The sequence below is a fragment of the Eublepharis macularius genome, chromosome 5, assembly GCF_028583425.1.
Source record: "Eublepharis macularius isolate TG4126 chromosome 5, MPM_Emac_v1.0, whole genome shotgun sequence".
Classification (NCBI taxonomy): domain Eukaryota; kingdom Metazoa; phylum Chordata; class Lepidosauria; order Squamata; family Eublepharidae; genus Eublepharis; species Eublepharis macularius.
The window spans coordinates 8,054,748-8,335,774 of record NC_072794.1 but is presented as its reverse complement, the minus strand read 5'-3'; the positions used below and the strand labels follow the sequence as shown (position 1 = coordinate 8,335,774).

The 281,027-nt window shown below is 45.6% G+C and overlaps 8 protein-coding genes and 2 non-coding genes across 16 annotated transcripts; 6 read left to right on the top strand and 4 right to left on the bottom strand.

The window, feature by feature from the left end:
• Nucleotides 1-10,299: 10,299 nt before the first annotated feature.
• ODF3L2 (outer dense fiber of sperm tails 3 like 2) lies at nucleotides 10,300-16,543 on the bottom strand. The gene is made up of 4 exons (XM_054979335.1): nucleotides 16,492-16,543; nucleotides 14,572-14,682; nucleotides 14,153-14,266; nucleotides 10,300-10,784 (listed from the first exon to the last, which is right to left on the bottom strand). The coding sequence occupies exons 1-4, from the start codon at nucleotides 16,541-16,543 to the stop codon at nucleotides 10,300-10,302; spliced, it is 762 nt and encodes a 253-aa protein (XP_054835310.1).
• Nucleotides 16,544-20,005: 3,462 nt separating this feature from the next.
• LOC129330012 (hippocampus abundant transcript 1 protein-like) lies at nucleotides 20,006-51,801 on the top strand. 3 transcript variants are annotated; one of them, XM_054979833.1, is made up of 13 exons: nucleotides 20,006-20,284; nucleotides 26,667-26,762; nucleotides 31,324-31,386; nucleotides 32,204-32,331; nucleotides 33,917-34,031; nucleotides 36,428-36,646; nucleotides 37,850-37,963; nucleotides 41,918-41,989; nucleotides 42,588-42,700; nucleotides 45,070-45,167; nucleotides 46,147-46,313; nucleotides 46,607-46,850; nucleotides 51,119-51,801. In XM_054979833.1, exons 1-12 carry the CDS (start codon nucleotides 20,198-20,200, stop codon nucleotides 46,814-46,816), a joined length of 1,482 nt encoding a protein of 493 aa, XP_054835808.1. In that variant the 5' UTR covers nucleotides 20,006-20,197; the 3' UTR covers nucleotides 46,817-46,850; nucleotides 51,119-51,801. The 3 variants fall into 3 exon arrangements, with proteins under 3 accessions (XP_054835808.1, XP_054835807.1, XP_054835809.1); XM_054979832.1 differs by having other exon boundaries at nucleotides 46,607-51,801; XM_054979834.1 differs by lacking the exons at nucleotides 20,006-20,284; nucleotides 26,667-26,762; nucleotides 31,324-31,386 and adding an exon at nucleotides 33,175-33,272 and having other exon boundaries at nucleotides 32,227-32,331; nucleotides 46,607-51,801.
• On the top strand, nucleotides 28,895-29,000 carry LOC129331534 (U6 spliceosomal RNA). The gene has a single exon (XR_008597187.1). It is a non-coding gene; the product is annotated as a U6 spliceosomal RNA (small nuclear RNA).
• Nucleotides 29,924-30,028, bottom strand: LOC129331537 (U6 spliceosomal RNA). The gene has a single exon (XR_008597190.1). It is a non-coding gene; the product is annotated as a U6 spliceosomal RNA (small nuclear RNA).
• Nucleotides 51,802-78,041: 26,240 nt separating the features above from the next.
• On the top strand, nucleotides 78,042-86,697 carry MADCAM1 (mucosal vascular addressin cell adhesion molecule 1). 2 transcript variants are annotated; one of them, XM_054981590.1, is made up of 5 exons: nucleotides 78,042-78,198; nucleotides 80,216-80,491; nucleotides 81,112-81,417; nucleotides 84,190-84,957; nucleotides 86,489-86,697. In XM_054981590.1, the coding sequence occupies exons 1-5, from the start codon at nucleotides 78,087-78,089 to the stop codon at nucleotides 86,596-86,598; spliced, it is 1,572 nt and encodes a 523-aa protein (XP_054837565.1). In that variant the 5' UTR covers nucleotides 78,042-78,086; the 3' UTR covers nucleotides 86,599-86,697. The 2 variants fall into 2 exon arrangements, with proteins under 2 accessions (XP_054837565.1, XP_054837563.1); XM_054981588.1 differs by having other exon boundaries at nucleotides 80,213-80,491.
• A 1,467-nt stretch (nucleotides 86,698-88,164) lies between these two features.
• On the bottom strand, nucleotides 88,165-92,796 carry LOC129330960 (zinc finger protein 154-like). 3 transcript variants are annotated; one of them, XM_054981248.1, is made up of 2 exons: nucleotides 91,640-92,796; nucleotides 88,165-89,875 (listed from the first exon to the last, which is right to left on the bottom strand). In XM_054981248.1, the coding sequence occupies exon 2, from the start codon at nucleotides 89,866-89,868 to the stop codon at nucleotides 89,191-89,193; it is 678 nt and encodes a 225-aa protein (XP_054837223.1). In that variant the 5' UTR covers nucleotides 89,869-89,875; nucleotides 91,640-92,796; the 3' UTR covers nucleotides 88,165-89,190. The 3 variants fall into 3 exon arrangements, with proteins under 3 accessions (XP_054837223.1, XP_054837225.1, XP_054837224.1); XM_054981250.1 differs by having other exon boundaries at nucleotides 91,645-92,796; XM_054981249.1 differs by having other exon boundaries at nucleotides 91,657-92,796.
• Nucleotides 92,797-92,805: 9 nt separating this feature from the next.
• TPGS1 (tubulin polyglutamylase complex subunit 1) lies at nucleotides 92,806-95,245 on the top strand. 2 transcript variants are annotated; one of them, XM_054981246.1, is made up of 2 exons: nucleotides 92,806-93,195; nucleotides 94,360-95,245. In XM_054981246.1, exons 1-2 carry the CDS (start codon nucleotides 92,831-92,833, stop codon nucleotides 94,892-94,894), a joined length of 900 nt encoding a protein of 299 aa, XP_054837221.1. In that variant the 5' UTR covers nucleotides 92,806-92,830; the 3' UTR covers nucleotides 94,895-95,245. The 2 variants fall into 2 exon arrangements, with proteins under 2 accessions (XP_054837221.1, XP_054837222.1); XM_054981247.1 differs by having other exon boundaries at nucleotides 92,808-93,195; nucleotides 94,363-95,245.
• A 9,460-nt stretch (nucleotides 95,246-104,705) lies between these two features.
• On the top strand, nucleotides 104,706-134,843 carry CDC34 (cell division cycle 34, ubiqiutin conjugating enzyme). Its single transcript, XM_054979110.1, has 5 exons — nucleotides 104,706-105,022; nucleotides 122,863-122,949; nucleotides 129,841-129,938; nucleotides 131,293-131,427; nucleotides 133,726-134,843. Exons 1-5 carry the CDS (start codon nucleotides 104,846-104,848, stop codon nucleotides 133,934-133,936), a joined length of 708 nt encoding a protein of 235 aa, XP_054835085.1. The 5' UTR covers nucleotides 104,706-104,845; the 3' UTR covers nucleotides 133,937-134,843.
• A 3,543-nt stretch (nucleotides 134,844-138,386) lies between these two features.
• Nucleotides 138,387-198,546, top strand: BSG (basigin (Ok blood group)). Its single transcript, XM_054981594.1, has 8 exons — nucleotides 138,387-138,540; nucleotides 177,088-177,247; nucleotides 183,890-183,978; nucleotides 186,098-186,231; nucleotides 187,844-188,120; nucleotides 195,560-195,584; nucleotides 196,141-196,207; nucleotides 197,490-198,546. The coding sequence occupies exons 1-7, from the start codon at nucleotides 138,471-138,473 to the stop codon at nucleotides 196,193-196,195; spliced, it is 810 nt and encodes a 269-aa protein (XP_054837569.1). The 5' UTR covers nucleotides 138,387-138,470; the 3' UTR covers nucleotides 196,196-196,207; nucleotides 197,490-198,546.
• Nucleotides 198,547-211,225: 12,679 nt separating this feature from the next.
• HCN2 (hyperpolarization activated cyclic nucleotide gated potassium and sodium channel 2) lies at nucleotides 211,226-275,905 on the bottom strand. The gene is made up of 9 exons (XM_054979637.1): nucleotides 275,739-275,905; nucleotides 251,910-252,333; nucleotides 243,039-243,200; nucleotides 230,387-230,605; nucleotides 223,951-224,097; nucleotides 222,356-222,596; nucleotides 213,820-213,984; nucleotides 211,920-212,283; nucleotides 211,226-211,799 (listed from the first exon to the last, which is right to left on the bottom strand). Exons 1-9 carry the CDS (start codon nucleotides 275,882-275,884, stop codon nucleotides 211,226-211,228), a joined length of 2,442 nt encoding a protein of 813 aa, XP_054835612.1. The 5' UTR covers nucleotides 275,885-275,905.
• Between the last annotated feature and the right edge of the window lie 5,122 nt (nucleotides 275,906-281,027).

Genomic DNA, 281,027 nt, shown 5'->3' with positions numbered 1-281,027 from the left:
GCAATCATTCTCCCTGCCAATGAGATGCATCTGTATCTCACTGCAAAAGAGACGAGCCAGGCCGTTCCATCTCAGCAGCCTCCTCTAAAAGATTCAGGATTGGGGACATGGGTGGGAAAGAGGCTGAAATCTGCCACTTCCAAAGAAATGGGGATTTTATGAGCAGCAAAAGATCACATGCGGAAAAAAATCATCCCAGACGTTGTGTTGGAGTTCAGCTGATTGAATTTCTTGTGTTATTATATTGCTTTTAAGCAAAATAGACCTCCAAGGAAGCTTATCTTATTATCCATTCAGATTATTTCTTCAAAGTGTCCCTAGAAAATGGCTTCAGGTGGCTTACAACAAATTTAAAACAATAAAAAAAACCCAACCAACCTTTTAAAATAACCAGACAGCTGCATTAAACAATAGAATCAGCCCCAATCCAGCATTTAAAAAAAAACAACACAGCAGAAGAAAAAGCAAACAGTAACTATAAAGTAACAAAAAAATTAGCATCAAATCCAGGGGCCAGCCAAATAAAAACTCAGGTAAAATACATGGTCACAAAATGGCCAGCGTAAAAAATATGTGACATGGAACATTCCAGAGAGCATTTCATAGGGTTACCAAGTCTCACTTGAGAAATCCCTGGGGATTTGGGGGTGGAGCCTGGGAAAGGTGGAGTTTGGAGAGGGGGGGGGGACTGAGCAGGGCTGTAATGCCGCCACAGGGTCCGCCCTCTGAAGCTGCCATTTCCTCCTGGGAAACTGATCTCCGCTCTAATGGAGATCAGCTGTGATTCTGTGAGAACTCCAGGCCCTGCCAGCTTCCCCAGGCTCTGTTCAGAATGAGCTTGCCGTAAGTGACTCAGTTCAGCTCAGCTCCGAATGAGCTCATCTTAAACTCAAGCCCATTTCATTGTACTGATGACAGCATCAGGGACATACCAAGACCCAGAGGCTTCCTCTTCCCGACTTTCTTGCAAGGCCTCCATTGACAAACGCAGTGAGCCCGGAAGGCTTCCCTTGTTCTGCCAGGAGATCCATGGCCAACTCCTCCCCACCCCCAATGAGAAAGGTGCGGCCAAAGCCCTCCTTAAGTAGAAGTGGTATCGGGGGCACCAAAAACCCTGGGAAATGTCGTTTCCTAGGACTTTCAATCTTTACCGAGCTTCAGGAATCACAGGAAACTACAATTCCCTGGGAGCCTGACATGCACAAACTTGCTCGCTGATACATGCTGAGGACCAGGATTCTTGGGAATTGTAGTTTCCTAGCCGCCACCACTGCTCAAAAGCGCTCGGAAACAGGAAAGCCACAGCAGCAGCCTTTCCTATCATAACGAGATAAGACCAGTGAGAAAGAGGAGGGAGCAGCTGCGTGGGGTGGGGGGAGATCACCTTGGGAGAGGTTTGAGCTCTGATCTCAATTAGCCTGCAAGATCCAACCTGAACAAATGTTGGCTGTATCACTGCTGGCAACACGTAGAAGTCAGGTCTGTGTCCCAGCTTCAGGTGTCAGACCTGTGGCTAAATAATAACTGTAATCCAGACTACCTTCTGCAATCAGACAAGAGTCCGTTGTTTTCAAAAGATTTACTGAAAAAAGCAATCATTATAGTCCACTGGCCCAGATGCAATATCTGGGCTGGTACACGTGTATTGTTACGAATGATAGGCAAAGAACAAGGTACAGAGTATCAAACCCCAGCAGGCCCAGCCTCCCCCCATAGTTCTCAAAACAAGCCGCTTGAAGCTGAGAAAGTGAAAGTTTCCCAAGGGTGGAAAAGCTGTAGTCAAAACATTCCTCTTCTGTGAGATAGCTGCTAGGGAACGTCTTGGCACCTGTGAATAAAGCACTCAGAATACTAAAAGAATTAAAATGGAGTCTCTTTGGTTATAACATGAAGGAAAGCGTTCTGAACCTGACAGTAGCACCCTTGAGAACACGAGGCAATGCTCCCTGAGCCTTATGAAAGCTTCCAAGTCAGGTTGGGCTCACTGATCTCCACTCCTGGAAGACCTGCTCTCACCACCTAGAAAGTGGTCCCTAAGAATGGGCCTTTGCATCTGTTCTCCAAGCTGCTGCAAGGGCCAGCAGTGTGCCACCTTGTCTCCAGTTAACAGGGCAATGGAGAAGTGATTCAAAGCCCCTGGCTTTAAGAGTCAGGTGTAATTTCTGCTTGGGCCAGTACTGGGTAGGGAAATTCCTGGAGGTGGAACCTGGGGAGAGACCTCAGCTGGGTCCATAGAGTCCACCTACCAAGGCGGTCATTATGTCCAGAGGAACTGATCTCTCTCACCTGGAGATCAGTTGTAATTCCAGGAGATCTCCAGGCACCACCTGGAGTTTGGCAACCCTATGCCAGCATAATTGTCTCAGGCCAACTTAAAGCTGCCTGCTGTCTTCTGTGTGATTTTGAAAGCAAAGTTTGTTAAAGAGGATCTGTGGAAGAGCTTGGAAACCCTTCAGCTCTGCTTGACAGTCACACTTTATCCTTCTCGTCTGGTTGAAACGTCTTTTGAGATGACAGAAATGTCTTTTGAGCCAGACAGACCACAGTCCCAGATGAACGGAGAGGTGCTCTCCATCTGGGCCTTGGCAGGGCCGGTTTCTGGTAACAGTACTGGACTCTATTGAGGTACCGGAAATGGGTGGGGGAAACTGGCTGCCCTCATCCACTTAGGACGGCAGGATCAGAGAGCTTCCCCAGGACACCTTTGAAGGTGTGCCAGAGATGTAAAATGGGGGAGGAATCTGCTGACGTCTGCAAAGATCTCACCTGCACAGCCTAACAGTTTCTCATCCGTCTTTGCCTTCTAAGGTCCTAGAGGGTCCCAGCAGAAGACTGCAGAGGCAGGAAAGGACCAAGGAATTTTAGTCTATGTTCCATTATGCCCGTTTGCTAGAAGAGGGAGATGCTTGGCTCGCTCTCCGCACTGCTCCAGCGCCACCATCAGAGGACACCAAAAGGCAGCGCCGCAGCTCCCAACTCAAGCAAAGGTCATATGACACAAGAGAGCCAGTCAGGCTGCTCGATCGCAAGCTGGCCCTAAGATTGCAGAAACCAGGGGGAGGTCTTGGTTGGTGTCTCTCGCCCTCCAGAGGACTATTGGTCAATCCCTCCCAGGAAGAACACTGTGGCAAAGGAAAGAACAGCCTCATCCTAACCACCTGCTCAAGAACAGGCAACACATCAAGCCTAGAGGCGGATGGCAGGTCACACTGGAGGGAAGTATCTGAAGTTGTTATAGTTATTATCCAAAGTCAAGCCCATGATTAGTTTGCCAGAAGGACAAGGAGCCTGTAGGACACAGCAGAAAGAGGTCAGGTTTGGGGACTGCCAAGGCAGTCAAGAGAACAAGCACAGCCTGCATATGACCAGCAAGCAACTCAGACCGCCTGGAGGCAGCAGTTTTATACCTCCTGGCTAGATCTTATTCCATCGGCTGATTCCCTCATCGGGTCTCTCTAGGCAAGCAATGCCTCCTCTGGTGACTGTCTTCTGGTGGCAGGCCAGCTTAGATGGCACACATGGTGAAGGCCGATTCACACCGTGCCTCGTCTGCGTGACCCTCTGGTGTGTTTGGCAGGTGTGTTCTGGGAGGTTCCAGATAGGAACTTAATTTCTAGGCAAGTCTGGGCCCACTTAGGACTGGGACTGCAGTGCACAACAGGATTCAGCCTTCTCCCCCTACCAGTTTTCCCAGCATTAAATGTTTCCAATTCCATTTGCTTGTTGAAGAAACTTACATGTACTGATCGCTGCACATGCGTTTCCCCAACAGGGTAAGCAGCCACTTCACTGGGCCTTCTCAGGTTGAGGAAATAGTGCAGAGGAAAGGACTGAACCCCTTCTTGCCCAAGGCAGGCTTGATTCGAACAGGACCCATGCACACCTGGAACTGAGTTCCCAGCATGGAACTCCAGGTGCACATCTAGCCCCAAGTCCCACTATTGGCCATGTGAAACTTGGCCTTGTGTCATAGATCCAGAGTTAGCCGTGTTAGTCTGTATTTGCAAAATAGTAAAGAGTCCAGTAGCACCTTTGAGACTAACCAACTTTATTGTAGCATAAGCTTTCGAGAACCACAGCTCTCTTCGTCAGAGAGCTGTGGTTCTCAAATGCTTATGCTACAATAAAGTTGGATAGTCTTAAAGGTGCTCCTGGACTCTTTACCATTTGGACTTGTGTGAATCAGCTGCGAGGTCTGGAGCTACTGGCTGGCCCCAGGGTCTGGAGTCCAGACCTCGTAGAATCTGGCATGGCTGCAGCAAATTTGCTTCCTCCATGTCAGAAAGAACTCTGCCCTGGCTGCCTGAAAAAGCCCACAGGAAAAGAAGGACACCATTCAAGAGGCATTTGAAAACATTCGATCACCAAGGCAGGGGAGCCATCTTAGAAACAAGTTCAAAAATTAAACTGCTGGGCTGCTGAATTTCTCTCCCTCTCCAGGTGAGGAAATCATCAAACTGTTCAAGACTTCAAATCACCAGTCCTGAATGAGATTTCTTCTCCATCCTTTTCCCACCCACCTCAAATATTTTTTCCCAATTATCTTTCCAGCTGACACCACTAGGAGGAGCTAAAAAGAAGCTGGAAGGTTTCTTGCTTCCGGTATCCAAACTAAAAGAGAATCTTAAAGGTCTTGAAGGTTTTTTGTTTTTGTTTTTAATTCTGGCATAGGATGACATTATGATGCAAAATTCAAAAGTAATCAAGGGTTTTAACTTTACATTGTTGCATCACACTATCTATTTCCTGCATTTCTAGCCTTTTGACCCTGCTGCCAGAAACTGTTTTTACCATTTTGTATGTGTATTTCATCAGAAGAGCCCGGCAGGATCATACGATCTAGCCTAGCATCCTGTTTCCCATGGTGACTGAACAACTAATCCTGGAAAGCCCTCTTAGCGGGAAATACTCCAGTTGATCATGCCCTGCATGAAGAACATCTTTCTTTCTTCCGCTTCTGGTGAAGTGGGAAGCTTCTGCCAGACTAGCCAAAAAGAAGGCCCCGTACCTTAACAAAGCACATCTGCCTCCCTGGATCCACACCATGGTAACACTGAGACTAGACTATTGTGATGCACTCTGCATTGGTCTCCCCTCAAAGTCAACTCAGAGACTGCAGCTGGTATGGAATACCACTACTTGATTATTATCAGGAGCTAGGCAGAGCGTGCATATTACTCTCATTCTGCAGTCACTCCCTTGGCTACCCATCAGTTGCCAGGCTCAATGCAAGGTTTTGGCTATCACATATCAAGCCCCTCATGGACTTGGTCCCTTATATCTGCAGGGCCACCTTTTCCCCATGCTCTACCATGGCAGCTTCTCTCATCTGCACAAGGCCTTCCACAGATATCACCCTACAAATGGGCAAAATGAACAGCCGCCCACACACACACATTCTCTGCCTGAATATGTCAGGAGAGCTCCCACTCTCCCAGCTTTCCACAAACTATGCAAAACTGAATTATTCAGGAGGGCATTTTCACTCAGGCAATAGGGAAAGAAATGGGGCCATAAGGAAATGGTTCAGACAGATGCTTTGATAAAGGACAGGGACTGTAGACTATACTACTGAGTACTTCCTGTGGGTGTAGATATGATCTTACTGGGTAGTTTCCATGTTATTTAATAGGTCACATCAAGTTCTTATGTTTTGGTCAAACAATGTTTTGTTGCTGTATTCCTGTATTTGAATTGTATGCTCCTTTTCAAATTTCTGCCATGAATACCTTATTATATTGTTTATTGATTGTCCCAGCTGTTGATTGCACACTGTGTAATCCACCTGGAGTGTCAGTGAGAAACCCAGACTATAAATATAATTAATTAATTAATTAATCAATCAATCAATCAATCAATTAATTAATTAATTAAAGACAAAATACCCTGCAAGTCCTCTTTTTCCATGTTTCTTGCAACAGACTAACATGGCAACTCCCCTGGAATCATAGATACAGAGGAGTTAGCCGTGTAAGCCGCATAAGCTTTCAAGAATCACAGTTCTCTTCATCAGATGCATCTCATCTGACGAAGAGAGCTGCGTTCTCAAAATCTTATGCTACAATAAAGTTGGTTCGTCTTTAAGGTGCTACTGGACTCTTTACTATTTTCCTCTAGAATCAGTAAGCAAACTTTCCATTTTGTGGTTACTCAGCAATGAAGGGAAATCTACATATTTGTTGTACTATATTTTCATATAGCCACCTTGAAGATTTTATACAGAGTGAGATAAACATACGTTAAATTAATTGCAATGTTTTTTTTTAAATGTGAAAACCTCAAATACCTAAGGACGCTTGCAGGAAATATGATCAATTGCAGGAAACATGATCTTCTTAGCCTTCTTGTTTTGCCCCCCCCCACTTCATCCTTTATTCCTGTAGCAGGTGATAGGATGGGAGCCAGCAACTGCCTTGTGTATGGATCAATAAATCAAGGTGGTAGAAGAATCACATCTGCTGCTGCCACATTAAGATCTGGGCTGCTCTCTCCGTTTCAGTCTCTGCTTGAAGGGGAGGGTGGGAGAGCTCGGAACTTCAAGGAAGACTGGCTTGTGGTCTCCTCTCTTCTGCCTGTTTGAAGCACACTGGTTATCCAGTGATATCAGGATCAGACTGAAACCTTCTAGCTCAGCTGCAAGTGTACTCCCTGCTTGGTAGCTGGTGGGCGAGAAAAAACCCTCAAAATCTGGGTTTATCTTGATTAGGCAAATTAAGCAAGGGAGCATATGTTTGCTTTGCCAAATGTAACTCATTCAGTTTATGAAGCAGACAGGCTAAAGGTGCTTCTGAAATTACCCAAATTTCTGTTTGCATTTTGGAACTGTATATCAAAACTTGTACGTTAGTAATTCTCCAATGTGGGGGGAGGGGTTGTAATTTTTAAATATTGCAGAGTACTCATACAAAGCTAGCTATGGTTCACACACATCTCTCCCCCCCCCCCACCAACCCCACATAGAACCAACATCTACATGTGCATTCAGAAATACCAGCAAAAAAAGGTGCAGGCTGGGTGTCACTGTCCATCATGATACATGAAGATTATTTTGGTGTCTCTCTCTTTTTGGATGTATTACCAGCCTGCAGGAGTACATATGCGCCCCTGGGAAATATTGTGCAAAACAGAATTTGGATGCAATAGTCCTTTACATCCCCATCAAGCATGGGCACAGGGTGACTGCTTGGTGAGGCACCAGAATATGTTTTCCATGTCACACTGAATCCTTCACATCACACGACTTCTTAACGCAAAACTCCAGACAAGTGCTGTTTGCTGCCTTTGATCCTGCAGAAACATTTTAAGAGGGTTTTTCTCTTTGATATGCTGATGCCAGGAGGCCACCTGGAATTCCCTTCTCAACAATTTAAGACGTGGTCCACCATTTGGCCTCCACAGCTGTGTGCGCCGGAATCCCTTCTCCTGCCTGCAGGGTAAAGTCTCTGCTGGGTATGGCCTAATTCAGCAGGCAGTTCCTTTCATGTCTTCCTCCTTAAAAACGCCTAGTCCTTCCAGCTTCCCTTGGTATTTTTATTGTAGGGATAACAAATATGAGATCAGCTTTGTGCTGATGAGGTGCTTAGAGTGTTGGACTACATCAGGAATCCCCAACAACAGGGTGCCTACAGGTGCCATCGCGCCCACCCACCCTGGAGACCACCGAGTGTTTTTAGGAAGTGGACAGGGCCGAGGGATCTCACTCCCCTGGTGATGGCAGGGGATCTCCCACTTTCACCTTCCACCCCACCCCCTCCACTTACCTGGCCAGCAGGGTGAAAGACGTGGGAACAGGACTTCTAGGCATGCTTCCAGGGCAACACAACAACATCACTCCTGGGAGTGATGTAATTGCACTGCCCCAAGAGTGCTCCCGCGATTTGCAGCAGACCAAATGGGCCTTTTTTGGCCCATTTGAGGCCAAAATTGGCCTGCTGCAAAGCGCACGTGCACCCCCACACCTGTGCAATGATGTCACTTCCCAGAAGTGATGTTATCATGGTGTCGGGGGGCACACTGCAAGGAGCATCATGGGTTTGGTGAGGAGGTAAGAGCCAAGGGGACCTAGTTAACCTAGAAGGGCTAGGTGGGGCTTTTGCCCAGGAGAGCTTCTAATTGGCTAAGCAGTTTTTTCAAAATGTAGCCTTGGGAGCAGCATGAGGAACCTTCACTGAGTGACTGAAGATATGCTTTGTGTATATGCAAGAAAATATTTTAAAACAGTATGTTCCTTTAAAAAGACATCCTGTTAAGTATAGCTTCTGCCTGAAATGTTGAAGAGTTACTGTTAGAGTTACGCATTGCCCTACTCCTTGACATTTTGCACTTGGCGCCACCTTCTGCAGCAGCCATTTTGTGTTTGTGCCCACCACGTTGTGTCTGAATTATTCCAAAGGGGTCAAAAAGCGTGGGGACCCCTGGACTAGGCTTTGCCGGGGTGTGACCCAGATTCAATCCTTCTTCAACAACAAAAAAATTACCAGGTGACCTTGGACTAATGGTTCTCTCTCAGCCTACCCTACTTCACAGGGTTGCAGTCAGGATAAAGTGGGGAACCACTTGGAGGAAGGGCACGATTAAAGTGTACCAAACAGGGCTTTTTTTCAGGGGGAACGCGGGGGAACGGAGTTCCGGAACCTCTTGAAAATGGTCACATGGCTGGTGGCCCCGCCCCCTCATCTCCAGGCAGAGGGGAGTTGAGATTGCCCTCCGCACCACTTGGCGGCGTGGAGGGCAATCTAAACTCCCCTCTGTCTGGAGATCAGGGGGCGGGGCCACTGGTCATGTGACCATTTTCTCTGAGGGCAACCCACTCAGTTCCACCACCTCTTTCCCCAGGAAAAAAGCCCTAGTACCAAATAAAATAAATAATTGACATCTTGATTTAAAAGTAAATGATTAGAAGAGGTCAAGAAATACCTCTTGCATTCATGTCCTGGCCCTCCTCGGATAAGGTCCTTCTCGACCCAGCAGTGGATGGCGCTGTTCCCCCTGGATGACTCTGGAGGTCCCACGGCACCCCAAACCATCTTAGATGGCCTCAGAGGAGGTGCCCATTGTTTAGGAGGAGGAAAGGCTGCCCAATGGTTAGCTCTGGTGAAGTAAGGTCTGGATGAACAGCCTTTACACTTTGTCGACAGAGGTGGCTCATAGAATCGAGGGCGTCCACAGCATCAGACAATAGAATCATAGAATCATAGAGTTGGAAGGGGCCATAAAGACCATCTAGTCCAACCCCCTGCCCAGTGCAGGAAGGGCATGCTGCAGCAAGAGACAGCCAGAGGGCACAGCCTAAAGAAGCTGGGCCCCACAAGCAGTCACATGGGGGGAACAGTTTGTAAATCCCACCCCTAAATCTCCGTATTTCAAGATTCTGTAAGCTTCCTTTCTCCTCTTTCCCTGTTAACTGATGCTTGACACTTCCAGCTTCCTGGAGCATATTCAGTCCTCATCTGGCTGTCAGTTTTTCTTCAGATCAATTTACAAAGTCATAATTTCCTGCCTGCTTGGGGAGTCTCCCCAAATATATGAGAAACCTCTCCCTCATCTGGAGGTGTCCTGCTTTCATGATTGGCGCAGGGGACAACCACGTAGCCACGGTATCCTATCAATGATACACTCAAGCGGGTTATGGTCTTTCAGGCCGTAAGTAGCAGTCAGCCAAGCCTGGAGTTCAGATATCACCACAGTTCAAGCCTTGAGATCCATTAAGGGGGAACTGGAAGCTCAGAGATGCAGCTGGGAATCTTCCCTGAGCCCAGGATCCTGGTTTCCAGGCTAGCTCATACCAACAGGCTGAAGGATATTCATGGTTGAGAAATTCTGTGTGGTGCTAGGAAAATGCATGGATGATAAAAAGGAAACAATCCAGGGGTCCTGGAAATGTTTGCAAGGGGCAAGAGGAACAGACTCTCTTTCATTCCTCAGGAGTGCCCCAGGCTTGGTCAGGAACTATTTCAACAAGTTCAGGATCAGCAAGAACCAATCTCAACCCTTCGGGACGAGATTAGCCAGAAAGATTCTCTGGTAGCTCTGCTGCTAAACAACAACTGGCAACAACAACTTCCGGTGGCAGCTTCAGGTCTAGAAGGACGCTGGAAGTTTGTGCTGGACGTGGGTATCTTGTGCTTCCAGCGCTTAACAACACTGCCCTGCCCATTTTTTATGTTTTTACGCAGTCCGAGCAAGGAGAAACTCATAGCCACTGAGTCCCAGGTGGGCTGCTGAGCCCAAGCTGTGCTGCGTAGTTGTTTGCAAGTTGTGGCCGGAGGTTTGGGTCCAGACTCCAGACTGTCCTTTCCACTACCATTCTGGAGGATCTACAACGAGTGGCATGAGGTATTCTGAGTGGCGAACTCCGAGGGAATAAGAAGGGGCTCTTGCCCAGTGAGCTGTTACCTTTTCTGGGCTGTGCGTCCCAGGACCCGGTGTGGGGAAGGCACTGCTGGGCTTCTGGAGCCTCCCCAGCATGGAGAACATGGGCCGCCGGCACAAGTAAACGTTGGGGTTGGTGATGCTGTAGCGTCCTGGGCCCGGCGTTTGAGACAGGTCTTCTGCGTAGCTGCCTTTGTTTCTCCGTCCAGACATCGTGAAACTGGGGCTAGAGGGTTTGCTGGGGACTCGTGGGCCCAGTAGTGTGGGAAGGGCATAGCTGTTGGGGGCAGGGACATGATCTGCCAGGCGGTGCTTAGTGCGGGAACCTATGGAGAAAGATGGTGGTCTCTGTTGGGACGGAGGTGGGACTCTTTCGGGGCTGTACGTGCCTGGTCCAGGGGTCTGTGGCAGACCTAAGGAGGAATGCACAAACACACACACACACTTGAATGTAGATTCTTCAAAGCCATCGCGTGGTGGATAGTATTGGACTGAGTTTGTGAGGTGTAGTGGTTAAAATGACAGACTAGGACCAAAGAGACCTGTGTTCAAATCTGCACTCTACCATGAAGCTCACTGGGTGATGGGGTAATTGATGAGGGCCAGTGTGGTGCAGTGGTTAGGATGTTGGATTAGGACCTGAGGATCCTAGGTTCAAATCCCCACTTCTACCATGGAAGCTTGCGGGGTGACCTTGGGCCACTCACATACTCTCAGCCTAACCTACCTCACAGGGTTGTTGTGAGGATAAAACAGAGGAGAAGAGAACAATGTAAGCAGCTTTGGGTCCCCACTTGGGGGAAAAGGTGGGGTATAAATGAAGTGAAATAAATAAAAATCTTAGGAATCTCTCTCGGCCTAAGCTACCTTACAGGATTGTTGTAAGATAAAGCAGAGGAAGGGCAAATCATGTAACCTACCCAGAGCTCCTTGGAGAAGGGTGGCATTAAATGTGCTTCTTAGAACATGGACCCCCACATTCAGGTTAAGGCTCTGCCATGAAGTTTTTAGGATCACTCTCTCTTTTAGTTTACTATACTGATGTGATTCGTGTTAGCCGTGTTAATCTATAGTCGCAAAATAGTAAAGAGTTCAGTAGCACCTTTAAGACTAACCAAGCTTTCGAGAACTACAGCTCTCTTCATCTGATGAAGAAAGCTGCATCTGACGAAGAGAGCTGTGATTCTCAAAAGCTTATGCTACAATAAAGTTGGTTAGTCTTAAAGGTGCTACTGGACTCTTTACTATTTAGCTTCAGAAGGTAGTCACAGAGGAACTTAGTATAGACTTAGAAAGCAGAGAGAATTAATCCTTTTGCCCCCATGCCATTACAACAACAACAACAACAGTGGAGTCATCAGAGGAGATCTCGCAGCAACTGTTGGGATCTTCCCAGTTCCCCTTCCCTCTTTCGACCTCTCCCTCTCTGGAACACTCCGACCCCTCCAAACGACATCTCCTCTCCCTCCCGTCCTTTCCACGAAAGCAGGAAGGTGGGTGATGTTAGCCAGACCACCCCGCCCCCTAGAGGGGAGGCAGCCTGCCAACACCTCCCCCAGCCTGCCAGGCCCAGCCGCCAACATCACCCACCATCATACCTTGGCAGAAAGTAGCTTCAGGGAGGCCTGGTGGGTAGGCACATGGGGGGTGCTGCCGGTGAGTGGCCAGACTCCCTGCCCCCTAGAGGGGAAGTGGCCCACCAATACCTCCTCCAGCCCAGCAGGCCTGGCAGCCGGCAACCTGACACACCAACTTCCAGCCGTTGTAGCCTCAGGGAGGCCTGGTGTGCGGGCACATAGGGGGTGCTGCCGGCAAGTGGCCAGACCCCCCGCCCCCTAGAGGGGAGGCGGCCCACCAACACCTCCCCCAGCCCACCAGGCCCGGCGGCCGCCAACATCACCCACCATCATACCTTGGCAGAAAGTAGCCTCAGGGAGGCCTGGTGGGCAGGCACATGGGGGGTGCCGCTGGCGAGTGGCCAGACCCCCCTACCCCCTAGAGGGGAGGCAGCCCGCCATCACCTCCCCCAGCCCGCCAGGCCCGGCGGCCGCCAACATCACCCACCTTACTTACTTCCATCCGCAAAGTAGCCTCTGGGAGGCCTGGCAGGCGGGCACATGGGTGGCACCACCGGAAAGTGGCCAAAGCCCCCGCCCCCTAGAGTCCACTGCTTATACACAGGGCAAAAGTCAATTGGTGGCTCCCATTGTGTCGAATGGGAGTTTCCTGGAGGCGTCGGATTTGGGAATGTATAACTCCAAGATCCATATTGCAATCTTGACCAAACTTGGGCGATAGCTGGAGGGGAGCCTGCTGAACACTCCCTGTGAATATGGGCTCTCTAAGTCATTTTGGCCCCCACGAACAACAAACAAGTTCATTTACGGGACATGTTCATCACTGTTCGTCTGTTCGTGTTCGGCGGCAGCAACGAACAACAAACAGTGTGTTCGGGTCCCCCCCCCCCCTGCATTTACTCCCATATCTAGTTACGAGCCCCTTTCTTTCTCTCTAACTAGATTTTACCTTTAAGCCTTTTCTTCTTGCCCCCTCTAGGTAGATTGCTAACACCAGGAATTATATTACAAAACAATTTAAATTTCCCCTTCAGTAACGTGCCCAAGCATCAGGCTTTTTCATGGTACTATGTGGCCCTGAGGATAGGAATGGAATATGGGAATAACAGATACTCTGGAATAAACAAAAAAAGCCTTTTATTTTTACAAGAAGCATATCAGTTTCATATTATTTCTTAAGCTTGATGGTTTCAAAGACTGTTATCTGTTCTTAAAGTTGCTTTACTTAGGCACAGTCACTCAGATCTTCATAAACTTTCTCTCTCAGGCTGCACACACAGTTCGCCTGCTTCGGATCTCAATTTCTCACTCAAAAACACGTCTTTCTCTCAGGGGTACACACAGTCTGCCTGCTTTAGATAGAATGATTGGTGCCTCTCGGACACACAGAGTTCAGATTTCCACACAGGTTATATTTCTCTCAGAAATGCTTAAACACACTCAGGCTGCACACAGCTTGCCTGCTTTGCCCAGACTGAATTTTTTCTCTCCACTCAGTAACATTTACTCTGCCCACACTCTCAGGTATCAACCAATCATCTCACTCACTCATCCCTCTCTTTCACTCCCACTCTTCATCTGTACCACATTAAGCATTTAAGACACACACACATTCAAAATCATTATAGTGCCTATCTCCATTCGGCTATTGTGGCTAATGGCCACTTGTAGAACTCGCCTCCCATAGATTTGTCCATCCCTCTTTGGAATCCATCTAATCCAGTGGTCTTCACTTCGCTACACTTCACGGAAGTGTAGTTGTGTAAAATAGTGCTTCCCTTTTGTGTCTTGAATCTATTGACAATCAGTTTTATAGGGTGAACCTGAGGGCTAGTATTATGGGACAGGGAGAAAAGTTTCTATCCACTTTCTTTAAAGTGCACATAATTTTAGAGACCTTGATCATATTCCTCTTAGACTTTATTTTTCTTAAAAAAAAAAAACTTGGATGCTTTAGTCTTGCTTTTGGTTGCAGCAATTGCTCTTTGCTGCCTTTTTCCAGCTCTTCGATATTCTTTGTGAGATGCGGCAAGCAGAATATTGCAAATGTGGCAGCCTCAGGGACTTGACAGATTTATTCTCAGTCCCTTTCCTGACAACCCCTAGTGTGAGATTTGCCTTTTTATTTATAATCATTTCCTTTCTGATGTTTTCCAACTCTCGTTTCCCAGCCACTTTATGCCCCAACTCTGCCTTGTGCTTACCTGGAGGTTTTGGTCGAGCCAGCATCGAATACGAGGGGCCCCTGACTCTGCCAAAGCGGGTGGTCTCTGGTTCTATATAGTAACAGGGTCCAGGGCTTGTATCTTTCAAATGTACTGGAAACAAGCATAGCCATCAGATAGTAAGCCACAGGTATTGGAAGCAGAGTGTAGCTCACATCCTGCAACAGACACACATGCTAAGACACAATGCACTTCAGTGCAGCGTTGTGCTAACCAACTAAATTATTGCACTTTGGGTAGAAACATGCACTCTTTAAGGTGCTACATTCATGAGGGATCAGAAAATTTGAAGGTGACTGAAGCAAAACACATACACCCTCCCCCTGAAAAAGGTTTGGCTAGGCAATTTCCAGTTCTGATAGAAAGTTGATCAGAATAGGGTTACTTCAAAAACTTACTGCTATTGTTAAGTCTCTGGTGGAAAGAATATGCTGGACTGGTAAAGCGGGTGTAGTCGTGGTTGACAAATCCGACTGTTGGAGGTAAGCTGTAGCATCCAGGGCCAGGGCCTGGCGAGATGCGAGAACAAAACAGCATTTGAGAACAGTATTCTGTGACAAGTGTCATATCCTTGGTGCTGCTCTCCTGAGATCAACTGGGAGGCTGATCTAGGGAAGACTGTGTTCTGAAGGCATTACTTCCAAAGGAAACAGACTCCCTTTGAAAGTCACCCAGAAGGAAGACCATTGCCTGCTGTGGGACTCAGTAATGCAGAGGACCTCTAGAAGGAGATCATGCCCTGGTTGGGAATCTGCTCCACAGCTCCTCAGGGCTCTGTGATCCCTGTTGAATCCTTGTTCAATGTGTCAATAGTCCCATTCCTGTCATGTATGCAAGCATCCATGCCATTGTTATGTTCTGCATCTCATACTGAGAGTGATATAAGCATCTATGCCATTATTGTGTTCTGTATCTTACACTGCATCTTAAACTCATACTGATATAATGCCAAAGTTAAATACTGTATCTTATGCATTTTATATAAGTCACCTGAGGGTGTCTAGACTGCTAATACTAATTTCCAGAGGAGCCAGTGGCCTCTTTGTTATCTCTAAGAAATATGCGCTTTCACTTCTGAGTGTCCTTGGACTGAAGCTGCAGCTGTGTACTGAAATGTATCTTTTTCACAGGAGGGAATGATTCCACTCTGTACTTTGTCTAGACTAAACTACTCTGTTCCCATGTAACTTTTTGGAGGTTTGCGCCTGAATGCAAACGGGCCAGAGGGCGGGAGAACATTACCTATAATCAGTAGTCCTATTGTTTGAATAATCACTTCTGCCAGCTTCTACCTACGAGTGCACACCAGAACTGAATAGATCTCTGAATAAAATTTCTTCAACCAATGCACCTGCATGCTTGCTGTGAGGGGCTTGAGGATCTAACTGCCAGGGACTGCCACCCTAGGACTGACAAGTCCCATCTAGAAACTAGCTAGGCTCCAGGGCAGGCCTCTTTAAGCCTGGCACTTTAAGCCTCGCACTGGCACTAGTCACTAAGGCCCGCACCCTGGAGTACCGTCCTTTGCTCCTTTGGAGCAACTCTTCTGCTGCACTCAGAACTGTCTATGGTGCTGACTTGTTTTGTGTGCCGTTTGAGGCTCTGTCACCATTACCACCTTCCTTTGTGCCAACTATGCAGTTACTACCATCTGCTGCCATTTGCCACCCATCCATATGTGCCCAGCCAAGCCTCAGAGGGCCCCTTAGTTCCTCTGAGGACCAACCAATCAAATCAGGGCACAAGATTGCCTATATATTTCAAGCCAGTCTGATGGCCTGCCTTGGCACTTCAGTCCCTGCCCCAGTGCCAAATCCCAAGCAATTCCATGCAGGATGAGGCTCCCTGATGGATGTGTTTGCCTCCACAGTGAGTGTGGAAAGCCTCCAATCTAAGTGAGCCTTTGTTTGCCAGGAGCTTCATCTCTGCAAGACGCAAACACTGTAAAGGGCCACAAGCTACAATGGGTAGGTGAATCAGTTAAAGAAATAATTGACTAATTGATGAGGGCAAATTCTTACCATCAGGGCTGCAAATTCAAAGCAAGCTTCTTAATTTGTTTCAGTCTGTCTGTGCTCTGGTACACCCTTAGCTGCCTCTCTGAACACTGGACCTGACGTCCTATTTCAGACCTACCTGTTGGCCAGGGACGATCAATAGCAGATATTCAAGCAGTCTTTCCCAGAGGCTTGTCTGCCACTAATAAGGAATCCTTGACAGCTCAGACCCCGCTCCCCACAGTGAGAACAAGCAGAAAAAAGGCCACATTACTTCCTAACTATCCCATGTCAACAAAGGGAACTTGGAGGTTTCCATACCAGTCTCTTGAGCAGCAATCCCAGGTCTTTTTTTCGGTTTTGAGTCTTCCATCTTGAACTGCATCAACTCTGATATTTTGACCTTACAAAGTATAGCTTTTGCCAAAAGTCATCCGTTTTCCTTGCTCCTGTCCTGTGACACCGACCCCCTCCCCACAGGTTACCCTGCTGGTCAGAAGCGAACAATTTTGCAATAAGAAATGCTCTGAATGGAAGTCTACAGCAAGGGAGAAGAGTTCTCTCCTTCTGAAGCAGAAGACACACGAAAAGTGAAATGCTCGGGACTCCCCTCCCCAGCGCTGAACGATTTCTTGATACCTCAGTGTGAGTGATCCTGGAGAAACAAAGGAGGTGTTGAAAGCAGATGCACAGCAGGGGGCCAGGGACGCTTCCTCACTGTAAATGTATCTTCCCCCTCCTCCCCTCTCCCAAGGGTGGTCTGCACAGAGGCCCACTGGCCGACAGCAAAAGACAGCCCGCTCTGCTGAAGTGTGACGGTGTCAAGGGCAGAGTTGCAAGCTTACACAGTTACACATTTCCCAGTGGATGGCAGCCGTGCATGACACACACCGGGGCATCATGTTACATCCAGGCCAGACCTGTGCTGTCTGTGGCTCACCAAAAATAATGCAAGGCACTCTTTTTTCTAATGTCCAAAGAGTGCCATACATTACTTTAACATAAAAAAGGAGAGAGAAAAGAGAAAATTTGAAAATGATACTTATATTTGTCACTGAGAAAATTGGAAGCCGTTAGTTTATATAGTTTTTTTTCAGGTTTGTCTATATGTTGTAATTTTTGTTTGTTTGTCTGTTTGTTAGCTGATTTTTTGTTTGGTTAGTTTTTGTGTTACTGCCTTTTTATGCTTTTTTATTATACAAAATACATGGGACTTGGCTATCTATTGTGGTGCACCACTATGCCTGGCTCCCTGTTTTTACTGCGTGCTAGAAACTCCATTAATGGGGAAGGGGCTGTTTGCTAGACCGGAAGACAGGGCTAATGGCCTCCATTCAGCTTGATGAGTCCCTGGGAAATTCCCCCCAAACATTTAGATTCTCTAGTATTATAAATCCATCAGAATGGGAAAGTGAAATGGAGTTTTTCACAGGTATGAAGTGGGGGCAACACTTGCAACACTCACATATCATCAGGGTCCACAGGGCAGGGTGGCCAAGATTTGATAAGCACAGGGTCCAGGGCACATACCCCCCCCCCTCACTGGGAGGGACTGGCTTGGGTGATCCGCCTGCCTCAACCACCATAAGCCTGGTGGAACATCTCCATCCTACAGGCCTGGTGAAATGAGAACAAGTGCTGCTGAGACCGGGCCTCCACAGACAGAGTTCCACCAGGTAGGCGCCAGGGCCGAAAAAGCCCTAGCCCGGGTTGAGGCAAGGCGAACCTCCCTGGGGCCGGGGACCACCATCTGCTGTATTCATGTACTCCGCAACAGCCAACCCCAGCACCGATTTAGAAGCCAAGATCACTTGTGGGTTCAAGAATCACTTCAAAAATATGCCTGTCATTTAATTCCTGCCATACCAAATAATAAAAAGGCCAGTCCACACAGGAGTCACAAAAACAGCCAAACTAGACCAACCACAGATAAACTTGGGGCTTCTATATACTTGAGCCACTCCCTAGAAATGCAGAAAATTACAGTTTTGCAGATGAAGCTAAAACAGAAGCACCCCTTATGTAGGATTGCCAACTGGACGTTTGGCAAATCCTGGAGATTTCGGGGTGGAGCCTGCGGAGGGGATGAACCTTAGCAGGGTATAATACCCCCCCCCCAGAAGTCTTGTTCTCCAGGGGAACTTGTCTCTGTGGACTGGATATCAGCTGTAATTCTGGGAGATTTTTAGGCCCCACCTGGAGGATGGCAACCCTGTAAATTTGCCTGATAAGGGCTATGCTCTGGGAGGCATGGAATGTTGAAAGCAGCGGGGAGTCAGTTAAAAGGGAAGATGAAATGAGCCTGCTCAAGCCCCTGAGGGTTTATAGAGTTGATCTTCCCATGCATGGATTCCCAGATCGTATATGACAATATTATTATTACAGCAGAAGCGAAGCTGAACATGGTTGACAAAGGCTGGTTGGGGAGTCTGTGGCTGAGCTTCCAAATCTTTAACTGCTTGGTATGCCTGCCAGTGCCCACCCCCCTGTGCCAGTTCTATCAGCTGTTCAAAGCATACCTGCAGCTGCTGCTGTGTGCATGACAGGGCTGGAGCATCCAACATGATGCCTTTGGATCCATGAATAAGCATGGATCATGCTTGGGAAAGAAAGAGAAGATGCTTCTTCGATTTCCCCTTCTGTCAGCAATCAATGAACTAATGGAATCTGTATTCAACCTTGTTTAGTGTTCAGGACATTTAATGGGTTGCCAGACAAAAGAATCTTTAGATGCCTGCGAATCAGGGCCTGGTTTGCATTGCCAGTTGCAAACAGCACCAGGCAACAGCTTCAAGGAGGAAAGCCTGCTTGAAAAAGAGGAGTCCAGAGGCAGCTTAAAGATTTAACAAAACGTGTTTCAGCCCAAGCTTTTGAGAGTCAGCAGAATTCATTAAATGAGATGCATGATGGATACATTCATGCGGCAGGATATTGAGAAGGAGAAGCCTTCTGGCTCTGTCATAGTAAAATAAAAGTCCAATGGCACCTCAAAGACTACCAATATTTCTACCCAGACACGAGAGAGACTTGCTAGGAAATGCAGCTAGAAGATTCCACTTCTCAGGGCACAGGGTGCTGCATACCACCAAAACCAAGATTCTATCGCAAGAAAAAGAGACCTAAATTCATTCTGAGTGCATATTGGGAGAGGGCAGGGCTTTAAGTGTGGTTGCCAACTCTCGGCTGGGAAATTCCTGGAGATGGTGGAACCTGAAGAACACAGGGTTTGGAAGGGGTAGGGTTGCCAACCTTCCGGTGGTGGCTGGAGGTCTCCCGGAATTACAACTGATCTCCAGACCACATAAATCAATTCCCCTGGAGACAATAGCTACTTTGGAGGGTGGACTCTATGGCTTTATACCCTACTGATGTCCCTCCCCTCCCCAAACCCCGCCCTCTCCAGGCACCACCAACCCAAATATCTAGGAATTTCCCATTCTGGAGCAGGGAGAGACCTCAACAAAGGTGTGATGCCATACAGCCCACCTTCCAAATCAGCCTTTTCCCCCATGGGAAGTGACCCCTGTGGCCTGGGGAGCCATTATAATTCCAGGGAGCTCCAGCCACCACCGGGAGTTTGGGAACCCTAAGAGTGGGTCATTTAGTCCGATTGCGCGCGCACCTGCTCGAAGGGCGTGGCGAGGCTGGCCACTCTTAGCCAGCCAGGTAGGCTGAGCTGAGTTCAGTCGCGCGCGCAAGGAACGAGGCAGGAGGAGCAGGAGGAGCAGGAGGGCAGGGCTTGGATGGGTTGGGCGGGGCTTAGGGCAGACGAGCGAGGGCGGAGGCTTAGTCTGGCTGCGTGTGCAGCCGCTGCCGGCAGAAGTGGGCTCGTTGGTGGAATGTGCGCGTGCGCGTGCGCTGTCTCCTGAGATGTTGGCGGGCGGCGGCAAGCGAGGGATGATGGCGGCGGCGGCGGTTTTGAGAGTGCCTCGGTGAGGACGAGGAGGAAGATGGGGGAGTCCGGGCGGGGGCCGCCGCGAACCAGGGACCGCGTCTGGGTCGGCGGCCGGGCCTGGACGGCCGCGCCATGACCGGCGAGAAGAAGAAGAAGAAGCAGCGGCTCAACCGCAGCGTCCTCCTGGCCAAGAAGACCGTCAGCCGCGACGGCGCTGGCGTGAGTGACCACCGGGCGGGGGGAGCTCCGGCCTCCTGTCCTGTCACGCCGGCCCCGCAAGGTCGGCCGGTCGCGTGTGGCTGGAGCGGAGGCCGCGCTTGATCTCCTTAGGAAAGAGTTGCCAGTCTCCAGGCGGGGGCTAGAAATCTCCCAGGATTACAACTGATCTCGGGAAAATGGGTGCCTTGGAGGGTGGACTCTGTGGCATTATACCCCACTGGAGTCCCTCTCCTCGCTAAAGCCCGTCCTGCCCAGGCTGTACCCTCGAATCTCCAGGAATTTCCCATCCTGGAGCTGGCAACCCTTCTTTAGGGTGGCCCAAATGTTTGCAGCAATGTTTTTCCTGTTCTTTCACAAGGAGTTTATTTATCTATTTGTGCTGTTTATAGTCTGCCTTTCTCACTAAGACTCAAGGCAGATGACACTGTGGGTCAATACAATCCATTTCAAAGTCATTTCAATACACATGTAAATTACACGTAAATTTGCTGAGATGTAAAACCAGCAGAAATCCAGTACAGAGTTGAAGAAATGCTGGAACAGAGTATAAGCAATTCTAAGGCTGACATATTAAACAACATAGGAGCTACCCAGTAGGGTCATACTTACAGCAATACATTTTATGTTCTATTTTATCTATTCCTATGCCAATAAAGCACTAACTGAACTGAACTTACAGCAGTAATAGTGAGGTTAAAGTCTGTCATACTTACAGCAGCAGTAGTCCCTCCCTATTACTTTACTGATGCATCTCTGAGAGCAGGCGGGAGTGCACAGTTTTCTCTCTTCCTCAATTTGATCCTCACAGCATCAACAGGACAGGAAAGGATTAGAGTCCAGGGGCACCTTAGAGACCAATCACATTTTCAAGATATAAGCATTCAAGAATCAAAGGTCTCAAAAGCCGCACTTCTTCTAAAGCTCCACAAGTGGAGCTTTGACTCTTGAAAATGTGGGAAATCTTGGTCTCTAAAGAGTCACTGGACTCAAATCCTGCTGTCCTACTGCAGACCAGCATGGCTACCCACCTAAAACTGTGGTGCATGGAAGGTTAGACTGAGAGCATGTGAGTGGCTTGTGGTTGCGTGGGGATTTGAACCCACGTTTTGAAAGGCCGAGTTTGAATTGTAGGCCTCTGCGCCTCGTTGCTTGTTGCTTCACCTGTATTGCTTTGTTTATGGCTGTGAGGTAGCCAGGCTGGTGCTGTTCTTATCCTTGTATTGCAAGTTTGGAGGAGGGCTGATACCTTCCTGCCCCTTGAGAGCTTGGGTTTGCAGCCTGAAAAGAAGGGTGCTGTTGTGTCTTGCCTAGCTTATGGCAGCCCCAGAGAGTGCCTTTTCCCCACAGTTGCAACATCCCCCCAGAAAGGGGAGGGTCATGCCGTGGTTACCCTGGTTAATGTTTAATTTCTCCTATATCTGGCTTTTCAGGCACTGTCTGTGGCTTGGGCCTCTCTGCCTTCAGGTTTGTCAGATGAGGGGATCAGGTGAGGTGTAGAAGGGGAGATCAGTTTGATGGTACCCAGATTCCTGCTGCAGTTGCCCTTGAAGAGCATTTGGGAACTTCGGTGGGTTTGGAATGTGGTACCCAGTTTGGATTTCCTTGCCAGGAGCTGCTGCTGAACCCATTTCTTCAATACTATGAAATCTATGTGAATGTCCAGTCTTGAAACAAATTCTGTGTTGCCTATTTTCTGTCACAACTTCAAAGTTCCAAGCTTGAGGCCACGGCCTTTGGAGGACTGCTTTGCTCAGTCTCGACCTTCCAAGCAACAGAACTTGGCTTTAGAGTGACTTCTTCAGTTGTTATCCACCACCACTTTAGAGAGTTAAGCAGGTGTCAACTGGAGATGAGTTCCCCATTGCCCCGTGTGCGGATCCCCTTCAAGAGAGGCTGTTCACCTGGCAATGCATATTGCAGGAGTTTGGAAGGGATTTTGTGAATCAGGGCTCAACAAATCTCAGGCATTGTAGTGTCTTGAAATTTCATTGTGACATCTTGCAGTTTTCATCAGCCATTTACAGTACAATCCTATGAACAGTTACTCCATTCTAAGTACATTTGCTTCAGTGGGCTTAAACTGGAGTAACTCCCCATAGGATTGCCTCTTGGTGCCTCTTGTGTCTCTTGGTGATTCTTATAAGTACAAAGTTTATTTAGGCAAGGGATAGAGGTTAGCTTTCTGGTGTGATGACAGCTAGGGTTAATGGAGTTTATTTACTACAATGCTTTTGTTATTGCTTTAAAAAAGAGTAGCTGTGAAAAGTTTAGGTTTTGTGACAGCAATAATGTGGTCATTGATATATATAAGTCTGATGGATGAAAAATACATTTGGTTCCTTAGTTTTTGGGGTGGCTTCTAAAGCCGAAGAAAATTTGTGAATGGCCAGCTTAAGTTATCTAAAGTTGTCTCTGGTATATGCAAGGAGAGATTTGAGCTGCTGGTTTACAATCTGAGCCACTGAGGGAGGATCAAACACAGACGGGAGTGGGGCAGGCAGTGAGTGAATGGGGAGGAAGGTATGGAATTGCACAACACATCATTTGCTTTAGAACAATGGTGTGTGTGTGGACTGAGGCAGTGGTTTGGAGAGGTTTTTTTAATGCTTTAATCCCCCTCCCCCAATTTCCCTGGTTGAAATTGCTTACCCAGTAGGAAAAAAGACAAGCAAGGAGAAGGCTAGTTGGGAGAACAGCGTATGAGTAGGAAGGCATTACCCTCCATCAGTTCAGAATCATGGTTGTGTAGTAACTTCCTCTGATCTTTTTTGCTACCCTCTCTGCTATCCGAAGTAAACTGTACTTCGTAGGAACCAGTCTCAGATCTCCATCAAAAGGCACACCTTGTCTTTAGAAGGAGGCTAACGGGAGTGTGGGAAATTGTCTACAGGTTACAGTTTCTTCCTGCTCTCAGGGCAGCGATCTTCTCTTCCATTTTAGTTTAACAACAACCCTGAGAGGTAGACTAGGCTGACAGAGTTCAGCTAGCCCACTGTCACCTTGTGAACTCTTTGGCTGAGCTGGAGGGTTTCAGTACCGATGGTCCAAGTCCAGCACTTTGACCCCTACTGGCTGCCCTTGTCACAAGTCCTCCAGGAGCAAAGACTGGCTTGAAGGCAGCAGCCGTGAGGTGCCATTAGGCCTTCAGATTCTTTCCTACAATCGCAGCTTCCTTCCAGTCTCTGCTGAGCAAGGGCCTTATTTGGTTCAGTCAGTATCTAAGATTCCTGTATAAATACATTCTGTTCAAAGCAGATAGTAGGTGGGTAGTGGACTACGTATCTTCCTTCTGGTCAATGTTCTACTGCTACAGTTGTGAGTGTGCCTGTGTGGCACACAATAGTAATGTTGACTTCAGAGCTGATCTGTTAATTTCGCGCTATGTTCCCATGGGGAAAAAAAGGCAAACAATGTTGGGTACTTCTGAATGGCTTCTATTGAGCGGTGTTTTCTATGAAAACAAATCCCAGTGAGAATGGAGTACATTATCTTGTTTGGAATGAAGTTTCTCGGCAGGTATATGCAGGTATATGCCTTTGGGGATTAACCCAAACCCATATAATATTAATGTTAAAATCCTAAATATTTACCATATTTGGATGTTACCAAATCAGTGGCACCAGGACTTTGAAATATTCAAATTTTCTAGACTCTGTTTTCTGGTTGTTTCTGGGGGGAACAAAATTTTAAAAAAAACATGACTCCTGCCCCATTTGTGGCTTCCGGCTCTTTTTGCAGCACTGACATTCTTAAACCTTAGAAATGGATCTGTGGAACAGACAGAAGCCCCATTGTTTGGCTTTATTTTGTTTGTTCTGATAACACTTTGTTATTTTCCCAGTTGTCAGTCACTTCCTTGAACCAGAAACCTTAATGGTATTTTGGAGGCTTGCAGTTTCCCTCACCTGATCTTTATCTGATTTGTGAGGGAGGAGGAGTTTGCAGTTACTAGTTTACTGATGTCACTGTTCCCCCTCCCCCATAAAGTAATTTGTTTTTTAGCTCTTCCAAGGAATTCAGGTGGGGCCCAGCATCTCCTTCCTCCTCCTATTTTATCCTCACAGTAACCCTGTGAAGTAGAATAGACTAAGAAAGGAACAAGCCCAAAGGCATCCGGTGCTCTTCATGGCAGGGACAGGATTCCAGCCTGACGACATCACTTCTTAATTCTGTCGTTCTTGGTGTGGCTGCTACCTGCTAGCCATTCCCTTTGTCTCTGAATACGTCTCATCATCAGTGTAAACATAGTTTAGTGCATCTAAGAGGGGGTTGAAAACGCCATGGTTCAACTCTCACCGCACACCCTCTCAGTGTCTTTAGGCAATCTGTATTCTCTTTATCCCCAGCCCCGCACATTCCTTTGTAATATTAGTTTGCCTTATGAGGCTTTTTAAAGGATTCTTGAAATGTTTTCTATAAATGCAATCATATTACTCTTATATCCTACTCTTTAGAGAACTCGCAGAGGTTTCTATCTGGCTCCTATCCAGACAGCTTAGTACTGCTGTCATCTTGCAGTGATGTAGTGGCAAGGATCTGGGAGATCCCAGTTCGAATCTCCACTCTTGGTGGGTGACCTTGGGCCACTCTAAACCTAACTTACCCTCACAGAATAGTGTGGATAAAATGGAGGAGAGAATTATGTAAGACACTTCAGTTCCCCATTGGGGAAAAGGTGGAGTAAAAATAAAGTAAAATAAATAAACGTTTATCCCATCCTTCTTCCAGGGAGATCAGAGTGACATACATGCTTCTTCATTCTTCTGTTTTATGCCTAAAATACCCCTGAGAAATAAGATAAGCAGAGAGGGGGGGGAGTGTATGACTGGCCAAACTAGGGACTTGAACCTTGGTCTCCTAGATCCTAGTTTAACACTATGAGTGTGATACCACACTGCCTTCTAGACCATACTTCTTCGTGTGTTCTCTGGGGAAGACGGTAAACTAGTAATCAGCAACCATTAAGTATGAATAGAGATTTAGCATTTCTAGAAACATTGAACTGGTGGGAGAATTTTTTTCTGTGTTTTTGTGGGGAGGGCAGAATGGACATTTTGTGGGGAAATTGAAATATATGCAGTACTTTCTTATCAAGTCTAAACTTATTTTGCTGATTTAATATATAACATACATCATTTGTAACTTAGCACATAAGAAGTATAAAAAGTATAACAATCGTACAAGTAAAAAGGCCTTAGTATTCTGTAAGCAAAATTGCAAATACACCTCCTATTGAAGGAGGTGTACTGAAGAGAGAGCTGCAAAGTACTGCACCCTATAAGACCTTAGCACACGTATCTAAGTTTTTGCCTTCTGATTGTGCGGTGTAGAGGGGAATTGGAAATGAGAAGCTACATTTTGAAGTAAAGTAAAGGGTGTGCTTTTAGAAAGAAACAACCTCATGTAATAGGATTAGCAGCATGTTGAGATATCAAATAAAACTTTATCACACTGAAAACAAAGTACTGAATATTCTGTCAAAATTAGTCCCCTTTTAAACAATAAATATATACTTAAAATGTTGTCTACAGAGTATACTAGTATTACCATTTTTAATGCTGTAGATGTATGTAAATATTTTCATACTATAGATGTTCAGAGAGTAAAATCTTCAGTGATTCCCAAGATCTCCAGTATTTCGCTCTGGGAAAAAGCCCTGGAGTGGTGGAGGCCCTTTTTCCTATGGCCTTTGTATGTTTGAGTATCAGAAACAACATCTGTGAAGGGCTGGGTGACTTGGTGAAAGCTTCGTTGTGGTATAACATGGCCACAATTTCATCTGGTTCACCAAGAGCTTCTGTGCAGGAGATAGGAAATTAATAATTTTTACAAACTGACTGCTGGTCAGTGGTTTTCCTTGCAGGTTCTGTATGAGCCTAGGGAATGGCTTAAAGAGAGGCTTTGTAATCATGGACAAGTGCTGCTGAAATCTGTGAATTCCAACTCTGGAATGGCCTCCTGGCCACCCTGATGTAATTTGGGGGCAGAGAGCCAGGCAAGAAAGTAGGCTGTGTTAATAACATCTGAAATAGCATCATATGCTCACTATCAACTTCATGGTGCTCAGAAACCAGTTGGGTGGCTCTGGTGAGGACAGAGAATAGTGGAACTGTTGGGAACTGTGTCCCTAGCTACTGGCTTCACATTTAGGCCACAGCTGAAATACTTTTTCTGAAGGAGAGATTTTTTTCTTGCTTTTCAGTATTGCTTTGGATAGTTACAACAATAAAATCCTGCAAAGCAGTATTCTTTTTTCCCCCCATTTTTTTGCAAAGCAGTGTTCTTGAAATAGTACCAGCTGTTGTGGTTTATAATATATGGGGCTGATGCAGAGTGAAGACGTTCCCTGATGAGGATGCTGACCTGTTTTTCCCTTTTCTAGCGCCAAGGTTTTGGGGAGCCCAGTGTGTACCATGCTGTGGTGGTGATTTTCCTGGAGTTCTTTGCCTGGGGGCTGCTCACCACCCCAATGTTAACGGTGAGTACTTTTTGTTTGGTCACTAAAGGTACACAGCAATTGGATGGCCAAAATGGTGTGGACATCGTAGGGTTGAAGGGGACCTAAAGGGTCATCTAGTCCAACCTCCTGCACAATGCAGGAAATTCACAACTACCTTTCCCCCCACCCACACACCCAGTGACCCCTGCTCTGTGTGCAGAAGATGCAAAAACAACATCAGGATCCCTAGCCAAACTGGCGTGGAAGAAATTGCTTCCTGACCTCAAAGTGGCGGTTGGCATTACCCTGGGCATGGGGAAAGGTGGGTTGCCGCATGTACCGCCTGCTCTTGTGCCTGGGGGACATCAAGTGCCACCTCAGATGATTACAGAGAGAGATTGCTGATGCTGAGTTCATTCACAAATTCAGAACGGTGGACTCCCTAGGGCTGAAGTGGGACACAGGATCCTTCTCTCACTGCAGATGCTTATTTTCTGCATTCCCTCCCCTGCTCTAATCAAACTAATTGCATTTCACATCGTACCTCCACATCCTATCTTACTTCTCTGCAACACTTCTCCTACCTTCTTACTAAGATAAAGAGATTTCCATTTCTAGTTGTATTTGATGAAGGGACCTTGACTCTCGAAAGCGCATCCCCTGAAAATCTTGTTGGTCTTTAAGGTGCTACGGGACTCAAATCTTGCTCACCTCAGATGAGGCATCATCCTTCTCAAGGCACTCTTGGATAATCATCCAAGGTGGCAGCACCTTAGGGTTACCAATCTCCAGGTGGGGTCTGGAGCTCTCCCAGAATTACAGCTGATCTTCAGATTTATTTACATCATTTATTTATCACTACCCCTGAAGGAAACAACAGCTTCTGAGGACAAACTCTATGGTATACCATAGATTCTTAATGATATCCCTTCCTAAATTCCCCCTATAGGATTGCTAACTCCTGGTTGGGAAATTCCTGGAGATTTTGGTGTGGAGCCTGGAGAGGGAGGGGTTTGGGGAGGAGAGAGACCTCAGTAGAGTATGATGCCTTAGAGTACCCCTCCATAGCAGGCATTTTTCTGGAGGTCAGATATAATACCAGAAGATCTCTAGGTACCACCTGGAGATTGGCAACACAACCCTCCACAGGCACCGCCCCAAATCTCCAGGAATTTCCCAGGCAGGAGCTGGAAAGCCCTATCACACCTGCAGCAACCCAAGAAACAAAGACTGCTTTCTCATCTTCCATTTTAAAATGATGGGCATGTAGAGAACAAATTGAAACGTGCAGAGAACTAATTGCAAACACATGCAGCTAACCAGATTGTAGGCTTCCTCAGTATGGTTTCCAGGCCACAAACATTTTATTTTTTTTAAGAAAAAAATTACGTTTACAAGGTGTAATAAAAAATGCATTTATGTTCACTCAGGTTCTCTCCTGCCATATTTGCACCAAGAATTGAAATGTAATCGTTTTGCAAATATAATCCCTCCTCCTGAGCTCCTGGAAGTGACTGCTGCTTAGCAGAATGCCCGTCGAGAACAATTCTCTCCCTCCCTATTCATAAAATCACACCCTTGCTTTTTTGCACCCTTCCCCGTATCAAGCGGACTCTTCCATTCCTCCCCCTACTTACGCAGTGCCCATACAAACTACCCTGTTGCTCTGCGCCTGTGCTAATTCTTGCCTGCCTGATAAGAGCCCTTTGTGTGTGTGTTGTCTAGTTGAGCACCCAATTCACCTTCACCGTATTTTAAAAAATGTCCCTGCAGCCTGCAGCCCTTTGCATCTTTGACAAATTATCCCTTTCGTTGTGAGAGTCTTAAGTGCTATTTCCAGAAAATTTTTATTCAGGCAGCTGAAAAGCCTGACCTCATTGGACTAGAGGGCTCACAGACCCATTTATCAGAGAGAGATTGCTTCCTTGGGGAGGCCTTGGGAGCGGCTAATTTGCATACGTCGCCTCCCATCATGCATCAGAACACACAAGAGGGGAAAATCCATATTAACATAAAGTTTGAAAGTTTCAATTAAAATTAAAGAGGAGTTTTAATAAAGGCAGAATAATTTGAAGAGCAAGAGATTAATCCAAGATTTTTTAAAAATCATCATGATATGAAAATATTTAGTAAAGAGGTCTTTAAATACCAATGCGGTGGCAACAACATTCATGCTCACTTTGGCGCACATACACTAAAATTGGAACAATACAGAGAAGATTAGCGTGGCTCCTGCACAAGGATGACACACAAATTCGTGAAGTGTTCCATATTTTGCCTCATAGATCGGCAGATGTTTTCCAGTGTTCTCTGTATGCCATTCTGTTTTGCAAATTCGAGGGGCATACCGTATTTTCCAATCCCGCAAGGATCAAAAGTAGATGGACGACACCCCACACCATCATTTTGCAGATTGCAGCCTGCTGCATTCTGTATTAAGCTCCACCCATACCAACTACTCATGCAATCAGCGTTTCTATTTCCACCCATATTCACAACTTACACTGTTTTACAAACAAGGTATCTTCATTGACTCTTTAACTCTAACCACATAAGAACAGTCATTCTTACTTGGTACTGTTGCCTCTGTCAAAGTACTGTCTGCTCACTTTCGTATTAAGAAGGAATTTAGAAAGCAGGGACAGAAGGAGAGGCCTCAACATCTTCGTAAAAGCTTCTTGCCGAAGCAAAATGTGCTTGGTTTCATTATACGTGCCTATATTTTGCATAAACATATATAATAAAAATAACAACATTAGCTTTATATACTGCCCTTCAGGACAACTTAATGCCCACTCAGAGTGGTTTACAAAGTATGTCATTATTATCCCCACAACAATAATCACCCTGTGAGGTGGGTGGAGCTAAGAGAGCTCTGAGACCGCTGTGATTCAAACCCGGTTGTCCAGGTTAGTGTCCCGGACTCTTAACCACAACACCAAACTGGCTACACCAAATACACAGAAGTTATGGTTTAGAACGTGAGGAATATTTTTTGTGCTTTTATCTTCTCATTTTACTGTGGATTATAAAAACTATATTTTGAGCATGTAAAATAATATAACGGCAATAATGGTGGTATGGGGTGTCCATCTACTTTTTTTGTTCTTTGCCATATTGCAAAATGTGGAACGCCTCTCAAGTTCGCAAATCAGAGCAGCATACGGAGAACACTGGAAAACATGTGGTTGGCCGGGAGGCAAAATATGGAACGCTTCACGAATTTGCGTGTCATCCTTGTGCAGGGGAGCATAGCTAGTCTTCTCAGTACCATTCCAGTTTTAGTATATGCTGCCAAAGCAAGCGCAAACTGAAGCCTCAATCCAAATATATTTAAAGGCCTCATCTAACAATATTTGCAAGTTATGATGAGTAGTGTAATGTATCTGCATTTCTTGTTTTTTACCAACTTAATATTTAAATGCTCACATTTGTCAATTGTCATTCTTTTTAAGCTTCTCACATTTCAAAAGTTTTCATTAGTAAACAATACACTGTGAAAATAACTGGTGGATATTCGCCACATTGTATTCTGGGAGTTTTTTATGCAAATGAGCTGCTCTGGACGGGAGGAAAATCCCTTTGTCAGCTGCCCACAGGTCAATAGGTGACTCGCTGCAATGGAACCCTGTTAACACCAAGACAGCCGCATGGCTACAGAGACACATCCCAGTGAGGCTTTGCATTGCTCTGCCCCCCCCCCCCGAGCATCACCCCATGCTTGGGTCGCCAACTTCCAGATGGTGTCTGGAGATTTCCTGGAATTCCGGGTGGTGGAGGTTAGTTCCCCTGAAGAGAATGGCTTCTTCGGATGGTGGGCTCTAGGTAGGGTTGGCAGCCTCCGGGTGGTGGCTGGAGATCTCCTGGAATTACAACTGATCTCCAGGTGACAGGAATCAGTTGCTCTGGAGAAAGCAATAGCTTTGAAAGGTGGACTCTGTGGCATTGTATCCCACTGAGGTTTCTTGCTTCTCCAAACTCCACCTACCCCGGGCTCCACCCCGGGCAGCCTGCTATTCACAGACATTTCTCTCCACTTCCATTCAAAGCCTCCAGCCACAAACAGCACAATCTCATTTTTGCAGTGGCTGCTGTGACCCAGACAGCAAGCAGGCAAGGCTGAGACCATCCAAAGGAAGGTGCTTGTGATTGGGCCAGGCATTTTAATCTCTAGTGAAACTTAAATACCAGGAAACTGCTGGCCTTGGAAAGCTTCAAAGAATATTCTTGGCTTTGTTTTCTGGGGGCAGCCCTTGGAATACAATTCACCTTTAATTTTGTTGAGGTTGATCTAACCGTCTGGGAAATTAGCCTTGCACAACTAGCTTCTTGTTGCAGGCTTTGACAATAGCATTGGGGAAGGGGCAGCAATGGATAGATACTATACAGAAGGGAGGAGAGAGACTGCAGGTATGGGGCTCGCTGGAGTTCAAGATCGAGACAGGTGTGTGCCCTGTGTAGTTTTTCGGAGGAATATTTTCTTCTTCCTTCCTCCTCCACTCACTCCCTGCCAGATTTCCAGGCATCACGTTAAACTCAAAATTTAGAGAGCGGTTTGTGGATCGGTGGCATTGATCTGCCTGGTTGGTTGTCCTTGCAGGTCTTACACCAGACTTTTCCTCAGCACACCTTCTTAATGAATGGGCTGATCCACGGCGTCAAGGTAAGGCCATCTTCCTGAAGCAATTTCTGGGCCCAGTGGCCACTGCTGGAGTACAGTGGTTGTGGGAGGGAACTACATTTTCTGGGTATGTAGAAACTGGGGCAACTTACTTCCTTAGGTTGCTGCTCATGTTCATTCAGTTCAGATCAATATGTATCTCCGAAGCTTGTTCATCCCTCGAATCAGTAAACATCTTACTAGGTGTTTTGCGCTTGACGCGTGGCATAATCTACTTGGCAGGATGGAAACAGAGGGCCTAGAGGAAGGAACTTGCCCCGGGGCAGGTTGGTTCTGAGTTCAGTGTAACAGTACCAGCAAGAAGTGTATTCCGGAATAATATTTGAGGAGAAGGTTCTCCCCCTCCCCCAGACAACAGGCAAATTGAATGGCTAAGAAAGCCCCCTCCCCCTCCATTTATTTTCCATAGTAATTGTTGTTAAAGGACCTTTAACTGATTAGTTAAGGAGTGGAGGGGAATCTAGTCTCCAAGTTTGTATCATGTATCTTTCATATGATTTTTACACTACTATAATTTTTTAAAAATCAATATTTTACATTTCTTGGTTTTATTGTTCTACCTCTGTGTTTTTATGGTCTGTACATTTCTTCAAACAGAACTTTTTTATCTGAAGAAGTAGTATAGAAATGCTTCAAATACACACTGAGCATTTATTAAGCTGCCCCCTCTTATCCCAGGATCTTGACATCTTCATCTTGCAAAAGAGACTTAAATAGATCTTATGGCCCGCTTTAAGGCATCGTTGCAAAAGTGGCGATGGGCTGTATGCCTGAGGTACACCCCCTTTTCTCTTTGTAGGGTCTGCTCTCATTCCTAAGTGCCCCATTAATTGGAGCACTGTCTGATGTCTGGGGTAGAAAATCGTTCCTGCTCCTCACGGTGTTCTTCACCTGTGCACCAATCCCTCTCATGAAGATCAGCCCATGGTAAGTTCCAGGCTGAATATACCAAAGCCTGTGTGTAGCCCTGGTACACAGCCTAATGCTGGGCTTGCCTTTGCCTCCAGATCCAGCCTGTTTTTTGGGTGCCCGGTTCCAGTTACTCTGAGTTCGAGCTGGTCTGTCAATGTGGAAGTCACAGATCTGTGTTTGCGTTTGCTCATTCAGGTTTCCTTGGCTTCTTACAAAGCCCGCTGCTAAATGTAAGAGAAGGAGAAGCTGGGCATGGAACTGGAAATGCAGCACAGAGGGATTCCAGGCCAGCTTTACTTCCTCACAGGGGGCAGCGATACCTCTCTCAGATACCATTTTCAAGGCTCACTGGGGGTTAAATAAAAGAATGCTGCAAACGAATGTCGTTCTTTTTCTGAACTTCGTCCCATATGTTCTTTATTGGAGTTCAAGTGAATGAAATCAATATGACTACTCCTTGTTTCTCATTGTTAGGTACCCTTTTAATTTTAAAGAGGTCTTGGGTCCTTTTACTTATTTATTTGTATCCCTCCTTTCTATCCAGTGAGGATCAAAAAAAGGCTTGTGTTGTTCTCACCTCTATTTTATTCTTACACCAACACTGTGAGGTAGAATAGTATTTGAGCATGTGACTGGCCAAAGGTCACCTGGTAAGCTTCCATGGTAGAAGCGGGGATTTGAATCTGGGTCTCCCAGTCCTGACACTCCAACCACTACACCACACTGGCTCTATAACTTGCTATCAGGGCACCTCGCTGGGGGGGGGGGGTACTGCTGCTGCTGCTTGACAGCAAAAGCACCTCTCTTGTTGTTTTCTGAGTTTTGACACTCATTTTTTGGCCTGAACATGCCCTTCAGGATGTCTTCAGTTTTCCTGGCAACATCTGCCCTTCCTCCAAGGAGTTCAGGACAGTCTACAAGAGTGTTTCCACTGCTAATTGTGTGTCTGGGCAAAGGTCAGTCAGTCACCTTCGTATCTTGAATGGGGACTTGAATTAAAGTCTCCCCTATTTGGTCTAATTCCTACGTGCGCTGACTCTTAATGTGGCTCGGTGTGGAAGCACAAGGAAATTCAGCCCCCTTCCTCTCCCTTAGTCAGCTGCCCATTGAAAGTGGCTTGTCTACAGATGTGAGCGAGCGCATGTTGATTCTTTCTGATTACGACATGCACATCTTACCCTTCAAAACTGAGAGACCTTCTGATAGCCGCTTAATGTGCAGATTATAAAATCTGGTAAGCATGTTTGCTAGATTTTCAGCTATTAGCAGGGAAGTTTCTTCATTTGTTTTTAACTGTGCAGTGCCTCATGCAAAATTTGAATCATCCAGTACCCGTCACAACATTCAGGACTTTGGGTTTTGAAGCAGCCCATCCTTGGCAGTGCCAGTACGTTCCGAAAAGAGGGTTCCCATAAACACCTGCATAGGAATTAGAAAAGTCGGTGACTTGGATGTGTCGTGGCAGGTCTCACCAGAGAGGGGGCCCATCAGTGCTTCAGGCTTTGATTCAAGGCAAGGAGCAGGTTCTCCGTTTGTTTCTGTGAGCTCTCCTTTGGATTTGTGCAGCATTTCTTAAATCCCCTCCCTTTCTCTTTTCCAGGTGGTATTTTGCTGTTATCTCCATGTCTGGAGTGTTTGCTGTTACCTTCTCTGTGATTTTTGCCTACGTTGCTGACATTACACAAGAACATGAGCGCAGTACTGCTTATGGCTTGGTAAGTTCTCTTGTGTTGCTGACCACCTGTCTGTTGCTAGCACCCCTTGCTTTGCTTCTAGGAGAAGATGTTGGTGTAGTGGTTAAGAGCGCGGGACTCTAATCTGGAGAGCCGGGTTTGATTCCCCACTCCTCCACTTGAAGCCATCTGGGTGACCTTGGGCTAGTCACAGCTCTCTGGAGCTCTCTCAGCCCCACCCACCTCACAGGGTGTTTTGTTGTGGGGATAATAATAACACTTTGTAAACCGCTCTGAGTGGGCATTAAGTTGTCCTGAAGGGCGGTATATAAATTGAATGTTGTTGTTGTTGTTGTTGTTGCTTTCTTTGTCTATTTTAAAAAAAGCAGACAGGCTTTCCCTACAGACAGGAATAAGACTTGGGTATTGGTAAGAGAAAAGGGTTATGAACTGAATGGAAACTTAGGTTAAACAGCCTCTGTGCCAGAAAACCCATAATTTGCCTTACCCCCCACCCCCACTCCAAGAGTTCTGTACAGTTACTCTGAGAGGCAGAGTTCCTTCTGTTTCAGATGAGGTCTGTGCCAACAATTGCACAGTTCTTGTGGCATGTTTCACATTCCACTGAAGCGTGGGCCCTCTCCGTTAAGATAAGATATGCTAATCCATCTTAATTTGGTTAAAACAGATTGCATGGCTGAACCCAGGATCGGGTCTAGGCACCCAGACTCTCTGGGCTGGATTATCTGCTTGTAGGCAGCTGCCATAGGCAACCACGGCAGTGGCGAGAAGGTAGTGGTATGAATGGAGCCAAGCTCTGCAGTGCTGAAGGACAGCGATGCGAAGCTGGCAGAGTGGAGGAGGAGGCAACCGGTAGAGTGGGTTTCCATCCCATTCTGCCCGTCCCTACAGCTGAGCTCCAAAAGAGCTGCTTCAAGCTGCTGCCACTGCCAGCTACCTTTGCAGCTCAGCAAGCCTCACACACCCTTACTTCAGTTTGGTGTAGTGGTTAAGAGCAGCAGGACTCTAATCTGGAGAACCAAGTTTGAGTCCCCACTCCTCCGCTTGAAGCCATCTGAATGACCTTGGGTCACTCACAGCTTCTTGGAGCTCTCTCAGCCCCACCCACCTCACAGGGTGATGGTTGTGGGGATAATAGCATGCTCTGAGTGGGCGTTAAGTTGTCCTGAAGGGTGGTATATAAATTTGAACGTTGTTGTTATTAAAACGATTCTCTGGTTTGACAGTAAGCTTGCAAGGGAGTAACGTTGAACCAGAGAGTCCCAAGCAAAGAGGGGGGCAGAGTTTTTAAAAACCTTGGAAATGTTTCTTCCATAGGAAACAATGAAGAGTCGCTGCGGGCAGCTTGTTTAGGGGCCCACAGAAATTTGGGGGTCTGTAGTGGACAGTTAGGAGTAGGTTCCCTGCACATTTGGTGGGCATTGCTTAGAAAATGCCCTCCGGAAATTTTCCTGAGAGGGAATAGTGGCCAGTTAAATCCAGGATTCTCTAACCTGGATCAGAGAATCTGACCCAGCTTTCAGGGATCCCAGAGTTCAAGCTGGCCTGTCAATGAGGAAGTCACAGTTTTATCTGTATAAAAGTCATAGTCACAGCCTTGATACACAGGCAGAGTCCTAACTGTGGTTAAGGAAAGTCCACTGCTTAGTGAGTCCCAGTTCTAGAAATGCTGAAGGCTGGTGAGCCATGCCTGTAGCAGCATTTAACTGTATTGTGGCAGGCACAGGGAATAGTCAGACAGACAGGGGCAGCCAAGCCCCTTGGAATTATCTACATCCAGATCAATCATCCTGGTCGTGATCAGCCGAAATCTGGCAGATGCTTGTTCCTGCTTGCTGTTGGCTGGGAAGGCAAAGTTTTAGTTGCTTGAGGTGAATATGTTGGCAACAGAATGCTACAGTAGAAGAGTACAGTTTGGGGAGAGGGTGGAGTGAAAAGTTAATTCTTGAAATTTCGCACTAGGGTTAGAGGGGCTGGAAGTCGGAGGCCAGAAGTGACGGGAAAGGCCTGCGTGCAGGGCCAGCAAGGAAGACTGGAGGGGGGGATGCGGGCTGAAAATGCCCAGGAGGTTTAGGGGAAGCAGAAGGGAGGGACTGATCTGAGCAGCAGTCTGAGAAGCAGAGACAGGGGCAGGAGGTGGTGACTTGAAGGATAGTGTGAGAGGCTCGCATGTGGTTGAGGAAGAAGAAGCAAAAGAAAATACTCAGCCAAGACCTTAAGAAGGACTATGTGCTCTCCACAGGCTGGAGAGCTTGAGCTGAGGTAGACTACAAAAAGTCTTAATTGGATGTTGATATAGGCCACAGGGGTGGATAGTAAACTCCGCAGCCCTCTGGCCCTTGGTTGTGTGTTCTCTTTGGGTGGAGTTGGGGGCATACTGTTCCTACCCACAACCATTTTGAATGTATGTGTTGCAGGTGTCGGCCACATTTGCTGCCAGCTTGGTGACGAGTCCAGCCATCGGTGCCTACCTGTCCCGTGATTACAGCGACACCCTAGTCGTGGCACTGGCTTCAGGGGTTGCTCTGCTGGACATTGGCTTCATCCTGCTGGCGGTGCCAGAATCCCTGCCGGAGGAGATGCGCCCTGTATCCTGGGGAGCACCCATCTCTTGGGAACAAGCAGACCCCTTTGCTGTAAGTTGGGAGGCAGTTGTGAATCTGCTTCCAGCGGCTTCGGTTTCAGGCAGAGGGTGGGGAGAAAGAAGCCATGTTGGACTGAAGGGTCGCCTGTGACAGAGAGTTGGTGGCTGAGACAGTGAGCCAGGATGGCCCTGAGTTCAAGTCTGTCCTGATCATGAGGCAAGCCTCTGTGGTTTAATCCTTGTCAGCTTCATCAGTGATGTGCAGAATAAGATTGACAATACTGCTGTTTCACTTACATTATCAGTAATCATGATGACAACCCTGGAAGGTAGGCCTTCTTTCTCAAGACGGGACGCTGAGGCTGAGCTGCTTGCTTAGTTGAGGTGAGACTTGATACCGGGATTTTCTGGCTTTCTCACTCTCATATCTGTTGTAAAATAGTAGAGTCCAGTAGCGCCTTTAAGACTAACCAACTTTATTGTAGCATAAGCTTTCAAAACCCACAGTTCTCTTTGTCAGATGCATGGAGGCTATGAAGAAACTGGCCAGAATGGAAAGGCATTCTGTTCAGATTCTGCTTTGGAGGGGCGGGGTCACACCCAACCTGTATTGTGCACTCCATCTCTTTCATGACTTTTGCAACTAATTTGCATCTACTCCCCCCTCCCCTCACCACCTATATATCTCTGGCCAGTTTCTTCATACCTCCATGCATCTGACAAAGAGAGCGGTGGTTCTCGAAAGCTTATGCTACCATAAAGTTGGTTAGTCTTAAAGGTGCTACTGGACTCTTTACTATTTTGCAACTACAGACTAACACAGGTAGCTCCTCTGTATCATATCTGTTGTGCTACTGCTGCTCTCAGCTTGAATGGTAGAGCTGGTCATTTGGCGGCTCGTCTTGCACCTTCCTTAATCTCAAAACTTGCTGACTACAGAGGAAGCACCTTTTTAAAAAAAATCCCTTCTTCCAAGGAACTTAGAGCTGTTTGCATGGTTCTCTCTTCCCCATTTTATCCTCATAACAGTCCTGCGAGGCAGGTTAGAGAGAGTGACTGGCTTACAACGGGGTGGGCTAAACGTCCAGTAAATGAAAATGAAATGAAGGTAACCCAGTGAGCTTCTTGGCTGTATGGGGATTTGAACTCTTGTCTCACAGAACTCAGCCTTTCACAGTCAGTGCTACACCAGACAGGCTGACATTTTGCATGATAACTGAAGGGGGCTGAACTGTGGCACTCTCTCCTTTTGCAGTCTCTCCGCAAAGTAGGCCAAGACTCCACCATACTCTTGATCTGCATCACAGTCTTTCTCTCCTACCTTCCTGAAGCTGGCCAGTATTCTAGCTTTTTCCTCTACCTACGCCAGGTAAGCCTCTCTGATTGTGGAGCATGGACGTTTTGGTCAGTTGACCTCCCCGATACCCCTCCCTGTGAGCAGAGGTTTGAGAGCTGGGTATGATTGCACTTTATCACGTGACAGGTGACTGCCATTAAAAATGGCAGCCACTTAAAGGGAAATATTATTCAGCCCATGTTGTGATGTAATTGCCCTGCCTAGTTCCCCACCTGCAGCAGTTGGGGATTGGGGGAGATACCCATGTGGGTTAAGTAGGATCCTGTTTATCATAGGGAAGACGGGGGAGATGCACCCAAGGAGTGCAACCCTATTTATTCAGAGAATTTTATGCTCTCTCTCCAAGAACCTGCCTGAGGCAGCTTTCAGAATACAAAATTACGCAGGAGCGCTTTGGGTTCTGGGACCATGGGATAGGTTTCCTTAGAGAAGGCCTTCTAGCGCATGATGGGCTTCACCTCTCAAGGGCAGGGAAGAAAACGTTTGGAACGAACCTGGAGAACTTCATCAGGAGAGCTTTAAACTGATGCCGCAAGGGGAAAGGGACGATCGACATGGGGATTTCAGTGAAGAAATGAAAACAGTGGGGACCCACCTGGGTAGGACGGGTCAAACAAAGGTACAAGGCTACAAGTGTCTATATACCAATGCCCAAAGTATGGGTAATAAGAAAGAAGAGCTTGAGCTTCTCTTGCAAACAGAGGGCTACGATATAGTAGGAATTACTGAGACTTGGTGGGATGATTCCCATGACTTGGAATGTGCTAGTGGATGGGTATGAGTTGTTCAAGAAAAACCGGAAGCATAGAAGAGGAGGTGGAGTGGCGTTGTATGTGAGGAGAGGGCTTGATTGTCAAGAAGTTATGGAGAATAGGGCGGACAGCCCAGTGGAAAGTATATGGGTAGAGATAAGGGGAGGAAGGACAAAGGGTATTATTGTTGGAGTCTGCTACAGACCACCCGACCAGCGAGAAGAAATGGATGCTGCCCTCTTTGAACAGATTGGCAGAGTATCCAGACATCAGAACCTTGTAATTATGGGTGACTTCAACTTCCCCGATGTGTGCTGGGAGACAGGCTTAGCAAAGCATCATGAATCACGCAATTTCCTGACCTGCCTGGCCGATAATTTTCTTTTTCAAATGGTGGAGGAAGCTACAAGGGGTTCGGCCATACTAGACTTGATATTAACTAACAGGAAAGAATTGGTAGATGAGGAGAAGGTGATGGGGGACTTAGGGGGAAGTGACCATGTCCTCCTTGAATTCCAGTTGCTGTGGGGAGCCAAGGAAGTTCATAGCCAGACTCGTAGGTTAGATTTCCGTAGGGCCAACTTCGATGAACTCAGAGGCTTGATGAGAGTCATTCCGTGGGGGAGTGTGCTGGAAGGGAAAAGAGCGAGTGAAGGGTGGGCCATTCTCAAACGCTAGCTTTTGCAAGCTCAGGCCCTCACTATCCCAGCAAGACGGAAACATGGTAAGGGCTCCAAGAAACCGATGTGGATGCACAGAGAGCTCCAGAATAAGCTAAGGGAGAAAAAGGAAATATTCAGGAAATGGAGAGAAGGACAGACCTCTAAAGAGGAGTATATGAGGGTTACTAGGTACTGCAGATCAGCCATCAGAGAGGCCAAAGCTCAGTACGAGCTGGGTCTGGCCAGGAGGGCTCGCTACAACAAGAAAAACTTCTACAGATATGTGAGAAGCAAACGCAAGGTAAAAGAGGCAATTGGACCGCTGTTGGGAGTAGATGGAGAAACTCTGATGCAGGACAGAGGAAAAGCAGACATGCTTAATGACTTTTTTGCCTCTGTTTTCTCCCTGAAGAACTCAGGCACATCTAGAGATAGTAGAAAATGTGGCAGGACACCTGAGTGGCTAATTGACATTGACAGAGAGGTTGTGGAGAGGCATCTGGCTGCACTGGAAGAATAAAAATCCCCTGGGCCAGATGGGGTGCACCCAAGAGTGCTGAAAGAACTTTAAAGAGAACTTGCAGAACCCCTGTCCATAATCTTCAAGGCCTCCTGGAGGACTGGGGATGTGCCAAAAGATTGGAGAAGAGCGAATGTTATCCCAATCTTTAAGAAAGGGAGGAAGGATGACCCGGGAAACTACAGGCCGGTCAGTCTGACTTCTGTTGCTGGGAAGATATTAGAACAGATTTTAAAGGGATCAATCTGTAAGCATCTGAAAGACCGCTCAGTGATCCGGGGAAGTCAGCATGGTTTTGTTCCTAACAGATCCTGCCAGACCAACCTGGTTTCCTTCTTTGATCGAGTGACCAGCTTACTGGATCGGGGGAACTCTGTTGACGTGATTTATCTGGATTTCAGTAAAGCTTTTGATAAGGTCCCCCATGACATTCTGATGGGCAAACTGGGAGACTGTGGAGTAGACTATAGGACAGTTTGGTGGATAGGGAACTGGTTGGAGGACCGCACTCAAAGAGTGGTGGTCAACGGCATTTCATCAGATTGGAGGGAGGTGTCCAGTGGGGTGCCGCAGGGCTCGGTTTTGGGCCCGGTACTTTTCAATATTTTTATCAATGATCTGGATGAAGGAGTGGAAGGGCTGCTCATTAAATTTGCTGATGATACCAAATTGGGAGGGGTAGCAAACACCCAAGAAGATAGAATTAAAATTCAACAAGACCTGAATACTCTGGAGAAGTGGGCAGCTGTGAATAGGATGCAATTCAACAAAGACAAGTGCACAGTATTACATCTGGGCAACAAAAATGAGAAGCACAAATACTGCATGGGCGATACACTTCTGGGCAGTAGTATATGGGAAAGGGATCTTGGGGTAAGAGTGGACTGTAAACTGAATATGAGCAGTCAGTGTGATGCGGTGGCAAAAAAGGCTAATTCAATCCTGGGTTGTATCAAAGGGGCCATAGCATCGAAATCGCAGGAGGTCATAGCCCCTCTCTATACTGCCTTGGTCAGGCCACACCTGGAGTATTGTGTGCAGTTCTGGAGGCCTCACTTCAAAAAGGATGTGGACAAAATCGAGAGGGTGCAGAGGAGAGCGACGAGGATGATCAGGGGTCTGGAGACTGAGCCCTACAAGGAAAGGCTGAGGGCCTTGGGAATGTTTAGTTTGGAGAAGAGGAGGTTGAGGGGGGACATGATTGCTCTCTTTAAATATTTGAAAGGCTGTCATTTGGAGGAGGGCAAAGAGCTGTTCCAGTTGGCAGCAGAGGGTAGGACGCGAAGCAATGGGCTAAAACTACATGCACAAAGGTACCGACTGGATAGTAGGAAAAACTTTTTCACCGTCAGAGTAGTTCAAAGGTGGAATCAGCTGCCTAGGGAGGTGGTGAGCTCCCCTTCACTGGCAGTTTTCAAGATGAGACTGGATGAATATTTGTCAGAGATGCTTTAGGCTGATCCTGCACTGGGCAGGGGGTTGGACTAGATGGTCTGTATGGCCCCTTCCAACTCTATGATTCTATGAAAATCAAAATATTAAAAGATATTAATTGAAATCCAACATTTAAAAACCAGCCCAGCAGAAAAAAAATTAAACCCTATAATACGTGGGGCAGTCGTATGTCTTTGGCCACTGGGTCGTGTGTGTGAGTGAGACCGAGATCTGATTCAGTGCATTGCTGTTCAGTAGCAGGCTTCTGTCTGCCCCCCCCCCCCCACAGTCTCCTGGGAATAAGAGAGGAGTGCAGAGAAATGAAGGCCGATTAAGGTTCAGCAACTGGTGCCCTGGGAGTTCTCCCAAATTAAACCAGCCTCAAGGGAGTGGCAGCTGCTGCAATAGCACTTCCCCACCACTCTGGGGGAAATACGTGTGGACCAGGGCTCCAGTCGCCGTTATCCCAAAGGGCAGCCCTTGGGGGAAATCGGTTGCTTACTGCCGCTTTCAGTAGCATCAGACATCGTTCCTGACTATCCCGCATGCCAAGTGTATTTGCTTCTAGGTCCACTGGCTTGTGCTGTTGCCTTTGCAGGTCATCAGCTTTTCCTCTGAAACGGTGGCAGCCTTCATTGGGGTGGTTGGAATCCTTTCCATACTGGCTCAGGTGAGTACTTGATTCCTTCTCTCTGGACCAGGGTTAAGAGAGCATTTTCACTGGAGCGCTCATTCCTGAGCCATGCGCCAGGTCATTCTGACTTACTGTGCAAAATGAAGATTCCTGGGCGTTCAAAAGAACCCTTCCACGGATGACACTGCTTGGACTGGCCTTCTGCACGAGTCTGTGCCTTGGCCTTCCTCCTTCCAGCCAGCCTTTCCGGGGGGTGGGATTAACTTGGTCATGAATCCATAAAGTGAGTCATCCACTTACTCTCCATGCAGAGGTGTGACAGAACAGCCCACTCACAGGAGGCTGCACATTGTGTCTCTGCACCTAACCTGGAACAGTGCGTCATTCAGATGCACAGAAGAGCTCCCTCCTACATTCTGTTTCCTTTCAGAGTCTGTTAGAGGGAAGGATGCCGCCAAATGTGAGTCGGGCAAAACCATGTGTGTCCACTGTCAGGTGTTTGGGCAACATTGGACTGAAGCTTCATGAGCTGGAGGGGTTTGCCCTCATCCTTCACTTCCAGCTCCTCTCCTCTGAGAGCTCCTTGTCTAAAAGCGAAGTCCAGAAAAACTACTTTTTTCCCCTTCTCTTCCAGACTGTTGTCCTTGGGATTCTCATGAGGTCCATAGGGAACAAAAACACCATCCTCCTGGGCTTAGGCTTTCAAATCCTGCAGCTTGCTTGGTATGGCTTTGGATCACAGCCTTGGTAAGTGCTGGTTGCTGGATGGTAGCACTCTTAATCTAACTGCAGGGCAAGCCTTCCAAATGGAAACATGGGCAGTTTTCAGAGGAGGAGCCAGCCGCAGCCAGTTCTCTTCCTTTCCGTCATCATATGCCCTGATTTAGCCCCTTATCAAAAGCCCATCATAGGTCATGAGGCATTTGTCCCATTCGCTGGATGCACAAGTGAGATCTCCATTTTTCACAGGGATACTGTCAGACTTCCATTTTAAATACTCTCTACTTGTCATTTCTCTGATGCCTTTTAGTATGGAAAGGCTTGCGTATCCCACCGAGCTGCCCACCAAATGCATTTATTTGCATTTGTTTGTTTATATCCTACTTTTCTCCCCGGTTGGGACTCAGAGTGGCTTTAGAACATTGTTCTCCCCTCTTCTATCCTCTCGCAACAACAGCCCTGTGAGGTTAGCCAGGCTGAGAACTTGTGATGGGCCCGAGGTCACCCAGCAAGCTTCCATGATGGGTGTGGGTTTGAACCCTGGTCGACCGGGGTGCTAGTCTGACGCTGTATCCATTATACCACACTGGCAGTGTGCTGTGGCCAGCCACGTCCTTGACAGATGTCTCCCCACCACCCCCACCACCACCCTGTTCTTTTCTATTCTTTTCTCTTTTTTTGGCAGTCGCAGGCAGTGAGGTGATTGGTTTTTAAAGCAAGGCAATTTAAATCATCATATGAATAGCCGAGACAAAAGGACCAATTTAAATCACTGACTTAAATTTTTTCTCTTCTTGAACTTCATATCTCTCCTGGACAAGGATGCTTACTAAGTGGGTTGCTATGACAATGGAAACAGATTGGTTCGCCAAAAAATCCTTTATTGGGAGCATAATTCAAAATCGTTGACTTGTTCAGTATACCTTTTTAAATCCTGGCCTCCTCCAAAGGAGTTCAGGGCAGCCAATGTGGTTCTCTCCTCTATTTCATCCTCGCAGCAACACTTTGAGGTGGGTGAGGCTGAGTGTCTGTGACTGGTCCAGAGGCACCCAGTGACTCCTGCGGCTTGTGGGGGCGTTCGAGCCTCTGCCTTCAGCAGCCACTCAGCCACCACTCGGTCAGGTCATGCCATCCAGACACTTCGTTACAACCAGATTTCCGTTTAATATCCTCTATGCATAACTGAGGTGTCTTGCTTGAAGGCTTGAAGGATGCAGGCCTGTGAATATGAATTTGGGAGCGAGTCCCATCGAACAAAAGCTTACTCCTGAGCAGGTACAGAGTCACAGTAACAAGGGTCCAAAACTTTCTGTAAGCAAGGGCTGGAAGCCAAAAGGCAAAACCATGTTTCTCCAGGACATGAAAAGTAAACGCCCATGGTATTTTCTGGGCTCAGATGCTCATAATTTTGATTTTGAAAAATTAACAAGTACTTCAGATATGTGGAAGGCATAAAATGTCCCTCTGGGGTTAATGATTGATACACAGTGATGCCTTTTGAATTCCACTGTGCATATGATTTAGTTAGTCCCTGGTGCCAGTAAGAGGGAAGTATAATAAATGAATTATTGTTTCATTTTATCTTTCTCAGCATCCCAGATCAGACACTTTCCTCCATAGGATTTTTCTTTCACATAGAAAAGGATGATTTAACTTAATGAGTATGTTAGATTGTCCTGGTTCTGTGTTCAGATGTTAAGTGCAGCCTCTAGCACATGTATTTCTACGGCATTTGGATTTCCTTTTAAAAAACACTTTAAGAAGACACTTCCAAGTATTTTTTTTAAATGCAGTATTTTTTTTTAAATCCACCCTTCGAGGCAGCCAGAACACAAGAGAGCAGGGAGAAGGGATAATTATTCCCCTGGTAGATTCCAGTGGGGAAGATGCACGAGGCCTGCTTTCTTACCTCCACATATCTACCAAGATTTGACACAATCAGGTGGCAGTGCCATAAAACCTAGTTGTGTTGGTTCCTGGAGTTGTGCATCTGTTAATCGTGTGGAGGCCAACTTTGATCAGCTTACATGGGAAACGGGTGTCCTCTCACTTGCTCGTGCCCATGTTTGGTGCGCTCCTTTAACCGAGATGTGTTCTGCCTGTGTAGTCTAGTGGTTAAGAGTGCACGACTCGGATTTATGATACCCAGGTTCAGATCTGTACACTGCTGTGAACCTCAGTGGGTGAGCTTGGGTCAGTTACATATCTTGGCCTCACCCTCCTCAAAGAGTAGTTGTGAGAATGGAACTAACTGGACAGAAGGAACTAACTGTCTATGCTGCTTTGAGCTATTTAGAGCTCATAGAAATGTCCCGGATAGATTTGCGCGTGCACACATGCACACACCCATCTAGCTGATTTTCTTGGTTTTACTCCTGTTTGCTCTTCCCTGGCAGGATGATGTGGGCGGCTGGGGCTGTGGCTGCCATGTCGAGCATCACTTTTCCTGCCATTAGTGCCTTGGTGTCCAGGAATGCAGACCCCGACCAGCAAGGTAGCACTCATTTTTCATATTTATGCCGTGATCCAAGTCCAGATTCTGTGTCTAGAGCAAGCGTTTTGGACAGTTTTGCTTGAGTCAGATCTGCAGAAATACTGTTGTAATTACTGCCCTCTGTTCTGGGCTGCTCCATATGGGAGAAGCTAGAGGACATGCATATTTTAATGTCTCTCTGTGTTTAAAACAAACAAACAAACAAAAATCCCAACCCACTTCCAATACATTGATTTGAGGAGAGCTGGACCTTTCTGTCTAACATACTAATTTCCCATGCCTGTTTCTGCAGAGATGTGCTACAAGCAGTATTCTGGTTAATGCAAGCTGGGGGCCCCATAAGGAGTCATAGGGGGTGAGGTGGGAGAACTTTGAAATCCTACTCTGAAACATCTCCCTGCTCCAAGGAGTTGAGAAGGCTGATTCCGCGCCCCCCCCCCCCCAACACACACACACACAGTTTTTTGTTGTTGCTATTCTTAGCTTAGCGTCACACATTCCTATGTAATTAGGGAATCTTCTGAGTTGGAAGAGATCCCTACCATGTCTGTGGGTGTCACTATCGCAACTGGCCACTTGACAATTCAAAAGAGTGGTTGGGTTGTACATGTTATGCCATGAGCCAGGGCACTCCATCCGCTTCAGAGGTGTACTAGGACAGGAGCAGCAGAAGATGTCTTTTGGGCAAAGAAACACTGGACTGGGTGGGCATTAACTATCCAGCAAAGCTGCTCTTAAGCTAAAACAGCTAATCACTAAACATATTAGTTATACCTGCGGCTGTGTTCTTGCTTTGTAAATTTGAAGCGCTGTTGTCCAAGAATGGGTACGTGGGTGAGAGAGACCTGCACGCAGCTGGGGTCTGCCACTCCTGCCTTTGTGTGTGCTCCTGCAGTGCCCTGCATGCACCCCTGCGCTGTGTCTAGACCGGAGGGGCATTTGTTCTTGCTTCCCTGCAAACCTTGCGTCCTCTTTCTAGGTGTGGTTCAAGGGATGATCACAGGAATCCGCGGCTTGTGTAATGGGCTGGGTCCGGCCCTCTACGGCTTCGTTTTCTACCTTTTCCATGTGGAGCTGAATGAAATGGCTGGGGTGGAGTCCCTGGACAAAGCCTCAAAGGTCAACATGGCCAACCCAACCGATGAGGTAGGTTTTTGGGATGTTGGTGCACATGTCCCTTGTGGCAGAGATCGCTTATAAGTTCTCTGGGCAAGCAAGGTTTGCACATAGGGCAACAACACCTGCTCATCCCCACACCAGCCAGCACAATGTTCTTCCTCCCCCTGGTGGGGGAAAAACTGTGGAGCGTGTCAGCTCAGTAGGGGGCTGGGGGTGGGTGGAAGGAAGCACTGCAGTGGGACAAGGAAGGGGCCAGCTGGGAGCTCCCACCTCCTTGCTTGGCTTGACCTTTCCTACTGGGGTATGTTTTTGTCTTCCAGAGGGGCATCATCCCTGGGCCCCCTTTCCTCTTCGGAGCATGCTCAGTCCTGCTCTCCCTCCTAGTGGCCTTGTTCATTCCCGAACACAGCCTTGCCCTGAGGTCGGGCAGCCACAAGAAACACAGCATCGGGGCCCAGGCCCACATTCACGGCCCCCAGGGGGCGGGCTCGGACAGCAAAGAGCCTCTGCTGGAGGATAGCAGCATATGAAGGAAGCAGAGGCTGCCTCGAGCATCAACTCTCGGTGAGGACAGACCGTGAGGCACGGATCTGTGACGGAGGAAGGAGGTGGTGGTGTAGCAATGCCAGGATCACAGCTTAGAAGAATGGTGGCGTCCTTCCTGGAGCCGAATATACTAATTGCTGTGGAAGGGGAGGAAGCCTGCACCGTTAGGTGCTGCAAGAAGAAAAGGAGTCTTTTGGTTTGCCACATGAAAGCTTGAAAGACATTGAAATGCACTTAAACATTGACATCATTGGGGAGGAGGATCAGCCCGCCAAAGAACCTCTCCTTCCCAGTTGGGAGGAAGAAGGAGGAGAGGTGCTTACTCCTACTCTCTGTAATAGACCAGTCTGAGGTGGGGATTGCCTACCCCTTCCCATGGTTCAGGGCATTAAAAAAAAAAGCATGTTGCTAATAGCAGCCCTCTTGTACTTGTCAGTCTGTAACTAGGCAATGGACAGGCTTGTGCTGTTGGAGGTTGCAGCGGGATAGTTCTTTTAGTCTGTTGCAGTGAAGAAAACCAGCCCAGTGGCACCTTAAAAACCAATGTTTGTTTCTGTATGAACTTGTATGAGTCACGCTGCTGAGACTCACAAAAGCTCATACAGAAATAAATGTTGGTCTTTAAGGTGCTACTGAGCTTTCTTTTGTTGTACTATTGATACTTCCCGTTAGCAGGAACGGAGGCCATGCAACGCTCCCATAAACTAAAATTGTGCAAGGCTGGTTTGGAAAGTGGTGGGCCTGCAGCTTGCCTCTGGAAAAAAGTTTCAGTCTCTTTACCCCGCTGATTATAACCGTGTGTCTGCAAGGTGCATGTCCATTCTCCATTTTTCCAGTTCAGAGGTCCATCTGCTGAGTTTCATCTGGTCCAGCCTGTGTGAGCACTTCAGAACCCAAAAAGAAAAATATCTCAAAAATCTCTAATTTTGGGCAGTTCCACACGCTTGTGGCTATACTGTGGAGTGGGCTGCCTGATCCCCCCTTTTGGGGGGGGGGGTTTCCTCCTTCAAGATGTGAAGAGGCTATGGATGAGGGGAGATCCAGAACTCTTCCCCTGAGCCAGAGAAATAGTTTGTGAGCATGAAGCACCTCCTCACCCCAGTATCTCTTAATGTATATTCCAACCTGTACATGAGAATTGACACTCCTACAGATCTTGGGCGTGTGGAGTGCTGGGGTTCTAGGGAAGGCTTTGGGGCGCTTCTTAATGAAAGATGAGCAGACTGCCTTCAGAGCTGACCGTGATGGCTCTTCCCCCTAGGACTGCTTGGTGCAGAGGCACATTCCAGAGCATGAACTGCTCGGCTGGGGCAGTGGGGAGGCTTAGTGCCCCTCGCCCCTCCGCATGCCTGACCCAGGTACCATAGCTGAGGCACAGAGATCCTGCAGTAGGCAAGCTGATTTGAAAAGGTCTCTGAAGGGAGCAAAGCAAGGCTGAGAGATGCTACGCTACTTAAAAGGGGATCACTTAATTGCTTGTTTCTTAGATAGAGATGGGAAATTTCAGGAAATGTTGAAGACATGAACTGTTTTCCAACTATATGCTTTCTTATCACAAATAAGCTTACTTCACTGTTTTTAACAACAAAATGCATCATGTATAACATACAAGTGCCCTACTTGGCATACTAAAGAGATAAATACCTTAGTTTTCTGTTAGCAAAACTTGTGTGTCGTATTAGAAACAGTGAGCTGTGCCCTGTGTGCCACCTAAACAGGCACTCACTTCCCTTCTAGTTTTAAATATCACTAGAGGAAGGCAAGCCGCAATCCCCAAGCAAAGAGAGCCTCGTCTGCCCCTCCCATGAGGATGGCAGCATCCTCTGGGGCAGAAGTGCATCTTGGCTTTGTTTTCAGTCTGTACACAAATTGCCATTCTGTAATGCTCTAGGCTGAATGAGTAAAACCTTATTTTAAAAGCCATTTTGCTAATTCCCAAAGAATATTTCACAGCAGTCATTTCATTGTTCCCCCACATTGAAAGTTTTCTGTTGGAAAAACTGAAAGTCCTTGGGGGTCAGGATAGGGGACAGGAAAAGTGTTTTTTTCCTGTGAAATTTCTGGGGGGTTTTCCAGGCCTTCACATCTTTAGTTTTTTGGCAGCTTTGGATGTTCTAAGCCTGCAATTTTCTACCTGTGTTCTAGTGACCCAGAAAATGAATTCGAATAACGGTTCCCATTTGTGTAGAATTTGTACCCACAGAGTCTGCCTGCTGCATCGCAGCACAAGTCTTTGCTCTGGCTTTGCCTCTTTCCAGTCAGTCTCAGTCAGGGACAGCTCATTCTGCCGAGTCTCTGGATTCCACTGCAGAGATGCTTTAAAATTCTTCTCCTTGCGGGGAGATTGCCTGCTGCATTTCTGTATCAGTTACTGCTCCAGGTGTGCCTCCTAATCAGGTGTCAAAGCAGGACAATGACTTGCTCAGAAATGGTCTTGACTGAGAAGGAATGATGCTTACGCTTGCAAATTCTACATACTGACTGGGTGCAAGGGGGAAAGATGTCTCTAGTTTTAATGGGAGGGCATGCTTTTGGGCTTTAGAGGCTTGGGCAACACTATTCTGAATGGAGAGGGCACAAAGTGGAGTTACTGAATGAGTTATTGAAAACTTTCCGGAGTCAAGTTCCTCCCCCTTGCTTGGGATATTTGGAAGCCTCTTTGCTAAGAAATCCATTGGCTGTAGGTGTGAGGTGTTTGAGTAGTGGGGAGGGGGGAGTGAGGACACTACACTTCTTGTGAATTTAGGTAGTATTTAATCTCTTCACAGCTGATCTGTCGAGGGATTTCTGTATTGAATTCAGAACAGGGGAAGATCAAACTTTAGAATTAATACAGTTTGGCCTATTAAAGGCGGGAGGAATCTTGAGTCAAGGTTGCAAGTGTAAGGGGAGGGGATGGAATTTGCACCCAGAAACCCAAAGTTGTAGATGAAGTTTAGCTGGGCAAGCTTTAGTTTGTGTAGATGTTTTTTCATGTCTTGTGGCTGCACATTTTGGGTCTCTTGCAAAAGCTAAGGACTCAAAAGTCAGGAGGAAAGCAGGCTTGTGTGTACATGATTTGCTGGCAGGTAAGGGGGTGGAGTCCAGGACTGTGAGAAGTAAACCTGGTCAGGGTCTGGAGATCTGTATCTCTTGCCAGTATGACTCCATTGTGACCCCAGATAGCCCTCCTGATCAGGAGCTTGCACCAACCATGAGAGAGAGTTTTAGGAATCTGCACAAGATGAAGTTAATGGTGTTGTAAGCAAAGCAGTCTCAAGGGTTTCTTAAGCCCTGGGGGGCTAGAAGGATATCAACTTCTCAGTCTGGGGGAAACTCAGAAGCCCCCCCCCCCCAACTTCTCGCCATGCACTTGGTTGTAGCTAACCCCTGTTAACTATAGGTTTTGGCTGACAGATATTCTACTAGAAAATGCAGCCAGAGGCAAAACTTGTTGGTTCAGATTGGTGAGAAATTACCCCAATAGCCCCTCTTTATTGAAGGGGAGCAGGGCTCCTCATACCCTGTTGGTTCCTGGTCATAACGTTTCCCGGATCTTTTCTTGTCCACTCCCTGCCCAAAAGGAACTGTGGCTCTGGAGCATAAAACATATTTTGCATGCAGAAGGTTACAGAGTTAAGCCCCCACATCTCCAGTTCACAAAGATCTTGGAAAGCACATGTTGGTAAAGACTATTCTTTGCCCAAGATCCCAGAAAGTTGCTGCCAGTCCGAGTAGATCTCCTGTTCCTCAGTCTTTGCCAGGTTATCCCAGCCAAACTGATCTTTAACTTCACTGGCGGAAGAGTGAGCAGTTCTCTACATTCCGTTGCTTGCACCTGAGCAATTAGATAGGGGGAGGGAAACAGAATAGAATGAATGTTGGGGTGCTGTAGAAGAAGACTGCAAGTTTTGGGGGTGAGGAGAGGAGCAAGGCATTGTTCATGGTGCTCAGACCTAGTGTGGATAAACTCTGAAAGTGCAGCTTATTGCCAAGTTCTCTTCTGAGGGCTTTTTCCATGTCTTCTTCCATGATTCAGGGTGGGGCTCACTGTTACATTGCATTCTTCCCCCATCCCCCCCCCCCCAATATTTAAAGAACTTGTGCAAGGCTAATAGGAGCCAAAGCTACCAGAGACCAATGAAGAAATGCTGCCTTCCTGAAGGGGCTAGAGCCTGCACATTGAAATAGCTGTCAATTTAATCAGCAGGTTTGGAGGGGGTGGTATATGTGTAGATTCTGCTCTTTGAAAAACTTAAAAAGCAAGTTCTCAGCTGGCATTGAAAAAGCTGGTTACTCACCTACAGGGCTCGATGCCTGTGTGCATCTACAACCTTTTGTATCACACGTCTGGCCGCCTTCCTGCATTTCCCCCGATGCATCTCCTGGAAGTATCATGGTGGAGGACTGCCTTGTTCCTGGGGTGCAGAGAGTCAGCCAGCAAGTGGTTGCCCAAGTACCTTCCTAGTACTTCCCGTCTAGCATTCAGCCGGTGGACTGGGGCCTGCCCATTTGCGGGGAGAACGTAGAGTTAAGACACGAAGAGACGCCCTCCTCAGTACAGTGACTGACTGGCCTACTGTTCTGTCTGCACTCTGACAAAGTGGGCACCGATTTCTCCAGACTTCCGCCTTGAACAAACACTTTCTGGCTTGCTAAGTGAGTACAGCCATACTGCAGTGGGGGTAGCTGCTCCAAATCACCTGCCAGCCAAGCACACCCACTGTCCTTACACCCCTAACATCTAATTGTTTGTAATAAGATTTTCCAAGCCAAAAACCTCTCTTCTTTTGCCTTTTTATTTTCCCTTTAACTTTTTAGAGTACTACTTTTGCACCTGGGATGAAGGCTTCAAAAACACCCAGCCCCTTTCAGACAAATCCATACTTTTAAAAGGAGGTTCTGTCAGTGACTTCTCCACTTGATTGTTATGTGTACCTTTAGTTTCTGATGAAATGTGATTTTAAAAATAAACTTATTTGAATTTCAAGTTGGCTAATATTTTGTGGGCTATTTATTAAACGCCAGTTATGGTAAAAACTCTTTTGTCTTTTTAAAAAAAGTGTTACAGAAAGGGTCTCTCCAGCATCTGTGCTAAAGCTCCTTTGCTGTAGCTTCCTTTCCTTTTGATTCTTTTTCTTGTGTGGATGACTCTACATGTTCTGAAAAATCTGGTTGTGATTTTACCATTTCAGAAGGCAGCTGCTGGTGATGGGGGTTGGGGGGGGGGCCTGTCTGGAACAGTAGTGTGCCAAGGAAAAGGATTCTTGCCAGGCTTGTGTGCAGTTTTCTCATAAGCAGGGTTGCTTGTAGCAATTCAAGTGCCCCCCTTAGGATCTGGAAGACCCTGGTGTAAATCCCCATTTTGTCATGGAAGCTCACCAAGTTAACTTCGGCTAGTCACACACAGCCTGACCTACCTCATAGGGTTGTGAAGAGGGGAGTAGAATAGCAGGGAAGGGGCTGCAGCTCATTGGTACGTCTGTCTGCTTGGTATGCAGACAGAAAGAACCAGGTTCAACCCCTAACAATGGCAATGAAAAGCAGATAGTAGGTGACAAGGTATACCTTGACCTGAGACCTAAGCATGGTCTACATTTGCAAGTAGTGTACATAAGGCCTGTTGAAAGCTCAGAGGCATGGCTAGATTGTATTTTGTGTGTGCACGCATAAGGATGTGTGTCCATCTAACCTCTCCTGACTAGGAGAGGCCAAACGAGCTGTGCAAAGTGGCTTCCACAATCCATTATGCAATTGCATGATTTTTTTTGCCATTTGAATAATGGTGTAGAATTCCTAATTGTTTCAGCATAGAATAAACATGCTCCTAATCCAGAACTTTGCATTTGCATTTCTTTCCAAACTCAGAAGGTCCTGTTGACTATGTTCAGTAACAAAAATGAGTGGGAATGTTCATGAATGGATTCATGTCATTATTTTCAGAGGGAAGGGGTGAGAGCTGGAGTTAGGAAACTCGTGCTGGTGCTTTCCAATCCTCAACCTCAAACATTTGGCAACAGAAGAGAGTTGTGCAGTTGCCATCTGTCTTTCCATAGCGAAATCTTTGCAGTCTTACCAGTTAGTTACTGTTGATTTTATGTACAAATAATCTGAATGCCTCTGTTACTAATACAGACTACAGTGTGCTTGCCCTCAGACTCTCTGGGGCTGCTATCAAAATGTCGCCCTCTGTCTCAGGCTACCCTATGGAAGCCACCGTCCCTGGTATAATGACGGCAGCCCAGTGGTGCTTCCTCCACAAAATGATTCACCAACATATTTTAATTACCTATAACTCCCAAGTCTGAAATTTGGCAATGAGGATCCCACTGGTTTGAGGGGCACAATCCCTAATAATGTCATCTACATGCAATGGGAAACAAGCTCGAGCCAGAAATGTGTTTACATTGAATCTGGACAAGAGAAGATCTGATGAAACTCAGCAAAGCTCTGGGGGAAAAAAGATCATACCAGCTGCTTCCCACATGAGAGGAAAACTTTGTATCAGTTGAGGTTGTTGGTCACCTTTGAGAGAGTGCATGCTTTCCTGACATGCTCTTCCCTACCAATGGTTTCTAAGGGGGGGGGGGGGACACAGTGCATTCATGCTCAGTGGGCAGAAATTCAACAAATGTGCTCCATGCTCGGAGGCACAGGCACCCTCCCAGAAGCAAATGTGGCATTCAACAAACCTGCTGCCAAAAATATTTCCCAATTAGTCTGTGTTGTCAGTGTTCATGCAAATCCCATACTGGAAGAAATATCACATGGAGGCCTCATCAATTTCTTTTTTCTTGAGTCATTCATTAAAAGTTTTAAAATGTCTCGCTAAAGCAACATTTTCTCCCTGACTCTCCCCACCCCCTTCCCTTGACTGCGGCTTCAGTCTTAGCTGATGCTGCTGCCACTGCCAATTTAGCTAATTGGGAGTCTCAAGGCGGACAGGCGTGATGTTCCCCTTGGCAGTCTGCATAGGCGGGTGGTGTTTGTGTGCATGCGTGCGTGCGTGCGCGCACACATTCAGCTTTGTTTGACTGCTGCCCCACGGAACTTAATTCTCTTTAAGACCCAAGCGGTATTTTTTTCTCCCTTTAAGTGCCAGAGATATTGGGAGTGGGGAGTAACTAGTTTCCCTTTGGTGTTAATCCAGATTACATAGACAATGGAAGCATTTATTTCTAGTGTTAACAAATACCTGTGATTGCTCATGAAACAGTGTGGTGTACCAGTTAGAATTTTAGACTAGGTTATGGGAGATCTGAGTTCAGACTTTTTGCACTCGCTGTTGCTTCATATACAGTGCTTTCCTTTGCCATGAAAAAGTGTGGCAAGTGTATGCTGTTTCTTTTCTCCTTTTTTTTTAAAAAAAAAAACTTCTTTGGAGCCATAACTTTTCATGGCGGCTGAATGAAAAGTTAAAGAGTGAAGTGAGAGTTAAAGCTGCTGTCGGAGTTCTGTTTCTTGTGCACTCCAGAACAGAGTTTTCCCAAGCTTTTGGCATTTTGATAGCACTTAGAGTGTTCAAAGCATGTTGCACACTGGTTGTAATCTTTTACAACAGCCCTGTTAGGTAGATTAATATTCTCATAAGTAGACTGAGTGGGTAGCGAGTTTATAGCTGGGAGATCTGAACTGGGGACTTTCTAGGATCACAAATAATTTTCTTAACCATTGCACAGTTCCTGCTCTGTAAGAGGCGAGGTATGCCACCTACTAGACCTGTGTGGTTCTTTTGTTATTACAGTAATAATGAAAATAGGGTTGTGATTGTATTTAATCTGAACACAAAACAAATTCCCCATCTAAACAGCCTATAACAAAACAAACCCCTGATTTTATTTAGCTTTGTTCTGCTTTCTTTTGTTGTTGCAGCCCCTGGCTGTATTGGTTCCACTTTAACAAGGCAGGTGCCAGGTACTACCCCAAACACTTCACTGCATCACTCCAATGTATGAGTTAAAGATGTTTTATTAAGGTAAATACAGTATCAAGATGCTGTAACAAGGGATTGACTGGAATGCCTAGAGGTGGGAAAGTCAGAACAGTTATAGATCAATGTCTCCTCCGTCTCCCAGTAGGAAGAAGAGGCAGTTAGGAGTTTTGGTGCGCATCGCCCAGGAAGAAGGGAGGGGGGAGAGGATGAGCTCAGTTCAGTCTCTGTAGTAACTTCAAGGTTACATTCTCAAGCTCCTACTGGAACTCATAGCCAAAACACCTTGCCTGGAAGATAAGCAATTAGCAACAAGTCTATACAACTTTGGTTCTACTCTGCACACACGCAGAGGTACTGAAATAATAAAATCTAAAATATGTATGATGTATGAAGCATGGCAAATATGCTGAAAGCCTATCTGCCCCCCCCCCAAAGAACTACCCATCACTTGGTTTCTCCGGGTACTTTCTGTGGAAAAGACGTACTAGCCTAGGAGCATTTGCAACAAAAGATTTAACCCACTCTACATTACTCTTTGTCAAAGTGAATATTATCAGATAATACAGTTCACTGTCCGTCTTCTGTGCAGCCCCACATGGACTGCGCCTGCGCAGGCCTGCCGACCAGATTTTTCTTTACTAGCAAACGTCCACTAGGGGGCGCACGTCCGATCCAATGCGCATGCGTGGCCGTTTCCCGCCCGAGCGACATTGGGCGACGTCGCCCCCTTTCCCCTCAGTTTCTTCTTTGCCACCGACCGGTGAAGATCTAGCTGTCCGCTTTGTGAGGAAACTTTTCCTGTGAGGATCCTGTGAAGATCGAGGATGTCTGAGAAGTCGCTGTTCAAGCGCTGCTCCAACTGCTCCACTAAGATGACAAGGACGGACGGTCACTCTGTTTGCCTCGAGTGTCTGGGCGAGGGACACATCGTCGGGAAGTGTGAGCACTGCCAACGGTTCACCCCGAAGGCCAGGGCTGAGAGGGCGAATAGGCTGAACGCCTTGCTGTGGAGACGGGCTATGCGGGTTTCGGGGGCTCCCGGTACCCCGGAGGGGCCACCACCGGCTGGTGGGACGGGTGACACCCCCTCTGAGATGGGATCTCAAAAGGCCACGTCCGCTTCGCGTTCCCGCTCCCCGGATCTCCACAAAGCCCGGCAGTTAACCCCGGATCCGAAGGGGGCTGCGAGTTCCGCGTCGGGTCGCAAGCCCTTGGCGCCAACGTCGGATCCGACTCGGAAACGTCACCATTCCAGATCCCCATCGCGGTCGGAACCGACCTTCACACCGGCTCCGAAGGTGCCGAGAGCGTCATCGGAACCGAACATCCCGGCTGGGTCGGTTCCCAAGCCGTCGGATCCGCCATCGGCTTCGACTCCATCGGTTCCGAAGCCTGCTGAGTCGGCGCGCACCGGCCTCGCTCTGAAGACGGGCGCTCAGTCGGATCCGAAGACATCGGATCCGATTGGCAGGGACCGAAGCTCGGATCCGGTCTCGGCCGACAAGGGCGGAAAAAAGTCCAAGAAGAAGTCGAAGCACAGTCAATCGGCTTCGGTCCAAACAGATGAGGTCCTCTGGGAGAGGCCTTTGACTCCGTCGCCGCACCTGTCGCCTCCACTGCACCACTCATCAGATGATGACGGTGACCTGCCCGACGCGCCACCTCCTGCCCAGCAGTGGCATGCGGGTGATTATGCGGAACGTGAGGACCGGCGTTACCACCTCCCGCGAGCTGCATTTGAAAGAGAAGGTTCCCTGTATGCCAGCTCTCCATCATTTGGCAGGGAGTATTGGGGTGACACTCGAAGTGAGTTCTCCCACTATGGTTCTCCCAGGCACGTTCCACCTTACTATCCTGCTGAACCCTACCAGGGCCCGAGTCCCAGTCCTCCATCTGATCCGTCTCCGGATGATATCATCATTGGGACCGGTCGTGTGTCACCTTCTGAGGACTACCGACTCTACTCTGAACAGATGGTCAGGATGGCTCGTTCTCTCGACATCGAGATATCGGCCGTAGATCCTAAGCCAAAGGATAAAATTCTTCAATATGTCCAGTCCGGGAACCCCCCAACTATTGCCTTCCCATTCACTGAGGGCTTGGTGGAGATCATCCACGACATCTGTGAAAAGCCGGCCTCTGTGTACCCGACGTCCCGCAAGCTGGAGGCCCTGTACAAGACATGGGATGATGTTTGTGCATACCTCTTTGCACATCCGCCTCCCTCTTCCCTCATTACGGAGGAAATGCAGACCCGCCAACGCCAGGGATCCTATGCGGTGCCCATTGACAAGGAGAGCAGGAAGTTGGATTCTTTGGGCAAGAAGCTATACTCTTCGGCTGCCCTGACGCTGAAAATCTCCAACTATTCAGCCATCATGGGGGCGTATCAGATATTTCTTTGGAACCGCATGGCGGCCTTCCTGGAAAAACTCCCAGCAGACCAGAGAGTGTTGGCGAAGGTGATCCTCGATGAGGCCCTGAGGCTGTCTCGGCAACAAATAAATGCGGGCCGTGACACGGTTGACACCTCTGCGAGGGCATTGGCATCTTCCGTCGTCCTCCGCCGACATTCGTGGCTCCGCACAACTGCGTTGCCGGTGGAGACACGCAATAAGGTGGAGAACCTGCCGGTTGAGGGGCAATCCCTGTTTTCTACCAAAACAGATGACTACCTGTCGCAAAAGCGCAAAGATCGTATTACAGCCCGTTCCTACGGCATTCTCCCGACCAGGCCATCCACCGAAAATCGTGGCCAGTATCGCCCTTCCCAGGGTTATCGTGGACGACAGCACCGGTACCAGCCGTATCCACGCTATGGTTCCTACCGGCCATTCCAGCAGCCTGCAAGTTCCTTTCAGCGCCGGAGGCCTAGCTACCGCCCTCGTCGCGGTCCCCAAGCCCACGATGCCAAAGAGTCAGCAACGCAGCCAAAGCAGTTCTGACTAGAGCTCGAACAGTCTGTCGTGTTTGGGAACAGATTGGTTCAGTTTGCCTCTGCATGGGCGGAAATTACGTCCGATAGTTGGGTTCTTAAAATCGTTACAGTTGGATATAAAATTCAGTTTGATGTTTACCCAGTGTTGTCTCTTCCTGACCACTCAATACAATCCTCTTCTCATAACTTACAGGCTGAGGTTGTAGCACTGCTAGAGAAAGGGGCTGTGCGGGAGGTGCTCCCTCAGGACCCCCCCTTAGGCTTTTACTCCAGGATGTTCTTGGTAGACAAGAAAGATGGAGGGGTACGACCCATCTTAGACCTACGGGAACTGAATAAATTCGTTCTCGTCAAGAGGTTCAGGATGCTTACCTTGAACACGGTCCTCCAGTTAATGCCCGAGGACATGTGGTTCGCTGTCCTGGACCTCAAGGATGCATATTTTCATATTGCCATCCATCCTGATCATTGGAAGTACCTTAGGTTTCTATGTAACAATAAGGCCTACCATTACCAAGTGCTTCCCTTTGGTCTCTCAACAGCCCCACGAGTTTTTTCTAAGTGTATGGCTGTGGTAGTGGCTTATTTGAGGGAACGGGGTTGTACCATCTATCCCTACCTTGACGATTGGCTTCTAGCAGCTCCCTCTGCTGATGCGCTCCTGGCCCAGATTCATACAGTGATGCTCACCTGCTCCCGGTTAGGGCTTTTGGTTAATTTGCAAAAGTCTAACCTTACCCCGTCCAAGAGAATACTATTTATCGGTATGGAATTGGATGGTGACGTAAATAGAGGTTTTCTCCCCAGGGAGCGTGCATTAAGAATTGGCAGGATGATGAAGCTTTTTTCCAAGTGCAATCCATCCAATCCGTGACAGCGATCCAGAGGCTACTGGGCCTCATGGCCTCTTCTACAGCTGTCACCCCTATGGCCCGGTTGCACATGCGACCTCTCCAGCTGTGGTTCCTGTCGGTTCATGATTTTGAACACGAGTCCCAGAATAAACGATATTCCATCCCCAGAGGGATTATCCGTGCCTTACGATGGTGGCTTGATGAGACTAACCTCCTTGGGGGTATTGCATTTGGGTCCATCCAAACCGAGATCACAATCTCGACTGATGCCTCCACGATAGGATGGGGAGCCCAGTGTGGAGCCCTTAGGGCACATGGGGTTTGGTCAGAGCAGGAACGGGAAGATCACATTAACCTGCTAGAATTGAGAGCGGTCCGTTATGCCCTTATCGCTTTCGCAGACATGCTGCAGCAGAAAGCAGTTCAGGTGCTCACAGACAATTGTACCACGATGTTCTACCTGAACAAGCAAGGGGGCACTACATCCAAGGCCCTCTGCAATGAGGCCGTTCGGATCTGGAACTGGGCCGTGGACAGAGGCGTGTTCATTCAGGCGGTCCATATTCCTGGCACCACCAATGTCATCGCAGACACTCTGAGTCGGATGCGATTCGACAGCTACGAATGGACCGTAGCAGACAGTTACCTGAACGCCATCTTTTTGGACTGGGGGTTCCCAGATGTCGACCTCTTTGCGGTAGAGGCCAACAGGAAGGCCCCGCAATTCTGCTCCAGGGGAGGGCTGGGTCACCGCTCCCTAGGGGACGCGTTCCAGATACGCTGGACAGGGCACCTGTTTTATGCCTTCCCTCCGTTCCCACTGCTGTCTCGGGTCGTCAGCAAAATCCAGAGGGATGGGCCGCACTTAATTTTGGTGGCCCCCTTCTGGCCCAGACAAGCATGGTTCCAACATGTCATGCAGCTTTCGCAGGGGTCATATTATCGGTTCTCACTGAACCCGGACCTTCTGTCCGACAACGGGGTTTGGTATCACGACCTACCCAAACTCAACCTCACTGCTTGGCACATTCGGGGACGGAGGGGATGTCTGACAGGGTAGCTGAAATTTTGCTGAATGCCCGTAGGGACACCACTCGCAGGTCATACGCAGCTAAATGGAAACGTTTTGAGGCCTGGGCTGCTGACAACGAAGTTAATGTTTGGGATTGCCAGTTGTCTTCTGTGTTTGAGTTCCTCCTGTCCCTAAAGGATGGGGGACTCTCTAATTCCTCTATTAAAGTTTATTTGGCTGCCATTTCAGCCTTCCACCCTAAAATAGATGGGAAGACGGTGTTCTCCCACAGTTTGTCAAAGTCTTTTTTGAAAGGGTTGTACAATATGTATCCACAGGTCAAAGAAATTGTTCCCCAATGGTCGCTACAAGTAGTATTGGCGGGGCTTATGACCTCACCCTTCGAACCGCTGGCCACCTGTGATTTAAAATGGTTATCCTGTAAAGTAGCCTTCCTAATTGCCATTACATCTGCCCGCAGGGTTAGCGAGCTTGCTGCCCTTAGGTGGGATCCTCCCTTTTTGAAGGTCCATCAGAATAAGGTGGTGCTGAGACCTGACCTTCGTTTTAGACCCAAGGTGTCCACTCAATTTCACACCTCGCAGGACATTGTCTTGCCTGTCTTTTTTCCTGACCCTTCCAGTAGCTCAGAAAGGGCCTTACATTCCTTGGATGTGAGAAGGGCTATTTTATTTTACCTACATCGTACGTCACAGTTTAGGAGTGCCAAACAGCTGTTTGTGTGCTATTATGGGCCCAGAAAAGGAAAGGCTGCTACAGCCCAGTCGATTTCTCGCTGGGTTACTCAGACTGTTAGGGCCTGTTATTCGCATGCTCAGTTACCTTGCCCCTTGGAACTAAAAGCTCATTCCACCAGAGCACAGGCTGCTTCGGCGGCCTTCCTTAGGGGCGTGCCCTTGCAAGACATCTGCAGGGCTGCAACGTGGTCGTCTTCTGACACGTTCGCTAAACATTACGCACTAGATGTGTGGGAAAGGAAAGAGGCTGCTGTTGGTAATGCAGTGCTTCAGTCTCTTTTTCGGTGAGAACACATGCCCGCCTCCTGGGTAAGTGGCTTGTGAGTCTCCCATGTGGGGCTGCACAGAAGACGGACAGTGAAAACAGAGTTGCGCTTACCGTAACTACTGTTCATTGACGTCTTCTGTGCAGACACACAACCCTCCCTCCTACCCCGCTGTGTTCTTCCAGATAATGTGAAGGCATTCGGCGGCAAAAGGAGAAACTGAGGGGAAAGGGGGCGACGTCGCCCAATGTCGCTCGGGCGGGAAACGGCCGCGCATGCGCATTGGATCGGACGTGCGCCCCCTAGTGGACGTTTGCTAGTAAAGAAAAATCCGGTCGGCAGGCCTGCGCAGGCGCAGTCCATGTGTGTCTGCACAGAAGACGTCAATGAACAGTAGTTACGGTAAGCGCAACTCTGTTTTCTCCACGTTTCTTTTTAGAATCCAAAATAGCCTCCACTTCGTAGTGAGGTTGGCCATCCACAATGGGGGGGGGAATTCCAGGTTCCGGGTGCCACACATCGGGTAGCGGTGCTTTCTTCAGGAGGCTGAAGTGGAATACGGGGTGGACATGTTTTAGATTCTTTGGTAATTTAAGTTCCACAGCCACTTCATTGATCACTCTGAGGACCTCAAAAGGCCCCAAATATTTCCACCTGAGTTTTTTACTCCGCTGCTCTCCCTGCTGATTCTTTGTGTAAACGTAGACCTTGTCCCCCACTTTCAGTTGCCAGAGGGAGGAACGCTTTCAAATCAGCTTGTTTTTTGTAATCCTCTTTGGTTTGTCCAGCATTTGCTTAATCACCTCCCACTGGCTGGTTAGCTTAGTTCACCATTCAATGAAGTCTCCCCCTTTGGTTGGGGATGGGTTGCTTATAAAGGGCATTGCTTTGCCTTCAACCCCTGGGCGATTTTAAAGGGGGATGCTCCTGTGAAGCTATGGACACTGTTATTGTAACAATATTCTGTGAAAACAAAAAATCGGTCCAATCACTCAGCTGACAATGTAAACATCTCAAAAATTGTTTCAATACCTGATTAACACTTTCGGTTTGTCCATCGGTCTCGGGATGATAGGCCAAACTTAATCCCTGTTCTGTCTCCACTACTTGCATCAGCTCCTTCCAGAACTTGGCCACGAACTGTGACCCTCGGTCGGATATTACCTTATCAGGGAAAGAATGTAAATGCACCACATGCTGCATAAACAAACCCCCAGAGCCTCTTGTAATCCAAAAGGCATCACTAAGCACTCGTACTGTCCCAAAGGGGTGTTGAACACTGGAACCACTTGCAAATCCCCCCAAAAACCCTTCTCAGGTCTTGGAGTGGAAGTCCAAGGTTCATCTTCACGCATAGATGTTCAAGTTTTACTTTGGTGAGTGGCTTCGTCAGTATGTCATCAGAGGGACAGTATTTAATGTCTATTAGTCCTTGCTGTTGCAGCTGTCTCACTTTGAGATGTTTCACTACTATGTGTTTTAACATCAAGGTGTTCAATATGTAATCCTCTGGAAGCTGCTATGCTCAGTAGAATTCTTATTGTTGAATGCTTTGTAACTGGAGCAAAAGTTTTAGAAAAGTCGATTCCAGGCTTCTGGGTATATCCTTTAGCAACGAGGTGGGCTTGGTACTTGTCAATGCTCCCACCTGCATTGCGCTTCACTTTGAATACCCATTTACACCCAATGGGTTTCCTTCCAGCTGGCAGTTTTGTAAGAGCCCAGGTTTGGTTCCTGTGAAGTGAGTTGGACTCTTCCTTTGCAGCATTAATCCATTTGCCCTTTTCATGTTCAGGTAGATCAAGCATCTCAGTCCAGTCTGCTGATTCATCAGCAGCTTGCACTTTAGCTCAGGATTCATATCTCAGTGGTGGCACATCTTTGTTTTCCCTTGAACTCACCTTGACCTCTGCCTCTGTTGTCTGGCCAGGCTTCACCTGTGTCCCCTTCTTGTGGCAGGATCCCTGCTTCTGCCCCTTCTGAAGGCGAAGCCTCTTTGGATTCCTCCTGGAGATTGGCATCAGCATCAAGCAGCCTTGAAACCAGATCACATAAGTATGTATCCCTTTCGCGGTTAGGTGGCACTGCTAAGTCAGGTTCTTTGTTCCCTGTGAACAGACACCTCATCAAAAGAGACAGAGTTAGAAACTTTCACTTCAAAGGTGCAAGGTGACTCCTCTTGGTGCATATCCCACAAAAATGCCCAGTTCTACCCTGGGTTCAAGCTTGCCCCTCATCTCTTTTGGAATATGAGCGTAAGCTTTGGCACCAAATGATTTGATATGCTTTAATCCTGGGTTTCTCCCATAACAGCGGTAAAAGGGTGTTTCCTCAATGGCTCTGTGTAGCATTCTGTTATAGATTAGGTTGCTGTCAGCAGCTATCAGAAAGTCCGCTTTGATATAAGCGACATCTGCCCGTTTCTTGTAAAGATCGATTAAATCTTTCTATTGCCCCATTCTGTTTAGGATTAAATGCCACACTTCTTTCATGAATTATTCCTTCCTGCTCAAGATATTTTTGGAATTCATTGTTACAGTATTCACCTCCATTATCGGTGAACAGTACTTCAGGGGCTTTCCCAAGTTGATTTCTCATTGCAGCCACAAAGTTCTTAAATTTGTCTATTGTCTGATCCTTGGTTTTTAGTAAATATATGAATGCAAAATGGCTGAAGTTGTCTAGGATCGTCAAAATATATTTATGCCCATTCACTGAAGCAGATAATGGCCCAATCAGATCGGAATAAACCTTTTGCAGAGGCTTACAAGTTCCAATCCTTTCAAGGGGCTTGCACTTTGGAGCAGTTGCCTTTCCCTTTAAGCAAGTTTCGCAGATGCTTTCGCTAGTATCACAAATATCAAAAGGAATTCCATTGTTCTCTAATGGCCTCTGAATAGCTTTAATGCTTTGGTGTGCAAGTTTTAAATGCCAATTAAAAAGGCAGTTTTCATGAGTACAATCTTTTTCCTTTAGGCTGGCAACTACATCAATCTCTGTTCTCAAGTACAAACAATTTTTCATTTTCACAATTGGGACCTCAGCCTTGCCCCTCTTAAAAATAATTTTTGAGGTTTCATTGTGGCTAATATGAACATTAATTTCTGCCTTAATCATCTTGCCCAGTGATATAATATTTTCTGTAGCGTTTGGCACATAAAGACAGGGTTAAGAAGTTAATGTCCCTATTGAAATCAATTAGCCTTAAATGGACTGTTCCCATGACAACCTCTTCAATAGCAGTCCCATCAACTTGAAAAAGTTTAATCTCTGGTTTGTCATAAAGTTCAGCAAAGTATTCTCTGGAGTTAGATGATAACCTACCCCACTGTCCAACATCCATAGAGCCCTTATATCTCCATCATAGCCATGATTAATCATGCAAACACAGTGTCTAAAATTCCATTTATCATCATTTTTAGCAAAGTTCTCCCTGCTCGACCCCCTGGCTGCATTGCAACTCCATGATCTCATTGAGCCTTGACCACGTGGCTCTCTGTAGTGATATTGGCTCCTTCTTTGTTCTCTGGGCAGATCGTGCCTTCTGGGCAAACTCTCTCTCCAACATTGTCTTGCAAAATGGCCCTTCTTCCTACAGAGGTTGCAAATTACATTCATTCTGCTCAGTCTCTCTGACAATTTAAAAGCCTGGAAGTTATCACTTAAATTGTAAGCCTCTTTCTTTATGGCAGCGTCCATTAAGCTCTTGGTAAAAGCGGTTACAGACAGATCTGGCACATTTTTTCAGGACTGTGACAATTTTTTCATATGATGCTGGCAAACTCCCCATCATGGCTGCAATTACTTCATTGTACTTTCTGCTGATTCCAGCTGAGAGACTACATGTAACATTTTATTTAAATGATTCTCCATGTCTGAATCAGATTTTAATCTAAGCATGTAAAGGCAAAATCTGAGGTCACAGATTTGATCATTCATTTTCCTAAGGTTCTTTTCTTGGATTGCCTTACATAACTTCTTTGCTGTCTTGCACAGCACAATTATTGGACTATAAGTCTCATTCAAAGATGTCACTATCATGAACCGGACTCTAGCATCCTCTTCCTTAAAGTTTTCATAGTCTGGGTCATCACTAGGAGGCTCATCTTTTGTTAGTAAGTCTGATATTCTGTTGGCCTTGAGGGCAAGCGGTAAGCTGTTATCCCATATTGTAAAGTTTTTCTGATTCAATTCAGGAATTTTAAAGGAGTTAAGCTCATTCATTTGTTTCTGGGTGTTAGCTGCGGACTCTGTTTCTCAGCTCATTTTCTTTCTTTTATGTGGAGATCCTTTCCTTTTAAATGCGGCTTTCTTTCCTCAGGGTGATTCTTCTGGCTGGCTCAGTACTCCACAGTGGAAGTGAGCACAAAAGACAAGAGGAGACTTTCCAACTCACAAAGGCAAAAGAAGTAGAATTTTTCTTCTTTTAGCTAACACATGGAGTTTTTTCTCATTATCATATCTGAGCCACCATAACCTTTTGTAAGAAATTAGCAGAGATTATGCAGAATTTGCGCATTGGAAGCAATGAGAATTGACACAAACTCGAAGCCCTAATGGTTACATGTAAAGTAAGTTTACTAAATAAGTAAGTTACAGAAATAGTTTAACTCTTTCGTGACTGAAATGGAAACACTTGCAAATCTGCAACACTTTGCCCCGGGCAGTCAGCAGCAAAATTACCTGCTCCCCCACAATGCAGACAGAGGCCCTGGTTAATCCGGTGGGCCCTCTCCGCGGCCGGCAGGGGACTTCAGGAGCGTCTTCTCTCTCGTGCTCCAGTGTCAGAGGGGGGTTTGCGTTGACTAGCTTGATGTTGCATCCATAGCAGCTTGACCACTTGCTCTCAGTTCTTGATTTCACAAGCGAGTTGGATGCACCATAGCTTTTGTGACCAAATCTAGGTTCAGCCCCGCACAGAAGAATTTGATCTTCATTCCCTCCATCCAGTCTCAAACCTTGGCCGCATACTCACTGAATTCTCTGGCGAATTCTCACACTGAACAGTTTTCCTGACGTAGACTTCTTAACTTGAACCTCACCCTCTCCTCCTCGAGGGGGTCCTCAAATTGTTCCTTCAAAGCTCAGACAAAAGCCTCCACGCTTCTCAGCTCCGGAGCTCGAGTGACATACTGGGTTTCATACCACTTCACTGCGGGGCCCTCCACCCGGGATCCTAAATAGCTTACTCAGCTGGCTTCATCCAGGAAGGTGTGGTCCCACTCCCTGTGAAAATCCGCCGCTTGCACCAGGAAATATCCTAGCTCCTCAGGATCGCCATCAAACTGAGCCTCCAGGTTGCGCCACCTGAGTGGCGGCAGGGCCGGGAACTCTCCTCCCTCTCTTGGTTCCCCCTCCAGCTCTGCAGCCCACACACCCCTACTTGTTTGCTGCTTGTTAGGCAGGCAAGCCAGCCTGCCTGCCATAACTGTGAATGTATATCTACTGGAGGGGGATGGGCTTTCTTCCTGTACGGTAGCTTTCTTCCTTCACTGTATCTTGGCTATGCTTGGCTGAGAGGTGTTATCAGTACAACTGGGAACGTCTGGGAACTGACCTTGGGAAATTCAGCTTTGCATCTTTTTCAGGACTTTCACTGACTTCAACTGTCTTGTTTGGACTGGGGGGAGGGGACTGGAGGTATAACCTCTTGGGAGAAGACTTTGCTTCAGCATTCCAGGCAATTACTATGTATCAGTGCACTTATAGGGAGTTTTATCTAAATAAAGACCTTTAACTCATACAACCGTGTTTGATGAAGTGGAGAGTCTGAGAGAATCCTCTAGCCCAGCCTGAAACTGCTCTTCAAACCTTATCTACCTCAAAGTCCTCCTCTTGCCTGCCTGCCCAAAACCTTACCCTCTTTTTGTCACCAAATGCCCTTGCCTTGTCAGTCGACCTCTTCCTCATGCTACTTTTCTTCAAGCTTGGTGGCTGCAATGTTGTCTTTGTTACTGTTTGGAATCTTTCCTATCAATTCTCCTTTAATGTCGTTAATGTTAAACTTGGGTCCCATTTATTGCCCCCAAAGGCAATAAACGGGACCCTATCTGTCTGAAATTTGGTAATGTGGGTGTCCTTGAATTTGACTACATTTGGATGGAAAACCATGAACCTGCGAAATCGAGAGGGGGGGTGTCTTCTATTGAAACCAATGGAAAATATTTACCCTGGCAGTGTTTACTACTTGAATGAGAATTCCCTACCCTCTGGCATTCTTTACCACCTTTATTTCTGCAGAAATTCCTGTGCTGGGCATTCAGTGTAAGAGCAGTTGATTTGAAGCCATGATTTGAGTCATGCAGAAACTCTAGTGCTGATACATCCAATCATACCAAAAGCAGAGACAAATCCCTGGCAGAATCTGATTGGAAGGGAGCCAACTTAGAGTAATTAATGGTGCAGAAAAGCCACAGACAGCCTTTGTGGCTGCTTGCTGTGGACCTCACGAGAGTGTCAGGAAGACAAGCCAGCCTTCCTGCCATAATAACTGCCATAATAACTGATGGAAGTAACAGGCATGACTCAAGGATTGAGTTCAGCATATCATCCCAAGACCGACGGGCAATCCGAAAGTTAATCAAGTCCTGGAGCAATTTTTAAGGTGTTACATTAATTATCAGCAAGATAATTGGACTGATTTCCTAGCGTTCATAGAATATTGTTACAACAATAGCATTCATAGCTGTACGGGAGCATCCCCATTCAAGATCACACAGGCCTTTGAAGGCAAACTCTTACCATTTGTGAAAGACCCCCGGCCCTGGAGTGGGGAGGGGATCTCAGTACTTGGTGGAACTCTATCGTAAAATAGTGGGATCTAATAACGAAAACCCTGGAAAGAGCCAAACAGGATTACAAAAAGCATGCAGATCGTAAACACTCCCCCCTCTGGGATCTGAAACCTAGAGATGAGGTTTATGTGTCCACAAAAAAACTCAAGGGTGAACAACTGAGCAAAAAGTTAGGATGGAAGTACATCGGACCTTATAAAATCCTCATCATAAATGGGGTAGCTGTGAAACTAGACCTGCCAAAGAATTTAAGACACATCCATCCAGTATTCCACTGCAGCTTGTTGAAGAAAGCCCCGGAGGCAAACACCTGGCACCCGAAATCTGGAGTTCCTCCCCCCCTCATGGTGAATGGACAACCTCACAATGAGTGGAAGAGGTGTTGGACTCAAAACGGAGAAGAGGAAAATTATTTTACTTGATTAAGTGGAAATACTTTGACCAGGGTCAAAATGAGTGGGTTCAAGCTAAAGATTTTGCTAAAAGACTCATCAAAGCTTTTCACAAATGTTATCCGAAGAAACCGAGGGAGGGGTGATCCTGTTATAGATGTAGGTTGGGGATGGGGGATAATGTCAGGCAGGCAAGCCTGCCTGCCTGCCTGCCTGCCATAATAACTGCCATAGTAACTGTGAATGTATGTCTACTGGTGGGGGGGGGAGCTTTAACTTATGCAACCGTGTTGGATGAAGCGGAGAGTCTGAGAGAATCCCCTAGGCAGGCCTGACAGAGAGTCCTAAATTGCCTGATAATTGATGCTGGCACTCTAAAAAGTAGAGGTTATCCTTTAAAAGACTGATTTTCACCATTCCTGAGTTAGAATGACCTTCTTACAGAGGAGCCACCCCTCTTCTGCTTCTGCATGAGTACCTGGTCTGGGTGCAACTGAAAGGAGGCCAAAGCAGTGATTCTTACCACCTCCGAAGGCAGCTTTTTCTGCTGCGTGTCTATGTGCATGTCTATGAACCCACTTTCAGGGAATGGTGTTTGGAAGGAGGGAATGCCAAGCAGAGAAGCATGCCAGTACTCTGGGTTCATAGGAGGCTTCTGTGAATTTACCATGGCATGCTCACTGTTTGGGAATTGCTACTTTTGAGCAGTACAATGTCGGCACTTCCTTTTTTTTACTGAGCTATAAAGGACAGAGGAAAGGCACCTGTCCCACCCAGTGTTGCTAGATTCCATCCCAGGTCATTGTACAACAAATTCTGGCAGATAGTATTGCACACTTCAGGGAAGGAAATCCTGTTGCTTACATGATTACATATCTTAAGATAGGAGAGAGGGGAGTTTTTGCCTGTTTGAGAGCTCTCCATCATCTGTATTAACTTCTTGAACGTTGAAAGAAATCAGAGCTTGGCCTGAATTTAGGACTTTTTCTCTCAGAGCAGCTAACTGCATAAAGTGGGATTTTATTTTGGGCTTACTGTGCACGCATTAAGTGTGACAGTTTTTGCTCTTTTGGGAAATTGTAACTGCGTTGGTTGCTAGGTGTTCAAGTAAGTGTGAGGAGGATTAATGTAATTCATTGTGGTGTCACAAAGGCACTAACTGTTGCCTGTACCTGGTATACATTCTCTTGTGCATTTCCTACAAGGAAAGGGTGCTTTGAGGGCTGTTACCCAAGACGAAGTTTGTAGGATCCCTTCAAACACATCCATTTACTCTCCCTCTGATAGGACTTTGGCCATGCCAGGAAAATGATTCAGGAGGGGGGGGGACAGATCGGCTTACAGAAGTGTGGGCCATACTTTATTATTTTCTGCCAGAACTGGCAGCCTTCTTGTGTGTGTTTTTGAGAACAGCCTTATGTGTGGCTGGGAGGAGGTGCTCAGGATTTTGGGGAAGGGGGAATAAATGCTGGTAAGGATCTCATTTCCCAGGAAAATCATTTGATTATAAAAAGGAATTCTTTGTGTAAGCCAAAGCTGACCCCTGTAATGGCAAAGATGGGAAAGCTGCTGATTGGCCACAAAGCCAGAGAAAAGAATTTATTTACACAGGAGGATGAGGGCCAAAACTCCACCCCCTCATCTTCGGCCAGTCTAATTTCTTGGCCCATTCACAACAGGCATTGTGCACAGCCTGACCCTCTGTTTACATAAGGCTTCCTTTCTCATTAACAAGGAATGCCAGTGCTGAATGATCCATTAATCATCTTTCCATCCGAAGGAAGGAAAACCGGACCTCTTCCTACCATTTCCTGCTTTGCTGAAATTTTGTAATTTTTCTTGGGGAAGGGGGTGTCAGAGAATTCCCTCTCTTTCTTCCTCTCCCCTTCTGGTAATCTCTTGGAAACATCTTTCCCAGCACAAGAACACTGCAAAGATAACAGGGGCTTTTAATGAATCATTTTGGATTGCTTGAGTCAACTTCCTTGTGTAGTTATTAAAGGGTCAAACTAGGGTCCAGAAGGCCTGGGTTTGAATCTCCACTGAAACTCACTGGGTGGCAGTGGGCCAGTCAAACTCAGCCTAGCCCATCTCATAGGGTTGTTGTGAGGATAAAAGCAAAGAGAGGGTAATGGTGTTGTAAGCGGCATTGGTTCCCGTTGGGAAGAAAAGGGGAGTATGAGTATATTCATAAACTGAGCGAGTCCCTGAGATTTCTGGCAGCTTTTCCGATGCCTGTTTTCTAGGTTTTATCATGTCTTTCTTCCAAAGATTTCAGGGTGGCTTTTTGTCCTCCTCATAACCCTGTGAGGTAGGCGAGGCTATTGGGTCACACAATGAATGTTGAGACTGGGTACGAATTTGAATCTATCTAGTAATTTTTTAAAATCTTGTTCTGTCTTTTAACAGCTGTTCTCCCAAAAGAAACCTGCATTTAGGCGGTGGGGGGAAGGGGGGGCCCTGGGGACAAAGACTGGTTCATGCCAGCCAGCTGTGAACTCCAGACTTCCGTCTTTTTTGCTGGCAGCTTTGGAATTGCCAAACTCTTCCCCACTAGAGCCTTGTCATGAAAGCTCTGACACCTAGAGGCCGCCAGCCAGCAACTTGCTTCTAAGTGGGCCTCCTTCTAGCCCTCAATACTCCCCCCCCACACACACACACACCTTTAAAGTGGCATCTTTAGCTATTCAGTAGAGCAGACAACTGGAATAAGGTCATTTTGTTTCGTGCCACAGGAACAGCAGCACACAGTGTTCAAAGTGTTGCAAGAGAGCCCTGGAGCTTCACCAGAACAGGCTTTCTGCTGTTCAAATTAAAACCCAAAAGAGGAGGGGAGGGCAGAAATGTTTTATCTCTTGATTTGATCCCTTGGGCTTAGAGCTGCTTACAGCTGTTTTTTTTTTTTTTTCAGAGGCTCTAAATAACATTAATAGTTCTTTGGATCTTTTGGATATGGAGGGACTGTTCAAAAGTATCACACACACCCTCTGCTATTGCATTATTATCCTGCCGTTCCTCCAAGGAGTTCAGGGCGGCATTCATATGTGGTTCATTCCTTCTCCTTTTTATCCTCCCAACAACACTGTCAGGTAGGTTAGGTGAACAGAGATTGCCAGGCCCAAGGTCACCCAGCAAGCTTCCAGGGCAGAGTGGAGATTCGAACCTGGGTCTTCCATGTCGTAGTCCAACACCACACCACACTGAAGACAGTTTCAGGTGGGTAGGCATGTTGGACTGCACTACAACAGCAGGATTTGAGTCCAGTGGCACCTTAGCGACCAACAAGAGTTTCAGGGGATGAGCTTTCGAGAGTGAGATATCTGAAATGGGCCCACTTGTGCCCCAAGCGAGCCCAATCGGGCCCATTTGGAGTCCAAATTGGCCTGCTTCAGATCTCAAAAGTTTACACGCTGAAAATCTGCTTGGACTCAAAGGTGCCACTGGACTCGGATCCTGCTGTCCTACACAGCACTCCACCAGTAGTCAGGAGGAGGGGGTTGACTATCATTCGACACAATGACTCAGCAAATGAAATGTGAAAGTCTTTAGGCTTCTGCAGAGATGAAACAAGCATGACCGGATCTTGAAATCAAAATGCATGCTGATGTGCAACCGTTTTGGGGTGGCCTTTTGCCATGCTTCAGCACCCAAAAGTTTTTTCAAGGTGGTACAGCTGCCAGCAGAAGAGTTGCGGTTTTCCAGAGCTGGGGACTGAAAGTCCTGGCGCGAGTGCTCAGAAAGGCTTGGCGTGTTGTTGTTTGTTGTTCTCATCCTTTTCCAAGCTGGCCTTGAGGCCTCTGCCCTTCACCCAAGCCAGGCCTGTGCAAAGCCCATTGTTCCCACAGGTGGGACGGGGCTCCTCTCCTTGGGGCCAGGGACGCCTTCCCTTCCTGCCTTCGGTCCATCTTTGCCACCTCAGCAGTTCCTTAGAAAAGCGCTTAGTTCTCAGTTGTGGGGGTCGGTTGACCTGCAGCATCTCTTACCCCTTTCCCCCCATTTTCACTGCCGCTTCCTCCTGGGGTTTTCAACAGGTTAAGGGGAGGCTGCACACCGGGCCGCTTACGCCTCTGACAGGAGCTACAGAACTACAGTAGCCATTTCCAGAGAAGCCGGAGCGCTGATTGATTTGGCTCCTGCTGGGTCTGCAAACTGCGTTTGGTGCCAAAAAAAAAGGGAACAAACTTCTGGCCTGATTCAGTTTGCATGTATTGATTGTGCAAAGAACAGCAACGCCTTCTGACACTCCTTTTTGACATCCCCACACTCTCCCCCCCCCGCCCCTGCATCTGCCACATTTTTGTGTAGGCAAAACATTACTTTTTCACTTGTTCACTGTTACAGGTTCTTCCCTTTGCCCCTTATGGCTGCCTGGCTTGATATTTGTTAAAGGCTTGATATTTGTTAAAGGAGGTGAACTGTCTGGAAATGGAATAGTTTGCACAAGCATGTTCTTGTGCTGCCTCATGGCTTCTTCACACACTCATCCCGTCTGTCACATCCATATTGTTAAAACTCATTCAGCTAACAGGGTGTGCCTGGGCTGTGTGGCATGTGCTGTCTCTGTATTCTGGGCTTCTTGTGCATGTGTAATACTTGGAACATCCCAAAAGTGCAGGCACAGAGGGACAAACTGGGAGCAATTCTGTGCTTGAAAAGTCCATTGCTTTAGTGACCCACAAGGATGCCAGTCCAACTCCTCACCCACAACATGCAAGGTTCTGCCTGCTGACTGTGCAGATGAAAAAACTACCACAAGTCTCTCCATGCACATTACAGGTGTAGCTTGTAGGCCAAGGCATAGCCTGCCTGTGATCTTATAGCAGTATGAAGCAACTTGTGCATGTAGAAGAGGCTGCTGCATAGGCGCAAAGCTGCACAACACAACGTCTGATTAAAACTTGGAGCAAAAATGTTAAGGGAATCCCCTAAAGGGATAATAAATGTAAGGTGATGCCTATTGGAACAAAGCTCCTCATTTAAAATGGGATGTCTGATCTGACTGAGACTGAAAGAGATCTTGGGAGCTGTAGTGGAAAGCTCACTGAAAATGTCAACCTAGCATGTGGCAGCCGTGAAAAAGGCAAAGGCAAAGGCAAAGTCTATGCTAGGAAGTAATGAAGTTGGAATGTCAATTGCATCAGTGCCAAGCATTGTTGGACCCCCACCTATTTGCCCACTGCATTTTACGCCCTGCTCTACACTGAGATCAAGTTTCTAGTCCCAGTTTAAAGCCTTGTTCACAGGACTTACTATGGCCATAGTCCAAAGAGAAAATGAATATTTGGGCAGCTGTTTCTCACACTATAGTTTGCCCACCTACCCGTTTCCCCCCAGTACCTGATAGCAGCTTTAAAAGAGTGTTTTTTGTAACAGAGGGAAGTGAGCGGTGGGATCCTGCAAGGAGTGTTACTGGGACCAGTGTTGTTTCATTTGTTTGTGAATGATAAGGAACTGAGCGTAAGCACTGGAGGAGCCAAGTTTGCAGATGTATGCAGGATAGTGAGAACCAAGGCAGACGGAACAGCTCCAGGAGTCCTCTGAATTGGGTGAGCAAACATCAATATGACAAATGGAGTTCAAGGTGGATAAGTGTAAGGCGATGCCTATTGGAACAAAGCTCCTACTTTTAAATGGGATGGCTGAACTGGCTGAGACTGAAAGAGATCTTGGGAGCTATAGTGGAAAACCCACTGAAAATGTCAACCAAGCATATGTGGCAGCCGTGAAAAAGGCAAAGTCGATGCTAGGAACTACTAAGAAAGGGGTTCAGAATAAACTGGCCAACATTTTAATGTCCTTGTACAGAGCTGTGGTGCGGACTCATTTGGAATATTGTGTGCAGCTCTTCTTGCCATATCAACACAAAGGACATGGCAGAGCTGGGAAAAGCACCAAGGAGGGCAGCCAAGATGATTAGGGGGTTGGAGAAGCTTTCCTGTGAGGAAGGCTGGAGAGTCGGGGACTTTTCAGGCTGGGGGGGGGGGGAAGATGGCTAAGGGGATACATGGTAGAAGTTGATAAAATCAGTCATGCACGGGGTGGAGAAAGTGGGCAGAGGGAGCTTTCGTTGGGAAGTAGACTCAGGACAGACAAAAGGAAATACTTCTTTACTCAACAAGTAATTAAACTGTAGAATTCACTGCCAGCATGGTTAGAGGGGTTGATGAAGAATAGGTCCCTCAATGGCTACTAGCCATGGCAGCTGAAGAGAGTTTCCATCTACACAGGCAGCAAATTTCTTAATACCAGAAGAGGCAGAATAAATCTCTACGTACAACCTTATTGCTTGCTGCGAAAGTTTATCGCATAAACACAAAACTTGGCTATAGTTTGCCAGTTTGGTGTCGTAGTTAAGAGTGGCGGGACTCTAATCTGGAGAACCAAGTTTGATTCCCTACTCCTCCACTTGAAGAAAGCTGGGTGACCTTGAGTCAGTCACAGGATGATTGTTGTGGGGATAATAATAACATACTTTGTAAACCATTCTGAGTGGGCGTTGTCTTGAAGGGCAGTATATAAATCGAATGTTGTTGTTGTTGTTGTTGTTATAAGCCTAGTAATAGTTGAGTTTTCAGCTATCAAAAGTTCTCCAAGTAGGCCTTATCTGCAAGAAATGTTGGTCTGTCAAGAAGGGGAGAAATAATTTTATCTCGTATTTCCTTGTAAAAGGGGCAGTGAAAGAAGACATGTTCCAATGATTCCACTTCACTCAAATGCAAGGGCAAACATCTCTCTGCATACGGGATCTGTTTATATCTCCCTTCTAGTACCATTGACGGTTTAGCTGCACATCTAGCCAGGCTAAACACCCTCCCGTGGGAAACTCTGGTTTCTCTTCAGATTGCATAAATTTTTCACCTTTTACTGAGGACAACCCTAGGAGGAAGGCTAGGATGGGAAAGAATGAGACACGTCCACAGCCACCACTGAGCTTCATGGCCAAGTGAGTCTCTCCAGTCTTGCTATTAGCACGCTTCTGATGATGTTCCTCAAGTACTTTGAATATTGAGGGGAAAGGTAACATACAATTACCTCCTCTAGTTCCTCTCCTTTCTGGGATGAGTCCAGCCCCCCCAGTTCTTTAGCTCTGCGCTGACTTCTCCATCCTCAAGAACCACCTTGTCATCAAATCCTTTTCCAAACCACCTGGGCATCCTCTTTTCTGGTCCATCACCACCACTGGCCCATCCCTGCCCTTCCCCTATTCACAAGATCCCGGTAAGGTTGGTCAGTATTATTGTCCCCATATTCAAAAGCCTTACAGGAGCATTGTGAACATAGGAACTTGCCAGCTGGTGCTCTTCGTGTAGCCACACCGTACAGTGGGAGCCAAACCCCTTTAATATCTGCTCTTCTTTACTATCACACCAGACAGAAAGAAGGGCAATGCTAACTTGCCATCCAGTTGATTAAAATTACCCCTTGCCATCTAATAGTCTCAAGCGAAACCCATTAAAAGGTACAGTCCTCAGCGGGATGCTCACCCCACTTTCTGGGATCAGCTGTTTTTCACTTCCAGCACTGTTCAGCAAAGCAAGGGCAAAGGTTTGGGTGGGATTCTCCAGCCGGCAGCCTCCAATTTGGTGAGAAGGTCACTTCTCAAGTAGGGGATTTTCAGTCGAAAAATGTGCCTGATAGAAGCTTAGACAATGGCGGGATTTTTTTTCTGTTTGCTAAAGCATTTCCCAATGTTCTAGGGTCTCTCTTCACTATGTTCCTTAGAAAAACTGTTTTGCTGGAAACAGAGCTGATTTCCCCTAGGAGTTTGGGATGAACGAAAAGTGTGCCAGAGGCAGGGGTCAGGAACAAGCCTTACGAAAAGGCTTACAAAGGAGGGGATTCCCTGTGCCTTGCCTGAAAGCCGTTCTGAATTCTTTGACGCTGGAGTTGGAGATCGGTGCGCCGCCAAGTGGCCACTGTGCTCAAGCTTCCTAAGGCAGGCAGCAGGGGTTCAGAACGCTGAAGAGGGTATGTATGTTGGTTGTGGTCGGTCTGTGTAGCAAAAATATGTGTCTGGTCCCTAAGGGTCTCTCTAGACATGCAGGTTTTTAAAGAGTTGAGTCTGGGAACTCAGATCACTTTTAAAACGAGCAAGGAGAGCCAGGTTAGTGAACGATGCACACATTTGCTTCCTAGCATATTGAAGCAAATTGTGTAGCTTTGCAACCAAAAGCCCCACAATTGCACTCCAGTTAAAACTGGTTTATAGGTAGTGGGTATTAGAAAAGATCCTCCTCCACACTGGAGAGCTGCTGTCAGCCAGAACAGTTGTCTGACATGGAATAAGGCAGCTTTCTGCATACGAGGATGGTGAGGTGTATTGCTCCCCACAGAGCTGTAGTAGGCTAATGGAGACGGTCTGCAGTTGGGTGGTAGAGCACATATATTGCACACCGAAGTTCTCAGTTCAATCCCTGGCATTTCCCGTTAGGCCAAGGTTGACACCCCCTCCCCCAATATACAAGCAGCCTTATGCCAGGCTATGCCTGTGGACCCACCAGAAACGGCCAGTCATTGCATTTTGCACCATTTCAGGGACTGCAAGCTATTTCACAAGTTCCAGTTAAATAGTCTGCCTCCTGCTTCTCTTGCACAGAACAACAAAAAGAGGTACCTTCACAAGGGAATACTGCTGTTGTAAACAGAGTAGACTGTACGTGAAAGAACAAATACATTAATACATTATTTAATTACACTTTGATATTAATTAGATATAATAGCAGAGTAAAGATATATAGTAAATCAATTCCAAAGTAATACTCAAGCAAATTTCAAAGTAGTAATCAAGCAAACAATTCCAGGCACTGAACTTAACAGATCAGTATCAATCTTAATGGTCATATAGTCCAACAGGTAAAGTCCAATACTTTCAGGTAAGTGTAAGTCCATACAGTAAGTAATTATTATTATGTAGAACACCTTACAAAATGCTGAGCGATAAAAAAAATTCTTTCCTCTTTGCATTGCAGGTGCAGATGGTGCCAAAACACGGGACGCCCAAACAGACTAACCCGGCCGCCCAACAATCAGGGCCAGGGAGAAAATAGTACAGACTAAGTTTGGCACAAGTCAAGGAAAATGGCCTGCACCCAAATCTCTCCCTTCTTTTAACCCTTGCTGTTTGTGGCTGTGCAAGATTGTTCTTGTGTCAGGATGGTAAAAATATAGGATCGCCATCAATGGAGAAGCAAAGAAGACAAGGCCTGCTCCCAAGGAGCTTACAATCTAAAATTCATCAGGGAGGAGATGAGAGAGCCCAAGAGGAACAGGGAGTTGCCTCTCTGTGGGCAAATGCCAGCCATTGCAGCAGACTAGATGGGGCCTTGCCCAACCAGTGCATGAACCAGTGCATTATTCAGGGAGTGCTTCTTGTCCAGAAAGCCAGTGAGAGCCAGTGTAGTGTAGTGTAGTGTAGTGGGCTAGACTAGGATCTAGGAGCCCCAGGTTCAAATCCCCGCTTTGCCATGGAAGCTTGCTGGGTGACCTTGGGCTAGTCACACACACTCAGCCTAACCTACCTCACAGGGTATGTTGTGAGGGGGAAATGGAGGGTAGGAGACCATTGGAGAGAAAGGCAGGATATAAATGAAGTAAAATAAATAAGAAAGAGGAAAGCCTCTAGCCCCTAGGATACAAGAGAATTTCCCCTCCCCAACCACCACTAGCAGTAGCTTCTGGGATAGAGGTTTTGTGGAATTAATTAGTTAAGCAAAAATAAAAAGACATTTATCTTGGTGCACCTTTTAGAAATTATTGTTTTTAGAATTCCTGAGGTAATGAGCATGTAGAGCGTTTAAAAAAACAGCTTGATTTAAATTCCTTGGCGGACTACAGAAAAGGCACGTTATTTCAGACTAACCTACATTAAAGGGCTGTTGTGAGGACAATGGGAATAGGAGAAACGGGGATGCTACGCTGACCTCCTTGGAAGAAAAGGGGGATAAAAATGTGATCAGTTATTACTTTTCTTATTTATGAAAACAGGAACCCAGAGTTCTAATATAAAAATCATGTAATATATCTTTGGAAGTGGGACTCTGGTGAGGCCATTCAAGTGTTAATTGCTCTGTCTAATTTTTGCCAATTAAAAAAAAAAATCTCTTCTGGGAAAAAAAAAGTGCCAAGTCCAGAATCCAAGCATGGGCGTGGGCTACAGAGGGGGCCGGGCGGTTTTTTTTCAGTCAGCTGGGTGTGGGCGGAGGCTCCTAGTTCAGATTTAAGAGGTTTGGCGTGTGTGATTTTGGGCTAGAAAGAGAATCGACATCAGTTTGGCCTCTCGAAGTCCTTGTATCGAAGGAAGGAAGGAAGAGAGCAAATTAAAAGTTGTTATGCCTTCCTCAAGAAAACAGTTCTGTGCAAGTGAAGATATATATCCAGGAGGAAAAGAAATGGAGACTCTCCTTCTCGGGCTTCTGCTCAGCCTGCTCTGGAATTGTGATGGTAAGTTGGACTGTCCGCTTTTTAAAAAGTCAGCCCATTCCACAAGTAAACTGCATTAGTTCGCTGCCTGTTTCTTTTCCTAGGTCTCCTCCTGTGCCTTTAAAAGCTTGTAGAGTCACCTAATGGCAGTAGGGGGGATGATATAAAAAGCATCACTATGGAACTCACTGCCACAAGCTATGGCCCTGACCCCTTAGGTAGCTTTCCACAAGCAAAGCAGAATCTCCATGCTCAGAGGCATATCATATGCTGGGCAGGCTATTGTCTATTGGAAACAGCATACTGGGCTAGATGGACTACTTTTAGCAGCAATACAGGCAGAATTTCAACAGTTTAAGCTGCTCACCCCACTCGTTTTTTAATATTTGGGGAATTGTTCCACTAGTTGAATTTCTGACTGCTGCTTAAATAATAACAACCAATTTATATACAGCCCTTCAGGACAACACTCATTCAGAGCAGTTTACAAAGTGTGTTATTATTATCCTCACAAGAATCACCCTGTGAGGTGAGTGGGGCTGAGAGAGTTCTAAGAGAGCTGTGATTGACCTAAGGTCACCCTGCTGGCTTCAAGTGGAGGAGTGGGGAATCAAACCCAGTTCTCCAGATTAGAGTCCTGCTGCTCTTAACCATTACACCAAAGAGGCTACATCAAAAGGAATAGAGTAAATAAAAATTAGAGCAGGAGTCCAAACAGCCCCTTTTGTATGTGTGTGTGTGTGATAAAGGTATTCTGTTACATTCTTGTCATTTAGCATGTTCGGGTACAACACAGTGGATAAAGCCCACAGCATCCTGTATGCTACTAGACTGAAGTTCTGCAGTCAGGGCTACTTTATTTTTTAAGTTCTGTCTGGTGCCAAAGAGGTTTATAAATAACTTTTAACTTTTTTGTCCAGGCCCAAACTTCAAACCTGCTCATACCTCTACTTGCTTTCACTTTTACTGACTGCATTTTCACCTTGACCTTTCTTCAAGTAGCATGGGCTTTCTATCTTTATCTTCAAAACAAGATTGAGGTAGAAAAGGTTGCAAACGCCGCTTATTTTGCACAGTGACTTAACTATGAATTAAACCCAGGTCTCAGAGGTCCTCAGACCCTGGAAACTCTCCCCTTTACTTTGGAGATTTTGTTTTACCGTGCATTGTCCTGAGACATTCATATCTGCCTCTGAAGTCTCAAGAACTGGAAATGTGCTTTAAAAATATGGAACCTGACTTTGGCACAGTATGCTAATTTCTATGTTTGGTGGAAGGGTGCACATAGTTCAGTGTGATGCAGACGTAATCTGCGTTAGCGATTGTGCCTACATGATGACAGATCCAAAATCAGGGTGGTTGTTTTTTTTTTTGTTGGGATGAGGTTACTTTTTCCAGATCAGTTCAACACAACATGATCTTGTTTATGGGCTGAGCACCAAATGGCAAAGAAGTTGCAAACGAAGCACCCAGGCTCCTATTCTCCACTCCAATATTTGCAGATTTTTGCCACTTTAGAAAGACCAAGGGGATGAATGTCTCCCCTCCTTGCAGTTATTTGCACAGCCCACAACCTTTGATATGACAGCCAATGTCGTGTAGTAGTTAGAGCACTAGGTGGGATCCAGGAGATCTGCAGTCCAAATCCCCCCCTTCTGCCATGGAAGCTCACTGGATGGTTTTGATCCAGTCATTCTCTTTCAGCTGAAACTACCTCACAGGATTGTTGTGAGGCTACAGTGAGGAAGAGAGAATCATGGAGCTCCTTGGAGGAAAGGTAGGGGGACGGATCAGGTGGTGTGAAACACCAGCTCCACTATTCACGCTAATTCCTTGGCTTTTAAAGGTGACATTGTAAAGAATTTTCAGTATTGGTGATTGTTACAACCTGAGAGGTGTTGCTATCATATTAGTATTGCAGATAAGGTGGGGGAGGCAGAGAGCTGAGGGCTCGCCTTCGGCCACCCCCTGAAATGAGCTTTGAGGCAGAGGGGGTCTCTTGTCGTAACGTGGGTCTCCCTTCCTTCTGCTCCAGTAGCTCTGCCGCTGCATGCCAGGACTCGCTTGACCATTCATCCCAAGGAGCCGGTGGTGGAAGTTGGGGGCTCTGTTCGACTGCATTGTTCCATGGATTGCCCAGGAGGCAAAGTGCAGTGGGAAGGGCTGGATACCGACCTGGGGGACGTCATTTCCAACGGCACGTCCAGCATCCTGACTGTCACCAACGCAGCAGTGAGGATGGAAGGCATGAAGATATGCATGGGCCAATGTGAAGGAAAGTCCTTCCAAAAGACGGTGGAATTACAGGTGTATTGTAAGTTGACTGAATTAATGTGTGTATTGCGGGTGGGGGGCGGGGGGCAGATTGGCTTGTAGAAGCAGCTTGCCCCACATTCTGTTGCGAAAAGTAAGAATGTCTGTGAACATTCTATTGCTGATAGTTAGATTGTCTGAGGACACTGTAGCATCACAACAGCTCAGACAACTTGAGGCACAAGTTTCATCAAAAGTTAGCTTGGGAGGAACAGATATATTTTAAAGTTTTTCCAATCATTGTTTCAGGTGGGTAGCCATGTTAATCTGCAGTAGAAGAGCAAGATTTGGATCCAGAAGAGTCTTAAAGACCAACTGATTTGGTTTTTAAGGTGCTGGTCTTTAAGGCGCTACTGGACCTGAATCTTGCTTTTCCAGTCATCCATATTGATACTCAGCAGGTCAAATAAATGGTCAAGTCAAATAATAAAAGAATAATTCTTTTGCCTGGTGCATCATGGCCCAGCAGTAGGCCAGCCTACAGCTCCGAAGCTCTGCAGCATTGCCTGACAATAGGCCCTACAGGTTAAGGGGTTAACCCCCAAAGTTGATGACTGCCCAGTGAAGGATGCCTTGGGATTCTGTCCTGACCACACACATACACTGTGTCTCCTTTCTTAGCTCTTCCAGACACCTTGCAATTGGACTCCCAGCCTGAGGTGCCAAGGGCTGGGCAGACAGCCCGTCTCTTCTGTTCGGTGAGCCACGTCTACCCCGCCGAAGCCTTTACGCTGAGCTGGTTCCAGGGAGACCACAGGGTGCAGTGTCCCGTGGAAGAGGATATGGAGGATTCTGAGCTGTTTACTTTTCATTCCAAATTGGAGATCCCGGTTGTTGCAGAACATACAACCTACCGGTGTGAGGCAAAACTGCAGATTGGTGAACATCTGTTCCTCCAAAGCAGGATGGTAACAATTCATGCCCAAGGTAAGAGCTGTACACAAATGGCTTACGTTGACCAATTCCCACAAGCAAGGTGGTAGGGGGACTAAGAATGTGGAGAGGGCCATTGGCTCCACTCCTCGTCCTGTAGAAGCTCCACCACTGTAGCAGAAGGGCAGCATCCCCTGGAGAAAAAGCTCCACCCCTGAACAGGAAATGGACTTTATCCACAGATACGACCAGACTGGAGAGGCAAAATAGACAAGAGAAAAGATGTTGGGTGTTCTATACTCTGTGTGATTGTTGCTATAGTTTAAGACTGGGAGTCAGACAGTCAGATGAACTGAGCTCAACTTTGCTAAACCTGTGCTGCTATGATCTTGCAGGCTGCTTGTTCCAAATTACCGCTCCCTTAGTTAACCAATAGATGCCACAATTTGATGTTTATAATCAGGGTGCCATGTTAACTACTAGACTTGAAAATAGTTTCGGGTGGGTCTGTAGTAGTAGTCTGTAGGGCTGCCAGCTCCAGGTTGGGGAATTCCTGGAGAATTTAGGGGTGGAGTTTGGAGAGGGTAGGGCTTGCAGGGGAAGGACCTCAACTGGGTATAATGCCATACAGTCCCCCCCTCCAGAGCAGCCATTTTCTCCACGGGAACTGATATCTGTTGTCTAGAGATCGGTTGTAATTCTGGGAGATCTCCAGCCCCTACCTGAAGGTTGACAACCCTAGTCTGTAGTCATGCTAATCTGTAGTAGTAGAAAGAAATTCAAGTCCATTAGCACTTTAAAAACCAACAAGTATACCCTGAAAATTTTTGTTGGTTATTAAGGTTGAATTTTGTTCAGCTTGAAAGTGTAACAGTAGAAAGTATCTCCAAGTTCTTGATCCTTGGGACACACAATATGAATCAATGCAATTATGGCCTGACATGCTCAGAACATCGTGTTTCCAGGCTGCTGCATCCCATCCAGGCAGCTTGCAGGGCCAGAATATAGTCATTGCAGAGCATCTGTGCCTTCTATCCATTTCTTAGCCATGTGTCTGCCTTGGGCTTAATTTTAACCTGAGTCAAAGCGGATGCAGCAAAAATCAATCCTTTACCAGAGTTACTTCATTCTAACCCATTGATTCCAACACGTAGACTGGTATAAACGTGGCATATGATTGCTCTGTAAATCTCCTATATCTGTAGAAGTTGGCAGGTCAGAAACTATAGTGCTGTCCTCTTTTAGTCTTCTGCTGCAGAGTGGTACATTTACAGTGCTATCCTAAGCAGAGTCACACCAGTTTAAGCCTGCTGAAATCAATGGATTTAGACTGGAGTAACTCTGTTTAGGAGTGCACTGTTACATTCCTGACCTTGCTCCCCAATGGACATGCAAATGGGTTTACATTGTCCTCCTCCATTTTATCTTCACAACAACCCTTTAAGATAAGTCAGGTTGAGAGTTTGTGATTGGCGCAAGGTTACCTAGCAATCTTCCATGGCAGAGCAGGGATTCTAACCTGGGTCTCCCAGATCCTAGTCCACCGATCTACTACTTCATACTGGCTTTCAACTCTGATTAATCCAGCCTCTGATGAAAATCCAGCAGGGTTGTAAACCAGTTCCAGTTTTTATAGCTGATTAATCATCAGTCTTTTTCACAGATTACATTTGAAGATCATTAGTTAGGAAAAAGCACATATTGTAAGGTCTGATTCCCTTTCTGTTTAAGAGGACCAGAGCTGTACGAATCCCAGCTGTTTAAAAAAAGGCATAATATTCTGTGCTGAGCAATCGAAATCCAGAGTACAAATTTACAGTTCTCTAGTTTGCAAAATTCTTCAATTGCTTTGCTAATTTGACTTTTGCTGGCCCTGTGAAGCTCAGCACCCCAGCCCCTGGCATCAGATTCAGCCACCCTGTCGGCTTCCGAGACTCAGCCCACTTTTCCAAGCATTCATTCACAGGCTCCTTCAGATCATGAGGGCCATAAACTTTGTTTTTAAAAAATGAAAGTTGAGATAGTCAGGAAGCCTATTAACCCATTTGTACTTGGTGGCGTGGAAAGTGCCGTCAAATCGTAGCCAACTTATAATAACAACATTCAGTGTATATACTGCCCTTCAGGACAACTTAATGCCCACTCAGAGCGGTTTACAAAGTATGCTATTATTATCCCCACAACAAAACACCCTGTGAGGTGGGTGGGGCTGAGAGAGCTCTAGAGAGCTGTGACTAGCCCAGGGTCACCCAGCTGGCTTCAAATGGAGGAGTGGGGAATCAAACCCGGCTCTCCAGATTAGAGTCCCGTGCTCTTAACCACTGCACCAAACTGGCTCTCATGGCAATCCCAAGGCAAAAGATGAACTGTGGTGATTTGCCACTGCCTGCCTTTGTATAGCGACCCTGGTCTTCCTTGGAGGTCTCCCATCCAATTACCAACCAAGGCCAACCCTGCTTCGTTTCCAAGCTCTGGCTTGCCTGGGCTATCCAGGCCAGGGCCATTTGTAATTACTTATTTTCCTCAAAAATATTTAACCTGCTTTTGTCCTCCCCCCACCAAAAGTCCCATTCTGCCTTTTCTGCCTCACACTCACAGAATCCTGACCTACGTACAGGACAAAACACAACATATATTTTAATAAGCAAAAGCTGCCATTCAGGAACAGTCATTTTTTCAGATTGTCACACTCTATTACTGTAGCCCGAACCAAAATAGCCTCCAAAAATGGGTTGCCATCTTGGTGATATATCTGTTAATTATCCTGTCAGTAAAACCTAAAGCCTCCTAACAAAATATTTAAAGATGCCTTATGTTTGGTTGCAGCTCCACAGGAGATACGCACCACTACAAAAACAACAACAAGCCATTCGGGGAGACCTGTCACTGCCACTGATGGGAGTTCTTCACTTGAGGCGCTCACCAGAAGCCTTCCAACCCTCCATTCCACAGAGCATTCCACCATTTTGATGCCTGTTGCTATCACCACGGTAGCCCCCATCTTGGAATCTACGACAAGCCCTGCCATCATGATAAATCCTTCCACTGGATCCCTTTCTCCAGCAGCTAACTCCTTTGGAAAAGTGTTGACAGTCTCTTCTGAGCCCCTGGATGGGGCTCTCCGCACCTCTGCAAAGCTCTCCATGTTCACTTTGACACCTGTTACAGAGACCTTAGCTAAGTTGGGGGTTGTTTCACAAGCCCTTCCCACAACAGACCAACAACCTGCTGCAAAGCTTGTTTCTACCACGAACGACCCTCCTGCGAAGAGCAGCGTTGCTACAAGAAGGCCTCCCAACCACACAGTGGAACAGGCCACAGGCCTCTGTAGGCCTGTGATCACACCTTTCCCTCCCCAAGGGACCATGGGGGGAACACTTCACATCACATGCCACGCAGTAGAGTGTCATGAAGATGTCCAAGTCCGGTGGGAGGAAACTCCTGTGGCTCAGTCCCAGTACCACCAGGAGAAGGCTGAGGGCCAGTCCACCTTGACTGTTGATAGTGTCAGCTTGGAGCACCAGGGGGTCTACCGATGTATTGTGATGACCAGCCAGCCCCGGATGGCAAGTTTACGTGTTATTGTGACTGCTGGTGAGTGACTCCTTCAACTCACAAGATGACTCATTTCTGACAAGAGCTACCGCGGTTTCAGCAATCCTTGCTCCTTAGGTGGGACAGGGGACAAAGACAGAGTCTGCATAGAACATGGGGGGTCAGAGATGGAGCCTGGGGGAATATGGCAAGCAGGATTGGAACAACGATGAGATCTGGTGGGTTTGGGGTAGATTCTGGCAGAACCTCCAGTCAAATGTATTGGCCTTTCGTGATATACACGTTCCAGGTGTTCAGCCTGACTCCGATTTAGCCCTCTCCACCAGTTCCTCATCTTCATGAGCAGGAAGATAGTTATTTTGGTTTCTCGTGTAAGCTAGACAGTGTGGAATTCTCAAAGGATTATACAGCTTGGAGGACCTTTTGTGTTTCTAGAGGTCTGGGGGAAAAGACTAAAAGGTGAATGTATAGTATTGCAAAACCTAAAATACAGGCAGCTTGATGAGAATCCTCAAGCAATGTTTGTTTCCAAACATAATTTGGCATTGAATAGTTGAATACTTTGGCTGTTCTTTTTTAGAACAAAAAGCCACCTGTAACATCTTCTCACCAAATTTGGGTATCTGCAGATAAATGGTTATAATTGACATGTAAGAGCAAAAACAGTTTAGAAATTTAAGGAGTTCAAGACCTAGCCAGGTTTTCAAAGGAACGTGCAAACTTGGGGGGGGGGGGAGGGTATGTCTCTCTCTCTCTGTGTATATATATATGGCAGAGAATTAGTTCCTGTCCACCTAAAAGAGCAGTTCTCTAGCGGGGAATTCTCAAGCTCAATTCCCACCCCCTGGCTAGGATCTCTTGGAATCTGTGGGGGAAGCAATGGAGAGTCAAAGAGGTCTGAAATAAAGTTGTCCATTTGGGGTCCTGGCTCGTGGATGAAAAGACCAATTTGTGATGCATTCTTGCTTGCTAATCAGCCCAAGAAAGTGTGTGTGTGTGGGGGGGGGGGTGTTACCAAATTCTGAGGCCTGCAACTCTGGGGCTTCTCCATGTTAAAACTGGAACCATCTTTTGACACTGAAGTGTGCTTCGTAGTTTAACCAAGGGAGGAAAAACCTTCCTGTAGTGTGTGTGTTCTCCATCAACTCAGAATAATGGGCAGGTCTTGAGCCATCCTTCTTGCAGCTGTACACCCTAGTAACAATATTCCCTCTGCCCAGTTGATGTAGGGTCACAGATGGGACCTTGCTCTCTGGGCAACAGAGAAGCTTTGGGGGTTCCTGTTGTCCACTGAAGGGATGTCTTGTGTCACAGAATCCTGGTGCATCCTTATTTCATCATGCGCGATATTTCTATCCATCACATTTAAAAGAGGATGTATGTATGTAGCCCCCCACCACCACACACACACACACACTGCCTTTGCATAATTTAATTTTGTGAGGCATGATTTGCTCTCTCTCATGTCACACTCAAGCAAAGAATTCAGGACTGCAATATTTGTGCAAGCCATAGCCATCGTGGCCTTCAAGCCCAGAGGTCCATTTTGTTTCTTTTTTTCTCTATCCAGGTATGTTCAACACTAACACTATCATTGCCATCGGAGCTGCTGGCTCTCTCTTGGGGCTGATCGTCACCAGCTATGTGTTCCGTCGTGTGTGGCAACAGCGTGGCAGCTAGTGTGGTACGATTCCTTGGCCGCTACTACTCTCCCTGCTCCAGTGACTTTGCCAGGGAAAAAGAGCTGGTTCTCGCTGGCCTCGGGGGGGCCTTGCAAGGAAGGATGCAACTGTTCCCTGAGCTATGCTACATGGGAAGGTTTGAATCAGGCCCTTCTAGACTTCACTGGACCATGCTGGTGGCACAGAGACCTCCAGTTGGGGGGGGGGGAGGCACTATTCACCCATGTTCAACCTCTGCAGTGGTGTGGTGCAGAAATTTTAGACTCTGGATAAAGGTCTTAGGCGGGTAAAGTATACTTCAAATGTGAAGCTACTGCCTGATTTGGGGGCGTCCCAAAATTTCTGCCCCGAAGTCCAATCCTGATGACACTGAGACCAAACTTGAACTCCGAGCTGGTTCTCCGCCCTCTCCAATGCTTTACATGAAAAAGATGAGAAAGGGGCAGAACAAACTATGAACTCTGAAGAACCAAGAAACAGAAACTATTCTATCTCTGTGTGTGTATACTACAGACTTAAACAGAGAGCTGCATTTCACTATGGATCCCCAGCAGAGATTTTTCCCTCCCCAAAACACAATCCATAGTATTCTTTAGGAAAAGCCATGGCTGACAGAAAACTAAATCAAAGTTTGTAGTCTGAAAAGGCTCTGTAAAAAGAAAAAAAAGGGACATGGGCTCATAAATGAAATGGATTACTAGCCTAAATACAAGCAGAGAGGAGCATGTAGTGCAGAATTAATGCATAGGTTCTAAGAACACATGGCTTTTGTAAAAGGCTCTCAGACACATGCATGGAAGACAGGCTGTCACTCGGTGTGAGCTGCAACAGCCAAGGATAGAACCTCTGTTTAGTGGCACTCTTTCTGCAGCTGCCAGACGCTAGGAGTGAAGTGAGGAGCTAGCTGAGCCGGCAAGCCAATTATAGGTGACCTTCCATCTGCAGTGACAACTTTGATTTGACTGCTTGTGTAGGATCTTTTTAAAAAATGCTTCCCAAGTTAGATCTGTTACATGTATGGTTTTGCTATGAAGATACTATTTCCATGGAAATAAACTGTCCTTTTCCATACTATATTAACACAGTTCTATTTAACTGGAGCCTAGCAGGCAAAGGCTACTTTAAACTAAACTTGAATTTCTGTCTGTATATTTTTGTCCTGCCTTCTATCTAATGAGCTCAGTGTCACAGCTGAGTGGGGATTTGAACTCAGGTTTCCCCAATCCTTGTCCAGGACTCTAAACACTACACCATGCTGGAGTCTAATTCCCAGGACTTTATTAATTGATTTAGATATTTATATCTCGCTCTTCTCCCAAACGGGGACCTAAAACAGCTTACATTGTTCCTTTCTCCTCCAGTTTTTCCCTCACAAAAACAACTCTGTGAGGTAGCTTAGGCTGAGAGATTGTGAGACTGATCCAAGAGTATTGTCACCTTAAATGTATTGCGGCATCAGCTTTTAATGAGCCAGAACCCATTACTCTGAGCAGTCAGAATATTTGTGAACATTTCATGTCATCTCTACAGTTTAACCAAAAGCTAGGAGGTCTCAGCAGCCAAGTTATCTCCAACAAATTTTATTGTGAATGATTTGCATATGGTCGTTTCTTGTCCAGGTCTCCTTTTCTGTACTAAAGTAGCTCTTTTACAGTTTTTTTCATTTCATCAGGAAAAAATTCATATACAGACATGCAGAGTCTGATCACACTGCAGAACCGCCTCTCACTCCTGCTGTCTCCCCCTCCCCCTGCAAAAAGGTGAATTCCACCAACTCTCACTAAGCCAAATGTAACAGGTTGCCATCTACCACTACTCAGCTAGAGCTGAAACCTTCCTCCAATGCCTGGGAAAAGATGCTGCTGTTAGCTAAATGGAGTGATAAGAAACAGCCCCGAATGCTCATTCCACTACTGTAGTGAGTTCCCTAAGCTTTAACAAGCCAAGGATGGACAACGGGAGACTGAGGGCCAATAGGCCGCCTCCCCCGCTTCACATTTGGCCTTTCCTCCTGCACGCACACACTTTCTTTAAAGCAAAATCACAGGCTTCTTTTAAGTCCCTTCCTGCCAGCATGAGCAGCAAGGGAAACTTTGGCAGGGACCTCCCTAAAGCTCTTAAACTCCCGCAAGCCACCAAATCCAGGAACACACAGAAGCCAGCGGCTGAGGTGCCTTAAAGGAGTTGCTGGGAGACCGGAGGTTACAAGAACCCGTTCTTCTTTAACATTTCAAGTGCTGGGCACTAAGCTCAAAGGAGCTTTTCTTAAATCAACAACGTTTAAGATCTGCTTTCTGGTACTCTTTTTCCAGACCAATCTTCAGTCTGCTCATAGCTACCAGCTAATAGCAACAAATAGCAACAAATACCTTCCATTCTACACTGGCCTGTTCTTCCTGTATTGCATACATAATTCGAAGCTGCTATTTTCCCACCGTTCTTGCCTCAGTCATATAACAGAGAGTGAGACACCAGACCTGATACGTTTTATCCTGAAATAAATATTTCTCCATGGTTCCCCTGTCTCAACTGGCTATTCCTACTGTGATTCGGTCTCTTCTGGGAGCCAAGCAGCTTTGACTCCCCTGCCCTAGCTGTGCAGCGCCCGCACGTGCTTCAGGAGGTTAGACTTGTGGTTGAAGGCCTTGGAGCAGAGCTTGCAGCTGAAGGCCGGGTACTTCTGATGGGTACGCTGGTGCTGCAGAAAGGTGGAACGATGGGTGAATGTCTTGGGGCACTGGCTGCACTGGTGTGGCCGCTCCCCTGTGTGGACTCGCTCATGCTCCTTGACCGAGGCCTCCCATTTGAAGCGCCTGTCACAGTGTGTGCAAGCAAAGGGTTTCTCCTGTGTGTGGATGCGCAAGTGCTTCACAAGGCAAGAGCTTCGTTTGAAGCGCTTAGGGCACAGGTGGCAGGGGAAAGGCGCATCATCTGAATGTACCTTGCCATGCTTGTCCAGGTCGGACTGCAGCTTGAAGCGCTTTCCACAGACCTTGCAGCGATGAGGCCTTCTCACCGAGTGGACCAGGCGGTGCTTGATGAGATCAGCACATCGGGTGAACGTCTTGCAACACTGCTTGCATTGGTAGGGCCGCTCCCCCGTATGGATGCGCTGGTGCTCCCGGAAACTCGATTGGTACTTGATGTCCTTCCCGCATACATCACAGTGGTAAAGATCTGGGTCACTGGATGAAACCTCCGGCTGCTTCTGTTTTGGTGGCCAAGAAATCATCTCCTGGGCCTTGGTAGGGGTGTGTCCAGCATCCATGATACACCTGGAAAATGAGATTTCTGGCTTTACCTATAGTCCATTCTAGCAGCCGCCCATGAGGAGAGAGCAGGCATGGTCATTTCTGAAAGTGCTACCACCCCCCAACAGAATGGCTTCCACATTGACCCTGCAACACAATACTGCACATTGAGTGCTAGAAAACTGAGATTTGCCTTCTGACTGTTGTGCACCAACAAACAATGCCAGGAGGCATTGTGGGCTAAGTATTTCTAACTACATGCAATGTGAAGGAGCTGCTTCACCCTCTATTCAGGTGGTAGTGTGGAATCTGTAGAGTCCTGTGCCTCAACCTACAGGTGTTGGTCTCTCTTGAGGGAAATGATAGGTGGAAACACCACAGGAATGCTCAGGACAGCTTATGTGGCACTCCCCTCCTCTGGTTATTCTCTTAGTCTGTGATTTTTTTCTCATATGACTACAGACCTGTAAGATTTTGGGCTGTTGTTGCAATTTTAATCTTGCTTTAAATGTTCATTTCAGCCCAAGGGTTATTTGAGGCTGGTGCATACAGTGATGTGAACTGTCTCCTGAAGATGATCAAGGCTAGCCTGATCATGGTGGCTCTCAGAAGCTAAGTACTAACCTAAGTACTTGGCTGGGAGACCAACAAGGCAGGGTTGCTACACAAAGGCAGGCCATGGAAAAAACCCTCTGTTTGTTTCTTGCCTTGAAAACTCCTTAAAAGGGGGGCGGGTGCTGTAAGTTGGCTGTAGGGTTGCCAGGTCCAGGTAGAAAAATTCCTGGAGATTTGGGGGGGTGGAGCTTGGGAGAGGGTGGGGTTGGGGAGGGGCCTCTGCAGGGTATAATGCCATAGAGTCCACCCTTAAAAGTTGCCATTTTCTCCAGGGGATCTCCAGCTACCACCTGGAGGCTGGCAACCCTAGTTAGCTGTGACTTGACAGCACTTTGCTCAACCCCCCCCCCCTTATTAAGGAGCAAAGTTCCATATGATGGGAAGGTGCTTCATATTCTCAACATAAAGCCTTCACAGCCCTCTTTTCAGACACACTACCCTGTGGTGGTGGAGAGTGCCGTCAAATCATAGCTGACTTATGGCGACCACTGGTGCAGTTTTCACGGCAAGAGACTAATGGAAGTGGTTTGCCATGGCCTGCTTTGCAACGCTTGTCTTCGTTGCAGGTCTCCCATCCAATTACTAACCAAGGCCGATCCCGCTTGGCTTCTGAGATCTAATGAGATCAGGCTCACCTGGGCTATCCAGGTCAGGGCACCTTGTGGTTAAAGGGCAGCTTTTCCTTTTCCAGAGTTCTTGGTCTGCGGTAGAACAACAGGACTGAAGTCCAGCGGCACTTTAGAGACCAACAAGATCTCCAGGGGATGAGCTTTCGAGAGTTAGAAGTTCCCTTCTTCAGATCCCTGGAAGTATCTGAATACACTACTGTAAGTCTGAATCGGAATCCCCAGTTATCTGAAGAAGGGAGCTTTGCCTCTCGAAAGCTTGCACCCTGTAAATCTTGTGGGTCTCTAAAGTGCCGCTGGACTCCAGTCCTGCTGCTCATTAGAGGGGCTTTGGGGGGAACAGCCAAAAAAAAGAGTGAATTCACTACAAGTGACACTACAGCCCCACCGCCTTAGAGCAAGGCCAGGCCTCTCCCCTGCATCCCCATCTCCCATTTCCAGCAACTGGCTAAAGGGATTCCGTCCTGGCGGAGAGGGGAGCAACCCCAACGGGGTTCTCCTCCGCAGCCCTGGCCCACCACCCTGCCTCAAATTTCCTTTACTTAACTGTACCAAGGAGGCTACCTCAGAAGGTACCGGAAGCAGAAGTCAAAAGAGAACCAATGCGACGAGCGACTTGGGGGCAGGAGAGCCCTTACAAGGAACCCCTGGCCATAGAAAGAGGCTCCAGAACGGCACTTCCGGTCCCAAAGAGTTACGTTTCCCACACTTCCCCCGCCAAGCCAGACGGCGGACACTTCCGGTAGAGGAGCGCGGCGAGTGGTCCTGATACCGGAAGCTCCCACGAGTCATCTCCGGTTCTTCCAAAGCAGCTTAGAGAAAATGCGCCACCGCGGAGGTGGAAGCGACTAGAACTTGCCGGAATAAAAACAACCAGGAGTCTTGGAGCCGCTTGAAAAGAGCGGCCCGCATTTTGTTCCGGAAGTTTGGGTGCGTCCTTCCCGCCTTGCGTCCTCTATGGTTACACACCGACTCCCTGGTCTTCTCCGCACTTCTGACGCGTTTCAGCGGCGGGAGAGCCGCTTTCTCGGGGACTTCACCACAGAGAGGCAAGATCCGGATCCAGGGGCACCTTCAAGGCCAACTGAGGAAGGGAGCTCCGACTCTTGAAAGCTCCGGCCCGGGGAGCCTAGTTGGTCTTGAAGGGACGGCTGGACCGGGGCTTGCTCTTCTGCTGCTGACCGACGCGACCCACCTAAAACTATGACCATAGAGATGGCAAGGTCTAGAGAGGCGTCGCTCGGCGGCCATAGGCGGTCAAGGACGACGCTACTTATTAAATGTAACTGTCAATCGAAGCCACCTCTGAGGGCATTTCCTGAATCATGCACGTGAGGCGTGCCTTCAGAGGCCCAGCTCGATCCGCGAGGTCGCTGGAGTAGGGAATGCACACACTTCCGGTTAAACAGTTTCTATGGCATCCACGGCAACCCCCGTTCGCGCTTTGCGTGAAGGTTAGGAGTGGAGATCCACTTCAGTTTGAGGCCAGGAGTGCCCCAACTGGGAGCCACTGCCGGCCATTTGTCTTCATCCCACCACAAGCCTCCTCGAGCATCTCTAGGCGAGCGGGAAATTACTTCCTGCTTGGACCGGAAGCGCTCCTTCTTTGAACCTTGCCTATTTCCGCCTCCTGCTTCTGTACTGCGTGGGACCATCAAACAAAAGCGACGACGAGAAGATGGTCGCCGTAACAATGCCTCTGATTGGCTGTTAATAAGCAAGATGGCGACGCGAAGAAATGGGAGGGCCCTCAACCAAGATGGCGGCTTCGCCTTCCCCTTCAGCCAAGATGGCAGATAGCGAGAAGCGACGCCCGTCACCGGCAATTGAGCCCACCCGCCCGGCCGTGTTGATCAACTGTGCCTCGGAGGCTGAGGACGCCTTCCTGTTGCAGGCCGGCGTGAGCGACATGGTCCGCGGCGCCCTCCTGAAAGTGCTGGAAGCGCGGCCGGAGGAGCCCGTCGATTTCTTGGCCGGCTACTTCAACAGGCTGATGCAGAGCAGCGCTGAAGCGACGGTGGACGGCGGAGACCCGCAGCGGCAGCTCCACTGGCGCCTAGACCGGGCTCTCTGGTACTTGCGCCTGGCACACCATTCCCACAGGTAGCGTTTGTGGAAAGAAACGGAGGAATCGCTTCTGATGAACTACAACTCCCAGAAAGCCCGGCGGCAGCCGTGCAGACGTCTGAGGCGCAAGGCTCTCTGGGAAATGTAGTCCTTCCGGCCATAGGAGGCGAGGAGCGGAAAGAATTGGTAGATAATTGCCCGTGGGGCCTGGAAAACTGTTACCTTTCGCACAGGTGTCTTCTGCACGCACCTCTTTACTCCTAAGTAAGGCAGGCCCTGTGGGTGGGCGTGTATGCAGAGGGGTCATTTCCTAGAAAAAGAGCTGGAGGACCTCATTAGTATAACTTATTAGCATATGCCATGCCCCTTGACATCACTGGAAGTGTGTCATTAGCATAACTGATTTGCATATGCCACACCCCCTGATATCACCTATCCTGGCTTTTTTGGGCCCAATCCTAGCTCTTCAGGGCCGAAATTGGGCCCAAAATGGCAAAAAGGGTCCAAAAATGGTCAGGATCGGGCTGTTGCTGAGTGGGAGAGTGAACCACCACCCATCAGAGGCCCGATCCAGGCCATTTCGGCCCCAATCCAAAATGGCTTGGAGTCAGGTGGGTGGGGCCACCTGTCATGTGACCTCTTTGGGGAACTGTGTTCCTGTGTGTTCCCCCTTGAAATGAGCCCTGGGCATGATCCTCTGCATATTTGCTCTGAAACGAGAACCACAAAGTTCAGTTACGTCTACTGCATCTGCTATCATCATATTTACATTGTTCTCTTCCTCTGAGGAGTTCAGAGTGGCTTCAATGGTTCCTCTCTCTCTCTATAACAACCCTGTTACTTTGGCTAGGTTGAAAGAGAATGACTTCCTCAGGAAGCATTGCACGTAAGTGTGGGTTATCGTCTAATGCTTTAACTCCACAACATTCCTTTGGTTCTCAGTACTGCTGCTTCTTCAGTGATACTATGATCTTATGCACACTTACTCTGTATTAAGACACTGGGTTTGCTGTCCAATAGGTGAGCATAGGCTTGCAGCGTGATTTGCTATGTGTTGTTGCAGGGGGCTACTGACTCCAATGCCACTACATGAAAGTGGATGTAGTATTGTAGTGTTTGGTGGTGACCATCCCGTGCTGGAAACTAGACTGCTTCCCTTCTTTGCTTCTAATCTGTAATTCTTTCTCCTTCATGTTCCAGTAGAATAGCTTTCAACAACAACGTCAGCATGGCGTACGATTCCTTGAGCACTGGTGGGAGACGGAAGAGGCTCGGAGTCAATGGAAAACTGTACAGTGAGTTGCTGAAGATGACACTGCAAGGCAGGGGAGCCACTGAGGAGATGGTTGCACCATTACTGCACAAGATTACGTGTCAAGACCATGAGGCAGTGCCATGCGATGTCTTCCGCTACGGGGTACTCACTTGTCTAGTCCTCCTTGAGTTTTTGGCCAAGGCAAGCACTCTGTACGATGCACTGGATGGTGGATCTGGCACGGCTGATGAACGGGTATGTTTGGCTGTCCTCAGCACTCTGGAGGAAGCTCTTCATGCCAGTGATGCCTCCAGTCCCATCCGTTACTTGGAGGCTGGGTCCAAGCTTGGGCCAGACTGTTTAGCTTTGGCTATGGATAAGGCACTGGCTGAGAGGAAGGCCACTGTGGCCATGAAGAAAGAGGAGTTCCTCAAGAAAGCATCAGCCATTTTTGTTGCCAAAGTGAAACCTGTTGGCTGAATTCCAAACAGGAACAAATGGCAGCTTGGCCAGGAACTGCTTTTATCTGGGAGGGGGAGGCGGGGGCTCCTTTCTGTTTTCTGCGATGGGACAGGCAGGATGGAAATGAGAAAGAGATGTACGTGGCCTGTGGACTTGAACAGCTTGTAAACAATATCAAACTGCTAAAGCTCTCCAGACTGTGTCTTATTCAGTAGATTTTATACTGAAATGTTGAGCTTGCTGAAGGATATTGAGTTAAATTTGGTTGCTTCTATTGGGAACTCTTATCACTGACTTTCAACACACATGTACTCGTGTGATGTTTTTTGCCTTTCACTGGAGAAATAAACTCATTAGGGTTAAAAGTCATTCATCTGTGGCTGACCATTTTCAGATGCATGTTCTTATCGTAGGGTTGCCAGCACTGCCTTGGCAAATGCTGAGAAATTTTGGTGGCAGTGCTCGGGAAGGGTAGAAGTTGGAGAGGATGTGACATCACTTCTGCTTGGGCTAGATAGGAATTACCATAGAGACATGGAAAAATTCCTAGAACATCACTATGGAGGCCATTTTCTGGCCATATTTTCTCCTTCTTCTCGGTTTCTCAAGGGTGAGAGATGGAGGCTGAAAACAGAGGTTTACCCACCACAAGCAGGCACACGAGAAGCCTATCCTGGCTGGCTTGCAACTCCCAACTTCTCTTGCAATCTGAGAAGGAATTTTGAAACTCCACCCAACAGCATGTGCTTCAGTCCATGTCTTCCTTTCAGATTTCCCAGGAGTCATGAGGACTCTTGAAATAGATCTGTATTTAATTTCTCTGTGGCGTTCAAGTATCTTCACCATTTCAGGGCATGTGTTGGCCCTCATGTTTACAGAGTTGAGAGCCTTATCTCTGGGGGTTTTTAGCATTCAGGGTATCAGGTACTCTCTTTTTGGCTGTTTAGAAAATTATTAATAATAATACTCTTAATGATGTTAATTATTAATTATTAGTTTTAATTTTAATACTCCAATGAATGTCAGATTTATGTGCATGTGTACTTAAGGAGGCAGAGGCAGCAGCTTGACTATGAAACAGAAGGACAGTAGATTGCCCCGTGCAGGATATGGGAGAGGGAAACTGCTGGACTTGTAATTGGCTGGGAGTGGCAGAGAGCCAGCTGCTATCAGGAACACCAGAGGAAACTGAGACATGCCAAATATAAGAGCCGACTGTCCAGAATGCAAGAGTACTTCTGGATTAGAGCAGGGGTCTTGCCACATGCCAATGAGGAAGCCCACAAAGAGTGCCTGCTGGCAATAGCCCTCACCCACTGACCACTCCGCGGCTCTCTGCCTCTAACCCCAGGTACATCCCAAGGAATTTGTGCCAATATGGGGGTGCTTCTCTTGCCTAGTGCATGGCTTCATGTACCCTGCACTGCCTCCAACCAGACCATGTCCCATGTCAAAGGAGAACCTTGACTGACAACTCCATGTCTCCAGCCTGGCACTGGTTGTGAAAAGTTCAACAAAGGTGAAGGCATTAAGAGGGCAATCAAGGGACGAATGGGGTAAAGGGAGTTGTGGTGAAAGGGAACAGAAATGAAGGGGTTCTGCAATAAATGCAAAGAAAACAAAGTGGGCTATGATAATCCTGAAAAGAAGCAACAAGATTTCGCACATGCTTGTAAGAAGGAAGTGGAGACACCACAGTTATCTAAAACAGGAAGCTCTGAGTACCTGGATGGCTTAACGGGGGTTCCTAAAGGAAAAGATTTATGAGGACAACCACACCTGTCTGAAATTCTGCTTGCCAGATGCTTTTCTCCTGTGAAGCAAAGCAGTGAAAGTGTGTTGGGTTCCTTACAGTGAAAACTCTGCTCAGTGGTAAGAAGGTAACTGTGGGATACTATTTAATAGGACTGCATGATGGATATATGCCTGAGACAGGCATCCGTTGCAAAAGAGTCAGGGCATTATAGCAGTGTCAGACTAAGGACTTGGAAGGCCTTGGGTTCAAGTCCCCATGCAACCATGGAGCTTGCTGGAGTGACCTTTAGCGAGACACTGCCAGCCTCTAACATGCTTTACAGCATTGCAGGGAGAAAAAACTGGACGAGAAGAGAGCTGTTCAAGCTGCCCTGAGCTCGTTGGAGGAAAGACAGGATGTGATCCATCCTCAGTAGATGGATTCTTTGGCAGCTGATGTGGGATGGTTTGACTGAAGGCGAGGAGGAAAACAGGAATGTATCTACCTTTTTTTTTTCCTTGCAGTGTCCTTTTTCATTGAACTCATTGCAGTTAAAAATTTGAAATGATGGGGTGGTGCAAAATTACAGGCATGTTTGCAGAGCGGTAGGCTCTCCGCATTGCCTTCCTCTTTGCAGGATAATTTCCTACACTTGATGTGTCATCCACAGAGGCACGATGCACCCAGTTAAAGGTAAATTGCTTTAACATGCTTTGAGCAGCCACAATTGCAGGAAAGGACTCCACTTAACTGGCAGGTATGTAACAGAGCTAAAAGGGGAACCTCGAGCAGCTCATTTAGACTGACTGTGTTAGATAAGTGGAAAACAGCAGGAGCCTCAGTGGACTCCATCATTACCCATGATCAATGACTCCTTTTGTGCTTCTGTTCTTTCTCTTCTAGGGAAAAGGCTGTGCAATACAGGTGTCCAATAAGCTCCACAGCACGTGTGTTTTTTCTGAGTTAAAATTGGAAACGTGCTCAGAAACTGAAAAGGCTTACATTTAGGGGATGACAGTGTAACTGCTTCCTAAGAGGAGTCAACTTCCTGCATATCTTCAGGAATCCTTATACTGGGCAAGCCGAGTGATTTGAACAGAATCATGTTGGAGCACTAGTTGAATTGTGTTGCATGTGTACATTGGGATTCTGTTTGAATCTTCGGATCACACCCAGTGGTGAGGTGTGGCAGAAGCACCAGTGGAAGCTGAAGGAGGCATAGCCAGAGCAGCTGCTTACACAGAGACACAACGGGCCACCTCCACAACCAAAAAGGACTTTTAAAATAACATTCCACCTTGTAGTTTTATTCATTACCATTCCATCCCTTTGACTGAAAAAAAGGAAACGTTAGAAGAAAAAAACGGTAATTATTCTGCCCAATGTTGCTAAGTAAGGGGTCAACTTCTTCCCACTTTTTAGCATGAAGTCAGAGTGCTAAGCTTTGGAATGGCTGACAGGGACTTGATACTTTTTTTTAGAAAGTAATTAACATCCCATTTAATTGTATTCAAATTTACATTAAACAGGATTAAGCATGGTTGATTACTTGCACTTTAAGGGTTTATTGTACTAGCCTGGGGGTGACAGCGCCCTGTGCAGCCTTTTTGCCTACTAATAGAGGAGCATGATTTGTGTAAATGCCTACTGCAATATCTTGTTTCAACCATCCCCCTGGCAAGGAATTCTGGAAACTGTACTTCTAGGAAGGGTGGCAAAGAAGACGGTGCCATTGAGTCACATGGTGACCCCATCCACAGGGCATTGCAGGCAAGAGCTGAGTAGAGTAGAGGTGGTTTTGCCATCGCCTTCCTCCATGGAGATCTCCCATCAACGTACTCGCCATAGCCAACTCTGCTCAGCTTTTAAGCTCTGATGAGCTTGTCTGTGAGAAGGAGTAACATTTGGAAGGGGGTGTTGCGAGGGGAGCTGTGGCAGTTAAAACCGATGTTAATTTCAAGAGTAGTCGTACTTGGTATTTGGTTTGCATGACCACCTTAGTTCATCTCCCCTCTATTGTCTGTATAACAAAGCCCATTTTTAAAAGCAAACCCAACACACAGAAGAGGCCTGTTTGAATCAAATGCTTGGATCCTGTGCAAATTTGTCTAAATAAAATATTAAAATTTGTCTCCAGGCTGCATCATAGATGAGAAATTTTCAACATGGGTATAATTTGTGAGCAGGGACATGCATCTTACCCCTCCTCGCGCGCACACACACACCTCCCACAAAGTGTCAGGTGTACACAACACAGGCCAAGGTAAAGAGATACTTGGGTATGAACTCAGCTGGTGCATGACCCCAGTTTGGGCATAAGGACCGTCGGTTGCTCAAGCCACCAAGAAATGGAAGCTTCCAACATTTGTGAGAATTTGGAGAAACGGTGGTAAATTTGAGGCGCTTTTGGGATAGTCTTGTACATCTCTGTGGTGATACAATCATTCTTGGATGGTGGAAAGTGCTGTCAAGTTATGCTGACTTATAGCAGCCCCTGCTGAGGGTTTCAAGACTAACAGAGGTGGTTTGCCATTGCCTGTCTTTGCATAGCAACTCTGGTCTTTGGAGGTCTATCCAATTACTAACCAAGACCAATCCTGCTTAGCTTCCAAGATCTGATGAGATCAGGATTGCCTGGACTATCCAGGTCAGTATGTAGTTGTTTTTACAACAGTCGGAATACTGTAGACTGCAAACATTTCTATAAAACAATGGCAAAATTGTTAACTTGGTGATGTGCCTTTAAAAGATGCTTCCTACGGAGGCTGATGGGAACTGTAGTCTTCCTATCGGTTCTTAGTAGGCCATTTAGCCTCTCTGTGACCAAGTGAGCAAGCTCAGCCAACAGCTATGAAGCCTGTGGTACCTTGAATAATAGTAGAATCTACTTGGAAATTTTAGGGATATAAAAAACCTTAAATGGCAAATTACCAAACCAAAGACGTGGTGGTGTTGCAATATGAAACATTTACTATTTGCTTTTCCATGTACAAATTAATGTCTCATCTTGGGATATGGCAAAATGGGCTTATTTCCTGCATTACCAAATTATGCCTCTTGCAAAGTTTACAGTCAGGGCTTATATCCAGCAGGAACGCGGGGGAACGGAGTTCAGGCACCTCTTGAAAATGGTCACACGGCCGGTGGCCCCGCCCCCTGATCTCCAGACAGAGGGGAGGTGAGATTGCCCTCCGCGCCACTGGTGTAGCTCTTCTTCCCAGCTACAACGTGGAGACAATTTAGGCCTACAAGATGTGTGTGAGGGGCTTTGAACATTGAAAGCACAGTATAGGCTTATTTCTATCCTGCGCTTTCAATCAAAAATAATGAAATTGTACTATTACATTGTAGCAAATTAAAATCAATAGGAAGATACGGATTCAATATATGTAAGTTAAAATATGAGAATATCTTGAAGGGAATATATGGCTTAAAAGATGCCTTACAGTGGGTTAAGTATATATTGATGGAAAGATAGGGATTCAGCAGTCCTCACCTTGCAGACTGTGGAGACATTTGCAGTGCCTAGCAGCCATAAGAGTCTACCATTATGCCCTTTGCAGCATAAACCTTTTAGTTAGCAGAACAAAATTCAAGTTCAATTGCACCTTAAAGACCAACAACATTTTCCAGGATATAAACTGTTGTGAGTCAAAACTCACTTTGTCAAATACAAAATCATCATTTTGTATCTGATGAAGTGAGTTTTATTTATTTTATCTATTTATTTACATTACTGATAGCATTTCTCACTGAGATTACGCAGTGTGAATCATTATAGTCAACATATAAATGCATGCAAATTTGCAGAGATTTAAAACCAGCAGAAATCCAATACAGAGATGAAGAAATGCTGAAACAGAGCATAAGCACTTCTAAGAATGACATGTTAAACATAGGATCCACTCAGCAGGGTCACGGAATCATAGAATCATAGAGTTGGAAGGGGCCATACAGACCATCTAGTCCAACCCCCTGCCCAGTGCAGGATCAGCCTAAGGCATCTCTGACTAGTATTCATCCAGCCTCTTCTTGAAAACTGCCAGTGAGGGGGAGCTCACCACCTCCCTAGGCAGCTGATTCCACTTTTGAACTACTCTTACCGTGAAAAAGTTTTTCCTAATATCCAGCCGGTACCTTTCTGCATGTAATTTAAGCCCATTGCTTCGGGTCCTACCCTCTGCTGCCAACTGGAACAGCTCCTTGCCCTCCTCCAAATGACAGCCTTTCAAATATTTAAAGAGAACAATCATGTCCCCCCTCAACCTCCTCCAAACTAAACATTCCCAAGGCCCTCAGACGTACCTCATAGGGCTCAGTCTCCAGACCCCTGATCATCCTCGTCGCTCTCCTCTGCACCTTCTCGATTTTGGCCACATCCTTTTTGAAGTGAGGCCTCCAGAACTCCAGAACTGACCAAGGCAGTATAGAGAGGGGGCTATGACCTCCTGCGATTTCGATGCTATGGCCCCTTTGATACAACCCAAGATTGAATTAGCCTCTTTTGCCACCGCATCACACTGACTGCTCATATTTAGTTTACAGTCCACTCTTACCCCAAGATCCCTTGCACATATACTACTGCCCAGAAGTGTATCCCCCGTCCTGTATTGGTGCTTCCAATTTTTGTGGCCCAGATGTAATACTGTGCACTTGTCTTTGTTGAATTGCATCCTATTCACAGCTGCCCACTTCTCCAGAGTATTCAGGTCTTGTTGAATTTTAATTCTATCTTCTTAGGTGTTTGCTACTGCTCCCAATTTGGTATCATCAGCAAATTTAATGAGCAGCCCTTCCACTCCTTCATCCAGATCATTGATAAAAATACTGAAAAGTACCGGGCCCAAAACCGAGCCCTGCGGCACCCCACTGGACACCTCCCTCCAAACTGATGAAATGCCATTGACCACCACTCTTTGAGTGCAGTCCTCTAATCAGTTCCCTATCCACTGAACTATCCTATAGTCCAGTCCACAGTCTTCCAGTTTGCCCATCAGAATGTCATGGGGGACCTTATCAAAAGCTTTACTGAAATCCAGATAAATCTCATCAACAGAGTTCCCCCGATCCAGTAAGCTGGTCACTTGATCAAAGGACACCAGATGGGTCTGGCAAGATCTGTTAGGAACAAAAACATGCTGACTTCCCTGGATCACTGAGTGGTCCTTCAGATGCTTACAGATTGATCCCTTTAAAATCTGTTCTAGTATCTTCCCAGCCACAGAAGTCAGACTGATCGGCCTGTAGTTTCCTGGGTCATCCTTCTTCTCTTTCTTAAAGATCGGGATAACATTCGCTCTTCTCCTATCTTGTGGCACATCCCCAGTCCTCCAGGAGGCCTTGAAGATGATGAACAGGGGTTGTGCAAGTTCTCTAGAAAGTTCTTTCAGCACTCTTGGGTGCACCCCATCTGGCCCAGGGGATTTGTATTCATCCAGTGCAGCCAGATGCCTCTCCACTTCCTCTCTGTCAATGTCAATTAGCCACTCAGGTGTCCTGCCAAATTGTCTACTATCTCTAGATGTGCCTGAGTTCTTCAGGGAGAAAACAGAGAGGAAAAAGTCATTACGCCTGTCTACTTTTTCTCTGTCCTTCATCAGAGTTTCTCCATCTACTCCCAACAGCGGTCCAATTGCCTCTTTTACCTTGTGTTTGCTTCTCACGTATCTGCAGAAGATTTTCTTATTGTAGCGAGCCCTCCTGGCCAGACCCAGCTGGGTCATACTTACAGCAATAGTCTATAGTCACTTCTGATCCCTTTACTGCTACATCTCTTGGAGACAGCTTCCTTATATTACAGCTCTCCTATCTGAATAAAAAACAGTCCTCTTGAATAATTTGGTTTTGTAGAGACCCAAGAGAGTGTCAGCTTTCCCAATCTCTTTAGGTAGGCCATTCAATAAAGTGGGAGCCACCACATAGAATGCACATGTTTGGGCAGCTGTTGATTTTGCTCATGTCCAAGGTGGCCCCTGAATAAGGTCTTGTTCGGATGAGCCATGGTGGAACATAGGGAGAGAGGTGGTCCATAGATACGCCAGACCAAGGCTATGAAGAGGTTTGTATGTGGTAGCCTATGCCTTGAATTGAGCCCGGTAATAGATAGTTGATGGAGTGACTGCAGAATGGGAGTGATATTCGTGCTCCACCTAACTCCTAATAATAACTCAGCTGTAGCGTTAGAATTAATTTTAACTCTTGAAAGCTTATGTTCTCAAACATTTTGTCGGTCTTTCAGATGGACTTGAATGTTGTTCTACTACTACAGCAGCCCAACAACTGCCCTTGAGTGTGTAGCATTATCTCTCCCCAGTACTGTTGAACCACTGTCAGCATTTGTGTACCTGGAGTGAGCAGAAAGGACTCAAAAGTGAGAGTTTTAACACACACCAGTATGCATGCCTTTAAGTTTGGCAGGAACTCTTTGAGTCTAGAGATGTTTTTAAAAAATAAATGTTTCTCTATGTTAAATGCACCCTTCAAGTTTTACTTTAGTTCTGCAAGTGGAGGGGTAATCAGAACCCCTCTACATTTTCAGCTTGCAAGTTTTGTTTTATGAGTTAGCATTCAGCATCGGTATGCCCCAACCTACCATCTCATTCAGCTGCATATGTTTACCCAATCTCTTAACATGGACCCCCCAAACATGGTATCATCATCATCATCATGGACCGAATTGAGCTGTGTTTTTGAAATGAAGCTGCTAGTTGGATCCACTGCAAAGATGCCATTCTACCATCATCTGGAGAAGTGGCCCCTTTCCAGGAATGTGGTCTGGGTGCTGCATTGGGGAGTGGTACTCAGAAGCATTGCAAGGGGCCACGTCAAGGAACGTCAAGCAAAAGTCCAGTGACACAAAGACTCACGGAAAGTATTTCAATAGGAGCTTTGTTGTTAACCATTAAGGTGCCACTGCCATCAGACTAGGGTTGCCAGCTCCAAGTTGGGAAATTCCTGGAGATCTGGGAGGTGAAACCTGGAGAAAGTGAGGTTTGGGGAGGGAAAGGACCTTGGCATGGCATAATTCCATAGAGTCCACCCCCCAAAATAGCTATTTTCTCCAGGTGAAATGATCTTTGTGGCCTGGAGACCAGTTGTAATTCCAGGAGATCTCCAGCCACTACCTGGAGGCTGGCAACCCTAATCAGACTGTTTTATTTCGCTGCGACAGATTAAGACGGCTACTTTTTTGCAATCGTGTCCCATCCTGTTGATTGCTTTGACTTTAGAAATGTAGTTAGTCTCTAAGGTGCTACTGGACATGAATCTTAATTACTCTTCTATTGCAAACCAAGACCTACATCAGTCTGTCTGTCTGTCAGCCCCAACAGCCATCCATCCATCCATTATGTTTAATGTCAGTCTTAGAATGGTTTCTGTTTAGCATTTTTTCAATTCTATATTAAATTCAACTTTGTATTAAATTACTTTTAACGCTTTGCAAATTTGTATGTCTATACCCTGGCCTGTTACATTGTTTATTGAGGTATCTTTGAAAGTCACTGTACTGAGTCACACTGTGGGATCCGCCTTGAGTCCCAATGGGAAAGGTGGGCTATAAATAACGTGCCTGACTAAGTATCCAGAGGAATTAGCCGTGTTAGTCTGTAGTTGCAAAATACTAAAAAGTCCAGTAGCACCTTTCAGACTAACCAACTTTATTGCGGCATAAGCTTTCGAGAACCACAGCTCTGACGATGTATCTGACCGAGAGAGCGGAAGTTCTTAAAGCTTAAGCCGCAATAAAGCTGGTTAGTCTGAAAGGTGCTACTGGACCCTTTACTATTATGAATAAGTATGGACCACACACACACACTCTTAAATGCATAAATAGGATTAAAATACGGGCGCAGATTACAAGGTGCGCCTCACACACAGCTAAGGGTCTTGCCAGGCGCCGGCACCCTCAAACAGGGGCGGAAGAGCCGCGAAGGCTGCCGGGAGCTGTTGTTACGGACCGTCCCTGCTCACGCGGCCACCCTCTTTGCATCCGGCGCTCCGCCCCCTCGCGACTCTATTGGTGGAAACCCTGCGGGTGGACGGGGGCCACCGTCGGCGCCGCCTCCTCCGGGAACTACGCGCCCCGTGATGCACCGCTCGCTGGCTGGCTGGTTTCGGGGTTGGCGGCGTTCTTTCGGGTCCGTACCTCTCCGCGCTCGATCGCCCGCGTCTGTTTCCAGGCGAATCCCCGGCTTCGTTCGCGGCCTGTTTCTCGCTCCCCGTCTCTCCGCGACATGGCGCGGCCGTCCGTGCCCAGCTCCCAGAAAGCGCTGCTGCTCGAACTGAAGGGGCTTCAGGAGGAGCCGGTGGAAGGCTTCCGAGTCAGCCTGGTGGACGAGGGGGACCTCTACAACTGGGAGGTGGCCATCTTCGGGCCGCCCAACACTCACTACGAGGGTGGCTACTTCAAAGTGAGTAAGGGGCCAGTGCCGAAGCCAGAATGGACTCTCTCCCCCCGCCCCCGAAAAAAAACAGACTTTCCTTTCTAAAATAAAACCACCCCATAAAATGAAGGGGGGGTATTCTTTCCTCAAAGATTTAAATATATAATTTAAATCTAATTAAATTCCTTAAGGATTTAAATATATAAGTAAACCGAATACGGAAACGAGTGCAGGCGGAGGGCCGGAAGGCAGGCGGAGTCAATACCTTCCGTATTAGGGCGGGGGGGGGGGGTATAGCTGCTTTCCATTTCGGAAAATAAAGCGGTTTCGCAATATGTATACTTCGTCTCAATAATAGAGGAACATCGCAACTTTCTTTTCTCTCCATACAGTTTTAAGCCATTTGAATAGTTATTTTAAAACAGCTGAAACTGTTTCTAATAAACACTAGGATTTTAGCTGAATTCTTTATTCTTGTTGAAGTAGCATCAGGCATCTAATTCTTTCTTCTCATTATTTGCAAAATACTGAATTACAAGAACCATTTCTCTCAGTAACAATAGAAAGTGGACCCCCCCCCACACCCCCAGCAGTATTAATTGGTTGAGGCAATATTTTAATGTTTGCCCCTGAATGATGGTAGAAATTGGAATGGATGGTAGACATTGGAATCATTAGAAGAAAGAATGATTGTTACACAACAATAATATTGGAATTAAGAGTTATCCCCTGTTCTGGAGAAAGGTAATAATGCTCAGAATAGGGCAGGTCTGGTCTCCTTTGGTGACTAAAAACTGCATCCAGGTAAAGTAGACTTAATGAGAAGATAGTTTGAAGCAAGTAGCCATGTTGGTCTGTAGTAGAAGCACAAGCTGTAGGTCTAGTAGCGCCTTAGAGACCAACTATATTTCCAGAGTATGAGCTTTCAAGAGCCAAAGCTCCCTTTGTCAGATACAAGGAGTGGAAAAAGTCGTATATATGATGAAGGGAGCTTTGACTCTTGAAAGCTCATACTCTGGAAATATAGTTGGTATCTAAGGTGTCAATTAGGCGAGAGTTAGTTGTTTTAGGCCACTGAGTTGAGGAGGAGAGCTGTCTTTGGTGGGTTTACTTGCAAACCTGGTCTCAGGTGAGTGAAGTTAGAGGTGCTTGCTCTATGGGGAATTGTTATGGGGAGACAGAAACAACCGAGAGCAGTTTGATTGTATTGAGTGGGGCAAATGTGGGTAACATTCACTCTCTTCTACTGAAGACGCAAGTTACCAAGCGGGAGAAACTGAGAACATGAAGGTATGATTTTGTCACCCATTTGGTGCTTAAAATGGAGGATACAGTAGCTTTCTGGTTACTTTCTCAGGCTGAGTCAGGCTATAGTAGATCTTTGCCTATGCTGTGTTGTCTGGAGTCTTTCAGTCCAAAAGTGGAGGAGTAAACCGGTCTGAGAATTAACTGATGCAGAGTATCTAAAAAGGTGCTACATCTAGGGAATCAGGGAAGTAAACAAAAGGAAGCTTCCTGTAGGCCAGCTCTGGAAGGCAAGGTTCCATTGGGTAAGCTTACAAGCCCGTTTTGCAAGCCAGACTTCCTGCCTTTATCCTTTTCTTCCTCTTCCTGAAGAGGTAAGGTGGAGATACAACTTGTATGAGTCAGCCCGAAGCAGGTTGTGTTCAGCTCATGAGATCAGATGATGTTTTCCTTGGGCAGGTTACCTCTTGAAACCTAGACAAAGAGATATGGAAATGATGTCCCTTATTTGATTCTTGTATTTTGGCAATATTGGGGATTTAAGCAGTGTATACCAAATGTTTTAAAATTCTCTAAACTGCCATTTAAAGCAGGCAAGTATTATTTCTGTATCACAGCTGTGGGGCTTTGAATTAGGCCATCTAGCAAATTTATGATGAAAGTGAGATTTGAACCACAGCCACCTTGATTTGTGCAGTTACACTAGAAGTAAAAGGACTTCAAACAGTGCTCAGAGTGGTGAGATTTTCCTTGCAAGGGAAAATGTAGACAGGATTTTTAAAAGCCAAGGAATATGAAAGTATGTTGCTGAGGTATATGCTACTTACAGGACTTGCACTGGAAAAAGGATATGGGCAGACCAACAAGTTCATGATGTTTTTCCTCCTGCAAATTACCGGGGGGGGGGTAATTCTCAGAGGGTGAGTGAGTAGTTTGTAATCATTCAAAACTTGCCTGGTACACCACAATAGATAGCTTTAAGACTTTTGTGTGTTTACAAACCAACCCTACAGCTATCTACTGCAGTGTACCAGGCAAAGTTGCAATTACTACAAGGTTTGTGTGTGTGTGTGTGTGTGTGTGTGTGTGTGTGTGTGTGTGTGTGTGTGTGTGTGTGTGTGTGTGTGTGTGTGTGTGTGTGTTTTTCTGAGAACTGGATGAGTTGTTTCTGTATCTATCGTGACTGCAACATTGTCTGCCGACAATATTTATGGCCTGTAAGATTAGGAAGAGATTTTCTCCAGATCAGATTGCCATAGTTTGGTGTAGTGATTTGAGCACCAGACTGTATGGCTGGAGGAGATCCTGGGTTCAAATTCCCATTTAACCATGAAGCTTACTGAATAATCTTGTGCTGGTCATCATCTGACTGTTGTGAGAATAAAATGGAGGCTGGCAGGGAGATACTTGTTGCCTTGAGCTTCTTGGAGAAGGAAGGGTGTGGTAAAAGTGTGATAGAGATATAAATGTTTATCTAGCTCTTGTTGAGTGTTCAAAGAGTTTCACAGATGCTTTTGGGATCTATAAAATAGCCCTGTGAGGTTGGCTTAGAATTGTTAAATTTCTTGAAACCCTGGAAAAAACATAACTTTGGGAGAACATTGAAATATATGTAATATTGCAATCCTAAGGTCATTATACTGTAACAACATAAAAGACAGAAACAAAAAACTCAGGAACTAGAGTTTCTGTGGGACAGAAGTGTCTGTTAAGACACAAAGAACTTTGCTTTTAACAAGAGCCGCACATCTTGCTTTAGCGCAGCTGACTGGCTTGGATGACCTGTTGCAGCGGGCCCTGAAGAGAACCTGGGAACTGTAGTCCTGAGAGGGCAGAGAGGTCTTCATTTGCAAAACCAAACCACCAGCACCCCACTTCACAGAACTGCAAAGAGTTAATGTGGATTGTTCAGCAACTTTAAGATTTGTATCTTCGTCTCATCTGCATAGCAGTTTTTAGGAAGCCACAAACCTGTTCAAGTGTTATAAAATCTGTGGGAGGAAAAAAATCAGCTGAGTAAATACTGTAGGGGAGGGAGGGACATCTATTGATTCTAAAAATACACAGGAGTCAAGTGGCACTTGAGGGACTAACAAGATCTTATTTACAACACAAGCTTCTTTTGGACTAGAGCCCACTTTGTTGGGCACACGTGACATGTGGCCAAGTGGGCTGTAATTCAAAAAAAGTGTGCAGGAATAAAATCTTGTTAGTCTCTGAAGTGCCACTAGATTCCTGTTTGTTTTTGCTGCAACAGACTCTGGAACTACTAATGCTTCCAAATAGACTGGAACAGTGGAACCACCTCCTCTTATGCCCCCACCTCCAGAAAAACAATGAAAAAGCCACACGCATATTTTGAACAAAGGGAGAAGTTGGCAGAACAGAAGCCCTTTGTTATTAGAGAACCACCTGGAACACACACACACACACACCCCACATGCGCATTTCGCTCTCAGTGGAAATATATTCTGCTTTAAAACAAACCTGATGATGCCTGGGCGAGGCTGACTTAGTTTAAGCAATAGAAAACACCAGGTCAGGCACACAGCATACTACCAAAATCTCTGCCCTCCCCCACCCCTGAACAGGAAGAAAATCCTTGTCATTGCTAAACTCAGATACAACAAGGCTCGCCAACCTCCAAGTGGAGCCTGGAGGTCTCTGGGAAGTACATCTGATCTCCAGAGTACAGAAATCAGTTCCCTAAATAATAACATTCAATTTATATACTGCTCTTCAGGACAACTTAAAACCCACTCAGAGCAGTTTACAAAGTGTGTTGTTATTATCCTCATGACAATCACCCTGTGAGGTGGGTAGGGCTGAGAGAGCTCTGAAAGAGCTGTGGGGAATCAAACGCGGTTCTCCAGATTAGAGTCTTGCTGCTCTTAACCACTACACCAAACTGGCCCTGAGGAAATGGCTGCTTTAGATGATAGACTCTATGACATTATACCCCAATGAGATCCCTCTTCTTCCCAAACCTCCCCCTCTCCCCCAAATCTCCAGGAATTTCTCAATCCAAAGTTGTTAATAATTGATGTAACGCCTTAAGAATTGTTCCAACACTTGGTTTGTTCTTTCAGGACGGATGATAAAAAAAAATTCTCTCCAAAAACTTGTCATATTGGTTTCATGGCAGTCATTTTTGTTAACCAGTTGAGAGCTTTTGATAAGCTGAAGTTGGTTATCTACCATGGATAAAAGGTGGTGCTTGGACGTTGTAAATTCTGGGAGGCAGGAAGAGGAGATTGAAGGGGGGACATGATTGCTCTCTTTAAATATTTGAAAGACTGTCATTTGGAGGAGGGCAAGGAGCTGTTCCAGTTGGCAACAGAGGATAGGACTCAGACAGGCTTGAATTACATGCACAAAGGTACTGGCTGGATATTAGGAAAAACTTTTTCACAGTTGGAGTAGTTCAAAGGTGGACTCAGCTGCCTAGGGAGGTGGTGAGCTCCCTCTCACTGGCAGTTTTCAAGAAGAGGCTGGATGAATATTTGTCAGGGATGCTTTAGGCTCATCCTGCATTGGGCAGGGGGTTAGACTAGATGGTCAGCATGGCCCCTTCCAACTCTGATTCTGTGACAGCATTCTTCACCACTAGCATACTTTACAGCCTATTGTTGAGCCTCTTCCAGCCATGGGCTGACTTGTGTGTGTTGCATTTTTCATTGTTGTGATGGAATGTTTGCCAACATGGTGACCATTTAGCTGCTGTGTGAGATAATTTTGCTTGTGGGGTTCTTACCCAGGGCTGGGAAAGGAAGGGTGAAATTAGGTGCACAGGCATGAGTGGTTGGGTGGGTAGGAACCTGAAACCAGAACAAGGGAGGTGGATTAGTTTCACGTTTCTTGGAACTGGGGGCTGCATTTTTCTTAAGTTGAGGAAACTTTAAACTGATTACACCTTTCTCTAAAATGTACTGTTTGCTCCCTTTTGTTCCCAGAGGCCTTCTGACCTCTGTGTGCCCCAGCATGCAGGAGAAGGAAGTAAACAGAGCTGAGTGTGGTGTTATGCTGTTTGGCTAGTCCAGCAGTAGCAGTCCTTGCCTCGTCCAAAATTGCAGACCTGAAGGCTCAGGGCTCCTTTGAACTCAACCAGCATGATGGGCAGAATAAGGATTGGAGTCAAAGGCTGGCCAAAAGGATCTGAGCAGCTTATTTCAGAAGAGCTTGCTTCTTGCGCCAAGCATCTCAACTGACCTTAAAAGTCCTTTGGCAGCCGGACAGGCAAAGTGGGTTGTTTGGCTTAAGCCTCAAGTGTACTTGAAATTGATTTGGTAATCTTGCAGTCAGAAATGCTTGTCACCTCGGGCAGGACTGGCAACAGGCAGTAAGTGGGCCTAATCTGGAGATTGGAGGAAGCTGAGAGGAGAGAAACTAGTGCTGAACCTCAACCTGGTGCCTGTTTTTTGAAATTGGTTATTACAAACCAGTTTGCTTTAGAATATTTGTCTGAAGGAATGTGCCTCTGAGCATGTGCAGAATGCCTCTCATCCTTGCCAAGCCCCATCACCTTTTACTATGGCAACAGGCCTTTGGGGATGGGGGCACTATCTAAATCTGAGCCAATGGTAAGCCCTGTTTTCTGTGCCAAGGCTGCACTCAGGCAGAGAGTGCCCCTGAGATTGTTTCAAGTGCCTTTCCTACAAACTGTGCACATACCTTCCTGCCTAAAAGTAGGAGGTGAGGTTCCAGTTTTAGAACTGCTCCTTGTAACCAGGGATACTCTGGCATCTGTTATTTGAATTACTAATTGCCACCCTCTCATATTTTCTAACACAGTTTTGAGTCTCCCCTTCCCATATGCACACCCCCATGTCTGCCCCCTCCAAACGCCTTGCAAGAACAATGTAAGCTCAGAGAGGGTTTACTATGTGGTTCGAAGCAAATGCATCTCTCAGGGTAGCTGATGTATTTTTGTTACAATATTTAAAATCTGGTTTTTCTGTAGAGCAGAATAAAATACAAGCTTTGCAAACCCCCAACACACATTTTATAAAACATTCAGTGTCTGAAATGCATGTTCTCTGGAGCCTGATAGAAAAGAGAAGCAGTGCCATTTTTGAGAGATCACCAACAGATCATGAGATATAAAATTATCATGAAAAGTGGTAATGATCTTATATGAGGAATATTTAAAAAAAAAAATGTAATGCACATCTCCAGACCTGCTCAAGGAGGCTCACAACTAAAATAATAAACCAAAGACCAAGTGTGAGTCCCTGGCAGGTAAACCCCTCAAGCCCCTCCACAGTGAACACACGTCGGTTCCAGCAGAAGTAGCTTTATTAGGATCTGTGCAGTTCAGGTCTGTTCTCCATCACAGAGCTTGACAGAAGTGACAATTCAAAACAAACAGTCTATGTTATAGTTGATTTTCCTGCGCTTCAAATGACAGTTAAGGATTTGGCACACAAGCCTACAAGAGTTCTGTGAGAATGGGTTCAGTTATGACTATGTGTCAGGTACACAATATGTAATTCCCAGCATCTGGGAAAAGAAAACTGGCATCTAGACACACCAAGTTCACGGCTAGCTGAGACTCGCATATTTCTCTATGTTAACAGGAGAGGCCCTTTCTGGGTCTCAAGGAAGTAATGTCTGCAATATGGTTACAGATGATCAAAGAGAGTTACGTATCAATTTAGTGATGATGCATTATAGCTTCAGCTGATTGTGGTACAAGCAATATAAAAAACAGACAACCGTGGCATGGCTGTACACAGGCATGACATTCTCCCCCCCCCCCCCCAAGAGCATCTTCTCCCTTCAAAGGGGTCCAGGTTTGTCAGGATATAGATCATGAAATTTCTTTATAAGTTTAGGAGCATTCATGTTAGAGGATTGGACCCACTCCTGCTAGCTGGGGTCAAAGTATTTCCAACGTACAAGGTAATAAAGGCTATTGTTCTTAAGCTTTGAGTCCAGAATGCTATCTATCTCATGATGAACTTGGCCATCCATTAGGATGGGGTGGGGGGCTCCCTTTTCAGGATGCCATTTGTCTGGAGGGGAAGCTTTCTTTAGAAGGCTGAAATGAAATACTGGGTGGGTTTGACGTAAGTTCTTTGGTAGTTCAACCTCTACTGTCACTTCATTGATTACTTTTTGAATAGGAAATGGTCCTAAAAATTTCCATCTGAGTTTTTTATTGGGTTGTTCCCTCGAAGGTGCTGAGTAGAGATATACACAGGGGTCATTTCATAGGAAAAGAGCTGCAGGAATTCATTAGCATATGCCACACCGCTTGATCAGGCCAAAATGGCCAGGATTTAGCTGCTGCCAGATGGGGGAGTGTTCCCCCACCTGGCAGTGGCCCAATCAGGGCCGTTTTGGCCCCAATCCAGGCCGAAACACGCCCCAAATGGCCATGGATTATGGCCCCGATCCAGGCCGAAACGGGCTCAAAATGGCCTAAACGTCCCAAAAGGTCCTAAAGTCTGGTGGGCAGGGCCACCTCACTTGGGGGAACTGCCGGAATGGTGTTCCGATGTGTTCCCCCTCCAAATGAGCCCTGGATATACATACAGTCTCCCTTTTGCAATTTCCATTGTGGAGACCGTTTCTTGTCAGCAAACTTTTTGTAGTCCTCTTTGGATTTGTCTAAAGCCTTTTTAATGAATTCTCATTGTCCTGTTAGGTTAGTCCACCACTCCCCTAAATCTCCTGGTTGCTGGGAAGTAGGGGTTTTTGTAAAAGTTATTGCAGTTCCTTCATAGCCATGTGTAATCATGAAGGGAGATGCACCTGTAGAACTGTGTACTGAGTTGCTGTATGCGTACTCAGCGAAAGCCAGATAAATCAGTACAATTATCTTGTTGATAATTGATGTGACATCTTAAAAACTGTTCTAACACTTAATTAGTCCTTTCTGTTTGTCCATCCATCTGAGGATGGTGGGCGGAGCTAAGCCCTTGTTCGATCCCCGCTATTTTGAGTAGCTCTCTCCAGAAGTGGGCAACAAATTGTGCTCCGTGGTCGGATATGACCTTATTTGGAAAGGAGTGAAGTCTAACAACGTGTTGCATAAACAAAGAAGCTAGTTTCTTGGCAGTGGGGATGGTAGTACAGGGTATGAAATGAGCCTGCTTGGTAAACAAATCCACAATCACTAAGATTACTGTGTTCCCCTTGGAAGGGCGGAGGTCGGTGATAAAGTCCATTGAAATGACCGACCAGGGTCTGGCAGCGGTTTCTAGTGGCTGTAGTAGGCCTGGGGGTTTCCCTCTCCTGGATTTCCCCATGATGCATGTTTGGCAAGAAGATATGTACTGAGAAATGTCCTTTCTTATATTTAGCCACCAGAATTGCCTTTGTGCCTGGTGCAGCATTTTTAGATATCCAAAATGCCCAGTCAGTTTGGAATTGTGACAATGTTTCAGTACTTCACTTCTCATACTGGCTGGAATATAGAGTTTATTGGTTTTGTACCAGTTACCGTTTCCCCCTTGTTGCAGCATTGCTTTGAGCACCGCGTCCCCCTCCTTTTCAGTTTCCTATTTAACTTTGTCCTCCCAAGCGGGGAGGTCAGGCGAAGCGCTTTTGCTTTTCGCTTGGCTGCGAGTGGTTATAGCCCCTCCCAACTCAGCAGGTGAAAACATTGTGTCTATTACTTCATCCCTCTGGCTTTCATGTTGGGGTATGTGCGAAAGCGCGTCTCCTCGGAAATTTGCTTTGCCAGGGAGGTGCTTCAGCGTAAAGTTGAATTTGGAGAAGAACTCTGCTCACCGCAGTTGCTTGGCACTGAGTCTGCGGGGGTTACGTAAAGCTTCAAAGTTTTTATGATCAGTCCACACTTCAAACGGCACTTTTTCTCCTTCTAGCCAGTGCCTCCATGTAGACAGTGCCCCAGCCCGTTGTCCCATACCGCCCAACGGCATTCGGTCTCAGAGAATTTTTTGGACACGTAAGCACAGGGGTGTAACTTTCCATTGTCATCTGCTTGTAGCAAGACTCCTCTCATGGCTATGTCACTAGTGTCCACTTGTACGATGAACTTATGGTTCTCATCGGGGTGCTGCAGAGCAGGTTCGGAAGTAAACGCTCCTTTTAATTGGTCGAATGCTTCCTGGCATTTTTGCGACCAATTTAATTTTGCACTTGGTTTAGCCCCTTGTAGCTCTTTCCCTTTGGTTTTGAGTAGATCAGTTAATGGTAGGGAAAGTTGGGCAAAACTTTTTATGAAGGGACGGTAGAAGTTAGCGAATCCTAGGAAGGATTGTAACTGTCTCATGGTTTGAGGGGGGGGGGGCTCCCACCCCACTACTGGTTTGATTTTGTTTGGATCCATTTTTAACCCATGCCCCAAGACTCTGTAGCCCAAGAAATCCCTCTTTGTGGAATTCATACTTTGACAGCTTTACAGGCAAATGATTGTCTTTCAGGGCTTTTAACACTTTTCTAACCAGTTTTACATGAGAAGCTTTATCTGGCGCATAAATCAACATGTCATCTTGGTAAACCACCACACCTTTGTACAGGTAATCATGTAACACTTCATTAATTAAATTCATAAAACCCCCAGGGGCCCCTTGTAGCCCGAACAGCATTACCCGGTATTCAGATTGCCCCAAAGGGGTGTTGAATGCGGTTTTCCATTCATCCCCCTCCTGAATTCTTACCTGAAGTAAGCGTCCTTCAAGTCCAATTTCAAGAAGATTTTCCCTTGAGCAACTATGCTCAACAAATCTGAATAGAGGGAGGAAATATGCATTTGACATTGAAACTGCATTTATGCCTCTGTAGTCAGTACAAAGTCTCAGTCTGCCATCCTTTTTCTTGCGGAACAAAACTGAAGCGGCATGGGGGGAGCTGACTGGGCAGATGTATCCTCGTGCCAGATTTTGGTCAGTGAAGACTCTAAGCTCCTCCCACTCCTCTCTGTTCATTGGGTACAGCTTCTCCTTCGGAAGTTTTTCCCCGGGGATGAGTTCAACAGTGCAGTCCGTGGCAGGATTGGGGGTGGGGGAGCTCGTTAGCTTCTTCCTCCTCAAACACTTGTTTCAGATCCCGGTACTCAGGAGGGATCTGCTCCATTTGCTCTTGTGTTAGCAACATTGGTTCTAATAAAAGGGGAGCATTTCGGTCTCATTCTGGGTCCCATTTATGCGCTCAGCATTCCCCTTTCTCAAAAACCAATAACCCCGTCTTCCAACTGATTTGGGGGTTGTGTGGGGTCGTGATCCCACAGCCATCTGATCCCGCGTTCCAGAAACGGTTACGTTTTGGCGCACAGGGTTGCACTGGTTCTGTGAGAACCCATTATAGTTATGGCTAAACAGTGAGTACACAATACTAGATTCCCAACATCTGGGCAGAGTAACAAATGCAGGCGCCTGGAGTCTCCAAGTTCGTCTCTAGCTCGGAGAGGCATAGTTCTGTGAGATAAAAGGGGGGGCCCAGCCTGTCTGGAGGAATAACAGTTATAATATGGAAAGAACATGGCTAAGGAGAGAATACAACAGGTTAGCATTAGACATTCAATATACTGTGGCATCAGTGACATAACAATCATGGCAGGCCTGTATACAGTCATGACAGCATGACATGCTCTTGTGTTAGCAACATTGGTTCATTGTCATGAACATTGGTTCATGACATGACTGTCATGACAGTCATGACAGGTATTTAGTGGCTGTGTTTACTATAAAAGTCCTGGATTTCCAGTGATTTCCCATACCCAGCAGGGTGGGTTCTGTTTGATAGTTAGCGGGTTCCCCTTTCATGCAGAACCCATCCATTTGTTCGACTATAATGGGCTGCTCCTCAGTCACTAGAGAAGGGGCTATTAGATCTCGAGAGCAGCCCAAATCTATTAACGCTCATACTCACATATGAGTTCCCTTTTTGGGGTTAACCACAGTCACTGGCGTAAAAAGTAAGCCCCCTTTTTTTTCTCACCTTTGGCGTTGGCTGTGTCTGGACCTGCTGTCAGGACCTCTTTACAACAGGCCATTGGCGTTTCCCGTTAGTGGGGCAGTTTGGTCCTCCTCCCCCTGGGAGGGTGTTTCGGTTGCCGCGTCCATAGTTTCTGTGGCTTCCAGCCCTGGTTTGGGCTTAGTTTGCTTCAGGAAAGTCTTTTTGGATGCTGTTTTAGTGAACGGCACTGGTTTCTTTGGGAATTGGCGTTTTTCCATGGAGCCTCTTCTACTTGGGCACTTTGCTGTGAAATGTCCAACCCCCCTCCCCGCACTGGATGCATTGGCCTCATTGCTAGCACAGAGCTTTCTCCATCTCTGGGGGTTTGGATCTAGGCCCTTGTTGTTCTTTGGCTCCCATACCTGGATGCACCAGCTTAGATCCTCCTTGTTGATGCAATTTTATGAGTCTCACTATTTGATCTCAGTTCTTGACCTCACACACCAGCTGGATCCATCCCAGCAGGGTTCCTGGGTCATTTTGTATTAGGGCTTTTGCTACTAAGTCTACGTTTAGCCCATCTCGAAAGAATTCTATTTTCATTCTTTCGATCCAGTCATGTATTTTGGCTGCGTATCGCTTGAATTCAGCAGCATATTCGCACACCAGCCTGTGTCCTTGCCTGAGGGTTTAAAGTTTGGTTCTAGCCCTCTCCTCCTCCAGAGGGTCTTCAAATTGGGCTTTTAGTGCCTGCACAAACGCATCTAGAGTTCCTAATTTGGGCGTATCGACCTCGTACAGGGTTACATACCAGTCGGCCGCAGATCAGCTCAAACACGATTCTAAGTGACTCACTCGACTGGGTTCCTTAGGGAACAGGTGACCCCAATTTTGGAAGAATTCTAAAGTCTGTACCATGAAAAATCTCAAATTTTCTGGGGCTCCGTCAAAACTTGCCTCAAGCTTTGGCCAACTGGGGTGCATCCCCACCCCCCAGCTGCTCAATCCTGGGGGGTACTGGCAGTCCCAGCACTTGTATGTTTTGAGGCCCTGGATGCAGAGGAACCATCCATCTGTCCAGTGGTGGTAACACAGTCGTCCCCCCCCCCCGGTTGTGGTCTTAACCGGGGTTGGTAATGAGGTGCCCCCCCCGAGAGGAGGCCGGGGAGGGATGTCTCGCAGCCGTTAGGGTCTCTGGTGTGGTTCTGGGACCCCGGGCACTAGAGCTCAAAGCAGCGGGTGGCAAGGGAGTGGGCCCAGTCGGGTTCTAATTCCCCAGAGCTGTAGTGGCCTTGTGCCCATTCTTCGGTCCTGAGGCCCTCTGAATGCTCCCAAGGGTAGTGAATCCTGTGGTGCGTCTCACCTGGGAGCACTTAACGGTAGCTCTTGAGCGTGTCTTGGAGGTATTGCCGCAAAACAGCGGCTCTGAGAATTGAGCCGGCCGGTCTTTCTACCTGGGCGACCGGTTGCGTTCCTCGGTTTCCTCACCGAGAAGCAGCACTCTGCTACCTCTCAACTGGAGGCACTTGTAATCCCATCTGCTGTGTGGTAGCAGGACCCATTTGTAATCCAATTTGTAGCATGGAGGCATGAGGTAGGGGATATCTTGTGGTCAATACAATCGTCAATGAGAACTCGGTGCTCCTGTGTTGTAGGGCTGTGATTTGGGTTCCACTGGTCCCAGCTAATGGGAATCCAACTGGGTGCGAAATTTCCAATCCCTCTTGTGATCCCACGGGTAGCACCATTTGGGGCAGATCACCTGCAATAGCGGCTATGCTCATTACCCCTTTGGCTTGGACGGCTATTTGCCGGTGGTCTTGGAGGGAGGGGGTTAATCCTGTTTCTTCCTGCCTCGAGTGAGTCCCTTTAGGGCAAGCAGTTAGTTTTTCACCTTCTGCAACTCCCTGCGGATATGATTTAGGTGGCAGAGCTTGGCATCATCTTCAGCCTCCTGAGACCCCAAGTAAACTTCCAGCAGGGAATTGGTTCCCCAGGGCAGATAGCTCTCTCTCCTCAGGGGGGAACTGAAATACTGTTCCACAGTGGGGTCCCACCATAATTCCATTCCATTTCCCGCAGATGCCCCTTCAACTGGTTGACCCACACTCGTGTGGTCTGTGAGGTGGCTCTCTTCCTGGTACCTTCCTCCCCTGTTTTTGCGGCAAACCTCCGATAAGGGGATTGAGTCCTGACTAATATTTTGTCCACATAACTTTCCATCATTCCCATGACGGGATCTGGATGTCTCCAGGTATCCAGAGTCACGTGGGGCTCCTGCTCGTGTCCCCAGGGTAGATTCCCAGGGTCCTGTATCAAAGCCATCGTCCCCAACTCACCCGGGGTCCAGGCAGTGCACGGGGTCTTGGGTCAGTGTACCACTGTAGCCGGTGGCGCTGTCTGAGCCCCAAAGTCTATTGAAGTTCAGGGGTCAGCAGTAATTCTACATCTGACTCATCTCCCAGATTTAGTATGGGGTGTACCCCATATAAAAGTGATAGTCTGCCCAGCTCCCCCACCTCTGGGTTCTCCTCATACGACATAGTGTCAGTGGTTAGCTCCAGGGGGTTACAGGAAAAGGAGAGGAGTGGGGACTTCTGTCAAAATGTCAGTCCCTGGCAGGTAAACCCCTCAAGCCCCTCCACAGTGAACACACGTCGGTTCCAGCAGCATCAGCTTTATTAGGATCTGTGCAGTTCAGGTCTGTTCTCCATCGCAGAGCTTGACAGAAGTGACAATTCAAAACAAGTTGATTTTCCCGCGCTTCAATGACAGTTAAGGATTTGGTGCGCAAACCTATTGTCAATTTATGGAAGACAGGATACGTTGAAGATGACTCCCAACCCTTGCAGCAAGAAATCCAAGCTCTCTTGACTAAATGGGTCTTTATTGAGATATCATAGGCTTAGCCATACATATGTCCATAGGTTACACAGAAGCAATTAAAGGTGTCCAGCTGTACACAGGTCTCTTGTTAAGAATGACGCATTGAGCACAGAATACATTATATCAACCCGTTCACATGTTCCCCCACCCCTCCGGCTCTCTCAGCCGAACACAATCAGCAGCGGGGCAGAAGGAGCTGTTCCAAGGCCGCTGCGGCGAGCCACCCAAGATAAGGGCTCGCCCGTCCTGGAATCTGGAAAGCAACAGGGAGCAGGTGCAAGAGGCTATCGCAACATATCATAAGCTAAATAACAATATGGAGGGACAGCGGACAACAGACTGGACACCTACAAGAGTTTTGTGAGAATTTGTTCAGTTATGACTATGTGTCAGGTACACAAATACATAATTCCCAGCATCTGGGAAAAGGAGTGAAAACTGGCATCTAGACTCACCAAGGTCACGGCTAGCCGAGACTCGCATATTTCTCTTAAGTTAACAGGAGACGCCCTATCTGGTTCTCAAGGAAGTAATGTCTGCAATATGGTTACAGATGATCAAAGAGAGTTGCATATCAACATGCATTATAGCTTCAGCATATTGAGGTACAAGCAATATAACAAACAGACAACCATGGCATGGCTGTACACAGGCATGACACCAAGAAAATACAAACACATCAATAAAAAGCCCAGTCAAAATAAAATGAAAAAGTCCATAAAAACATGTCAGTAGGAACAAGTCAGGCCATAAAAAGCACATTAAACAAACCGAACAGCCTAGAATGTTATTGATAAAACAGTCCTTGTAAAACATCTGAAAAAGACAGAATCCCTTAGAGAAAAACCTGGCTCAAAGGGAATATTTTGTCCTGGCACCTAAAAGACAACCAGGAAGGTGCCAGGTAAGTGTCAGTGGGGAGAGCATACCAAAAGCATGGTGCCACTACTGAAAAAGCCCTGTCTGGTTACCTCTGGCAACAGCATCTTAACTGGCATTTTGTTTTTTTACTTCATTATTGCCTGCCTGTCTTGCTGAGAATTAAGGCTCTCAAAATATTTTTAAATGGTCAGGCGTCTAATAAACAATAGGACAAGGATTACACGATTGGAAAACAATGCAAACAAAACAGATAAGCCTAAGTCATGACCCTATCATAAAGCAGAATTGGGTTACAATTATAAAGATAGATGGCAGCGCAGGAAAAGGAAGGTAACACATACCACAAGCACTGCAGTAGACTAAGCTTCTCTTCCCTTGTGACTAGAATGAAGTCTAGTTGGGATGGTAAGCCGTGGTAGCTTAGCACCGCAGGGCCCTGGCCACCTCCTGTGTTCTGCCTGAGCTCTTTTCAGATCCTCCTCTGCAGACAGTGGGGACACAATCACCACTTCTGCTGCTTCTATTGGAAGTTCTTTGCCAGGATGAAAATGTTGTTACTGCCACTAATGAGGCTGTGGCTTTGTGTGGCTAGTGCAAAAACAAAAGGTCAAATAATGCTATGCTGGACCCCTCTTGTTTTGAGTCACGGGTAGCCTAGATTGCCAGCTGGCACTTCAAATCTGGTTTGGATTAAAACCGTCTTCCTCCCCCTCTTCTGGGATACTTTCAGACTCATGGTTGGAGCATCAGGCTGGAGTGTGGAAGTTCCGATTTTCATGCCTCTTAGTTTGCAGAGTGACATTGGGGCAGTCTTCGTCAGTATAACCTACCTGATAAGACTGTTGTGAGGATGAAATAGGGAAGGTGCTGTAGCACAGTCCTTAAGTGGTCGGGTTACTTGTCAGCACTCTGCTGATTCAAATTCCACTACTGCCATGAGCTCAGCATGGGTAAGCTACTCCTCTCAGCCCAGCTTCCTCAGCTGTATTGTAGGGATAACAATAACACTGGCTTTTTTCACCACTCTGAGTGGGACACTAATCTGTCTAGAAGAGCAGAACATAAGCACAGTTTATTATTATAAGGTTGTTCCTGTAGCATAGTGGTTAAGAGGTTGAGCTGCCAATCATCATTCTGCTGGTTCGAATCCTACTACTGCTGTGAGCTCAGCAAGTGGCCTTGGGTCAACTACTCCTCTCAGCCCCAGCTCCCCAGCTGTATTGTGGGGATAATAACAACAATAACTTTGTTCACAGCTCTGCATGGGCACTAATCTGTCTAGAAGAGCAGTATATAAGCACACTGTTGTTATTATTATGTATGGCTCCTTGGAGGAAGTTTCAGGCAGGTAGCTGTGTTGAGCAAAGCTGGTATCTGACAAAAGAACCTTTGATTCTTGAAAGCTCTTGGAACTCTAGTTGGTCTTTAAGGTCCTATTGGACCCGGATCTTGCTCCTTGGAGCAAGGGTGTGCTAAAAATGTACTGGATATATAAACAAATAGAAAAGGCTCCTAGCAGAGTGCCATACGATTGGGGGGGGGGTTGTTCTGTGGGAGCCAGTGTGGTGTAGTGGTTAGAATGTCAGGCTAGGATCAGAGAAATCCAGATTCAAATCCCCATTCTGCTACAGAAGCTTGCTAGGTGACCTTGGGCCAGTTGCGCGCACTCAGCCTAATCTACCTCACAGGGTTGTTGTTAGAATAAAAGAGAACAATGTGAACCACTGTTGGGGGAAAAGATGGGGTATAAATGAAGTATGAAGAGGGTTTCTTTCATATGTGTGGGACGAATGCTGCTTAGGATGCTGAGGGGATGGAAGTGGTTAAGTCTATAGGTGTCTTATAGCAAAGGGAGTGGTACAAATGCTTTAGAGATGGGCTAAAACAGTGGAAGCATTTGGAGCTAGAAGGTGGAGAGATGATGCAGTCCAAGTACACAAAATCACAAAATGTAATGAGTACCTTGAAGAAATTAAAAACAGATGGGTCATCCACAAGACAGGGCAGTTAGGGCAATGAAAGTGTTTCTTCATGCAGTGTTATTAGCCCTGTGGAAGTCTCAGTATTATGGGTTGGCAGTGACACACCTAGCATTTAACCTTAGGCTTCAAAGAATGCCTATGGACTCGGTTGGCTGTTACTACTTGCTAGCCATGATAGTCGGGAAAGCTCCCTCTAGAATTGGAAAGTGGGTATTGAACTGGAATTCTGTCATGCTCTGTCCTGCAGGTGAACCTGAGCAAAATCCAGCCACCTCTCCCCCCCCCCCCCCCAGCAAATATTATACCCCTTGGCTGCCAGGTATTGAGAGTTAATGGCAGTGGAGATTCCCATCTTTTTGGCTGATACTGCCAAGTGGGATGCTGAGCTAAACCAACCAGGAACCTGAGGCTGTCTTCTTAAGAGATGGCAGTTTGGGGCCAATTTTAAAATCCCTTTAAAGCAGTTGGTACTCACAGATTGCAAGTCCTATCTTCTTGGTTGAAGTCTCTATACAGCTATGTTTGGGAGGAGACTATTTTTTGGAAGGACGTTGCTAGCATGCATTTATATAGCACAAGCCATGCCACCTGCCTCTTCATACAATGCTGTGATAAGCAGCAGAGTGGTGGGGCTGTGCAGTGGTTGGGAATGCTTGTACCATACTCTTGGTTTGTGTTTTATGTTTCATGGTCTGCTAGCCTTGACACTGATGAGGTCTCATCTCTGTCTCCCCTTTTCTTGTCACATGACTCTGTTGTGTAATTTCCTGTCATGTGCTTACAGCACCTGTTTCTTGGATCTGAAAAAGGTGAAGATCATTCTATAAGAGATGAAGCGTGACTTATTTCTTGAGTTGCAGATTAAGAGAAGGGTCTGTGTGAGAGTGATCCTAACCAACACAGAAAGCGCTGGGGAGGCGCATGCACAGTTGAATGCACATTTGTTAGCGATGACTGGTATTGGTTGCACTTTATTAATGTTTCTCTCCCCTTCTTCCTCTGCAGGCTCGTCTCAGGTTTCCCATTGACTATCCTTATTCACCACCTGCCTTCAGATTCCTGACAAAAATGTGGCATCCTAACATATATGAGGTATGTGACAGAGTGGGTCAACTTAAGTCCATGGAAATAACCAAGGAAAAGGGCTGTCCCATTAATACTTTTTCACATGAACAGTATGCCAGTCTAATCACTAACATGTGTTAATGTCCACCCAAATAGGGCATTTATTCCTCTGAGGAAGATGTACCTTGCATACTTTTTCAATTGCTCCTATTTTAGAAAATAGTATATAGTAGCTTATTAAATGCATAATTTGTTTATTACCTACATCATCTGCTGTATTCCAGGAATGTTAACTAGAAGTAAATTGCCCACAAAATAGTACCTACTGGCTTGCATCCATATACGTGGTTGCAAGGAATTCATAGCCTTCTTTGGAAGAGAGGGAAGTAATTTCTACAGATCTCTCCCTGTCCTGTTTTAGACCCTCACTTTGCTGCCCCTGTAGTTATTTATTGAGTGCATTTTTGTCTCAAACTTGAAAGGGTGAGACCAATTGATTGCTTCTTTCTCCTAGGAGTTTAGGGTAATGGTCATGGATCTTTCCCCCCTAGGTAGCTTACGCTGAGTGAGTGATTGGATTTATGGCCATGCTGCATTGGTAGATAAAGGGTAGGTAAATTGAACTAACCTAAGTGGTTCTTCATTTATACAGAAAAGCAGGCTGTAACTCAGGATATTATAGAGAGCCAGCCACTGATTCCCTATTAAAGTGCATATTTAACATGATATTCTTATTTAATTTTAACCAACTGATCTTTAATGTGAGAAAACGTTTGTATTTTCAGAAGCTAAGCAGGGTTGGCCTTGGTTAGTAATTGGATGGGAGACCTCCAACAAAGATCGGGTTGCACCTCTGGTAGTCTCTTGCCATGAAAACCCCAACAGGGGTTGCCGTAAGTTAGCTATGACTTGAGGGCCCTCAGCACCACCACATTTAATGGTAAACCTGATTGTACAGGGATCGGCGTGGGACAGAATTCATCTATACTCACATTAATCATAACTGAAGTGGTTAAAATAGACTGCCCGTTTTCCTGTGGTTCTGCTTTGCTTACTTGCATGCCCTGTGAATGAAGCCTTGCTTAAATCCTTCCTTAGTCTTAGATGGCACATTGCAGCCCTCTGGGATCTGAGAAGGAGCAGGAAAGGGAGCTACTAGAGTGGTGAATCATTTTCTGTTGCCTTCCTTAACTGCTGGGGGAATTTGCTGAGGTTACTGTGTGGGAGGACAATGGTTGGGGCTGTGTGAACGCGTAGAGCCTGCTGTAAAGTGGTGCCCGTTGGAGTAAGTGTTTCTCTTTGTCTTTTTTGCCTGAGTTGGAACTGATTGCAGAGGGGGATGGTTACTAATTGCCTGGGGCTAACTGCTGTTCCCACCCTCTACTGACTGAACCTTGAATTGAATTAGGCTCTTCCTCACCTACATCACAGCCACCTGGGCTCTGAGAAGGAGAAGGAAAGGAACCTGCAGCTAGAAGAGTACTCTTGGAATATGTTAAGGAAAAATTTCTTTAAAGGGTACTCTGTGTTAAGGGTACTCTGCATTCAGATTACATTTCCCAACAGCCGTCACCACAAGTAACCAAGACAGACAAAATGGTGATCAATAAAAACGTGAGGTAGTGGTCATCAGGGACTCTCTGCTCAGGAGTATGGAACGTCATGTGTCCAGGCCATATCCCCTATTCCCCTATTCCGAGAGATGTGTTGCTTGCCGTGAGCCAGAATTCAGGATATTGCAGAATTTAGGATACTGCCGAAACGAATCAGACTGACCGATCAGTACCCATTTGTGCTGGTTCATGTGGGAACGAATAACATGGCTGCAAATACCATTGTAAGAATTAAAGAGGACTATGAAGCTCTTGGAAGGCAGTTGAAGACAGTGGAGGCACAGGTGGTATTCTCTTCTATCCTTCCTATCAAAGGAAGAGGAATGCAAAGGGAGCAGACCATACTCTAGGTGAATCGTTGGCTGAGGTGATGGAGCCAGCAGGAGCACTTTGGGTTCTGGGACCATGGGATAAGTTTTCTTAAAGAAGGCCTTCTAGCACATGATGGACTTCACCTCTCAAGGACAGGGAAGAAAATGTTTGGAAAGAACCTGGAGAGCTTCATCAGGAGAGCTTTAAACTGATGCCGCAAGGGGAAGGGGACGATCAACATGGTGATTTCAATGACGAAGTGTTAACAGTGGGGGCCCACCTGGGTAGGACAGATCAAACAAAGGCACAAGGCTACAAGTGCCTATATACTAATGCAAAAGTATGGGTAATAAGAAGGAAGATCTTGAGCTTCTCTTGCAAACAGAGGGCTACGATATAGTAGGAATGACGGAGACTTGGTGGGATGATTCCCGTGACTGGAATGTGGTAGTGAATGGGTATGAGTTGTTCAGGAAAAACTGGAAGGGTAGAAGAGGAGGTGGAGTGGCATTGTATGTGAGGAGAGGGCTTGATTGTCAGCAAGCTCTGGAGAATGTGGTTGACAGCCCAGTGTCTAGAACAGTGGATAAGTGGCTAATTAAGTGCACCTGGTGGTTGTCCTTGATTAGGCGGCTCCTCCCCCAGGCTTAAGAAAAGGCGGGGTGGATCGAAAAGAAAGGAGGAAGAGTCTGAATCACAGGAGCATGGAGGTTGGGTACCTATTTGTCTAGTGGGCTTTGTTTTAGCTAAGATTAGGTCAAGCTCTTTTTTTTATTGCCATTGCTTTGCCTCAAGAGTGAGTATTGTTAATTTGACTGTTCTCTTGAGCTAATAAATAATTATCCTTCCTGTGTCTTGAGTGTCTGCCTGCTGTGCACAAGGGCTTCCAGCTAAGAACCCTGAAACCGGTGAGTCTGGTATAAACAGGCGGGGCATACTACTCTGGGAGAGCTTCTGGGGTACTGTGTGGCTGTTATCAGCACCAGAACCAGGCCCAGAGGGTTTGCCCACTCTTTACACCCAGTGGTGTATAGGTGGAAATAAGGGGAGGAAGGACAAAGGGTATTATTGTTGGAGTCTGCTACAGACCGCCTGACCAGGGAGAGAAATGGATGCTGCCCACCTTGAACAGATTGGTAGAGTATCTAGACATCAGAACCTTATAATTATGGGTGAATTCAACTTCCCCGATGTGTGCTGGGAGACAAGCTCAGCAAAGCGACAAGACTCACCCAAATTCCTGACCTGCCTGGCTGAAAACTTCCTTTTTCAAAAGGTGGAGGAAGCTACAAGGGGCTTGGCCATACTAGACATAATATTAACCAACAGGGAAGAATTGGTAGATGAGGTGAAGGTGGTGGGGAACTTAGGGAGAAGTGACCATGTCCTCCTTGAATTCCAGTTGCTGTGAGAGGCCAAGAAACTTCATAGCCAGACTCGTAAGTTAGATTTTCGTAGGGCCGACTTCAATGAACTCAGAGGCTTCATGAGAGTCATTCCGTGGGGGAGTGTGCTGGAAAGGAAAGGAGCGAGTGAAGGGTGTGCCCTTCTCAAACATGAGCTTTTACAAGCCCTCACTATTCTAGCAAGACGGAAACATGGTAAGGGCTCCAAGAAAACGATGTAGATTAACAGAGAGCTCCAGAATAAGCTAAGGGAGAAAAAGGAAATGTTCAGGAAATGGAGAGAAGGACAGACCTCTAAGAGGAATATATGAGGGTTACTAGGTACTGCAGATCAGCCATCAGAGAAGCCAAAGCTCAGTATGAGCTGGGTCTGGCCAGGGGGGCTCACTACAATAAGAAAAACTTCAACACATATGTGAGAAGCAAACGCAAGGTAAAAGAGGCAATTGGACCACTGTTGGGAGTAGAAGGAGAAACACTGTTGGAAGACAGAGAAAAAGCAGACAAGCTTAATGACTTTTTTGCCTCTGTTTTCTCCCTGAAGAACTTGAGCCCATCTAAAGATGGTAGTAGACACGACAGGACACCTGAGGGGCTAGTTGACATTGAGAGAGAGGATGTGGAGAGGCACCTGGCTGCACTGGACAAATACAAATCTCCTGGGCTGGATGGTGTGCACCCAAGAGTGCTGAAAGAACTTTCTAGAGAACTTGCAGAGCCTCTGTCCATCATCTTCAAGTCCTCCTGGAGGACTGGGGACGTGCCACAAGACTGGAGAAGAGCAAATGTTATCCCAATCTTTAAGAAAGGGAAGAAGGATGACCTAGGAAACTACAGGCCGGTCAGTCTGACTTCTGTTGCTGGGAAGATATTAGAGCAGATTTTAAAGGGATCGATCTGTAAGTATCTGAAGGACCGCTTAGTGATCCAGGGAAGTCAACATGGTTTTGTCCCCAACAGATCTTGTCAGACCAACCCGGTTTCCTTTTTGATCAAGTGACGAACTTACTGGATTGTGGGAATTCTGTCGACATGATTTGCCTGGATTTCAGTAAAGCTTTTGTTAAGGTTCCCCATGACATTCTAATGTCATGGGGAATTAGAATGTCATGGGGAAACTGGAAGACTGTGGACTGGACTATAGGACAGTTCGGTGGATAGGGAACTGGTTAGAGGACTGCACCCAAAGAGTGGTGGTCAATGGTGTTTCATCAGATTGGAGGGAGGTGTCCAGTGGGGTGCCATAGGGCTCAGTTTTGGGCCTGGTACTTTTCAATATTTTTATCAATGATCTGGATGAAGGGGTAAACAGGCTACTTATTAAATTTGCTGATGATACCAAATTGGGAGAAGTGGCAAACGCCCAAGAAGATAGAGTTAAAATTCAACAAGACCTGAATACTCTGGAGAAGTGGGTGGTTGAGAACAGGATGCAATTCAACCTAGATAAGTGCACAGTATTACATCTGGGCCACAAAAATATGAAGCACAAATACAGGATGGGGAATACACTTCTGGGTAGTAGTGTATGTGAAAGAAATCTCGGACTGTAAACTAAATATGAGCAGTCAGTGTGATGCGGTGGCAAAAAAGGCAAACTCAGTCTTGGGCTGTATCAAAGGGGCTATAGCGTCAAAATCGCAGGAGGTCATAGACCGTCTCTCTACTGCCTTGGTCAGGCCGCACCTGGAGTATTGTGTGCAGTTCTGGAGGCCTCACTTCAAAAAGGATGTGGACAAAATTGAGAGGGTGCAGAAGAGAGCGACGAGAATGATCAGGGGTCTGGAGACTGAGCCCTACGAGGAAAGGCTTAGTTTGGAGAAGAGGAGATTGAGGGGGGACATGATTGCTCTCTTTAAATATTTTTTCAAGTATTTGAAGTGTCATTTGGAGGAGCTGTTCCAGTTGGTAGCAGAGGATAGGATTTGAAGCAACGGGCTTAAATTACATGCACAAAGGTACCGGCTGGATATTAGGAAAAACTTTTTCACGGTCAGAGGAGTTCAAAAGTGGACTCAGCTGCCTGGGGGGGAGGGTGAGCTCCCCTTTAGTTGCAGTTTTCAAGAAGAGGCTGGATGAATATTTGTCGGGGATGCTTTAGGCTCATCCTGCATTGGGCAGGGGGTTGGACTAGAAGGTCTGTATGGCCCCTTCCAACTCTGTGATTCTGTCTTTATGCACAAGTGTAACACAGCCTCAAGTATGTGGGGCTAAGGTTTGCTCCCGTTCATCTCAGGTGTAAGGGCTTCTCTTCAGGTCGTACAATTTTTTTCCCATTCATCCCAGGGCAGAAACTGGTCTGTCTTGCTTAGTTTACTCTTGGAATGGCCGTGCATAGTCAGTACTTTGAACAGCAACTAAAATATTTGGTTGCTTGAGGTGGATATTGCTTGAGGTGGAGAGTGCTGTCAAGTCATAGCTGACTCATGGCGACTCGTGCTGGAGTTTTCAAGGCAAGAGACTAACAGAGGTGGTTTGCCATTGCTTGCCTCTGCAACCCTGATCTTCATTGGAGGTCTCCCATCCAGTTTCTAACCAGGATTGACCCTGCTTAGGTCCTGAGAAATGATGAAATCAGGCTTGCCTGGGCTATCCAGGTGAGGGCAAAGCTGAATGAATCAAGGGTGGGGTGTGTATGTTTAAAATGAGAAGCACATTAATTACCTGATCCTTATTGTGGGAGCCCTGCGGAATTGGGAGCCATAGAGCAAGTGCCAGCCATTATTTGAGCTTGCTGCTGACCCAGATCCCTCTGCCCTCATACACTGAACTTGGGAGAGGGGAGGGTTTGGTCTCTCTTTGGAGGCTCTTGAAACAGCGCAAGACCCACAGAGGCCTTCACTCAGCACAGAGAACTGAACGGGTGCAGCCACTCATTGGGGCAAGAGTCCAATCCCAAACGTATACTGCCTTGCAGATTCCAAACTGAGTTTGGGATTGGCCTCTTGCCCTTATGAGTGAATTCACCCATTCAGTTCTGTCTGCTGAGTGGAGACCTCCGGAGGTCTCACCTTCTTCTGGAAAGGGAGGAAGGCAGGAGCTCGAAGTTGTCCCCTAGCAGCACTGTTTGTGGGTCCTTGTGGAGGAAAGGACCCATCTTGAACACTTACTTCATGATATAGATCTGGAGGAGTTAGCCGTGTTAGTCTGTAGTTGCAAAATAGTAAAGAGTCCAGAAGCACCTTTAAGACTAACCAACTTCTTTGTAGCATAAGCTTTCAAGAACCTCAGCGTCTCTTCGTCAGGTGCAACTTTATTGCAGCATAAGCTTTCAAGAACCACTGCTCTCTTCGTCAGATGCAATAAAGTTGGTTAGTCTTAAAGCTGCTCCAATCTGGCAATGCATCTGACAAAGAGAGCTATGGTTCTCAAAAGCTTATGCTACAAATAAGTTGGTTAATCTTAAAGGTGCTACTGGACTCTTTACTATTTCACTTTAGGATAGGCAACCAAAGTATTCCTATCTCTCAGTGACAAGTAAGGGGTGAAGGATTTGTACCTGCCAGTAACCAGAAGGCTTTGCCACATTTTAATTCACCTTTCTGTTTCATTTCCCCCACCACTACTGCTCTTTCTCTCCCTTTCAGACTGGAGATGTTTGCATCTCCATCCTTCACCCACCGGTGGATGACCCACAAAGTGGGGAGCTACCTTCGGAAAGGTGGAATCCTACCCAAAATGTAAGGTGAGACTTCTTTCCTTGAGGATGACAACCTTGTTTCATGAACTAATTTTTGACAGTCAAGGGCTGATGGGTCAGCAAGACAGCCTGCATTCACCAGTCCCTATACAATGAGACATGAGCTAAAACCTCTCTAATTTCTTCTTTCCCTGACATGAACAGCAGTGGAGTCTCTGGCAGACCTGTCATTTTATGCTCATTCCCAAGAAGTGGCCCCAAAGCTTTCCACGCCCCCCCCCCCGGGTTTGAATTAGTTCCCACAAGAGACTGAGGAACATGTGTGTGATGAAAACTCGACCCCCAAGGCCTCTTTTGCTGTTCATTCTGGGAAGGAGGGGCCTAAGGAGCCCTTTGCCTGCCTCTTGGCTCCACAATCAAATGTCTGGCATGTTTGAAACGTAGGTGTGGTCTAGATGATACAGTCATCCTTGGGAGATGTTTTCACATGATGTGTTTATAAGAGCTATTGCATGTATTTGCTGTGTTGAGTCAGTAACTCGCCACCTCAGGAATCCACTTCAAGCACTCTAACTTCTTGTGAACTTTTCAGCCGGTGGCAATTCGTGTTTGCATTTTTGTTCCCAGAGGGTTGGGCTTTTTGTTTCTTCCATCACAGCGTTCTGATTCCAAACAGTCTGAAAAAATGGAGACTATCTAGGGTGTGTACATGTCTGTGGTTCTCCTTTAAAATAATGGCGGCTACAACTTAATTTAGATAGTAATGCCTCATAGGGTGTAGAGCCTTCAGAGCTCCAAGGGGAGTGGGGGTGGGGAGAGATCTGCTACATTGGAAAAGTTTTAAAAATCCTGTACACCATACAGTGCATAACACCATGTGCAACAACTGTGGGAAGTAGTTTTGCTGGATAGCACATCGCAAGCAAAACAACATGATAAATTAAATTGTGTAGGCCAAGTACTTCGGATCAGGGTTTTGGGGTAGACATGGAGACTGGTGGCTTCCAGGCTTCCGGTTGCTTTTATGGGCACTTCTTAGAAAATGGACTTTCTTTGGTAAAGAAAAGGCAAGCTTGGATGAATGATGGAGGAAGTTGAGGGTTATTTTGGCAGAGGAGGTTATGCCTCTAGGAAGCTTATAGAACATAGCATGGAGGCGCCTGCCTTCAGCACTTGATATTTAGAGGAAGGCTGTCAAATTGGCTTTTTTTTTCTTGGTGCTTGTTGGTTCAGCACAGAATATATATGCAGCCAGAGTGATCTTAGTTTGATAGGAACCTCACAATTCTGGTTGCTGCTTTTCCTGTAAGTTTGGCAGCAGCGTTTATCTCTGGACTGCTTCTCCAGTCTATCACCTCTTAACTCTCTTGTTTTCTCTACCTCCACCCTCCCGTACCAGGACAATTCTCCTTAGTGTGATCTCACTGCTCAATGAACCAAACACGTTCTCTCCAGCCAATGTTGATGCTTCTGTGATGTACAGGAAATGGAAGGAGAGCAAAGGGAAGGATCAAGAATACACAGATATCATCAGGTGGGTGGGAAGATTTTCTTACATCCTGTTTCATCATCAAAAACTTCCGTTGAGTTCAGAGATGCAGTTACCCTGTACACTCTTTATGGGCTGTATCAGTCAGCCCTGTTCTGGGTAGAGTAGTGTTGTATAGAAGTTAATGTTAGGTGGGATCTTGAGTTCTAATCTTACTCTGTCATAAAGCTCATTGAGTGACCATGGGCCAGTCACACTTACCCTAACCTCCCTCATGTTGATGTGAAGATAAAACAGAGGAGGAGGAGAACAATGTATGTGCCCTGAATTTGTAAGAGGAAGGGAAAGAAAAACAAAAATCTAGCACAAATAAGTGCCATGCCTCCATCTTGTTGGGGTGACTCAACAGAAAGCACCTGTTAATTGGAGGTGGGGGAAAGCTGCTTGCTTGCTCAGCTGCCAGGCTAGCGTAGATTCCTTTGAACCCAAAACTTGTCTAGATGTAAACGCTGAAACCCTTTATTGAAGAACAGACAAGACATGACATTCTTCTCATGCTGGTCGGATAGCTGCTGGGAATGGATTACCCTGATGCCACAGGGGCTTTGGCCCTCCCCTTCTCTGTCTCCCACCTGAAACTTCTCACCTTCTCTGTTTCCCACCTGAAACAGCCGGGGGGGTGGGGCGTATTTTCTTGTCATTGTAGTTGGTATTTCGTGTTTCTTTGGATCCACGCAGCTCCCTGGAACCTTTGTCTAGATGTGTTGGCAAGGGTTTTTGTGTGCCATGCCAGGGCCCTCCGTGTCATAAGGAGGCATATCAAATTAACAAACCATCACGGATAGCTTCTGAGGTGGTCTTCTCAGCTCCAGGGGTGTCTCTCAGACTTGGAAGGAACACCCCAGTGCCCAAGTGCTGAGATTTCTTCCCGGGGGTAACAGCTGCAACTGCAACGCTGGTCTTGCAGGCCTGTAGGTTTCCTGTATGTAAGGCTGCACCTTGTGCACCTCCTTGTGTTGGATGTGGCTTTACCAGTGGGCAGCCTCAATCCATGGCTTCTGTATGTTGGGACTGGTTTAATAAAAATGGATTTCTTCAAAGAGGTTTTCATTGATCTGCCCCTTCCCAAATTAAAAATTTAGATTTAATTTTCTATCTTGCATCTTGCCAAAGCCTTGCACCTTTCTGAGTTATTGATGAAAGTGTAAAAGAGTAGTCAGGTTAATAAACCAAAGTTGCCACTGGCTAGAATGGACATGCAAGCACGGCATAATCTCATATCTTAACACCTGGTTATTTTTTTACATCAGACCTGGAACCTTGTATCAAGCAGACTGCATCTCACATTATACTTCCCTGTGCTAATTACCTTCCTCCAGAGTGGCAGCTGCCTACTTCAAATAGATCCATTCCTCTTCAGCTCAGATAGGAAGTTTAGGTTTATAGAACAAACATTGCAGAGCTGTCTCCTCAAAGATGTGCATAACTCCCTGTCCCTTGTAGGGTGTGTATAAATGACCTGTTCCAGAGGGCCTTTTGTGGAGGTGGATGGAATGGAGGGGGGCATGTCATCTTTGATTTTTTTTTTAAGAAGGTATATTTTACATTTTTACACAGCAACTAATACTAAGAGGAAGCAAAAAAAAAGATAAAACAAAAACAAGGAAAAGACAAAAAAGGGTAAGGGGGGATCTTTCATCCAGTTTGGCAATAATTTAACGTACATTTGTTTAAATCCATTTCTGAATGATAATATCCTGTAATATAACTATCCAACATCTTAGTCAAATTCCAGATAAAGGTCTCTCTCCAATTAAAGAACGTTTTTAAAAGAGTTGTATTCTGGAAATTCCATTAAATAAATGAAACCATTCCAGATTATCTTAAAATCATTGTTCTTCTTTCTCCCCTAAATTAATCTGTTTATTTGTTAATTTTTCAAGTTTACTATATTTCTTAATTTAATGTGCCACCTATCCAAGGAAATCACTTTAGCATTTTTTCCAACACTGGGCAATAAGTATCCTAGCTGCCACTAAAAGAAAATTAATAAGTGTTTTTTGTTTACATTGAGAATTTTCATTGGTAAATACGTTGAGCAGAGCTAATTCAACAGTTGTTTTATTCGTTCCCTGGTTATTTTAGCAATCTCTATAAATGTTGGTTTCCAAAAAGACATGCTATTTTTGAGGCTTTTTAGGCTTTCAGTGTATATTAGGATTATGGGTACTGATTTCTGGCCTCTGGTGTGTGTGTTTGTAAACTACTGTCCCTCCAGAGAAAGGTGGGATATAACAATCCTTTTATAAATATCTCTTCCTTTGCTTCCCTCTGGCTTTCTAGGAAGCAAGTCCTGGGAACCAAGGTGGATGCTGAACGAGATGGAGTCAAGGTTCCCATGACACTGGCAGAATATTGCGTGAAAACAAAGACTCCTGCGCCAGATGAAGGCTCCGACCTCTTTTATGACGACTATTACGAGGATGATGAGATGGATGATGAAGTTGACAGTTGCTATGGCGATGAGGATGACTCGGGCAACGAGGAGTCTTGATGAGGGATCCCTCCTGCGGCCCCTCCCCGTACAGCTGCCTCCTGCTGCTGCTTCTGAGAGTAGCAATAAACTTTCTTGACTTTTTTTTTGTACTTGAACCCAGGAGGCAATAACCGGCTGAGACTTGGAACCTTGTTTAGCCCTGAGACAAAACTCTCTACCTCAAAAAAGGGAGACTTGGCTTCCACTTGAACAGGGGGGGGAGGGGGGGTGCTTGGCAACTTGGCTTAAGGTGCCCTTGGGGTTCTGCAGTTTTGTTTCCTCCAGTTGGGAGAGTGGAAAGAGGAGGGTAGCAGTTCCTACAAACCTATCCCTGGTTGCTGCTTGAAATCAAGCCGATATTTCTACTGGCATTAAGGAAATTTCAAAGGTTGTTGCCACCCCACGAGGATAGTCGATGGCACAGTGTCTTCATGTGCGTGCTATTTTTTTAAATGTCCGATTGCTTTGGGAGAATTCTCAGCAAGGGCTGTTTAGGAAAGCAGGGTGAGGAGAATAGGTGGTTGAGCACATTGGCTGTAGTTTTAACTAGCCTGTTCTGTGAGTTTTTTTTTCTTTTTTCAAGGCATTTATAAGATAATTCTAGCATTGAAGCCCTACTGAAATTGCAGTGCCACTTTCAGCCACTGGAGTGCACTTGTGTCTTGCTGCCAAGTTCTGGATGGTCTAAATTCCTTTCTTGCTTGGGGGGCGGGATTCAGCCCCCAACTTTTGTTTTGGTGGGGCTTGTTTGCAACTGGGATATGGGAAGCAGCCAGAGGGGCTGTTGGAAAGAGGTGGGAGTTCATGGGCAGACAATGATAGGGGGAGGGAAAGCTTTGTTATCAACACAGGGTGGGAGTTCTTGCTTTTTGGTCTTAGTTTTTTTTCTTCTTGATTTTGAAACTATTTAATAAAAGGACTTTGAAAGGAAAATCTATACGGATGCCTGGCACAGCCCATGTGCTGCCTACAGTAGGGGTAGGATGTAAGGTTGTATATCTATACAGATAGTATGGCTTGTTTGTTTACTCCCAGAGGTTTTCAAGGTGATGGTCCCCTATGCAGGGTTTGGGGCTCACTTTACAAGAACCAGGCCTGTTGTCTCACTGTCTTGTTTTGTGTGCTTTAAAAGACACCCCTGTGTCCCAAATTTTGGGGGCAGTCAGCACCAGGCTAAATGTCTATAGATTGTCAATTTCCTCCACGGAAGATCTGTGATCTTCTGTTGTTACCTGAGTTCCACAGTGCCCTTTAATTTTCCTGTGGGCAGTCAGCACCAGGCAGCCTGTATCCAGTTATTGGTCTTCTCACTGATAAACTTCCAGGTACTCCAGGCTTATCCAGGACCCACGAAGTGAGTCACTGCCCTATAAGTGGGCCTCAGTCTTTGGCAGTGTTCTGGACATCTAATATAGTCATGGTTCCATGAACACTGAAAGCATGTAAAAAAAAAAAAGGATACTATATAGAAGCACTCGGCGAGAAGGTTCCCTATCAATAAAATCCTCGCAGTCATTAACCTAGTAACCCTCAGAATAAAAGTAGGCAGTAAAAATCAGGAAGGTGGAAAAATCATGTATACAACGAAAATCAATCAGAGGTCTGAGAGAACAAATCTGTTCTCATTTGATGCATGCGATCATACTGTTTGGCAAACAGGGAGTTCCAGATCTGATGATCCGTTGTGGAGAAGGCTCAGTGTGTAGTGACTGTCAATCTTTCTTGCAGAGCAGGCACCCCACAGAAGATCTTAATATCGGGGTCTCCGGCCTTTTTGAGCCTGCAGACACCTTTAGAACTCCTGACACAGGGTGGTGGGTACCACCATAAGATGGCTGCGGCAGCAGATAAAGCCAACCACAAAATGGCAGGAATTGAAATTATGCATAACTTGCAGTATTGCTTCAACATTTCAGGAAGAAACGCCCTTTAAAATGAACATGTTTAAAAACATTTTCTTGCATATTCACAACTTCAGTCAAGATCCTTGTGCTTTGGTGGCAGCTACTGCCAAATCTGCTTAGCCAGTCAGAAGCCCTGCTGAGCCCTACCTGGCTTGTCCCACTTTCTAAAAACACTCCGGCACCAGGACAGGTGTTGTGCATCATAGTGCCCACAGGCACCACGTTGGGGGACCCCTTTCTTAACCTAGCCACCCAGAGTGACAAGCAAAGCTTGAAAGCCTTCTCAGTGGTATGAGAATGACAGCACAGGCCACAATGTGTACATCTATCCTTTTGTGAGACGGGGGGTGTATTGTGCTAGAGTATATCTGTGGGCTTCTTATTAGCCATAAGAATCTTTCGTGAAAAGAATTAGCTCCAAATTACTAGTGAGGGCCAGTTAGCTACTAAGTCCTGCAGAAGTTACTGGGTGGCTGCAAAGTGATTTTCAGTAGAACAGAACCTGCTTTCTGTGTCGGGGCACAGGTTTGGAGGTGTGTGCAATAAGGACTGTGCGCACACACGCAAGACTTCCTTTCCTTTGCATCTGGGTAATTGCCACTAGCATGCAAACAAGGGACACCAGGTAAAAGGTTTTCAGAGTCAGAGAACATGGGCTGAAAGCAAGTATTTGAACCTCAGGATTGAGCTATATTTGCTCAACTAACTAACCTTGCTGGATTCCAGGCTTTGGCTTGGCCAGATCTTGCTGGGTCAGAAGCCACAGGGGCAGGCTTGGGAATGCAGCCTTCCAGGGGAAACAGTACGCCTCCCTCTTAATTGGCTTGTGTTCCAGATCATGAAGTTTGGAGGGATGCCTTGAATTTCTTGCAGCTGAATTGATTTTCAGAGCCAAGCTGCAGTTGTAATTCTCTGGGTTTTTCTGATTCTCTAGTGTCTTCTGCTGCTTTTTATTGGGTGTGGGTAACCAAGCAGAGGTTGTTCAAACAGAAGACTCCACTGAACGTCTGACTGGCTTGGATCCGTGAAGACAAAATGCACCAAAAGCGCCTCTGTCTGTGCCGTAACTTGTGCTTAGAAGAGCTGTTGGCACAGGCCATTTTCTCAGTAACTGGCCCAGCCTGTGGCTATCCGGTGTCCTTGTACTTCACCTGCCAGGCACTTTTAGCCTCAGGCAGGAGCAAAAGTGAATTATTCTAATTTTGCATTGCCTTGGGGCCCAGATGTGTGCCATAACAGTGCATGCACTGACAGGCTCTGCTTAGTTGGAGGCAGTGGTGATAATGATGTGTGTATTGCCTCATTTTGACAATCGACAAGGCTAAAATTCTGAAGGCAGTAGAATTTGGGGTGAGTAGCAAACCACCCCAAAACAAAGTTTAAGTGGAAGGCCCATCTAGTGTGTGCTTCTGTCAAGTGCTGTGTACCAGCTGTTCCTGTTCCCACTGCATTCGCATAGAAGCACACAGAAAGTGATAAACCACTTGTTCATCGTAATGCCTTCTGTGCAGCCCCACACGGGAATGGTGCATGCACAGGCCTGGCCCATGCATGCACAGTTCACGTGTCTGCACAGAACACTCCATGAAGAAGAGTCACAAGTCCAACCCTGTTTTCATCATCGTGTGTTCTCTGCAGGCACACATGGGAATTCTACATGCACACGTCAGGCCTGCACATTTCCCATGCGTGCCTGCCCAGAACACTACTTGATGAACAACCCTTACAGGTAGGCGCATCCCTGTTTTCTGGGGTAGACTTTTACTTCCCATGGAGGCTCTACTTAACTGAGGGATGGGTTATCTACCTTCACCTGACTTGTCTTTGCGCCTCCCCACGTCGCCTTTTTTTTATTAAAAAGCCCTTCTTGCAATGGAAACACCAAAGGCGTTTCCGTATTTTTAAAATCTAAATTTCCGTGAGTCAGCTCGGTTCCAAATAAAATGTACGTCTTTTGCACGGAACAAAGAGTTCTATTGGGGTGGTCAGGGCAATGTCTGAAGGTCGCGCCTGCCTGGGCAGGTCACGTAGCAGCCGCGTGGTTGGCTGCCTAGGAGAGCGGAGGGGCGCGGACAGCGGAGACGGGGGCAGGAGAGGGGTGGGCGTGGCCAGGCTGATCCTGGTTCTGATTGGTTCGAACTCGTGCTTGTTGGGAACGGGTAGCCGACAGAAGCCGTTTCGTGCTCTGATTGGTTGAAGGGGGTTGCCTCGCGGACGTGACAGACCTCGCAGGAGGGCGTGACACAATTCTCACCCGTTTCCGGCCTTTTATTTCTGAGGGAGAGCGGGCTCTGCGCCCTTCTGCTTTCCGATTGGCTGCTCCTCTTTAGCCGATCGAACGTCTCGTTTTCTCGTCACAATAGCAAAAGCCGATTGGACAAGCCGCCTGCCATTGACAGTTTGCGCGATTCCCTCCCCTAAGTCCTCTGGCCCCCTTTTCGTTTCCGTCCTTGATTGGGCCAGCAGCGCGCCCTTCGCCTTCCCTTCCGCCAATCATTCCGTTCGTACCTTTCCCTTTCTCCCGCTGATTGGCTGGCTTCCTCCGCCGCCTCTCGCGTCCTCGCGCCGTCCTTTTCCCTCCCCTCAGACGCTAAAGGCAGAGCGAGCGGCTGATCGGTGGCTGCGGGAGGGAAGACGAAGGAGCCGAGATGGCTGTCCGGATGGTGGCAGTAGCACTGGGCGCTTTGCTCTGCTTCGCCCGCGGGGCCTCCGGGGCAGGTAAAGCGGGGGAAGCCGGCAGGGGGAGGGCCCAGGGCAGGGGACCGATCCCCCCTCAGCCGCCGGGACTCGCAGGGTGACCTTCAGCCGGTCTCGGTCGTGAGGGGGAGGGGATACTCAGTCGCTGCCCTCAACTGCGGGGAAGAGCGGGGCGGTTAAAACGGGCGGGTGAGAGAGGGATCGGGGTGCCAACCTCCAGGGGGTAGCGGGAGATCTCGGAATTATAACTGATCTTCAGGCGACGGAGATCAGCTCCCCTGGAGAAAATGTTTCTGATTCAGAGTGGGGTGCTCTAAGGCTTTCTAGCTTTGTAGGGTGGACTCCATGGCATAATAATGATGTTGATAATAGCATTCGATTTATATGCCGCCCTTCAGAACGGTTTATAAAGTGTGTTATTACTATCCCCACAACATTTTCCATCTGCTGAGGATCCCCTCCAACCCGCCTCCCCCCTCAAATCCCCAAGTATTTCTCAGTCTGGAACTGGCAGCCCTCGGGGGCTGATGGCTTCACCTTCACAACAGCAATGATGGCTTTTAAAAGGTTGAGAACACAAACTGAGAGGCACTGGAGGAGACACATGAGTTTATAAGAGTTTTCTAGAAAAACCCTTTAAATGTATTAGCAAAGACTGAGTGTGGCCCCATTAGGAGCCACGGAATTTCCACGGCTGTGTCATTGTAAAAAGAAGAAAACGAAAAAGGAAGGGGTGGGCTGGAGGAAGAATGATTCTAAGATATTGTAAGCATCGCTTGGGGGCAAGTGCAAGCATCATGTTTGGGCTGGTGGGAGCAGGGTGTGTGTGGGGGGGGGGTTAACATAAATTATTACAGAGAATAGCAGTCCAGTGGTGCGATGGGATACCAGCCAAAGAACTGCCCCTTGGTAGTTATAAGAATCTCACTTTTGCTTAGAAACGGCGCCCAGAAGAAGTTTAGATTGGTAGCTGTGTTGATCTTCAGTAGAACAGCAGGATTTGAGTCCAATGGCATCTTTCCAGGGTATGAGCTTTTGAGAGTCAGAGCTCTCTCTTTCAGATCCCTGGAAGTATCTGAATCCCCAAGTATCTGAAGAAGGGAGCTTTGCCTCTCCAAAGCTTGCACCCTGAAAATCTTGTGAGTCTCTAAGGTGCCACTGGACTCCAGTCCTGCTGTTCTACTGCAGATTGACACCGCTACCTACGTGAAACTATTACAGTGAAAACAGCTTGTGGCTTTTAAAAAGCGAGCTTGTTTATTATGATAGAACCAAAGTGCCATTCTAAGCCTCAAAAGCTTATGCCTCAGTCTGTCTTTAAAGTACTGCATCCTCTTTTGTATAATCCCCATCAGTAAGGCTCAAGTCGCCATGATGAGGAAAGTAGATAAACAGGCTTTTCTGCCTCTCCTCCGGTGTCCTCGAGTGCTGAACTGTGCTTTTCTCCATTGAGAGCAGAAGGTCTCTATGCTCATACGAGATAAAGGAAAAGGGAGTTGGGTTGAGCTCCTATTGCTCTCCCAGCCATTGGGGGGGGGGGTGCTATCTGCATAACTTTCTCTGGGTTGTAGGATTTGAGTCCAGTGGCACCTTAGAAACCACCAAGATATACAGGGTAGTTCTGACTCTTTTAGGGAGCTTTACTCTTGAAAGCTTATACCCTGAAAATCTTGTTGGTCTCCAAGATGCCACTGAACTCAAATCCTGTTTTTTTTTACCTGCCTAAAACTCTTGTCTTTAAAAAAAAATTATATAAGTGTTGTTTAAACAGTTGTTTAAAAAGCTTACCAGCACACCAGGCATCCTTTCTTCCTTGCCCCAGTTTTGAGTGAGGTTGTTGTCCAGTTAACAATTAACACAGTCTTTAACCAATGATGTCTACATTTTTCAAGCCTTCTGTTCCAAGTGCTTAATATGAGGCAATATGTGGAAACAAAAGCTGGCTGCATTATTGGAAAAAGAGGCTGTGTTTTGTTCCCCACTGCATCGTGTGCATGCAGGCTTGAGAGCAGTGGGAAACATTTTGGTGGCTGTAAAAGAGAGAGGAGTTACCTTTACCACTTCTCAAATACCAATGGTAATGTGGCAGAAAAGCATTATCAGTCTGGCTAGTAAATTTGCATCCCACTTTACTTCATTTCATCTTCACTTCTGAAATAGGCTAGCCTGAGAGAAAGTGACCCAGTGAACTAAGTAGGAATTTGAAGACAGATTACAGCTCAACACTCCCACCATTTGTGCTATACTGGCTCCCTTGACAGAGCAGGACACAGGGTGGCTTAGATGAAGGGTCTGACACAAGGTTTTTTGCAAGAGATAATGAGAGAATGATGTCCAGCCATAGCTGGGGGAGGGAAATGGGGAGGGATTTCGGGCACACTGGAAAGAACAGAGTGGTGTGATCCCCCCCCACCCAGTTTTGAGGGGAAAGAACATGGATCAGTGGGGAAGAAAATGGATCAGCACAAGATGGGGAAGAGGTAAGAACTCCAGTCAACTGCAAGATCAAAGAGTAGGGGGGATTGGGGTAGAATGGTGATGGAGGAAGTAGAATGGTGGTAGGAAATAGTTTTAAACAGAGCTTTTTTTCTGGGAAAAGAGGGTGGAACTCAGGACTGCACAATGACATCACTTTGGGTCAGCTGGAACAAGAGGGGAGTTTTTTAAAGTTTAAATCGCCCTCAGCGAAAATGGTCACATGGCTGGTGGCCCCGCCCCCTGATCTCCAGACAGAGGGGAGTTTAGACTGCAATCTAAACTCTGTCTGGAGATCAGGGGGTGGGGCCACTGGCCATGTGACCATTTTCAAGAGGTACCGGAACTCCGTTCCACCGCATTCCTGCTGAAAAAAAGCCCTGGTTTTAAGGCAACAATAGGAGATGTTGAGGAGGTCGTACCAGCTCGGTGATGGGAATAATAGCGCCCGCCCCCCTCCATGTTGAGTTGAAAGAAGGACCAGCTGGGAGGGGACTAGGTGAGAGTGTTACGCAAGAAGGAGACATCATCAAAATGAGGCATCATGGAAGATGGAATTTCCCCACAAACAGAGGCTGCAAAAAGTAGAAATGGGAGTGATGAGGAAAGGAAGCTTGCAGCCTGGCAAATAGCTGTGAGGGATCCCCTCCCCTTATTGCTGAAAGATTAGATTAGCACACAGGCCTGCAGCAGGGGCCTCCAGTATTAAGTGAGGGTTTGCTAGGAGTTGCCCGTTCCTCAGAATGAGGAGGGGGTGGCGAAGCCTTCCTGGATGTTCAGAGAGGTTTACTGGAAGATGTGTTGGTATCCTCTGATCACGTGTGGAGGTGAATTCTGCTCCAAAATTCTGCTCTGATCATGTGAGGAGGTGAATTCTGCTCCAAAAAGAGTTTAGGGTGCGATGAGATCCATCATTCTTAACATGGGCAAATGTGGGAGGGATGGGAGTGTAGAGGAATCATTGTGGCCTTCAACATTTAGTGGGTGGGTATAGAGGATAAGGACAGAGGGCATGCCTCGTGCATTTGTGGGAGGTGAAGCTACAAAGGTCTGCTGTCATCTAGAACCTCAAGCAAGACTTTGTCTGTATTCTGTTGTGTGCAAAAATGTCTCTAGGTGTCTTACCTTTTTGTGGATGGGATACCAGCCTAAGAAATGCCCTGTAGTAGTTAAAAGAATCTCTCTTTTGCATGGAAACAACCCCTCTTTTGCCTGGAAATAGGAAGTTTGGTCTGCATTAGAACAGCAAAATTTGAATCCAGTGGCTCCTTAGGGACCAACAAGCTTTTCAGAGTGTAAGTTTTCGAGAGTGATTTGGTTCTTGAACGCTTACACTCTTAAAGTCTTGTTGGTCTCTAAAGGATGTTGAAGGGAGTACCAGCATACATTTTAACAGGGCTCTTCACTTCCTTAAAAGTAATTTTGTTTTTCTCCCTATTGTCTTCTCATGGGGCAGTGAATTCTCTTTAAAGGTTATACTTGCTATTTTTGTTGCAAAGCAGCTTGATCCTGTTCTCCCTCCTCCCCACCTCTGTTATTCAGGGTTTTTCTCTCTCTTGTGTTCTTGCTAAGTAATGGGCTGAAGGTGTTTATTAGCTTGCATAAAACTTCATAGTTGTAAAAAAGAACTAGATTTTCAGACTCTAAAGCAGGACTTGGCAACTTTTTGGCCCAAGTGCTGGAAAAAAACAGACAGGTATAGTGTGCTTGGTTTGTGGGTTAACAAATGGTGCAATCCTAAGTAGAGTTACCCCCTTCTAATTCCATTTAAGTCAAAGGGCTTAGAACAACGTAACTCTCCTTAGGATTGTGCTGAAAGTGTGCATGTGGGGAGGGAGTAGAGACAAAGGAGGTCATCTTGTCCAAACACACTTGAGAGCAAGCCTGCATGGCACTGTCACAACCTCAGGAACTGAGACCCAGCTGGATGCAGATCAGGGGCATAAGCCATGTTAGTTGCCAGTAATGCTGCCAATTCCTGTGGTTTGTTTGTGTTGCTTCAGTGGAGGACTAGCAGCACCAAGTGCTGAGCCAAGTGATCTCCTGTGCTAATATTCAGCACATATGCAGGAGATTCTCTACCCTTGCTCTAAAGCTCCCATGCAATTTGATAATCTCCCAGTGGCATCCATATCTTTTGTAGACATTGTTAAGCACTTGCCATGTGTTACACTAGTTGAATAGCAGAGGCCTTCATTCATAATGATCTCGGTAAGCCCTGTTCTCGGATCCCATGATACTTTTATAATCTTCAGTTGGTTCTGAAGCTGTTTTTAATAGCCTATGGTCTGAGAGATGCAGGCAATGATTAGTAGTGAAACCCCAGGGGAATAAAGACATTGCACACAGTTTTTTCTGGATTCTATGGTGACTGTGTATTTAGATTACCTGTGGTCTCCAGATTGAAACTATAATATAGCATGTTATTCAAAGTTTGGGCTTGGTGCTGAATCTATAAGGCAACCCCTGTCTCCATATTTTGTTAATCCTGAAGAAATATCCTCTGCCTAGTCAGATTCCCCAAGCCACACATAAGCATGCATTAAAAGGAGTTGAGAGTGAGGAAGAACCTTTTATTTTAAAAAAAATCATTTCCCATCTCCTTTTCATGAGTTCAAGGGGATTGACAGCCAGCCTGCTTCAATATCTTGCAGATGCATACCTCTGCACATTTATAGCAGAGTAGAGACAAAGGAAGCAAACCCCACACCCATCCTATTTGTGTTCAGGTTCCTCACTGCAGAAGATTCTCACTGACTACAGCATCCAGGCCAGTGGCTGTTTTTAAAACTGCATTTAGGAACAACTGTATTATTAGAATGAAGACTCTTTATAAATTTTGAGAGAGCTTATTAAAATACGTATGCTATCACAGTAATAGTTTTAGTTCTGGTCCTGTGATTAGAAACTTGTGTTTTTCCTTTAGACCTCCGTCTTGGCAGCTACCTTTATGTTCTCACTACCCATCTAGTTATTCTGTGTTTTGTTTAGCATAGTAAACTTTAATACCCAGTGAAGCTCCTCAGGATTAAGGGCCAGTAAATGTGTCTGGTATTTAATCTGCTCGCATCTATGATTCTTTTTCATGAGAAGCTTAGAATGTGTCTTATTTTTGCAACTCTGACTCATCTTACCACTCCCCTTCAGCTGCCCTCTCCAAAACTTTATTCTGCAAGAGGCGTTTTGGTGTATCTCAATGTAATGTAGGTTGTTGGTTGATATTTCTAGGCTTCTTGTTGAATGCATGAAAAACTGCAGTTTGCTTGCATCTAGTTCCATGTTGCTCGTTCCTGTAAGGCACATGTTGCATGAGGAATTGAAATGGAAGGAAAAGCCCTTAACACAGGTTGTGGCCCTTTTGGAGACTTCATGGAAACTCTGAAACTCTTTTCTGACTACACAACATATAGAGTGTCTAAGCCAGGACCTTTGGTCAGCATTGCCTCCATATTGTGGAACGTCAGTGACATCAACAGTTTATTTTTTAAAATATATTTTTAGGTATATAGGTATTTTTATATATAGGTGTGTGTGTGTGTGTGTGTGTTTAATTGTATTTTAGTTATAGATAGAAAATAAGAAAGAGCAAGAAGATAGAAAAAGATAGAAAAAAATTTACACATTTCATTATGCTTGCTTATATCAGCATACTATTTCTCCAAATCTCGTATTTTATCTTAACACGTCTTTAACTGATTTCTAGAAATTCATACCATATTGCCTTTCTATTGCATTTCAGTGTCTATATTTATCTTGGATCAATTTGTAGAAGGGAGTCCATGGAACAGAAAAGTCTTCTTCCATTTGTCTTTTCATTAATGAAGTTAACTTGACCATTTCTGCAGTTTCCATTATTTTTCGCTATTAATTCCTCTTGCTGAGGTATTATTGGACGTTTTTTCGCTAATAGAATTCTGGCCGCTGTTATATGAATTGTGAGATGCTTCTGTTCTTTGTTCATGTCCGGCGTACAGTTTAACAAAAATGTGTCTGGTTTATGGGGAATTGAAATCTGTAAAACAGCTTGTAACAACATATGCACCGTTATCCAAAATCTATGTACCTCATTACAGGACCACCACATACAAAAAAATGTCCCTGTATGTTTCTCACATTTCCAACACTTATTTGGCATATTTTTATATATTTTAGCCAGTCTATCTGGTGTTAAGTACCATCTGTAAAACATCTTGTATAAATTCTCCTTAAATGCGACAGACTTTGTAATTTTAACATTCACTTTCTGTATCTTATTCCATTGTGCCAAATCAATATTATGCCCTAAGTCCTGTGCCCATAAAGTTTTACCCTTTTCCACCCCTAGTGACATCAACAGTTTAGTTGGATGATTCCATTGCAGGCACTGACCTCTGCATGCAAGCCAGGAGATTAATGTTTGATTAGACCAGTATTTTAGCAGATCATTAGCTTAGCTTAACTCTGAGAATGTACATATGACACAGCTTTATATGACATACCTTCCGGCATTTATTGGAACAAAACAATGAAAGTCTAGAGTTGTGTAATGGAAACCGAGCAGCTTTATTGAGAAACGGCAAATACCTTGTTGATTTGTTGTGTGTAATTCTTGATATCGTAGAGGTTCACATTGGTTTAAATTATTCATAGATGCCCCACCATCCATTATCAGCCAAGGCTGCAGTAATGGTTCCACTCACTGGTCTAATCCACTCAGAGAAGTATAGCTAAATATCTGAAGCTGCTTATCTGTTAGACTGTTGGTTCATTTATCCCCTCAATTAGCTCCAGAATTTCAAGCAGAAATCTTCTCTAGCGTTGCCATCTGGGGTCTTTATCTGGAGATGCCAGGGCTTGAACCTGGGGTCTTCTGCTGGCAGATCATGCATTCCACTACTGGGCAGTAACCCCTTCTCTGGGAAACCTGCCATCATCTTTCCGTCATTCCCTTGTAGATCCACTGTTGGCCCTTGTTTTGGTTCTGATTAAATTTTACTTGTTCTCTCATCTCTCTGTGCCATCTCAGCCAATTGTGGTGTTTATGGAAGATAAGGAGTATTGAAGTTCAAACATGTTTTCATGGGAAATGAGTGCTCTTGATTCCTGTTGTCCTGCATAGATGTGCATGGTTGAATTACCAGCCCTTTGAGTTATATTGTCGAAGGCTTTCACGGCCGGAGAACGATGGTTGTTGTTCACTGTATCCTGAGGAGGTTCTTTTGCATATGGATTGGTGCTTGATGTGCTAATCTTCTCTGCAGGGCTATTGTCGGGTATAGAGTGTTTTGTTAGCCTGGTGTTTTTCAGAACTGGAAACCATGCTCTATTCATTCTTAAAGTCTCTTCTTTCCTGTTGAAATTGTGCTTATGCTTACGAATTTCAATGGATTCCCTGTGCGGTCTGACAAAGTAGTTGGAAGTGTTGTCAAGTATTTTAGTGTCCTGGAATAGGATACTGTGTCCTGTTTGAGTTAGGCTATGTTCAGCCACTGCTGAACACAGCTTACAAACATTATTCAGACCCACCAGAAAAATACAACAGATGCTACGTTCAGCAAAAGACAGCAGAGACCCCCTCACCTGTGCAGGAGTATACCATATACCCTGCAGCTGTGGACAAGTTTACATCGGGACCACAAAGCATAGCATCCAGACAAGAATAAAAGAACATGAAAGACACTGCAGACTTGGCCATCCTGAAAAATCAGCAAGCACCAATCCATATGCAAAAGAACCTCCTCAGGATACAGTGAAGCCTCCCCCCATTAGCATTCCACACCCTGGGAAACTCTTACAGGATGACTCAGCTCAACCCCACCCCTCCTGCCAACATCTTTTCCACACTGTGACACTGAGAGATCTCTGTCTTTTGGTGCTACACCTCTGAAGATGCCAGCCACAGCTGATGGCGAAACGTCAGGAACTACAATGCCAAGACCATGGCAATACAGCCCAGAAAACCCACAACAACCATCATTTGAGTTATGTTGGTAAGGAAAGGAGCATTGTGCTTGATTATCCCTTAGGCTGGCTCTGTTATGGAGCAAAATGGTGCCGCAGATGGCAGTTTTGGGGTGCAGTTAAATGGGAGCAAATTGTCATTAACTGATTGTATTCCTGTTATTTTTGATTGAGAGACCCTTCCAGGATTTCCTACCTTTGGCTCCAGAATTCTCTGGCTGACGCTAACAATTTTTGTAGGAACATAAAAACTCCACTCAGTTAAAAAAAATTCTCATTCCTATCTATACTAAGCTGGGTGTGGAGAAACAAGGTTAAAAAGTCTTCAGTCTGGGTTTTTCCCCCCAGCTTAATCTGTTTGGAATGCTCTCTCAGCCCTGCAGTGCCAAGGAGAAAATATAGTTAGCTAGATTTAATCAGAATACTTACTGCCTAAAACATGAACATACTATTCTCTGCCCTAGGCATGCAACATTCATGTTTAGGATGCATTTTTTGACTGGCAAGTAGAATTGTGCACCTCTGGTTTCCTGGACTATTCAATGTATTTACATCCCAAGGCATGGTTTTTGAAGGTGCATGATGTAGCAAACTTGCAGAATCAAAGTGCCTAAATGGGATGCTGACTGAAATCCACCGAAGAAAGGCAGGATATACAAATCAAATGTAATATTTGAGCTAGTTTGTTCATCAACTTTTGATTGCTGTACTATAAACGAGCTGCAATTTGGAAGGGAGGAAGTACCACATGGTGTCTAAAAAAAATCAAAGCCATTGTTTTGCATGTGTTAAAGGAAATTACACTTTGCCTGAATCAGCTGTAAAAAGATGACTATATCTGCCTTATAGTATCTGCAAAAGATGACTTTGTTTTGAAGCCAATGAGTAGGTACATGTTCTCCCTTTGGGATAGAGTATGAGCTGGGTGTAAAGAATCCAGGAAACCTGTATGCACCCCAGACAGTCCTTTCCTTTTGATATAACTTGTGTAGTGGCTAGAGTGATGGACTTAAGATCTGGGAGACCCAAGTTCGGTTCCCTGCTCTGCCTTGGAAGGTTGCTGGGTGACTCTGGGCCAGTTACATACTCTCAGCCTAAGCTCACGGGTTTATTGTGAGGAAAAAATGGAGGCGAGGAGAATGATGTAAGCCACTTTTGGTCCTCACTGGGGTGAAAGGCAGGGTATAAATGAAGTAAAAAAAAATTAAAAATAGTCCAGGAATTGATGAAAACCAAGCAAGCTTGCATTTTACAGTTACAGAGGATATGGCCAGAACATGCACCAGCAAAAGCAAATTCTGCATAAATTGCAGAGCTGAACGTGCAGAAATATTCAGCCCTCCTGGGATTGCAGGTGAGGTAGTTGCATTTCAGAGAAGTAAAAATAAAAACCTTCCATGCTTGTAGAAAACTAGTATGGTGGGAAGGAGGTTAGACTAGAAAAATACTACCTGTTTAACACATGTGCTTACGGCTAAACTCTGTGTAATGTACTTTGTGTTAGAGAAAATCATAGACCTGTTACTTACTTACCAGTTCACAGATCTTGCTTGTCGTTGCTCCTGGCTGGAAATCCACTGTGGACACATTTGGAACTCTTACCTTTAGCTTGCTCCTTATTTTAATATATCTTGTTTGGAAAACAGGACTGCTATTTTAAACTCTCCCCCATGTGGATTCCAGGTTTTGTTGGGAGCTGGAAATGTCAGCTGGGTTGCCTAATTAGACTGACCTCTGAAAGAGATGGCTCCTTTTAGCTTGTTGAGCATAATTATGTAGGAACTTGTACTTCAGTGACCTTGTGAACAAAGTTTTCTTTTTAAATTTTATAAACTACCACTACTTGGAGAAGACTTCAGTTAAAATATGGCTGGAGCTCTTTAGTTTGCGGGTAGGCAACCTTTTTGGCCCCAAAACAGATACCTCAGAAGGTGCCAGTGTGCCAGAAAATAAAAGGGGGCAAGAGTGAGGTTTGGCAGTTGTACTTGGCTAGATGTACTGGGAGTAAGCTGAGCTGCAGCGTGAGCCAGTGCCTCCAGGGTCACCTCAGACCAAACCAGCAGCTGCCCAGATCTAGGAGACATGAGCAAGTCCTGCCTGTTGCATTGTGTCAGATTGCCAGCCCCAGGGGCATTGCTGGGGTCAGTGCTCGGGTAGAGAACAGGACCTGAGTGCCAAGCAAAACGGCCTGGCAGGTCACTGTTTTGGCACATGCTGGGGATTGCCTGGCATTTCTTTAGTTCTTGATGTTCTGTTGCACAAGACACAGGGGCCATCATTAGTTGTGCGAAATCTTCAGTTCTGCCTATTAAACAATCTGCTTGCTCTGTTTGATAGGTAAAGGGGAACTTTAAGACTAGAAAACTATTTAGGACATAACCATTCCCTTTAAAGAAGGCTTAAATTACAGTGGTGCTTTAGGAAGACAATATAATAATTCTAAAAGGGAAAAACCATTAGACATTGAAACGCTTTAATTTAGTTTTGCAGTTGATATCACGAACCAAATGTCAGGTGGTAGTATATTGCTCCTCAAAAGAGGAGCAATATAACTTCAGTTTTCTCTCCTAACTGACAATCTAATTGAATATATAGCTCATTTGTTCATTCAGCAAAGGTTAGACTTGTCTGTGAAAGGTGAGGCATATATCCAGGTAGGTTAATAGATCTATAAAAGGTTAGCAAATGCCTATCCCATTAGGGCTGATTATTCTAAAGTTTATATGCAAACTGCCTTAGTGATTGTTTGTTCACAGGTGAAAATTGTTTCCATCCATGCAATCTTTTCAAATTCAAATCTAGTGCATCTGTAACAGAAGATTAAAAATATAATCACTATGATCACCCCTAGAAGCCACTAAAATCATAAAATTACTTGGAAAACCTCAGTGCTTCACAATTGCTGGCAAATGATTCCTCTTGCAGAAAGATTACTTTATATGTGGTACCTTCAAAGATGCAGAAACACTTCTGTACATTATAGAGCAAGGGTCCCCAGTGTGGTGCCCATGGGTGCCATGGCACTGCCAACATCTTTCCTAAAGTGTACCAAGTGTCTTAGAAAGGGACTGGGACCAGGTAGATTTTTCCTTCTTTGCAAGTTCTGATTGGCCATTGGAGTTTTGATTAACTTCGTAGATTTTTAAAAAATCCTTAAAGATGCAATTCTAAATTAAAATATGCACACACACACACACACCACTTTTCTTTCCAGAGGGACTAAATCATCCATGCACTAGAAATGACTGGTTCTTTAATGAATGGCCTTGCTGGATCAGTATGAATGTGAAATTTAATACTTTTGCAAATATTTGAAATGGGGTTCCATGCCACTGAATAGAAAAGGAAGGGTGCATCTACTCAAAAGTGCAAGTAATTTTGCCCACAGTATGCTTAGAATTATTAGTCCGTAAACTGGCATCCTGTGAGGAAAGGGCAGAATAATGGGCAGTCACTTCTCAGATATTAATTTGCCCCTTTGAATGGCTCTTGATATTCTTAGGTTAGCAAGCAAGTTCAGACCTCACCATATTGTTGTGGCTTTTGAGCACGCCCAGTGAGTCTTTCTGGTATGCAGAAACCCCAGAATCACATTTTTCTTCATACCTGTGATGTCTGCTGAATCTGTAGAAATTTCTATCCTGTGTATAATGGCCCAGGTTTGTTGCTTTTGAGATTAATACTAAAGAAGGTAGCTTGTGTTAGGTACAATAGCAAAATAAGGATCCATTTGAGCACCAGCTCTACCATGTGCTTGATTAGCAAGATGCCCCTTATCAAAATGTCATCTAAATCTCATTTTCTGGATACTGTTATGTAAATGTAATATTTTCCATACAGTAAGTGTTTATGTGAGTGAGGTTGATGAAAGAAAGAAAAATAATGATGATTTCTCATTAGGAGGCTTAGTAAACCCAGACCATTATTTTGTAACTGCACAGCACCCTCTACATACACATTATTATCAAAATGATATTACAAAATTAATAATAGCACCTATTATTTAAATTACAGAATCATAGAGTTGGAAGGGGCCATACAGACCATCTAGTCCAACCCCCTGCCCAGTGCAGGATCAGCCTAAAGCATCTCTGACAAGTTTTCATCCAGCCTCTTCTTGAAAACTGCCAGTGAGGGGGAGCTCACCACCTCCCTAGGCAGCTGAGTCCACTTTTGAACTACTCTGACCGTGAAAAAGTTTTTCCTAATATCCAGCCGGTACCTTTCTGCATGTAATTTAAGCCCATTGCTTCGGGTCCTACCCTCTGCTGCCAACTGGAACAGCTCCTTGCCCTCCTCCATTTGACAGCCTTTCAAATATTTAAAGAGCAATCATGTCCCCCCTCAACCTCCTCTTCTCCAAACTAAACATTCCCAAGGCCCTCAGCCTTTCCTCATAGGGCTCAGTCTCCAGATCCCTGATCATCCTCATCACTCTCCTCTGCACCCTCTCGATTTTGTGCACATCCTTTTTGAAGTGAGGCCTCCAGAACTGCACACAATACTCCAGGAGGGGCCTGACCAAGGCAGTATAGAGAGGGGCTATGACCTCCTGCGATTTCGACACTATGGCCCCTTTGATACAACCCAAGATTGAATTAGCCTTTTTTGCCACCGCATCACACTGACTGCTCATATTTAGTTTACAGTCCACTCTTACCCCAAGATCCCTTTCACATATACTACTGCCCAGAAGTGTATCCCCTATCCAGTATTTGTGCTTCCCATTTTTGTGACCCAGATGTAATACTGTGCACTTGTCTTTGTTGAATTGCATCCTATTCACAGCTGCCCACTTTTCCAGAGTATTCAGGTCTTGTTGAATTTTAATTCTATCTTCTTGGGTGTTTGCTACTCCTCCCAATTTGGTATCATCAGCAAATTTAATGAGCAGCCCTTCCACTCCTTCATCCAGATCATTAATAAAAATATTGAAAAGTACCGGGCCCAAAACCGAGTTCCGCGGCACTCCACTGGACACCTCCCTCCAATCTGATGAAACACCATTGACCACCACTCTTTGAGTGCAGTTCTCTAACCAGTTCCCTATCCACCGAACTGTCCTATAGTCCAGTCCATAGTCTTCCAGTTTGCCCATCAGAATGTCATGGGGGACCTTATCAAAAGCTTTACTGAAATCCAGAGACTTCCGGTTTGGGATTATTTATTTTGGGGGGGCACTATTGAATTAAAGTTTGACACAAGAGTAAAAAGAGACAGATAAGAAGACGGAGCTGAGAAAGAGAGCAGATTCGTGGGGTGCCAAGGCAAGCCCAGCAATGGCGAAAAAAGATAAAGACAAAGACTGGCAGACAGCGATTGAGAACTTGGATAAGAAAGTAACAGAGGGCAATAAAGAAATAAATGAGACTACACAAAAAACCATACAAAAAACGCAAGAAATGGTGCAGGAGTCACAAAAGCAAATTCAAGAGTCACAGCAAAACCTATTGAAGGATATTAAAGATGCTATAAGGTCAGAAGTTGCTGAGTTGGCGAAAAGTATTGATGAGATAAGAATGGAGCTTCAAGTTACACAACAGAAGGTACAAGAGGTGGAAATAAAGACGGAAAGTTTAAAAACAGAAACATCAGTGTTGAGTGATAAACTGGTTGTGATGGAATGTAAAGCAACGGAAAAACAACTTCATTTTAGAGGCGTTCCGGAGAAAATGGCTGAATCAACCTTGAAACAAATCACAGAAATAATTGCAGAATTTTTAAACAAAGAGAAAGAAGAGGTGTTAGCTAATTTGGATATAGCCTACAGAGTAAATTCAAAGTATGCACAGCAAAAGGATTTACCAAGAGATATTATTGTCCAGTTGACTACAAAGAGAATGAAGGAGGAGATTATCAGGAAGCATTTTGAATCCTTGTTAGTACTTGAGGGGACACGGATCAGAATCATGAAGGAGCTACCAAGGAGAGTTTTGCAAGAGAGAAAGAAATACAGGGATTTAACGCAAAAACAAAACTATGAACATAAGATATAGATGGGAAATACCAGAAGGTTTGAGCTTTGAGTTCCAATCTGTGAGACAAGTGATCAAATCAAGGCATGCAATGGAAGTGTTTATGGTAGAACAAGAAAAAGACTTACCTAAAGCAACTAGGCTGTCATTATGGAGTACAAATTATTATCATGGAATGTAAATGGACTTAATTCACCCTCAAAATGAAAAGTAATATTTCATTGGCTTGCCAAGCAAAGATGTGATATGATCTGTCTGCAAGAAACCCACATAAGAGATCAAGATGTTAAGTATCTACAAAATAAAAAACTGGGAAAACAATTTGTAGCGGCAACAAAGGAAAAAAAAGAGGGGAATTGTAATTAATATTAAAGAAGGATTGCAACCTAAATTGATTGCTACTGATAAAGATGGTAGATATTTGGCGGTGGAGTTTGTGTGTAATGCAAAAAAAGCATTAATTTTGGGAATTTATGCGCCAAATGGAGCAAAAGAAATTTTTTTAACTAAATAATGACTCAGCTGGGACAAGTGACATATGATCAAGTGGTGGTGGCAGGGGACTTTAATGGAGTGGTGGACTTACAAATAGATAAAAAAACATGTCTGAGTAAAAACAAAGTGGGAAAATTGCCAAAGTCTTTTTTTGAGTTGCAAAGACAAGAAGAATTGGAGGATGTTTGGAGAAAATATAATCCTAAAGCCAAGCAATATACGTTCTTTTCGGCAAGTCATCAATCATTATAGAGAATAGATATGATCTGGGCATCAAAAGAGTTGGTAGTTTGTACAAAAGAAACTGACATTTTGCCCAAAATTAGTTCAGATCATAATCCTATGTTATGGAGATTTGGAATGAGGAGTAAAAAATTAAGATGGAGAATAAATGAATACCTCTTGAGTAGTCAAGGGAATTTGGAGGTTCTCAAAAAAGAGACTAAATGCTTTATACAATATAATGTGGACCAAGGGGTGTCAATTCATAAAGTTTGGGATACATATAAAGCAGTTATTCGAGGAGTGCTTATGGATTTAAATGCAAGGGATAAGAAAAATAAAGAAATGAAAATGAAGGAAATTCAAGAAAAAATAGTGCAAAAAGAACAGCAATTAAGGAAAAGACCAGGCAAAAAGAAATTGCAACAGGAAATTAAAATACTACAGGAACAAATAAAAGTGATGGAAAATAAGGAGATGGAATGGGAATTGAAAAAACTGAAACAAAAGTCATTTGAAGGAGCCAATAAACCGGGGAAATATTTGGCTTGGCAGTCGAAGAAAAAAAGAGAGAAGAAAATAATAAGTAAAATAATTGAAGATGGAAAAGAGTTACTGGATCAATCTTTAATTCAGAGAGCATTTTACAAATACTATGCGAGATTATATCAGAAAAAATCTGTTGATAAAAGATTAATAGAGGAATATTTTCATAAATTGAGTTTGCCAACAGTGCCGAAGATACTGAAAGATAAGTTGAATGCCCCAATTACAGTAATGGAAATTATGGATGCGATACAAGGCATGAAAGTGGGGAAGGCGCCAGGACCAGACGGACTTACAGCTAAATTTTATAAAGTAATGGCTGATGAATTAAAGCAGCTGATGCAAAAAGTAATGAATGCAATATTGGGAGGACAAGAGATACCGGAAACATGGAATGAAGCCAACATTACATTGATACCAAAAGAAACACAGGATTTAACTAATGTTAAAAATTATAGACCAATATCGTTAACCAACAATGACTATAAGATTTTTGCCAAAATTTTGGCAGAAAGACTCAAAGCCTGGTTGGTGGAATTTATTGCAGAAGAGCAAGCGGGCTTTTTGCTGGATAGGCAAATAAAAGACAATTTAAGAGTAGTTTTGAATGCTATAGAGTACTATGATGAGAATCCAGGGAAGGAAGTTGGATTTTTCTTTGTTGATGCAGAAAAAGCGTTTGACAACCTAAATTGGGATTTTATGATTGCCACGATGGAAAAGATGCAAATGGGAGAAACATTTATTCAAGCAGTGAAGTCTATATATAAGAATCAATCTGCAGCTGTAGTTGTAAATTGTGATATAACAAAAAAATTGGAGATAAGAAAAGGAACGAGACAAGGATGTCCACTTTCTCCATTGTTATTTGTGATGGTGTTGGAAATTTTACTTGGACAAATACGGGAAGATGATATGATAAAAGGGCTGAAAATTAACGGTCTTTCCTACAAAGTTAGAGCTTTTGCAGATGATGTGATGGTTATAATTGAAGATCCTATTCAAAATATGCCAAGATTGATGGAGAAAATAAAAGAATTTGGAGATTTGGCAGGATTTTATATTAATAAAGACAAATCTAAAATACTATGTAAAAATATGTCTAAACAATGACAACAAGAACTAATGGAGATAACGAACTGTGAGGTAGTCCACAAAACAAAACATCTAGGTATTGAGTTGCCTGTAAAAAATATTGATTTATTTAAGAATAATTATGAAAAGCTATGGCAACAAATTGATAAGGACATGTTGAATTGGAATAAGATGAATTTGTCATGGCTGGGACGTATTGCTGTTATCAAGATGAATGTGCTGCCGAGGATTATGTTTTTAATGCAAACAATACCTATTGTGAAAGACAATAAGCAATTTGAAAAATGGCAAAGGAAGATAGTGAGTTTTGTGTGGGCAGGGAAAAAGCCTAGAGTGAAGATGAAGGTATATGATGCCAAGGAAAGAGGTGGATTACAGTTACCAAATTTAAAATTTAAATTTAAATTAAAATTTAAATTTAAAATGAGGCTATATGTTTGGTATGGTTGAAAGAATGGATATTATTGAAAAATCATAAACTATTGACTTTGGAAGGATATAATAAACTTTTTGGATGGCATGCATACTTGTGGTATGGAAAGACTAAAGCTGATGTTTCTACACCACTTTGTGAGACGGAGTTTATTTGCGGTTTGGACAAAATACAAGAGATACCTAGAAGAGAAGACTCTTACGTTGATTATTCCAGCGGAAGTTCTGAACCGAAAGACGGAATATGAAGGGGAGGAGTGGTTGACATATAAAGAAATTCTTAGAGTGGATCAGAATGTATATACTATTAAAACTAATGAAGAGCTGTTATTTCAATATGGTTGGTTTCAATATAGACAGATAAAAGATTTGTATGATACAGACCGAAGAAAAGTAGGATTTAGGACAGAAAACTCAGAGTTAGAAGAGTGTTTACTTCAAGAGGGGGGGAAATGATATCTAAAGTATATAAGATTTTGTTGAAATGGTTTACTGAAGATGAGGTAGTTAAAGTACAAATGGTAAAATGGGCAATAAATTGTAATAAAGATATACCGATGGAAGCTTGGGAGAGGTTGTGGAAAAATACTATGAAAATATCAACATGTACCACTATAAGAGAAAATGTTTATAAAATGATGTATAGATGGTATTTAACTCCAACAAAGTTAGCTAATGGTAATAATCAAATGTCAGATAAATTTTGGAAGTGTAAGAAGCATGAAGGTTCATTCTATCATATGTGGTGGACATGTGAAAAAGCTAAACAGTTCTGGGGGGAAATTGCGGAAGTTATGTCAGAGATTTTACAGAAAAATGTTGATAACAACCCAGAATTGCTATTATTATGTATGAAACTGGAAGAATTTGATAGAATGGACAGAGTAATGGTTTTTTATATGATTACCGCGGCTAGAATGTTATATGCACAGCTGTGGAAGACACAAGAAATACAATCGGTAGAGGACTGGATTCTAAAGCTATTAAATATGGCAGAAATGGACAAGTTAACAAGGAAGCTTAAAGAACAAGATACAGAGGAATACATTATGAGCTGGGAGAAACTTAAGAACTTTGTGGGAAAAAAGTGGGACATGAAAGGGAAGATGTGGTCTTTGGATAATTGTTGAGGGGAAGATAGGTCTTTATTTTACTTAATTTAGAGGTTAAAATAAGGTATTATATTATAAGTTAGAATTTAATAATAATAGAAAACGGGCTTAAATGTTGTAGATAGTGGTATGTTATAGTATATGCTATATTATATATTATATTATATATTATATTATATATATAAATTAGAAGTTTATATTATAAAGGGTAATTTGCTAATCTAGGAGATAGCTATGGAATGTAGATGAAGATGGATATGTTATGCTATATATTATACAGTATAATGTAGAAACTAATATTATAGAAATTATTATTTTAGGAGATAGAGATGTAATGGATATGAAGGGAATGGAAAACTTGGAAGTCAATGAAAAGGGGGGGGAATGGGTGGGAATAATATAATGCGATGGAGATTGATATTAAATATTATGATTTGTATATGTTAACCCATCCAATAAAAATCTTTAAAAAAAAAAGGCTTTACTGAAATCCAGATAAATCATGTCAACAGAGTTCCTCCGATCCAGTAAGCTGGTCACTCAATCAAAGAAGGAAACCAAGTTGGTCTGGCAAGATCTGTTAGGAACAAAACCATGCTGACTTCCTCGGATCACTGAGCGGTCCTTCAGATGCTTACAGATCGATCCCTTTAAAATCTGTTCTAATATCTTCCCAGCAACAGAAGTCGAGACTGACTGGCCTGTAGTTTCCCGGGTCATCCTTCCTCCCTTTCTTAAAGATTGGGATAACATTCACTCTTCTCCAATCTTGTGGCACATCTCCAGTCCTCCAGGAGGCCTTGAAGATGATGGACAGGGGTTCTGCAAGTTCTCTAGAAAGTTCTTTGAGCACTCTTGGGTGCACCCCATCCAGCCCAGGGGATTTGTATTCATCCAGTGCAGCCAGATGCCTCTCCACAACCTCTCTGTCAATGTCAATTAGCCACTCAGGTGTCCTGCCACATTTTCTACTATCTCTAGATGTGCCTGAGTTCTTCAGGGAGAAAACGGAGGGGAAAAAATCATTAAGCCTGTCTGCTTTTTCTCTGTCCTGCATCAGAGTTTCTCCATCTACTCCCAACAGCGGTCCAATTGCCTTTTACCTTGTGTTTGCTTCTCACATATCTGTAGAAGTTTTTCTTATTGTAGCGAGCCCTCCTGGCCAGACCCAGCTTGTACTGCGCTTTGGCCTCCCTGATGGCTGATCTGCAGTACCTAGTAACCCTCATATATTCCTCTTTAGAGGTCTGTCCTACTCTCCATTTCCTGAACATTTCCTTTTTCTCCCTTCGCTTATTCTGGAGCTCTCTGTACATCCACATCGGTTTATTGGAGCCCTTACCATGTTTCCGTCTTGCTGGGATAGTGAGGGCCTGAGCTTGCAAAAGCTCATGTTTGAGAAGGGCCCACCCTTCACTCGCTCCTTTCCCTTCCAGCACACTCCCCCACGGAATGACTCTCATCAAGCCTCTGAGTTCATCGAAGTTGGCCCTACGAAAATCTAACCTAAGAGTCTGGCTACGAACTTCCTTCGCCCCCAACAGCAACTGGAATTCCATGCAAAATCCATGCAAAAAACTATTCCATCTAGATCCACGATAAAAGAGCAGCAAAATATGATCTTATATATTATGTATGTAACATTTCTTATAAGATAAATCTGTCATAGGATTGCCTTTCCTTCCTTGAGATGTAAATGCTCTGGGCAAATGGACTCACCACAGCAACTCTTTCAATTTCAAAATGAAGCTTCCCAGAAAATGGTTTTAGTATCTAAAACTGTGAGTTGGAACCTAAGGTGCCCTTGCAGAAGCAAAAGGCTCTTCAGATTTTTTAGATTTCTCACCTAGGCTGCAGCCCATGCAGATCCTTACAGCCTCCCCCCAGTTCTCAGGGATGACCTTTTTTGGTGGCATAGAAGGAAGTGGGAGGGATCTGTTCCACCAGAAGAACTCTGCTTGCCCTTGGATCCTACCCAATGTATAGATTCAAATCTGTATGGGTTAAATATAGAGATCTGCTGGCTCAAAACATTTTGGAAGGAAAGCCCCCTCCATTTTTTTGATAAGCTTTTTACAGTTGGTTTGGTGGGAGGGAGAATGGGAAATTTTGGAGATCTCTGGAAAAAAAGACTCTTGAAATGGGTAAAATATTTTTCAAGACAAATGTGTACCATGGACATTTCTATGCAAGACAGTATGACATTATCAGTATGACATTATCAGCTATGACATTAGCTGATAATGCCTGTGTATACTGTACACGTTTCAAAGATATGTTTAAATGTGAATAATTCTAACAGCAACATGGTATAATATGTTAACCAGGGTGGATTTGATTTAAATCAAACTGATTATTTAAATTTAAATCACAATTTAAATCACTAGTCAGTAAGGCTTGATTTAAATCATAGTTTTCTACATAAAGACTAATTCTTGCTGGTATAACTTTAGTATGCAAGTAGATGCCTGCCTTACCAATGGGTAAAGGAACTTCATTAAAGTATTCCCAAACTGGGTCTCTTTTACGGCCTGCTGCCATTATAGGTTTTTCCCTCCAAGGAAAGAATGTGATAAACCTCAGGTCATACACACAAAAGATCCAAAGACTTGTGCAGTATTGTGCTCAGAAAGTTTCACTTTCATTTTGTACTGCTTGCCCCTCCCTCCTCACACTTAGTTTCTTCTTGTGCAGATCTATTCCACTCCAAACAATCAGAAAAATATTGTTTCTATTCACTGAACTTCTTGAAACTTAGCATTGGAGGGGTTGATTCTGTCTTCATAGGTTTGTAGAACAATAGGATTAAGGTCTTTTTCTCAACTCTGTTCATTATAACATTTTTGCTGTGAAGAAGAGGCATGTGATCTCTGCTGAGCTGACACAAATTCAGTTTTGAGAACTGCAAAACCAAGCATCTGTGATAATATCTTGTAGGCAGAGAAACTGCCCAATAATCTTATAAAAACCTCTGGAAGAGCATGACATTGTGAATGGATTAATGGAATTTATTTACCAAAAAAATTAAACATATACAGCCTTATTCTACATAATTAAAAACTAATCTTTATTTCATGATGGAATAACCTTTGGATGGTAATATATTTTCCTCAAAAAGCATTTTATTTAAAAAAATCTGATTTTTTTATTTTTAAAAAGAAATCATTGATTTTTATCCACCCTGATGTTAACATATTATTGAAGAGTTCAGTGTTACAGATTCTTCTATCCAAATAAGGGCTTCCAGGTAGAAGGAAACCCCAGGCCTGGACCTGCAGTTGTTCAGCATTGATTTGGTGAATCCTAAAGCAATGCAATTATGTCATTTCTGATTTTGTCCCAGAAGTGACAGCAGTACAGTGCTGAATCACTTGTCCTCACCCCCTCAAACTCCTGCCAGGTGCCAATGCAGATTTGGCAACCCTATATCCAAATATGTAGGATGCATGATTATTAATTTATCAGACTTACAATTGTGACTGTGGAAGAGTTTCTGTCCAAATCATACACTTTTATTTTCTAAAAAGAAATTGTTTTCTAATTTCAACTTCTGCTTTTTATCTCTTTGGTGGCAAAAATTAAAATTTGTGTGCTATGGTGGTATAGAAAGTAGCAGTTTTTCAGCTCTTTCAGTATTAGGTATCTGTAATTTTCCTTGTAGAAAACCAAGATAGTTCTACTTTTAAATTCTGTAAATATGTTAAGTAGTTTAATTTTATATGCTAACTTAAGTTATTGATGATGCATTTAATGTTATTAAAATTATAAATTAAGTTCAGGTTTGATTGACAAGTATTGTATTTTAGTTTTCTCACAAACATCTTTTCTGTGGCTTCAAAATTTCTGGAAATTTTACATCTCTTGTTGAGTAGTACATACTTACAATGTACTTTGCAATTTCCTCCCTCCTGCTGGAAATTAAATACACTGTTGAATGAAATAAAATGATACCCAAAATAGCGATGTAGTAGTACCCTATGGGTTTCCAGTGGTTATTTTTCTCTTTATAATTGCTTTTGAAATTGTAGAATTGGGAGGTCATAATGCTTGTGTAGGTCACAAAGAAAGGATTTGTCGCAAGACGGATGGAGGTATATGGCTGATGCTGTGTTTTGCTGTCCTTCCAAATCCAAATATTTGTAAGGGTTCTTTCTTACTTCTGGTTGTACACTTGTTAACTTTCAGTTGTTCCTTGTCTTCCTTGATGCCATTTGTAACTGAAATTCATTCTGTATCGTCTCCCTTGTCTCCCTGGAGCATAGCAGTTCTTCCTCTTCTGCAACACAAATTCCATACTCAGAGGTAGCAGTCAGAGCCTTTTAAAATGGGTGAACAGACTTTGAGCCAACTATACAAAGGTCAGCCTGCGGGGCGGCGGCTGGGTCTTGTTTGCTTGCGCAACTTCTTTTTCCTGAAAGGGACGTAGAGGTGCTTTAGCAATATTTGTTCTTGTTCATGTCTTCCTAATAAAGTATTTATTCCAATACAACACTGGGTTTTTTCCCCAGGTGTGCCATAAAGAAAAGAAGGGGTTGTCTTAGGTTCGCATAAAAGTTATATCCAGTAAAAAAAAATGCTTTGGTGTGTAACAGGTCAGGGTCACTTTCCTTTTGAATAAATAGGGTGTGCCCCCCTCATTGTATTTTTTAGCGCATATGAGTCAGAGAGGAGCATTGGGGGAAGCCATAGTGTGGCTGAGAATTACACAGCTGGTGGTGACTATACAGGATGTGATGAAATGTACCACCTAAGTAACTAACAGTGCAATCCTAAGAAGAGTTACTCCAGTCTAAGCCCATTGGAATTTGCTTACTATAAAAACATGTCAGTGTGCCTAGGAATAGAGTGGGCAAGTCACACTGCTACACTTTAAAGGAGAAGTCAAAGCAGAAGTGTATTTCTTGAACACACATAAACACGTAAGCTTACTCACTGTATTTTCCAGAGAATAGTCTTGAAGGCATATGATGCAAGGAGAAGAACTAAGTTAAGCATGTCTGTGAGCCTGGGTGGATGGATTTAAATCCTTGATTTAAATATAGTTCCCCATTTTTAAATTCCTAATATTTCCCAGCAACTATGTGTTTGACATAAGCAACTAACAGTGTAACCCTAAGCAGAGTTACTCCTGTCCAAGCCCATTTAAATCAGTTTGTGCAAAATGGAGCCTTCACCCTAGGATTATAATGTAAAATCTTAGGCCATTCAAACCTCATGCTTTTTCCGCTGCAGAATTGTGTCATCTTGGAGAAACAGGCAGATTCATTTGGCTCTTCTTTGTATGCTTTTATATTAGATTTTGGTCCCACGTGGTGTATGTTTACAGAAGAACAACAAATACATTTTGTCCGTCCCCCCCCCTTCCTCCACTTCTTGCTGTTTTTATTGGGGGGGGAGGTTATCAGGCGCTGTGGTCATACTCTAGACTATTCCTTTGATGTCAAGGCAGAGCCAAAAATTACTTTGAACTGGTGAAAAAGGAGTTCAGGGCTCTGAAGAAAGGGAGGAGGCTGCAGATGTCTGCATCGTGTGGAGAGCTATTTTTCTTTTTGCAAGGCTGTTTGTTTACAGAACTATCACTGACCAGTGAATGCTCTGGCCTTTTCTCCACAATAAAAATGTTCCAGTTCTAGCTCCTCCTTTCATGTTTTGAGTGTGATCACCTCTGTTCTTGGGTAGCACTGGCCAAGGTTTACAACATTCTGGGTGATCCATTTTACAGAAATGTCTTAGCCAAAGTGGACTTGAGGCTCGGGCCTAGTCAAATGTCTCAGTCCAATTCTTGCCTTTTACTGTTCACTTAAGTAGTTCACGTAGATGTGTGTTTGTAGTCCAGTTACTGAGGGAGAGGGTGCCAAAGGCTTGCAGAACAGATTGGCCATTACAGAAAGGTCTGGCTAAATGTGCTTGCTAAGAGGAGCCCTGCACAATGCTCCCCTGTTGTGATGGCCAGGCCATGTGCCCAAAGTTATCCAATTTGATCAGCTGACATGGGCCATGTGAGGGTGAGCAAATAAGCAGCTTGTTTCTTTGGCACGGTGCACATAAGGACGTGTTGAAGCACACTTTTCCTGCAGTGTTCAGGAAAAGCCTTGGCATTCTGTTTTATTTTTTTTAATGGCTGGATTTATGAGGGCAACCCTTTACAATTGTTACACTGTGTAAATACAGATGATTAACACACTGAAAGCGCAGTGATTCTGCCAGTAACTTGTCTCATAACAGCCTACTTCAGTGAATGTTCTTCTTTTTTTTTATGGAAGGGAATGTTGCTCAGTAGACCCAGGGTTAGACAGATTCCAGGCACCATGTTGCCGTAATGCCGTAACTCCAGAGGAGTTAGCTGTGTTATTCTGTAGTTGCAAAATAGTAGAGAGATCAGTAGCACCTTTAAGACTAACCGATTTTATTGTAGCATATGCTTTCAAGAACCACAGCTCTCGTTGTCAGATGCATCCCTTAAGAGGAAAGCCTATGCATAAGGAAAACCTAATGCATAGAGAAGTACTTAGCTATTGCATTATGTCACATCTGACAAAGAGAACTGTGGTTCTCTAAAGCTTATGCTACAATAAAGTCGGTTAGTTGTAAAGGTGTTACTGGACTCTGCTATTTTACAACTACAGACATGGTTGCACCTAATATTTCTAGGAATTATTTTATTATAGCATGTTTCAGCAGTTCTTAGTTGAAGAACGAAGGACCGGATCCAATCTGTTTTTCCACTGGTGAAAAGGGGAGTCTCCTTTGACTATCTAAAGAAAGGTGGTGCTTGGGATCATGGGAACTGCATGGACAAAAGAAGCAGAACTGTAATAAGGATGTTGGGGCTGTAAGAAGGAGGGGGGATTGGCCAAGATTGAGTGCAAACACTAGCTGGATCCAATCCAAGGCTTCTATATAATTTCTCATTCAAATGTTTTGTTGTTTGACATAAAAATAAAAGTACATGAAGTATCGTCATTACTTGTTTCTATGTAAACTTTTATGAATTCATTTCTTCACTGCTGTTGTTTTTTATATTGACTCCAGTGTTTATTTAAATAGAACTTTTAAAGCAATAATGGAATTGTGAGAAGTTAGGTCAAGGTTAGCTTTTTGTTGACAACCAGGGTTACTTCTATATTTATTTAACACTTCTGTTATAGCTTTAACAGAGAAACTGTGGTTAGTATTAGATTATATGGCCACAATAATTAGAAAATGTACTCATTCAGATACAAACCCCAAAAGCTTGCCTGACATATCCCAATAGCTCACAAACAGGTGTCCCCAACCTTGAAGGAAATTATATTGCTCACTTATAAGTTATAAGCAAGGGCTTCCTGTGTATTACTGTTCATAAGGGCCAAGATACCCTTGCTCAATTTTCCACTTCTCTGTAGTACTTTTGGTGATCAGAGTATTTCACATTCTTGTACAACAACCCTGTAAAGGAAGCTAGTATTACCATAGATGTGGGAGAGAAGGGGGCTGTGAATGCCTTGCCTAAGGCCACCTGGTTAATTTGTGACAGATGAGATTTGAATCTAGGACCTCCTGGATCAGAGCTTATTCTCTTAACTGTTGTTCTAAACAGGTCCCTTATGAGGAAAACCTAATGCATAGAGAATCACTTAGCTATTGCATTATGCTGCTTGCCCCATTCTGTAGACGTTGCAGGGGTAACTAATGTACTGTTCTCCCTCTGAGGCGGAGGACATCTTGATGGGTGATTCCCATCCTCTAGGCAGGGAGGCAGGGACAAGTTTTCTACTTCCTGTCTTCCTAGAGGGAGTCACCCTTTCTTTCCGTTTCATTTCTGCCTCAACAGGGAAAGCAGCTTCATCCGTGCGCTGCCTTGCCTTTCAACTGTTTTTCTTCCTTTCCTTCGCTTTTACTTTCCAGAACCTGATTCTTGCCCTGTTTACTCCCTTCTACTCTACCTCCTTGCTATTCTCCTTCTCCATGCATGCCTGCTTCCTTCCTTCGGCTGTGGCGGCCATTTCATGGCAAGACAGAATCATGGACCAGCAGAACATGCTCTTCCATCACAATAGGATTCCTCTCCGAAGGAGAGTTGGAAGCCCCCCTCACCGCTGCTTCCTGGCAACAACCCCAGAGACAGTGGGGCAAACCGTAAGGAAGCCACAGCTGCGGCCACTCATTTCGCAAAGAGACTGGAAGTGCAAAAGGTGCTATTCCTCCCTGGGCAAAGGAAACACGGCAGCCATTTCTGGCCTTGCTACATTGCCAAACAGCTGGGAGGCAGCTATGGAGTGGATTTCTCCACGTCCTTAAGCCAGTCTAATGCCGTAAGACCCAGTGCGGGGCAGCCAAGCCAGTCTGAGATTCAACAATCATTCGTGCCTCCAGAGCCCATGGCGAACAAAGGAGGGCTACTCATGAGTAATGCAATGGGATGGGGACCCATGGTAGTACCTCAGGAATTCCTAAATGTCACTAGATTTTTTTTAAAAAAAAAACTAGCTTATCTTACCTCAGAAAGCCAGGGCAGCCATTTCTGGCCTTGCCAATGCTGGCAACCTTGCCAACAGACCAGGAGGCGGCTGCAGAATGGTTTCCCACATCCGAAGCAATCAATAGGTGCAGGACCCAGCGAGAGCACCAAATAGCAATGGCCTCAGGGTCCAGGGCTGCCGACTTCCGGTTTGGCTAATGGTGGGCTGAAGCGGTCCAGGGAGCTGGACCGTCAAGAGTGACTGTTTTGGGCAGGCCAGGTGCTCAGATCACCGGCTGCCACTTCTCTCCAGGTAGGAGAGGAGCCAGAACGCTACAAGTTCCAGAGAGAGCGAGATCTCAGTGGGGGGAGAGGGTCCAGGACGATGGATCTCCCACACCGCTTTGAGGTACTCTCGAAGAAGGACGAGCTAACATCTCTGCAGCACTCTTTGAGTCGTTGTTCGGCATAAGCCCGCCAGGACCCAAGCTTCAGAACCAGATTTGGCTAATAGGTAACGATTGAGGCAGCACGAAAGACCCAAACGGAACAAATCAAGGTAAAAGAACTTTATTTGGCTTTCGGATTTAAAAAGAGAAGGAAAATCTTTACTAAAAATGAAAATTGTGGACTGAGATGATAAAATAAGACAGGAGCAAGACATCTTGAAGGAAGATTTGAAATTTGAAGGATTATAAAGCGTAAAAGAAGAGAAAATAACTTTTGTTTATGCATACTTGCGGTTTGGAGAGAGATAGCTGGCTGTGAGAAAAGGGGAGGAGGTGGAGGAATGGCTGAGTAAACATCGCGAGAGAACGGAGCAAGAAGAACATCGAGCGGAACTGCCTAGAGAGGCTTGATTTGGAAAACAGGAAGGAGGAAGTAAAGTAGCAAAGAAGTCCCTGAAGAAGCAACGCGAAATATAGCAGTGAGAAGGCAAGAGGAAGGGGATATTCATCACTTTGAACTACCTTAAAGTTGCTATAGAGACTCTCCGCCCGATATCTGGTGAGATTAAAATAATACGAATATTTAAAGCAAAAGATAAAGAAGATGTGGGGGGGGGGAAATCTAGTGTAAATTTGAAGAGAGGGGAGAAGAAACGGCAGGCTGCTATGCGATCAGCTATAAAATCACTGGGAGAAAAAATTGCAGAGGGACATAAAGAGTTGATACAACTTATTCGGGAAATGAAAGAAAGTTTAATTAAAAGCACTAAGGATATATTTAAAACAGTTGTGGAATTGAAAGATGAAGAGCAAGCAACTAGGCAGACAACTCAAGGAGACGAGCAGGTGGCAGAAATTGATTACAAAACAGCAGGATGTAAACAACAAAAACGCGAGGGGCGAGGAGAAACGGAGCAGTACTTGCAAGAAGATCTGAATGAAGACGTGTCAGCATTTCTAAAGAATCAAGTGCAAGGATTAACAACAAGCATGAAAGAGAGAGCCATCTCCAGTTACTTCAAGTGGAAGAAGCTACCAAGTGATAGAAGAATTCAAGTGAAGAAGAAAGCCGAGAAAAGCAATACGAATACAAGAATCAAGTTACAAGTGGGAGTTACTTAAAAGACTAAGGCCACAGTTTAAAGTCTGAAGAGTTTATTTTTCATTTCTTAGAAGTGGGATGTATGGGGGTTTTAAGGTTAAAAGTCAATTGAAGAATTAGTAAATTAGGTTAAAGTGAATAAGGGAAATGTAATGTATAGTTAACTAGGTAATTGATATTAAATACATTTATATATAAAATGGTAGAAGGAATTAAGAGGAAGGCAAAATTGTTAATAGTTTTTTTTTAATTGTTTGTCTATTTGTAGAATTGGGATGTATGATGCAAATGAAATGTCGTGAGCTAAATGAAGAAATTAGCAAATTAAGACATGGAAAAATTGGGAAATGTAATGGAAAGTTAACTATGCAAATTGATACTAAGCAAATCTATATATAATTGTAGAAGGAAATAAGAGAAAGGTTAAATTGTTAATTTTAATCTATAGTGTTATTTGGGAAAATATTAAGCTAAATGTATTTTGATAAAAAAAATGGGAAATGTATATGAGCAAAAGAAATATGTTCTGATGGCTTTTTAATAGCTTATTAATAGTTATAGAATTGTATTAAGTAATGGTAAGTTAGGATTTTACCTCTAGTTAGTAGGGATAAAGGAAAAGCAATATAGAACAAATAATAAGAAAATACGGGACCGTAGTGCTGTTGGGAGTCTGCACAGAAAAGGGGGGAGGGGGAGGGGTTGGGTTGCATCTAGGGACAAAAGGGGAAATGTATTTGTAAGATATGAATGAATTGTATGTCAACCCATCCAATAAAAATTGTTTAAGAGGGTCCAGGGCTGCTGATGGTTTACTTGGGTCAGGCACTGCAATGCTATTCCCAGATTTCCTAAACTTGATTACATAAACGGAGACTGCCAATTTTCGAGTGCTGAGGGAAGAGAGAGGCTTCCCTGTGGTCCTTCCTCTAGGCCTTCTACCCCCCAAACAGGGAACTGGGAGAGACCATTTCATACAAAGGGAATCCTAGCAGGCCCTCTGAGGCAGCTAGAAAGGAAACCTATACCAGAAAAGGAAAGGGAAACTGAAACATATGCAGATAGTGAAATTTTTTCTCCCTGTTGGTTCCATATATGCCTACACGCCCTTTCTTCCTCCAGGGAATGGGGCCTGCTCTCCCCGGGGTTCTCAATCTCTTTTAATCAACACAGAGTAACTTTATTCTGGAGAAACAAGGCCTAGCAGGCCTGCAGCCAGCTCATGTAGACATGAGTAAACCCTGGACTGGAGTGGAACTGCTCCAGTTTTTAGTATCCTGGGACTAACATAAAACATGAAACAGATTCCACAGCATTACAATTGCCTATGCTGAGAGAGTTATTGCTGCAATTGTGTTCATCCTATCCCTGGAATCTTTTCTGTATGACACAATTTTTAACAAGAGACAGTTTGGTGTTATGGCTGGAGTGTTGGGCTTGGATCTAAGAGATCCAGATTCTCATGCCATTCTCCTTGGGTGACCTTCCTGTGGCCTTGGGCCTGTGGCATTCTCTAGGCCTGGCTTACGTTTGAGTTTGTTGTGTGGCTAGAATGGAAAGATGTGAAATGTTGTATACACCTTGGAGCCCCCACTGGGGCTGAAAGCTGGAGTTTAGATAAACACAACCATCTTTATACTCAGAAAGGTGCCCCGGGGCAAGAAGTCCTTGAGGAGCAAACTTTCTTTGAATTGGCTACTGGCAGGGACTCTGCTGTAACCCTTAGCAAATATATTCTTAGTTCCAGTGGTCATTATTGTTGTTGTTGAGAATCTACAGATTAAATCGCACCTCATCTCTTATTTCACTCTCTGTAGACAGCAAACGCTATAAACGGTTAGTCTATGTAAGAACCAGAATTCTCTGTTGCAATTTTTCCTTTAAGCTACTGATGAACTGGTCATTATGACCTCTCTGCCATCCCCTTGAAGGGAGTATGAAACATGTTTAACCCTATCCTAGGGCATAAAGGATATGGGCCAAAGTGCTTTGAACTGGGGCCATTGATCATCTCTAATAGCAGATTGCATCCTTGTAGGAAAAGACAAAAGCCCAGTGGCTCCCTAAGAACTAACATTTATTTGCTATGTATTTTTGTGAGTTCAGTTTACTTTTTCAGATAACTGTGTGTTTCATAGTGACTGTTGCTGTGACTTTACAGAGACTCTGAATTCTTTGGTCCAAATAGACAGCACTTTTGTTACAGGTAAGTGCATCCCTCCTTTCTCATACCTCCACTCCCCCAAGACAAGAGGAAAAGGAGTGTACACCATATTCTTCACAGTGCCAAAAAGAACGGAGATTGGAGGGTGATACTAGACTTAAAATATTCAACAAGTTCATAAATCTTAGGCATCTCAGTTTGGAGACAATGAGATCCATCACAGAATCCCTACTAATGGAGGGCCCATAGCGCAGTGGCAGATCACCTGCCTTGCATACAGAAGGACCCAGGTTCAGACCCTGGCATCATGGATCTCAGGGCCAATCTACACCAAAGGAGTACCTTACTATACTAGGTCTAATTGAAGCATATCTCCACATTCTGATCTTGCCCAGGCACTAAAGACTCCTCCATTTCTGCGCGGCTGGGCTCCATTTACAGTTCAGAGTACTTCCATTTGGCCTCTCTAGGGCACCGAGGGCCTTCACAAAGAATTTGATCAACCCAGTATAAAGCTAAGGGAGGAAAAGCATTCATCTACACGCCTGGATGACTTGCTGATCAGGTTAAGCTCTGCATGCCTACAAGCTTACAGTTCCTGATCAACTTACAGAGAAGTTCTTTATAACCCAGTGACTAGAACATCTGGAAGCCTTATTAGAACAACACACAATTGTTTGTTCCTAATTGGAGCAGTGGCAAAGAAGAGAAAGGAGATGTCACGTGACCATCAAGGCCAGGTATTTATTGATGACATTGGTGAAACTGATGGGTCTACTAATTCTGAGTATCGCCGCCATCCAGTGAGGTCAACTACATACAAGACCCTTACAGACTTCTGAGACTCTTCTAACTACAAATTATGAACAAGAAAAGTCCATTCAGTTCCCCCTCACAGTAAAAATAAAATAATAATAATAATATATTTTTAAAAGCCTCATATGGTGGACAACTATGACCAGCCTTTTGCAAGGTAAGCAGCACTGCATTCCAGTAATGGAACAGGTTCCACGGACATCAGTCTGTCTGGATGGAGAGCTGCACTAGAAGATCCACCAGTGCAAGTTCAACAGTCCAGCAGTGAGATGAGACCCTCTGTCAACCTACTGGAGCTTTGAGCAATTTATCTAGCCCTACTACACTTCAGACCACAAATACTAGAAGAACATGTTCTAATCAGAACAGACAGCATGTTGACCAATTTCACCAGGTGCTTCCATCCTGAGGCCAAAGTAACCGATGCGTTGACATCTCAGTGGCCAAGCATTCTGCTGTTTGCCTTTCAACCACTCCAATTCTCCTGAAGCCAATCGGGAAGATAGGAGAACACAAACAAACAAAGTAGAAATCATATTAGTAGCACCCTAGTGCCCTCAGCTCCCACAGCTCTCTGCTCTTCAACAGCTGTCAACACTTCCACCACTGTCTTCTCCAATATCTCTCCAATATGCTTCAGCGATGCCAAATTCCACATCTACACCTGCAATAGCTGCATTTAACTGCATGGAGAGTGAGCAAGACTCTCTCGGCTAGGTTATTCTCAAGAAGTAACCAACATGCAACTGGCCTCTAGGAGACAGTCCACTAACAGGATCTGGCAGGGAGAGCTGTGGTTATCGAAGGCCCATACTGCATTGGAATTGGATGGTCTAGCTGTTTGGCTTCTACAAACTAACAGGGCAAACTCCTTTGAAGCCAACTGATACACACACCAAAAGGAGATGTTTACATATACTAGCAAAGGAATGTTTTGATTGCTCCCTCCCCCTCCCCCCCTAATCGCCTCTTCCCTCTGCTCTTCTGTGTTTGACCAGTCTCTGTATCAGGCATCTGAAGAAGAGAACTTGATTCTCGAAAGCTTATGCTAAAATAAAATTGGTTAGTCTTAAAGGTGCTACTGGACTCTTTTTGATTTTGCTACCACAGACTAACACGGCTAACTTCTCTGCATCTATAACAGGATATATAATGCATCATAAAAAGCCTTCATGGGAGATGCAAAAGAAAAAGGGGTTAATGTCATGAAACCCAAAACCAGATCCATTCTATACTTCCTACAGGTTGGTCTTGCAAACGGTCTCAGAGCCTCAATCTTAAGATGTCACGCCACAGTCTTAACAACAGTACTGCCACAGTACTAGAGTCTGAGTCTGCCCAGATCCTCTCATATGCAGCTCCCTCTAGTGTGCTACTCTGAAGGATCTGCCACAGGTTCACCAATTTCTGACTTGGAAAATCCATACTGTTCTGTATGCTGATACTGGACACCCCTTTGAGAGCATGTCAAGGAAATTCCTCTTACATGCTTGAGGACTTTGTTCCTCTCCACAGTTACATCTGCAAGAAGGGTATCAGAACCGGGTACCCTGTTAATTAGCTTGAGCTACGTATCTTACACAAGGACAAAGTGGTCCTGAGAACAGATCCTACCTTCATGCCAAAAGTGATCTCTCCCACAGATCAGTGGAATTATGTCTCCTTTTCATCCCAAATACTTTTCATCCCAAAGAAGAAATGTGGCATACTTTGGACATAAGACTTATTCAGAAAGCATTTCTTTATAGAAAAAAGCAAATCTGGAAAACTGCTTCCTTATTTATCTCTTTTCTCACCGAATAAAGGAATGAGGATGTCTAAATCTACGATTAACAGTAACAACGCATGCATTGTCAAAGCACACAAAATTAAAAAACTAGATTAGGATTACTACTCACTCAATACAAAGTGCTGCATCCAGCGCAGCATTTGCCAGACATGCTACAGTTAAGAGATTTGCAAGGCAACTACTTGGTCATCTGTATCTACCTTTGTTAAACACTATAAGCTGAACATTTATGACTCAGCGGATGCAGCATTTGGCAGAAGAGTATCACAACATATCTTATGACCAGATGGCAATGACCCACCGATAAAATAGGGACACTGCTCTGGGAGGTCCCATCAAGATGTCCTCCACCTCAGAGGGAGAATGGACCATTGGATACTCACCGTGAAGGGTCCTTCTCCTTTGAGGAAAGGAGGACATCTTGCCCCTCCCAAAGTCATTGTCTTTTCACTTTCTTCTGCCTGACAAATTCACTTCCTGTCCTGTTATTTCTCCTTAACATGTTTGTTACTCAGCTTTCTCCTTGTTATTCAATTCTAGAGTGTCGTATTCATAATTATGATGCTATAACTGCTTTTGGAGTTGCCAAAACTGAAAGAAAGGGTGACTCCCACTAGGAAGACAGGAAGTAGAAAACTTGTTCCTGCCTCCCTGAATGGAGGGTGGGAATCACCCATCAAGATGTCCTCCTTTCCTCAGAGGAGGAGGACCCTTCGCAGTGAGTATCCAATGGTACGTTCCAACTGTAGCCAGTTAGATGCTACAGGGAAGCCCACAACCAGGCCCAAGGGGCAGCAACCCTCTTCACACTGCCTCCCCCCCCAGCATCTGACAATCTGTCTCTGAACCCAGATGTCCCATATGGCTGCCATGGCTAGTAGCCGTTGATTGACCTGTCTGCCATAAATTTGCCTAACCCTCTTTTGAGCCAGTGACCATCACAGTGTCTCAGAAGTGAATTCTGCAAGTTGCCTACTCTGTATGAATGAGCATTTCCTTTTGTCTTTCTTGAATCTCCAAGATCCAGTAGTATTAAGGTGGGGAGGGAATTGCATTCTGTGTCAGCCATCAGTAAAATCAACAATAGGGAAGATGGGAATACCAAGAAGTAGATCTGAGCAAATGCAGTTGATGCAGTTTTGTCTTGTTCTTAAATCTATAAAAACAGACTGGCCTCAGTATTGGAACATGCTGCTATTCGCACAGTAGCATCAGAAAGAAAGATTTCAGGTACATCCGGGTTTTTCCTGGAACTATGTGAACTGTGTTACTAGTTCAACAGCTGAAATGTCATTTGTATCCCATAGAATGGAATTCTGCACTTCGTAGTTTCTGCAAGTGTCATGTTTGACTGTGCCAATATTAAGTGTATGGTCCAGAGTTACCTCAGTATACCTGGTCTTATGTTGTAACTGATAAGTACTTTCCATAACCACTTTCGTTTCCTCAGTCTCACAGCATAGCCAGCAGCTGCGGACAGTCTCTTCTATTGATATTGTTTAGACTTGACCTTGAGTGTCTGAAGTGTTGCATTACTTGGTACCTTGTCTGTCTAGTGTGTGAACTCCGAAGCTGTTTCCCAGACTGCCTGTGAATTTGTGGTTCAGGAGGGAGGGGGTTGTTGGGGTATATCGCTTTGCAGCAGCCTGAAGCCTTATTCCTTTCAATGAGAAGTTACCACGCTTACCTGCCTTTAACTTCACGTACTCCTATGGACCTGTGTATATGTAACAAGATTGATTTCTTGAATAAAAGTCATTTAGCCAAGGACGTGTGTCTTGCTGAAGTGATCCAGGGATCTGTCTGCCATAACCTGTCATCCGTAGTCTGACAGCGAGCTGTAAATAACTGCTGAACAGAAATGTAATGAGCCAGAGAGAATATGGGAAAACAGTAAAAAGTCCATTTGATGAGAAACTAACAAGGTCCCATCTGTCCAGAATGCTTAGCTACTCTTACCTGCATTTTGCTGTTGCCTGCCCTTTGAAGTTGTGAACTCTTGAAAATCTTGCTACTAAAATGTGTTAGAATGATGCAACTGCAGAATTTGCTTCATGCTCAGAGAATTTGAGTCACTCTGCAAAGTCTGGTGAGCAGTGGAATGTTTGAGAGCTCCCAAATGGATGTTTCTGGTGCCCTTTTGCAGCATGTGATACCATCAAATAATTCTGCATGAATTTGGCCACAGGTGCAGAATTTGTGCAAAAAGGAATCTGCTTTGTGACCCTGCTGCAAAGGAAGAACATTCTGAGCTGCAGTAATGTTCTGTTGACAGCTCTTTTCATCCCCTCTGCGGTTTGTTAAGCCTCTGCTGAAGGACTTTTTTTGGCTAATGCAGTATTTGAGTCCAGTGGCACCTTAGAGACTCAACAAGATTTCCAGGGTATAAGCTTTCGAAAGCTTATATCCTGAAAATCTTGTTGGTTTTTAAGATGCTGCTGGACTCAAATTGTGCTGTTCAGTTGCAGGCGAACATGTCTACCCACCTAAAACGATCTTTTTTGGCTAATCCAGCAACCCAGCACAGATTGTGCATGGCATACCAGCAAGTACTTAGTGCTTGTTCTGACTCAATAAGCTGTTGGTATGAAAGCTAAGTAGATGATGTGTGAGAAAAATAAAGACTTTGACCGTTGTAATTGATAAGTTAAGAAAAATAACGAAGAGCTCTCCTGTGGCTCCTGCTTATTTCTCATCTTTTGCTTGTGTGCTGCAAGCCCACAAAAGCAAAGCATAAAAAACAGAAATGAGATTCAGAGTTCAAGATCCTGTAGAAGATGTTTGGCGTTATCCTATTATATCCCATTGCAAATGGTCATCTGATGGGTGGCAAAGAGTGGCCATGCATCTTGTAATGGTGGCACCAGACGCAGCAGTGGAGTTACCATTATGCTTTCTTTTTATGAAAGCTGCTAATTTTTCATTCTTTGTACTAACATTTTTCACTAACACCTGTTTGACTCATAGCTGGCTTTATAAAGTCACCACTGTCTCAAAAGAAGCTGACTGAGGACAGTGTGGAATTGCACTGTGAGGCCATCGGCAACCCCATCCCAGAGATCCAGTGGTGGTTCGAGGGGGCTGAGCCCAACGAGACTGTTGTCCAGCTGTGGGATGGCGCCTGGCAGGATCGGGTCGCAATCAACGCCACCTACAAGCAGCACTCTACTAGCACCATCTACGTCACCAATCTCACGCTCAACGACTCTGGCACATATGAATGCCGGGCCAGCAACGACCCCGATCGCAACCACTTGTCGAAGAGCCCCAAAGTCAAGTGGATCCGTTCCCAGGCGAACGTGTTTGTCATTGAGCGTGAGTGGTAGTCTCGAGGTGTTGGTGTTTGCTTGAACATTGAGATGTCTCAAGCTTTGCCACATCTCAGCCACACTTCACCTGTGTTGTGACTTTCCAAAAATCCACTTGCACCGTCGTGCCCCAATTGTGTAGCAATTTGAGACCTCCCATCCCTCTGTTACTATCCCTCACGACTGTTGAGTGATCTACCTTGGCCCTGCTCAAAAAGGGTTGTAGCCTCCTATCAAAAAGACCACCTGATGATCCTGTACCTATTAGAAGGCTGCAGAGGTTAGAGTGCCTCCCTCTTTCTCCTTAGTGCTCCTATTCAGCATCTGGCCTCTGCTTCCTGCTTTTCCCTTCAGCTTCCAGTTTCTCTGCTTGCATATATACAGTCTTGCTTTTTTAGTGGTTTTCCACCTGTTATTGAGGGGTGGCAGATGTTGAAAACCTTTGTATGTTCTTTGTGGTAACTGCATCCATTTTTGAAATGGCCACTCTGAGTTTGTGTAACACTGGTAATGTGGCTAATTTTGTGTGCTGTGCCTCTCCCCCTTCCCCACGCAGAGCTGAAAGTCCACTTTTGTAAAGCTGCACAGAAAACTGCTTACTGGCAGTTTAATGGCAGCAGCTTTGAATGAGCTGATAGAAATCACGTTTGCTACTTCTCAGGTTTGCATTTCAGTGAGAGGAGTACTTTCATTCCGACATCTCACTTTAGCATCCTCTGTCAGTGGTTTTCAAACTGATCAGGGGAAATCTTGAAGTGCCTTGGGAGCTTATTGGGGGTTCCTTAATGAAAAATTCTTTAGGAGACAAACCTCAAGAGTGTCTTTCAGCCCTGTTGGATTCCTTTTCCTTGGAAAATGGGTGGGCATGGGAGATTGGTCCTAAATTGGTTTGAATATATGAAGAAACTTCCCACAGCAGCTTAGTCTTGAAATAGAAATGCTGGCTGGACCTGACAGTTGACTAGGATGAACATTTATGGGTGCTCCGGGGGTTTGTTATTTGGAGGGCAAGAGGGTAGTTGTTAAATTGAGTTCTAAAGGTATGGGTTTTATACTGGTCTCAGTCCAGTATAGTAGATAACTTTTTGTAGGAAAATATAGCAGAGATTGTGCAAATATTGCGCATTGGAAATAATGAGAATAGATTCACACACACTCCAGTGTAGCTCTGTAAGAATACTTTACTAAAGGATAAAAATTAGGGTTACATTTGGAGAAAATAATAAATTGCTAAGCTGACTACATCTTGCTAGTTAAGTGACTTAGAGAAGAGACAAGAAGAAGTGAAAAAGTGGAAGTGAGCAAAGAGCAATAAAACTTCAGTACAGAGCATCAATTAATTGCCCCCAATAAACAAACTGCCCAATAGAAAATCCTAATCCTACTTCATTATGCTTGGTGACTCCCCTTTCTACACCGGGAATCTTATTCAAAGCTCTAATGGTTACATTCAAAGTATGTTTACTAATTAAGTAGGTAACACAAACAGTTTAACCATTTCATGACTGAAATGAAAACTCCCACACTTTTTACAGGAGGGTAAAAACAGATACAATTACCTACTTCCCATTTTGACTGGATTTCAGAGACAAGAAAGACTGTAGAGAATGCAGCCTTTATGGTACTTGTTCTTTTCCTGGAGCCAGCTATGAGAAGATTGTATTTAAAAGGTTCTAAATGGTCCTCTTTAAAACATTCCATGTGCAAAAGTACACAGCAGAAAGAGAATGGTGTGGATTTCCATGAATGGTGTCTTTGGGAGGGTCCATCTAGGGTCTGGATGAGTATATGTGCTGAGCTGTGTCCCCCCAAACACAAATATTCTGCTCAGGATAAACTATGCAAATTGGTCAGGTTTGCATACATTTCATTAGCTTTCTTCTGACAGCAATATTTGGAGTTGGCTAAGGTAGGTATGGTGCTGTATAAGGCTTAGAAGCCTCCAGCTTCTCCCCCGTCCCCAGCAACGTAACCTCTAGAAGTTTTCCTTGAAACCTAGTTGGTTTGCTGTATTTGTAGTAGTTGATGGTGCAAAGGCTAGAAGCAAGCCACTATGTGTTAGCGCTCCCTGTACATCTGTTCTTGCATTTCAGCAGTTGATCAGGGTCAGCAGCACAAGCAAGGTTGTCTTTCCTTTTCCTTCTCACTGAAACTGCTGTCTTGGTTGCATTACCCTGACCTAGCTTTGCTTTCCTTCTCAAAAACCAGGCCCCACAATCTCAACCTCACGAGAGGTAACTGATGGCTTGGATGTTGTCATTTCTTGTAACATAAGTGGAGCACCAACAGCAATCAGAGGCCATTACTGGATGAAGGGGAACACAAAGATTCAGTCAGATGACACTTCTGCGGATTCCACCTCCTACATGTAGGTATCTTGGGGGCGGGCGGGGCGGGGCAGGGAGTGTAGTGAATGTATTGTCTCGGGTGAGTCAAGTGGAAGATCACCTCCAGATCTGGAAGAGTGAAACCAGTTGCTTGACCTGCAGAAATCTTAAGTATATTGATGCTATGAAGAGCCCCTGGCTTAGTTTTGCAGAATGTTGTGTAGTTGGTGAGAACTTCAGGGGTCGTTTGGAGCTGCATGTCCACAACAGCTTGCCACACCATATTGTGGTCTACAGTGCAAAGCAAGATCATGTATGAAGGCCCTTAAACCAGGGTGGCAACTTGAGCCTCTAGTGTTTCATCAGTGTAGATGCACTGAGCCAGTGCATCTGGCACACAGGAATGTGCAGAAAGGAGTATGGTTGGAATAGCATAGGCAGTCCTAAGTACATTGATCAGATGATGGTGTAATAGTATGGCTGCAAAACATCAGCAGCTAAAATGTTCAGCATAGTTGGGACTCCTTATTTTTAAAAGATGATTAAGGATGGTGCAGTTGGCTGCATTGTTTGTCTAGCACCATCAACATGCATAGCACTTTAAAAAGGATAAAAAGACAGATTCCTGCTCTAGGGAGCTTATAGTCTTAAATTTTAGTATAAGGGGAAGGAAATGGAATAAAAAGTAGAAGAAAATGCATCCATTCCAGTTATTTGGGCTTGGCTTCAGTAGGGAAGGAGAGCATAGAGATCTGAAGTTCAAGGGGAAGGAGGTATGGATACGAGTGGAGAGGTGTTGTAGGCCATGGAAGGTTTTGTTATGCGTAAGGCACTTAGCCTGGAGCAGTCCAGAAGACAAAATAGAAATGGCCGGGCAAAATCAGCATTTGGTTGATGGCTGTTAGAAACTGTTGTGTTCCAGCTGGGCTGTCCTCGTGTTCATTCAGCACCCAGCCAAACCCTGTCTTGCTGGCATCAGTGTATATACAGTGAAGAAATAGTCCTTTAAAGCAAGTCAATAGGATCCCGCCTCCACATATGGGTTGGGCAGAGCCCTTTCCGACAGCATGTTTCATTGTCTTTAAACTTCCCTCAAGATTTGGAGAACATTATTTGCCCATAATTTGGCTTTATTTGGCCCTTGCATGGGCTTGATGAGGTCAAGGGTGAGTTTAGGAGCTCATAAGGGAAAACCTTATAAACCACTTTGGAAAAGGTAGGAGCACCACATATCATCTCTATTTGTCCCTGTTGGTGTTACTAGAATCCCAGCTGTACATTAGGTATCCCAGCTGTACACTGGGCATTGCTTAGGTATTTAGAATGGGGTGAGGTCAGCTTTTCTGAACAAAGGAAGAAATGGGCACACACCCTCATTCACAGAATCACAGAGTTGGAAGGGGCCATACAAACCTTCAAGTCCAACCCCCTGCCCGATGCAGGATGAGCCTAAAGCATCTCTGACAAATATTCATCCAGCCTCTTCTTGAAAACTGCCAGTGAAGGGGAGCTCACCACCTCCCTAGGCAGCTGAGTCCAACTTTGAACTACTCTGACCATGAAAAATTTTTTCCTAATACCCAGCTGGTACCTTTCTGCATGTAATTTAAGCTCATTGCTTCGAGTCCTACCCTCTGCTGCCAACTGGAACAGCTCCTTGCCCTCCTCCAAATGACAGCCTTTCAAATATTTAAAGGGAACAATCATGTCCCCCCCTCAATCTCCTCCAAACTAAACATTCCCAAGGCCCTCAGCCATTCCTCGTAGGGCTCAGTCTCCAGACCCCTGATCATTCTCATTGCTCTCTTCTGCACCCTCTCAGTTTTGTCCACGTTTTTGAAGTGAGGCCTCCAGAGCTGCACACAGTACTCCAGGTGCAGCCTGACCAAGACAGTATAGAGAGGGACTATGACCTGCGATTTCGACGCTATTGCCCTTTTGATTCAGCCCATGACTGAGTTTGCCTTTTTTGCCACCACATCACACTGACTGCAAATACTTAGTTTACAATCCACTCTTACTCCAAGATCTCTTCCGTATACACTACTACTCAAAAGTGTATCCCCCATCCTGTATTTGTGCTTCCCATTTTTGTGGCCCAGATGTAATACTGTGCACTTGTCTTTGTTGAATTGCATCCTGTTCACAGCTGCCCACTTCTCCAGAGTATTCAGGTCTTGTTGAATTTTAACTCTATCTTCTTGGGCGTTTGCCACTCCTCCCAATTTGGTATCATCAGCAAATTTAATGAGTAGCCTGTTTACCCCTTCATCCAGATCATTGATAAAAATATTGAAAAGTACCAGGCCCAAAACCAAGCCCTGTGGCACCCCACTGTACACCTCCCTCCAATCTGATGAAACACCATTGAGCACCACTCTTTGAGTGCGGTCCTCTAACCAGTTCCCAGTCCACCGAACCGTCCTATAGTCCAGTCTGCAGTCTTCCAGTTTCCCCATTAGAATGTCATGGGGAACCTTATCAAAAGCTTTACTGAAATACAGGTAAATCACGTCGACAGAGTTTGCACGATCCAGTAAGCTCGTCACTCGATCAAAGAAAGAAACCAGGTTGGTCTGGCAAGATCTGTTAGGGACAAAACCATGCTGACTTCCCCGGATCACTGAGCGGTCCTTCAGATGCTTACAGATTGATCCCTTTAAAATCTGCTCTAATATCTTCCCAGCCACAGAAGTCAGACTGACCAGTCTGTAGTTTCCCAGGTCGTCCTTCTTCCCTTTCTTAAAGATTGGGATAAGATTCCCTCTTCTCCAGTCTTGTGGCACATCTCCAGTCCTCCAGGAGGCCTTGAAGATGATGGACAGGGGTTCTGCAAGTTCTCTAGAAAGTTCTTTCAGCACTCTTGGGTGCACCCCATCCAGCCCAGGAGATTTGTATTCATCCAGTGCAGCCAGGTGCCTCTCCACAACCTCTCTGTCAATATCAACTAGCCCCCCCAAGTGTCCTGTCGTGTCTACTACCATCTCTAGACGGGCTCAAGTTCTTCAGTGAGAAAACAGAGGCAAAAAAGTCATTAAGCCTGTCTGCTTTTTCTCTGTCCTCCAACAGAGTTTCTCCTTCCACTCCCAACAGCGGTCCAATTGCCTCTTTTACCTAGTGTTTGCTTCTCACATATCTGTAGAAGTTTTTCTTATTGTAGCAAGCCCCCCTGGCCAGACCCAGCTCATACTGAGCTTTGGCTTCTCTAATGGCTGATCTGCAGTACCTAGTAACCTTTATATATTCCTCTTTAGAGGTCTGTTCTTCTCTCCATTTCCTGAACATTTCCTCTTTCTCCCTTAGCTTATTCTGGAGCTCTCTGTTCATCCACGTTGGACCGCTTACCATGTTTCCATCTTGCTGAAATAGTGAGGGCTTGAGCTTGCAAAAGCTCGTGTTTGAGAAGGGCTCACCCTTCACTCACTTCTCTTGTCAAGCCTCTGAGTTCATTGAAGTCAGCCCTATTTGTGTTAAGACTGTGGGGCTCAAGCAAGCCAGTCTTAACACAAAGAACAATACTCCTGCGTTCAGTAAACAAACTGTAGAGCATTGGACCAAGCAGCTGCCCTGTATCAAAGGAGTCAGCGAGTTTATCTGATATATTCCTGAAAAGCCAGGGTGCTAGTCTGTGGCAGCAAAAACATAAAGAAGATTTGTGGCACCTCAGAGAGTTCAGAATCTTGTGGTGGAAGCTTTTTGTTGAGGAGAGACTACTTCACCATATACTCAAACTTTCCACCACAGTAAATCTTTAAGTCCCTCACCAAGCCTCCTTTTTAGTTCCCAGGCCCATTTGTGGACAACATTTCCTTAACTTTATCCTGTCTCCCTTGAAGATCTCTTTCTCCCTGGGTATGAATTAAGCCATTCCTTGTTTGTTTTTGCTTTGTGCGTGAGTAAATTGTCCTGGCAATGCAAATAAAAACTTGTCTTGTGATATAATTGAGGAGGATTTATTTTTTCAAACATGTTGTATGGGGTGGGGGTGTTAAAACATTCTGAATAAGGAGAACAGAACATGGAGCTATCCACACGTATTCTGAATCCGAAGGGAGAGTTCGGTTTCCTGCAGCACTTCCTTTTCCTTTTCTGTGTAGTGGATGTCCTCAGTGGCCGCTGTAGCTTAACAGCTTGCAGCTGAAGCCTTCACAGTCCCAGGAACCAAACTCCCATCCCCCTTGTAATGGTGTTCACAGACTTTCGATTCCCATGACTTCTCTTTCCCAGTTGGCACAGGCCCAGCCTGCTGAAGAAGCAAGGCATCATGTCCCTTCCATGCGGTGGGCAGACGTGCCTCTCTTCCCATAGCCTCAGGGAGCTGAGCAAGGATTAAAGTATTTATAACCCAGCCTCCCTTGCGTGCCCTCAATTCTCTCAACTGGACAGTTTGTGTTGAAATAGTGACAAAAGCCTGGTCAACTTAACAAAACAGCATTTCAGTATTACAGTGCATAATGGGCTGCAGACTTTTCCCAGGGGTCTAAGCACTGATCCAGACCATATGTTGTAGGATCTCTTCCTTTTCTCTCCTTTCAATTCTGGTTGCTGCTCAGAAATTTCTTGAGTTCTAAGAAGGTTGCTATCATCATTGCTATGCCTTGCATAAGACCTAGATTCCATTGAGACGTCCAAACTCAAGTATACAACTCTCATTTCATCTCACCCACACTCATCACCAAAATAGATGATAGTCTTAAATATAAATAAGCATATCAAACAGAATAAGATCCAGAGGAGTTAGCCAGGTTAGTCTGTAGTTGCAAAATAGTAAAGAGTCCAGTAGCACCTTTAAGACTAACAAACTTTATTGTAGCATAAGCTTTTGAGAACCACAGCACTCTTTGTCAGATGAGAGCGGTGGTTCTTGAAAGCTTATGCTACAATGAAGTTGGTTAGTCTTAAAGGTGCTACCTGGCTCTTTATTATCAAACAGAATAAGTGACAGAAAAGATTATTTAAGGAATCAGATTTAGAGGGTCTTGGGAGCTTTGGATGTTACCTGTGTCAGCGTATACATGTGTAAGCATCCCCACATGTTCAAATCCCAAACACTAGACCAGAGGGCCCCCAACCTTTATGAGCCTCTGGGCACTTTGGGAATTCTGACTCAGGATGCTGGGTGCAGCCATGAAATGGCTGCTACAGGAGGCAGAACCAACCACAGAGTAAGAGGGATTGAGGTTCTCCATAGCTAATGTCCAGAAACCAGTGGGAGAACACTTCAATCTACCAGGACACTCCATCAAAGACTTAAAGGTCACTGTAGTTCAACAAACCTTTCAAAAACAAAATCCAATGGGAGGCTGCTGAATTGGAATTCATATGCAAATTTGACTCTGTCAAGCTGGGACTAAATAGGGACTATGAATGGTTATCACATTATCACAGGTAACAGATTTCCTTTACGGAGGCGGGGTCTGGGGGAGCCCAGTGGCTCCAGGTAAGGTATCAGTGGGGACCTCAGCACTAGACAGTACACAGACAGAGCTGTGGCTTCATACCCCTCCAGAAGGAGACACAGGGAGAAAGATTGAAACTAGCCAATTTTATTGTTACTGGCTTAACAAAAGATACATAATAAAAAAAGGAATGGTAAGCAATTTATAGGTATACAGACAGTCCAGCAGCTGTAAATACAAAATACGTGATAGTTCTAAGCAGTTCAACATCTGCAGGTTACTTAATGCAGTTCCAAACTATAGTAGTAATCAGATACTAGTGCCCAGTTAACTTTAGAATTTGCCTCCCAAATATGTCCCTCACGTTTGGCTAGAACAGGGAAAAAAATAATCTGGGAGGAGGTGTTTGTATGTCATCAGAGGATAGGTGGGAGAGGAAAGAGACCACAGCTGTGGAGAAGAAGGCTGGAGAGTGAGGGAGCCTGCTGGCCAAGATTTAAAAAATAGATCAAAAAGGTCAGAGCTAAAGATCAGGGAAGGAATGTAAGAAAGACATGGAAGAGAAGGTCAGAAAAGGAAAATAGGATAGGACAAGTTAGATCATACACCCTGCTTGTCTTGAAGAGGGAGTGTCTTCTTTGTGGGTACTAAAAGAAGGCTTGGGAGGAGACACCAACTCAGAATGGTGGGGCCAAGGCAGCCTCCTTTATGCCTGTTTCCTGAAGCTCCAGGAAAGTCAAGGGGCATTTGAGCTACTAAAGGTATGACTGTAATTGGGCAGGAGATAAGGTTATTTGATTGGGTTACAGGGCAGGTCCACATTATCAGGGATACCCATGAATGGAAAGGAATGCTGATTGGTCATCCTGCAAATGGTGGCCTGAGTGCATAGAGTCCTTAGAGTCACTGAAAGGACCCCGATGAGGGTCTTGGGAGCCTTGTGGGAACAGGCTGTTTGCTCTTGCAAGTGTGTTTTATTTCACATAGCCCCTATCGTGAGTTACTGCTTTAATACAAGATAGACTCTCCCTGTTCGTATAGCTGCATAAGGCCATGGGAACTGGTGGCGCTTTTTGGCTTCCAGCAGGGAGGGGGTCTAGAGGTAACAGTGATCTTGATTGAAAAGGGCATTGTGGTAGCCTTCAATAAAAAGCACCTTCTTGCTGTTTTGTCCCACTTGTGGACAAAGGTTGTAGTCTCATCTGTTCAGGCATTCCTGACTTCTTATTGGTAACATGCTTTATAATCTGCTCACACTTCTTTACAAGCTTGTCTTCATCGCAGGTTAGAGAAAGTGGATCATGAAACTTCAGGAGAATATGAATGTTTCTTCAAGACAACCCCACTTGCAAAAGGGACTGTGTATGTGAAAGGTAACTGTTTCAAGGGGGGGGGGTGTACATGCCCTCCCTTCTCAAACCACTTTAGTTTTCCTGTTGAAGGGAATGTGAGAGTAAGTTTGTTTGTTTGTTTGTTTCCATTTGTATTCCGCCCTCCCCGCACCAATAAAATTTACATTTAAGAAAAATTAAAACCACAAATAGATAAAGTATAAATATTTAAGATTAAAAAATTAAAAGCATCATGGAAATCCCATCAATCTCTCATCCAACCGTCACGGAAAAGTTCTTAAACATATAAACAGACTAGCTTGATGCCCGTGCTTCGCTACAGTATTTAACTACTTTAAATCCAGTTATAATATTTATGGGTAAGTTACATTTTTGGTTTGGAGGGGGGGGGCAGGTTGAGTTGGTTTTGTAGTATAATAGCATAGTACCCAAGCTTCACAGAAGTGTTTGAATAAAGCAAAGCATCTTGATGCCTAAAACTGATGGAGTGAATTTTGAAATGTAACATTTATTGAAGAGATTTTTAAAAGGAAAAGATTGTAGTGCAAGAAATAAAGTGAAGAATACGTTCAACCTTATTTTTCTACTGAACGACCTCTTTGTAGACCTCATTGGTGGTTTTCCCCCACTTTGGAGCCCCCACTTTGAGGAGAAGCTTGTGGGCTGGGAAGCCAGGAGGATTGAGCATGTTGAGGAACTCCACAGGGCAGTGGACCGCATCATCCATTTGCACCACTGAATCCACAGATCTGTACTCCATTTCTACCCCTTTGAGGGAGTTAAGTTGTGTTTCATTAATGATGGCCGCCTTGTCTTTCTTGGGAGTCAGAGTAGCACACTTGCACAGCCTGTCCATGGACTTCTTCATGAGAGTGTGATGGTATCTGGGTATATCGTGGCTGTTGGGTCTGCCAGGGTCGTCACTACTGTGCCCAGGCCTGCAGGGATGGTCACCTTTCCCTTGAACTCAGGACTTGCCCACTGCTGCTCAGTACACTGAAGGAGAACGATGTGCATCGTACAGGGTAGCTGTATCCCTTTGGGGAAACACATTTTACCCCTTTTTACCCCCTTAGGGGGCGAATTTCTTAAAATCCCCTCTTAGTGAGACTCCACATCACAGAAGGAACGTCCTGCCCAAATGTCATGTTTCTAGGTCCAGTGGTTTGGGCTGGGCGTCGATGAGTCAGTCAGGACACTTCTCTCTCTCTCTCTCTCTCTCTCTCTCTCTCTCTCTCTCTCTCTCTCTCTCTCTCTCTCTCTCTCTCTCTCTATATATATATATATATATATATATATATATATAACATAAAAGCACAATAAGGTGATGGATACTTCTGATAGGAAGGGCCACGTTCTTCTCCAAAACGGCCGGCGGGGCCTGACTCAGCCCTGACCATACACCTGGCAGAATAGCTCCATCTTACAGGCCCGGCGGAAAGATAGCATATCCTGTCGGCCTCTGGTCTCATTAGACAGCATTGCACCAGGTTGGAGCCAGGACAGAAAAGGCCCTGGTTCTAGTCGAGGCCAGGCAGGCCTTCCTGGGGCCTGGGACCATTAGTAGATATTTATCACCAGATCGAAGCGTCCTCTGGGGCACATATAGGGAGAGGCGGTCCTGCAGGTACACTGGTCTCGGTCTGCATAGAGCTTTAGAGGTCATTACCAAAACCTTGAATCTGAACTTGATGAGTTGCCACTTCAGTGAGGAATAAGCTGTTCTCTATCAATAATAAAGAGAAACAGCAGCTGCCCCATATTCATTGAAAGCAACAAGGATTAAAGTTAGCAAATATTTCTGACCCAGGAAGGGTTACTTCAGCCCTCCAAATTAATCCACTACAGCTGCTGGCCCATTTGCCAGGCATAAGTAATTACATTTTGGCTTCAGCAGCCCGAACATTAAAGCAAGTGGCAACTGTTGTCCAGTTTATAGAAATTTCCCCTTGGTCTCTTGGAGGTGACACTTACTTGCCACAGCCAAGTAACTATACTCAAACCTGGGCTTACTCTTTGCTCTCAAACTATCTCTTTCATGCATCCCAGTAACAAAACAGCATTTGGACCTTAGTACTTGCTGCTCAGCAGGCTCTCTCTGTCCTCTTGGCTGACCTGTTGCTTCTTTTTTCCTTTACAGTTGAACCTCACGTGGTTGCCTACAAGAAGTCAGAGCATGGGAATGAGAGGGACGTAGGGGTGCTGATTTGCAAGTCAGCATCATATCCCCCTGTCACCCAGTGGTCTTGGTTCAAGATGGTGGATGGGCCCCAGGTAAGTTTCTCAGATGAAGCTGACTAGTCTTTGGTGGGTAGCTTCAGATAACCTCTTACAGTGCACACCGGTGTTAGTGGTTGAGCTGGTGTTTGAAGGGAGATACTTCACTGCACTGTCTGCACTTTTCTCAAATCTTTTAAGAACCGGCGTAGGGTTGCTGTTTGAATTTCAAACATAAGATGAGTACACACAAGCTTTGGTTCCATTCTTTCAGCCTTCTAGGCAAATACCACATTAAAATATTTCTGCATTTTCCTTCCACTCCAACTCAAGTAAGGTTGTGCTGTGGTTTGGCTGTGAAACTCAGAGTTGTCATGAAACACACAGACCAACTTTCATAATAAATAAACCATTGCGTCTGAACCAAGTCTGTGTGTAATTGCTTAAGTGAATTACAGGCATATTTTTCTGACTTATTCGGAATACATAATGCCTTTTTTCTTCTTAGTACAATTATCTACCTCTCTCAGAGTTAAGGATAAATTTTACTATTCCCATTTCCATTTACAATTGGATCTAGTCTTTCAAGTAACTAAAATGTTTGTTCTCTTTCTCACCAGTGCTGCTTCCAACCTGGGAAGATTTTTCTCCAGTCTAGCACTGCAGATGGTCAAATATTTCCCCTACCAGGCATTTAGTAGAAATGTGCTGCCTGTTTTTCAGAAGCATTCTCTACAAGCCTAAGTGCTGGAAAAGTGTTTGCAAAACAAAAGTTGAGATCCCCTCTTAGCCCCAGCAGAGCCTACAGTCTTATTCTTTCCCCCACCCCCTCACCGCCGCCAATTATCTCCTCATTTTTTTCTCTTACACACTACTTCCTTCCCAGAGCTCAGGGAGGGACATGAGATTTGGTCCTCCAGTGTTTTATCCTTTCAACAACTCTGTGAGGTACATTGGGCTGTGTGTATGTGTGTGAGAGAAAGAGGGAGAGAGACTGTTTTAAAATCTTTACCCAGCAAGCTTAGATGGAGATTTGAACTCGGGCCTCACCTGTCCAAGTCACTACACTGGCTGTGCTACTTTTTGCAACATGAGCTGAGACAGACAGATGGGGTGTGAACCAGCAGAAGTAAACAATAAAGAGAACTTTTGTTCTGGGGGGGTAGATATTATTAGAAGGGAAGAACTCCAAGGAAGTGGAAGAAGATTTTTAAACAGTGTTTTCAGTTCTGTCTTGAGTCTCCTTAGATTGTACCAAGTCTAATCAAGACATGCCAAAGAATGAGGTGCCAGACACCTCTGGTGGAAGGCTGGTCTTCAGAATGCAGCTGGAGGGTTACATTTTTTTCAAAGTTCTCCATCCTGTAAAATAATTCCCTGTACATGGCAAACTGGCATAGCATGCAAATTCTAGGCTTAAAACCTTTCTCCCTGATGAGCTTCCTATTTGTTTGCTGTTTTTCAATATGAGGAAAAAATAAAAATGTAAGCCTCCACCCAAAAAAACCAGTCTGAAGTGGTATATCCCATTCTACCAATGTATCCTGCTGTGTGAGTGGAGCTAATGAGTGGAGCCTTGTATCGAATCCAAAGTACACTTGTCCTTTAAAGCAGGATTAGATTCTGATTCTACTCTCAGCTGATGAAAGCTGCCTTTCCTTCCCTGCAGCCCATTGTGAATGGTACAGATAACCGATTCTTCATCAAATCTGATGGCAACAAGACTGAGCTACGAATCATGGACCTGAACATTGAGAAAGACCCGGGCGAGTACAGGTGTAATGGCACCAATGAGATGGGTGAAGGGAGCGCTGTCGTGAGCTTGCGGGTCCGCAGCCGCCTAGCAGCTTTGTGGCCATTCCTGGGGATCGTAGCTGAAGTGCTAGTTCTTGTGACTATTATCTTCATCTTTGAAAAGAGAAGAAAGCCTGATGAGATCCCTGATGGTAAGGAGTTCTGGGTGGGGATGGGGGTCACTGAGGAGCCCCAGGCTTCCTCCCAAACAGGCCTCTTCGCTTGAACCGTTCCTTCCACTTAAGAGTCCTTTGACAGACTTGGGCTTCATTGGCTTTCAGTGAGAGAAAAAGATTGCTGCCGAGTCCTTTTCCAAACAGTGTGGTAGCATGTGCACTTTACCAAAGCTAGTATCGGGTGGTGCGTCACGTCTACACAGCAGCAGAGCAACCTTTATTGGCATAAATAATACAGACGAAACAGAAGAAATGTTGTGGAATAAATTCATAGGGCAGCACAATCGTGTCCCCAGACAGCAAAATTATCTCAGGATACAGCAGTCATAGGGGGCTTTATAAAATGTTACCCTTGACTTCCACACATAAGCCAGGAATTCAGCAACGGATAGAGTTATTGCTGGACTCTTGTCTGCTAAGAAAAATTTTAGATCCTTATCCAAAAAATCCCTCTGCACAGGAAAAAGAGGCAATATATGCCGCCATGGTGGTATGCAAGGAATAGAGGGACAGTGAGTGAGGGGAGCAGACTCCGGAGCTGCCGGCATTAATAGTCTGCACCTCAATATCCCCAATTCTCCTCTTGACCACCTGCAGAACTGCCACCTCACCACTATTATATAAAGGTTCCAAGTCGATTCCTAAGGAACCAATCTTTCCCACTACAGCCTGTGACCAATCCGAAATAAAGGGATCAGTTTGAAGTTGAGCCATTAGGCTGGTAGGGGAGGATCGAAAATGAAGACGGAGCCAAAATTTAATCGTAGTGACCCAGGCCCGAGATTCTATCAGGTGCAGATCCAATTCCTTACAGAGGGTAAACAATGACACTGAATTGGATAAACCAAGGATCCTACGCAGGAAGACAGAGTAGATACGCTCAATTCTTTTAGTAAAGGACTGTATCCAAATAGGGATTCCGTACAACAGTCGGGAAATAACTGTTGCTTGGAAAATCTTAAGCACTGCTGGGACAAATTGATTGCCCTCTTGAAAAAAGAAACGAATCAAGGCTGCAGACTTGTTCTTGGCTAAACTCGGAGAGTGCGCTCTATGCGGGCACCAACTCAGATTGTAATGGAATAGCACTCCTAAGTAGCGGAAAGATTTTACCTGCTGTATTCCTTTTTTTGCTATTAGCCAGCGGTTGCGTTTCCAAGATTTAGAGAAAACCAAAATTTTTGTCTTGTCAAAATTAATAGAAAGAAGGTTCTGAGAGCAATATGCATTAAACTCGGATAAGAGACGAATAAGGCCAATTCTTGTAAAGGAAAGGATAACCGCATCATCTGCACAAAGCAGAACTGGCACTGCAGCCGTATTTAATTTAGGGGGGTGGCCATTAATCCTATCCGAACAAGAAGGCAAGTCAGAGATAAAAAGGTTAAAAAGGGAGGGGGGCAAGAACGCACCCTTGCTTGACTCCTTTAGAGACAGGTATCTCCTTAGTGAGAGACCCTTTCCCACGTCTACACAGAGAGGATGTCCTCAGGAATCCGACCATGTTTGTTCTGAGAGCTACATATATTCTGCCTTGTGGTGAACTTGTGAACGGTGAAGTCTTAATTACTTTGCCCTTGGCCTCTGGGGCCGTCTCTTCCCCACCCCCCAGGTATTAGTGAGGTTGAAAGGAACGGTATGTTGTTCCTTATAGGAAGGAGAGGACAACATTTCTGTGAATTAAATTTGTAAAGCAAGAGTGTATGCATATGGTCTTCACAGATAAAGGCACGATTCATCTCTGTTAGGTGACTAGAAATACAACACAACGTGGTTGCTGTATCCACTTAATTGCCCCTAAGAATCCCAGAAAACAGGGAATCAAAATCCTGCTGTTTCTCTCCCCATTTTTGCTGAAGTCTTGTACAAGAAATGTGCTGGCACAGGGCACAGTGCAGTAGTCCCCCCCCAACCCCTTTAACTTCAGTTGGCAACCAAATGTTGCTCCTGTGAAAAAAGAGAAAAGGCAAAGCACCAATCTTTTCTTTGCAGCCATGAAGTTTAGGGGTGTGTTTTTATGTTCCAAAATTCACCTGCAGGATTCTACAGCTTTCCCTTCAGTTTGTATAACAAGGCCTCTGAATCCTGTGTCTGGGCCACCTTGAAATGCCACTTCGTTCTCTTTCACTCTTAAACAGCCTCTTTACTTGGGGAATATTGTGGGGGAGCTGAGGTCTGATCATGTAGAGGAGCAGTTGAAACCCGGTGGGCAGGGAATTTTTTTTTTTAACTTGCAGGCGAGGGTGGTGTCATTGCTGGCATTACCTTTGCACTCTCTTCCTTTCTCTGCTGCTGCGTGTGCTGCAACTTGTGGTAAGTGAAAGAGCCAGCTCAAGCTGTCCCTGTACTTCATTCTTCTCACAAACTGTTGAGTGATCTCTGTGTCACTCTTGTGCAGTTTTCTAGTCTCAGGCCCCAGGCTCTGTGTGTGTCTGTGGAGAGCTCTTGACTGTTGTGGGGGAGCTCCTCTGTGCTCCTTGTAGGGTGGCAGAATGCATTGTGATGCTGAAAACTCTGTTGTGTGTTCTCCTGCAATACCAGTGATAGGGGTGTGAAATTCGGTATTATGATTAGGTTAAAGTTACTGACTCAAGGCCGTTTCAGTTTTTTTCAGTATTACTGAAACTTTTTCTGAATACCGAAAAATTTCAGTAATACCAAAACAGAGATTACCTAAACGATTCGGCCATTGTTTTCAATGAGAAAACCTTCTCCCGGCTCTCTGGGAGTCTGGGGGGGCCATTTTCTGTCTGAATCACACCAAACTTGGTGGAGACCTTCTCTTAACTGTCCTCTAACTACCCCCCAAGTGTCAGAAAGATTGGACTTTGGGGGGCCATGTTATGCCCCGCCCAAACAAGGTGTCCCCATCCCCCTACAGTCTCCATGGTTCTCTATGGAGAAAAACAAGTCATATTTCTAGGTGGCTTGGGGTGGCATTTTGCAAGCAAAATGCACCCAACTTTCAGGGGACCTGCTCCCACCTGTCCTCCCACCCTCCACCAAGTTTCAGGCAGATTCAACTTTGGGGGGCCATTTTATGGCCTCCCAAAGAAGGTGCCCCTATCCATCTCCACTCCACTATTGCCTATGGGGGAAATAAGAGAGGCTTGTGTGGCTAGGGGTGGCATTATGCATGCAAAATGCCCCCAAACTTCAGGGGACCTCCTCCTACCTGTCCTCCCTCCCTCCACCAAGGCCCAAGCTGATCCCACTTTGGGGGGCCATTTTATGGCCTCCCAAAGATGCTGCTCTTAGCCTCCCCTTTCTCCATTATTTCCTATGGGGGAAATAAGAGAGGCTTGTGTGGCTAGGGGTGGCATTTTGCACACAAAATGCCTCCAACCTTCAGGGGCCCCTTTCCTACCTGTCCTCTCACCCTCCACCAAAGCTCAACCAGATCCCACTTTGGGGGGCCATTTTATGCCTCCCCCCCAAGGTGGTTCTCCTGCCACACCACTTTGTCTTTCTACTGTGGGGAAGACTTCCACATCACAGAAACACATGGAATTGGGACTGCCACAGTCCTCCTGCACCCAAACTGCCAAATACCACACACACCTTCCCCAAAACCTAACCTCCCCTGTCCTGTGGCTAGCCACTTTCTATTGATTCCTGTTATGGGAAAATCTCCCACAGCAGGAACCCACGGAATGTGGCATCTGTGGCCACAGGCACAGTCCCCCTTTTAAATCCACCCCCCCACAGCCCCACACTGACCCAAAGACACCCTCCCCAACATTCCCACACCAGCCACTGCCCCAGGAGCAGGCTGGCTTGTTCGCTGTAATGGGAACTTTTAAACTCTCTTTCCCAGGGCAATTATGCACAGCCCAGGGGTGCCACAATGGTGGGCACACTCCTGAGTGCGAGCTTGTCCCTGTGAAAGAGCACCTGAACCACAGACACCCTCCCCCAAATTCCCCCACCACCTACAGAGATGGCTGGCCAGCCCTATGATGGGAACCAACTGCACCACAAAGAATAAAACACACACACACACTGAATAAACAGTTATTTTCTCACTTTCAAAGCACAAGTAGGCAAAGCATTGTGATACATTACACCAGCAGTCCCCCACACAGAAAAATAACACAACTCACTTAACATCAGAGAATCACAAAAACACAATTCCTGTCAAAAACACTTCATTTCTTTAACAGTTGTAGGTTACACAGCAGGGGGGCACACCAGAGGGCATTCCAGCATTCCCTAATACAACTCACTTCACATCAGAGAATCACCCAAACACAATTGCTGTCAAAAACGGTGAAGTGAGTTGTGTTATTTTGTTTAGTAGACTGCTTTCATTCCCTGTTGTGCCCTCCTACGGTGTAACCTAAAGCAGTTAAAGAAAAGTGTTTTTGACAGCAATTGTGTTTTGGGTGATTCTTTAATGTGAAGTGAGTTGTGTTATTTTTTTTGTAAGATACTGCTGGCATGCCCTTTGGTGTACCCCCCCCCCCTGCTGTGTAACCTAAAGCTGTTCAAGAAATAAAGTGTTTTTGACAGGAATTGTGTTTTTGTGATTCTCTGATGTTAAGTGAGTTGTTATTTTTCTGTGTGGGGGACTGCTGGTGTAATGTGTCACAATGCTTTGCCTACTTGTACTTTGAAAGTGAGAAAATAATTGTTTTTAAACTTTATTCAGTGTGTGTTTGTGTTTTATTCTTTGTTGTGCAGTTGGTTCCCATCATAGGGAACAATGGGGCTGGCTGGCCAGCCATCTCTGTAGGTGGTGGGGGAATTTGAGGGAGGGTGTCTGTGGTTCAGGTGCTCTTTCACAGGGACAAGCACGCACTCAGGAGTGTGCCCACCATTGTGGCACCCCTGGGCTGTGCATAATTGCCCTGGGAAAGAGAGTTAAAAGTTCCCATCACAGGGAACAATGGGGGACGGCTGGCCAGCCTGCTCCTGGGGCAGTGGCTGGTGAGGTAATGTTGGGGAAGGTGTCTTCGGGTCAGTGTGGGGCTGTGGGGAGTGGATTTAAAAGGGGGACTGTGCCTGTGGCCACAGATGCCACATTCCATGGGTTCCTGCTGTGGGAGATTTTCCCATAACAGGAATCAATAGAAAGTGGCTAGCCACAGGACAGGGGAGGTTAGGTTTTGGGGAAGGTGTGTGTGGTATTTGGCAGTTTGGGTGCAGGAGGACTGTGGCTGTGGCCATTGGCAGTCCCAATCCCATGTGTTTCTGTGATGTGGAAGTCTTCCCCACAGTAGAAAGACAAAGTGGTGTGGCAGGAGAACCACCTTGGGGGGCATAAAATGCCCCCCCAAAGTGGGATCTGGTTGAGCTTTGGTGGAGGGTGAGAGGACAGGTAGGAGAGGAGCCCCTGAAGGTTGGGGGCATTTTGTGTGCAAAATGCCACCCCTAGCCACACAAGCCTCTCTTATTTCCCCCATAGGAAATAATGGAGAAAGGGGAGGCTAAGAGCAGCATCTTTGGGAGGCCATAAAATGGCCCCCCAAAGTGGGATCAGCTTGGGCCTTGGTAGAGGGTTGGAGGACAGGTGGGAGATGGGCCCCTGAAGTTTGGGCCCCCTGAAGTTTGGCCCCTAGCCACACAAGCCTCTCTTACTGAAACTTGGTGGAGGGTGGGAGGACAGGTGGGAGCAGGTCCCCTGAAAGTTGGGTGCATTTTGCTTGCAAAATGCCACCCCAAGCCACCTAGAAAGATGACTTGTTTTTCCCCATAGAGAACCATGGAGACTGTAGGGGGATGGGGGCACCTTGCTTGAGGGGGCATAACATGGCCCCCCAAAGTCCAATCTTTCTGACACTTGGGAGGTAGTTAGAGGAGAGTTAGGAGAAGGTCTCCACCAAGTTTGGTGTGATTCAGACAGAAAATGCGCCCCCCCCCCACACTCCCGGAAAGCCGGGAGAAGGTTTTCTCATTGAAAACAATGGCCGAATCAAGCCAAAACGCGAATACCGAAACAGCTTGCTGATTCAGTATTCCCTGAATACCGAAACGGTTTCCTGATTCAGTTAAAACCGAATCAGGTTTACCGAAACAGGCATGCCTTGCACACCCCTAACCAGTGATCCTCTTTCTGTAGCTGCAGTGCTGTTTCTGCGTTTGCTCAGAGACATGGAGCCCCCTTTGTGCTTCAGCTTTCTAACAGCCACTTGCTTGCTCACTCATTTGTATTTGCCTGCAGGATTGGGGTTGGCAACCCGTCAGACTTGGCAAAACCTAGAAGCTTTGTATCAAAATGTGTTAACTAACTTAACCCATTACTGTCTAAACATCAAATTGCCATTCTGGGTTAGATCATCTAGGCCTGCACTCCTGTCTCCCATGGTGGCCACCCAAATGCCCAAGAGAATGTGAAATTCCAGAACCACAGACATGTTAATCTCTGTTAATCTTGTTGGTCTATTCCTGATTTTGTGAACTAGAACCCACTTTGTGGGATACATCATGTATCTGACAAACTGGAGCAAAACCTTACTCATTTAAGGTATTGCTAGACTCCTGGTTCCCCCCCACCCCCCAAAGCATCATAACACAGTGATAGCAGTCCCTTGTATTTAGTATTGAGGAAATACTGCCTCTGAATGTATACGTTCCATTCCTGTTTATCACAAAGTAAAAGTCATCAGTATAGACAATAGTGATGATCTTGTCCAGTCCTTTTTAAAAACCTTATCCATGCCTGCTGGTAGTAGATTTTATAAGTTAATCACTTGGTTTGAATATGTTACATATCCCCTGCTTTATTGTGTTGGCCAAAGTCCTGGTCTTTGAACAAAAGAGAGACATTCCTTAACACAATTTCAGATTATATTCCCATCCCAATTTAGAATCTTTCAGATGCCAGATTTAAATACAGCAGGCTGTTTTAAGATTACAAAGTTCTTCGGTGCCTCAAGCCTCCATTTAGGCAAATGCTGAACACACAGATGACAGGGAAATGCTTGGCACATGGTAACCTTTCAGGAGGCTTTGACTCTTATGACCAAACTTTTTGTGCACTGCTTTTAACATCCTCAAATACCATCTGGCACTTACCTAGTTTGGAAAATTGTCACCTCTTTTTTTGTAGTTGCCATGAGTTAAGATTCTGGGTACAAAAGGGTGAATCAAATCCACAGTTTCTGCTACTCTTTAACTATTGAGTGTGACGAAGTAGTTAAATCTGAATCCCTTTGAACATCATGCTGTCTCCTTGCCCTGGGAGATGACGGGAAAATCTTCTCTTTTTTGTCAATGAAATCTTGTGTTACTGTTGTGACCCTTGTGGAGGGTTTTAATGAGCCCCTCAAAACCATCCTCATGTTGATGGCACCAGTTGGTGCTTTGGTCCTATGCCAGTGGAGGGGTGGCAGTCAGGGGGTGTGCTAGGCAAGTAGAAGTGCCTTTCTGATGCTAGCTTCTTTCTCTCTTTTCTTGCTCTCCCATGTTTGAAGATGATGATGGAGGGTCTGCACCACTGTGAGTACCAAAACCTTTTCTCTCGCAGATCTTTCAAGCATTTTGTGGGAGGGGAAGCAACAAGAATGATCATTAAATGCCTTCATAGAGAGCCCTGAGAGACCTTCCAAGAAGGTGTGCACCATTCCTGACCATGTCAGTGTTACGTTGGATGTTGGCTACCTTTTTTAAAAAATATTCTGCATTATTGGCACAGGTAAAGAATGGGAGCAGCAGGCAAGAGAGATATCAAGAGGCTTATCTAGTGTGGCTGGTAGTGTCAGGATGTACTTGGATGCTGGCAACACATCCAACTGGCAGGCCAATCTAAACCCGATCTTGGGAGTGAAGGACCAGCATGCTCTTCACACAGACTCCGCTCAGTACTGTCTGATAGTGCATCAGCAGAGAAAAACCGTCCAGTAGATTGTGCCTCAAATACAAGGAGGGAGAGTCCAACTGGATTTTCTGCCATGTACCCAAATACCCTGGTGGTTGCTATGGGTTGAGTTAGTTAGACACAGGCTCATTAAGGGATAAACATGGAACTCTTTGACCTGTTCTTTTTCCCTTCCAGGAAAAGCAATGCAAATCATAAGGATAAGAACGTGCGCCAGAGGAATGCAAATTAATCTGCCGTCAAGGTTTGGAATGCAGTTTTTGTTATTGCGGGGAGTGGAAGGGTTTTATCACCTCCTCCTGAGACACAGGAAGGGCTGAATTAAATTAACCCCCACCCCGTCCCCAACTCGCCGTGGCTCAGAAAATGGGTCCAGCAGATATGAGCAAGCTGGCCAGTGCTTAGCACACAGCAGATTGTGAATATCATGCCACCCCAAGCTTATTAGTGGTGGGGTAAATTGGAAGTCTGACAGATTATTTGGGTTAATGACTGGTGAAATGAGGGAGGAAGATGAGCTTGACTGTTTTCCACAGGTGTGTGAACGAGGCCATGTTTCCATTTTACGAATGAGGAAGTGGTCTAGAAGCGTGCTACCCAGCTCTGTGAGCTTGGTATTAAGGCCTGTTGTTCCATTGTGCTACCATTATCTTGCGGGGAGGGGTGGATGGAAGTGGGATGACATGCAGGTTAGGAGTGAAGAATGCCTGGAGTTAAACAATTCCATCTTGAATGTGATGGAGCTAACTCAGAATTGTGGGGTGTCCTCTATTTTAGCGTGAGTGTGCTTTTGAGGTGCTGAATACCAGAGACTTAAGCTGATATTTCTGATCTGGAGGGGTGATCTAAGCCATGCTTCCATCTTCATAGTCAGCGTTACAGACATCGCTTAAGAGTTACATCCCACTTTTTTCCAAACTGAAATCCAAGGAGGTTTTCCCAGAAACACTATGTACAGATTACCGAAAGGCAAGCCTACAATTGATGCCTTCCAAAATCTCCCTCTCTTAGCTGTTAAGAGGAGGACCTGAGATCTGCTAAGATGCAGGAGGACTGATAATGCTTACAACTGTTGAACTTTGATTATGAGACAAGATGGGGCTGTGGCTCAGTGGTAGGGTATCTGCTTGGCATGCAGAATGTCCCATATTCAGTCCCCAACACCTGCAGCTTAAAAGGGTCAGGTGATACATAATGTGAAAGACCTCTCCCTGTGCCCATGCAGAGCCACTGCTAGTCTGAGTGGATAATACTTATCTCAATGAACCTGTCGACTGATTCAGTATAAAGCATCTACAGGGCCTACACTTTTCATGTTGTGTTCAACACTGAAATAGAAGACAAAGCCATGCTTTAGCTTACCAAGCTTGTCTCTGTACGAGTGGGGAAACAGCATTAGCTCTAGCTCCTAAAACAGCTTGTAACCGTGATTAATGCAAACATGGTTAAGCATTAATGTCTGCTTGGTACATGAATAATTATATGTGTATTGTCTTCTTCCCCCTCCCCCCCTCTCTCTCTGCCAGGTGACACACCAGTTAAAACAGATCGCTTGGATGTCTCCTCTGTCATGCTCTGTAGCACTAAGGATATTCTAGTGCGTCCTCGCAAAATCAGTTAACTTCACTTTTTAAGAGAGAGTTTGTAGAGTAAAATTCCTTTTTTTAAAGAAAAAACAGTAGGGGGCATTTTTCTACCTGTAAGTTTTGAAACGATCTTTGTTCAATTTTGTAGACTTCACTGTTTAGCCTTGGGAGGGATGTGAATCTAGGCAGAAGTATATACGGCGGAAGAATGTAAATGGGTCAGGGGCTGAGTCAGTCCTCTTACCCTTGAGTGGGTGTCTCCACACGGGAAGCTAATTATAAACCCTTGTTTGCTGTGTGGGTAGGGAACTTTTTAAAATAAATCTGAGGTCAGCAGTGGTCCTATAGAGGACAGATTGACAGGCTGAGAGGCAGCATTGGATTTAATCTCAGCCTAGCTGCTCTTGGGTCTGGAAACCTCAGAAATTTCCCAGGAAATCCATGAGTGCAACTGCTTTGTGTCTGCTGACATTTTCCCCTCTCTACCAAAAACTTGCTGTGTCTGGCCTAACATGGGTACAAGTAAGCTGTGGGCTGGCCAGATTAGCTGTACTGGCAGTGACATCTTTGTATCTTCGCTAGAGTGGCTTCCTGGACAGTGTTCAAGTCCATTTGGCCGCTTCAGCCTTTGTGGCTTGCTCCCATTTCTTCCTCTCTTTGTAGATACCCCATCAGACTTCTACAAACAAGGATCAAGTGCCATAATTGCCCAAAAATGGGATTTCACAAGTGTAGAGATCTCTTTTTTGGCCACAGCCTTTTTATCCCCCCCCCCCTCTAAAATTCATGCACCTAAACATATTTTGGGCTGTGCAGCATTGAGCAATATGTTGTGATGAGGGTTTAGCTACCACAGCATCTAGTGGGAGGGACATCCTCACTGAACACATGGATTTCTGTGCGAACTGGCGAAAGAAGTGCTGAAGAGTCTGTTTGACCACCTTTGTCTGGTACTGTTGAAATCTCACCTGTTCCAACAAGATGACTTTCTCTGAAAGCAGCAGACTTGCTCTTTTTTGGGGGTGTTCACTTCCTTGTTCTCATTGCTGCATTCCTCTGCCCCAGGCTCTACTTCTGCCACTAGGATCAAACTTCAAGGGCTTGGAGATGGCAGACATTGGAGGGGGGCAGGGCAGTATATACCCCAGCAGGCTTTTGTTTCACAGTGAAAAGGTTTTAGGAAGATGCCTTGACTGCAAGAAGAGACAGGAGGTGAGGAGGGTTGCCTACAGTGTCTGGGGCAGCATGATTGAAGGTTTGGAAAGGGGGTGGGTGGGAGAGAACCTACATAATCAGGCATAAATGGGAGAAGAGCGTACAAGGAGGGGAGCTTTTAGCACTAGAATCTTGGCTGCAATGCAGAGTAGAAATCTAGGTCAGAGACTTGAAGCCAAGCAGCAGTCGTGAGGAGACAGGTATGAGCCAGTAGAAAAAGGAAAGCCTCCTGCCTGAAGCCTGCTAGAAAGTTCACCCAGATAAGAGGGAAAATCTACATGAGGTACAGAACTGGACTGGAGCCACTCCCTGTGTCTGGAAGATAATTAAGCAAGGGTAGAGGCGGCCTTGGCCATCCAGAAGTTTCTTTTTCAGCTTTATAAGGGGGATGTGCGCTTCGGGTTTCCGATTCAGTTAAAATACCCAAATCGGACCCGATCCGTAAGATTTGGCATGCTGGCCCTGATTCGGATATCCCAAATCAAAGCTTTCCGAAGCATTCGTAATGCTTCGGGGCTGAGTTTAAAGGGCCCTGCTGCTGCTTGCAAGCAACGGCGGGCCCCTTTAAACATCAAAAAAAAACCCAGCCCGGGCCAGCCCCACCCCCCACACTTACCTTGCAGTTGGTGGCAGCAGTGGCTCCAGACCTCCCCATCCCCTGCGGGGCTGCGGAATGGTGGTGGAGGCGGAGCCAGCTCCAGGCCATTGCAGGCGACTTGCTGCCACAGCCCGCAGCACTACAGCAGCAGCCTGCCGCCCAGCTGATCACCCTGACAGCCAGGTAAGTGGGTGGGGGTGGAGGGGTTGCCCCGGGGGGGGGGAGTTGCTCCCTCTCACTTAGGTATGCTCCGAATATCTACAGAGCATACCAAAGCGAGTAAAAATACCATGATTCCAAAGCGGCTTGCCGCTTCAGAATTACGGTATTTCCGAATTTTCCCCCGCTTCGCATAAACCAGAAGCAGGAAACCGGAATCTTTTTGGGCTGCACACCCCTACTTTATAACTGCAGAAAAAGGTGAGGAACAGGACAGTTTCCAATGTCAGTTCTGTTAAACAGCAATAAAGTAACTAAGTGCATTTTAAAAATGACAATATACTGTAAATGTTTCCCTCTGGCAGGGATCCTGAAAGGTCAGACTTTGTAGCCTTCAGAATTTTTCTTTGATCCAGGCTTTGATCCAAGACTTTGAGTAGGGCCTTCTAAGATGTTTCCAATTGCAGCAAACAAAAGGCAGGCTGCATATAGTATGGAGTTTAGAATAGAACTCTATTGGGTAAATGGATAAAAGCAGAGTGGAACATTGGGAGAGTGATAAGAGGTACAGACACATGAATATTTACGATACAGATGCATGCAGGGGCCCCCAGTCTTTCTGCACCTGTGGACACCTTCAGAATTTTGACACAGGATGGTAGTTGCAATCACAAAATGGAAAGTGGAAACTAATCACACCTCTGGAGGAAGTTCAGGTTTAGGCAAATACAAAGAGAGAATAAAACCAAGACTGTGGTGGCAGCTGCCACCAAAGCAGTATTATTTTAATCTGCACAGCCAATCAGAAGCTGTGCTAGGCACGAGCCCCTGTTGCCCCACCCACTTTCTGAAAACACTTGATGGGTGCCAGCTAAGGCATAAATAGGCACCACGTTGGGGACTCCTGGACTAAATTGGTTGCTGTGGTTTGCTCAGAGGAAGAAAGAGCAGCTGAAATTCTCCCATTGAGCGCATTTGCATTGCTTAAGGTTTAGTGTCAGAGAACATAATCTATTCCCATCCCTCTACAAGGGTCATGTTCGGAGAAAAATCAATGTATACCTTTCTGGTGCTGAGTTTTAATACAGGATCGCTTTCCTTAGAGGGAAGTTTCCTAGAACAAGTTGTAGCACTGCTAATTCTAGAGTACTGTTCATATGGTGGAGCTTCTGTTCCTCTTTAAAGAAGAAGTTTGGCTTTTGCAATCCACTTAATTTTAAATCATTCCGATTAAGTGACACTGCATGATGCATGGTTTGCGCAACTCTGGTTGCTCTAAACAAGGATGAAAGCCAAGGAGCTCTGAAGCCCCTGGCTAAAAACCTTCCTGAGCACCCCTCCTCACCCCCAGCCTTAAGTCTCAGGCACCATCTTTGCAGTCATAATGCCTAGAAACTTGCTCTTTTTTTAAAAAGGAGGACTTCGTTGGAACCCAACTTTCTGCTTCCCTTCTTGTTTCTAAATACATAGAACAATATATTGTTCTCGGTAAAGGGCATTATACCTTGATGGCTCCATGTAAATGCTAAGAAGAGAAAAGTTTCCCTGTTAGCTAGCATCAGGTCGTACTCCAATACCTTTGTTTGAATACCACTCCTGCTGTGCCTTGAGGTGCATAGAAACAAAGTAAAGCCTTGTTTCTCCCTTGTCCTGTTCTATGGTTAATGTTCTTTGATGGTGTGTCCTCTCATTTTCAGAAGCACAAGTATAAAGTGCCCTTGTTTTCCTGTTTTAATGATGTTAACTCTACTTACAAGGAGGGAAGGGGGTAGAGAGGAGAAACCAGGTCACCTGGGATGAAGGGACGGCCCATGGCAGGCAAATTCTCCGCCTGAGAAAGGTTTCAGACACCTTTCAAAGTCTGAAGAGGCAAAGTCGGCCTCTTCCACCACCAAACTGGTAGTGATGTGGCTGATGTGTGTTTTCTCAGAAAATATTTCCCAGCCCAGCTGAAGTCTTAAGCAGCCAAGAAAAATCTTCCCACCAATAGCAGCCTCTGTGGAAAAGCAGGAAACAGGAGGAGTGGGCTTGATGGTGGAGACTAAGGAAACACGTTCTCAGTTAGGCTTCTGGCATAATAGCGGAGATGGAAAGTGTTGACATGATCAGACTGCTGCTTTCTTCCACTCAGGTGTTTGGGCAATTTGAAATCAGTTGAATAGCCACCAGAGGGCTCGTCTCTACTGCATATCCATACTTTTAGAGCTTGCAGCGTATTTTAAACCAAGTCCTATGGCTTCCCTTCAACCTTTCCCTTGGTGTGGAAGGCCTGGGGTTTTTTCCCCTTCCTTTGCTATCCTGGTTATTCAAGCAATTCTTTGACTTCCAATGACAGGATAGTACCGCTGCAAGATTTGAGGATGGTTGAAAGACATGGCAATGGGAAAGAAACTTGTGTACAAGAATGAAGCATAGGAACACATGATCTTTTTCTTTATCCCACCATTCTCCACACAGTGCCCATGCTATATACCCACTGACGTTACAACTGTGAATGAAGTTAGGCTGCGCCATCCTGCTCTAGCATCTTTAGCCCCCTCCCCCGTGCAGTACATCTCCTCCCACTGTAAAAAAATATTACTCCAGGGAAACCCCCTTTGTCAAGGCGCTGCACTAGGATCAGGCTTCGATACTGAGATGGCCAGGTCCCCCGTCTCCCTGTCAGCTGTCAAGCAATCCTGGCGCAGCAGTTTCTCCAGAGAATAGAATCGTTGCTTATTTTTGTGATAAGGTTCCACAAAGTTCCAAGAGACCTTCTCCCCCTTCTCAAGGGCCAAGTGGTGGATACAGCTAAACTGATACATTTTAATCCCTCTTGCTGCTGCCCCACCACCACCACCACCACGTTTCTTGCTCTGAGCATCAGTGGGCTGATGGAGTGTTGCTATATTGGAAAGCGCTGCCAGACCCGTTGAGCGGAGCTGCTGTGAATCAGAGACGGCTCTTCGAGGGCGCCTGCTTTGGATGGCAGTGCTCGGGGAGCTGGCAAAGAGACCCATCGGCAGAAATGTGCCTCTTCCTCTTAAGCCTGTGACTCAAGAATGCAGGGCTCTTCTGCACCTACAGGAGCAGCTGTTGCGTCATCCCTCAGAGGAGCACGCTCGAGCTGGAGAGGGCTCTGTCCTGCCAGGTGGCTTTGCTGAATCATCCCCATCAAGGGCACTTGTGCTATCAAGACCTTTCTTTCTTGCAGTGTGCCTGACCTGGACACTGGCAAGGAATGCCCTGTGCACAAAGCTCTCCCTCCCTCCCCCCCCCCACACACAACCCGCCTTACAGAAGAGCTGAAGCTCTGGTAGGGCAGGGGCAGCATAATAACATAAAAATTAGCCCCAATCTACCAATCACACCTTTAAAAAACCTTCCTTGCCTAATTACAGCACACGCACCTGCTCTGCAAATACACCATTCCCTCTCTCTACAGTGAATAATTCTATATTGTCAATTTAAAAATATTGACTGCACTTGTCATTTACCAAAACAATGTTTGTCTCCCCAGTTTTCATCTAATGGTTCCCTTACTAATAGCAAACCCCAGTTGCTCAAACAAGGGCAGGGGTTACTCTGCTTGTCAACTGCTGACGCACAACTTAGAAAATCCCTCAAGAATTTAAGTTTCTGTCAGTCTCCTCTATGTTTCCCATCAATGCATGCACACACGCATATCCCCTAGTTAAGTCTGATTAGGGCTGAATGTTGTGATTAAAAGTTTTTTTGGGGGGGGAGGGTTAGGCCTAGTATTTCTAGGAGAAAAGCTTGCAGAAATGCGAAGTCCTACTGCTGCCTGAGATCTTTTTAAGGTATCCTAGGACTATTAGAAAGGAACACAGAAAATTTGCTTATCAGAGCAGCTACTACTGGACAAGACAGCCCAAATGCAATCTGTAATTTACACAAACCCTAAGAAAAGTACTGTTGATACTTGCAAAACCCTGAGTGAGTGCAGGGCTATCACTGAAAAGAAGATAATAGAAATTAAATCACTAAGGCCCTGCAATAGCAGGGAGCAGATGCCCTCCCATACCTCTATTATAATCCACCTGCTAGTAAAGGGTGGGGAAATTAATTAGCTTTTGCTTAGTAGAGATAAAATACTCCAGGCAGAGCAACTAAGAAGTGGAGAGGCAGAGGGGAGCAAAGCAAGCACTAAAGCGAGCTGGTATTAATTAGCCAAGAAAGCACATAATCTTTCACTAATTAGCTGACAAGTCAAATTGAAACACACCCTTCTCCATTAAATACACTTGTTCAAAAATCTCCTTTGCTCCAAGAGGAAATTAATCTCAAGTCAAATGATGGTTGATTCAGGCAGCCAACTGCTGTTGCAATCTAGGGTGGGTGAGCCTGTTTGGGACTGTAGGCAGACCACAATTGTGAAGAAGCCTGCAGGATCAGGTTCTTGATCCATCTAGTCCGACCTCCTGCTTCCCACATGGGACAGGCAAATACCCCTAGAAAAGCCTAAAAAGCCAAAGCCCTGCGATATTGCACCCCACTACGTCGGCACCTGGCATTCCCATTTAGGTACAGCTGTTGGCTGCCAGTGAACACATTGCCTGATGATACCACACAGCATTGAAGATGCAAGACTCAGCTTCCTGAAACTCATGGTTGCCATTGCTTTTCTTTTAAAAAGGGCTCAAGGGCTAAAAATGTTGCCGGCAATGTTTGCTGAAGTCAAAGAAGGTGAAACCAAATCAGATTTTCACTGGTCAGGGCAGAGGACAAATCCCCTGCATAACTCCAGCCTGGGGCTACCCTAAAAGGTGATACAATGCAAGAGAAAGAAGAAATAGATCTACTACTCACAGAGTTGGGTAAGGTGTGGATTTGTTTGGCATAAAATGCTACTTTGCAACACAGACCTGCTCTGCCCCACTCATGGTCTCTCACACAGACACAAACACAGTCACAACCTGCTAATTTGAAAGAGAACACCAGAAAGTTGGGGAGCAGCAAGTTGGCTTAGATGTGCCATGTTTATTACACAGGATGGGTCCAGATGAAACAGAACAGAAAGCCAGTTTCATTTAGCAGAGTCCTGCTGTCACCAGTGTTCAAACATTTGGTTGGTTTAGCCATAATCAGTTGTACATTCAACATTTTTTTTAAAGGCGTAAGGTTGGTGGGAGGGACTATTGCAAGGGATTGCTTCAAAAAACACAGCTTCTCCCCCCACACACACACACCTTATCTCGCATCCCAAGATTCCACATTGTCCATCTACAGAAGTCAATTAGCTGTCAATCATTACATCACCCTTTGGATGTATAAACACATTTGTGTCAACATTTTTATGGTACAAATAGTTCCATGGAAGTATTTCAAGTTTTCCTCACAGACCAGAAAAGATGCACATGTTTAAAGGTGGGGGGTGGTGTTGACAGGATGACAAGCAAGGTTCCAAGGACTGAACTTGGAGAATTTCAAGATTAAACTTGCAAGAAATCTGTGTTGTAAGAGCATGCGTTTGTGGCTTCTTTTCATCTCAGGAAAACCACAAGCATAAATTCTAAAACTTCTGGCTTTAGAATAAACTGCCTCTTGACTTTGCACTCTGCTTTCAGACCTCTGGGAGTCAATGTTCAGAGGCTGGAAGAACAGGCCACCCTGATGCAAAGCAGCTGCAGCAGAGGCGGGGAGGGAGCCACAGCATGGAAGCAGGAAGTGAGGGGACAGCCCCCTCCCCACAGCTTTCTCCTAGAAACACCCCTCACCAATTGCTTTCCCCCCCAGGGTCTGGGAGTGCTCCAGGCTCATGTACAAAGACAATAGCAGGGGTATTCTACAGGTAAACAAATGTGTCCAAAAAGGTCTAGGGCCTTCAGGTGCAAGCACCTGCCTCGAAGCTCGGATATTCTTAGGCTAGTGGGGGAAAGCACTCCGCAAGGTCTTAACAGCAATGTTTTATTCTGACACAAAATGGGACTGGAAGGGACCAAATAAACAGAACAGGCTCGGTAATGGGTGCTCCAAGTAGGCCCATGCCCGTGTTTTCCTTTGTTATTCTTTTGAGGGCCTGTTGGGGATGCTGAAGCGTAACGGCCTACAAAGTGCATCAAATAAATGGCACTCCAGCAACTGTTTTCCAGAACAGAATAGAAGAAAAGATCCAGACTGCTCTTTCATGCTAATAATGGGGAAACTTAAAATCCTCATTTATTTCTCTCTCTCTCTTTCTCTCTCTCTCTCTCTCTCTCTCTCTCTTGGCAATTTAATTAATATAGTCAAGAATTTGTGCACACACATATGCCTGCCTGCCCTTCACTTGCTTGCAACCTGATTTCCAAAGTCACACACAAGAGGACCAGTTAATTCAGATTATCAAGCGTTCTCGGAACCACCACATTCTAAGCTCTTACTCGCCTGGCAACAGATCACAGAAAAGGTTGGTGCAAAAAACCAGGGAGAGACAACTGCCAAACATGGGCACATGGTCCTTCCTTCCTCCCTCTCCAGTAACAATTGGCTTGTTGCACCCCTTATAAAAAAACAGTCTACTATATGAACCCAGTTGTTCAAAAGCCAGTTGGCAGTACAAATGTCACCTTGCTTTTAATTTTTATTCTGTGAAAAGCAGATTCTCAGGGGCGGGGAGAGCTAAGGGTGTTCATCCACATTCTCATATTCCTCCTTGCAAGGGGAGGAGGTCACATCTCCTTCATAGGACACACAGTGCAATCCTAAACAGAGTTACTCCAGTCTAAGCCCACTGAAATCAATGCACTGCACTGCACTGTTTGTCATTGAACACCATCCGTGGAACACAGCCTTCTGAAGAGCAAGGTCCAAAGTCTTATTGAGGCATGGAAAAGCCTGGATAAATATAGATTATTTTGTTAAAAGCTCCAGCACAACACCCAGCCACTGTCCCAATTCAATGGGACTTCCATGACTTCCAAGCCACTTCTGTTACTAAAATCAAAAAGAGTCCAGTTGCACCTTTAAGACTAACCAATTTTATTGTAGCATAAGCTTTCGAGAATCACAGTTCTCTTCGTCATGCATCTGACGAAGAGAACTGTGATTCTCGAAAGCTTATGCTACAATAAAATTGGTTAGTCTTAAAGGTGCTACTGGACTCTTTTTGATTTTGCTACTACAGACTAACACTGCTAACTCCTCTGGATCTATGACTTCTGTTACTGTCTGTCAAAAGAAACTTGCAGTAGTCTGAGATTCTGCACAAGACCCCTCTCTCTGTACACCCTCTGGAATTAAATAGCTCTAAAAATTACAACATTCCTAATCCTCCCCAGACTAACCATAAATTGAAAAGGGGAGCCACTGTCCACCTGTATTCTCTGCTTCCACAGCCAGGTCACACAACCCCAGAATTCATTACCCAGTACAGAAACTTTCCCATTTAAATCAATTTTCTACCCCTCACAGCTTCTATTTTTCCCCAGTGAAACTTTTCTCCTAGCTGGTACAGACGGGGAAGTTTTAAGTAGTCTTTGCAGGATACAGATTATAGGGCAACCATCTTTCCCAAATGCATGGCAGGTTCTTATCTCAGGCCCAAAACATGCGCCCAAGACACAGTCCTGGAAGCAGAACTTACAATTAATATACAAAAAGCAGAAATGAAATTATGACAGCCATGAAGGGAAAGGGTGGTTGCCCTTTGCCCTCTCAACATAACTATAAATCTGAGTGCGCAGATTCACTCGTCCCGTGGCCCAGCAGTAGGTACACGTCTGGAGCCAGCTTCCCTCTGCTCTTCCTGAGTCATGCAACAGTTATGCTCCAGCAGTGCAATATCTGACTGCATGTGCAAACACACACACACAATTCCAAAGACACGGGCCAAACAGCAAGATGTATTCAAGCATAAACACACACATATATGTGCCCACACACACACACAGGCCCAGAGAGCAAGGCACAGGATCAAAGGTGGAACACATGGACCCAAACTATGGATTCTGGCAATCCTTTCCCGCTGACATAATTCATGGGGCAGGGGAGTGGCCCAAGCAGCACATCACACCGAAAGATGAACATTCCAACATGATAACCAGTCCCATTTCCTTTCACATCTTAAAACTTGCACTTCTCAAATGGCCTGCTTGCATGCCACAAGTGTAAGTGCCTTGGGTCTCAGATTTCTGTGAGCAAGGAAGGCTTATTTTCAATCAGTGAAGACTCCTGGAAACCCAGGCGAGTTCCTCAGGAATGCTTCTCGCCTCCTGCCCTCTCCGTCCTCCTCTTCTGCAGAGGAAGAGATCATCCCATCAGTATGAGTCACTTTCAGAAGAGGCAGCTGACTGTCGCTGACACCACCTTCCATGTCCAGAGGTCTTTTAATTTTTCTTAAGTCTTCAACAAACAAATGAGCATACCTGAATGGACGTACACACCAAAGCATGTGTCCAAAGCATGGAGGGAAGCAGATCCAGGTCACATAGTCGGGGAAAACTGAACTCTCCCCATAGCAAGAAACATCCTTTAGAAAGCCAAAGGAATGATCTGTGGAACAGTCATGAAAAAATGAGGAAGCACAGAAACCAGGACGGGGGTTCATCTGGGGAAAGGATGGATGTCCCCCGGTCTGAATCAAACACAGGTGTAGTAGACCCAGTCCACCACACTTTGTGGCTCCCAAATTCTCTGAAGCAACCACTTCTTTGCCCGTGCCAGGAACAGGAATTGAAACCCAATGAATCTCTGGGCAACACAACTGACATCTGCACTTTCAGATTTCAGAGCCGCTTGCCTGAAAGATCTTTACTCATGGTCAATTTGTATCAGCACGACCCAGCCAAATTTCTAGGACTACCACCACAAAAAGAAAGTTCCTTTCTGGATCCCAGATGCAAAGCACAAACAAAACACCTGCTGTGCTCAATATTTAGGACTCAAAAGGTAGACTGTTCCTGAAAATGGAGGCTCTAGCATGCATGGTATCTCACTTCAAGCATGTGGAGGAAATGGAGGAAGAGCCTTGATTTCATTTAATAAGGCTGATGTCAATCATTCACTACACACCCAAATTGGGGGTTGGTTTCTTCCAACAGTTCTTCTTGCAAAAGCTTCATGAAGCCACGGGAGTCATTAAACCTTCCAGCTCCTAATTTACTCTCTCTAAGTGGGGTGGGATCAATGTTTAATTTGTCAGCTTTCAAAATTCCATAAGGAAGTTCCCACTTCTTCGAAACAGTTCCATCAGTTGCCGTTCCTCTATGAAGAAGGCATGTGGTTAGATCAAGGCTGCCTCCAGGTTCTTACGGGCCTTTGAGCAAGTCCCCCTCCCCCATCACGCCTCCCTTCTCCACGTGCCCCACAATTAGGCATTTGCTGGAGGGAGGAGAGGTGGACTCTCCCATACGCTTTCTAGAACCAACTGCACTGTGAAAGCATCAGGGCTGTGTTCCTCCTGCCAGGAAAGAGAAGATCATGCCCAAAGCAGGCTCTTGTTTCCCGAATGGGCAAAGTGACTGGGAGAGGCAGCAGAGAACGCCCTTGAGGCACCCCACTGCCTCTTTTGACTCCAAGCCCCAGAGATGGCAGCCCAGTGGCGGATCGTCCAGAGACATGGACTGTTGAGCAGGTGCCCAGGCAAGCCAACCTCTGATACTAAAATCAGAATTTCAGGCCCTTCCGCAGGATTTGAGTACAGCAGCACCTTAGGGACCGACAAGACTTTCAGGGTGTATGCTTTCGAGAGTTAGAGCCCCCTCTCAAAAGCTTACACGCTGAAAATCTTGTCAGTCCCTAAGGTACAACTGGACTCAAAACCTGATGTTCTACTGCAGACCAACAGAGTTATCCTCTGGCCCTTGAATTTTGATTACAAATCAATGCGTCAACATGATGGTCTTCCTTGGTCCAAAGGTTCTTGGGCCCACACCGCCTCCTTCCAAAGGCCTGTGAGGTAGGTTCAATGTTATTGCCTCCCCCCATTTGCCAAATGAAGAAACTGAGGCACAAAGTGACATTACTCCTGTGCCTACCCAGCATCAGGGTAGAGGAAGAGAAGGGGTAAAGTCCCCTCCTTCTTAACCTCACTCATCAAATTATGCAGAATTTTTAAATTTTATGTTATTTATATAGAATGAGGAGAATCAGGGGAAATAAGGAGGGCTGGGCCTCCCAAGAGTTATTTTTTAATTTTTATTGCATTTTTTTAAAAAAAACTGTAAGTTTTGCAAAGAGAAATGGGGGAAACTAAAGAGTGAGGAAAATACCCATCAAAGTCCTCAAGTAGCCAGGCTAAACAAATTTCCCAAATCTGCCAAAAATAAACACAAACTGAAATTATTTCTTTTTAAAGTCAGTGTTCTGGACAAACTCATTCAGATGCCCCTAAGTCCACTTGGACAGCTACCCGCCCCCATGGGGGAAATCCCCCCATTTGCTGAACTCAAACATGAAACACTCATTTTTCAAGCACAGGCAAGGGAGCCTGAATGAGGTGCTGCAGTATTTGTCCATGTACTGCTGGGGGGCTGGGGGGACCCGCCTCCGGTTGAGGCGAAAGGCAGAAATGAGATCGCTCTGAAATTGGTGCCTAGAGGGGATGCAACACACACAATGAGGCAGGGGTAGGGGAGCAACACAAGAATGTAACAGGCTTGCCAAACCAGACAACAGTCCACCTAGCCCTGCCTCCTTTTTCCAACAGTGGAAAGGCAGATGCTTCAACGTTGCCCAACGCGGTGCAGTTTGTCCCCAGCATCTGGTAATCTGAGCTACACAACCTCTGGGCATGGAAATCCCACTTATTAATCGCAGCTAACAAACCATGCATTTGAAGTGGTCTCCAGTGTTGGGATATGTATGCCTCAGACAAGTTAATTGTTGATAGATAAACAGATACTCCCCTCACCAAAACCAGGATTTTTAAAAGCCATCTCTGCATCTTGTGGCAGAGAGTTCCATTAGTCAATTACAGGTTGTGCAAAAGAAGGCACTGGAAGAGAAAAGAAAGGGCGATATTCTACGGAGGTAATATATACATTTAGCTCTGTGCAAATGGAAAAAAATAGACCCATCCTCTTTCCCCCACCCACATCCCAGGGCTGCGAATTCTAGGATAAATACTCTTCTCTCATACACACACACTCACATTCATATCCCTCCAGGAGCACACAAAGGCAAAAACTTTCACAAGCTAATAAAGGGGCACCTAGCTCTGAGAAGTCTGGGTGCTGCCCGCCCTCCCCGTGGCCTTGTTCTGACCCACACCATATTATTCTTTGCGTGTGTGTATGTGCGTGCGCACACATGTATATATCTTACACATATTGGATAAATGGCGCAATAATCTAGATATGGCTTTCTGTGATACGGTCACTGCAGGGCAAGGGGGGATGGAGAATGGGAGCCAAACTTTGGTCAGAAACTGCAAGATACAAGCGCCCCCTCCAGGCAAAAGGAAACCCCCCCTCCTGCTCTGAATTTTCTGGCTTCTTTAAGAGGCAGGTATCCATGTACTGTACACCCCCCCAAAGCAGAATTGAAGAGCTCTGCAGTGAGCCCCCTGATTTTGCAGCAGACAACAGCAGGTAACCTTAAGGGACCCCAAATGCCCCCCTTCCAGCCACCAGTTTTGCAGAGCAAGGAAATGGTCAGCATGAGTAAAAAGAGCCACAATGGATTTTTGTGGTATGCCCCACGCCAGCTTGCACTGCTGTGTTAATAGGGCTACCAGGATCTGCCCTTTTTTCCCTGCAATACTCTCTGCTGCTTAGGTCAAAGGTCACAAGTTGGAAGAAAGCCTAGATTTTGTTGGGTCCGTATCAGGAGCGCTAATGATGGAATCCTTGCGGGCACTGCCTGAGTCCTGTGGGACGCCCACAGCGGTCCCTGGGTAGACCGTTGCTGTGGTCATCTGGTGGGGCAGACCCACACGGAGCGGTTGGGCAGCTCCACGGGACGTGACTTGAGGAGCACTGCCGGGACTCTGTGATGAAGCAGCTGCTGACGGTGATGACCCCTGCCCCCCTGCGATCGAAGCGTTGGACTCATGAGCGGAAGAGGGGGGGCTCTGACTCATGGTCTGGGAGACGCCGTGGGGGAGAGAGGGTTGAGAGGCCGACAGCGGCCTGGACTCCTGGCTCAGGCTGCTCGTGTGGAGGGCCTGTGTGCTTTTGTGGGCAGCCAACCGTTGGGGTGAGCCCGGGGGCTTTTGCTGTGTCAGCGAAAGCTGTGATCCAGACTGACCTTTGCCGCCCCCATATGGGAACGTCCGGCTGGCCAGAGGGCTTTGGGTTGGTGGGCTGGACATTACTGCAGGGAAGGGGCTGGTGGAGGGGGCAGGAGGGGGTTGCTGCGGCGGAGGCTGCTGCAAGGCAGTCTTCTGCTGGGGCAGCTGCTGCGCGCTCAGTTGCTGCTGCAGGCTGGCTTGTTCCTGCTGCAAGGTCAGTTGCTGCTGCTGCTGCTGCTGTTGTTGTTGCTGCTGTTGGTGATGCTGCTGAAGCAACGCTGGAGAAATAGTAAAGGGACCGGGGACACCGCCCTGGTACTGCAAGCGACGCACCATCCTGGGTGACCCCAAGCCCATCGGCCCAACCAACGGGCTGGCCATCTGTGGGCAGAAGCTCATGGCTACCGCCTGCTGGAGTGTGGCGATTGCCGAGGTCACCTGAGGCTGGGCTGGGGTGTACATGGCCGCGGCGTGCTGCTGGAACTCCGCCTGCTGCACCATCTCCCGGTCGTACTTGACGATCTCCTGGATGATTTCGTTCTCCTGGTTGTTGAAGACCCCCGAGTTGAGGTCATGCTGGACCTTATGGAGCAGGATGGAATTCTTCTTACCTGCAGACGGGGTAACCACAGTCAGAGGTGGGCCAACATACACAAATCTCTCTGCCCTCATCCTAGTAATCTATCAGAAATGGGAGGGGGGCTAAACAGTTTAGCGGATCAGTTACATTTCATCAATTAAAAATAGAAAAGAGTCCAGTAGCACCTTTAAGATTAACCAACTTTACAGTAGCATAAGCTTTCGAGAATCACAGTTCTCTTCTTCATGCATCTGAAGAAAAGAACTGTGATTCTCAAAAGATTATGCTACTGCAAAGTGGGTTAGTCTTAAAGGTGCTACTGGACTCTTTTTTATTTTTGCTACTACAGACTAACACAGCTAACTCCTCTGGATCAATTAGAAATGCTTCCCGATTTATCACGAGGCTTTAAAAAAAAGTGGTTCCTTTATTTTAAAGTGCAAACAAACAAAGTTGCAGGTGGTGGGCACCGTCTAAGAATAGGCACTTGTCCTTTTCTCTCATACATGGACTGCTGGGGAATGCCTCTTCTAAGATTGTGCCCACTTGGGGGGGGGGAAGTATACCTCCCCCCCTTCACACCCACTTGTACTCACAGACAAATTTATGCCAAGCATCTAAGAACTTCCTATGGAGTTACACACTCCCCTTTTCCTCTCCTGCTTTTCTCCCCTCAAAGCATGTGGGTTTTGGGGGCACCAAGACCCCCAGCGCTAAGTGAGTATAAAATGCATCTTTCCCTACTGAAGCCCTGGCCACACAAACCCTGTCGCTCGAAGCACAAAGAGTGCTATTGAGGTATGGAAATAGATACTAGATATTCAGGAGCTGGCTCCTGGCCCATCTTCTCCTGGTCTTTGCTAGCCAGGGCTACTTTCTAGTTTTATTTCCACTTTGAGGAACAGCAGCCAAAAAAGAGCACCGCCAGGCCACCCCGCCAGTTTTTGGGCTGGGAGGCTGAATGGTGGTAGAGAGTGCCCTCAAGCCATAGCCAACTTACAGTGACCCCCCCCCCTTGCTGGGGTTTTCCAGGCAAGACATGTTCAAGGGTGGTTTGCCATTGCCTGCCTCTGCAACCCTGGTCTTCCTTGGAGGTCTCCCATCCAATTACTAATCAAGGCCAACCCTGCTTAGCTTGTAAGATCTGATGAGATCAGGCTCTCCTGGGCTCTCCAGGTCAGGTGAGAGACTGAATAAATTACACCAAATGGCTAACAAAAGGTAGAACAAACAGGGCTTTTCAGAAATAGCAGCATATTCTTGTCTAAAAGACTCAAAATCTGTTAGAGAGTGTCAGTCACCCTCCCCGACCCAGCAGGATCTTTTGTCTTTGCCCACATTCCCCTTCTTCCACCTAAGGTTTCTTGTTTGGGGAGGACCCCCCCCCCATGAATTTTAAAATCAGCTGGACATGGGCAAAAAAATCTGCCAAATGGGCCCATTTCTATTCCAACTGCAGCATCTGGCTATTCCTTGGGATGGAATTGGGAATCTGTCCTTTCGACAAACCGTGCTGAGGATGCAACCATAGTTTCTCAGGGGCATTTCCACCTTCTCCCATAAATACCTATGCGGTCAAGACGATCAATGGCCACAGTTTCGAAAGCCCGCCTCATCATGGGGTACTCCTCAAGGACTTCATTGAAGTTGTCCACCGAGAGCGAATAGAGACGGCAATAGGTGTCTGCTCGGACGCTCGCTGTTCGCCGGCCCCTGGTCAACAGGCAAATCTCTGGAGGAAACAAATGTTAAAGAAGCTGTTACTCTCGAGAGCACCACCACTCAAAGGTACAAGAAAAGTTCTCTCATGGACGCTATTAAACCATAGTAAACTAATTTACTCTCATTTAAACTGCTCAGTCCTCAACGTGCAAATTCCAAAGAACTTTTACAATCATAAATACACAATAATGCAGTAAATGGTTGCACATAAACCAAGTCTAACCAATTCATGTAACAAATCAATCCATACATGCATCTGTAACAATCTAAGCAGTCCGTAGTGATTTTACTGCTCTATTTCGTTGTTGTTCTTTTCTCCGTGGTTTCCAGGTCGTTAATTTACAAGTATCATGGCTCAATCCAATCAGGTACCATAAATCAGCTTCTCTGCAGTGCAGAAATTTTTAATTTGTTCAACAAACTGACAGCTCTGGTTTGTTTTGCCTCGGTCAGCTTTCTCAAGAGCAAAAAGAACCATTCGACTTTTACTTCTGACTTCAAGCGCGTTGTTTACACATTGCAAACAACCTCTTTCGAAAATCAAACGGGGCCCCACTTACTCCAATTGACAAATGGCTATTTTGCAGGGTGGATTTGATTTAAATCAAACTGATTTAAATCACGATTTAAATCACGATTTAAATCACTAGTCAGTAAGGCTTGATTTAAATCATAGTTTTCTACATAAAGACTAATTCTTGCTGGTATAACTTTAATATGCAAGTAGATGCCTGCCTTACCGACAGGTAAAGGAACTTCATTAAAGTATTCCCAAACTGGGTCTCTTTTACGGCCTGCTGCCATTATAGGTTTTTTCCTCCAAGGAAAGAATGTGATAAACCTCAGGTCATACACACAAAAGATCCAAAGACTTGTGCAGTATTGTGCTCAAAAAGTTTCACTTTCATTTTGTACTGCTTGCCCCTCCCTCCTCACACTTAGTTTCTTCTTGTGCAGATCTATTCCACTCCAAACAATCAGAAAAATATTGTTTCTATTCACTAAACTTCCTGAAACTTAGCACTGGAGGGGTTGATTCTGTCTTCATAGGTTTGTAGAACAATAGGATTAAGGTCTTTTTCTCAACTCTGTTCATGTTATAACATTTTTGCTGTGAAGAAGAGGCATGTGATCTCTGCCGAGCTGACACAAATTCAGTTTTGAGAACTGCAAAACCAAGCACCTGTGATAATATCTTGTAGGCAGAGAAACTGCCCAATAATCTTACAAAAACCTCTGGAAGAGCATGACATTGTGAATGGATTAATGGAATTTATTTACCAAAAAAATTAAACATATACAGCCTTATTCTACATAATTAAAAACTAATCTTTATTTCATGATGGAATAACCTTTGGATGGTAATATATTTTCCTCAAAAAGCATTTTATTTAAAAAAATCCGATTTAAATTTAAAAAATCTGATTTTTTTGATTTTTTAAAAAAATCATTGATTTTTATCCACCCTGCTATTTTGTCACTGCACTGGAAGGCCTTGGTCATTGTTAGGAAATATTCTCACAAACCCTGTTCCCATTTTTCAGGAACTCCAAAATGTCCCACTGCCATCTCAGGTCTCCATATGCCAAGACATACCTTTCCTTTACACCTGGGTGTACCAACTTCTCTCTAGTGAGTAATGACTGCCACCACGTCATCTGGAAGAACATCTCCTGCAAAAAGTATTAGTGATTCTAGCACTCTCTGCCACTTTGCTGTTTCATGGCTCTGCCTCTTTGCCACATCTTCACTCATACTAGCTTGCATGGACAAGATCTACCATGCTTTTGTGCTTCTGGGATGGCGAGCTCAAGTACTACCCCCTATTGCTCTTTGGAAAGAGAGACCAGACATCAGGTTTTGGGCACTCAAAATATAGGAAAGTCTAACCAACAAATGTTAAACAAATGTAAAAGCATCAGGCTGAGGGAACTTACACAGTCCTCTAAATTCTACCTCTAGACATATCTTAAATGATGTTCCATTAGGATGGGCTAGTAATCCTGAAAGCAGCTGCATTTAAAATCCTCCACTACCTTCGTTTTTTGAGTTTGGGACTCCTCTCCACTGTTCCTGTTTTGAAAACGTAGTCCTTTGTGCCTTGAGCCAACATGGCTAAAAGCTAAGAGATAAGAGATCTTCTTCCTCATGTCCAGAGAATTTGTAACCTCCTGTTGGGAACCCACCCCCCCTGCCTGCTCCCCTCCCCCGATCATTCCAATCTTCTTGACCCAGAAAGAAGAAAAGTGATCCAGCTTTCCCAGTCTCTGTTGCAGTCTCTTTAACTATCTAGCCAAGATGTTAGCAAGTAAACCTTTTGTCTCCTCTGGCCACAGCCATTTGCATTTCTAAGCACTGAAATGCTCAGTGCTTGGGGACTGATACCTCATCCCCTGTATGTTTGCCAGCTACTAACTTACAGCAAGGCTCCTGTACATGGACAAAGGGCTGACCTCATTATTGTGATGTTGTCGGAGTGGAAGACATTTCTCCACAGCCATCCCAAGGATATCCCTCCACTACCTGCCCATTGTTTGGGGTACTAATGGAGAAATTCTCCCTCATTCTCTGAGAGCTTCGCCTGGAAACTAGCTTTATACTTTGTTGTTTTAAAAACGTCCCTATCAGACACGAAGGGCTATCATCCCTGGATCTGCTTTAAGTCATCTACAAACTATGGTCTACCTACTAAAGAATCCAGTAGCACCTTTAAGTCTAACCAACTTTATTGTAGCATGAGCTTTCGAGAGCCACAGCTCTCTTCGTCAGATGCAATATGGCCTACCTAGGAAACTGTCCATAATGCTGGATACCACGGTAACCCATCTCACTCTACAGACCTCCTGTCAGCAAAAGTCGCTGCTGGTACCTCAAATGTGCCATTGTCCCACAATTATCATCAAGCAGTGAAGATGCATGGCTTTTAATGGCTCTTATATTGGAAGGAGGAAGCAAGTAAGTCAGAGAGCCAGTTTGGTGTAGTGGTTGAAAGCGGCAGGACTATAACCTGGAGAGCCAGGTTTGATTCCTCACTCCTCCACTTGAAGCCAGCTGGGTGACCTTGGGTCAGTCGCAGCTCCCTCAGAGCTCTCTCAGCCCCAACCACCTCACAGGGGGATTGTTTGGGGGATAATAACGACACACTTTGTAAACCACTCTGAGAGACTGTTAAATTGTCCTGAGAGGCAGTATATAAATCAAATGCTGTTGTTATTAAAGGCTCCAAAGCTGCTTTCTTCACGGGCAGATACACTGCTTGCCAACAGGTTACCCCCATGCAAATCTGCAAGTGAAAGTCTCAAATCAATTCAATGATCTGAATTTCTGAATCACTCAAATTGCCATTAACCATGGCCCTACTAAAACAGCGGCCTAGGAACAACTGCGAAAGTTCAGAGGGGGAGGATCTGTTTTCCCCTATTTCTTTTTGCAAAGGACATTCTCCCCAGTTTTTTTATTAGGAAATTTTAGGAAGCAGTGAAAAAAACACTCCTATGAAATATTTTGTTTCTTGGAATAAGTGAAATGCCTTTTATGTATTTAGTTCATTTCACCACAGTGGGTACTCAAAGAAGCTCACATCATTCTCTCTTCCATTTTATCATCACAACAACCCTATAAGGTAGGTTAGGCTGCCAGTGTATAGCTCATGATCACCCAATGAGCTTCCATAGCAGACTGGGGATTTGAACTGGGGTCTCCTAGATCCTAGCCTGTTACACCACACTGACTCTCCATAACTATTTAAGACAAAGGTCTGCTCACTCAATTTTGTGTAGTATTAAAGTTTTTATGCATGATGATCTACAGAATTAATGATAATTCCAGTGAGTGCCATAGACATATATAACATTTTCAAGACAGTTTATTAATGAAAGGTGAATACGTTTGGCAACTATTAAGCAATGTGTTTCATGATAACACATTAAAGAGTGCAACGTTTTCAACATTTTAAAGTTTATCTCGATATCCAGAAGCTGTTAAGTCCTACTGTGACTGTATGAGACTGCTTCTGCTTCTGTCCAAATAATACTCTGCAAAAATTAAGATATATGAGCTACTGGAACTCAGGGAGCAGCAGTATGCAGCTCTCGTTCTGTCTCTCAAGTATCAAATATATTTGCAATTTTGCTTGTAGAAAACTAAAGTATTTATAGATTTCATAAATATACCAAATAATACAATTCTATAAGCTAACCAATAATGCATTTTTATGTTGTTCAGGTGACAAAGTATGATTACTCAATAAGAAGATTATTATTCCATATATTTCAATTTTTCTCCAAACATCAATCCCCCCCAAAAACACATTGAATAAACTGCATCTGTTTTTTTTCAAAAAGGCTCTTTATTCAGATAGGAGGGGGTCTCCGATGCTTCGCTAATGAGATAGGGACCATAGATAGACTTCACCACTATGCTGCCATATGTCCTATCTGTTGCTTTAAAGATGTGCTCCTATGAGATACCTGTGCTTCATGTTGTCTAATGTCAGCCCAAGAATAGCTTACATTCTGTTTCAGCATTTTTTTCCTAGTCTGTATTGGATCCTTGCTTTGTAAATTTGTATTTATTTACCCTGTGGTATTGTTTATGTAAATGTCCTTGATACTGACTGTACTAATCTCCGCTTTGAGTCTCAGTGAGAAAGGTGGACTATAAATGACAACAACGACAATGACAACTTCACGTATGTGAGCCTCTTCATTTCCAGGTCATGAATTGTAGCCTCTTCCGGGCAAGAAGCAGCTGACCTTTTGCTTGTGTATGTATCTTGATGGTCAGAGGGAAGGGGGTAGCAGCCCAGCATCGCTTTGCCATGCCTGATCCAGCTCCAGCGGAGTCCCCCCTTCTCAGCAGCCTTGTGGTTTTAATTAGTTAAGTGTAAACGCCAGTACAGAAAGATACTGTATAAATAGTAAAGAATCTCACACACAAAAGTTGGAAGCCAGCAAAGCAGGGAAGAGGAGGGAAGACCACCACGGCTTTTCCTCCCAGCAAGAGAGACAGTCAAGGCCAAGGCTAGCATCACCTGGCAGCGGGACTAAACCTCTGACTGGGGGCGACTTTAATGCCAGGCTGGGTCAAAATGATAATCAAATATCAAATCAGTTTGGAGTAGGGAACCCAGACACCGCCATACCCCAAATATATGTTAACCGACAATCATTAGATCCAGTGGAAATTTTGCTGGCGCGTGTTTAACTCAAATGGTGTATAGACTGAATATGATCATCCTGAATGGTTCGTTACCTGATGAATGTCCAGGCCAATTTACTTATTAGTCATGTATAAAGCATGCAACAATTGATTACATAAGGACCTCCTCGAACGTTTACAATAGTAATATTAAATTCAAGATTGATGTGAGACCAGATAGTGATCATTTACCCCTTAGTGTTAGCTGGGGAGAAATACTAAGGCCCCCTAAGAATAGGGACAGGACTGGGCTGAACGTGGTAGAGCAGGTAGGGAGGGTTAAAAACAAACGGAACATTAAACGTAGTGAGAAATTCCTCATTTGGACTCAGACTGAAGAAGCAAAATCTATCTCCCATGGAAACGCTATATTAAAAACATGATATGCTTATATCAAAGCTTACCCCCCCTCCTATCAAGAGTTGGTAGCTCCAAAGACAGACGAACACCACTGAATAAAAAGTGGTTTGACCAGGAGTGTGTACAAGCCAAGACTGAACTTACAGAGAGCCTAAAAGCATTTCAGCTAAACCCAAACCTAAATACCAGTCTTGAAACCCAATCAAAGAAGAGGGAGTATAAAAACTTATTGAAAAAAAAGAAGATAGCGGCTGTGCACACTCAGTGGCAATCACTTATTAAAGCCACCAAGGAGAGGGATAATATAAGCTTTTGGAAAATAATTTCGGGAACGCAAGAGAACAAATCTAAGGTTATGACAAATACCATTCAATCGGAAACTTGGAAAAAACACATTGATACCCTGTACAAAGACCAACACTACATATCACCTAGAACCAACTGCTTAGCAAATATTCCATCTTGGCCTCCAGGCTCAGTTAGTGAGGTCACCTCATTAATATTACGACTAAAAAACGCCAAAGTGCCGGGAAGTGATTTCATTATAGTAGAACTGCTTAAAACACCTATAGACTGGTGGGCTCCAATATTAGCAAACTTATTTACATACATAGATCAATCAGCCCAGATACCAAAGGACTGGGGGTCTAGCCATCATAGTCCCTGTATATAAGAAGGGGAACAGAAATGACCCAAACAATTATAGGCCAACCGGCCTTTTGAATGTCATCTGTAAATTATATGCTAAGCATTTATGCCTGAAGCTATACAAATGGCTAGACCAAGAGAATCTATTAGAAATTGAACAGGCTGGCTTTTCCCAAGGCCGTTCAACTGTGGATCACTGTTTAGTACTGGATTACCTCATCCACAACCATGCAATGTCTCCCAAGAAAAATTTATATGCAGCATTTAAAGACTTCAGGGCTGCTTTTGATACCATCTCTTGAGGAAGACTACCAGCAAAATTGGGAGATACATCCATTGATAAAAGATTGTTATATCTGATGATTAAGCTTCATGAGAGCAATGAACTCCAGATAAGGTACACACAAGATAGCAAACTATCTAAGAAAATCCCAGTCCAGAAGGGCATTAGACAAAGTTGCTTATTAGCACCCTACTTATTCAACATCTATGAATGTTGAATGTTGAAACACTGATTCGGTGTTTACATGAGACAGATGTCCATGCCCCGAGTCTTGTAGGAAGAAAGGTACCAATTCTCATGTATGCCGATGATGCAGTCCTCCTGTCCCAAACAAAAAATGGTCTAAAGCGTGCCATAAAAAATTTAGCGATCAATATGATACTGAGCTTCTGACAATTAATTACTAAAAATCTAAAATTATATGTTTTAGTAGACACTTTAAAAAAACTAACTGGGAATTAAATGGGAACACTATAGATCAAGTTAAACATTTTCAGTATCTAGGAGTCATCTTTACATTCAATGCTAACTTCAAAGCCCATACGATTTCATCAGCAAATGCTGCAGAAAAGAGTGCAAATGCCGTCCCTAGATTATTTAGCAGAGAAGGTGCGGGCTTTGTGCCTGCAGCCCTGAAAGTATTCCAAACAAAATCATTAGCACAACTCTTATACGGATCACAAATGGGACTAACTGCTAATGTTAAGATCTTAGAAATGGCCCAATCTAAATTTCTCAGATCTCTATTTAATGCACCTAGATGTACTCCTAATGTCATTCTTAGGCAAGAAGCTGGTTTGCCCAGAGTCGAAATAAAAATCTGGGAACGTGTCATCTATTACGGGCTAAGAATTCATCTTGAGCCAAAGGGCTTAATTCCCTTGTTGTTAGCTTCTAACCCTTACACTACATGGTGCTTAAAGATAGCTATTGGCTTGGACCTGGTAGCCCTGTTTGATATGGGACTCAACAAAGCAAAAGCTTTAATCACCCAGAGATTAATTAATATAGAGTCCCAAAATGATGAGGCATTACTCCCTCTAAGCTATTAGAGCTTTAAAAAAGGACTGAGTCAAAAAAAAAAAAAGGACTGAGTTACACCATGTCCCCGTATCTTTCAGATATTACAAACGAAAGATGTAGATGGGCCTTCTCTAGAGCACGATTTGATGCATTCCCCTCTGCAGTTTTGTATGGGAGATTCTCCCGCCTGCCTTTGCAGCAGTGTTGTTGTTCCTGTTCAAACAAAGTGGTCGAAAATATCACTCACATACTTTTCCACTGTGAATTGTATCATGAAGAAAGGATACAATTAATTATTCCACTACTCTATAGATTTAAACCATTACAGTATTATATGGATTTTAGCCCTGAAACCCTTCGGGTATATTTTTTAGAGGATAGCTAGAGAACTGTATCTTACGCAGTTGCTGTATCTTACGCAGTACGCAGTACGCAGTACGCAGTTACTGTATCTTACGCAGTTGCAAAATTCTGTGTGACAGCACTCAGAAAGCAGAATCACTTGACGAAGGAAACGTCAATTGCTGGGAAGTGAATTAATGAAGTGAGTGAGTTTTACTGTATATCATATATATATATATATATGATTTTATCTTTTATGTATTTATCCATTTTAAGTATTTAAAAACTGCTCTTTTTATCTGTACTTAACTTGGCTGGTCTTGCAACTGTAATAAACTTTTGATTGATTGATTGATTGATTGATTGATTGATTGATTGATTGATTGATTGATTGATTGATTGATTGACCGACCCCTGACTCACTGGCACCAGAAAGAGCCAGGCCATCTTGCATTTGTCCCCGAATACCCACAGTGAATTATGCCTACCAGCTGGAAAAGACACCGAGCTTCCTGGCCTGCCTCACCTCCAAAGTAGGAGCCATCCGAGAGCTTCATTTCTTTATTGCCTTTAGTGAGGACGCTGACCACACCGTGCTGGATGAAATACATCTTCTTGCCAATGGTCCCTTCCCGGATGATGTAATCGCCTGGCTGGAAGACCTCGAACTTCAACTTCGTCAGCATGGCAGTGACAAAGTTGGGGTCAGCATTGGCAAAGAGAGGCATAGAGGCCACCAGCTTACGGCAGTTGAAGTTGACGATCTCCTGGGGAGTGACAGACAAAGATGCTGAGGGAGGAACTGAGGTCAACAGAAGGACAGAGCCGTGCGGTCACAGCCCTTAGACAGATGAGAAAATAAAACCTTCCTGGACGTTTGGGACTCTGCTGGGGAGGCTTACAACTCTCTTTACTCTGAAAACGTGCAAGATGTCAGGGAGACAAGTGAGAGGGAGGACAATTAAAAGGGAAGCCCAAATATTTGTAAAAAGATACCATCAAAGTAAAGTGTTTTTCTTTACATCTCTGTAAAAATACCGAAGTAAAGGATCAAAGAAAAGGAAAGATAAATACAAATATGAAGAAAGAAAGAAATAGGAAACATAAAAGCCCTTTTCAGATGGTGCATCAGAAAATGAATATGCATTGGTGGGGGCAGTGGGATTACAGTTACAAGCTGCACCCCCAGCCTCTCGTGTTCATGGATGTCTTTGGTGCTCTCTGGAAAAAGGAGAGTTTCCCAGCGACATGTGAAAGCTTTGAAAAACCCAGGGGGGGTAAAGAAATACTCTTTCCATTATTTTTCAATTTTATTAATGAAAAGCTGGGAAATTTTGGAGAGCAGTGAAAAAAATTCCAATAAAAAACTCTCATATGAAACAAGGTCAACTCCCTCAAAATACGTAACAAGAACATTCGTCATTAGAAAATGATACTGCTGCCATATGCAACTTTTTCTCAAGGACATGTTTACTGTGAAATGTAATTTTGGCAGCATTAAAATGCTACAATGTGTTTCATAATACACTGTCAAAAGACTTCCATGTTTTCAGTGTTAAACTGTTAACCCAACATCCAAATATGCTGGCTGTCCTTTTGTGACTACGTGACTCTCTGTTCCTGTTCAAATAATATATTCTCTTTATTACACAATTTGTTTCCTTATTTCAACTTTTATTTTTCCTGCCTTGCAGATGGGAAAAAAACTTAAGATCCATGTGCTAAAGTAGCACAGAGTAATTTGCAGACTTCTCTCTCAAGTAATGTATATATTAACAATTCCGCTTCTAAACTCCAGAAATATGTCAAACAGTTCAACTATATATGCTAAGCATTTTATCCTATTAAAGCAGTAAAATAAGTTGAGGCTTGCTAGCAAAAGAAGGACTGCATATATTCCAATTTTTCTCAAAATTTCCAGAAACTTTACATCTCTACAACTGCACAGAGAACCATATCTATGCGGGTTCTCTAGGCATGTCCCAAGGAACTTGCTGTCATTGCCACCACCCATTCTCCATTCATTCTCCAACATTTGAAAGGACTCCAGTCTCCGCCCTAACGGTAGCTGGATTTTCTGAGGCACCAATTGTCCCCCCATCAATCTGGTGCAATGCTTACCTCTCGTAGAGGTTCATTGAGCTCCCCCAGGATACTGTCCTCATCAAACATCTTGCCCTGGTAACGGTGCTCATAGTAGTCATGGATCTTCTGCCGGAAGTCCGCAGGCAGTTTGTGAAAGGACATGTACTGCTCCACTTGCTTGTACTGGAAGAAGGAAAAAATAATGTACCTGGGATACGGTTAGTGGGCACATCACACAGCAACCCTGCCAAAGCTGGTCTGGGCAGTGCCTGGACATAGTGTTCAGATCACGAGAAGTGATGGTATCGTTCTACTCTGCTCTGTTTAGACCTCACCTAGAGTATCGTGTTAAGTTTTAGGCACCACAATTTCAGAAGGATATAGACAAGTTGGAACATGTCCAGAGGAGGGCAACGAAGATGGTGAGGGGTCTGGAGACCAAGTCCTATGAGGAAACGTTGAAGGAGCTCGGAATGTGTAACTTGGAGAGGAGATGACTGAGAGGTGATACAATAACCATCTCCAAGTACTTGAAGGGTTGTTATATAGAGGATGGCATGGAGTTGTTTCCTGCTGCCCCAGAAGGTCGGACCAGAACCAACAGGTTAAAATTAAATCAGAGTTTTCAGCAAAACATTAGAAAGAACTTCCTGACAGTTAGTATGGTCCCTCGGTGGAACAGGCTTCCTCGGGAGGTGGTGGGCTCTCTTTCTTTGGAGGTTTTTAAGCAGAGGCCATCTGACAAGAATGCTGATTCTGTGAACCTGGCAGATCATGAGAGGGAGGGCAGGAAGGATTAAATCAGTGCTTAGTGCTCATGGCCCCTTCTTACATGCCCAGGGTAATGCCAATCATCACTTTGGGGTCAAGAAGCAATTTTCTCCACATCACTTTGGCTAGAGATCCTGATGGAGTTTTACCATCTTCTGGGCATGGAGTAAGGGTCACTGTGTTGGGGGCGGGGGGAGGTATTTGAGAATTTCCTGCGTTTTGCAGTGGGGGTGGACTAAATGACCCTAGAGGTTCCTTCCAACACTGTGATTCTATGCTGATTCTAAGAGAGTGCATGGGAAGTTCACTGTCACCACCCACACACTGGTCTGTGATAGAAAAAAGAAGTTTTAAAATAATTCTAAAGAAAGAAACACATTAGAAAGGGGGGGGGGAATCAGTGAATAGGGAAATCCTCAAGGTATGGTGGAAAGGCATCACAAGTATGTGAGGAGACAGGAGGCCAGGCAGAGGCTAGGGTGGGGCAGCCAGAAGAGAGCTCCACCTCAGCCAGCTTTGCTCATTTGAGCAAAGCCTTCTGAAGGTGCCACCAGGCCAGTAACTGCCTGTACACGTGCATTCCCCACCTTATGCCACTGCCTACCTGGGAAGATCAGGAAGGCTCCCGAGGTTCCATCGTTCTATAGATGGTGCAAAGGAGACTTGTTCAGGAGAGCATTTTGATAAAGGGACCAGGACTGCAGTATAACGGAATGGTGCAAAAGGAGGTTTTTAATAGAAGGAACAGGAATGGAGTCTGTTTCAATATTTATTGTATGAATTACCCTGCTGCATTACCCTGCTCTTAATGGTTTGCATTCTCGTCCTGTAATTCCATTTTTGGCATGGTTTATGATACGTCATTTCAAGTATCTTTTTCTTTTTGCATCATGACTCCAACATTTTGTATTCTATTCTATTGCATTGTTTGCTGGATTTCATTGTTTTACATTGTGTAATCCATCCGGAGTCTCAGCAAGAAAAGTGGACTGTAAACAATAAGGAAGAGCGCATGAATACTGCCCTTTTGGAGAACCCAGAAAGGTGTGGCCAATTCCACCTGAGGCTGCTAAAGAACAGAAACCTTAACTAAAGGTTAATATATTCTTTTCTTCTCAGTTGCTCAGCGAGCTTTTCCAAATAGCTAAACAAAAAAATACAGAGTTGGAACAGAGTTCAGATCTATGCTCTGTCACAAAGTTCAGGTCAAAACTTGAGCCTATTATGGGGACTTCCACGCACCTGCCATAACAAGAAAGGTTACCACAAGCAGCACACGTACGCTCCTCTCAGCCTAGCCTACCTCACAGAGGTCTCATGAGAACGAAAAGGGATATATATGCTGCATGGAGAAAGGGCAAACCTATTTAGTGCCCATCCATATTCATCTGACAAAGAGAGCTGTGGTTCTTGAAAGCTTATGCTACAATAAAGTTAGTTAGTCTTAAAGGTGCTACTGGATTTTTTACTATTTCCATATAAAGCTCTGAATTGGTTTGAATGTTTTATTCAAACAACGTTTTATTTCTCCCCCTATCAAGTATTCAGAACGTAAAATGAACATGGGGTAATTTTTAAAAATTTAATAAATGTAATCCAATCACATTCTGTTTAGGGAACCGGATAATTTAATCAATGTAATGTGATTAATCAAAGCAATTGAATTAATTTCCCAATTCTAATTTTTCCAGGAAACCTACATCACTGGGAACCACCCTCAGATTTTTTTAAAAAAATGGATAAGCAATTAATTCCAATCAGTAAGACAGTATTGTGTTCTGACCTGGATAGCCCAGGAGAGCCAGATCTCAGAAGCTAAGCAGGATCAGCCTTGGCTAGTAATTGGAAGGGAAACCTCCAACGAAGACCAGGGTTGCAGAGGCAGGCAGTGGCAAACCACCTGTTACTGTCCTGCTGTGAAAACTCCACCAAGGGTTGCATTGTGTAAGCTATGACTTGACAGCGCTCTCCACCACACAAGATAGTATTTTAAGCAGTTAGGGGTCTCTTGGCAAATTATTTTATGTATACGTTCTCACTGAAATGCAACTCTGAAATGCACACATCCTGGAGAAAGCTTAAAAGATACAGTCTCGATCTGATTCGAGCCCCAGTCGAGAGGAAAAGATGGAGAAGGGGGAGAGAGCTCTGTGCGATACTTTGAGATCCTTGGAGGAAGGACCAGATGGGAAGCAAATGTCCAGCTGCTTCGTACAGGCCAAGGCAAATGTCCCCCACAAGACACAGGCAGGTCCCTGCTGGTCATCACTGCCACCCCCAGCAAACTGTGCGCAAGCCGTAGAACAGGCACCACCTGTCCCCTGCAGCTATGCGTCACGCAAAGGAGGATCAGCTTTGGGAGACATAATCCCTGGCCTCCTCCTCAAGGAACACCTGGCAGAGCTCCCCAGCATACAGTGTTGAACACTGGATTAATTAACAACAGTGGGTTTTCTCCAGGGCTTAAAGAGGTTGTAGCAGATTAATCGCCTGCTTTTCAGCTGATCAATTAATTTTCACAGATGGGTTGTTAAGTAAAAAAAAATAACTTTAATCTGTTTTACTGCACTACACCAAAAAAACCCTCTTTGTCATTTGGGCAAGAAAGAGATATTCACTCCCCTCTTTCCATTCAATTAAAGACCCATTTTCAAGCTCTCCTTTGCATTCAGAGTCACAATGAAAAAACTGTGTGTGGGGGGGGGGGGGTGAGTTGGGTGGGCAGGTTGTTGGTCTGGAGATGCTGCTGATAGGTAAGGGGGGACATTCTGGCCTCAACAGATTTCCCTGTCCAGGAAGGCGAGTGTCAAGATGCCTTCTGTCTGTCAAGGTGCCCTTTCTCTGTCTATCTTGCAGCAATGCCTCACCACCACCCCTTCCCCAGGAGACCGCAGCTAGCAGCTGCCTTGTTACAGGTATTTCCAGGGCCTGTCAATTTGAAGCTCCCAGGTCTCTGCCCAACACACACAGGTGTCAAGAGCAATCAGGGCAGAGGAAGGGCTGATTTCTACATAATCTAGCCAGCAGCTTCCCCCCTCACAAGCCTGACTCTTGTCAGCCCCTTCTGTTCCATATACATCCTAGAAATTCGTAGGAATACATCTAAAATTCATAATACCAAACTATTTTCCTGAATTAAAATTTGGGGCAACGTGTCAAGTTTAGACTCCCAAGAAATGTAAGAATTAGAATATGTAAGAATTAGAGGAGGATCCTCCAGAGTGTCTACATAACTCTGTGCTCTAGACATGTCAGTGACTCGTGCAGGGAGTCAACAGGCAATCATCACGTTGCTTCTCTTCTAAAGAAATTTAATGTCACAGCTGGAGAATGAGGCAGCTTGCTAAAGGAAGGGCAGGAGGCAAATGGGATTACTAATCTGTATGCACTATTTTCACATTCAAGCCGGCTTTGGAAAGTTGGCTAGGAAGGTAACGGGGTCATACAGAGACAAGCGAGGGATCAAAACACAGAATGGCTTGCCAAATATAGTGCTTTGCCCATTTCCGATATATTCAGTGAAGAAAAAAAGAATGAAAATTGGAGACAGTCTTTGAATCCGCATAGGTATCTCCTGAGAACGCCAGTGTGGCCTAGTAGTTAGAGTGTTGGCCTAGTGACACCCAGGTTCAAATCCCCTCTCAGCCATAAAGCTTCCTGGGCAACATGGGGCCGCTTGCACGTATGCTCTTGCCCTCTCTCAGCCTGACATACTTCACAAGATGGTTGCAGGGATAAAATGGGAGCCAGGAGAACGATGCCCTTGGAGGAAGGGCAAGATGAATGTACAGACAATAAACCATTTGGCAGGCTGTCCTGTCTTCAAAATTAAATGAGATTTTGGCATTTCATCCAAGTCACAAGCAACAGTTTATTTTCCAGAGAAATGTGATTCCTAAACCCTGCGTGGAGTGGTGGGAGCGCAGGAGCCTGAAGACTTCATTTCTGCCATGTGTTAACTGTGCCTTTAGCTGCGGTCAAGGCTATACAACCCTGTCTACTGCTAACACAGAGAGAACTTGTGTGCATGTATAAAAATATACACACTTTGCTACATCTCTAATAAATACTAATATTTAGTATATTAATAAATAACAACAACGATTTATATACTGCCCACTCAGAGCAGTTTCCAAAGTGTTATAATAAACACGACTAATAATATAATCACATTCAGATGTGAGGGGAGCAGTGACCAGTGACAGGGCTTCTTCAGTGGCAGCCCCAAGCCTGTAGAATGCCCTTCCCCTTGATGCCGGCACCTGCCCTACTCTCTTTTACCTGACAAAAGCACCCGCAAATGAATAAATATACACACTTCTAATAATATCATCACAATATCTTAAGATCTTTAAAGTGCTTCGTGCTACAAATGTACAAAGACTCAATATTCAAATAAACAACGTTCCTGCAAGGAAGTCCCTAGGGTATCATGAGTCCTTCACTGCCGTGTTTTCTTGCTTGAAGAGCTCAAGCCCAAGGCCGGGATCCCAGGAGAACGTGGCACAACAGCCAAATGGAAAAGACCTGCTGAATCTTTTTCACTTTTTCTTTTTCTTTTATATTCCAGGTGAAAATCAAGAAAATAGGAGGAAAAAGGCCCCAGAGCAGGGCTCCCCCTCACTCACTCACAAGTAAACGTGGCACAGCTGCTGACTTGAAATTAACATTCTTAAATCTGCTCTCTTTTTTCTTACAGGTTGAGTCAAGAAGACAAAAGGGAAAGGCCCAGCCGGGGCTCCCCTGGCTCGGGCCTTTCCCTTTTGTCTTCTCCATTTGGCTGTTGTGCCACGTTCTCCTGGGATCCCGACCTTGGGCTTGAGCTCTTCAAGCAAGAAAACACGGCAGTGAAGGACTCATGATACCCTAGGGACTTCCTTGCAGGAACGTTGTTTATTTGAATATTGAGTCTTTGTACATTTGTAGCATGAAGCACTTTAAAGATCTTAAGATATTGTGATAATATTATTAGAAGTGTGTATATTTATTCATTTGTGGGTGCTTTTGTCAGGTACATGGTCTTTTGCACCTTGCGTTTGCCTTTGGTTGTTTGCGCTACTCTCTTTTAGGCATCAGGCCTTACCTAGATGTTTAAGGACTGACCTTTTAGCATCTTTTTTATAGTCTGCTTCTATCCTCAGAAGAACGACCCGTTCATATTAAGCTCCTCTGGTTGGGTTTTTAAATTGTTTATTGTTTTATGGCCCTTTCTGATTTTATTATGTGTAAGCCACCTCAAGGAACTTCTCTAGAGAGGTGACATAGGATTTATTTAAAAAATAAATAAATATTATGCTCTGTAACCCAAATATGAACACACAGAGTATCACGCAAGGAGGCACACGAGCAGCTTGTGGGCCAATGCCCATACAGAGTCCAGAGGTCAGCCAAGTACTCATTTTACGTAAGAGGATTTGAGGTGGAAAGCCCAAGGGGAAAGCGTAGGTATATTGAGGCTAAACTGTACGCACAGTGTATGTACTAGAAGATGCTTAAAGTTTCCATACTTTTTGAAGCATGAATCACTGTAACAAGCTTAAAACTTTTTTTTTTTAGATTCAAAAATCAGCATAAGAATGTCTACTAAAAATCTCACATCAGACATGGAACTACATGCAGCTAGCAAAGAGACCTGCATGTGTTCCCCCCACCCTGGTGCACTGCCCATAGTTCCACCCTCCGCAAGTTCTGCCCTCTGTACCTTCTCCTGATACTGCCGCCGGGAGGAGTCCAGAGACTGGATGAGGGCTGTGGCGTGCCCGATGAACATGGCATAGCAGGTGGCTCCCACGATCATGCTCAGCATAGTCAGCCAGATATCAGTCATGCTCTCCGGAGCCTGCCGCCCATACCCAATGCACAGCATGTGACTCATGGACTTGAAGAGGGCGAAGGAGTAGAGCTCACTCCAGGAGTCATTCTGTGAGGGCAAGAGAGAGAGAGACTGCCTCAAACAGACGGCAGTAAAGGGCTCCAGGCTTCAAGGGAAAGCAAAAGCAGGCCAGCAGAGAGAGTTCACTCGTGTTCACAAAAGGTCTGATTGCTGCTCAAAACAAACCTGGACAGTCAGAATCGAAAATACTGAGCTGGGTGGGCCATCGAAGGAAGCGTAATACAGTCACACGTTCAGGAAGGAAGGCCCCAGTGAGAACATCACCTCTGCCACAAATTTAAGTCTTAAAAGCCAGGTCTTAGAGATGCAGAGAGAGGCTAGTAAATGAGACAGGCAGGTTATAGGAGGGCTTTGAGGGAATGCCATGCTAGGTCAGGAATAACGTGGCTTTATAGTCCACATCCACACAAGCAAGCAGATCACCGGGTACTGAATGCAGAGTCAGAATTATCAGAGTCTAATAAAAATACAAATGTGCAACGTGAAATTTCCAGTGGAAGGGATTTAGTGAGTTGCAGAGCCCCAAGCCAGCACAAGAAACCATGCCAAACATAACAGAGATTTTACTTACCATAAATTCTTGTACTCAGTGGGGCCAGCAGGGCTTTGGGATTGTTCCTCCCACTCAGACTGAAGACAGGACCAATTTGCTAATCTAGAGGGGAGGACTTCCTAGACCAAATTGCAAAAGAGGTGGAAACCTCTCTCACTTTATGAACCACAGGAAGAGAAAAGCCAACAAGGCTGAACAGCTGGAAACCAAAAAGAAACACCAGACCCTGGCAGCAAACAAAACTACACAGGAAGGAGAAATATGAAGAAATATCCCATTTCAGAAGGCCTGTCCCCTCACAAGGGTAGGTCATTTGATAAAAGAAAACAATCCCACATCAGTAGGAAATGTTAGAAAACAGAACATAGATATTTATTATGGTCAGTAAAATGTCTGTTTCTCCTTTAGAGGCAGAACAGCATTCTTGATCCATGAGACAGGGAAAAAGTAATTATCAGAGTGGGTCCAGAGTTGTTACTGGATCAAGACCTTCTGCAGGACTCTTCTATTGCAAGCTGTAGCTACAAAGGAACAGAGCCCCGTGGCACAAAGTGGTAAGCTGCAGTACTACAGCCCAAGCTCTGCCCACAACCTGAGTTCAATCTTGGCGGAAGCCAGGTTCAGGTAGCCGGCTCCAGGTTGACTCAGCCTTCCATCCTTCCAAGGTCGGTAAAATGAGTACCCAGTTTCCTGAGTGGGGAAGGCAATGGCAAACCACCCCGTAAAAAGTCTGCCAAGAAAAGTCATGATGTGACGTCCCCCCATGGGTCAGTAATGACTCTATGCTTGCACAGGGGACTACCTTTACCTTCTATCTACAAAGGAAAAGGAGTCAGTCTTGACACACTGATGCCCAAAAGACCTCATGGCTAATCTCACAGAGAGGAAGGGAAGGAAGGAATAACTCCATGCACTGGACTTGAACTTGAATCTTTGTACCTATTTATTGCTTTTGGTCACAGAGATACCCATGAAAGGTGGGTCAAAACATTTTATAATCTCTAATGCATCTGACGAAGAGAGCTGTAGTTCTCGAAAGCTTATGCTACAATACATTTGTAGCCTCTGGATCTATTATTCTCAATAGTTGGGTTGGTCACATGATGGCTGCCTGCTTGGGAGAGGTGTGACCTATCTTGCCAACTTGGTGGTCTCCTTCACTTTCAGGAAAGGTATAGGTGAGGATTTCCAGGGGCTTCTTCTTCGGAGCAAATCCAAGCAGTTGTTCTTCCTGTGGATTCCAAAACTATGGCCTTGAGGGCATACCACCACCCACTGAACATCCCAAGAGTACCACTCCTTGGAGCGGACAGGATATTATCAGATGCAGGTACAGGAAGATGACCAGCAGATGCACTTGAAGCTTTGGTGAACATCCTGGGTGCTGCCATGAGCCTAAATGTAAGGCAGGGCCTTGATGTTAGAACAGCTGTGGTTGCATGAGAATTGCAGGACTCTTCTATGCAAAGGTTTTATGGGAAAACGCAAGATAGCTTTCAAGGCGACATCGAGAGATGTGGAAAATCCTGTAGTTTGATGATCAACACAATCAGTTTCAAGGTTTCTATCTCAAATGTTTTTTCGGAAGAGAAATGTTGATCCATCTCAGCTCTCATGCTGTCCTTACATTTGCATTATACTTTGGTACTAAGAAAGACCCTAAAGAAATACCTGCACACACACACACACACACCAAGCGCCCTGGTCCTACAGAATTAGTTCCACGGCCTTTAACATTCAAGAGACGTTTGGGAAATAAGAGATTTCTTCTCCCTCATTTTGATGAGGCAACAAGCATCCTAACCCACACATCTCTAGCGATTAAGGCCTACTGGGGCGCAAAAGGGAAGAGGTAACACACTCTGGGGCTGGGATCACGGGTGTCCTGACATCAGGTAGGGTGCAGGTGTCCACCCTGCCCCCCCCCTCAGTCTTGGACTGTGCAGGGACTCCAAGTGTCTTGCGCAAACTGTATGCCTAACAACTAGGGAGGATAGGATACACCCAGATTATCCCACTTAAAAGATATCTAGACTTGCATGGCTGTTCGGAGGAACACAAGAATACCTGAGGATCTTTTTCCTTTTTCCTCCTTTCTTCCAGGAGCTCCGTCTCTTGTCTTAGGCCACTAAGGCCACTTACAGAGGCTCTCGAAGCAGTCTACAAACGGAGGAAGATTGAGAACCCTGGAGGCACATCCCAGTCCCAGATGTTTCCCCTGGAGGTACTTCCACGGCTGTCCTGGAGCCAAGTTGGCTACAAAACGACCCGCCAGAAGGGCAATCTACAAAGAGATTTTCTCTTAATCCATTCTTAACTGCCTGGGACTGATTAGGATCTAAGGATACAAATATGCCTGCCCACACAGGTTGCTCAAGCAAAGATAGAACGAAACTGCCAATGCTTCAAATTTCCTTTTCAAGGCCACGTGTGGCAGGCATCCCACCCTTGGGCTCCCTTTTCCTTCCAAGGGAACGGCTGCTGTGGACAGCCACTGGTCCACCAAATTTAGAATTTTGATTCTCTCCATGGTACTGTCCAGAAGGTAATATTATTTGCTGAGCAGGCAGTGGGGTGTCTCTGCTCCAGCTGCACTGGTCCCATCCTGCCCAGACAAGTTGGTCAAAAGCAATTGGTAGATGCTTTCAAGCTCTTAAAGAAATATCACTCTACAGCCCTCCCTCCATTTCCATTATTTCCATTTCCTTGGTGAACCATAAGGTGTGAACTGACTTGGCAAGGAGTTCAGGAACAAAATCTGCAGAGAACAGACGGTCCAGACACAGACCAGATAGTTCCTTCCCCTCTTCCTCCTCCTCCCTCTGTGGCAAGGGAAATGTGCAACTTATCTGCATAGGAAGAAGGGGTGGGACTATCTGGCCTCTGCCCCTCCTGGGTCCTGCTGGGAGGCGGTGCCGACTGACCCCGTGAGCAAGCCTGGGCTACCAGCATGGCATGCAAGATCAGACAAGATCATTACTGCCCTCCCTTACTTGAGCGGTAGGACTCAGACGGCGAGAAGCTCCTGGGCCAGCCGTGTATCCTGCCGCAGCTGTGTCTAGAGACCGCTTTCCCACAGGAGACTTGGTATGTATGAAGAGACTTGGGACGAAGTGTCCCTGACAGCTCTTCTCCTTTGTACCCATTGCCCTGAAGAGCAAAACTGAGGTATATTTGCTCAAAGAAAGCCCATCTCTATTTCCCTTCCCTTGTTCAAGGGCATCCAGGGCAAAGGATGAGTTCCCCACAATGGCCTCTGTCGCTCCCTGTATTTCCTTCCTCTTGACAGGTAACAGTCCTCACAGCTGTCTTAGCTCCGTGAGTATTGCACACTCGGCCCTGCTGTGTGGGGAGGGAGAACGTCAGGCAGTTTTGCTGAAGGAGCATCCAGTCAAATCAATGTTCCCGCCCAGTTTCAAGAACACTCAGGTCTGCCCCATCTGCAATTCCCACCACTCTAGCCTGGTCACATCTATTGACTGTAGCTGTCGAAGCTGGCAAGCCAGCTTTTCTGAGATACACAAAGCTCAGGGCATGCTGTAGCCACAGGTGCCAATGCCGCAGTGACCTAGTCCATGGTTAAAGGAAGCAGATGAGGTGCTTGAGCTTCCACCCGGCTGCTACGGCTATAGCCACACACAACTGCTCTTGTCCTTTGGCTTTTGCCATCTAAACCAGAGTCTTTCATCATGCTTGTGTGGATCCTGGGCTATGCTGGCAATGGGGAGATGAGGAGATGCACCCAAACCAGCTTTTAACATACAGCACAGTGACTTCCTAGGATGGAGGACTCCATTTTCCCCATGTTGCAAAAATAGCAAGGTTTGTGACCTGGTGCTTTGCCCAATGATTTACACCAAGACTTGAGGAACTTTGAAGAGGAAAAACCTTTATTTCATGAAATAAGGACAGAGTTTGAACAAGTAAAAACTCTTCTGAGGAAAACCCATCTCTTTCTGTTTCTGTGCCCTATTGGGACTTCCTCTTCTCCTTCTCTCTCTAGCTCATAGTTCTTGTCTACAGCTACTGCCTGGCTGCCTTACATTGCTATTATACATTGATGGTCAAGCAACTAAGCTGCTTTGTATTTCAAGCTAGCAAGGAAAAATGGCTGCGCTTTTGCTCACACCCAAAGCAGGTCTGGGGAACTGGGGTGCCCTCCTCTCGATTAGCAAGTTGGTCCTTCCTGCAATGCAGATGGGAGAGTTGATCCTGGAGGACTGGGAACGTTCTCTCTGCCTCTAGAGGGGGGATGTAAATTGGGTTCACCAGAATCATTTTTCTTGCAGCATTAATTCAGTTTCCTCCAGCAACTCAAGATCAGTTATTGCAGCACAGAAGTTCAAGACTGAAGCACAGACTAGATCCATGGGCCTGGCTTGTGGGTTGGCTTTGGGGGAGACAGACTCCCTCAGGAATGGCAGAAGGCACAAAGATGAGAAGTGAGGGGGCAGCTAATGGGTTAGTGAAGCAGATGTATAAATGGCTTTGAAGCATGTGTGAACGCTGCCATGCTTCAGGAGTGCGGAAAACATGCTGAATCTGGCACCATGTACAGAATCTAACGTGGGGTATTTTGTTGCTGTTGTTGTTGAAGAAAAAGTTTCTAGCCCTTAGGCTGGAAAGCATGGGGGCTGGGGGAAATGTCAGAAGCCAGAGAGGGCTAGTGAGTGCATCTGGGTCCTCCCTAGTGAAACCAGAATCGATTGTGCAAAATAAGAGAAGTCACACCAGTGGGCTGCATTTGTATAAACAACGCAAGGTTAAGAAGCCCCCTCGTACTGGTGCAGATTTTACAATGTCCAAACACAGAATGTTCACCTTTTTGTTAGCACAGAGTATTCACAACTGTGCGGAGGTGAAATGATTCCCAGGCTTCTGATAGTTGGGACACTCTTTGCACCTCTCAGTCATAACTGGAGGCACTCTTCACTCTTAGGGCCAAAACAAATGGTGAGAAGGAAAACCCCAGCTTATATGGCATCTCTGTGAGATTCCCTGTTCTGAGCAAGACTCCTGAATGGGAAGTAAACAAGTCCAGAAGAGAGACAATGGACACCCTCTTCAGTGCACTGGAGGCAGCTGAATGATCCAACACCGATCTATGCAGAGATCTGCAGAATAATTTCTCCCAAGAATAAATTAATTAGAAGTGAGCAACTAAATCATGCAGAGATGCAGCAAGCAGCTTGCTCTTTACTAAGAGTGTTTTGGGCTCAAATAGGGCTTTCTTGACAGTAGCACTCTACCTTTGGAATACCCTTAAGGCTTGCTGGGCACATACTCTGCTGTCATTTAGGCACCAGCCATGCACAGTTTAGAATGTACAGGGTTAGGTTATGTAAAATTCAAACCTAATCAAGAAAAGCAGCAAGAAGATGCATTTTGCTAAACTAGTTAACACCTATAACATGTGGGAAGTCACACGCTTTGTTAAAATAGTTAGGAGACCTAATGGCTTGGATCCAGCCAATGAGCAAGCAAAGAACATGGATTTAGCATGGCTCTGCAACATGCTGTGCAACACCCAGCGCTCTCCTCCTCCTATGTATTATAGTGCCCAGGAACTGCCTACACAAGACCTTGTGCAGGCAGAAAGGCAAATGACAGCGCAAGATGCTACCTTGACCTTGACCTTGAGATTCCGCTTGCACAAAAGCTCTAGCACAAGCGGAAATTTTGGGATTGGGAGGCACCGTTCTGCAGTGGTCCCAGTCCTACCTAGCGGGTAGGTATTAGAAGGGGTTGCTGCTGCTCAGTCCCTTTGGCTTTGTCCCGTGGCCCATCCTGTCTCCTATGCTTTTTAACATCTACATGGGACTGCTAGGTAAGGTCAGCCGGAGATTTCAGCTGGGTTGTCACCCATATGCAGATGACGCTCAGTTCTATCTTGCACTTCCAGCCAATCCTGGGGATGCTGTAGGAATGCTGAACCAGCGTCTGGTAGTTCTTTTGGATGGGATGTGGGTTAATAAACTGAAGCTTAATCCTGACAAGACAGAAGTACTACCGGTGAGCGGAGCTCTGACCCAGAATTTAAGGTGTCACCTGTTCTAGACGGGGTTGCACTCCTCTTGAAGGAACAGGTCCATAGTATGGAAGTGCTCTTGGGCCCAGGCCCAAGTGGAAATTTTGGGTTGGATCCAACTCACAGTGAAGTTCATACTGAGCCCTCAGAGGGAGATTGTGTCAAACCTCACAATAAGCCCCAATTCATGCTGGAGTCTTCCTCTGAAGTTCTTTTGCAAAATGTTGACATTTAGAGGATCAACAGAAGGTTGAAATGTTGTCCCGCTGGTTTCTATTTAATTTTTTTAATATCATATTTGTGCCCCTTTTATTCTTTTGTCCAGTGACTGACCTGTTTCTCTTTCTCCGTAAGGGCTCTCTCCATAAGGGCACTGCTGACACATGATGGCATATAACACACTGGAGGGTGAGCCCAAGATACTATGGCTGATGTTATGAGGTCCTAGGATTTAATGCTATGGTATAGGACTTGTTTGGGAAAGGAAGGAAAGTAACTCTCAGCTGTGTGCATGCTTGGGGTTGCAAGACATGGCGGAGAGGAGCAAGTCAGAAGAGGATTTTCTACAAGTGCATACTCTGTAGCCAGGTAATTAATCCCATGCACGACAGGCAGGGATTCTGATACCAAACGCAGCAGCAGGAGTTGCTCCCCAGCAAGCAGGTGACTGGCAAACCAATCACAGACCAAAGACAAACATACATACCACGAGGAGCAGAAACTTTTAAGTGGGGGACGCTTGATTGGTAAAACACCTCTTTGCACACAGGAGGGCCAAGGTCGAATCACACTATCATACAGCACACAGTCTCTCAAATAAAACAATAATGGTGGGGTAACTCAGCTAAGTACACTTTACCTAGGTTGTGGCAGGTTCCTCTGAGCATGTACAGAATTCCTTGTAGTACCAAAATAATGGAGGAGTTCTTAACCCCTGGCTCACTGGTCTTGGGGTCTCCAGATGTTAGGCTGTTCCAAAGTGGGGACAAAGAAACATCCAGAGCTCCCAGATGTTTACGGGCAATGGAGTCTGACCTAAGCCAACCTTCTTGGTGAGATTGATAAGTGGATCTAACCAAACCCAAGCAAAGCTCCTTCTCTGATGTCAGAGACTACTGCTACCAATCAGAGAATCATTACAGGATGGTCCCACCATATAAATGGCTCTGCGCTTTCATGACAAAAAGGGAATCTGGCCCAAACTGGTTGCCCTTTGTCAAAAAAGGATTAAGTTGACCTGGTAGTGCCAATGTGGAATGAAGGATAAAACCATTAATCTCATGCAAGCTCTTAGAACCCAGATGCTCTTGAGCCATATGGATCTCAGAGTTCTATCACACTACCAATCAGAACAGGCAATACTGAGCAAAATGGTCTGAATCAATATAAGGCAACTACTCCATGGCTCAGTGGCAAAGCACCTGATCCGAATGCAGAAGGTTTCTTGGCTTCTCCAGGTAAAAGGTCTCAGAGAGAGGCCTTGGAAAGAGACTCTTCCCTACCTGAGGTCTGGAGAGTTGCTGCCAGTCAGAACAATGGCTAAGATATTTGTCTTCTAGAAAGTAGCACACACTTTTCTGAGAATGCAAACATTTCCAGTTTATTAATTGCACAGAGCAGTGGAACTCCCTCTGGGGCTCAAGGGCCATCAGTTCCCTGGTGAGGCGTCCACCCCATGTTTCAGGAAGGGCCCTTGCCCAGTGAGCTTGTGGTTGGCAGATGGTTGGCACTTTGAAACAACTGCTATTAGAGGAATGGGTAAGCTGTGAGCCTCCCTAAGGCGCAAGCCTCATGCCAGGGACGGTAGTAAATGTAGGACAGAGACTGTACCTTTATTTCTTCTTTACAACACAACTGTTTTCGATTAGATTATTTCCTTGTTTCAGCTGTGTTAATGTCTCAGATTAAAGCATGTGATACAGATGTAATTGTTTTTTCTGATCATGCCCCTATTTCATTCGTTCTTCAGTTTCCTGATTGGGTTAGATCACCAAGCTTATGGTGTCTTAATATCTCTCTGCTCAATGACGAAATGAATGATGATAGCTGAACTTGCAGAAAAACTGTGAATACTCGTGCTATTGAATGGGAAACTCGTAAAGCCTTTATTAACAGGAGGACTGTTGCATATGCGTCTCGAAAGAACAAGAATTATATTCCTATAACTGAGTATGAGGAGAATGCATACTACCTCTACTGAAATAAACTTGCATTTTCAAAAGTTTTGCTCTAAATTGTATAGTAAGGGGGAAAAAACCATTAGGAGAAGACTGGGAAATATTTTTCTCTCACCTTGATCTTCCATATTTAGATTTGGCTCAGCAACAGCTACTTGCTGAACCTTTGCATATAGATGAAATTAAGGTTGTGATAATGAATAGAAGCACTGGTAAATCTCAAGGACCAGAAGCAGGCACAACCATTAGTCCAGTGGATGAATCAAATGAATTCAGATATACAGTCCACCTGGAAGGGGAGTAATGAAAGCACAGACTTTGGGGATGTTACGATCTTTAAACTAACATTAGACAGACTTGGGTGTTCGTCCTTATAGGAAACCCACAGATAGACCCTCATACCTACATTTCTCTTCTTACCATCCCCGTCATCTGAAAAAGAACATTCCTATTTCACAATATCTAAGAACTAAACAGAATTCATCTAAGGAAGAAGACTTTTTTCTAGGCAGCCAGATCCTTGAAGGGACCTTTGTCAATAGGGGATATCCAGAAAAAGTTATTAGAACAGCTCATCATAGGGCTTGCAGTACTCCACGGAGGGACTTATTAGTACCTAAGCCTAAAAATGGTAATGATAGAATCAGATGGGCTATTGAATACACCAAATTCGCTCCAGGGATTGCAGGTATTATTTGGAAACACAGGCATTTGCTTTCAAGTATTGATGGCTGTAGGATTCAGGAGAACAAAAAACTTGAAAGATTTATTAGTACATTCAACTATGGATGGGGACTCAAATGTTAGTACCTTACCAAAGGGGCCCTTCCCTTGTGGAAGCTGTAACATCTGCCCTCTTGCCTTTAGAATATCAGAAATACAGAATCCAAATACAGGCAAACCTCTGTACCCCTCAGCCTTTTCTACGTGTGAAACTGCATTTGTCGTTTATGTAATACTGTGTAGCTGCAATTTATTACATATTGGTAGCACTACCCATCCTTTGAAAACTCGGGTGCAGGAACACCTTTCAAGAGTAAGACATAAGACACTGGAAGCACCTTTGGTAGAGCATTTTATTCAGCTTCATAATACAAGAGAAGAATTAAAAGTGTCTGTTTTGGAGGTTATAGACGTAGCAAATTTTGGAATGAGGTCTGAAAATGCTAAACAAAAACTCTTACAAATGGAATGTCGTTGGATCTTCCGTTTGAACACACTGACTCCATATGGGCTAAATAATGAATTAAATTTTACCTGCTTTCTCTGAAATTGCTTAGTCATGGCAACGTGTAATGTCCCTTTAAGAAACTTGCAGTTCAATTACATCGGATTGCGAAGCCACACGCGGCATCAGACCAACAGACCACAGAATATTAAGATGATGATGTGAAAAATGTTTTGTTTGGAAGCTTGTGCTGTAAGTAATATATTGAAATAATTGCATTCAAAGTATTTTGAAATACTTTGTTACGCCCCTTCACTCTTCCCCTCTTATCCCATTCTCCATCTCTTTTTCTCCCTGTTCCCAGCCCATTCAGTCTCTTTCCCCCATTACACCCACTCTCCTTGTCTCTTCCCTTCACCCATTCAGTCTTTCTCCCTTTCCTTCACCTCCTCTCACTCCTTACCTCTTAACCCCCCTCACCCGTTCTCCACCTCTTTTCCTCCCTCTACTCCCTCACCTCTACTCCCTCACCTCAATCAATTCCTTTCCTCTTGTCTCTTTCCTCCACCCCTTCACTCTTTCTTCCTTTCCCCCACCTCCTGTCACACTCTTTCCCTCTTAACCCACCCACCCATTCTCTTCTGCTCCCTGCTCTCAGCCCATTCAGACTTTCCCCCCATTATGCCCCCTCCCCTTCTCTCTTCTGCTGGCCAGGGAGCAGAAGAGCCAACTGGGTTAAAATGCCCCTTTCCAAAGTGGCATGGAAAGGGGCATTTAAACCCCGGCGTCAGCTGGAGCATGGGGAGTGGATTTTAAAGTTTAAACTTTAAACTCTAAACTCCCTCCCTTGCTCCAAGTTACTGTCAGCAGTCAGTTGGAGCAAGGGGAGTGATTTTAAAGTTTAAATCGCCCTCAGCACCAGCACCAAGGGCAATGTAAACCCCCTCCCTTGCTCCAGCTGACTGTCGGCAGTCAGTTGGAGCAGAGGGTGGGATTTTGAAGTTTAAATCGCCCTCAGAGCTGGCACTGAAGACAATCTAAACTCCCTCCCTTGCTCCAGCTGACTGTCTATAAGCCGTCTTATAGAAGGCTTGGACAAATAAGGGAATTTTTTTACTTTGGATCAACTGATAGGTAAGAATGATGAGTTCTTGTCATTTTTTCAACTGAGGCCTAAATATGATTTGCCAACTTCTGCTAAATGACAATATTTACAATTGCAACATTTGTTGGTGTCCAAATATGGTCTGGCAGCTTTAAGTGCTTCAGAATCTCTCCCACTTTGGAGATTCTTATTGAATCAATACAGAAAGCAAAATCTACAATATTTGTATATAAATATTTGAGGTTGGTTAATAACCTCTGATACCCAGAGCCACAGAGATGGGAATAACAATCTGGAGCATCCAATTTTGCTAAAGCAATGGGATAAGGCCTTAAGCCATGTACCTGTTGCTACTATGAATCTTAAGTTGCAACTTATTCAGCAAAAAATTATGTTTAGGGCATATTGGACACCACAGCATCTTTTTACTAAAGGTTTAAGCACAGTGTCTAACTGTTGGCAGTGTAATTCACAAAATGCATATCTTAAGCATATGCTTTGGACAACATTTAGTCATTCAGCTCTTTTGGAAGGAAGTTTTTAGTCATATTAATTTTGTGTTAAGAAACTCACTTATTTTTGAGGATGTCAATGTACTTGCCTGTCTCTTCCATGTCCAGTTGCTAAAAGACTTATACTTCAGCACTGAAAGACAAACGTACTCCCTGCAAATCACTGGACTGAAGATCTTATACACTTACCAACATCTGAACGTATCGCATATAGAAAGCAACTGCGTATCGACTTATTTTTAGATATTGAAATTTTTTTATAGATATCTATGAATCGATTTGCCAATACGGTTTTTATAGCCAGCACTGTTTTCTTTCTTTTTTTCTTTTCTACTGTTTGCTTTTTTATTTTTTTGTTTCATACTTAAAAAAAACATTTTAAAAAAGAGATGGAAGTAATTATGGCTCTTCTTGTTGATGTGAACTGCAAATGTGGCTCTCTGCAAGTGGCGGAGGGATTTGGACCTCAAAGCAGAAGATTTTTTTTTTAAAAAAGCAGTCTACAGTCAAGGTAGAAGCAGAAGCAGTACAACCAGGAGCAAGCAATTTCTAGAGGCATCAGGCTTTATTTCCGCTGGAGAGGAGAGCAAAGGCATTAAGCCTAAGCCCTCTCAGAGGAAGCAAGGGCAGAGACAGCGATTAAAGGCTGAGGGAGCCACCACTGAGGAAGAAGTTTCAAGACATGATTTAGGGAGAATACGTAAGATAGCAGGAGACTTAACAATGGGGTGGGGGGTAGAGACTCATGCAGAGAAGGACCAGACAGCCTCCTACACAAGATCTCAAGCAGTCAGCTATCTGGAAGTGAGAATGCTAACTAAATAACAGAACAAGCCTTTCCTACACCTCACCGATTTTCTTAATTCCCCCTAAAACAGAATTGTGCAAGTGCAACAGGATTCTGCCTTCCTACTCACCACCATGCCATTGATGGAGACCCAACAGTCGCTCGGGAAATCCTGGAGCATCGGGACAAGGAACTGGAGGCATCCATCCCAGTGACACAGTAAAAGCATCATGCCGATAAGGTTGATGATCCGCATGACAGCACTAGCCAGGTCGTAGGTCATATGAAAAATCTGCAGTGTTGGAAAGGGAGAAGGATGGAAGAATTATGAACAGTGTGACGCAGTGGTAAGAATGGCAGACATGCACTGGGGAGATCCAAGTTCAAATCTCCACTGACTAAGTGACCTTGGGCCAGCTGTTCTTTCTTAGCCCACTCTACCTCGCAGGTTTGTTGTGAGAATAAAATGGAGTAGGAAAGAGCCATGGGCATCACTCTGTGGCCCTTGGAAGACAGTGGGATATAAATGTAGTAAAATACTTAAATATAAAATTGAAGAGGTGCCATCTCTGGGAAGAACTACTCTCAAAATGAAAGAAAGGAGGAGGATTAAGTATAACAACAGCTAAGAGTGTGGGTCAGGAAGTCTCAAGTCTAAGTTTTGCCACTGTCACTAATTCCATAAGCTAGTTAGTATGTCAGCTTCAGCACCCAGATCTGCCCTCAGGGGAAGCCATCACTGTGATTACAGTGATTACAGTCACTGTCTTGCGAGGAAATCCCAAAAGGAAGGGGAGCCTTGTCGAGACCAGTGACTCATGCAGAGAACCACTGGGCAGTTTGGCAATTCTCCTTGAGCGCTGTTTTAGGAGACTCTTGCAAGAGTCTTCCTTGGGGAGAACAGCACCCGGGGTGACATAACTAACCACCTCACATGAGCCTCAAAGCCTTCCATTCACACTAAGCAAAACAGCTGCTGGCTGCAATCCAGTCCTGCCTCCACACATCTCCCCCACCTCCCGTCCCCAACTTCCAGGCTTCATCTGTCTTGTGCAGAGAGTTTACATTCTAGTATGGCACGGTGGCCAAGGGTTCAGCCTGCAGTCCAGGAATTCTAGATTCAAGTCTCCATTCTGCCATGTAGCTCACTGGGTATACTTAGGTGTAGTCATTCTCTCTCCACCTATCTCACAGGGTTGAGAACAACGTACATGACCTTGAACTCCTGGGAGGAAGGGTGGGTCTGGGAAACCATGATTAGAACCAAAGAACCCAAGGCTTTTGTCTCTGCTCAGTCCAAGCCAAGAAGAAACGAGGTATGCTTGGCAGGAAGCATTACAGAAATATCAGGACCCTAGCACTGTCCAGGCAATCGAGACAGAGACAGATTCTGGTTTCTCTGCCTCAGATTCCCAGTGAGGGATGTGAAGGTCCAGAACAAAAATTGTGGGGGGATACCTACCTTGCTTAATGAGGCTCAGTGACTTCCCAAGCCCTCTTTGTTCTAGAAGTCCACAAAATTTTTCATCTTTCTGGTTTATTGTCTGCTCCTGGTCTGAGTAGTTTTATGCTATTTATGAGCTTGTTTGAAAATCTTGCTGTTTTTATACTGGTAATTTATTACTGCAATTGTAAGCTCCCTTGAGCAGAGCAGGACTCTGTCTGAAGATGTGGCACAGAACTCTAAACAAATCTAAACAAATCAAAAGGCACAGATCTTTCAGAGCAGGCATACCCATATTGTAGCCCAAAAGCTGTAGGGATGAGTAGGTCCCATATGACAGCAAAGATCCAGTCTCACTCAGCACTGATTAGAATAACGCAAGACCAGAGCTGTGCAAAGATACAGCAGGCCTTATGCAGTCAGACCATCAATCCATCTAGATGGATATCATCTCCTCTGACCAGCAGCTGCTCTGCAAGGTCTCGGGTCAAGAATTCCCCCAAGAACTGGAGGTGCTGGGGACTGAACCCAGTACCTTCTTGCATGCAGGTTTGTAACCAACCAATCATAGCCCAATCTGTGCTAAGAGGCCCAGTGGGATTTGAACTGGTAACCAAAGGAACCATGGAACACAGAGGCACATCTCCAGAGCACAGCATCATGCGGCTCATCGCTACCACTGAGCAAAGAAAAGATAATATCCTACCATCACAAAATGCTGGTCTTTGATGAGGATGTATTAGTTGCCCCAGCATTTTAATCTGCTAGGTAACTACAACTGGGACGTGGGCATTCAGGGACTTGTGTGTAGAAAGAACGGAGGGGAGGGGGAAAGGAAGGAGACCCCCATCATCTGTGGATGAGCATAGAAGAGGTTACACAGACGCTTCTCTTGTATTCTGGATTCTGGCAGAGCACCACAAAGCTAGAAAACAGTGGACAGGATTGTCAGTCCCTGGCTTTACCCAATGCCCTTTTGGGTGGTGGACACTTTTCTGGGCAGAGTTAGTGGTATGTGAGAGCAGGATAAAGCTATTGAAAATGGCAGGTAATATTGCTTGTGACTGGACCTCAGCAGAGCAGTCAAGAAGATCCCCTTTCATGCTGCATCAACACAACCACTTGTTCTGTTTCAAATACACACATACAGGGACTTGGGAGGCTCACACTGGGATGCCCAGTCTGTCATGAAGTCATGCCTCTCAACAACCTACACAAGGCTGTTGTGAGAATAAAATGCAAAAGAGAATCACATACATTGGCCTTCAAGAAAATCTGAGATAGACAAAAGTCAGCGGCAAAGTCATATAAAGCTCTGTCCATGATGCTGAAATGGCACTCCTGTTTCGGCATTCGGTCTGAGTCACAGAAGTGTCGAAAGAGACCTTGGCAATCATCTAAATCAACCCGCCGCCACCACACACATTCTGTGCAGAAGTTCTCTATTATGGCATCCATGATAGATGCCCATTGAGTCTGTGGTCAAACACCTCCACTGAAGGATCGTCCATCACCTCCCAAAGCACCACTGCTCTTACTATTAGGAAGTATCTCCCAAGGTTTAGCTGAAATCTACTTCCTTGTAAGTTCCACCCAGTCCAGACCTCTGGAGCAAGAGAGGGGCGATGTCCTCCTTAAAATGTGATTTCCAGAGCAGGACACAGGGCTCCAGATGAGGCCTGAACTGCACCAAATAGAGTGGAGCTATTGTTTCCTGTGATCTGGGCACGATACAACACAAGATTTCATTATCCTTTTTAGCAGCTGCAATGCATCGCCGGCTCCTGTTCCGCTGGGGATCAGCTAAGATCCTTCCCACGTGGATCCCTGCCGAGCTGGGTCTCCCCCACTCTATGCTCATGCCTTTGAGTTTTTGTGCAAAATGTAAGACTTCTCATTTATCCCTGTTGAAATTCATGGTACTGTTGGCCCAGCATCCCAGGCTGTCAAGAGCCAGGATAACTTGGTAGAGAATGTTTAGCCTCAAAGCTACATCTACAACATTTCCAAGGTCTATCAAACTTGTTGCTTTATCAAAGAATGGGATAGGGTTGGTCTGCCTGGGCAATGAAAAAATTCATTTCTAGATGCTTGCAGACAAACCGCATAATAATCTGCTGTAGAATTTTACCATAGGTCAATATCAGACTGACTGGTCTGCAGTTTCCCTAAGTCCACCCACCTGTCACCAGTCTTTGGGCACCTCACCTGTTCTCCAAGAATAATGCAAGAGACTCCAAAATAACACCCAAAAGCCCCTTCATCACCCTGGGAGGTCATTCATTGGGCATTGAAGACCTGAAGTCATTTGAAGCAGCCAGAAATTCTCTAGCTGTCTCCTAGTCTATCCAGAGCTGCATACAACTCCTGTCCTTGGTTCTGCTTTTCCCAGGTGGGACTCAACTCTTCTTTTGGGAGGACACTGAGGCAAAATAGGAGCTAAGGCCCTGTCTCCGTCACCTGCTCAGGTGGTGAAACCTCAGCAGGTGAGAGAGACAGGGCCTTAACTCCTAGCCTACCTCTCCCTTGCTCTTCTTCCTGCTCTGAATGTAACTAAAGAGGCCTTGCTTGCCATATTTAGCATCCCTCAAAAGCTTATTTTGGGATTTAGCCTTCCTGACACTTATCCCTACATGTGTGGCCTACGCTCCTCCTTTCATCTCCTCGACATTCCTCTTACATCTCGGAGAGTTTCTCTTTTTCTTTCACGGCAACAGTTTGTCTCCAGTATTTCACTTTTCAGAATGACCCACCCCTCTGGAATGCTCTCTTTCAGGATTTGAAAGCATGGAGACAAACTCAAGACTTTGTCAACCCAAACAGAGCAAGGCTGCCTTCACAACTCTGCTCCCACCCCAAAAAACCTTCCTTAAAAGCAAGAGAAACAATCTCATTTCTGGACACCAAGAAAAAAGCTGACAATTAGATTCAGAGAAGATTTAAAAAGCTGGCAAGTCCACCCCATACATTCTATGAGAATTTGAAGAAACCAAGTAGGATATAAAAATTTAGCATAGGATGACAACAGCTACATACTGACAATTATAAAATATTTAAAAGGTAATTTAAAATAGGAAGGGAAAGGGCAAAATCAATCTTTATCCTACCCCAAAACAAGAGAAGGCACAACAACGGGAAGGTCAAATCAGGACGAACAATATATGGAACTTCCCAAGTCTAACAGCAGGCCAGAGGCTGCAGCCATTCCAAAGGACCGTCGGCTCTCCAAAGCATTACTTGGGCAGACAAAGAGGCCTCCAAGGATCTGGCTGCAGGAAATGCTGAAAACGCCTCTCCAAGCAGGAGTGGGTGAAGTGGCATCATTCACAGCATCATCCACTTGGAAACACTGCTTTGGCATGGCATTGTACATTACGGTGCTTACTTTGCAACCTTTAAAAAAGGTAGATCCAGGAGTTTGCCATGTTAATCGGTAGTTGCAAAATAGTAAAGAGTCCAGTAGCACTTTTAACATGATGCATCTGACAAAGAGAGCTGTGGTTCTCGACAACTTATGCTACAATAAAATTGGTTAGCCTTAAAAGTGCTACTGGACTCTTTACTATTTAAAAAACTATTACTATTTAAAAAACAAGTTCAAGTCCTGAGCCTTTCAGGTCTCCCAGATACTTTCGAGAACAAGCAAGGACCATCTTAACAACTGCAGCCAATCTGCTAGGAGAGAACATTCCTGGCCATAACAGGGGCACGTAACAACTTGCCCGGTGGTGTTCACAATGATACCTACCAGGAAATGGAATTCGGAGCACGGAGTCACACATCTTCAAACCTTTTATTTGTAGTGTATTCACTCATGCAGACAGGTCAACCAAAGTAGTGAGATTAATCACATGCTTCCCAACTGCATCCTCCCAACAGTCTTGTAACATAGCTTAGAAAGCAACTGGCCAAAGGGTTAGCCTGTGACTGCAAGGCAGTGGGAGGATTGGAATCCAGGCCCCCAAGTCTAACACAATTGCCAGCACACCCAAGTGGCTCTCTGTAAGATGGATGGAGGGTGGGGAGCTGATTTTTTTAGTCATTTATATCATTTTCACATACAGTCATCGATTTTACAAGCCAAAAATAAGAAGTTTTCTACTCCCCAGAGCCTGAAATTTAGAACTGATGGTGAAGAAAGACAAAATAGAAGGGGAAGTGAATTTAATTTAATTTATTAGATTTCTTGCCCGCCCTCCCCACGAATGGGCTCAGGGCAGGTTACAATTGCCATTGCTTAGCTTGGTTACACTTGGAAGGGAAGACAGAAAAGCTTAATGGAGGTATTAAATCTAAGGGAATGCCCAACACTTTGGGGAAGGGGAGAAAAAGTAATGAAATCACTTTGAAAGAGAAGACATCCAGAGGAGTTAGCCATGTTAGTCTGTAGTCACAAAATAATAAAGAATCCAGTAGCACCTTTAAGCCTAACCAACTTTATTGTAGCATAAGCTTTCGAGAGCCATAGCTCTCTTCATCAGATGCATCTGAGTTTGATGCATCTGACAAAGAGAGCTGTGGTTCTCAAAAGCTTATGCTACAATAAAGTTGCATCTGACAAAGAGAGCTGTGGTTCTTGAAAGCTTATGCTACAATAAAGTTGATTAGTTTTAAAGGTGCTACTGGACTCTTCACTGTTTTGAAAGAGAAGAGACCGTTCGGCTCCTGTCTTGGCGACCTCCAGAGCCAAGGTCTCCATTGTTGCGGAAACTTCCCCAGAACTGCTGAAGAGACATGAGGCAATCTGGCTAACAGCAGAGGCAGAGTTACCTACAAGTCAAGAGTGCCCGGAAGCGACTGGGGAGCCAAGAGAGGCCCCCCTTCCTACTTTTACTCCTCCCCCCAGAGACGAATGGGCCCGAAAGCATCACCTCCAAACTCCAGTCTCTCACAAAACACAGCGACCTGATTCACTGCACGTGTAGACTGTCCAGGCAGGGAACTCAGGCGCTACACCAAAGGCATGCACTGGCAAGGCCCATCTTCCAAGGAGGAAACCAAGGAACACAAAATGCCAGAGATCGAAGAATCCTAGAGTTCGAAGGGGCCTTACAGACCATCGAGTCCAGCTCTCTGCCCCATGATCTTAGTGCTTGTCAAAAGCTCTGGCTCAGAAGTGGTGCAGGTGATCCTCTACCACATTTGCATCCTGCTTCTTCTTCCGGAGAGCTCAGCACACACGGCAGAAGGAGCAAGACTGGCCCAAAGTCACCCAATGAGCTCCACGGTACTGTGTGGATTTGCCAGATCCTAGTCGGACAGTCTAACCACTATACCAAATGAGCTCTAACCTTCCCCCACCATTAAGCCCAAACCTGCAGTGCAAAACCCCCTCCTAATTTTGTCTCTCTACAAACACACACACAAAATCATCCTCCTGTACTCTTAAGAGTGAAAAAGAGAATCGTGGACCTCTGCCAAGCGTTTGCTTGCCTTGAAATAACCATTTCCCCCTTATCTCCCATCACTGCAGAGGCCAAGAGCAGCCACAATGCGCAGCTGCCTGATCCTCACACAAAAACCTTTCTGGAGATTACAAAGCCCCCCTCAAAGCTGAGCCTTTCCTTCACATTCAGATACCAACGCTAAAGTTCTACAGTGGGAAGTCAGAAACTCCTCTGAAGATCTTAAATGGAAAAGCTTAGAATATTTGCACTTATGTACTGTTGTTCTAAACAGATTAGTGCCCCACTCAGAGCAGTGAACAAAGTCAATGTTATCATTATTCCTACAATAGAGCTGGGGAGCTGGGGCTGAAAGGAATGGCTTACCCAAGGCCACCTCCAGAGCTCATGGCAATAGTGGGATTCGAATCAGCAGAGTGCTGATTTGCAGCCAAACCACTTAACCACTGTGTTACAGTAGCACACACAAAAGTGCACTTATATACCACTTTTCTAGACAGATTAGTGCCCCACGCAGAGAGAACAAAGTCAGTGTTATTAATATCTCCACAATACAGCTGGGGAGCTGGAGCTGACAGGAGCAGCTCACCCAAGGCCACCTGCTGAGATTGTGCCAGTAGTGGGATTCAAACCACCAGATTGCTGATTTGCAACCCGACCACTTAACCACTATGTTACAGCAGCTCCTCAAGATTATACCCTTGGAATTGTCAGCATGTGTAATTCCATGGAGGCATGGAAGCAATTGGGCAAGAATTCAGGACTCTCAATGCTTTCATTTTTTAAAAATGCACCTTTCTAGCTCTCAATGTTTCATTTTGACAGGGTAGCCATAGAAGCTACTGAACGGGGCCTCCAGTGCTCAAGGAAAAGAGTTTCAGTGTCCTGCTGACCTTGATGCCATTCCCCTCAATTAAAAGAAGCAGAATGAACAGGGTGGACCAGCCATTATCATGGCCACTGGGACTTTTTTCAACGGGTGAATGTCCCCACCCCAGGGAGAGGCAGCACGCTGGCAGAAGTATGGCACACACCACCCAAACCTCACATGGCAAAGGCAAGCCTGCCCTTCTGCCACTAGGTTTTCCCGGCCCAAGGACTGATGCGCTGTGGAGTTGCTCTTCCTCGCCCACTGCATTAGAACCAAACTGCAAACTGGGGCAGGGGGGATGAAAGAGATCTTGCAGTGACTGCCAGGAAACACAAGTCTGAAAGCAAGGAAGTCATACATGCATGGGATTTTCACTTTCCTCACTTCAACAATCCTCTTACTGAAGGTGGAGGGATTTCCAGTGGCAGGAAGGAACATACAAACACTTGCTCATCATAAGCAATGTTTAGTATCTAGATTACAGCAATCACACTTTGAACTGAGCCTGGGACCCAACAGGCAGGGGCTACATAGACACTGCAATTTCACACAGCACCATATTAGTGCATAGAATTCAGCTTCCCAGTGACTTCAGCTTCCATTTAAGACAGGCAAGTTTCGAGCCCAAAAATATGCTGAAATCATATCAAAAATATGCAAAAAAATATGCAAAAAATAAAGCAAGCAATGCTTGCTTTAATCTCAACAGTTGGGGCATCCATGTCCTGCACTGAACTTTTACCTTCCCCCAGGTCTAACAAAACCAGAACTATGAAACTGAGCTTCGCCAAAGGAATTACATTCCTGCCTGCCACTGGTTTGCCTTTCCCCTTCAATCTGCGAATTGTTAAAGGGTGAAAAGAAAATATCTTGCTCAATATTCACTTATTTATTCAGACCAAAGAACACCATGTGTCTTTTGCATTGCATTGCCGCAGAATTTTAATTTTAGGCACACGCAAAGAGCCAGTGGGGTGTAGCGATTTAGAGTGCTTGGCTAGGATCTCGAGATTCAAGTTGAATCCCTGCTCTGTCCTGAAACTTCCTGGGTGACCTCGGGCTCGGCACCCTCTCTCAGCCTAGCCTACCTCACAGGGCCATCCAGAGGATAAAAATGCAGAAGGGGAAACCATGCGTGCTGCCCCGAGTTCCTTGGAGGAAGAGGAAGATAAAAATATACTAGATAGACAATGCTTTAAAAATTTTAAGCATAAACAGTGCTTACAATAATATAAAACACACAGGCTATGTTTGGGTTTTCCCTCAAGAGACTCCTCTTACCTCCTCCCACTGATGGATGTAGCGGATGAGCCGAGAGAGGCGCAACAATCGCAGAAGACTTAGGATCTTAGTAAATCGGACAATTCTCAAGGCTCGGGCTGTCTTGTAGACCTCTGAATCAATACCCTTCTCCACAATGAGGAAGATATAATCCACAGGGATGGAGGAGACAAAGTCCACCACAAACCATGTCTTCAGGTACTTCTTCTTGATCCTCTCAGGATCCAGGATGATATCAGTATTGTCCTCAATGACAATGCCTGTCCGGAAGTTCATCACCAAGTCCATGAGGAAGAAGGTGTCGGACACCACATTGAAGACAATCCAGGGTGCCGTGGTCTCATCTTTGAAGAAGGTTATTCCAACAGGGATTATGATCAAGTTTCCCACCATGAAGAGGAGCATGGTGAAGTCCCAGTAGAACCTGCAGAAGGAACAATGAAGATTCAGAGCTCCTGCTGAAAGGAAAATGTGGCACCAACTGAGGTACCAAGGTAGGCATGTTTAAATTATTTACTTACAAAAACATGAAGACACAAAGAAAAACACAGTTACACTTGAGTTTAAAGAGGAGCTTAGCTAAAATCTCTCTATTAAACCCATCCGCCATATCTGTTCAGGTTTCCCCAAACATAGAACGTTTTACTCAGCAAACTTAGCATGTATCCATGATGGCCATAACAACGAGACTATTTTGGTGCTCAGAAGAAACACCTTAACAAGACTTGTATTCTGATTAGGGATGTGCGCTTCGGGATTTGGGTTTGGTTTAAAAACCCGAATCAGGCCCAATTCGGGTAGATTCAGAAATAATGAAGCCAAGCAACCCAAAGTGATTCGGGTTGCTTTGGGTCAACCGGGAGCACGTCGACAGAGTTCCCATGATCCAGTAAGCTCATCACTCAATCAAAGAAGGAAACCAGGTTGGTCTGACAAGATCTGTTGAGGACAAAACCATGTTGACTTCCCCAGATCACTAAGCGGTCCTTCAGATGCTTATGGATCGATCCCTTTAAAATCTGCTCTAATATCTTCCCAGCAACAGAAGTAAGACTGACAGGCCTTAGTATCCTGCTCTCTCATAACAACAATTAAAGCTCTTTCCAATATTCACTTCATGTTGCGATCCTTACAGTAATTCTAAGAAGAGAGAGTTTTAGTATTGCTCCATGTTATAGATGGGAATGGAGGCAGAGAGAAACAGACAGAAATCCTTAAGGCCAAGGCCAAGGCAAGATCTGAAATTGGAACTTTCAGACAGGGGATGAGTCTCTTCACCTTGGCTATGCAAACGTCTCTCCATCCTTCTTCAATTCTTCCTCAAAGTCTGCTCTTATGTCACTACGGATGCTAATTTTCTGCATTTCCTCTCCTGCTCTAATCAAGCATTGTACCTATGCATCCTTTGCAACACCCCTCCCACCTTCCAACTGAGATATAAGGCTCAAGGATCTCCATTCTTGTATCTGACAAAGCCAGCTTGACTCTCAAATGCTCATACCCTGGAAAATCTTGCTAGTTTTTAAAGGGCTACTGAAACTCAAATCTCACTTTGATTTTTGTTACCTTTGTGGCTGCCACTCCTCCTGCCCTTCTCTCTTTTCAAATGTTTCAATTGTAACCTCTTCTAAGACAGGGACTCTCCTGTTTTGCATCCCTTGTGTACAGAGATGGGGCCACCTAGCTTGTGGCTCTGCCTCTTCACTGCTAATCTCCACAGGCATCTGGTGCAGGCAGATGCCTGCACCAAATTCTGCGGCAATTTTAAAAAACCAGGCACATTACTCTAGCCCTTCCTAGCGGCGGCGGCAGCTCCCCCAGGATTCCATTTCCAGCCCTTGTGGAAAACTGTATTCCAGATCAGCTTTACCCCCCCTTCCACCCCACTCTGTCCCTGCTTCCCCATACAACGACCTTCCCCAACAGCCTGCAAGGTCGAAACAAGCAATCAGCCCCGCTGGCCTAGTTGTGGCATCCTCCTACATGAAGGACTGCCTAATGTAAAAGCTGCAATTCTCCATCACTGTGCTCATAAAGGATGATGGCACGCTAACAGAAGACCAGTTTTGCCTCTCCAATCAGTAAGGAAAACAAATATTCTCCCTCCCCCCACCCCACATTTTAAAAACATGGTATAAGGAAGCAGCAATAACTGTGAACATTTCAATACCCCAACTAGCCTGACGGTCTCCAGTATATGGTCCCACCCTAAAGGCTGTGCACAAGCTGTGAGCTCAGAGAAAGGGAGGGGGCACAGAGTACCTTTTGGACCAAAGGGCTCAGCTTCTTGGGAATCTTCTTCTTGGGAAGCGTCTAGACCTTTGGATGAGTTTGAAAGCACGCAAGCCATGCTCACTGAAATCTCCAGTCCCAGAGAGAAGACTGAATAAGACTTTCAGCAGTCAGGGAGGAGAGCACCTGCACCGTGGGGGGCTCCTCACCCCTTCCTCCTGGCTAGAAAAGCCAGAATAAATCATTTTTTAAAATAGTACAAATTGCAGAATAATTGTGCTGATCTGCATAGTGGGTTGCATATGTTACATTGATAAAAAGCTCTGGAAATAGGTTACGACTAGAAAACCAAATTAATGGTGCAGAAAATGTATCCGCAGCCTGGGAAAACAGGTAGTTAAATGGGGATGGGGGTCAAATATTTTCAAATGGGTAGGAGAAACAGAAGCCCTCCCCAAGGGCCATGAAGCCAGAACAAAGCCAGCAGAAAGCAGAGTTTGCCTTCTGACCTTCCTCCAAAGACAGCAGGAGCCCCTGAGGGGTTGTTATGGTGACTGTGAGTGATGTCACAGCCATCCAGTGACTACAGGGTATAGGAGCAGTACCTGGGATGCTACAGACTCCTGAGTGATCATCTATCACACACACACCCCCATGATTGCAAAGGGATTGTTTGGAAGGGAGGGGGAAGGGAAGTGAGGGGAGGGGGGAGACCACCGGCATTAGAGAATCTTACTCACAAGGAACTCTCTCTTCTTCATGCCAGTATGCAGCACAGTGCAAAGGATTCCTTTCTAAGGAGCACTCCTTTCATCAGGGGAGACAGCTGGGCACAGAAAGGAACATGGCTTGAATAAAAAACATTCGCAGTTCACCATGAGGGAGGCACGCTAAGTCACTTATCAGCTGACACCTGTCCTGTCATGCTCCAGCAAGGTGCCCACGTGGTCAAGCTGCTTTTGTGCCTTCATGACTGACAGAAACTGGGGCGTAAGTTATTGCTCACCAGGGGAAGCAGACCAAAAGCTCTCCTAATCCCTCAAAATATTTCTCAGCGCTCCCTCTCACACACAGCCACACACCCTTTTCGAAATCCCATCTGGCAATTTCAAGGAGCAGAAACCAAATGAATTACAGCTGGCCAGTGGTTACAGTTTGGTAGGCGCATTAATTGTACAGGCCTGCCTTATGACCTTCGCCAACAGGCCTGAATCCCATTTAACAGACAGGGGAAAGTGAGGTTAAAATCTATTCAATGACAGCAGGTACAGATCTGGAACTCCCCTTGCATGCATGTGCACAAGCACACTGCACTGCCAAGCCGGCCAATATTGCCGCATTTCTCCACCCCCCCACCCCCCCCAAAACCCTAACTAATCCAGAGAAATACTTGTTATTTAATGTAAGGTCCCACTGCACCAAGCTAGAGGAAAAAATAGCAGGAAGCAACTTTATAGGGGTCACCTGTAATGGCTGGGCATTGCCTCCCATCTCCCCTCCCTGCTTTATAAACTGCTCCCAATTTGTCTCCTGCAGCTCCTTGTGGGCATTTGGAAGTTGTGCCACAGAGGACAACTGCTTTGTAATTTAGAGAGAGGATGAGGGAGGCGGAGCAGGAAAAGGACAGAAAAATGCAGTGAAAACGAAAATAATGTATACAGACCACGTGGAGGGAAATGTGGAAAAAGTGATCCTTTATGGAACAGTAGAACTCCAGGCACACTTGCCACTGGCGCCTTTCAAAAACAAATCAATCCTGGCACCAGAGCTGCAGAAGAGGGCAGGAAACTAGTTTCTCCACCTCCCATGTGTGATGGTGTGGGTGGCTCCTGACTGCCACCTCCTCCTCCTCCCTGAGACCTTAATTGCAACCAGCAGCCAAGAAGCTAGCTAGAGACTATGATCTGGAGGCAGGCGTGCATCCGGGATGCTCTCTGCTAAGCCCTGCACAAGAGGCGGCTGTACAGATCAAAACACACAAGCAAACGAAGCACTGCAGTCACTGGAGTGCTCCCGTCTCCCTCCAAAGGACATCTCCTAAAAAAACTAAGGCTCTTACATTTTGCAAAATACTCGCTCCCTGGCCACATAGAAAGAACAATAAAGAAGCAATAAGCAAAGTAAGGGAAGGAAGAAACAGAAAAATTGATGGAGACCTAGAATATTAAGCAGGATTGAAAGAATCAGGAAGGATACAGAAGAATGTCAGAAGGAGAGCTCAGAGATTCGCACCCAAGCTCTGGATCCTGGGGCTTCATCTCAGAATGTGCTTGATTTCAGCCCTGGAGTACATGCAAAGCAGCCTTCCTCGATTACCAAGTCATGGCATATAGTATTTAGAGTGTCAGATTAGGACCAAGGGTCAAAAATCAAGACACATCCCTACAGCTTGCTAGGTGACCTTGGCTTAGTCTACCTCACACGGTTGTTGTGAAGACAAAATGAGCAAGGGAATGCACTGCCTGAGCTCCTTAAAGCAAAGATTAAAAAAACACATTACCCAAGATAACAGATGCACAGAAACAGTGTAATCCTAAACAGAGTTACTCTAGACTGGAATAATTCTTGTTAGGACTGCTCTGAACCACACTCAACAACGGGAGACAGGAGAAGAGGACTTCCAAACTACAGCACTGCCTGTAAGGCAGCTCCGAAGACCCTCACTTGAGGAACTGGGTGACTCCTCCAGGATGAGAGACAAAACACTCAAATTCTGGTGAGGCTGACAAACTGGACTCAGTGACTAGAAAATGCACTTTAATAAGAACAATCCTGACTAATTGTTCGGCCATTGCAAGCCAGTGCCTGTGTCTCTGGGGAGGGACAAAGCCACCACTGGGGGATGCATAAGATAAAGATTTCTGAAAATACCTTCCCTTAAGGAAGAATTCGGGGTCTCCCTGGCCAGACAAGGACAGACCAAACAAAAGTACAAGGCTACAAGTGCCTATAGACCAGTGCCCGAAGTATGGGTAATAAGAAGGAAGAGCTTGAGCTTCTCTTGCAATGATATAGTAGGAATTACTGAGACTTGGTGGGATGATTCCCATGACTGAAATGTGGTAGTGGATGGGTACGAGTTGTTCAAGAAAAACAGGAAGGGTAGAAGAGGAGGTGGAGTGGTGTTGTATGTGAGGAGAGAGGGCATGATCATCAGCAAGTTCTGGAGAATGTGGTTGACAGCCCAGTGGAAAGTATATAGATGGAAATAAGGGGAGGAAGGACAAAGGGTATTATTGTTGGAGTCTGCTACAGACCGCCTGAGCAGGGAGAAGAAATGGATGCTGCCCTCCTTGAACAAATTGGTAGAGTATCCGGACATCAGAACCTTATAATTATGGGTGACTTCAACTTCCCCGATGTGTGCTGGGAGACAAGCTCAGCAAAGCGACAAGACACACACAATTTCCTGACCTATCCTCCTTGAATTCCAGTTGCTGTGGGGGGCCAAGGAAGTTCATAGCCAGACTCTTAGGTTAGATTTTCGTAGGGCCAACTTCAATGAACTCAGAGGCTTGATGAGAGTCATTCCGTGGGGGAGTGTGCTGGAAGGGAAAGGCGCGAGTGAAGGGTGGGCCCTTCTCAAACACGAGCTTTTGCAAGCTCAAGCCCTCACTATCCCATCAAGACGGAAACATGGTAAGGGCTCCAAGAAACCGATGTGGATGCACAGAGAGCTCCAGAATAAGCTAAGGGAGAAAAAGGAAATGTTCAGGAAATGGAGAGAAGGACAGACCTCTAAAGAGGAGTATATGAGGGTTACTAGGTACTGCAGATCAGCCATCAGGGAGGCCAAAGCTCAGTATGAGCTGGGTTTGGCCAGGAGGGCTCTCTACAATAAGAAAAACTTCAACAGATATGTGAGAAGCAAACACAAGGTAAAAGAGGCAATTGAACCGCTGTCGGGAGTGGAAGGAGAAACTCTGTTGGAGGACAGAGAAAAAGCAGACAGGCTTAATGACTTTTTTGCCTCTATTTTCTCCCTGAAGAATGTGAGCCCATCTAGAAATGGTAGTAGACACGACAGGACACCTGGGTGGCTAGTTGACATTGACAGAGAGGTTGTGGAGAGGCACCTGGCTGCACTGGATGAATACAAATCTCCTGGGCTGGATGAGGTGCACCCAAGAGTGCTCAAAGAACTTTCTAGAGAACTTGCCACAACATTGGAGAAGAGCAAATGTTATCCTAATCTTTAAGAAAGGGAAGAAGGATGACTCGGGAAACTACAGGCTGGTCAGTCTGACTTCTGTTGCTGGGAAGATATTAGAGCAGATTTTAAAGGGATCAATCTGTAAACATCTGAAGGACCACTCAGTGATCCAGGGAAGTCAACATGGTTTTGTCCTCAACAGATCTTGTTAGACCAACCTGGTTTCCTTCTTTGAGTGAGTGATGATCTTACTGGATCTGAACTCCTTGATGAAAGGTTGCAATAAAAATGAGATGGGCAGGCAAGGTCTGAGGCAGCACACCACCTGCAACAGCTTAACAGGCTAAATCCCAACTTCAAAACTCTGTTGCTAGTTCAAGCTCCCGATCCCATGACAACCACGTCCCCATCCATCACAGCTCCTGCAAGGTGACTGCCAGCATTCTCTGGCTGGTTTCTAACATTGGCCACTTGCCTTCCATTTATTGATTACCAGTTCTGGACAGTTAATGCACTCGTTCAAACACTGTACAGGTATCTGCATTCGAAGAAGGGGGTTGCCACCCTCCCCTCTTGCCATGGAACCTAAGAAGCCTTCAAATCTAAAGGAACACAGCAGCACAACTGATTCTTTGTGTGTGCAGATAACGCTAGCTCCATGTTTCCTCTCTTAGAAGCACAACGTTATTTCCTTTACCCCATCTCCCCACCTCATGCACTCAAACTGGTTTCAGTGGCACTCAATTCTCACACCCCTTTGAAGCAACTCTCCAGGGGGGGGGGGAGAAAGCTAAAAGTATTTTGAAAACTATGGCTGCCCCCCTCTTTAAAGTCTTATCATGTAGCCTTAAGCCTCAGGCACTGTTCTTCTTGGACAAAATGGGAGGAAGTTGCCTGGCAAAGTTACCGTGGGGCAATCCATATAAAGCCCAAGAACACTCTGAACTGCTCAAAGCCCTATGAATGATTCATGGCAAAAGCTCTATCTGATGGCTCCTCTTCCCATTATTTAAAACACTTCCCTGCAGCAGTTTGCTCAAAAAAGAGACGTCCAGGAGAGCATTCTGAGCTGGGCAGGAGGTCAATGGAAAGTGATGGGAAGATGGGGAGGAGGGGAGGCAGGGGGAAAAGTCAAACCAAACCAACAAGGAAAAATCCCACCATAACTTGCTAACTACTACAAATTCAAAATGGAGTGCACAATTACACAGGTAGAATGTCCTAATGTACAAAGAATGAATCTAGGAAAATAGGAAAATATAATCGTATGCACACTACTGCATACGATATTTTCCTAGATTCTTTCTTTGTACATTAGGACATTCATTCTATCTGTGTAATTGTCCATTCCATTTTGAATTTGTAGTAGTTAGCAAGTTATGGTGGGATTTTTCCTTGTTGGTTTGGCTTTTTACTGTAACTCTCTGTTGTAGGGGGAGACGTCTCAGCAGAAGAGGGTCCTTCCCCTAGTACTATGAATATTCCCCCACAAAAATCCACCTTCAAACATGCAACCCTCCCACCACTACAGTACATCATATCTGACATTTCCAAAGTAAAATCGCAAGATAATTTCCAGGACAATGGACAGCTCCCAAAACAGCCCATTCTTCCCATTAAACATCCTCAGAGGAGCTGACCTGAAATGACCCATTTTTCCATAAGTTTGTTACTACCAAAACAACCACCCCCTCTCAACATTTTTGGCATCTCTTGAAAAAACTGTTTACCTATTGATGTACACTGCCTTTGTTTGCTACACAGTCATTATGGCGTCCCACTCAGAATGCAGCTTATTCCTACAAATCGCAATTTTTTCAACCAGAAAAAGATTCACCACAACCTTGGGTGGAGTTTTGCCACTTTAGAAAAGAACAACTCATCCTCCAGTTCAAAGTCTTCTCAAGCAGTCATGGTAGATATGCTAAAACAAAATAAAATAAAACTCCTAATTTTTAAGGCTACAATTAATTCAGTCACACCATAAAAACATGGAAACTATAAATCAAAGCTCTCAGCACATTGGTCTTTCAAGCCCTCTTTCTCTGGCAAAGGACTGCATGCAACATGTTTCGCACTGATCCCTCGTTCCCATGTGCTGCACAACCCATTCCTATCAAATCTTTAGGGAAAATTTACAAAAGGTTTACAGTAAAAATGAAAATGTTAAAATCAAAGAGCAGAGCAGACCAGATGGTCCAATGACACACTGCTGGCTTGGGGGGGAGCCAGCTAAACATGAAAACTGATTAGACTGATGAGCTGTGCAAGAGGTTGCCTGCAATAAGCAAAATATTGGGGGGTTATTAAGAATGCATCTTTTAACACATTCACAGTCACCAAAATCCAAGATGCTATGAAGTCAGAAGCCAAACCCATGGCTCCTTAAAAAGCTAGCATTCTCCTTTGAATGCAGAGGTTGGACTCATATGGTTTTGAGTCCCAGAGCTCAGCTATGTGCAGCTGGCATCATGCTCAGACAGTGGTTCTTTATGCACATTCTATAAGGCAAGCCCTCTCCCTGGCGAACATCTTTTTATGGTGAGCTCTGGGAACATCCCTCCCAATGGCTTAGAGGGATCATTCGACCAAGAAACCTCTTTAATAAATGTAAAATTAGATATTCTGCATTTTTTTAAAAAAATAAGACTTTAGGAAGAAAATTCACATCACTCTCCTCTGAACTTTCTTCCCTGAAGTCTCAGAGCTGGGTCCCTAGTTTCCATGTTTTTATGGTGTGACTGAATTCATTGTAGCCTTAAAAATGAGTTTTGTTTTGTTTTGTTTTAGCATATCTACCATGACTGCTTGAGAAGACTTTGAACTGGAGGATGAGTTGTTCTTTTCTAAATGCTTCAGAGGAAATCCCCCTAAGTAGAAAGGTATGGTTCACCATAAAGTAGAAAAAAGAAAAACAGCCAACATGGCAAAACTCAAAAGGCCACCAATGAGAGTTCTCTCTTACTGAGCTATAGGGAGTTCACCTAGTAGTTACGAGACCTTCCCCTTAAAGAGCGCAACTCAATGAAAATTGCAAATAAAGATTGCAAGCCCAAACCCAAACACACTGGTCATCTTGAAAGGCCCTCCTTCAGGATAGGAGACAACTCTACAAAGGACTTGTAATTCCCCACTCATTCTTATTAGCTTTCCTCCCAGTTTGGGTTCTTACATGTTTTACGAGCAACATTCAGGTCCAGTAGTGACTTAAAGAAGAGCCCCGTGGCGCAGAGTGGTAAGCTGCAGTACTGCAATTGAAGCTCTGCTCACAACCTGAGTTCGATCCCGGCGGAAGCTGGGTTCAGGTAGTCAGCTCAGGGTTGACTCAGCCTTCCATCCTTCTAAGGTTGGTAAAATTAGTACCCAGTTTCCTGGGGGTAAAGTGCAGATGACTGAGGAAGGCAATGGCAAACCACCCCATAAAAAGTCTGCCAAGAAAACATCGTGATGTGCCATCCCCCATGGGTCAGCAATGACTCGGTGATTGCACCGGGGACTACCTTTACCTTTTTAGTGACTTAAAGACCAACAAGATTTCCAGGGTATGAGCTTTCAAGAATCTGACTCTCAAAAGCTTGTGCTTTGGAAATCTAGTTGGTCTTTAAGGCGCTACTGGACCTGAATCTTGCTCTTCTACAGCTACCCACCTGAAACTATATGTTTTATGTAATTTGCATTTTACACAGTGTTTTAAGGTTTGGAATGTTTTAATGTTCCCCACCTTGGGTAGAAAAGGCCCCACAGAAACATTTTAAACAAACCACCATTCTTTGACCATAAGAAACTTGTGTTCCAATTATTTAACCAAGCTCCAGACCACCCCGTAATGAACATGTAAAGGTGCCTTGGACAGAACTGTGCCAGACCCTCGTTCTATCGAGGTCAGTATTGTCTACTCTCTGACAGCAGCTCTCCAGGGTTGCAGCAGAGATCTTCTACATCACCTCCTATCAGATCCTTTTTGGCTTGAGAGATCTTTTATTTAAAATAAGTATATACACGCCTTTCTCTTAAGAATGGAAGGGGATTGACCTTGGGACCTTGATGCTCTCAGACCCTCCTCATAAGGGCCAGCCAATCCCGAGATGGAGGGAATACAGAGGGGATACCCAATACAGAGGGGATACCCAATACAGAGGGGATACCCACGGTGTCTCCACATGATCTACAGGTATGACCATTTCTTCTTTCCAATCACTTGCTGCTGGAAGGGGGTGGACCCTGCCCCATCAGCTGCATTTTGGTATGAAGCTTCTACCACACACACAATTGTACTCTACAAACTATACATAGAGACATTTGCTGGGTGATTTTTTTTCCCCCAAAGAGCTGGTGCTGGATTTTTTTAAAAAGTGGCTTGTACACCGTTACCACAGTCAGATTTTCCTGCTGAATGAATAAATACATTTCCCTGTCCATCAAACCCAGTATCTTCAACAATAATCCCGCATCAATTCTATCAAGGAGGATGGCAACCACCTCTGTCGGAGCAGCCATCGCTCAGCTTGAGGAGGGGACAGGACTATCAAGGCACCATGAAACACACTCACACACACAGCTGACACCCTTTAGTGTCAAACATGTCAGATATTAGGGAAGGAGGGGCCAGGCTCTTCTTTGCTCTGGAGGGAAAATCCCTTCTAGGCCCCAAACCCAACCCACTGCTACCAGGGGAAGGGTGCTCCAGGAGAACTATTCAAATATCACTGTCAGTTCTAGGGATGGCAGTCCATGGCAGATAGACCCCCAAACCCCTCACAGCAAGCACTCCAGTGCATTGGCTGAAAAGGTTTTTTATTTAGAGATCAATTAAGTTCATGGGTACATCCATCGATGGGTAAGTTGGCAGGAATGGGGATACAAGCACATGCACTTTGATATAAGGAGCATGATTCCCCCCTCCCCTTGAGCAGTTAGCAACTAGGCGCAAAAATCCTACAAAGTTCCATGAGAACATAATAGCTTTGTCTGGACAGAGAAAGACAGAAGATAACAAGGAATCAAACTCCCTCTTTCCCCTGTGAAGAGTTACAGTAAGCTGCAAGGTCATACTTGGAGAGATAACAGGCTGGCTACTTGCTCTTAGCATTAGTACTTTCATTTTCAGGCAGGCCAAGGATGGCATGAGTATAATGGTTACATTATATGAGCATGATATGAGAGCACACAGGATAAAGTACAGTGATCAGAGAATACATGAATGGCATGGATGAATGGCATGCAGACATGACAATCACAGGAAATGGAATAAATAACTAAAAGGATTCTGGGAAGCAAAAAAAAATCATCTGCAGAAGAGGCTGCCCATTATGTCTCTGCATGATTTGTTAAGGAGGGCACCTCTCTTTTCAATCATTCTTTGCTGGGCATGTGGTTGATTCTGCCCCATCAGGAGTCAATGGAGCATCCAGTCACACACACACACATCCCTGAGAAAAGCACAGGGAATAACTGGAGAGCGAATTATGGGAAGCAAGCTGGCAACCAGCCCAACTCATGCTGAGTGTTTTCTCTCTCCTTTTGCAGCTCCTTAAGGCCTGCGTGGGAGCCAAAGTACAAGAGGCAAAGGACTCGAGTGTCACAGCCTAGAGATGGCAGGATGCTCTCCTAGCTGGGGGAGGGGTCCTCCTCTGAATTTAAAAGCCTTCCCCCCACTTTCTTCTCCTGTTTCTTTGTTTCAGTATTGTAGGACTTTATTTTTTGTGTTGTGAGCCCCACTGGAGAGAAAGGCAAGGTATAAATGAATGAACGGCTAAATATAAAAGCAGTAAAATTGCCCAGTCTCACACAAGACTTCCTGTTGTATCCCTGCATAAGTCACTGTGCTTGGCTCATCTTCTTCCAATCACTTGCCTACTTGTCCAAACTTTCCCTGGAACCTTGCCCATGAGTGCTTTCAATGAACAAATCAGTTGTGGTAGACAAGCCTTCCTGAAAGACGACAGACTGCTGAAGTTTTGTTGCAATTTGAGGAGTGGCTCAGGGAGCTTTATCAGCTTAATTAAACAGTGTGAGCAACAACCTTCATGCGGTATTGCACTTGGAATTACAAGAGCCAGCCAGCTTCATAAAGCTCCATTTCACAGAACCATAGGGTTGGAAGGAACCTCTAGGATCATCTAGTCCAACCCCCTGCACAATGCAGGAAATTCACATCTACCTCCCCCCCACACGCTGTCAGTGACCCCTGCTCCATGCCCAGAAGATGGCGAAACACCTCTAGTATCTCTAGCCAAACTGGCCTGGGGGAAATTGCTACCTGACCCCAAGGTGGTGATTGGCACTGCCCTGGACGTGTAAGGAGGGGCCACGAGAACTAAGCACTGATGTAACCCTTCCTGCCCTCCCTCTCATGATCCGCCCCAGTTCAAAGAATCAGCATTGCTGTCAGATGGCCATCTAGCCTTAACCCTCCCTGTGAAGGCTGACCACCATCCTGTTTTAAATGTGTTGTTTTTAATGTACATGAATTTTTAAATTGTATTTTTAATATGTTGTTATCCGCTCTTAGCCCGCTCGCAGGGAAGGCGGAATAGAAATCTGAAATAAATAAATAATAGCCTTCCAAAGAAGGAGAGTCCCATTTGCATAATGGGATTCACTCCCCTTTCCTACTGCAGTCTGCTGACCTCTCTGAAGTTCAGGTCCTGGGGTGGGGGCACCTGTACACAGGGATCCAAGCCAACGTACTTACCATTTTTGAAACTGCCCTGAACAAAAAGCACTGTGTGGCATAGATTTTCTTACATTAAAGTGAATTAAAACTAACTTCGAGAATTTCATAATAGCCCACAAGATAAAGATGAAGGACAAAGAAAAAGCAGACAGGCTTAATGACTTTTTGGCCTCTGTTTTCTCCCTGAAGAATTCGAGCCCATCTAGAGATGGTAGTAGACACGACAGGACACCTAGGTGGCTAGTTGACATTGACAGAGAGGTTGTGGAGAGGCACCTGGCTGCCTAAATCCCCTGGGCCAGATGGTGTGCACTCAAGAGTGCGCAAAGAACTTTCTAGAGAACCTGCAGAACCCCTGTCCATCATCTTCAAGGCCTCCTGGAGGACTGGGGATGTGCCACAAGATTGGAGAAGAGCGAATGTTATCCCAATCTTTAAGAAAGGGAAGAAGGACGACCCGGGAAACTACAGGCCGGTCAGTCTGACTTCTGTTGCTGGGAAGATATTAGAACAGATTTTAACGGGATCAATCTGTAAGCATCTGAAGGACCGCTCAGTGATCCGGGGAAGTCAGCATGGTTTTGTCCCCAACAGACCTTGTCAGACCAACCTGGTTTCCTTCTTTGATCGAGTGATGAGCTTACTGGATCGTGGGAACTCTGTTGACGTGATTTACCTGGATTTCAGTAAAGCTTTTGATAAGGTTCCACATGACATTCTAATAGGTAAACTGGAAAACTGTGGACTGGACTATAGGACAGTTTGGTGGATTGGGAACTGGTTAGAGGACCGCACTCAAAGAGTGGTGCTCAATGGTGTTTCATCAGATTGGAGGGATGTGTACAGTGGGGTGCCACAGGGCTCAGTTTTGGGCCTGGTACTTTTCAATATTTTTATCAGTGATCTGGATGAACGGGTAAACAGGCTACTCATTAAATTTGCTGATGATACCAAATTGGGAGGAGTGGCAAACATCCAAGAAGATCAGAGTTAAAATTCAACAAGACCTGAATACTCTGGAGAAGTGGGCAGCTGTGAATAGGATGCAATTCAACATAGGTAAGCACAGTATTACATCTGGGCCACAAAAATGGGAAGCACAAATACTGGATGGGGGATACACCTCTGGGGAGTAGTATATGTGAAAGGGATCTTGGGGTAAGAGTGGACTGTAAACTAAATATGAGCAGTCAGTGTGATGCGGTGGCAAAAAAAGGCAAACTCGGTCTTGGGTTGTATCAAAAGGGCCATTGCATCGAAATTGCAGGAGGTCACAGTCCCTCTCTATATTGCCTTGGTCAGGCCGCACCTGGAGTACTGTGTGCAGTTTTGGAGGCCTCACTTCAAAAAGGATGTGGACAAAGTCGAGAGGGTGCAGAAGAGAGTGACAAGAATGATCAGGGGTCTGGAGACTGAGCCCTATGAGGAAAGGCTGAGGGCCTTGGGAATGTTTGGTTTGGAGAAGAGGAGACTGAGGGGGGACATGATTGCTATCATTTGGAGGAGGGCAAGGAGCTGTTCCAGTTGACAGCAGAGGATAGGACTCAAACAGGCTTGAATTACATGCACAAAGGTACCGGCTGGATATTAGGAAAAACTTTTTCATCGTCAGAGTAGTTCAAAGGTAGACTCAGCTGCCTAGGGAGGTGGTGAGCTCCCCTTCACTGGCAGTTTTCAAGAAGAGGCTGGATGAATATTTGTCAGGGATGCTTTAGGCTCATCCTACATTGGGCAGGGGGTTGGACTAGGTCTGTATGGCCCCTTCCAACTCTCTGATTCTGTGATAACTGAATTCTCACACTTGAATCTGCCCTATACTGAATAAGACCCTTATTTATGTCATTTATTTATGTATAGATTCAAAGGAGATAGTTGTGTTAGTCTGTAGTTAAAAAAACAGTAAAAAATCTAGTAGCACCTTTAAAACTAACCAACTGTATTGAGGCATAAGCTTTCGAGGACCACGGCTCTCTGCTACGAATATTACTATCTCTTCACATAATGGCTCTTAAAAGGTCTAAACACACAGGTTGTGTGGGAGATGCGTGATGTTAACAAGGAACTGCATTTAACAGCACAACGGCAGAGAGGCAATTTCAATCAGTACAACGATGTGTAGGGAAAGGGTTAAATTCCCATGTCTGCTCCTGAGCCAAATGTCCACCCCTCCATTAGGGCTACTTTTTAGTATTAAAGATTAGCTTTGAGAGATCCACTGTCAGATCTCCCGTGTACTACATAGCTTGATCCTTAGACAATGTCTGAATTAGGAAAAAGGCATCACACACACACACACACACACACAAACACACATTCCCCTACGGCTGCAGTAAGATCCATATTGTATTTCCTGACTCAGACTGAAAAATGGCGGGGGGGGGGGGTTCAATTGGATTTGTAGATCCTAATAGGATGCAATTGCTTATCCTGGTAGCTTCCTAATAATTTAGTATTTTATATTAAAGAGGAAGTTTAATTTCAGGAGCACAGCTACCTTCCCCCCATCATTATGCATGAATTATTGTGGCATTTACTCTCAAGCCAAGAAAAGCTCATTGGACGCAGCCTAAAAAGTAATTGCATGAGCACAGATGCGAGAGGATTCTTATGTTGGAATGGCCACATACGTATTTCCATTATTCTGATCAGATTTTGCAAAACCAAGAGAGGGGAAGGAGGCAGAACTTTAGCCTTTCTGATGGTTAGATGATCATACTTAGCAATGGCCGTTCACATTTAAAGTGTTTGCCACACTCTGCACAGACACTCTGCACAGTTCTCTCGGAAATTCTTACAACTGCCCTGTGAGGTAGGGCCACAGAAACAAATGCCCAGCTCCTCACCTGCTGAAGCAGGAAAGATTCCCAGCCCCAACCAAGCAATGTGATAGCTAAAAATGAATATAGATTAATGGTCAGAATTTAGTTGTCAGAGATTTGGGGAAACCAGGTTCAAATCCTCTTTCCCATGAAGCTGAGTGACCTTGGTCCAGTTACACTCTCTTAGCCTAACCTCCCTGTGCGGATAAAATGGAGGAGGAGAGAACAGAGTCAGCAGCTTTGAGTTCCTCAAGAAAGGGGCAGAATAATAATAATAATAATAATAATAATAATAATAATAATAATAATAATAATAATAATAGATCCAGAGGAGTTAGCCATGTTAGTCTGTAGTTGCAAAATAGTAAAGAGTCCAGTAGCACCTTTAAGACTAACCAGCTTTATTGAGGCATAAGCTGTCAAGAACCACAGCTCTCTTCATCAGATGCAACTTTATTGTAGTGATGAAGAGAGCTGTGGTTCTCAAAACTTTATGCTACAATAAAGTTGGTTAGTCTTAAAGGTGCTACTGGACTCTTTACTATTTTGCAATAAAAATAGATAGACTAGTACCACTCTAGGTTGCAATGGGAAGGGTTAACGTCTGCAAACATAAAATGCTCCCTACAAATATGGCTGGGATAAAGCCCTATGTACTATTTCACAAACCAGTCCCCGCCCTCACACCCACACACACCCTGAATGCAGCCCACTCTGCAACCTCACTGGGGTGGCACTTTGTAGAACCTACACAAAGCCAAAGAAGAAAAATTGATTCAGCAAAACAGGGAAAGGGAGGCAATGCAGGAATCTTCATTTAAATCACTCCAGTCCACCTTCTCACAGCTCATTTCTGCCTAGCTGCACACACTCTCTCTGGACGACCTTATCCTGCTGAATACTGGGACTTAGTACAGGTTGGCACCTTCTCTGCTGACAAGAGAGCTCATAATAAATTGTCAGCCCAGATCAGAGAAATAGATTAATCCCCCAGCCTAGAGGGAGAAAGATCAATTTAGGACGTACCATAGAGAAGGCAGCTTCCCTCACTGCCCCCCCCCCCAGCACTTCCACATGCAGAAACCCCTCCCTTTACTTCCCGGTGCCAGGAAGACAACTGGAATCTGTATTGAATTGTCCTGCAGAATTTTAAGCATGCCTTGCTAGATTGGGCTGAAAGTACCAGTGATGCCTCAGAACGCTCGAAAGCAGGGCACGAGGGCAACAGCCCTGCCTGTGTTGCTGATCCCTAGCATTCAGAGGTACACTGTTGCTACCTATGGAGGTTCCACCTAGCTACTAGGGTTAATCCTTTTATAAGTTATCAAACAGAGCCACTATCTCTATATCTTGGGAAACTAACAGAGCAATCCTAAACAGTGTTACTCCAGTCTAAGCCCATTGAAATTAATGAGCTTAGACTGGAGTAACTTTGCTTAGGATTGCAGTGTAAATGTCTTAAGTGAAAGTGCTCACTTTGCCAGCCATGACCCTCTTGCCATTCATCTTCTTTGGATGACCCTCTTGCCATTCATCTTCTTTGGATGACCACCCAGATTATAGCTTTAGGATAAAAGATTCTCAACTCCTTTCTAGAGACATAAAGGCCCAGGATAAATCTTGGGGTTTTTTCCCCAAAAAATGTTCCTGTGCACATCTCCAAATCATTCATAATAATCTAAATGTGTCTATATGAAAAGACTCAACATGGTGTAGTCTCTCCTTAGATTCCTTGATCATTTTAGCTGCCCTTTTCCATAAGTTCCTTTTTTGAGACTATGAAATTTGATTTTGGAATAAGAGAAATTCCATAGGAACAACTGTGCATATTGCCTAAAACAGCATTATAAATTCTACATGCAACCAAATCTGGAGCAGCATAGCTTTTATATGTGTTGTTAAAGGAGACATGCATGCCACTAGATGTTATGGGGGAGGGAATACCTAGAAAATACATGAATCGCATTTGCTGACACAGAGGCCATTTCAAATCAACTTGAGTGCCAGAGCACGCATGCTTCCCAGGGAGCCTCAATCAATCACAGATAGAATAAGCCACTCCTTGTAAGAACTGAGGACTATGTGCATGCAGTTACATCAAATAGATCTCTCAATGCGTGGAGGGGGGAATGTTGACAAAACATAAACACCAAGGAAGCAAGGCAGAATTCTGCAAATGAGTTCTGGGGCCACACTGAAAAGTCAGCTTCAGCACCCAAAAAATAACCACCAACCTCTCTTCTCCCATCTCTGCCCAAGTTTTAAAAAAGAAAAGTTTGGCTTAACTCATCAAGATTGTAGAAAGCTTATCATTTAGATACTTGACAGTTACGTTGGAGTGATTTTGTTTTGTAAAGCACTGGATATGAGTGTCATCAGGTTATTCAAGGAGAAATCTGTCACCTCCTTTCATAATACTTGCAATCTGGAAATCACCCAAATTGAGGACACACTCCAGCACCAGCAATTAAGACATTTACACACACACCCCATATCTCCCCTTCCAGGAGCCTACAAACTCCCAGAGGTTGAAACAGGCATTTCCTTCTATCCCTCACTCCCACACGCTTTAACTGACTCTCATCACTGTAAGCTCAACTAGCAGATTCAGTCTGCGCGAGGAGGCCATTTTTGCGAGGTGGGGGTTAATAAGTGCTTTTCAATTTACAACGCAGTATTTCTCCAGCATGCAGAAACCCCAACCTTCTCTATGGGGTGGGCCCCTTCCTCTTCTCACCTGCCAATGAGTACCTGCCAGGTTCACTAGGAGAAGGAGCAAACAATTGCATTAGATACCATTAGATTCACTTAGACATTCATCCAGCCTTTTGAAGAAGCCACACCAACAATTGTACGCTGATCTCAGAGGGTGTTCCTTTCCAATAATTTCAAGAAAAAAAAGGCTTCAAAGATTTTGCTCAGTGCGCAGGTGGAGATGGGAACAGGCAAAATATCTCTAAGGGCCACATGAAGCATCCAAGTGCCCCCAAGGCAGTGGTGATTAATACGCTTTTCAACAACCCAAGGTGCCAATCATCTAATTCGTTTTTATTCCACTCTTCCTCCAGGGAGCCCTACATGCTTCCCCCTTCCTTGTTTTATCTGTACAACAACCCTGTGAGGAAGACCATGCCAAGAAAACATGATTGACCAAGGGTCACCTAGCAAGCTTCATGGTGAGTGGTTATTGGGATCCAGGCCTCCAAGATAACTCAAAAGTTTTGCAAGATTCCTCTCCATCATTAATCCAACTTTCCAGGTGGAGCTACCTCTCAAAAGGATCCCCTAATCTCAGTGGCTGTTTCTGTGGGAGAGCAACACACTTGGGGTGAGAAGAAAAGGCAGACCAAGGTCCACCAGCCAGCCAACTTCAACCCATACTCACTGAACTCCCCCAACCCCCCAGTATCTATACAAAATCATACTGAAGAATGGGGGCCCTGTCCTTGAGCAGCTTTACTGATACTGCGCCATCAAGATCAGTCTTGACTACTTGGGCCGGCAGTGGCTCTCCAGGGTTTCAGGTGGGGGTCTTTTTCACCTAATGCCTGGTCCTTTTTCACTGGAGATGCCGGGAACTGAACCTGGGGCCTTCTGTATGCCAAACAGATGCTCTGCCGCTGAGCCACGGCTCCTCTCCAAGAGAGGGGACGAAGCATAATTGGGCAGTTCAGCAGGACACCATCCCAAAGCATCACTACATCAGGAAGTAGAAGCATTCCCAAATGTATTGCACTTTATCACTCTGCAGGGAACCAAGGACCCTGCCCTGGATAGCCCAGGTGAGCCTGATCTCATCAGATCTCAGAAGCTAAGCAGGGCCGGCCTTGGGTAAGTAATTGGATGGGAGACCTCTAAAGAAGACCAGGTCTGCAGAGGCAGACAATGGCAAACCACCTCTGCTGGTCTCTTACCATGAAAACCCCACCAGGGGTTGCCATAAACCACCTATGATTTGACAGCACTCTTCACCACCAAGGTACCAAGAAAGGCATCTTCCAGATCAAAATGCAGCAATAGAAATCCAACAAATAATAACTGTCAGGGAAGACTGAGAACTCCATTACTTTCATTCTTAGCAAAGATGCAAGAGAGAGACTTGCAAATAAGACTTTCAGAAGGTAAGCTTTTGAGAGTCAGAGCTCCAGTCTTCAGTCGGTCTCTAAGGTGCTGCTGGACTTCAATCCTGCTGTTCGACTGCAGACCAACACTAGCTGGTACTATCACTTAATGAATGACAGCTCAGGGTGGATCTGAGAATGGGAGGGAAGCTAATTCTAACAATCTGGAGAAGGGAGCTCTGCCTCTCGAAAGCTCACACCCTGGAAATCTTGTTGGTCTCTAAGGTGCTGCCGAACTCCAATCCTGCCCTTCGACTGCAGACCAAGACGGCTGCCTGCCTGCCTGCCTGCCTGCCTGCCTGCCTGCCTGCCTGCCTGCACAACCTCCTGCTGCAAACTGACCCAACTCCTCTTTTGAAGCTCAGGAGATCTCTGAGCAGTGGCACAACAGACCCTTGCGCTCCCCTCCCCCAAACACACACACACACATCTTTTTTTTTTAAATTAGAGAAGCATTTGGTCACCCATCAGCTGCCCTGGAGCTTCTAAGGGAGGAAGGAAGGCAGCACCAGATGGTGAGGAAGGCAGCAGAAACGGGGCGGCCAGAGTGGGTCATTTTGCATTCTGGAGGCGTTATGGGTGGGGGGCCCTGGCTGATGTGGGGTTCTCAAGAGCCCAGTAAAGTTCTAGGTCTGCTTGATGACATTTATAAACACGTCTGAGAAAAGGGGGGGGGAGGTAGTCAAAAAGGGCATCAACTCCCCAACAACGCTGCTAGGGGCTGAAAGGAAGGACAAGATGCGAGGGCACAGAAGTCTTTGCTCACATTTGTTATGGAATGAGCTCTCAGAAGAAAAGTACGGGGAACATGTTTTAAACCTACACATGTTGACTGATGATCCTGTGACAGACACACACACACACACACACACAACACACAATCAAACACGGTTTAATGGAATTCATGGTTGCAGGATAGGAAACGCACTCTTTTTTTGCATTTCAGTTTGGGATCCAACAGGGACTTCTCTTCTACCCACACCCAAAATACAGCCCCCACCCCCCCCGCCCCCACCCCATCAACTCTGCCTGCTACGCTCTGCCTTGCAGGAAAGCAACTGCACATTGTTAGATTTCCATCTCCTCCACCTTGCAAGGATAGCAAGCAGGAGGGATGTCCTTGTTTCAAGGCCAGCACAAGGAAGATCCTTCCCCTTCCCATCTTCCCTTCCGGCAAGGGGGGGGGGGGATCTTGTGCCACCTCCATTATGGGGTGGATTCTCTAAGATGCAAAGGGGGGAGCAGCCAACAACCACACCCACCCACACACACACACACACAGACAAAACATAGAAAAAGACAGAAAACAGAAACGGAAGCCGCTTCACTTGCCATCGAACCAGAGGAGGCTCTCCTCGGCATCTTCCAGAAACACATTTCAAGGTGCCCTTTGATCAGGCCTAGCTACATAATTCTGCCTTCTCTAGACTTGTGCAGGCCAGAAGTCCGGATCAGGGAAGGAGGACAAAGCACCCTGGGGGGAAACCCTTGCACCTTTGAAGAAAGGAGGGGAGTGTATTGTAACTTTCCATGATTAAAGCTGACAACATCCATCCCCAAGCATTGTCCCCCAATGGAAGCTATCATTTCTCAAGAACAGGATCTTCATCGACCCCACAATTTCTCTGTAACACTGGATCACTAAAAGAGAGATCACTCTATGCCCTCCCGTCTCAAATATTTGAGATCCTCCCACCCCAACCATGGGGACAACTCAGTCTAACTCCCCCTCCCCAAGCTTCTTGAACTTTTTACCAAATTCTAAACACGCATATCCACTGCCACACTCCGGAGTTTTGCAAACACACCTGGTGCAACTGAGGTATAGCCACTCCCCATATTTCCTAAGTCCTAACCCCCATCTACCAGGCAAAGCATTGCCCCCACATCCTACAGCAACTGAATGGCACAAATTTGTTTATACCTCCCTGCCGCTAGCTACCACTGGTAACACTCCAGGCTGGACAACATATCGATATACCTTCCCCTCCAATAAAGGCTGTCGGAAATAGAGGTGAATCATGCAGCCCCCGCCCCCTCCCGCAAGTTGTACAATGTGGAAGAATGAAGACCTACCCTCCTCCCATTCATTGCAGCAAGTGCAACATAGTGGTCAGAGGGTCAGACTAGGACGAGAGAGACAGGAGTGCAAATCCCTGCTCTGCCAGGGAAGCTTGCTGAGTGACCTTGGGCCAGTCACATACTCTCAGCCTCAGCTGCCTTGCAGGGTTGTTGTGAGGATAACAGGGAAGAGAGAAGTAAGACACTTTGGATCCCGGGGGGAAGGGGGGAGAAAAGTGGGCTGTGAAAGGTAGGAAGTGATATTTTTTTCACAGGTGTGTGTGGTGCAGTGGTTAGTATCAAACTAGGAGACCCAGCTTCAAATACCCACTCCACTACAGAAGCCCGCTGGGTGACCTTGGGCCTGTCCAGCCACCTTACTGACCTCATGGGGTGAATGAACCATGTTTTCTGCCCTGAACTTCTTGGCAATAAAAACATTCTAGATGTTTACCCTCTTTCAAGACTTTAAAAGACACAAACAAATAGAATGACCTCGTGTGCACAGACACGCTAAACTTGCCACAGCTAGACATGGAGGTCCAGTCACCAAAGTTTAGAGCGGCAACTATCCGGCTTCCCCAGGAGTCACCTAAAACCTTCCGGGTGCTGGGCACTGATTCTTAGCATACACACCTCACTACTGGGCCACAAAGATGGCTTACTCTCCAGCACAATAATCTGCCCATCCACCTGAGAGCTACCCCAGAATTGTCCCTGAGGCAAATCGTTCCATATCATATTAGCACTCAACGAATCGGGGGGGGGGGGGGAGTGGAGAGAATTTTCCCCCTGGAAATTGCTGTGAATTGCTGTGAACAGCCCCAAGGTGAACCCCTCCATGAGCTTCCAGTACTGCTCCTAGGATGACAGACAACTCGAGGCCCAGAAAATCTTCCTCCTCTAGCCCTCCAGCTTCCACATCCCTCTCTGTCCAGCTTACTACCCAAAACTTCTCTCCTTACACAAAATTGCTGCACTAGAGCCCCTAACCAACTTCTCTCAACTGCCACACCCCTAATGGAAGGGAGTCAATCCAAAGGGTACACTTGACCCAGTAGTGGTCCTGCCTGAATCTGCTCCAAAACAGTGAGAATTTTCATGGGTACAGGAGCACCTTCAGGACCAACTAGATTTCCAAGGTATGAGCTTTTCAGTGTCAGAGCTCCCTTCGTCGGATACAAGGAGTGGGAAAAGATATGAGTCTCCTGGACTATAAAGCCTCCTGCCTTTTCCATTCTTTGTAGCTGAAGAAGGGAGCTCAAAAGCTCATACCTTGGGAATCTAGTTGGTCTTGCAGGTGCTCCTTTACTCGGATCTTGCTCTTTGACTGCAGACCAACAGGGCTGCCCACCTGAAACTATCTTCATCAAGATGAAATCCCCTGGGGGAAGGAGGCCTTCCGACCAGAGGCAATGACCTCGATTGACCAGGAGTAGCCAATGGAAACCGCTAGGGAGAAAGGGAACCAGAGCGGCACAGTCACTAAAAGCACAGGTTCGAATCCCCACTCTGCCACAGATGCTTGCTGAGTGACCTTGGGCCAGTCTCGCTCGACTCAGCCTACCTCGCAGGGTTGTCGTGCACAGAAAAGAGGCGAGAGCAAACCACTTAAGGCGCCCAGAGCTCCTCGGAGGAGCTGAAAAGTGTTAAGCGGAGAGGGAAGACGTGCCCCTGGAAGAGGACGTCCCAAGTTAAGGATATGGCAGAATCCGCACGCTGCCACTCCCCCCAGGCAGACCTCCCGCCGGGAGCCGCCCTCCTTGCCTGAAGTCGCTGTAGGGGTGGATGATCCAGGCGCCGGCCGACTTGACGCGCTCCTGTTCCCGCTCCACCGCCTTCTGCGAGCCGAACATCCGCAGCGAGAACTTGTTGACGCCCGGCTGGAGCATGGCCCCGAACTGCCGCTGCATGAAGCTGGCCTGGCTGCCGCGCGGCTCGGCCTCGCCCGCGACCCCCGCGATCCCCGCCGCCGCCGCGCCCTCCTCGGCTGCCTTCGGGGAGCCGCCGCTGTCGGGGCTGCAGGAGAAGGAGACCTTGGGCTGCAGCGCCGGCTCGGCCCCCGGCTCCCCGCGCCGGCACTCCCCGTTGGGCGAGCCGCCCTTGCCGGCTCGGCCGCCCATGCTGCAGCCCCGCCGCAGCGCCAGCCGCGCGCCCCCTCCGGACGCCTCCTCCGCCGCCCCGCTGTCGCCCCCCGGCCGCATGCCGCTGCAGCCCAGACGGCAGCCGGCAGCCCGCTCGCCCGTCCGTCCGTCCGCCAGCCAGCCGCTGCAGCAGCAGCAGCAGCAGCAGCAGCGACTGAGCCGGCCGAGGAGGAGCTCGGAGGCCCAGAGGGGCCGGGCGGGGGAGGAGCGCGAGCGGGGCGCAGGAGGAGAAGCGAGGGGGGGCCCTTCCGACTGGAAGCAAGGCTTTTTTGCAATCCAAGCAGGCGCATTAGAGCATCGAATACGACGTTTCATCAGGCAGACTCGTTCAGATGTGCATTCCGGCGGGGGGGGGGGTTCCCAAAATCCAAGCCCTGCAAAAGTTAAGAATATCCTTACCTCTAATTGAAGATAGATCAAGATAGGTGGCCCCGTTTATCTGTACCAGTAGAAAAGAGCAAGAGTCCAGTAGCACCTACAAGACTAACAAAATTTGTGGTAGGGTAGGAGCTTTCATTTATTCAGATACCTGGTATCTGAAGAAGTGAGCTGTGACTCAGGAAAGCACCCTACCACCAATTTTGTTAGTCTTGTAGGTGCTACTGGACTCTTGCTCTTTTCTTCTCTAACTGTTAAATGTTGTTAATGGTTCCTCATTCTCTCGGAGAAGGGTGACAAGTGGAGTGCCTCAGGGATCGGCCCTGGAATCTGTTCTGATCAACATTTTTATAAATGATTTGGATGAAGGAATAGAGGGAATGCTTATTAAATTTGCAGAAGATAGTAAATTGGGAGGGGTAGCAAATACGGCCGAAGACAGAGTCAGGACACAGGATGATCTTGACAGGCTGAAAAAAGGGGCTAAAACAAAATGAATTTCAACAGAGATCAATGCAACATTCTGCATTTAGGAAGGAAAAATCAAATGCACAATTATAGAATGGAGGAGACTTGTCTTGGCAGTAGTAAGTGCAAAAAGGATCTAGGGGTCTTAGTAGACCATACATTGAACATGAGTCAGCAGTGTGATGTGGTAGCTAAAAAGGCAAATGCAGTTTTGGGCTATATCAACAGAAGCATAGTGTCCAGATCACGAGAAGTGATGGTATTGCTTTACTCTGGGCTGGTTAGACCTCCCCTAGAGTACTGTGTTCAGTTTTGGGCATCACAATTTAAGAAGAATATAGACAAGCTGGAACATGTCCAGAGGAGGGCAACGAAGATGGTGAGGGGTCTGGAGACCAAGTCCTATGAGGAAACGTTGAAGGAGCTCGGAATGTTTAGCCTGGAGAGGAGACGACTAAGAGGCGATATGATAACCAGCTTCAAGTACTTGAAGGGCTGCAATATAGAGGATATCGTGGAGTTGTTTTCCGCTGCCCCAGAAGGTCGGACCAGAACCAACGGGTTAAAATTAAATCAAAAGAGCTTTCGGCTAAACATTAGGAAGAACTTCCTGACAGTTAAGAGCAGTCCCTCAGTGGAACAGGCTTCCTCAGAAGGTGGTGGGCTCTCCTTCCTTGGAGGTTTTTAAGCAGAGGCTAGATGGCCATCTGACAGCAATGCTGATGCTGTGAACCTGGGCAGATCATGAGAGGGAAGGCAGGAAGGGTTACATCAGTGCTTAGTTCTCGTGGCCTCTTCTTACCTGCCCAGGGTAAGGCCAATTGCAACCTTGGGGTCAGGTAGCAATTTTCCCATGCCAGTTTGCTAGGGAACCTAATGGAGCTTTGCCATCTTCTGGGTATCGAGTAAGGGTCACTGTGTAGGTGGGGGGAGGTATTTGGGGATTTCCTGCATTTTGCAGAGGGTTGGACTAGATGACCCTGGAGGTCCCTTCTAACCCTATGATTCTATGATTCTGAAGGGCTTCACATGCTGCTTCTTTGATGCCTCCTGTCATGTCTGTACCCCATCTGTCAGGTCTGTTGCCCGCAGTCCCTCCATCTTTCTGAACTTTGCATTCATCTTCTGTGTGTGTGTGTCTATTTTTCACATAAGCTGTGCATCTCCTGGGAAGGCTGTGCTCTTATCTGAGATGGCTCACCACAGCGGCCTTGGGACAGTTCCATCCTACTCTCCCACTGACTGTACCCTGCTGGTTGGGCACCAAGGGTGGGGAGGCTTACGTAGAGGGACAGAAACTTTGTAGCAAGCACTCCATACATCATTCTCAACAAAGGACCTGTGTACAGCCAGATGCTTTTACTTGCCTCTGTGTAACCTATGGACATATATATGCTGAAGCTATGATATCTCATTAAAGAACCTTAACTCAAGAAAGCCTGGATTTCTTGTTGCAAGGGATGGGAGTCAACTTCAACGTATCCTGTTCTCCATAGACTGACATATTGTTGAGAATCTTCTTCTTCTCCCTCTCAACCTACACCCCAGAGACATGGCTACCGGGTTTACCCCGATAGAGTCGTTCGACCTGGGAGAGGAGGTGGAGGGCCGTTCCAATCAACCACCTGGGTCTCTGGACCCAATACTGCCGGGAGGAAGGACATGGGCAGATTTAGGTGTGATCCCCAGGAGCAGGATTTCCCACCTGACGTGGACTTCCCTGCCTACCCCAAGACAGTGGGCCCCTAGGCCAAGAGAAGAGAAGGAGCGGCGCAGAGGGACTCTGTTTGCGTGCTACTCTGCAGGGATGGGACTCAGCAGCAGCCTAGACCCCCAACTCTCTGCTATACCTGAAACTCAGTCGGGGCGAGAAATGGGGGGGGGGATTACGCCTGGGAGTCACTCCAAATTTCTACAGCGGCGCTTCACCCGGCAATGTTCAGCAACGCTCCCGATCTCTGGTGGGACGAGATGGCCGGGTGATACGTGGAGGCGCCGGGGCCGCAGGAGAGCAAGACAGCCACCGCCCACGTGCCATCCAGAACAAGTTGGGGACCATCGCACGGGCTCCTACAAGGTGGGATCCCCCGTCTTGACGGAAGGCGTGGTGCAGCACAAGGGGGACCGTTTGGATGTCCTCATGAAACAAGTCCAAATCATGCGCTATAATATGTGAGTGGTAACTGGCCTTACCCAGGGATGGACAGACAGTGCCCGTGGACTGCAACAACCCTTAGCACCCCTGGGGATCAGGGGCCTGGGACTGCACTCCACTGCACCTGCTGGCCCATCAATCTCCCTGGACGCAGAACAATTGGCGCCGTAGGATGTACAAATACTGGAACTTGCCAGTGAAATCAACAAGGAGTCTCAGGAGTGTAGCTCATCGGGATCAAGTGACTACCAGGACGCCTCCGGGACACCTGTTGGAGCAGGCACCACCCGAAACTCAGGGGCCCCAACCGAACCGGACTTCTCCGTTGAGGAGTTGGAACGAGCGTGGAGAATGCAACGTGCCTGGGAGGAGGACCTCCTCTGAGCAACAGCCCAAGCCGCGGGGGGACCTGGCGGCAGGGAAGAACTTTTGGCCGCACAGGCCGAGGAAGCACATTATGCTGCTCTGGAAACCCAAGTGTCGGCGATGAGAGGGGAGTTGGCGCAAGCGGCGCAACGCATGGAACTCATGATGGCCCAGCCAACAGGACCCCCTGCACCGCCAACTGAAGAGGCTCCACCTGCCCCGTTGCTGCCGCCTCAACCTGTTCCAGCGACCACCCGGTCAACTGCTACTGAGGCTGGGCACACTCGCCCTCCACTGGCACCTGCAACCTCCGGTGGGAGGCGAGCAGCAGGGCCTAGACAGGGACCACCAGTTGTGCCAGCACCTGGGCCCGGACCCTACCTGGAACAGCCAAGGAGCCGTCGGGCAGAAACAGCTGCTCCGACTCTACCACGGCCACACTCGCCAATGCCTCCGAGAAACCTACGCCAAAGGACTCCCTGCACCGCCAACTGAAGAGGCTCCACCTGCCCCGCTGCTGCCACCTCAACCTGTTCCAGCGACCACCCGGTCAACCGCTACTGAGGCTGGGCCCACTCGCCCTCCAGTGGCACCTGCAACCTCCGGTGGGAGGCCCGGAACAGCCAAGGAGCCGTCGGGCAGAAACAGCTGCTCCGACTCTACCACGGCCACACTCGCCAATGCCTCCGAGAAACCTACGCCAAAGGACTCCAGTTGCACCCCCTCCTCCGGTGCCTCGGCAAGCCCCATATGCTCCCTCGGTTGGAGGAGTTCCGCTTCCCAGGCCTAGAGACCAGACCGTCATTCCTCCCCCGCCCCACATGGGGCTACCCAGCTCCCACCGCTGCTCCTGTCAGTGCTTATCCAGATACACGAGCGAGGGCTATGGAAATCACAATGGACTGGGTAAAACTGGAAGCCACCTTTGACGGGGAGCCGCAAAAGCTGGGCTTTTTCATAGTACAGGCTCTGCAATTCTTCAATGAGAGGGGACACCTATTCCCCTCCAAACAGAGCCGCGTCATCCATCTGGGATCCAGACTAGAGGGAACAGCAGCAGAGTGGTATGTGACTCTCCATGATACCAGAGCCCCTGAGCTGTTCGACTTGCAAGCCTTCCTTGCTGCCTTACGAGCCCAATATGAAGACCCGATGGAAGGGGAGAGGGCTCGCACTAGACTCTGGGCCATTCAGCAGGTTTCCCGGCCAGTGAGGGACTACGCCGCCGAGTTTCACCAACTTGCCACCAAGTGCCCGAGCTATCACAAGGAAGTTAAAATAGAACTGTTTCGAAATGGCTTAAATCCTGAGCTGCTGGATCAGGCCCTGATGCAAGACGGCCCATCAACACTCCTAGGCTGGATTCAACTGGCGTGCGAGGTTGAAAACCGCACCCAGGTAGTCCGCCTGGTGAAGCAGCACCAGCTCGCGGGATCGAGGCGAGCTCCTGGCTTGTCTACCCGCGGCCGAGCAGCATCCGGAGGACCTGGCTCCGGCCGTGAAATAAGGGACACTCATTGGTGGCAGGGTCTATGCCTGCAATGT

Excerpts from the sequence above, each read along its gene's own strand:
- LOC129330960 (XM_054981248.1), bottom strand. The coding sequence starts at position 89,868 with ATGGATGCTGGACACACCCCTACCAAGGCCCAGGAGATGATTTCTTGG.
- CDC34 (XM_054979110.1), top strand. The coding sequence starts at position 104,846 with ATGGCGCGGCCGTCCGTGCCCAGCTCCCAGAAAGCGCTGCTGCTCGAA. Across the intron at positions 105,023-122,862 it reads ACGAGGGTGGCTACTTCAAA|GCTCGTCTCAGGTTTCCCAT; the intron begins GTGAGTAAGGGG and ends CTTCCTCTGCAG. Across the intron at positions 129,939-131,292 it reads AATCCTACCCAAAATGTAAG|GACAATTCTCCTTAGTGTGA; the intron begins GTGAGACTTCTT and ends CTCCCGTACCAG.
- BSG (XM_054981594.1), top strand. The coding sequence starts at position 138,471 with ATGGCTGTCCGGATGGTGGCAGTAGCACTGGGCGCTTTGCTCTGCTTC. Across the intron at positions 138,541-177,087 it reads CCGCGGGGCCTCCGGGGCAG|GCCCCACAATCTCAACCTCA; the intron begins GTAAAGCGGGGG and ends CTCAAAAACCAG. Across the intron at positions 186,232-187,843 it reads AGATGGTGGATGGGCCCCAG|CCCATTGTGAATGGTACAGA; the intron begins GTAAGTTTCTCA and ends CCTTCCCTGCAG.
- HCN2 (XM_054979637.1), bottom strand. The coding sequence starts at position 275,884 with ATGCAGCGGCAGTTCGGGGCCATGCTCCAGCCGGGCGTCAACAAGTTC. Across the intron at positions 243,201-251,909 it reads ACATCCATCAGTGGGAGGAG|ATTTTTCATATGACCTACGA; the intron begins GTAAGAGGAGTC and ends CCAACACTGCAG. Across the intron at positions 222,597-223,950 it reads TCAATGAACCTCTACGAGAG|GAGATCGTCAACTTCAACTG; the intron begins GTAAGCATTGCA and ends GTCACTCCCCAG.
- ODF3L2 (XM_054979335.1), bottom strand. The coding sequence starts at position 16,543 with ATGGAAGACTCAAAACCGAAAAAAAGACCTGGGATTGCTGCTCAAGAG. Across the intron at positions 14,683-16,491 it reads GATTGCTGCTCAAGAGACTG|GCCCTGGCCCTGGATGCTAC; the intron begins GTATGGAAACCT and ends GCATCTCGCCAG. Across the intron at positions 14,267-14,571 it reads CCAGAGACTTAACAATAGCA|TACATTTGAAAGATACAAGC; the intron begins GTAAGTTTTTGA and ends GCTTGTTTCCAG.
- MADCAM1 (XM_054981588.1), top strand. The coding sequence starts at position 78,087 with ATGCCTTCCTCAAGAAAACAGTTCTGTGCAAGTGAAGATATATATCCA. Across the intron at positions 80,492-81,111 it reads GGTGGAATTACAGGTGTATT|CTCTTCCAGACACCTTGCAA; the intron begins GTAAGTTGACTG and ends CTCCTTTCTTAG. Across the intron at positions 81,418-84,189 it reads GGTAACAATTCATGCCCAAG|CTCCACAGGAGATACGCACC; the intron begins GTAAGAGCTGTA and ends GTTTGGTTGCAG.
- LOC129330012 (XM_054979833.1), top strand. The coding sequence starts at position 20,198 with ATGACCGGCGAGAAGAAGAAGAAGAAGCAGCGGCTCAACCGCAGCGTC. Across the intron at positions 26,763-31,323 it reads TCACCACCCCAATGTTAACG|GTCTTACACCAGACTTTTCC; the intron begins GTGAGTACTTTT and ends TTGTCCTTGCAG. Across the intron at positions 41,990-42,587 it reads TCCTTTCCATACTGGCTCAG|ACTGTTGTCCTTGGGATTCT; the intron begins GTGAGTACTTGA and ends CTTCTCTTCCAG.
- TPGS1 (XM_054981246.1), top strand. The coding sequence starts at position 92,831 with ATGGGAGGGCCCTCAACCAAGATGGCGGCTTCGCCTTCCCCTTCAGCC. Across the intron at positions 93,196-94,359 it reads CTGGCACACCATTCCCACAG|TAGAATAGCTTTCAACAACA; the intron begins GTAGCGTTTGTG and ends TTCATGTTCCAG.